Source organism: Oncorhynchus clarkii, chromosome 7, assembly GCF_045791955.1.
Source record: "Oncorhynchus clarkii lewisi isolate Uvic-CL-2024 chromosome 7, UVic_Ocla_1.0, whole genome shotgun sequence".
NCBI classification, from domain to species: Eukaryota; Metazoa; Chordata; class Actinopteri; order Salmoniformes; family Salmonidae; genus Oncorhynchus; species Oncorhynchus clarkii.
Genome location: NC_092153.1, coordinates 42,403,723 through 42,688,134, shown reverse-complemented (window position 1 = coordinate 42,688,134; position 284,412 = coordinate 42,403,723). Strand labels below are relative to the sequence as shown.

General features: G+C 40.8%; 1 protein-coding gene across 2 annotated transcripts; it reads left to right on the top strand.

The window, feature by feature from the left end:
* Positions 1-95,856: 95,856 nt before the first annotated feature.
* On the top strand, positions 95,857-260,092 carry LOC139413340 (contactin-4-like). Of its 2 annotated transcripts, none has more exons than XM_071160575.1 (23): positions 95,857-96,167; positions 121,017-121,157; positions 141,622-141,754; positions 145,625-145,800; positions 165,526-165,621; positions 185,264-185,467; positions 190,830-190,932; positions 191,268-191,452; positions 194,590-194,729; positions 206,837-206,966; positions 208,252-208,402; positions 229,441-229,568; positions 248,088-248,263; positions 249,631-249,748; positions 250,505-250,663; positions 251,336-251,485; positions 251,694-251,764; positions 255,558-255,792; positions 256,077-256,192; positions 257,123-257,309; positions 257,405-257,517; positions 257,616-257,784; positions 258,141-260,079. In XM_071160575.1, the coding sequence occupies exons 2-23, from the start codon at positions 121,103-121,105 to the stop codon at positions 258,230-258,232; spliced, it is 3,087 nt and encodes a 1,028-aa protein (XP_071016676.1). In that variant the 5' UTR covers positions 95,857-96,167; positions 121,017-121,102; the 3' UTR covers positions 258,233-260,079. The 2 variants fall into 2 exon arrangements, with proteins under 2 accessions (XP_071016676.1, XP_071016675.1); XM_071160574.1 differs by having other exon boundaries at positions 95,858-96,167; positions 249,628-249,748; positions 258,141-260,092.
* The last annotated feature ends 24,320 nt before the right edge of the window (positions 260,093-284,412 follow it).

Below are 284,412 nucleotides of genomic sequence, written 5' to 3'. Positions count from 1 at the left end.
AAACGTTGTCCAGTGCTTTCCAGAGTGCTTTTTTTTCCCAACACGTCATGATTACATAATGGTTTAGAGGACATTAGGGTTAACTGCTATGTCAATCGAGAATATCACTGAACCTTACTTGGGTTAGACCAGAACATATTGCTTACCTTCATGCTCTTGCTAATATTGCCCTATTATCAGATGCACTGATGTCAAAACATTGAGAAGTATCAAGAGGAAATAATGTCTCCCTTCATGCTAACCCAGGGTGGTATTTGTAAGCAGCTCAATACTGCTTGAACGTATGGGTATTGTGTGGATATACCTTCCCCACATGAAACAAATATCCTGCTTCCAATCTATATGGTTGCCTGGAGACAATCCATTCAAAGTCTTGTGCACAATGATGGTTAATTATCAATAACTCAAGGTTAACCTCTCATGAATACAGAAATGATTGATTATTTTTCAGATACAGGAAAATCAACCTTCAAAATGTTCCATGTTTTCAGAGGTCAGGTCCCCTGTATGAACTCTGTTGAACACTACCATATGATTGAAGGCTCTCGTAATTTTTTTCCAATTAGAACAACTTTCTCAGAAAACAAATTGACTTGCAACAAGCAATTAGAATGGTGAATTCAGAGGTAAACATTCAGTAATCGGAATAGCGGGGGACAAAGGAAATCCACGGGCCCGTTTTGAATCCAGTTAAATATGTGTCTAATTGTTGTTTCCTCCTGACAAACAATGTCATGTTGAATGCCTGATATTGGCATGCTGATATCTGATATTGTATTTATTTATTTAGGACATATTGCACGTCAACGTGACAAGAGACAAATTGATCGGCGCACACACAGGAATGTACTTCATGATGTGCCGGGGAACATTTTCAATATGATGTTTAGGACAGCAAACGATACATAAAGTTATGTGTACCACATGGCAGATGACATTTTCAAGACGAGGCATGACACAGGAAGACTACACCATGGTAGAGGAAGTGCATTCCAGCCAGCCACACATTGGAATAATCGTATCAGGTTGGCTGACAGGTAAGTGTCTGGATATGGACATTAATCTTCTGAGAACTGCTCTAACTCTGTGGAATACCCAGGGATTTCATAGCAGACGCTAGGCCGCCTGAAAATAGAAGCAGGTCTGGAATGAAAGTAGAAGTGTACTTAAAATGTCCTCTGTCACGTTATGTTGCACAAAGGTACAGTATGTCTTAAATAAAACAGAGAATTGATCTTGATCTCTTAACTAATTCTTTTTTCATCACTGTATAGCATCAGTATTGGATGTCGATCATGAACTGTGAATTAATAGTACCGATGTCTTATCGTGGTTATTGCTTATTCATATCCTGAGAGGGACATACAATACTATACCTTCAAAAAGGTTGTTGTCACAGTAACACTGTGAAGAGATATGATGCAGACCTCCAGTAGGGGTTATGTTCTTCACTGACAGAGTTTAGGTATACAGTATAAGTGTCATAGAGTGTAATACACAAGCCTTTTAACCAAGTTTATTTTTGTCTTATAGCCTGAATTTAAAAATGGATTACATTTTGATTTTGTGTCTCTGATCTACAGTACACACAATACCACATAATGTTAAAGTTGAAAACATTTTTAATTAATAAAAAATGAAAAGCTGAAATGTCTTGAGTCAATAAGTATTCAACTCCTTTTGTTATGGCAAGCCTAAATAAGTTCGGGAGTAAACATGTGCTTAACAAATCATATAACTTGCATGGACTCATTCTGTGTTCAATAACAGTAGTTAACCATGATTTTTTTAATGACTTCACCATCTCTGTACCCTGCACATAAAATTAAGGTCCCTCAATCGAGTGGTGAATTGCAAGCACAGATTCAACCACAAAGACCAGGGAGTTTAAATTCACCTTTCAGCAGGGCAATAACCTAAAACACAAGGCCAAATCAGTTCTATGTGAATGTTCCTGAGTGGCCGAGCTACAGTTTTGACTGAAATATTCTTGAAAATTGTTGTCAAATCAAATTGTATTAGTCACATGTGCCGGGGTAGACCTTACAGTGAAATGTTTACTTACGAGCCCCTAACCAACAATGCAGTACAAATAAGAATAAGAAATAAAAGTAAGAAGTAAATAAGGAACAGCAGTAAAATAACAATAGTGAGACTATACACAGGGGGCTACCAGTACAGTCAATGTGTGGGGGCATCGGTTAGTCAAGATAATTTAGATAATATGTACATGTAGGTAGAGTTATTAAAGTAACCATGCATAGACGATAACAACAGAGAGTATCAGCGGTGTAAAAGGGGCGGGGATATGCAAATAGTATTGGTAGCCATTTGATTATATGTTCAGGAGTCTTATGGCTTGGGGAAGCTGTTTAGAAGCCTCTTGGACCTAGAGTTGGCGCCCCGGCACCGCTTGCCGTGCGGTAGCAGAGAGAACAGTCTATGACTAGGGTGGCTATAGTCTTTGACGATTAGGGGTCGAAAGGGGGGTACAGCAATTATCAACAAACAATTTGACAGAGCTTGAAGAATGTTAAGAATAATAATTGGCAAATGTTGTACAATCCAGCTGTGCACGCTCTTAAGGACTTACCCAGAAAGACTCAAAGCAGTAATCACTACCAAAGGTGATTCTAACATGTATTGTCACACTCAGGGGTGTGAATATTGATGTACATTTGATATTTCTGTATTTCATTTTCAATAAATTTGCTAAACTTTCTAAAAACATGTTTTCACTTTGTCATTTTGGGGTATTGTGTGTACATGGGTGAGAAAAATATATTCAATACATTTGGAATTCAGCCTGTAACACAAGACGTTGAATAAGGGGTATGAATACTTTCTGAAGGCACTGTACAGTATATTAAGAATGGGACCATTGACCAGATTCCCAGATGCCACTATAAAAAATGATGATCTGTGACAATTACTGATTATTGCACCATTTATATTGGCCTTCACGACCCAGTCATGCTTTTCTTGGATTTCAATGGAGTTCCCCCACCACCACCATCCACTGTCAATCTTAAATCATATAGCAGTCTTATTCTTGACAATACTTAAATAGCTGTTAGATGGAGATCAGTTAATTCAAGTAGGGACAGATTAGACAGCCCCTCCTAAAGCCATGTAATGAATCTTATGCATTAAGAACCAGAGAACATTTGGCCCAGATTTCTCACAGATAACCACAGAAGTGGTGGAAGATCACTGCATATACACAAATGAGACTCAATGTTTCGAGGAAGTCCAGGCAAATGCAATATTGAATAATGTCGGTGATAAAGATTGTTTGTCGGAGTCAAATTCTGTTGTTGGTTGTTGAAAATAGTTTGGAATGGTTGAGATGATTGTGCTGAAATCGGTGATTGGTAAAACATTAAATCTCTTAGAATTATGGAAGTAACCAAGTCCTGATCTCATGTCCACACAAAACGTCAGCAAATATTTGTGATTTTTTTGTTTGTTTTTATATTCACGAGATCAAGTAGTGGATTTCAAAAGATGCAGGGTACAGCAGTTCTAAGACCCAGGTTAAAGCACTCATAATCTGCTAAATAGCACAAGCTACTTGGCCTGCAAATGCACATGAATAGTCAAGGTTCAGTACTGATAAAGCTGGTCTCAGGACTGGGAGCTATGACAGAGACATAATCTTTAAGGTAAACAGGATTAGAACTCAAAGGGAAAGCATTACCTTACCAACAGTGAGATCAAATTGAGTTTAAGTGTGTCAGACACTCTCAGTATGTGGTTGTCTCACCTAGCTATCTTAAGATGATTGCACTCACTGTAAGTCGCTCTGAATAACAGTGTCTGCTAAATGACAAAAAAATGTAATGTAAATGTTAGCATGTTCAGTTCAGGACAATGTATGTTGGATTGTATGGGTGTAAGTGTGTGCAATACCAAATCAACTGATGGTTATCTGTAAGGACTGATGCTGGAGACAAGAAGCAAGTACAGGGAGTGAACATTTAATGGAAAACAGACATCAAACAGAGGAAGGACAGTGTCTGGACCGGGGGAACAAAACAACATTACGACAATAATGTTGACACGGGGAACAAAACTGAGGAACAGACAGATATAGAGTGGGCAATCAAAAATGTGAAGGAGTCCAGGTGAGTACAATCAGCACAGATGCGCGTAATGATTGTGACAGGTGTGCGTAATGAAGGGCAGCCTGGCACCCTCGAACGCGCCAGAGAGGGGGAGCGGGAGCAGCCATGACACTACCTCCCAATCTAGGGGCACCACCCTGCGTCCCACCTGGGCGAGCCTGACGGGCCAGCCGAGGCATGGATGCTGGACAAGCCCACTGAGGTGTAGAAGCCGGACGAGACGGCTAAGGTGTGGGAGACGTACGAGCCGGCTGAGGCGTGGGAGCCTGATGAGCCTGCTGAGGCGTGGGAGTCTGATGGGCCAGCTGGGGCTTGGGAGCCCGACGAGCCGGCTGAGGCATGACATGGAATTGGAGCCTGCCGAGCCAACCGATGTAAGGAAACCTCTGAAGCCAGCTCAGGCGCGGAAGCCCGACAAGCCAGCTGAGGCACCCCCGGTTCCATCGGCGTCCGCACCCAGACCCGATGTCACCCCCAAAAACAAAAAACAAGAACTCCCTGATGCTTCAAATAGTGGAATCAGCATTCTGTAAAGACCGACGCTGGAGATGAGAAGCAAGTACAGGCAGTGAACATTTAATGGAAAACGGACATCAAACAAAACAAGAACAGCGTCTGGACGGGGGGAACAAAACAACATCCCGACAATAATGCTGATAAGGGGAACAAAGCTGAGGAACATACAGAAATAGAGGGGGCAGTCAACAATGTGAAGGAGTCCAGGTGAGTCCAATGAGCGCTGAGTAATGATGGTGACAGGTGTGCGTAATGAAGGGCAGCCTGGTGCCCTCGAGGGCCAGAGAGGGGGAGCATAAGCAGGCGTGACAGTTATCATAAATTGAGGAATTTGGAGCCATTGGTTGGCAGAATGGCACACTTGCAGAAAAGGAGTTCCATATAGAACCAAAAATGGTTATATTGATTGCTTCATATATGGAACTCTTTTGTATGGTTCTTCTTCACTGACCCAAATAAAACCCTACGGGTTCTTCTTCATTAAACCAAATGGTTTCATATAGAACCCTTTACGGTGCCATTTATGAATTATGGCTACTACTAATAGAATAGTAATAAGAAAAATCTATATTGAATAATAAAATAATGCACAAAAGAATACCAACATAGTTTTGATATGCTATTGTCATTATAGTCACACTCAAACAGCCAGTTTAGGGAATGCAAACATTGTTTGGAAATATGCACTGGTGGGCAGGGAGGCACTTTGTTTGAATGATGGCCCATGCCAATCTTGGTAACTCTGAATGCCTTCAGAGGGTTTATACATTCTTTGTGGACAGTACTGTATGGGTTATTTCCTGGCTGGTTCCTGAGAAGAAGAAAATAGCAGCATAAACATGAGTCAATCTTACACCTGCAAGAATGAAGGAAAAATGCTGTGCTGACATAATTATTATGATGCAGAAGACCAACTTACATGCATTTGCTGACATCAGTAGCAATGATATTTGGGTTCAGCGGCAACGTAGCTAGTCCCTTTTTATGAAAAGGGGTCTTCCATTTTAACCAAAGAACGAAAAGGTTCTATATAGGTGTGCATATTATCAAGTAAATCTGTAAGGTCAACTCTAAAAGGTTGATATATTGAGATTTTGATAGTATTTGACATTATGGTCATCAAAAAAATGCATTCAAAAATGTAAGTAAAAAAACATATAGTTGCAATAAACTGTCTAAACAATTCAAAATGTTATGTTGCCACCTTTGATTTAAAAAAACGGATACAATTGAACTCTTTAGAACCCATAGCAGCCGTCGACAGCCTTTTAAAACAATAATATCTGTCAATATGTCAATATGTCAAAATTTCCTCGCAAACAACCTGTTGTGGTATTTGCAGAGCTGTTGTTATCAACCAGAAACCGGAAACAGGGTATGCAGTCATTTTTTTTTTTTTTAAAGACTCGCTTCATGAAAAGGATGGCACCGAGGCGGACACGACTTTTCACTGTGAAAGAGGCTGTATCCAGTGATAGCTGAGGTTGACGCTTCGTGAGTGCATCCCACATTCCCGCTACACACATCTTTTCTTGGCTGACAGACTAACTAGCTAGCTAGCTATAGCAAGCAGCTTGGTCCGTTTCCACGTGAATTACATCGTTAGAAACAAGACAAAACAACCAACTAGTTAGCTAGCTGACTATATACAGCTAAAAACTGCAACTATTGCCATGAGACAGAGAGCAAACATTCAAACTCCACCACTGATGTGCCTGCCTGTACCAACCAAGTGATCATGACAGCATTTGCTAATCTGAGAGCTATTCCCCAAATTTCACAGCATCAATTATTGACAGCACCAAACATGTATCTGCCATTTTACTTATTTCACGCACCTCAACATCACCGCTTTTCAAGATGCAGGATGCACCTGAGCTTAATTTCGAGTCTCACAGCAAAGCGTCTGAGTACTTCTGTAAATAAGGTATTTCAGTTTTTTTAAATTTTTAACACATTTGCAAACATTTCTAAAAACGTTGTCATTATGGGTTATTGTGTGTAGATTGATGAGGAAAAGCATTTATTTAATCAATTTTAGAATAAGGCTGTAAAGTAACATCATGTGGAAAAAGGGAAGGGGTCTGAATACTTTCAGAATGCACTGCATAGGTATAATGGTTCCCAAATAGGCAAGAACATTATGTTTAGTCATTATTAGTTACTTCTGTCTTTAAATCAGTAATCCGATTCTGGAATTTCAATTGAAAAACACAATTTACTTGAATAATGATGATAACCAAGTGTCTCCCAATTACATTTTGAGTAATTTTATTATTATTAGATTTAAAAAAAGCAATTAGCTTAGTTGCGTATCATGATGTTACCTGCCTCAAGCTTCACAATGATTTAAACGTTTTGTTCAAGACACCTTTCTTTATGTTCATTTGGCGTCACCCTATTGGACATTATGTCACTATGATGAACAATAGAGGCAGTCAGATTTTTACACTTTCCAAAATAATCGAACCATTTGTATATGCAACTTCTAAACATCAATAATGGATCCTCATTCAATTATTTAAGGGTATTCATTCCAGTTACAGGGCCTTGAAAGAGCCCTGTATTATTATTTTTGGTCACTCCCCTCCCCGAGTCGGGGTGGGTAATTTACGTGCCTGGTGCCTTCCTTGGATGTGGTAGCCATTTCTTAGGCTTCCTCCCTGGAATCGAACCCTGATTCCCTGTTACCCATAGTCAACATGGTATGCCCAGAAAGTACCATTGAAAGTTGATAGGGCACATATTTGAATGAGACTTCAGCGCCGCTATTGGGGTCAACAAAACCATGATGCCAGAGACTACCCCGCATGGGTTTTGGGTAGGTCTGTTGCGGTGACCATATTACCGCCACACTGGAGGTCGCCACACTGGAGGTCACCAGTCATGAAGGCAGTTAAATTCCACGTGACTGTTTAGTCACGGTAATTAGGCTTCTCCAAGCTCTGATGCTGCTGATGGTCATTAGTATCCTACCAAACTTGCTAACTGCCTGGTACTCAAGCACTCTATTGTCCCTCTAATCACTCTGACATCGATGCAAATGTTTCGAAAATCAAATCAAACTCTTCATGAGAGCCCATGAGCTCCTGTTGTACAACATTTCTATAGGCTATGAAATTACACGAGAAAACAGTGATGGCCTCTATCAGCTTTTTTTGTTGTACAACTAAAGTTACATTAATAATGCTAAATTAAGCATATGGGAGTACCTATTTATTTGTTTAACAGTTCAATATAGAATAGCCGCATGTGTGCACTCCCTCAAATCGTTTGGAGAAAATATCCTTTCTAATTTAACCAGCTTTGTTCAATTGTATTCTTCATACTATAAAATAATCTAAAATAATGCCATGGAATTCTAAGCAAATCTTGTCTGCTAAATGAACTAGTGTAGCCCACAGCCAAATGGCATAGCCAGATCAGGACCTAACATAGGAACAACTCAGAGTACGCTATTCTGTTCTTCTGAAATAGACTGCATTTTCTTTATATCATGTTTGTTTAGACCTGTCTAACACAAAAAATGAATTTATTGTGAAGGTGTAGGATATATTACATGGATTTATTTTACTTTTTAAAATGTAGATGTTCCAAAGGTCTGCATCAGTGGCTTGTGTGAAAGCCAGGAGATGCTAAATGTGTTTATGTTAATGAACGGTAAATTACCGCGAGGCCGACAGTTATTTGCTTGACAATCACTGGCTGATGAAATGTTGTGAACGCCACAGCCCTAGTCTTGGGTCTGATAAATGCACACATCCCCGAAGGTCAGCGCTCATTGGCATGTATTAGCTCTAGAATTTCCTCAGTTATCCAAGTAACGTTGTTGCAATCAAAGGAACCATAACTGATTTAATGAGCCATTACCAGTTTCACTGTAACAACCGTGTGTACTAAGACTTGCATGGCTTCATCCTTGAGACAAGAATATGTTGCTGACAGGATCACTCAGGTAGACACCCACAACATTGAGGTGTACCTGGCCACAGTGTGAGGAGGAGCCAAGGAGCCGCTCAAGAGAGGTGTTCTGTTGGAGGATACCACACAATGGAGCCAATGACAGGGTTTGAGAAACACAACACCTAGGCAACGAAGCCATGGCACACCTAGACATCGTTGCCTAGGAGTGCCATGCCTCTTGCCAGAACACCAATCGGAGGACCACTGAGACAGACTGGTGGGACCGACAGAGCGGATGAATGATCTAATGCAGGGAGTGAGAACCAGGAATGGGAGCACCACAGACAGTCCCCAATATCTGCCTGCACCATCCCTACGGCCAGGTAAGAGAACCAGTTCCTTCCCAGGAGGCAGAGACAGAACCAGAGGTCAGTGGAAATCTCAGATTGTATGGTCTTTTTTTGGCCTTATTGTTAACAGTAAGTATACCATTTGATTTCACCACAGCATGTTGCTTTTTATACTTCAACTGTCAAAAAAATTAAACCAACCAATTTTCAATCAAACCAAAGGACTAAGAAAATTACCCCTGTTATGGCAATTGCAGAAAAGTGCAGTATTTATGATTAATATTTCTGACTAAGTTTACAATCTGTTCAGAGCATGAGCTTCAGCAATGTCTTCAGTACTTCCTCATTGCAAGAGAACCCTCCCCACACAATGGTGCCCAAATGCTGGCTCATTGTTTAATCACAGAATTGTGTCACACCAAGTGGACATTGCTTTTGGGGACAACATTTAATCAATCAAAACCATTTTTAAATATGATGAATGGACTTGGGGACTACTGTTTCTTGAAATACACATCTGTGTCATAAGTACCGTTGTTGTAGGTGAAGGGAATATTTTTTTCATCCATTAATTCACTTGGTTCAAAGTTCCGCAACCTTACCTGGGACAGTCACACCATTGGACAATTACCACGTCTGGTTCAAAATAGTAAGAAAGAAAATAATACATTGCATGAATACAGTCATGAGCCAAGTTAAAAATCAAAGCTTTTAGTAATATGTTTAAAATTTTAACAAGTTATATTTGTGAAAAAAGGGGGCATCGCGTCAACTATCCAGTTCCATGCCTGCATTCATCTGATACTGCTCTATCCGTGCGTGCGTTAGCAAATAAAAGTCTGCTATTAAGTATTATGTTAGTGACTTACTTTGTAAGGCTCAGAGAAAACCTTGCATCATAATAACATATAAAGTAACCCTATAAAAGCATAGTTGTTGAAACGGATATCTTTCCATTCTATTTTAAGATTGTGTTTAATCATCTTTGCATCCCTCACAGACACAAAAGATGAGGTCAGGTGTATTCATGCAACATGACTCCAAACAGCAGATGAGAACGTTACTCCACATTCTATCGCTGTGCTTTTCATATCAGTATAAGATGCCGTATAAAACAATACCATGTAATGAGCTTTGTATCAAGAGATGTTTTAGATACAGTAGAGAGTAGTCCATAGTACATTTGCATAGAGCTGCATGGATTTTTTTGGTTGTTATTGTTTTTGCAAGAACTGCATGGATTTATTTCTATTACTAATAGGCTGCATAACAGAGTAACGTGAGGGGGCTCTGAGTGGAGGTAATGTCAGTATTTTTGAACATGTAGTGTGTAGAAACATCAGTGTGTTATTATTACAAGCCTCAAAGAAGGTACACTGAATGTCACCAAATGTAAACCCAGTGGACATGTACGGTACAACACTATGGCGTTGATTTTAGCAAGAGATATTGCGTGACGGTTTACTTGGAATGCGTCCCTGGATGTAGCGTTTGTGTGCCGTATAAGATATGACCAGAAAGGAATTCCTTCTTTTTTATCCCTCTTCAGCAGTCCTTAAGCTTGTTTTTTTTCCTTTCTTCATCGTGGCTGCATAAGAAAATTAAAATATCTGGAAAATACTAGGATTTGGGTTTTGGAGTTTCCTATAGCAAACTAGGAAACTATAGCAAACTAGGAAACTGCAACTGTTATTGGTTTGACAACCAGAAAACTCTGTGTAAAAAAACAAGCTGAGCTAGAAATATATTTTCAACATTTAAAGGCTATTAGTTGTGTTCTGAAAGCATCACATTTGGAGTTGAGCCTGTTGGGATAAAATTACATTTTCAAGTAACTAAAATATGCTTGATAGGAGTGCAAATATCAGTCATGGTTCATTTTAAGCCACATTTTAACCCAAGGTGTATAGTCTACCTTTGTAATGTTTTGCTAATGTAGGTGCTCCACTGCAACTTAAAGGAAAAATACACCTAAAATTGATATTTTGGTATTTGTTTCATTAGTCCATTATTGACATAGTCCACAAACATTTTGCTAGTTAGCAATCAAGTTTTCAAGATGTGTCTTCCAAAATACAGAAATCATACATGTATGATGCAAAACACAGCATCAAAGGATGCACAATGCATCATAGGAGGAGACAGTGGTAAAATGGGGTTTTATACATTGTCATGCTTCACACCTATTTTACTGTGTTACACGAGGATGAGTAAATGTGTTTTGGAAACTAACATCACTCAAAGTCTACTTTTAACAGTCACTTCAATTTTCCAAAGCTTCAATCCCCTTTGAGTTTAAGCTGGCTGCTCTGTCAGAAGGAAACTCAGACTTAAATATGTAAAGCAATTGGTATAACCAGAGCTTGACTCATGGATTGTAACTAATCCCTTTTTCATGGACATTTCATAAGAACCTTACTCATAAAAAAATGCATTCTTTACCTCTAGGAGCTCATGGACTTAAATATTACCCAAAGTCAACCTTTACTGATTGTAGAAGCCATTTTGGTCGATGTAAATGGTTGGCGAGTTGTGTTGTCTACAGTTTGGCTGTATTTGTATATTCCACTTAATTTGTACCCTACAGTAGAGCAGACATTACCTCTCTAGGAGATTGGATTATTTCATAGACATTGGATGGAATCGTTTTCCTGGCTGCAACGGACTCGGCTGCCAAGGAATATTTACCGACGAATGGGAGGAAGGAAAACAAATCTCCTGTGCAAAATAGCATGATTGTCGGCGGGGTATCAAATGACAGTGTGTGCACTTCAGCAGAGGGCGTTGTAGGACATTCCATGTAAAAACAAAAGTAGGCTAACAGTTTGTGACAGGTTATCACTTTTATACATTTATAGTGATCTCCAAATAAAGATATGTTGTGATTACACTTAAAGACAGGTTAATAGTTACTTTGTTTAGTTCATTCACAAGCCAAATGTTTGGAGGATGATCAGTGCCACTTTAAAAACGAAATGCTTAAATGGTAAATAGGAACGTGAAAATGATAAATGAATTTATATATTTATATCAGTGTGCATGATTCATTCCACAATTCAATTGCAAAGTTAAAATGAAAATAGAAAATTGTTAATAAAAAAATTGGAAGTGGTAAACAGAAATTCGAAATGAACATGGTAAATGGAAAATACCATTGTAAATTGGAAATGCAATGTGCAAAGTGAAATTGCAAGTGTCTGTTTTCTTTTTCCAACAACCCAATTCAGCATTTTCTCTTTTCTATTTCCATGTTCATTTTCAAAGTGTATGCTAAATGTATTCTGAGGCATGAACCAGGACAGTCAGAAACGCCACACCCCCATGCATCCATGTACATCCTAGCCATGTTGGACCCTCTTTGAATTGATCGTAGACTAGTGTCGTGACGTTCTATTAGTTAATATGACGACTGTTGCTCATCAAAAGAGTAAAAGTTTCTAATTGCGTGATTAACTGAATCAAACAATTATTAACTCATTAACCTGGGGCACCATGGGAAAACTAGTTTTTATTGAGTTTCTATTTCCCAAATGAACTCAAAGAATATCAGAATATCTATTTTACAACAGCCGCTAATTAACCAGTTACCTCTACAATCTCGTTCTGAACGTTGTACAGTCCGTGAATCTGCACGGACCCGGGTCTCACCAATGAGTTTGTACCACACCAATCTTAATTGAGTATGTATTTACTAGAAAGCTAAAATTATGATAAAAGATACACATAGACAAAATACATTATAGGCTATTGATTAGAAGTTAGTATAACGGGCCAACACACTATGGCGCGTGTTACCCAAAATGGCAATTTCAAAGAGAGAGAGAAAAAAGAAAGTACACGAGAAATATACATTTGGGTGAATTTGTCAGCTATGCTATTCTAACCCTAGCCTTGCCCCAAACTGCCGCTCTTATGGGTCAGTTTATAATGATGTAATTACGTGGGGAAGATCTCAGAGGATTCAGAGGACCGTTCAGGCTGCTCGATGACTCACTTCTCTGACATTTTCCATACAACGTACAATGTATAAACATCAAACATATATTAGGTAAACTGTTAACGTTACAATGTTTTCGTAATAACGTCATCTATTAACCTTTAATAACAAAACAAAAATGACATACATTTTCATATTCCATCTATCGTCATGACCACCATTGTTGCTGACGGAAACCATTGTTCCAAAGTCCCTTTATTTAATGTTTAATGTTCTCAGGCTGGTTCTCCATAGTAACAGGACAAAGGAATTTGTCTGTGGCCTGAGATTTACCAGGGCGTGAGGGGTCATAAAACCCCCACATCTTCAGACCCCTAGACCTCCTCCTCTGTTTGGGTTGAGAGATAATCTGTAGGGTTGTGGTCTCCTGTAACCTGACCTGATCAGGACAGTTATGACACTAGTGTAACCAACAGGGTGTGACCCCAGGTCTCCTTGGCACCAGAAATGCCTGCTAAGCTGAAGCCTAGGCATTGACTCAGGGAGCAAATGCAACTTTGAAAGTCTCAGGCAAGGTTGGGACTACCCCGAGTGGGGTAACTTATCGTGGGAAGTTTGTGGAAGGCTACCTGAAACGTTTGACCCAAGTTAAACCATTTAAAGGCAATGCTACCAAATACTAATTGAGTGTATGTTAACTTCTGACCCACTGAGAATGTGAAGAAAGAAAGAAAAGCTGAAGTAAAGCATTCTCTACTATTATTCTGACATTTCACATTCTTAAAATAAATTGGTGATTCTACCTGATCTAAAACAGGGAATATTTACTAGGAATAAATGTCAGTAATTGTGAAAAACTGAGTTTAAATGTATTTGGCTAAGGTGGATGTAAACTTACGACTTCAACTGTAAATGTGTTTCCACCACCATTTCTCTCATAATTAATTTTACAGAAATAAAGAGATCCAACGTCGTCAAGCATATTTCTTTTGGCCAATATTTGGAAAGTTTGCCGAAAATGTTGTTCTTTCCATCAGGCTTGTCGTGACATTTTTTATCGAACATCAACAACTTATAGTGTACTGGATCACTCACAAACAGAGTAATATAAAAACAATTTAATGCTGCAACTTAAAAACAACTCCAAGTATATTTGAAATGAATATACTAAATTGCAATTAGGTGTGTTTAAGTGTAATGATAGCATACAGTATGTGTACTGTATACTATACTTAAGATATTCTAGAAAACTACATCTTGTAAATTTGTAGTAGTAGTAGTATATATTTAAGTATACTTCAGTATATTTGTAATATATTAAAATAATTGTTTTGCTTGGGCTGAACAACCTTAGTTACAGTTCACCATCCTTTGAACTCCTCCACCTCACAAAGACCCATCTGAGCAATGTCACAATTTATAACTGATGGGGTTCGAACAAGGGTTTTCTGCAGATCAGAAGAGAACATTATCCTGTTAAGCCAAAGCTTATAGCCAATTAAACTCTCCAGGTATCAGGCAAAGTTACACATCATGCAAACAACTAACTGGGAAGAAGTAATTATCTGAGGAGGCTGTGTATTGTGTTGTGATTGTTGTTCTTTCAAAGTATACATGCTGTGTGGTCAAGGAGCTAATAGTGTAACAGAGGTTGTTCAGTGACATATGATGAGTAATTTACCTAGTGTTTTGTAACCTGAGACCAGAAAAAGGCAAAAATTCAAATAGAAAAGATCAAATGGGAAATTGGGCATTTGGAAAATGAGAACAGCCACGCTCCATTTCACTTTGCACATTGCACATCTTTGTCACCAAAGCCCCATATATTACCCACCACTGCGACCTGTACGCTCTCGTTGGCTGGCCATCGCTTCATACTCGTCTCCAAACCCACTGGCTCCAGGTCATCTGCAAGTCTCTGCTAGGTAAATCCCTGCCTTATCTCAGCACACTGGTCACCATAGCAGCACCCACCCTTGGCACGCACTCCAGCAGTAATATCTCACTGGTCACCCCCAAAGCCAATTCCTCCTTTGGCCGCCTCTCCTGATATGAAAATGTAAATGCATTTAGCATTTTCACATTCCAATTTGAGCAGATATGATGCTATTTTACAGTAAACAGATTGACAACAGACTTTCAGCACGCTTATAGGGAAGGACATTCAACAAGCACAGCACTTACACAAATTACTGATGATTGGCTGAGAGAAATTAATGTTAAAAAGATTGTGTTGGCTGTTTTGTTATCAAAAAGTGTGGCTTTTGACGTTATCAATCATAGTCTGTTGCTGAAAAAAACGTATGTGTTATGGCTTTACAACCCCTGCTATATTGAGGATAAAGAGTTTAACTAAAGCCAGTCTGTTTATGTATGTGGATGACTTAACACTACACGTCAGCTACAAGAGTGACTGAAATGACTGCAACATTTAACAAAGAGCTGCAGTTCGTTTCAGAATGGGTGACAAGGAATAAGTTAGACCTAAATATTTCTAAAGCTAAAAGCATTGTATTTGGGTCAAATCATTCACTAAACCCGCAACCTCAACTAAATATTGTAATGAATAATGTGGATATTGAACAAGTTGAGACTAAACTGCTTGGACTAACCCCGGATGGTAAACTGTCATGGTCAAAACATATTGACACAACAGTAGCTACGATGGGGAGAAGTCTGTCCATAATAAAGCACTACTCTGCATTCTTAACAGCAATATCAACAAGGCAGGTCTTACAGGCCCTAGTTTTGTCTCACCTGGACTACTGTTCAATCATTTGGTCAGGTGCCACAAAGAGGGACTTGGGAAAATTGCAATTGGCTCAGAACAGGGCACCACGGCTGGCGCTTGGATGTACAAAGAGAGCTAACATTAATATCCATCCTGGCTCAAAGTGGAGGAGAGATTGACTTCATCACTTGTTGTATTTTTGAGAGGTATCGACATGTATAATTGTTTTAATTAACCTTTATTTAACTAGGCAAGTCAGTTAAGAACAAATTCTTATTTATAATGATGGCCTACCCCGGCCAAATCCTAACCCGGATGACGCTGGGCCAATTGTGCGCCGCCCTATGGGACTCCCAATCACGGTCAGTTGTGACACAGCCTGGAATTGAACCAGGGTCTGTAGTGATGCCTCTAGTACTGAGATGCAGTGCCTTAGACCGCTGCAACACTTGAGAGCCTCAAAATGCACGGAGCTTTCTGTTTGAACTACTGGAACACAGCCCGGACACCCATGCATACCCAACAAGACATTCCACCAGAGGTCTATTCACAGTCCCCAAGTCCAGAACAGACTATAGGAGGTGCACAGTACAACATAGAGCCATGACTACATGGAACTCTATTCCATATCAAGTAACTCATACAACCAGTAAAATTAGACTCAATAAACAGATAAAAATACACCTTATGGAACAGCAGGGACCGTGAACCAACACGAACATAGGCACAGCCACATGCATAAAAACACATGATAACATAAGCACTATACACACACGTACACATGGATCTTGTGTTGTAGATATGTGGTAGTAGAGTAGGGACCTTAAAATGTGAAATCTGTTGTCAATGTATTGTAATGTTTTTAAAAAAAATGTATAACTGCCTTAATTTTGCTGGACCCCAGGAAGAGTAAGCTAATTGGGATCCATAATTAACACAAATACAAATACAAAATGTAGCATTTAATTTTCTAAGTGGCACTGATTGTTCTCCGTACACATGTTAGTAATGCTTCATGATTAAGTTACCGTAAGTGTTAAGCAGAGTATGTATTTATGCTGCCTGAGGATCAAGTCTGGTGACCAATACAACTATTGACAAAGCTTATGGGTGGAATTTAAAAATGAAGATGAATAATGTAATATCTAGCCAGAGCAACAAAAAAAAATGTATACTATGGGATGATTTTCACTGGCTAACACATGTTTTATCTTGCCTGTACTTTACATTGCAAGTCCCATATTACAGTAATCTATTCTTGCCCATAACACCATAGGCAAGACTCAGAGGTTAAATATTCAACACAGTATACACTATGGGTGTTCCAGTTCAAAGAAAACATGCCAGGGAAATTATATCTGCTAACTATGCAACTGCTTCATGCTGCTGTTATACAGGTTCCTACTGAGGATCTACATCAATTACAGTCTCTCCAAAAGTCCCATTTCTAAAATAGAAAAACAAAAAACATGCCCGTCGTGGATTTGTGAGTTCCAAATCATGTGTTCCTGAAATAGAATTTCAGAATTCGACAAATGTCGAATTAGCCTGCTTCAGACCCTTTCACTTTTTCCACTTTTTCTTAGGTTACAGCCTTATTCTAAAATTTAAATCAATTTACACACAATACCCCATAATGACAAAGAAAAAATCTTAAAACTAAAAACGTAAATATAATGTTTACATACACTACGGTTCAAAAGCTTGGGGTCACATAGAAATGTCCTTGTTTTTTAAAGTAAAGCACATTTTTTTGTCCATTAAAACAACATCAAATTGATCAGAAATACAGTGTAGACATTGTTAATGTTGTAAATGACTATTGTAGCTGGAAATGGACGATTTCACAGAGGCCCATTATCAGGAACCATCACCCATGTGTTACAATGGCATGTTGTGTTAGCTAATCCAAGTTTATCATTTTAAAAGGGTAATTGATTATATGAAAACCATTTTGCAATTATGTTAGCACAGCTGAAAACTGTTGTGTTGATTAAAGAAGCAATAAAACTGACCTTCTTTAGACCAAATTGAGTATCTGGAGCATCAGCATTTGTGGGTTCGATTACAGGCTCAAAATGGCTAGAAACAAAGAACTTTCTTCTGAAACTCGTCAGTCTATTATTGTTCTGAGAAATGAAGGCTAATCCATGCGAGAAATTGCCAAGAAACTGAAGATCTCGTGCAACGCTGTGTTCTACTCCCTTCACAGAACAGCACAAACTGGCTCTAACCAGAATAGAAAGAGGAGTGGTAGGCCCCGGTGCACAACTGAGCAAGAGGACAAGCACGTTAGAGTGTCTAGTTTGAGAAACAGAAGCCTCACAAGTCCCCAACGGGCAGCTTCATAAAATAGTACCAGCAAAACACCAGTCTCAACGTCAACAGTGATGAACAGATCCACAGATGATGCAATTTCTATTGTACTCCACACTGCCTTTCCCCACCTGGACAAAAGGAACACCTACATGACAATGCTATTCATTGACTACAGCTCAGCGTTCAACATCATAGTACCCTCAAAACTCATCACTAAGCTAAGGAACCTGGGACTAAACACCTCCCTCTGCAACTTGATCCTGGACTTCCTGACGGGCCGCCCCCCAGGTGGTGAGGGTAGGTAGAAACACATCTGCCACACTGATCCTCAACACTGGAGCTCCCCAGGGGTGCGTGCTCAGTCCCCTCCTGTACTCCCTGTTCACCCACGACTGCATGGCCAGGCACGACTCCAACACCATCATTAAGTTTGCAGACAACACAACAGTGGTAGGCCTGATCACCGACAACGACGAGACAGCCTATAGGGAGGAGATCAGAGACCTGGCCGGATGGTGCCAGAATAACAACCTATCCCTCAACGTAACTGTTGTATAGCACACTGTATTACTTATAAGGACAGGACATGAGACGGGAGTTTCACAGGAAGAACATTCCAAGCATTTCAACGTAGGTAAGCAAGGGGGGTTACAGGTGCCCTAAAGGGACAAAACTAGAATATCAATACACAACATATTCCTCCCCCTTTGCCTTTGATGACTCATAAGGAAAAAGTAAATATTCACTGTTTTACCTATTGTTTTGTTTTTAATATAATTTCTCAATGTAAATAAATGAACTTTTCAGAATAACCTTTTCTAAACTAGGGATAGAGGGTAGACTGCCTCAGTCCCCAGACTTAACCCTGGGGTGTATTCTGCCCCGATGTCAGAGGTTAGTCTGAACTAAATAGTCAACCTGTCAGGGGGTTGTCTTTCTCTTGCAGGGTAATGACGACGTACTGGTGAGTCTACAGTCACATTATCTCTGAGTCTGAGTTGTGATGGTGTATGCCCAGACTGGCGTGCAACAGTACCCTGAGTAGGCACTCTGGCTGGTTCAGGTGAGTCTGGAGCACTTTCCACATTAGTAGGTTGCTGCAGTGGATGTTCAGGTGATTGCTCGTAGTCATGGTAGGTCTCCAGTAGCTGATCTTGGTTTGTCCCTTGACAGGAGTCATCTCTGAGGTTGGTTCCTGGCAAAAGTTGATCCACGTGTCCACGTGTCTCCTCCAGATGATGTTTTCCAGTGTGTGAACTGTGTAGGACATAGGCCCTGTTTGTGCAACCACTGTGGCTGGTATCCACTTTGGACCTTTGTAGTAGTTCCGAGCAAGAACTCTCTCTCCAGCTATGAAGCTTCTGTATTTTGCTTTGCTGGTCTCAGGAGGTCAAGTCGCGTGCGAAGCTGTCATTTCATCATGGCTGACTCGGGTGCCACACTGGTTGTGGGGAGTGTTTCTGTAGGTTAACAGGAAGGTGTTTAGACGCCTATTGAGGTAGCCGTTCCCTTGTGATGATTTTAATGCTTGCTTCATCGTTTTGACAAACCTTTCAGCGAGGCCGTTCGTTGCAGGGTGATACGGCGCTGACTTGATGTGCTGAATTCCATTTGCTTCCATGAATGACCGGAACTCTTCAGACACCAGTTGGGGGCCATTATCACTAATGAGTTGCGTTGGCAAGCTGAAGCGACTGAAGATTGACCGTAGCTCTTCGATGGTTCTCTCCGCTGAGGTGCTCTTCATCACTGTGACTTCAGGCCATTTCCTGTGTGCGTCAACTACAACTAAGAACATATGATCCTCCAGTGGGCCTGCATAGTCTATGTGGACTCGCTGCCAAGGCTCCTCTGGGAAGTCCCATGGGTGTAGTGGCGCTAGCTGAGGCATGTTCCTCATCTTTTGACATGCAGAACATGACTTGACCTTGTCTTCGATAGCTGCGTCCATTCCTGGCCACTAAAAGTAGCTGCGTGCAATCTCCTTCATTCGCATCATGCCACAGTGCCCTGATGGAGTTCTTCAAGCACCTGCCTTCTCAGTGAGCGGTGGTATGATGACTCGAAAACCCCATAGCAAGCATCCAAACGGAACTGTGAGCTCGTTTCTCCTCACTAGGTAAGGTTGTAAGCTGTCCCACATATCTCCTTCTTTTCCACGAGTGACAATGTCCATGACCTCAGACATCACTGGATCAGTGTGGGTGAACTTTTTCACTTGGACAGATGTAACTGGGGCGTTCGTCACTTCCTTGATGTAGAAGATTTCAGCCTGGGAGTGCTCAGTGTGTGCCGTCTGCATTGCAGTGCTGCTCAGACCTTCTGTACTTGATATCGTACTGGTGAGCAGATAACAATAACGCCCATCGCTGCATGCGGCTGGCTGCAAGCGACGGAATGCCTGTGTGGGGACCATAGATGGATGTGAGGGGTCTATGGTCCGCCAGCAGTGTGAATCGTCGGCCAAAAGAAACCGATGAAATTTGAAACTCCAAACACAATGGCGAGTGCTTCACGCTCTATTTGTGCATAATTGCTCTCGGCTTTACTTAATGTCCGTGATGCAAAAGCAATTGGCCTTTCTTCACCTGATGGCATGATGTGTGAGACAACCGCACCAACGCCATAAGGCGAAGCATCACATGCCAACTGTAATGGCAAGTTGGGGTTGAAGTGGGTTAGGGCCTCTGACTGAGCTAAGGCTGTTTTCACTTTCTTGAAGGCCTCCTCACATCTGTTTGTTCACTTCCACTGTTTGGTTTTGTTCAAAAGTTCATGCAGTGGCTTTAACATGTTAGCTAGGTTTGTACACAAACTTTGCGTAGTATGTCAGTAGTCCTAAGAATGATCTCAGCTGACTCACGTTCTGTGGGGATGGAGCTTCCGCAACGGCCTTCTCCTTCGATGGCGCCTTGTGGAGCCCCGAACTGTCGATGACGTGGCCCAGGTACCCAACAGAGGGCCAGAAAAACTTGCATTTGTCCTTCTGGACCCTCAGACCGTACTCCTCCAATCTCTGTAGTGTAGCATTCAGGTGTCTCAGGTGCTCCTGCTCGTCTTTGCCGGTGATGAGTAGATCATCGAGGTAAAATTGGACCCCAGTGAGCACGCTCAGTATCTGGTCCATAGCTCTCTGAAACAAAGCCAGAGCGGAGGTGATTCCAAAAGGAAGCCTCCGGTACCTGTACAGTTCTTTGTGAGTCACTATGGTCAACAGTTCTTGTGACTCTTGGTCCACATGCATCTGTAGATAGGCCTGACATAAGTCTATCTTACCGAATTGTTGTCCTCCAGCTAAACCAGAAAAGAGGTCGTCAATGAGGGGTAGTGGATATTTTTCAGCAGTCAAGACTGGGTTAATGGTGACTTTGAAATCACCACAGAGTCTTTTTTCATGACTGGAACAACGGGTGTAGCCCATTCACTAACATTCACTGGATCCAATACTCCACTCTCAACTAGTCTGTTAAGCTCCATTTCAAGTTTTGGTTTTATGGCGTATGGGACAGGTCTACCTTTGAAGCATTTTGGCTTGCTGTCTCGTTTCACGGTCAGTTTAACTGTTATGTCCTTCATACTGCCCAGTTCTCCTTTGAACACATCCGAGTGTTTCCTCAATATCCCTTGTAGGTTTGTGTCCTCTTTTGCAACCGTGAATTTCCTGCCAGTTTAGTTTGATCTTTTCCAGCCATGTGCGTCCTAGCAATGCTGGATGGTTGCCTTTTACAATGTAGAGTGATATCTTTACCTTCTGTTTGTTGAGCTCCACTGTAACAATCACGCTCCCTCTCACTGGAACAATCTCACCGGTGTATGTTTTCAGTGTCATCTTTGTGGGCTGTAGTGTGAGGGGATGTAGTTTCTCCTTGTATACAGCCTCAGACAGCAAAGATATGGCTGCTCTAGTGTCCACTTGCATCCGTACTGCGTTTCCATCCAGTAGTGGTGTCACCCAGTACCCGTATCCATTGTGTGAAATTGACATAACATGCAAAGATTCTTCCCTTTCAGACAGGGTATCACTTTGTTCATCCTCTGTGTGCTCCATTTTATGCACTTTCTTTTTGTACTTCCTGAAGTCGCTTTTCCTTTGTTCAGTACTTTTGTTTGATTGTGTCTTTTTTTTTTTACATGTACGTTCGATGTGACCCTTTTTTTCCACAACTTCTGCAGTCTAAGTCTTTGCACCAACACTCCTCTGCTTGGTGACCTGGTTTCCCACAGCGATAGCATGGCTTGCCACCCCCGCCTTTTTTTTAACCACATAGACACCTTATACACTTTGGTCGATGCACTTAGCTGTTGTGCGTCTTTATTTCCCATTTCCATTGACGTACTCACTTCTATTGCTCTCTGCAATGTTAAGTTACTCTCAGTCAAAAGGCGTTTCTGAATTGCCTCGCTGCGCATGCCACACACTAACCTATCATGTCTATACATGTCTATCATGTCACTCATTGATCGCCCAAATTGTTTCAATACAGCCACAAACTGTGAGATTGATTCCCCCTAACCTTGATTTCTCTTATGAAGCCGCAATCTATCTGTGATTATCAGTGGTTTGGGAGAATAATGTCCTTTTAAGGTAGCCACAATTTCATCATATGATTTATCACCAGGTTTTTCAGGCGTTACTAGGCTGCGCAGTCGATTGAATGTTTTTCCTCCCATAACAGTCAAAAATGTTGGCACAACGAATTCTGCTTTAATTCCATTTGCCAACACAAAGTACTCAAAACGTTCTGTGTAAGAACTCCATTGTTCCACAGATTCATCAAATGTTCCTATATTTCCAATCATTGCAGACATTTTTGGTTTATTTTCCTTTCTCACACTTTTCAAATGGTCCCTTACTCCCAGACCCTTTTTTTCTTTCTTTTAACTCACGCTGACTTCACTTTCTCCCACAGCGAAACTCTTCCTATCCCTCGAGGCACTCGTTGCCATAACATCAAAGGCTAGCTAGTACAACGCCGGCGCCGACAGAGATGGCCGCCTCGCTTCGCGTTCCTAGGAAACTATGCAGTTTTTTGTTTTTTTACGTGTTATTTCTTACATTAGTACCCCAGGTCATCTTAGGTTTCATTACATACAGTCGAGAAGAACTACTGAATATAAGATCAGCATCAACTCACCATCAGTACGACCAATAATATGTTTTTCGCGACGCGAATCCTGTGTTCTGCCTTACAAACAGGACAACGGAGTGGATTCCATGCAGCGACCCAAAAAAACAACTCAGAAAAAGAGGGAAACGAGGCGGTCTTCTGGTCAGACTCCGGAGACGGGCACACCGTGCACCACTCCCTAGCATTCTTCTTGCCAATGTCCAGTCTCTTGACAACAAGGTTGATGAAATCCGAGCAAGAGTAGCATTCCAGAGGGAAATCAGAGACTGTAACGTTCTTTGCTTCACGGAAACGTGGCTCACTGGAGAGACGCTATCCGAGGCGGTGCAGCCAACGGTTTTCTCCACGCATCGCACAGACAGAAACAAACATCTTTCTGGTAAGAAGAGGGGCGGGGGCGTATGCCTTATGACTAACGTGACATGGTGTGATGAAAGAAACATACAGGAACTCAAATCCTTCTGTTCACCTGATTTAGAATTCCTCACAATCAAATGTAGACCGCATTATCTACCAAGAGAATTCTCTTCGATTATAATCACAGCCGTATATATCCCCCCCAAGCAGACACATCGATGGCTCTGAATGAACTTTATTTGACTCTTTGCAAACTGGGAACCATTTATCCCGAGGCTGCATTCATTGTAGCTGGGGATTTTAACAAGGCTAATCTGAAAACAAGACTCCCTAAATTTTATCAGCATATCGATTGCGCAACCAGGGGTGGAAAGACCTTGGATCATTGTTACTCTAACTTCCGCGACGCATATAAGGCCCTGCCCCGCCCCCCTTTCGGAAAAGCTGACCACGACTCCATTTTGTTGATCCCTGCCTACAGACAGAAACTAAAACAAGAGGCTCCCACGCTGAGGTCCGTCCAACGCTGGTCCGACCAAGCTGAAGCCACACTCCAAGACTGCTTCCACCACGTGGACTGGGACATGTTTCGTATTGCGTCAGACAACAACATTGACGAATACGCTGATTCGGTGTGCGAGTTCATTAGAACGTGCGTTGAAGATGTCGTTCCCATAGCAACGATTACAACATTCCCTAACCAAAAACCGTGGATTGATGGCAGCATTCGCGTGAAACTGAAAGCGCGAATCACTGCTTTTAATCAGGGCAAGGTGTCTGGTAACATGACCGAATACAAACAGTGCAGCTATTCCCTCCGCAAGGCTATCAAACAAGCTAAGCGTCAGTACAGAGACAAAGTAGAATCTCAATTCAACGGCTCAGACACAAGAGGCATGTGGCAGGGTCTACAGTCAATCACGGACTACAGGAAGAAATCCAGCCCAGTCACGGACCAGGATGTCCTGCTCCCAGGCAGACTAAATAACTTTTTTGCCCGCTTTGAGGACAATACAGTGCCACTGACACGGCCTGCAACGAAAACATGCGGTCTCTCCTTCACTGCAGCCGAGGTGAGTAAGACATTTAAACGTGTTAACCCTCGCAAGGCTGCAGGCCCAGACGGCATCCCCAGCCGCGCCCTCAGAGCATGCGCAGACCAGCTGGCCGGTGTGTTTACGGACATATTCAATCAATCCCTATACCAGTCTGCTGTTCCCACATGCTTCAAGAGGGCCACCATTGTTCCTGTTCCCAAGAAAGCTAAGATAACTGAGCTAAACGACTACCGCCCCGTAGCACTCACTTCCGTCATCATGAAGTGCTTTGAGAGACTAGTCAAGGACCATATCACCTCCACCCTACCTGACACCCTAGACCCACACCAATTTGCTTACCGCCCAAATAGGCCCACAGACGATGCAATCTCAACCACACTGCACACCGCCCTAACCCATCTGGACAAGAGGAATACCTATGTGAGAATGCTGTTCATTGACTACAGCTCGGCATTCAACACCATAGTACCCTCCAAGCTCGTCATCAAGCTCGAGACCCTGGGTCTCGACCCCGCCCTGTGCAACTGGGTACTGGACTTCCTGACAGGCCGCCCCCAGGTGGTGAGGGTAGGCAACAACATCTCCTCCCCGCTGATCCTCAACACTGGGGCCCCACAAGGGTGCGTTCTGAGCCCTCTCCTGTACTCCCTGTTCACCCACGACTGCGTGGCCACGCACGCCTCCAACTCAATCATCAAGTTTGCGGACGACACAACAGTGGTAGGCTTGATTACCAACAACGACGAGACGGCCTACAGGGAGGAGGTGAGGGCCCTCGGAGTGTGGTGTCAGGAAAATAACCTCACACTCAACGTCAACAAAACTAAGGAGATGATTGTGGACTTCAGGAAACAGCAGAGGGAACACCCCCCTATCCACATCGATGGAACAGTAGTGGAGAGGGTAGCAAGTTTTAAGTTCCTATACACATCAGTTCCATACACATCACAGACAAACTGAATTGGTCCACTCACACAGACAGCATTGTGAAGAAGGCGCAGCAGCGCCTCTTCAACCTCAGGAGGCTGAAGAAATTTGGCTTGTCACCAAAAGCACTCACAAACTTCTACAGATGCACAATCGAGAGCATCCTGGCGGGCTGTATCACCGCCTGGTACGGCAACTGCTCCGCCCTCAACCGTAAGGCTCTCCAGAGGGTAGTGAGGTCTGCACAACGCATCACAGGGGGCAAACTACCTGCCCTCCAGGACACCTACACCACCCGATGTCACAGGAAGGCCATAAAGATCATCAAGGACATCAACCACCCGAGCCACTGCCTGTTCACCCCGCTATCATCCAGAAGGCGAGGTCAGTACAGGTGCATCAAAGCTGGGACCGAGAGACTGAAAAACAGCTTCTATCTCAAGGCCATCAGACTGTTAAACAGCCACCACTAACATTGAGTGGCTGCTGCCAACACACTGACACTGACTCAACTCCAGCCACTTTAATAATGGGAATTGATGGGAAATGATGTAAATATATCACTAGCCACTTTAAACAAACCTTATATAATGTTACTTACCCTACATTATTCATCTCATATGCATACGTATATACTGTACTCTATATCATCGACTGTATCCTTATGTAATACATGTATCACTAGCCACTTTAACTATGCCACTTTGTTTACATACTCATCTCATATGTATATACTGTACTCGATACCATCTACTGTATCTTGCCTATGCTGCTCTGTACCATCACTCATTCATATATCCTTATGTACATATTCTTTATCCCCTTACACTGTGTACAAGACAGTAGTTTTGGAATTGTTAGTTAGATTAATTGTTGGTTATTACTGCATTGTCGGAACTAGAAGCACAAGCATTTCGCTACACTCGCATTAACATCTGCTAACCATGTGTATGTGACAAATAAAATTTGATTTGATTTGATTTGATTTAGCTCCACATTTTGTTTGCGTCTTTCTACAGCGATTTTTTTTTTTTAACTCAGGCTTTCTGCCGAAGATGATGAGCACAAACGTGAGAACATTTCTTCCTCGTCGCCAGTTTTGTTGTCAAGACTAAGGAGATGATTGTTGACTACAGGAAAAGGAACACAAAGCACGCCCCCATTCTCATCGACGGGGCTGTAGTGGAGCAGGTTGAGAGCTTCAAGTTCCTTGGTGTCCACATCACCAACAAACTAGAATGGTCCAAACATACCAAGACAGTCGTGAAGAGGGCACGACAAAGCCTATTCCCCCTCAGGAAACTAAAAAGTTTTGGAATGGGTCCTGAGATCCTCAAAAGGTTCTACCGGTTGCATCACTGCCTGGTACAGCAATTGCTCGGCCTCCGACCGCAAGGCACTTCAGAGGGTAGTGCGTATGGCCCAGTACATCACTGGGGCAAAGCTGCCTGCCATCCAGGACCTCTACACCAGGCGGTGTCCGAGGAAGGCCCCAGCCACCCCAGTCATAGACTATTCTCTCTAATACCGCATGGCAAGTGGTACCGGAGTGCGAAGTCTAGGACAAAAAGGCTTCTCAACAGTTTTTACTCCCAAGCCATAAGACTCCTGAACAGGTAGCCAAATGGTTACCCGGACTATTTGCATTGTGTGCCCCTCTTTTATGCTGCTGCTACTCTCTGTTTATCTTATATGCATAGTCACTTCAACTATACATGTACATACTACCTCAATTGGCCCAACCAACCAGTGCTCCCGCACATTGGCTAACCGGGCTATCTGCATTGTGTCCCACCACCCGCCAACCCCTCTTTTTACTCTACTGCTTCTCTCTGTTCATCATATATGCATAGTCACTTTAAGGATACCTACATGTACATACTACCTCAATAAGCCTGACTAACAGGTGTCTGTATATTGCCTTGCTACTCTTATTTTCAAATGTCTTTTTACTGTTGTTTTATTTCTTTACTTACCTACACACACACACACACACATACCTTTTTTTGCACTATTGGTTAGAGTCTGTAAGTAAGCATTTCACTGTAAGGTCTAAACCTGCTGTATTCGGCGCACATGACAAATAAACGTTGATTTGATCGCGTAGAAGAACATTTGTGAGATGCAGAAAAAATGAAAAGATGATGGAGGAGGGCTTGACGCCATCTGTCAAGCATGGTGGATGGTCTGGGGTGCTTTGGTGGTGGTAAAGTGGGAGATTTGTACAGGGTAAAGGGGATCTTGAAGATTTTGCAACGCCCTGCCATACCCTGTGGACGGCGCTTAATTGGAGCCAATTTCCTCCTACAACAGGACAATGACCCAAAGCACAGCTCCAAACTATGCAATAACTATTTAGGGAAGAAGCAGTCAGCTGGTATTCTGTCTATAATGGAGTTGCCAGCACAGTCACTGGATCTCAACCCTATTGAGAAGTGCCCATCAACCCAATCCAACTTGTGGGAGGTGCTTCAGGAAGCATGGGGTGAAATCTCTTCAGATTAACTCAACAAATTGACAACTAGAATCACAAAGGTCTGCAAGGCTGTAATTGCTGCAAATGGAGGATTCTTTGACGAAAGCTAAGTTTGAAGGACACAATTATTATTTCAATTAAAAATCATTATTTATAACCTTGTCAACGTCTTGACTATATTTCCTATTCATTTTGCAACTAATTTTATGTATGTTTTCATGGAAAACAAGGACATTTCTAATTGACCCCAAACTTTTGAACGGTAGTGTAAGTATTCAGACCCTTTACTCAGTACTTTGTTGAAGATACTTTGCCAGCGATTACAGCCTTGAGTCTTGGGTATGATGCAACAAGCCTGACACACCTGTGTTTGGGGAGTTTCTCCCATTATTTTCTGCAGATCCTCTCAAAACTGTCAGGTTGGATGGTGTGTCACTGCACAGCTATTTTCATGCCTCTCCAGAGATGTTCGATCGGCTCTGGCTGGGTCACTCAAGGACATTCAGAGACTTGTCTTGAAGCCTCTCCTGTGTTGTCTTGCCTGTGTGCTTAGGGTCATTGTCCTGTTGGATGGTGAACCTTCGCATCCAGTCTGAGGTCCTGAGCGCTCTAGAACAGGTTTTCATCAAGAATCTCTCTGTACTTTGCTCCTTTCATCTTTCCCTCTATCCTAACTAGTCTCCCTGCTAATGAAAAACATCCCCACAGCATGATGCTGCCACCACCATGCTTCACCATAGGAATGGTATTGGCCAGGTGATGAGCGGTGCCTGGTTTCCTCCAGATGTGACGCTTGGCATTCAGGCCAAAGAGTTCAAACTAGGTTTCATCAGACCAGAGAATCTTGTTTCTCCTGTCTGAGAGTCCAACCGGGCTGTCATGTGCCTTTTACTGAGAAGTGGCTTCCATATGGTCACTCTACCATAAAGGCCTTTTTGGTGAAGTGCTGCAGATATGGTTGTGCTTCTGGAAGGTTCTCCCATCTAGGGCTGTGGCGGTCATGAAATTTAATCAGCGGGTGATTGTCAAGCAAATAACTGTCGGTCTCACGGTATTTGACCGTTAATTAAACCCATTTAGCATCTCCTGATTTCCACACAAGCCATTTAAAAAAAAATGGAATAAATCAATGTAAAATAGCCTACAAATTCACAATAAATCAATTATTTATTTTAGGCAGGTCTAAAAGAGCATGATATGAAAAAAATGACATCTATTTCAGAAGAACAGAATAGCATACTCTGATACGCTGAGTTGATCCTGATGTGGCTATGCCAAATGGCTGTGGGCTACGCTAGTTAATTAAGCAGAGATGATTTGCTTATAATTCTGTGGCATTATTTTATATTGTGAAGAATACAATTGAACAAAGCTAAATAAAATATAAATATTTTCATCAAACGATTTGAGGTAGTGCGCAGTTAACAAAGAAATAGGTAATCCTATATGCTTCATTTAGAGTTATTCATGTAACTTTAGTTGTTCTACAAAAGTTGGGCTATATGTTTTGATTTTTAATACATTGTAAAGCAGCATGATGACACTCTAATGATCATTTGAAAAAAGTTGCTTGAAAAAGGCATGTGCAGGCTGTACACACTCCAATAGTTTCTCATTCACAATTTGACAAGCACTTGATAATGCCTCAAATTTCATGGCGGCATCCCTTTTGTGACCTTAATGCACTCCAAAGTGTCTCTCACTCACTCTCCATGATTGGGTCTTTCTCACAGGCTACAAGTGAAGACAGACACATCAGGGACGCAACTGCGCGTGTCCTTATCCAATTCCAAGGTGCATATTGAAGATATTGGATGAACTGTCCACATTTACTTTTGTTATCAGCCAACAAGATGAGTAGGCCTAACGAACAGCAAAACCACTAGCCTATGTAAATCTACTACCCCCCATAGTACAAATGTTTACCTATTCTATGCATGAAATAAATATTCCAAACAGTCTGGGACAGTTGTGGGATGCGATAGATCCCAAATTAATACAACATTGTGGCTGATGCAACAGATCAGAACATTTAGCTTAAAATGTTGATAAACTATCAGGCTATTTCTTCACATTATAAGCGCAGCAATGTGCACATGGTAGTAGGCTATAAGCGTGAATGTTCCATTAGCGGAAAACACCATTTATTAAAAGTGACCGCAAATGCAATTATATATGTAATGTTTTTATTATAAAGGTGCACTTTTATGGTGAAAATTTTCTTCCCCAAACTTGAAACTCACTCGCTGCTTATGTATGACAGTTAGGCTATACACCACTTGTAAAGCGGATTAATCTGCTAGATTTTAAGAAGTTATTTGGCCACTTTTTAGTTGATACAAACCTTATTAAAACATATAGGCCTACGGACCAGGCTACATGAGGTGTGCGACTATGATTTGAACAAGATGCAAAAAAAAAGGCATTGTTTCTTACTATATATAATTCATAGGTGATAGGCTAATATTGTCACCCATCAGACCATTCTTGATTTAATATTGACTTTACATATACTAAATCTAATATGTGTGACATTTGTTTTGATTTTGAATGGATCATTATCATGCACCTGTATCAAAACAGGGGCAGTGGAAAAAAAATATGTCATCTATGCACTTAAAGAGCGAATGGAGGACGCTTTTCCACGTGGTTTATTTACATGCCAACCAAGTAGGCTATACTCGTGGTGTAAATGTAAGCAATGTGCTTAATATTAGGAAAGTTGAGAAATAAATATAGTAGGCCTAGCCTATAGAAAGCTGATGGGATCCTCCTATTTTTATTAGCAGCAATCACACTTCTCCTGCAATTGCATAGCCTATAGAAATGTTGGGCAACATTAGCTCATGGGCTCTCATGAAGTGTCTGATTAGATTTTCTAATAATTTTGCGTTGATGTCAGAGTGATTTGAGGGACAATAGAGTGCTGAGTACCAGGCAGTTAGCAAGTTTTGTAGGCTACAAATGACCAGCAGTAGCATCAGCAGTAGCATCAGCACTTGGAAAAGCCTAATTACTGTGACTAAACAGTCATGTGGAATTTGACTGCCTTCATGACTCATGACCGCCTGTGTGGCAGTAATACGGTCAACAGCCCTACTCCCACCTCCACAGAGAAACTCAGGAGCTCTGTTAGAGTGACCATTGGGTTCCCCTGATTGCTCAGTTTTGCCAGGCGGCCAGCTCTCGGCTGAGTCTTGGTGGTTCCGAACATTTTCCATCTAAGAATGATGGAGGCCACTGTGTTCTTGTGGATTCAATGCTGCAGACATGTTTTGGTACCCTTCCCCAGATCGGTGCCTTGACACAATCCTCTATGGACAAAATGTGGAAAAAGTGAAGTTGGCTGAATACTTTCTGAATGCACTATATGAGGTGGCCTAATTTTACATGAACTTTCACTTCAGAATTTTGTCCCATTATACAAGGAATCTGATTGTCTGAACACCCCTTTTTATTTGAGTAATGTTGCGCTGGCACCATATTTTATGTTATTGCCGAGGTGTAGGCTGTGAGATATGTCAGAAGGTGACATTGTGTGGACCTGAGCTGAGCTCTAAAGTAGGGATAAAGTGATGTGATGGACAGAAGATTGGCTGAGAATTAAAAAAGAAGATGAGCCCTCTCCGAGCACTATAGGACAGCTGACAGGCAGCCTGTAAAAGCTCTCTCCTCAGGTTCACATGGAGTGAGCCCTCTCTGGAAGGCCACAGGTGAGCTTGACTGATAACTATGGAGGTCATCCTTCCCATACTATGACTTGTGGGTGTGAGACCAAGCTAGCTAGAAAAATAGTTGTAAACCATTTCAATTGATGTGCTTTGGCAAATAGTTTCCCCTTATTCTATGGGTATAATTTAACTGTGCATATTTGCAGTAAATCTGAATATTGCTTAATTTAAAAGAGTTAACGCACAAGACTACCATCTGTAGGAACATCAAAGTCACCCATTAGAAATTAATAATATCAAGCAACGTGAGAAGATAGGAATATTAAAAGAATGTGCCTTACTGGCAAGTACATGTGCTCATTATTGCATATGAAAAGTTTGGAACGTGTTAAAGCTGCCTGTGAAGAAAATCTTTGATTGTGTGATGGAGAAAAATAATTGGGTAAAGGCTTTGGAAATCTCAGTCTGTAGAGAGACAGATATTTTGATTTCAGTTTCTAGTGGGACACATACGAAAGAGGTATGACATTTAAATAAACACACAGTATGTCATTCTATTTGGATCAAGATGTTTCAGACAGGAACATGATATGTCTATGATTTGTATTTCACATTTGTTTACAGTATACACATCATTTACTCTGAAGGTGCACTTCTCTCTCTCTCTCTCACACAAACACATCATTCAAATATCTATCCAAAGTCATTCAACTTGTGCAAAATCAACCTGTTTTGTGTTCTCCCAGGTGAATGAATTACAATAGAGATCTATTCCAGTGACAGTATTCTCTCACAAAACATGACATTCCACAGTCTCAGGGATTTTTTTTTTATTGGACAGAATCAAACAATGTCAATGTCTCTGATGAGATCAAAAGTAGAGCAGGGAGGGTATGAGCCAAGTGGATCATAGTGCCGTCCTATTTTATTGACTTATACCATGTTCTTTGTCACCCATCCTGTCAACCATCCTGCCAGAGCAGCAGCATAGCCATCTTCAGCTAATCAGCAAAAGTAGACAAAAGCCCAAATTGCAGCTAAATTTTGGTGCTATTTTACAACAACTCCTCGTGTTGTTTGGGTCAAGAATAAAAATGTTAAGGATTGCACACACATTGAAGAGGGATGATCCTGACTTTTGAGCTAATCAAACCTTTGTCGAATGTATTATTTTAAACTGGATGATTCGAGCCCTGAATGGTGATTGGCTGACAGCAATTGTATATCAGACCGTATACCACGGGTATGACAAACAATTTATTTTAACTGCTATAATTATGTTGGTAACCAGTTGATAATAGCAATAAGGCTACTCGGGGGTTTATGGTATACGGCCAATATATCACGGCTAAGGGCTGTATCCGGTATCCGGGCAGCCGAGTTGCGTCGTGCATAAGAACAGCCCTTAGCCATGGTATATTGGCCATATACCACACCCCCTCAGGCCTTATTGCTTAAAAATGTGTACAACACATTTAGGCACACTTTCCTGATATCGAGTTGCACCCCCTTTTGCCCTCAGAACAGAACTACAAGGTGTTGAAAGCATTCCACAGGGATGCTGGTCCATGTTGACTCCAAATCTTGTGTCAATTTGGCTGGATGTCCTTTGGGTGGTGGGCCATTCTTGACACATATGGGAAACAGTTGAGTGTAAAAAACTCAGCGGCATTGAGGTTCTTAACACACTCAAACTGGGTGTGCCTGGCACCTACTACCATACCCCGTTCAAAGGCACTTACATATTTAGTCTTGTCCATACATCATCTGAATGGCACACATACACAATCCATGTCTCAATTGTCTCAAGGCTTTAAAATCTTTCTTTAACCTGTCTCTTCCTCTCCATCTACATGATTAAAGTGGATTTAAAAAGTGACATCAATAAGGGATCATAGCTTTGATTCACCTGGTCAGTCTATGTGATGGAAAGAGCAGGTGTTCCTAATGTTTTGGCAGTTGGTGCAGCAGCTACACATACACTACTTGACCAAAATTATGTGGACACCTGCTCGTCGAACATCTCATTTCAAAATAATGGGCATTAAAATGGAGTTGGTCCCCCCTTTGCTGCTATAATAGCGTCCACTCTTCTGGGAAGGCTTTCCAGCAGATGTTGGAACATTGCTGCGGGGTCTTGCTTCCATTATGCCACAAGAGCGTTAGTGAGGTCGGCATTGGCGTTGGGCGATTAGGCCTGGCACGCAGTTGGCGTTCCAATTCATCCCAAATGTGTTCGATGAGGTTGAGATCAGGTCTCCGTGAAGGCCAATCAAGTTCTTCCACACCGATCTCAACAAGCCATTTCTGTATAGACCTCTTTGTGCATGGGGTCATTGTCATGCTGAAAAAGTAAAGGGCTTTCGCCAAGCTGTTGCCACAAAGTTGGAAGCACAGAATCGTCATTGTATGCTGTAGCATTAAGATTTCCCTTCACTGGAACTAAGGGGCCTAGCCCGAGCCATGAAAAACAGTCCCAGACCATTATTTTCCATCAATCTTTACAGTTGGCACTATGCATTCGGGCAGTTACCGTTCTCCTGGCAACTGCCAAACCCAGACTGATCCATCGGACTGCCATGGTGAACTGTGATTAATCACTCCAGAGAACGCGTTTCCACTGCTCCAGACTCCAATGGCGGCGAGCTTTACACCACTCCAGCTGACGCTTGGCATTGTGCATGGTGATCTTAGGCTTGTGTGGGGCTGCTCAGCCATGGAAATCCATTTCATGAAGCTCCCGACAAACAGTTCTTGTGCTGACATTGCTTCCTGGGGCAGTGTGGAACTCGGTAGTGAGTGTTGCAACACAGGACAGACGATTTTTACACCCTTTCAGCACTCTGTTGTCTCGTTCTGTGAGCTTGTGTGGCCTACCACTTCGCGGCTGAGCCGGTGTTGCTCCTTGAAGTTTTCACTTCACAATAACAGCACTTACAGTTGACTGGTGCAGCTCTAGCAGGGTAGAAATTTGACAAACGTACTTGTTGGAATGGTGGCATCCTATAACGGTGCCACGTTGAAAGGCACTGAGCTCTTCAGTAAGGCCTTTTCACTACCAATGTTTGTCTATGGAGATTACATGTCTGTGTGCTCGATTTTATAAACCTGTCAGCAACGGGTGTGGCTGAAATAGCCGAATCCACTAATTTGAAGGGGTGTCCACATTCTTTTGAATATATAGTGTAGCTCTCCACTTCTCTTTTGTCATTTAAAGGCAATTTTCTCTCCTTCAATTGAGCTTCAGTCCATCACCATTTGAGCAATCTGCAAGAACAATATAGTCTCCTTATCTGTTCTCCACTGTCAAACATCCTCTTGTATTTCAGTCCATTAAGGTATGTATGCCATTAACCCTGGGCGGTCTCCACACTGCCATGCCTATCAGGAGTATCCTCTCGTCTCTCCTATAAATTATTGATTAGGAACTGTGAGGCTATCATGTCCAGCCATTTGAAGTAACCCATTGTTTACCTTCCTTTTGTCTATGTTAATACCATTTAAAGTGCTAGTACCGTAGTGGAGCAGAAGAATCAATGTAACCAGTGTCAGTGCTCGAAAGAGGCCAATATTTGACAGGTGAAAATGAGAAAATGTTCATAAACAGAGAGTTGGAAAGTTCAGTACATGTGTTAGATTCCTTATTCAACCATTTCACTTTTCAATAAATGCGTTATTTGTCAAATATGTCGCGTTCTTTCTAAAGAGCCGCTATGTGTCTGTAGAATGGCCATACTGTATGTATCTGTAGGTGGGACAGTAATGTTTTGTTATGATAACCACATATCTGAGAGAACTTAATGTGGTAGCTGAAATCACTGCATTATATGTTATGACCCCTATGAGGTTATTTGGCCCAACAGGATTGAGGGTATGACATGTTTTCTGATTATCAGGGCTCCTGGGTGGTCTAAGGCACTGCATCTCACTGCAAGAGGCATCGCTACAGTCCTTGGTTCGATTCTAGGCTGCATCAAATCTGTCCGTGATGGGGAGTCCCATAGTGCGGCGCACAATTGGCCCAGCATCTAAGATAGTTGTTCTTAACTGACTTGCCTAATTAAATCAAGGAGCAATCTTCTGAAACTTTGGTAATGATATTTCTATGGGCCCACCTTAGGGGGTCAAAGGTCCTACATGTATGCATTTTGGGGTACATCGAGACAGAATGGACAGTATTGAGACGCACTCTATTATCACATGGTACCCTTGATCAGAGTTTCCCAAACTCGGTCCTGGAGGCTAGGGGAAAAAACAAAACGTTCACCAAGGGTGGCTGCGGGACCGAGTTTGGGAGATTCGGTTTTAGACTAGCCTCCTCTGTATTGTCAGCACTGGAAATATGGATTTAGTTTCATAACCAAGCAATGACAGCAAATACAGAATGGTTTAGGCTAATGATGTATTGCTTGATTTATTGTCATACAGTAGCTAAAATCTGTATGAATCTGTGTGCATATTGATATTGTTTATATTAACTACTTCACTTAACACTAAGTTCCCTGGAAGGCATGTGATTCTAAAGTAACCAGGCATTAAATAACTCCTGATCTGAGCCCACTTGCCTCACTCTTTTGAAGAGTAACCAGGTGCTCCCAGGAGATAATGTTTGACATCATCAAGGACTTAAAGACCTCTTATGCATTTTTGTGACAATGACATGGTTACTTTAATCAGCCTCGCATGATTTTGTCACAGCCACAGAATGATTTAGCTGACAGAGTTTGTCATTAAGGGCCTCAGCAGTTTTGCTTAGGTCTGAGGGAATGAGACTGTTTGGTTCATGATAGAGCATCTCTACTGTCCATGGCCCTCCTATAGATACACCGCTCTTCTAGTCCATGGGCCAGTGGAAGAAATGTGTCCACTTTTGGGGTGGCACAGGTTTGATGCTATTCATTTGTACACCACAAGCCCTGATCAAATTGATATATGATAACTTCTCCCAAAAAGTACCTTAATGCGTTTTTCACACCTACAGCATCTTGTTGTATTGGGAGTCTATGCAATAGAATGGGAGTCTATGCAAAGGAACGTTGAGACAAGTTGGAATGTTCACATGCTCATTGAAAATGATTATCGAAAATGATTGGAACATTTTTATCGAGTAGATCTCATCATAAAAACCATGGGATTTGGTACATGCCATCAGATCTAATGATTCAGACAGACTCATCATCAAAAATGTGGAATTAGCATGTGTTGTTTAATCCCCCCCAAAAACTATTATTGTGCTCATGCATATCAAAATAAGAAGGGTGATTAGTAAATATGAACATCAGCAGGGAGATTAGTATTCAGTGATACATTGCTCCTTTAATAAGATGGTTTGCTCTGTAAATTAGTGCTCGTAATTGCTGCCTAATTGGTTTGTTAAAATGAAAAATAGACACCAGTCTATCATTGGCGCTAGAGCATGAACTCCCTAGTACACAACTAACATTCATATCCCTAACGCATTCATTCATTCATATCCCTAATGGCAAACTTGAAAACATGCCAATCAGAGATGTACAGTATGATGTGATTTAACTATCCATTTTCCCGTTAGGTTTATTCCCCAGGGATTCATGTTCTACAACTCTACAACTTGTAATGTCAAGCTTTACAATTTGTAATGTGAATATATGTTGAATCTATTGTTGATGTAGCTAGCCTACTATGAAACGTAATGAAGCAGATACTTGTGAGGGGGATGTATCGATGTATCAATATCCAATCAAGGATGACTGTCATTACAGAAAATGTTCAATGTATCTTTCTCTGAGGTCCTACAGTATATTGAACAATATTAATACACCATAATACATCAGTTATATTTAATGTAATTGACTGCGTGCACGTCAGCCTCCATAGCTAAAGCATAGCTGAGATTGAGTCAAGAAACCTTGGCCCAAAAAATGACGATGAAAACAAAACCTCAATCAAGCTGTAGGGATTTTCTTTTTTTGTAACGTGAGGAAACTATTTCAAAATGTCGGAGAGGTCCTACAAATATAAATTGAGCTATTAAATGGAAAAAGAATGCAGGAAATGCTGACAATTGCCTAATACGTTTGTTGATGATAAAGCTTGTTTTATAAACTAGGTGGTTCGAGCCCTGAATGCTGATTGGCTGACAGTCGTATACCACGGGTATTTTTACTGCATTAATTACGTTGGTAACCAGTTTATAATAGCAATAAGGTACCTCAGGGGTTTGTGGTATATACCCAATATACCACGGCTAAGGGCTGTATCCATGCACTCCACGTTGTGCTTAAGAACAGACCTTAGCCGTAGTATGTTGGCCATGTACCACACCTCCTCAGGCCTTTATGCAAGGGTGGGTCTAATCCTGACATGGATGCTGATTGGCTAAAACCACATTCCAACCAGTGTCAATTCCATAAATTAATACCAGCTAAGGCTATGACGTTGAAATGTCTATAGTCACTGGGGGATCCACTGTCTCATTAGCCCAACCCAGCAATTTCTAAACGTAATCTACACTGTAAAAAAGCATCTACAGTAGACATTATCTTTCATTTCTACAACTCTACACTAGCATTTGCGCCACTAGCGTTTGGTTTACAAATCATGACTCAGAATTTTTATGGATATATACAAAAAAATGTCAAAAGAAAACCAAGTAAAATGAAATGAAATGTAGCTAGTTTGGTTTCTTTCCAGTTTCAGTTTGAAGTCATTTCTGTAGCTGTGTAGTTGGATATCTCCTTTGAACAGAACAGTGTCCTGATGAGACAGCACATTTTCTATGCCAGGCGGAATCGTGCATCAAATAAATATCACAAGAACACGGCTTAAACAAACATAAATACAGCTACAGTACTTTGCTTTTATTCTGGGTGCAGTGTTTGGCGTGACTGTGTTCACCGTAGCATGGCAATGGAACATTTAGAAGGTATAGAAAAAATACTTCATGACTGGGCTGCCTCTGGCAACCTAACCGATAGAATTAACGGCCAGCCTGCTTGGTAGCAAACCAAGATTTATGTTGGGACGATATCTTGTGAAAGGATCCCTTAACAAAAAAGACATGCTCTAAATCCTTCGTCCAAAATAACACTGTTTTTTTTACTACTGTAATTTTGCAGTGTAACTGCAGTAAACTGCAGTTCTTCTGCAATTGATGCATCCAAAATACCACAGTTGAGTTACTGCACTTTTACTGCTGTCACACCCTAATCTGTTTCACCTGTCTTGTGATTGTCTCCACCCCCTCCAGGTGTCGCTTATTATCCCCGGTGTATATATCCCTGTGTTTCCTGTCTCTCTGTGCCAGTTTGTCTTGTATGTTTTTCAAGTCAACCGCTGGTTTTCCCGTACTCCTGCTTCTATTCTCTTTTGCTAGTCCTTCCGGGTTTTTGACCCTTGCCTGTTTTCTGGACTCTGTACACGCCTGCCTGACCATTCTGCCTGCCCTGACCTCGAGCCTGCCTGCCACTCTGTACTTCCTGGACTCTGAACTGGTTTTGGCCTTTTGCCTGTCCACAACCATTCTCTTGCCGACCCCTTTTGGATTGTTTAATAAATATCAAGACTCAAACCATCTGACTTCCGTGTATGCATCTGGGTCTCGCCTTGTGCCCTTGTAACTGCAGTTACAAAACTGCAATCCTTTTTTCTAACGGATGAAATAGGAGGAATAAATGAATCAATATAATGTTTTAATTGAATATGTCAATCATTATTTCAATGTTTTGGTTACCTGTTGTATGAAAGTGCCGTCAAAGCCGGTGTTCGGATGATATATTGACTTCTGCCGCCCTAGGCGAGACCAAGGAATGCCTCGCCCTGTTAAACTAGAATAGTCCCAGTAAGCAAAATGTTAGGTTCAATTTAAGTTCTGAATGCGGTTGAAAATACGTATTTTTCGGACATTGAAATCAAGTACATTCTTGCTTCTGAATGAAAGTTGAAAGACGTAATATATAGATGTCTATGTTTGGGCCAACTCAAGCATGATCAAGACCAGATCAGATCTGAACCAAACATAGACGTCTATGATTAGTTCAGATTTGGTCCAGACCAAAAAAAGGCGTTAGCGTCAGTCGTGCATACTGAGGTATAGCCTATAGTGTCACTTGAAATATAATTTTAGGAATGCCCATCTACAGTTGAAGTCTGAAGTTTACATACAGTTACATTGGAGTCATTAAAACTCATTTTTCAAACACTCCACAAATGTCTTGTTAACAAACTATAGTTCTGGCAGGTCGGTTAGGACATCTACATCTAATTTGACCAACAATTGTTTACAGACAGATTATTTGACTTATAATTCACTGTATCACAATTCCAGTGGGTCAGAAGTTTACATACACTAGGTTAACTGTGCCTTTAAACAGCTTGGAAAATTCCAGGAAATTATGTCATGGCATTAGAAGCTTCTGATAGGCTAATAGGCATCATTTGAATAAATTGGAGGTGTACCTGTGGATGAATTTCAAAGTCTACCTTCAAACTCAGTGCCTCTTTGCTGACATCATGGTAAAATCATAGAAATCAGCCAAGACATCAGGAAAAAAATTGTAGACCTCCACAGGTCTGGTTCATCCTTGGGTGCAATTTCCAAACGCCTGAAGGTACCACGTCAATCTGTAGAAACAATAGTACGCAAGTAAAAAAAACCACAATGGGACCACACAGGCATCATACCGCTCAGGAAAGAGACGCGTTCAGTCTCCTAGAGATGAACATACTTTGATGCAAAAAGTGCAAATCAATCCCTGAACAACAGCAAAGGACCTTGTAAAGTTGCTGGAGGAAACGGGTACAAAAGTATCTATATCCACAGTAAAACGAGTCCGATATCAACATAACCTGAAAGGTGCCTCAGTGAGGAAGTGCCCCAAAACCGCCATAATAAAGCCAGACTATGGTTTAAATCTGCACATCTGCACATGGGGACAAATATCATACTTTTTGGAGAAATGTCCTATGGTCTGATGAAACAAAAATAGAACTGTTTGGCCATAATGACCATCGTTATGTTTGGAAGAAAAAGGGGGAGGCTTGCAAGCCGAAGAACACTATCTCAACCGTGAAGCACGGGGGTGGCAGCGTAATGTTGTGGGGTGCTATGCTGCAGGAGGGACTGGTGCACTTCACAAAATAGATGGCATCATGAGGTAGGAAAATGATGTGGATATATTGAAGCAACATCTCAAGATATCAGTCAGGAGGTTAAGCTTGGTCACAAATGGGTCTTCCAAATGAACATTGACCCCAAGCATACTTCCAAAGTTGTGGCCAAATGTTCTAAGGACAACAAAGTCAAGGTATTGGAGTGGCCATCACAAAGCCATGACCTCAATCCTATAGAAAATGTGTGGGCAGAACTGAAAAAGCATGTGCGAGCAAGGAGGCCTACAAACCACACTCAGCTCTGTCTGGAGGAATGGGCCAAAATTCACCCAACTTATTGTGCTATCTGAAACCTTTGACCCAAGTTAAACCATTTAAAGGCAATGCTACCAATACTAATTGAGTGTTCTGACCCACTGGGAATGTGATGAAAGAAATAAAAGCTGTAATAAATTATTCTTTCTACTATTATTCAGACATTTCACATTCTTTAAATAAAGTGGTGATTCTACCTGTCCTAAAACAGATAATTTTTTACTAGGAATGTATTTGGCTAAGGTGTATGTAAACTTCCGACTTCAACTGTATGTGGTAAGGCTACCGTTTGTAAAACACCAACAGAAGACAGCCGGTCCGGACAGGACTAAAATTCCAAAAGATGTCTGGGGTATAGCCTTTTTAAAACAGGCCATAGCATTGTCTGTATTAGTTCTCATTCCTGTGACTAATGAATTAGGCTTTTTAATTTCTGAATATCAGCTACCTGACTTTATCAGGAGGAGTTATCCCGAGCCTATTTGCAATGTGTTTACACAAAGGGAAATGCAGAAGTATTAAATTTTTTCGCTATAATCAGCTCAATAACAATTGATGAACACAAACATGAAACCATTGATCATGACAATTTTGCTCAAGGGATGAAACTCCTGGGCAGCAGTTGTGAGTAGCCTGATTCTCCATACCATAATGTCCATTTTATTTTGACCTGTCATGTTTTTAAGATATGTTGCTTGTTAACATGTCAGCACATTATTTGTTTAGGCGCCATTTACAGCGGCTTGTATTCATGGAGGCCAAGGGAAGTCATGCTTCCCACTAAATTGACCAATATATATATATATTTTAAATAAAACTTATTTAGTCTCTCTGTGTTTCATAAATGTCCTTCAATTCACAGGAGGCTGAATGTATCTTACACAACAAAGCATTAGAACGAATGAAACAGCGCCCCTCTTTCTCTCTATGTGTAGCCCATCTATTTGATGCTGTCTAGTCAAAAATAGTATGACAATGTCGTCGCCCATAGCATTGAATGCAAGGGACCAGCGAGCATTTGGCCTTCGTTGATAAAAAATATATAATAATAGCCAATCAGCATTGAACTAAACTGAGTGAGCTCAACTGTGAATGGTCCTGGTGCACATTTTTTTTTTTTATAGGGAAGCCAGTTTGGATTTGGCTTCACACCAATCACTTTTGAAGCTAAATGTCATTGACAGAAAAAAAAGTGTGGCATCTTGCTCTGTTGTTGTCCTCCAGTGGCTAGCTAGCTATACTGAACAAAAATATAAATGCAACATGCAACAATTTCAACGATTTTACTGAGATACAGTTCAAAGGACCAAGAGTGTGTGGACACCTGCTCGTTGAACATCTCATTCCAAAATCATGAGCATTAACAGTGGTGTAAAGTACTTAAGTAAAAATACTTTAAAGAACTACTTAAGTAATTTTGGGGGTATCTGTAATTTATTTATATATATATTTTTTAAAATATTTTTCACAACTTTTAATTTTTACTTCACTACATTCCTAAAGAAAAATATGTACTTTTTACTCCATAGATTTTCCCTGACACCCAAAAGTACTCCTGACATTTTGAATGCTTTTAGCAGGACAGGAAAATTGTCAAATTCACACACTAATCAAGAGCAATTGCATTTACTTTTGATACTTAAGCATATTTAAAACCAAATACTTTTAGACTTTTACTCAAGTAGTATTTTACTGGGTGACTTTCACTTTTACTTGAGTCATTTTCTGTGAAGGTATCTTTACTTTTAAGTATGACAGTTGGGTACTTTTTCCACCATTGAGCATTAATACAGAGTAGACTCCCCCCCCCCCCTTTGCTTCTATAACACCCTCCACCAGTCTGGGAAGGCTTTCCACTAGATGCTGGAACATTGCTGATTGCTGTGGGGACTTGCTTCCATTTAGCCACAAGAGCAGTAGTGAGGTCGGACACTGATGTTGGGCGATTACGCCTGGCTCGCAGTCGGCGTTCAAATTAATCCCAAAGGTGTTCGATGAGGTTGAGATCAGGGCTCTGTGTGGGCCAGTCATGTTCTTCCACAACAATCTCGACAAACCATTTCTGTATGGACCTCGCTTTGTGCGCGGATACCGTCATTGTCATCCTGAAACAGTAAAGGGCCTTCCACAAACTGTTGCCACAAAGTTGGAAGCACAAAATCGTCTAGAATGTCATTGTGTGCTGTAGCATTAGTATTTCCCTTCACTGGAACAAAGGGGCATAGCCCGAACCACGAAAAACAGCCCCAGACCATTATTGCTCCACCACCAAACTGTACAGTTTTCACTATGCATTGGGGCAGAGTGAGTCATCACTCCAGAGAACACGTTTCCACTGCTGCAGACTCCAATGGTGGCAAGCTTTACATCCCTCCAGCCGACGCTTGGCATTGCGCATGGTGATCTTAGGCTTGTGTGCGGCTGCTTGGCCAATGGAAACCCATTTCATGAAGCTCCCGACGAACAGTTCTTGTGCTGACATTGCTTCCAGGTGCAGTTTGGAACTCTGTAGTGAGCGTTGCAACCGAGGACAGATGATTTTTATGCACTACGCGCTTCAGCACTCGGAAGTCCCGTTCTGTGAGCTTGTGTGGCCTACCACTTCATGGCTGAGCCGTTGTTGCTCCTAGATGTTTCCACCTCACAGTAACAGTTGGCTAGGGCAGGTCTAGCAGGGCAGAAATTTGACCAACTTACTTATTGGAAAGGTGGCATCCTATGACGGTGACACGTTGAAAGTCACTGAGCTCTTCAGTAAGGTCATTCTACTGCCAATGTTTGTCTATGGAGATTGCATGGCTGTGTGCTCGATCTTATACACCTGTCAGCAACGAGTGTGGCTGAAATAGCTGAATCCACTAATTTGAAGGAGTGTCCACATACTTTTGTATATATAGTGTTCTTCCACGCACACACATACACACACACACACACATACACACACACACATTCACAGAAATCAGTAACATGGACAGCCACATCATAATTACGTTGATTGGACAAAATGGTTTTTGGTATCTTTTAGTTGTCACTGTATTAGACTAAGCATAGGTGATTAGATGATGTTGAAGTTGAAATGGTGCTGGAATAGTGGAGGCAGAGCCTGTTTTCTTTGCGACTTCCGGTAACTCTCCGTGGCTCTAAATCAATAGGCCTAGTTGTTAAGTAGTCGGAAAATGTCAGAAACATTAACTTGTTTGACAATGCTGTTGGTCATGTAGTTGTTTGTGACATGTGTTATATAAATATTCATACACATAGCTCATATAAACAAAGACATTCCGTCGTAAGAACACATACACCCAGCCATAAGACTGACCCCCTCTTCCTTATATAAACACACAGCTCATCTCCCTCTAACTGGCCGGTCCCAAGAGCAAAGAACTTTTGCTGTGCACCAATGGGGCCCGCTCTGGCTAGAGCAAGGCCCGCCTCCAACCCTCCGACCAGTCAAGAAGACCGAAACGACAAGACTCCACCTACTTTATTCTATGTATAAAAATGTATGTAACCATTGTATAGGCCTCTTTTTCACCTGGCTCCTTGCCGAGTTATGTGAACTAGGTCCGTGCACGTAAAACTGCGGGACAAGATATCTCTGACTCATTAAAACTGTCTTTTGTTACAACTGAAATCCACTCTGTCCAGCGTCCGTGATTTGGTCTCAACTCTCCAGTATTTGAACACTAACAAATGCAATATGTTTTGTGGACTTCGCTGGACAGATGTTGTTCTCTGGTTTTGCGCTGAAACAAAAGGTGTGGTTGAATTTATTCTGCCCACTGTGTGTTCTTAATGTCCCGGCCTTAGGTGTATATATGACATTGTCAAGGCACATGAACTAACAGGTTATAGAGCAAACAACGCAATTATCACAACACATGAGCCTATATGGCTTTTCTTTCCTGGCTTCCCCAGTGATTTTAATCACGCACCGCTACTGGCCATTTAGGTTAAGCTATTTGATCGGAGAAACCTGCATGATTTCAAAAGTTTCCGTCTCATTATGTTGTTATACATTTTATCTCCAGCCTGTAGGCTACAGAAAAGGCCACTTAGGCCTACTCTTTCTACCATAAGATTTATGTTATATTAATATTATTTTGACGGAACGTTGGTGGAGCGCCGCAGCGATGCGTCTCTCCAACAGCACCCTGGAGAGGCGCGCTGGGAATGGACAAGATAAATATTTTGCGGTCCTGCCTTTGACGAAGTGGGCACTTCTTTTCACAGGGCGGCATCAGTGCTCAGCTAAAAATACCATGTGACACCGGTTGAGAGAAACTGTCATTGTTTTGGGGCAGAATTATGTGAGGTTTTAAGTGTTTTTGGAAGTACGTATTGGTCAGTTTAGCTCAGAAAATACCGTACTCGTTAATCTGCCGCCATAGTCGGCTGCCTAATCCTCCCTAATGATCGGTCTGGCCCTGCAACACCCGTGCCAATTTAACCTCCAAACACTGGCTTCTCTGGCATTATCACTTAACTGACTACTTGAACGATAAGAGAATGATTGATCAGATGTTTGTTATTTCTATCCCAACCATAGAGACACGTAGCCCAACCTTCCACTGTCTGACTACAACAGGAAATGAGGGGTGTAAATACCGTTTATCCATTTTGCATTTCACCAATGAACATTTCATTATGCATTCACCAATTATCCTTCCCTAAATTACAGGTTGGCATGAAACGCACAACGCATCGCTCCTAAACACACCCCTGTTTGCCTGCCACAATCTCCAACCAGGGGTGTATTCATTACGCTGAGGTACATAAACCATTTACTCCAAATGGAAAATGTTTTGAAATGAAAACAAGAGTTTCTATTGGACAAATTCAAGTAGGTCCCTTCCTGTTTTTTTTCTCCGTTTGATCTGTTTGCTTGCGTTTGTTTCTTAAATGGTAAATGGTGTGTTTCTGTTGCAAGACGTAATGAATACACCCAGGACACATTAAGGACTCCTCAAAAAATATTTGGACAAAGAAGTAAGTGTTTACATTTCTTTAGCGTAACTTTAGCGTTCATTCTGAAAGAGGACCATTGGTACTGTAGTTTTCATTTTAATCAACAAATACATAAATGGACAACTTTGGTGCCTAAACAAAGTGCCTAAACTAGGTAAACTAAGTACATCAGCATCCATGACCACACATTACCATACATTTCATTTTTGTTTTCACCAGTGATCAACAATCAAACTAATTGAGAACATTTCTGCAATTACAAAACCTATATTTGATTAAATTGTTTTTGATAAATGACATCGGCAAGAGACTGGGGCTAAATCCCGGCATTTGTGCAGGGAGGGCTTTTGTGAAGGTAACTCTTTTTAGGTCCCAATTGAAACTGGTCTTCAGGGATGCAGCAACCAACCATATGGTGAAAATAAACAAGTGAGTTTCCCCATAAAAGTGAGGGAGGCATGGAGCTGTTATGAGCTGCTTCCATTAGCCCCAATAAACTCTGAAGGTGAGGCGGAACAGTGTGACAGAATCTAAACCGACAGCAGTTTGTTTTTGCAGTTTTAATTAAGGAAGGCAGGTGTGATAAGAATTGGTGTGTTATGCAGCATGTTAGTGATAATAACACAAATTAATGTTATTCTCTCACACTTTGTATTATTTAGTACTCAATCTCCATGTGCTCTACATAACGAGAGAGACACTAACAGGTTACAAGAGGCTAACAGGTTACAAGAGGCTAACAAGTACAAATAAGACTATTTTGCACAAGTGAACACTTGGATGAGCAATACATTTTCAGAAAGTAAACAATGACAAAGACTGAGATCATGGGCCCCAAATCCCTCATCAAGAAACTGGGTCAACTCAACATGACTATCGATGGCTGCACCATCCACTCCATCTCCACAGTCAGGAACTTTGGTGTCACATTTGAGCCCAGTCTGTCATTTAAACCCGCCATCATACAGAACATCACCAAGTCAGCTTTCTTCCACCTCCAAAACATCTCACGACTCCGACCCTCTCTGAAACCCTCACTCACGTCTTTATCATTCATGGACTACTGCAACACCATTCCCTACGGACTCCCCACCAAAACACTGGACAGACTTCTACACATAAAAAATTCAGCTGCACGAGTCCTCACACACACTAAACCTTGGGACCACATCACCCCCACCCTCATAAAACTCCACTGCCTCCCAGTTCAATACAGGATCACCTTCAACTGCTCCTGCTCACCTACAAAGCACTCAATGGACTGGCGCCCACATATTTTACTGATCCCCTACACTCTTAGAAAAAAGGTGCTATCTAGAACCTTAAAGGGTTCTTCGGCTGTCCATAGGAGAACCCTTTGAAGAGTTTTTATTGGTTGCAGGTAGAACCCTTTCGGGTTCCATAATGCCTTTCACCATTGAACACTTCATTATACATTATATGTTCATGAATTATCCTTCCCCAATTTACAGGTTGGCATGAACCGCACAACACATTGCTCCTAAACGCACCTCTGTTTGCCTGTTACAATGTCCAACCAGGGGTGTATTCATTCCGTTTGCTCTGTTTGCTTCTGTTTGGTTCTTAAACGGTAAACGGTTTCCGTTGAAAGACGTAATGAATACACCCCAGGAAGCATGAAGATTGAGAACCCTTTGAAGAACCCTTTTTGGTTGCATTTAGAACCCTTTTTGGTTCCAGGTAGAACCCTTTTGGTTCCAGGTAGAGGAGTGCACACTCACTGCGCTTTTCTAACACTGGCCTCTTCAACATCCCTCGCACCAGGCTCTGCTCCATGGGAGACCGGGCTTTTAGCAGTGCAGCTCCCCAACTCTGGATCTCCCTCCCTCTCCATGTCAGAACCTCACAATCCATACAGATATTCAAGTCCAAACTAAAGACACCTCTTCACATAGGCTTACCCGGATACTCTGTTTGTCTTAGCATTTATCCCTTGTCTCGTTCCTTCCCTGTTTAGTCTGTCATCATGATTAAATCGGGTAAGTCTGTCCTGGTAAGTCTGTCCTTATGTTAAGTCTACTTTTACATACTTATTTTAATGTGTGATTTTATAGCTTTTTATCCCACTGATTATCTTGTGTATGTAAAGTAACTTGAAAAGTACTTTAAATAAAATGCATTATTATTATCATTATTATTATTAGAATAATATTATATAATCAGTCAAAGTTAGTTTTGAGGCCTGTATAAAACTCCTGGTGAGAGAGAAATTGGCTTCAGTCAATGGTAATTAGGAAGAGCCCTGAGTGATACATTTAATTTTTAAGGCCTAACAAACACATTTGTCACAATCATTTGTAACCATTGTCACAATGTGGCATACCATTAAACATGTGATTATGTGTTAACAGGTGCTCACAAATGATAATAAAATTGGATGATTATGTTGTATCAATTGAAATGTAATTCTAAAATGAGAATGTTTCTAATTAAAGAACTAAAACCAATTTCTCATCACCAGTCTGTTTTCTACTCCTTTGAGAGATTTGAGTAATTGAGTGGAACCCACCAAGAGATTAATGACATGGTTTTTGCAACTTGGCAACTAGTCCTTTATTATGGCTGGCAAGAGGGAAATAGTACACAACAGTGTGTAAACACAGATCTGATTTGATGTAATGATCCCAGTTTTCCCAAATCCCAGTAAACTCTCTGAAGAAAAATAAGCTCATTTGTTCAAATTTTTCCCCATGCTCCTGCGGGCAAAGTCTGGTTCCAAGGAAAATTGGGTCTAATGGAGTGTGCGCCCTAGTGGTATGACCTCAATTAACGTTGCCATCCTCAATGTCTGTACAGTGTTCAACCCTCGGTGACCACATCAGAAAATCTGTTGCATGTCTTGTTCCCTCCTTATTTTTTCTCCATTTTATGAAAAGCACAGATGTTCTTTGCTGCTGTTTTCCATTGCTTCCTGAACTTCTGTCTTTCAATCAACTTTCTACAGACGAAGACACTCAAATCAGGTAGACAAACAGCCGTCCCATTTCAAAAACGTATTTGATACTTGCCCCTTCTGCACCACTGAGAAATGGTTACTGTTTTTTATTAAATAAGGGCCAGGGAGAATATTATAAACTGCATGAAGGGCAGTCGCATGACCCTATTGTACACTAAGAATGATCAGAATTCATGTTTGCAATGCTTGACAAGAACTTATCTCATCCAAGTGGCCCCATTTTCAGACTTGTCTCATGGCCATGGCTTTAAAAAATCTGGCACAGGGACTGGACTAAGGGGCGTAGCTGCCATGTGAAATCCTTCACATGCATAACTAGGCTGAAAAGGACAGATTCCTGAAATACCCCTTAAAAAGGGAGGCAGTTGCCAGCTCATAGCTGAGATAACTACACAGAGCCAGACTGCCTGAAGCCTCAATGCATCATTGGGCCATTAGTACAGACAGTGTTGTGTGTGTGTGTGTGTGTGTGTGTGTGTGTGTGTGTGTGTGTGTGTGTGTGTGTGTGTGTGTGTGTGTGTGTGTGTGTGTGTGTGTGTGTGTGTTTTTTTGATACTTTCCGTTTTTTGATTGACTCATGTTTCTTTGAGGCATCCGTCTCCTAAGAGTGACAGCCCAGTGGCCAGGAGAGCCAAGTTGCCAGACTTGATGATGATAGATGATGCCAATGGGACACGCTTACCGCATGGATCAAATATAAAGGAATGTGACACTGAAAAATGACTTGACCAAAAAGTATCATTTGATTGAATAGTTCTGGATTAGTCTCATCATCTCACACAGAAAACTGCATGACGGTTCTTACATCACTGCAATTCCTGCCTTCCATGGAAATAGGATAGAGCATGTAGCACTTAGATCCGAAATTCTGAAAATAGTCTTTCATGTCTCATTAACTTGCAAAGACATTGGGAGCTTAATAGACTATTATTATAGAGTGCTCTGAGTACATTCCTTTTTATTTTTCAGAACGTAGTTGCTGTGGGCTTTGATTTTTCCAGTCTTCCTTAACCCCCTAGTATTTGAATGCACCTGGCATCTTGAAATTAGAAAGTTGTTAGACACTTTTTGTCATATATTTATGACACCAGTGCAACAATCTTCAAACTTGTTGGGTTACAGTTAGAGGCAGTTGAGTTTGACAATCTTCCTCTGGGCTACAGGAGAGCAGTCGTCTGGGAAGCCAGTAAATGCTATTGAAGCATCGCTGAGCAAATATATCCAACCAAGTCACAGCTATTTTGTTCAAGGAAATACAATCTGTGGTCCACTGACAATTCAGAGAAAAGGGTTGGCTAAAATTGCATTTGTGATGCCAGTAATGTCTCACTGGAGAAACGGAGTCCAATTTCTTTTTGAAATAGTTTACAGTAGCGCTAGGCAGGCAGCACCCACAGTTGTCCTTCCTCAGTGTACTCCTACATGTGCATTTTTCCAGGTTTTAGTGGATCCTGTCAGCAGGCTGGAGTAATCCAAGCCTGGAACTCAATCATCATACACAGAGAGAGAGTCTTGTTACCGTACGTTTACCATGGACGCAAACTTGGCAACACCCCATGAAGATGAGATGTAGCAGACATGTATGTTTTGAGAATCTACACGGACAAAGTAATTACTGCAGTCGCCACGGTGATCATCCAGGGCAAGGAGTATGAATCGGCTGATGTAAAAAGGGCTTTGTAAATACATTTGATTGATTGGTTGAATGACAAATCGTTAGAAGGTACTTTCTAACTCCAGACAATATAGTGAAGGTAAGACCAGACATCCTTTAACAATGCCATTTAAATGTTGCCTGGCAAAGAACCCAAAGAGGGCCAGACTTGGAGTAATCCATGAATGGTTTGAAAAAGCCTGCCTGTTGAATAAACTTTTGTCTACAGCAAATACATCTATTACAGTGCACTTTTTAGATGAGGGCATTCCTACCACGGGAAGAGTGAAATAAATGTATTTCATTGAAAAGATCACCTACTAAAATCATGCTGCGAACAGAATGCACAGTATGTGAAAAAAATATTGGACCTTCTCCTTGTAAACAATATTGTGTAGTCTCATTAGTTTCAAAACAGCCAAACACATGATCGTTTAATGATTTTATTTTTGCATTTCTTTTTTTAACTTACTTTATTCTTTTAAACCAAGGGTCAACATTTGCACGCTTGCCTTTACCTTAGTCATCAATAGCCTGTTTCTCGCAAACCGAATGTGAAAGCTCATGATATCCGACAGATGTGTCGTGCAGAATGTATATGCTGGAAATGTTCCAATGAAACGTTTTGTTTTTTCTTACTGTCAGTGCATTTACAGTACCTGTGATACCATTCCAGAATGTCATACTTGTCTTGTATTTTTTATTTTGATTGAATACTGTATGTAGTACTTTGTTGTGTAGAAAGACAGCGGGACAGTGAGATTGTGGTGGGCCTACCCTATGTTATTGGAAACACGGCAGCAGGTTGCTAGTGGGTTTAGAAGCAGCTGTGTCAACTCCAGCACCCAGTCCCCTTTAAGCATCACAGCTCAATCCATCAATCCAGGAGACACATTTTCTACACCGATATACACACAGCATTGTATGTGCTGCAATGCCTCATGGACGTGGGACAGCTGTTTGGAACATCTAATAGATTCAACAATGGGAGATTTTGTGGAATAATTTGTAAAAAATACAACATTTAATGGTGAATGAATCATTCATTACATGAGTATTATACATGTGCATGTTACGTTTATGATTTTCCTTTTTCTTGCTGAAATGGGAGCTGTAAATGAATAGGCGATACATGCAATTGTCCTCATTATGTCACAGTGATAGAGTGTGTGAGTGCTCCTCTGGCATTCTTCAGGGCGGCTGTTTTATCAGGGCTTCTCTGCAGACAGCCCCATGGAGGGAACCAACATTTGGGCTTGTGACTATCAGAGCCTATTGTCAGAGAGCTCTGACTCGCACCCTGGGAGCCATCAAACCCTCACAGCCCGAGTGTCTGTTGCATGAGTGGCGAAGCAGGGGCCAAGAGAAACAGGAGGTAATATCTGGAGCGTGGCTCTCCGTAAAAAAAAAAGATTTCATGCAGTGTTCTGTTGGGATGTATTGTGGCATTTTTATACACCTAAACACTACAGGTTTTATTGTGCTGCTGTGTTAATGCTGAGGCTTGTGTTTCTTTGCCCAGTGATTGCGTTAAGTGCTGTTTTGAGTAATGTATGTCTACCTCTTACCTTGGAGGGTGTCTTGTGGGTGATGTCTGCTCCCCTCCATGTCTTTGTATGGGAGGTGAGTGGGAGGTGGGAGAGTGCCTGTCTGAATGAAAGACTAGGGCAGGGAGGTTTATAAATAAAATTGACAGCAGACACCTTGCTGAACCATGACTGGAATTTTTAAAGGGTGGCAGAGCTTTTGTGAGAGGCCAGGGAAATATCTAGCTCAAACGCCTTGCAGAGTACACTGCCGCACTGGGTATAAATATGGATAGGGTGGTCTCTTTAGAGGGCTGGTCTGTGGGTTCACGTGATCTGTGCAGTACATCTCAATGGTGGGGAAAGGGAAAGAAAGCTACATGTGGCGTAATTTGAGACAAGCTGGAAATCAGATCGTTGATTCCGAGCTGTTACCTGAAGCCAAAGGCCACCTGAAGCAGACATGTCCTGGCTGGACGGACAGCAATGTCACAGCTCTCAATTTGATCAAGATTAAAAAATGGACAAAAATATTGAAATAACAAAAATCTTTTGAAAGGTTCATCTTTTGCACTCCTTACAAAGAGAAGAATGAAAGAGAAGGGATTGAAGAAAGAGAGACAAAATGATCCAGGAAGAAAATGAAAATCATATATCTGAAAGGACAACCTGTTTTCAGTTTCCATTTTTTTTCATGACTGATAACCTTATCTCAAGCAAATAGCAGTTGTGTCAAAGAGTCTTGATGTATAGTAAGAGTGAACAAAATTACCTTGGGTCAATCGATACTCATCAAATTCTGTTATCACCTTGAGACCCCATGCGAAAGGTTTGTGTCTCTACTGGAGGTGCACATTTCACCTCTGCTCTGGCTTTAAGGAGCTGATATGGCTGCCTGCTGCAGATTCCCCTCTCCCTCACACACACAAACACCTATGTAGAAGTGACTCCAGGGAGATATACCCTTTATTTTGGCTGCGATAAATCTCAACACATTAGGAATTTAACCTTTTGTTTTGAACTTGAGCCTTGGCCTAGCTTTCCCTGTTGTGACATCTCTAGGGCAATGGAGATGAGCCATCCATCAGATATAAGCTTCACCTATATTAAAGATTACTTACACTCAGCTCTGCCCTTCTGCTCCGTGCACACACACATAACATGATTCTGTCATCGAAAGGGGAAGAACAACCTGGAGCACAACATCAAACAGAACTTCTTGCACCATCCATGAAAGAAGCATGACTTATCATCAGAGCATATGAAATGTTTATCCTTCACATTGACACATGTATTTTTTAAAAGTCATTTAGCATACGTTCTTATCCAGTTCAACTTAAAGTTGTGAGTTCATACATTTTCGTACTGGTTCATCGTGGGAATCAAACCTGGCGTTGCAAAGCACCATGCTCTACCAACTGAGCCAAATGTTTAAACGCACTAGCATTTTACTAGCATTTTTCTGAGAACACACAGCACCCTCTTAGCGTGCTTGCATCTTTTATCATCTAATTTAAAAGGTACAGCAAAAAAAGTTCTTACACTTGTTTGTACTAAAGCCTTGTACCATTTTCTATGCATGCACATTTCTATGCATGCACATTTCTATGGCGCCACATTTCTATGCATGCACATTTCTATGACGCCACTTTTCAATGCATGCGCATTTCTATGACACCACATTTCTATGACGCCACATTTATATGCATGCACATTTCTATGGTGCCACATTTCTATGGCGCCACATTTCTGTGACACCACATTTCTATGCATCCACATTTCTATGGCGCCACATTTCTATGCATGCGCATTTCTATGATGCCACATTTCTATGCATCCACATTTCTATAGTGCCACAATTCTACGAATATGCACATTTCTATGACGCCACATTTCTATGACGCCACATTTCTATGACGCCACATTTCTATGACGTCACATTTCTATTACGCCACATTTCTATGGCACCACATTTCTATGGCGCCACATTTCTATGACGTCACTTTTCTATTACACCACATTTCTATGGCACCACATTTCTATGACGCTACATTTCTATGGCGTCACATTTCTATGACGCCACATTTCTATGACGCCACATTTCTATGGCGCCATATTTCTATGGTGCCGCATTTCTATGGCGCCACATTTCTATGACGCCACATTTCTATGGCGCCACATTTCTATGCATTCATTGCTGTGTATCTCTTAATGGTCCTGCTTTACAAGAGATCCACGTTAAAATACGACACTTAAACCCATCTGTGTTTTACATAACTGCATCTAGAGATGTTATAGTAAGTCTGCCTTCGTGGAACACACATGCTTGTGACCGCATGGTCTTTTTGTTATCCACATCAGTGATCAAAGCGAAGGAGAACGTTTTCCAGGCCATCCCATCCCATGTTTTCAAAAGACCTCCCGTTTGTAAAGTAAAATAACCTATTCTGAGAAATAAACTAGTGTCTCAATTTCTCACACTGCGCGCCTCTCCTGCTTCCTCAGGGGACCCAGCGCCCCTGTCCCTGAGTCTCCAGAGGTTGACGTAGACCTGCTCATTGCACATTTTCTCTCCCCGTCTCAGCTTCTCCTGGCTCACTGTTAACTGATTAGTACACAGTGTCATAGCCTACTTATTATTAAATTCTGCCAGCCACAGGGACACGTTCCAATAAGTTCTCAGAAGGAAATGGGGGATTAGTTTGCATGTTTTTAAGATTGCTTTTGTGAGTGAAAAAGAAAATGCTATGAGCACTAGAAATGGAAAGGTAAGAAAATATGAGCTTTATGTATTTGCATCGTTTTTTGGCATAAAGGGCATTTAAAGGCTAAAAGTATTAATCCCAGAAATTGGGTAATTTATTTGATTGACATGACGCAGTACCATTAAAGGTATACCATTTCAATAAAAAGGTAACTTCATCCAGGATTCCTAGTTATAATAGATCTGGTAGTGACCCTGAAGCACTTTTGTTTAACACCAGTCATTCAATCAAATGTATTTATAAATCAGCAGTTGTCACAAAGTGCTTATGAAAAAAAATACATCCAAAAACCCAAAAGAGGAAGTAATACAGATGTAAAAGCACGAACGCTAGGAAAAACTCCCTCGAAAGGCAGGAACCTAGGAAGAAACCTAGAGCGGAACCAGGCTCTGACGAGTGGCCAGTCCTCTTCTGGCTGTGCCAGATGGAGATTATAAGAGTGCATGGGCATTAGGGCCAGGTCATTCTGGCCTTTAAACACGGTCAATAACTTAGACAACTGCTATGGTGCCTCAGGGCAATATCACACCACTTGGGAAGGTACAATTATTGACCAAAGTAAACAAAAATACAGGGAGGAACTGATCTGACCTGATTGAACAGGTGAATTAAAAAGCACACTGATATCTCTTGGTTGATTTTCCACCCACCCATTCCTGGGATATTGGAGTAAGGTGGGACTTGATTCTATAACATCAGTATAAATGTCAATGGAGAAGGACTCTAATGATGGCTACACAATAGCAGCTTTGCTCCAGGGACCTGATTAGGTTAGAGGAAAGAGAACTCACCAGGTGGGAGTCCATTGCACTGGCCATAATGAGTGGAAGCTACACAGGGTATTTGAATGTCAACTCTACCTCCCGAGAGCTGCTTTCTTACATTTTTTTGGGCATTCTAGAGTGAAACATCGGGGAAGATCCATGAGCTATAGGTGCCATTTTACAGGTAAGACATGAATATTCCTGTTGCATGTTCCTATGTCAAAAACTGATGAGCGAGGATGATATGTCACTTCCTCCTGCCAATTTGAACTGACATGTCTATAATGATATCCTAGTGTGCTTTATTTGTAAGGATGATGAGAACGTCAGATTTTGAGGGGAATGACATGTCAGACCAATATGGCAGGAAGGTATTCAACTCTATAAAACTGTATAATAGTCCATTTTCGCGTACTGTAAGCCGAATTTAGTATTTACATTTTACTTCAAAATATTCTGATGAGTACTGTTGGGGGAAGCAACTGCCCTAGTTTTGTTAAATGTGTTCTCGCCAATTACCTAGGAAACATCGACTACCTAAGGTTACCTATTTTTCATTGTCACCCTAATGTCTATCAATGCGCTTTCAACCGTTCAAGTTGAAGAAAAACATGCGGAATTGGTGCGTTCGGTTGCTCTTTAACTTTTATCTTTGGAAGAGTTGGAGACGTAATTCCAACATATCATTTCTTAACTTGTCGACAAGTTAATAGGTTATTTATTATATTTCAAAAGTGGTATTGAATTGTGTTTGGTTGTCAATGCAACCAAATAGTAACATTTGAATGAGATGTATCTTCTGCTTGGAAAGTTCCATCTGTGCCAATGACTTAGTCTGGCTTTAATTCCAGTTTGACGTGTTGGATTCACGAAAATAATCTAAATAATCTATAGAATAGTACTAAATCAAATAAACCTTTAAAAATATATATTTATTTATTTAGCTCAGCTCCTGTACAGTGGGCTTGGCAGCTTGCCTGCATTGCGTCTCTTCCGGTGGTGCTGCTGTGACAGGCTCTTGCTCATTGACTGTCAGACAGTCTATTTTCTGGAGAATCATCATGAATCGTCTCCCCGGCCCTGACTAGTCCTCCATCATGAGGCTTTAGCCCTGGTTCTCTGGCGGGGATGTGCCCCTGTCACCTCAGCCTAATCTCACAGGCAATCTACAGTTCAGCCAGCCTCATGTCACTGTGACATTGGCCTGTTATTAGCCTCACTACTCTTTTAGGGAGCATGCAAAGACACTTTTGGCAATCCGACAGCTCCGTGGCCTGAACTTCATTTTGGTGCAGGTAATACAGCTGCCAGCGGGACTGGATCCTGATGCTCAGACGAAGAGGAGAGAGTAAAGGTAGGCCCCCAATTGGGAATTCTACGAGCCAATCCCCTTCAAACTCCATTCTATGGTAGTATAGCCAGGCAATGTTGGAGTCTTCCTTGTCTCAGCCGTGCTTTGGATATCCCTGACATCACGTTTGACTGTGGATTGGATCTGCTGGGATATCCCACTTACCATGGCTAACCCCTGACAAACCTATCTAAAACGTTCATTATTACTACTGCAATGTAGGGAAAAGAGATACCTGGTCAGTTGCACAACTGAATCCCTCTGAATCAGAGCGGTGCGGGAGGCTGCCTTATAATCTATGTTATCGGCGCCCGGGGAGCAGTTGTTGTTGGGGGTTAGGGTGGCAGGTAGCCTGGAGGGTAGGAGCTTTAGACCAGTAACTGAAAGGTTGCTGGATCAAATCCCTGAGATGACAAGGTAAAAAATCTTCCGTTCTGCCCCTGAGCAAGGCACTGTTCTCCGGCTGCCGGTGGATGTCGATTAAGGCAGCCCCCCGCACCGCTCTGATTCTGATTCAAATGCAGAAGACACATTTCAGTTGAACGCATTCAGTCGTACAACTGACTAGGTATCTCCCCTTTAAACGGCCTTGCTCAAGTGCAGAACAGTAGATTTCACCACCTCAGAGATTCAAACCTCTAGGCTAACTGCTTCCCACACTGCTACTAGTCGCTTCAGGCTATGTGCTACTACTGTTACCTAGTCTCCCACTGAAGGCTAATATTTATAAAACAGTCACTCCTAGTGCACCAGCCTCAATTTTTTTGATACATTAACAAACATCTAAACTTCCCCCAGGAGATGCACCATCATATTTCTCTCCCTAAATAATAGCCTAAAACGTTTAGAATGTCTTATGAGTAAAAGTGTAGTAGCCTGAGTGTAGTTCTTTGTGATATGGGATCTAACCGCCCCACACTCCAAAAGTCATGATGTTGATATAGTAGTCTGTCAATGTACTCAGACCAGATATTTCAATATATTTACCTTTGACTATATTTCACTGCTTCACTTCAGTAAAAGGTTTTAAACCTCTTCAACAACCACTAAAAAATACTTTTATAGAGCTAAAGCAAGTCCCACAAGCAAGCCCTTTTGTCTTTTTTCCCCCCAGGGAGAATAATGTATTACACTTAATGAAACTAATTACACATTTACAAACAGGCCTAAGAAGAATATGTGACATTTTCTGTGTTGTTAATTCAAGCCACGTTCACCCTTAAATTACATCCCGATTGGCAAAAATGTCAGCACAATTGGTCCGTCAATCAAGAATAACTAAATAGCCCATTTACAGAATTTAGACACAGCACATATGTTAGGTTACCAGGAGTTAGTTGACTGGATGTGTAACATTTGTCCAAACAGTGTACAACTGCAAATGCACAGGGGGCCCCGGACTTCTGTCTCTTTACATTCTACTGAGAGGAAGCCAATCCGGATGTTGTTTTTTTTCTTTCTTTCCAACTATGCTTGTTACAAGTCGAAGAATGATGTATAACTGTCTTGACTAGGAAATCCCTAACAGGACCACAAGAGAGTTGTTTCAAGAGTACAAAGAAAAGCACATTTCTTATTTCATCGGCTGTATGCTATGTTCATCATCCTTCCTATTGGGCGTGCTCCATTGGCAAGTTATCCAGTTATGCTCTTATTTGAGATCTCTCCCAATCAGTTTCTCAGAAGTACAATACTAACGGCATCTCCATCAGGTATACAAGACAACAAAAACAAACAAGTTGATGTGTCAAATGGATAGTATTTCACTATCTTTTGAAGAAATGTGTTCAAGCTGTGTGTAAGGCAAGTGCAATTGTTGGTCTGATAAGAAGATGCTGGCTCTTAAGCAAGAAACACAGTGTAGGAAAACCCTAACCTTTAATGATAGGCAACATGGCCATGTTAACTTTGTTCTTCCATTAAGATTTCCATCAGTTATTTTGTTGTTGTTGATTCGGGACCATTTCTGTGTTTAGATGAACCTGACCTTCTTGATATAACAACATCTGCCAATGTGTCTTTGATGGGATCTGCAGAAACATAAGGAGATATTGAATTCATAAAGTGTTTATCCGAGTACTCAAAGTGCTTCACATTGACGGCAAGAAAACGGTGTAGTGGAATGTTTTAATTAGCGTCGAGCAGGGACATTCACAATTATTTTAACACTTGTGGTTATCATACCCTCTCATGTTATTAACAGCTGTTTACATACACTGAGTGTATAAAACATTAGGAACAAAATCCTAATATTGAGTTGCACCCCCTTTTGTCCTCAGAACAGCCTCAATTCGTCGGGGCATGGACTACAAGGTGTCGAAAACGTTCCACATGGATGTTGGCCCATGTTAACACCAATGCTTCCTACAGTTGTGTCAAGTTGGCTGGATGTCCTTTGGGTGGTGGACCATTCTTGATACACACGGGAAACTGTTGAGCGTGACAAACCCAGCAGCGTTACAGTTCTTGACACACTCAAACCAGTGCGCCTGGCAAATACTACCCCATTCAATGGCACTTAAATATTTTTGTCTTGCCCGTTCACTCTCTCAATGGCACACATACACAATCCATGTCTCAATTGTCTCAAGGCTTAAAGTCCTTCTTTACCCTGTCTCCTCCCCTTCACCTACACTGATTGAAGTGGATTTAACAGGTGACATCAATAAGGGATAATAGCTTTTACCTGGTTTCACCTAGTCTATTGTTGTAGTAGCTACTATCTTGTCTCATCGCTACAACTCCCGTACGGGCTCGGGAGAGACGATACACAACCCAACCAGCCGCACTGCTTCTTAACACAGCGCGCATCCAACCCAGAAGCCAGCCGCACCAATGTGTCTGAGGCTACACCGTGCACCTGGCAACCTTGGTTAGCGCGCACTGCGCCCGGCCCACCACAGGAGTCGCTGGTGCGCGATGAGACAAGGACATCCCCACCGACCAAGCCCTCCCTAACCTGGACGACGCTAGGCCAATTGTGCGTCGCCCCACGGACCTCCCGGTCGCGGCCGGTTACGACAGAGCCTGGGCGCGAATCCAGGGACTCTGATGGCACAGCTGGCGCTGCAGTACAGTGCCCTTAACCACTGTGCCACCCGGGAGGCCACTCAGTGTAATTCTCACTTATTCAAACACAGGGTTTTTAGAATTGCAATCCAGATGGCTTACTAAGGGCATGATGGTGTGTGAACCTTCTTAAAGGCATATATGAGTTGTGAGGCTAAAAAGCAACAGTTCTCTAAATAACACTTAGTAGTGCTGTTGTGTATATTTTACCATATGCTATGGTATTGAAATATAATGGAATTTCAAACATTCAGTTCAGGGGTATTTTAAAATGGACAGATGTTTAACTTTATGGGGCCATGCTTGCGAATATAAGCAACCATTTAAATTGAACAGTTTCGTATCAACATATCAGCCAATTCAAATTGCAGATTTACACGTGACAGAATGCTAAATTGTAGCTAGTCCAATCAGAGAACATGGCACACATTAGCCCTACAGTATGCTAAACTCGCCAAACAACGGCATTTCTGGCCACCAGAGGGATATTTTAAACTTACAAATTCAGGGTTTACTGTTGGTCTGTAACAAAATGTTGTGCACCAATGTTGTTAATTTATTTAAAAAATATATATATATTGATTGAATTTCAAAAACATACAATCTATCTGCTGGGTAGCCGCTCAACATCTACATTACATTCCAGTCACCTAGCAGACGCTCCCATCCTGAGCAACCCACAGGAGCAACCAGGGTCAAGCACCCCGACCAAGGGCACATTTACAGATCCCCAGCCCAGTCGACATTGGGACCCTAACCAGCGACCTCCCGGCCACCGGCCCCAACGCTCCCAACCGCCAGGCCACCCATCACCCCCAATCATCCAAGATCCCCCCACATTTCCCCCCCAAGGGCTGCCCCTCAACCATACAAGACCCTCCCACAGTCCCCCTCGAAAAACCTCTCCCTCCTTTCCCCAACCCCAATGACCCATCTCCACCCCCTCCAAGCCACCATCCCCGTCCAACCCAACCAAAACAGAGTTATCCAAAGTTGGCTAGCAAGCAAGCAAGGGATAAGAACGTTGCCAGGCATCATGGCAACGGAACATTTAGAACCAATGACTGGGTCGTGTACATAGATTTAGAACAAAAAAATGTATGACTGGGTCGCGTCTCAGGCAACCAAACCGGTAGAACAAACGACCTGCCAGCTTGGGTAGCAACCCTAGATTTGTGTCGGGACTATATCTCATGGAAGGATGAAATAGTATGATTAAATTCATCAAAATAATGTTTTTAATGAAAATATGTCAAGCCGTTGTATAAAAGTGATAATGTCCTCGAAGTGTTAAGGGGATATATTGTCAGGGTTTGCCGGCTCACAACTTCATCTCGTAACAACACCTGTGCCAATATATCCTACAAACACCGGCCTCAAGGGCAATATCACTTAAATGTAAGTGGGAAAAAGGTATGTCCAGCAGTAGTTACAGCACCTATAGAAAGTCACCCCTCCCATTGGATTTCTTCTCATTTTATTGTGTTACAAAGTGGGATTAATTGTCATACACAAAATACTCTGTAATATCTAAATGGAAGAAAATGTATGAATATACCTTGGTTGCATAAGTATTCACCAACCTCAGGTAATACATGTTAGAAACACCTTTAGCAGCAATTACATCTGTGAGTCTCTAAGAGCTTTGGAAACCTGGATTGTAAAAATATTTTCCTATAATCAGGAAAATATTATTCAAGTTATTTCAAGGCATTGAGGATCCATGGATAGAGAGCAATTTTCTAGTCTTGCCATAGATTTTCTAGCAAATTTACACTACCTTTCAAAAGTCCTTGTTTTCCATGAAAACATACATGAAATGAGTTGCAAAATTAATAGGAAATCTAGTGAAGACATTGACAATGTTATAAATAAGGATTTTTAATTGAAATAATAATTGTGTCCTTCAAACTTTGCTTTCATCAAAGAATCCTCCATTCACCCCATGCTTCCTGAAGTACTTCCCACAAGTTGGATTGGGTTGATGGGCACTTCTACGTACTATATGGTCAAGCTGCTCCCACAACAGCTCAATAGGGTTGAGATCTGGTGCCTGTGCTGGCAACTCCATTATAGACAGAATACCAGCTGACTGCTTCTTCCCTAAATAGTTATTGCATAGTTTGGAGCTGTGCTTTGGGTCATTGTCCTGTTGTAGGAGGAAATTGGCTCCAATTAAGCACCGTCCACAGGGTATGGCAGGGCATTGCAAGATGAAGTGATGGCCTTCCATCTTCAAGATCCCTTTTACACTGTACAAATCTCCCACTTTACCACCACCAAAGCACCCCAGACCATCACATTGCCTCCACCATGCTTGACAGATGGCGTCAAGCCCTCCTCCATTATCATTTCGCTTTTTCTGCATCTCACGAATGTTCTTCTTTGTGATCCGAACACCTCAAACTTAGATTCAACTGTACATAACACTTTTTTCCAATCTTCCTCTGTCCAGTTTCTGTGTTATTTTGCCCATCTTCATCTTTTAGTTTTATTGGCCAGTCTGAGATATGGCTTTTCTTTGCAACTCTGCCTAGAAGGCCAGCATCCCGGAATCGCCTCTTCACTGGTGACGTTGAGACTGGTGTTTTGCAGGTACTGTTCTGTGAAGGGAGTAGAACGAGATCTTCAGTTTCTTGGCAATTTCTCGCATGGAATAGGCTTCCTTTCTAAGAACAAGAATAGACTGACGTGTTTCAGAAGAAAGTTATTTGTTTCTAGCCATTTTGAGCCTGTAATCGAACACACAAATGCTGATGCTCCAGATACTCAACTGGTCTAAAGAAGGCCAGTTTTATTGCTTCTTTAATCAGCACAACAGTTTCCAGCTGTGCTAACATAATTTCAAAATGGTTTTCTAATGATTAATTACCCATTTGAACACAGGAGTGATGGTTTCTGATAATGGGCCTCTGTACGCCTATGTAGATATTCCATTTAAAAAATCAGCCGTTTCCAGCTACAATAGTCATTTATAACATTAACAATGTCTACACTGTATTTCTGATCAATTTAATTATTTTAATGGACAAAAATGTGCTTTTCTTTCAAAAATAACAACATTTGTAAGTGACCCCTTTTGAACGGTAGCGTATGTCTAAAATGTAACTTGGCCACTCAGGAACATTTACTTCTTGGTAAACCTTCTTTGGGATAGCCCCCTTTTTTCAATTTTTGCCTAAATGACATACCCAAATCTAACTGCCTGTAGCTCAGGCCCTGAAGCAAGGATATGCATATTCTTGTTACCATTTGAAAGGAAACACTTTGAAATTTGTGGAAATGTGAATTGAATGTAGGAGAATACAATACAATATATCTGGTAGAAGAAAATGCAAAGAAAAAAACAACCACCATCTTTGACTACCACCATCTTTGAAAGGCAAGAGAAAGGTCCCAGTTCTAGCCATCACTCTGGTTGTAATTCCGATAGTGTCCACAAGATGTGTACTGGTTTATTTTCCACCATAATTTGCAAATAATTCATAAAAAATACTATTTTTTTCTCATTTTGTCTGTCATAGTTCAAGTGTACCTATGATGAGAATTACAGGCCTCTCTCATCTTTTTAAGTGGGAGAACTTGCACAATTGGTGGCTGACTAAATACTTTTTTGCTCCACTGTATGTACTGACATTTGTTGCTTCTCTAAAATCTGCGATCTTGACATAAGGCGCTGCATGATTTATTTTAAGGTAACCAACTCCAGTGTAGATTTGGCTCTGTGTTGTAGGTCATTGTCCTGCTGAAAAGTGAATTTCTCTCCCAGTGTCTGGTATAAAGCAGACTGAAGCAGGTTTTCCTCTGAGATTTTGCCTGTGCTTAGCTCCATCCTGTGTATTTTCATCCTGAAATACTCCTCAGTCTTTTCCGATGTCAAGCACACCCATACCACCGCCATGCTTGAAAAGAAGGAGGCAGTTACTCAGTATTGTGTTGGATTTGCCCCAAACATAAGGCTTAGCATTTAGGCCAAAAAGTGTAGTCCTTTTTTTTGCAGTATTACTTTAGTGCCGTGTTGCATACTGTACATGAGCATGTTTTGGAATATTATTCACAATATTAGTCACTACAGTGTTGTTGAGATTTCTACACCACTGTGTCTGTGTGGATGGACCATTTTAGGTCCTCAGTGATGTGCACGCCAAGGAACTTGAAGCTTTTGACCCTCTCCACATCGGCCATGTCGATGTGGATGGGGGTGTGCTCTCTCTGCTGTCTCCTGTAGATCAGCTCCTTTGTTTTGTTGTTATTTTCCTGGCACCACTCCACCAGGGCTCTCACCTCCTCCCTGTAGGCTGTCTCGTCATTCTTTGTAATCAGGCCTACCACTGTTGTGCGTTAGCAAACTTGGTGATTGTGTTGGAGACATGCCTAGCCACGCACACATGGGTAAACAGGGAGTACAAGAGGGGGCTGAGCAGACACCACTGGCTGAGGTGTTGTTTCCTATCTTCACCACCTGGGTTTGGCTTATCAGGAAGTCTAGGACCTAGTTGCACAGGGAGGGGTTCAGACCCATGGTCATGAGGCTGAGCTTTAGTTGATGAACCGCATTCTCACATAGGTATTCCACTTCTCCATGTGGGATGGAGCAGTGTGCAGTGCAATGGCGATTGCATCGTCTGTGGATCTGTTAGGGCGGTATGCAAACTGTAGTGGGTTTAGGGTGTCAGGTAAGATGGAGGTGATATAATCCTTAAACTAGCCTTTCAAAGCACTTCATGATGACAGAAGTAAGTGTTACGGGGTGATAGTCAATTATTTCCGTTACCTTCGCTTTCTTGGGTACAGGAACAATGGTGGACATCTTGAAGCAAGTAGGGATGACAGACTGGAATAGGGCGAGAGTAAATACAGTGCCTTGCGAAAGTATTCGCCCCCCTTGAACTTTGCGACCTTTTGCCACATTTCAGGCTTCAAACATAAAGATATAAAACTGTATTTTTTTGTGAAGAATCAACAACAAGTGGGACACAATCATGAAGTGGAACGACATTTATTGGATATTTCAAACTTTTTTAGCAAATCAAAAACTGAAAAATTGGGCGTGCAAAATTATTCAGCCCCTTTACTTTCAGTGCAGCAAACTCTCTCCAGAAGTTCAGTGAGGATCTCTGAATGATCCAATGTTGACCTAAATGACTAATGATGATAAATACAATCCACCTGTGTGTAATCAAGTCTCCGTATAAATGCACCTGCACTGTGATAGTCTCAGAGGTCCGTTAAAAGCGCAGAGAGCATCATGAAGAACAAAGAACACACCAGGCAGGTCCGAGATACTGTTGTGAAGAAGTTTAAAGCCGGATTTGGATACAAAAAGATTTCCCAAGCTTTAAACATCCCAAGGAGCACTGTGCAAGCGATAATATTGAAATGGAAGGAGTATCAGACCACTGCAAATCTACCAAGACCTGGCCGTCCCTCTAAACTTTCAGCTCATACAAGGAGAAGACTGATCAGAGATGCAGCCAAGAGGCCCATGATCACTCTGGATGAACTGCAGAGATCTACAGCTGAGGTGGGAGACTCTGTCCATAGGACAACAAGTATATTGCACAAATCTGGCCTTTATGGAAGAGTGGCAAGAAAGCCATTTCTTAAAGATATCCATAAAAAGTGTTGTTTAAAGTTTGCCACAAGCCACCTGGGAGACACACCAAACATGTGGAAGAAGGTGCTCTGGTCAGATGAAACCAAAATTGAACTTGTTGGCAACAATGCAAAACGTTATGTTTGGCGTAAAAGCAACACAGCTGATCACACCATCCCCACTGTCAAACATGGTGGTGGCAGCATCATGGTTTGGGCCTGCTTTTCTTCAGCAGGGACAGGGAAGATGGTTAAAATTGATGGGAAGATGGATGGAGCCAAATACAGGACCATTCTGGAAGAAAACCTGATGGAGTCTGCAAAAGACCTGAGACTGGGACGGAGATTTGTCTTCCAACAAGACAATGATCCAAAACATAAAGCAAAATCTACAATGGAATGGTTCAAAAATAAACATATCCAGGTGTTAGAATGGCCAAGTCAAAGTCCAGACCTGAATCCAATCGAGAATCTGTGGAAAGAACTGAAAACTGCTGTTCACAAATGCTCTCCATCCAACCTCGAGCTGTTTTGCAAGGAGGAATGGGAAAAAATGTCAGTCTCTCGATGTGCAAAACTGATAGAGACATACCCCAAGCGACTTACAGCTGTAATCGCAGCAAAAGGTGGCGCTACAAAGTATTAACTTAAGGGGGCTGAATAATTTTGCACGCCCAATTTTTCAGTTTTTGATTTGTTAAAAAAGTTTGAAATATCCAATAAATGTCGTTCCACTTCATGATTGTGTCCCACTTGTTGTTGATTCTTCACAAAAAAATACAGTTTTATATCTTTATGTTTGAAGCCTGAAAAGTGGCAAAAGGTCGCAAAGTTCAAGGGGGCCGAATACTTTCGCAAGGCACTGTATGTCCGTTAACCCTTCAGCCAGCTGGTCTGCACAAGCTCTGAGGATGCGGTTTGGGATGCAGTCTGCGAGGGTTAACACGCTTGAATGTCTTACTCACATCTGCAACAGAGATCGGGAGCACACAGTGCCCACTTCGGTGGCTTGGTATTGTTTTCCTCTAAGCAGGTGAAGAAGGTGTTTGTCCCGGAGTGAGACGTCGGTGTCCGCGACGTGGCTTTCTTTCCCTTTATGATCCTGATTTTCTGGAATCCTTGCCACATTCGTCTCATGTCCAAGCTATTGAATTGCGATTCCACTTTGTTTCTGTACTGTCATTTTGGGTCTTTGATTGCCATAGCTGGTCTGTTTGTACACTTACATGTTCTCAGCCACCTTTCCAGTGTTTAAATGCAGTGGTTCGCGCTTTCAGTTTTGCACGAATGCTGACATCTATCAGCGGTTTTTGGTTTGGATACTTTTTTCTTTATATTCAGTGAATAGGGGCGAGATTTTATCGTTACCACAAAAATGTCAGCTTTGACTGCATTCACACTCTCCCCCGTAGCCCTTTCCTGCAGACAATTACCAAATTCGCACTCTTTGGCCTCATGGGTGGAATGTTAATAATATTTTTTATACTTAAGATTTTTTAACATTTAATTTAAGACGAAAATTAAATGTTTCTATGCCTAACAATTTTGTTATATTTCAGCCTTTTGTGATGTATATAAAGTGTTACATTGGGATGCAAACTCAACATGTAGGACATTTCAACTCTATATCTGACATGGTACAGGTGCCTTCTTTTTTTAAGCTCATAACCATGTGTGTGAGGTGTATACTTCTGTTTTAAGGTAGATTTGTTTAAGACTACCAATAATCACTCTGTGTGACCTTGATTTAGCCCACTGCAGTGAAAATGTAAGATGCGCTATGCAGAAATCACTCAAAAATTTGAATAGTTTGCCTAACTGCAGTTTAAGTGGCAAAACAAGCAAGTATACACTGAGTATACAAAACATGAATAACTCCTGCTCTTTCCATGACATAGACCAACTAGTGAATCCAGATGAAAGCTATGATCCTTTATTGATGTGACTTGTTAAATCCACTTCAATCAGTGTAGATGAAGGGGAGGAGACAGGTTAAAGGATTTTAAAGCCTTAAGACAATTGAGAAATGGATTGTGTGTGCGCCATTGAGAGAGTGAACGGGCAAGAAAAAATATTTAAATGCCTTTGAACGGGGTCTTGTAGTAGGTGCCAGGCGCACCGGTTTGTGTCAAGAACTGTAACACCGCTGGTATTTCACACCACCCAAAGGACATCTAGCCAACTTGACACAACTGTGGGACACATTGAAATCAACATCAGCCAGTATCCATGTGGAACACTTCGACACCTTGTAGAGTCCATACCCTGACAAATTGAGGCTGTTCTGAGGTTAAATGCGGGTGCAACTCAACGTGTTCTTAATGTTTGGTATATTCAGTGTAGTGTAGAGAATCATTGTACCATCTAAAATGTTGTGAAATATATTTTCCAAAACCCAAAATATTGTATTTTCAGCTTTTTGAAGCTGGTGTACGAAGTCGAAAGTAAAAGACGCAAAAACTAAACTTAAGAATGAGAAGCGTAGAAATAACGCACATAGAACAAATCTATCGCTTCTAAGACTTGCTTTCAATGACAATGGCAGATCTATAACTCACAATTATATTGCTGTATTTAGACTTGACAATTCATGCAGCTTTAGTATTCTGATCATAGAGTTCTGATCATGGAATTCCGAATGCGTTATGCATCTACAACTACATTTAAAGGTGTCCACCGTGTCCACAGTGTGTACAGATTATTTTCCCATGCTTCAAATGCCAGTAAGTATTCTAAAAATGGTGGAGCAGTTGCCATACCAGGCGGTGATGCAAACGGTCAGGATGCTCTCGATGGTGCATCTCTGCTACCGCACGGTAATTGGTAAAGGAGCATCAAATCATAGGACCAAAAGGCCCCTTAACAGCTTCTACCCCCAAGCCATAAGACTGCTGAACAATTAATAAAATGGCCACCCGGACTATTTACATTGACCCCCCCCCCTTGTTTTTACACTGCTGCTACTTGTTTATTATCTATACATAGTCACTTTACAAATTACCTCGACTATTCTGTACCCCCGCACATTAACTCGGTACCGGTACCCCTGTATTTAGCTTTGTTATTGTTATGTAATTGTCTTGTGCTACGTTTTAATTTTCTTACTTTAGTTTATTTAATAAATATTTTCTTAACTATTTATTGAACTGCATTGTTGGTTAAGGGCTTGTAGTAAGTAGGCATTTCACAGTAAATACAAATACCTGTTGTATTCGGCACATGTGACAAATACAATTTGATTTGATTTGAATATTCTTACACCAGCTAAACTCTCTAGCAAGTCAGCAAGCTAGCATGCAATGCTAAAGGGATTGCTAACGGGTTAGCATAGCTCTATCCAAACCAAAAATAGTTTCTAATTATTAGCTAACTGGCTAGCATTTATGAGTCCAGCCAACTTGTTCCTCACACGCTAGGAATGTATTTCCTCTAACGCTATGATGAAAGATGCCTCTGTCCCCAAAACACATTTTTTTTGGAGACTTCTGCTAGGAGTGCTGGTGATGCTGTGCACTGTATGCGCTTTCAGTTGCCTGATTGCATCTAGACTGAGGCGAAATCCACACAATGCATCCCTGACCACCTCCTGAAGTGGTCAGACAGATATGAACACAATCAGAACACAAAGCGACTATTGCGCGTCTAGACCCATCTTTGCAATGCGATCTTCATATTCTGATAATAGGAAGTTGCATGTAAGTGTCAAGTGTAGACACGACCTCTGAATTTGTTCGGGTTGCCCAAAAAGTTACATATTGCAGCTTTATGGCCCTTACAGACTGTACGAGTTTACGCCATCTTATGCCATCCCATGTTGTGGACAAATTCTTAGAACATAAAAGATTGTCAGACATCTTTATTCAGTGTGACAGAGTCTTGGTGTACCTTGCAGTCATAGGCTCTGACAAGGTTCTGGCAGTGTCCTAATCTTGAGCCTTTTTCGTGTAGTGTGTGGCTGGTGTTAAGAGCCGATCTCGGTGACTGACCAATAGGAACATTGCCGGGCAATGACACCATGCAGTTTTTTCTTTTAAAATAATCTGTAGAATTCACACATCGTATAATTAAAACTTGGTGCAAGTAATGGGTTGTGTCTAGTTACAAAAAACAAACACACCACAAATGTCAAAATCGCAACTCTTGTATTGAGTAACCACCGAACTGAAGCAAATCGTACAATCTGGCCTGGTTGATATAAAGATTTTAATTTTGGTCACATTGCACAGTGTGACGCCTGATAAGTGTAAAAGACCGAGTCCGACGTACAGTGTGGGAAGGCCTTTAGTTCCAATATCTCTGCCCCAGAATGTGCCTAATGCCCAAGTTTGACCAGCATGATGGAAAATGTGATTTTTCTGTGTACCCTATGTGCACGACTTACAGCATAATAATGATGACAAAAGTAACTATAAATATGGTTATTCCATACTCTAAGTATGTATGATTACATAGTCAGTTTATATTGATATGTTCAATACATTTGGTCAGAATGTGACTATCCTATTTAGCTGCATGTACTTTTTACCCATAAAAAAATGCATAACAGTTTCAATATCTCTGGCCCAGAAAGTCAGGTAAAATCTCCCACAGTTTTCTTAGAGGGTCTACATCATCTGAGAACGGCTCTTGGTGGTGCTGTTCTACTTGATAATGAATTGCACACACTTGGTGTCCCAGGTCAGTCCCTGATTAGAGGGCAACAATGAAAAAATGCAGTGGAACTAGCTTCGAGGTCCAGAGTTGAGTTTGAGGGGTCTAAGTGTTTATGTTTGATAATGCACTCAGTTTTTGTTGACAATTTCAGGATATTTGACCTAAACCTATTCCTTTTTCCATTATGCCCATTTTCACCAGATTTGACCTTTAACCCTTTGAAAATCTAAATTTAATTTGTTATCCAGCCTAACTTTTAACAACCTCTAAAAAGCAACGGTTAACTGAAGGTTAGTAGGTTAACTTAACTACTATTGTGGGTTTTTGGTTGCAAGCAAGTTTGTTTTAACCCGCAGGTGCATGTAATCACCTGTTTTAAGAAACCCAGTGCTAATGTTCAGCTATGTGATACAGTAAGTCCTGCCTTTTGGTTACAATTGAGCCTATGGTACTGACACACTGGCATTCCCATGGTAGGCTACTTGGAGCTGAAGAAATTGAAATATTGTCAGTGAGCTGTATGCTATGACAGTGTGAACGTTCTGAAGAGTGCTTAATATCAAGGGCAGAAATTGAGGATATTACAGTTCCTTTCATATCTCAACTGTTCTCTGACACAATCTAATCTCACAAGCTGCATCCTCTTTAATCAACAGGGTTTGGTTAAATAGCAAGTCATGAAGTCTGTCAAATAAATCTGGAACATCTTATTAATTAAGTTAGTGTTACATCTTCACCAGAGTAATTTTGATCAAGGACCAATTTCCCTCTAGATTGAATGCTCATCAATAAAGCTGTGGCTTGCTATTGGCCTCCCTAATGGTGTCAGTGGACGTTTTTTCCTTGAACAGAAACTTAGTCCCCAATTCAATCTAAAGTTCGTCTTGGAGATAGGAAATAATTTATCTGTGTAAATCTGGCTTTAACACCACACCACACCATTGGACACCAGACGCCAAGACCATGCTGCTGCTCCCTGCCAACATAGTCAACATAAGATAAGAGCCTATCTCCAAAGAGCAGGTACACAGGTAATTTAACCTACAAGGGAGGCAGGTAAAACGATTTCTTGTCTGCTGCAGTTCATTGAATATCAGTAAGAAGAGCAAAATGTAGATTATGCGTTGCTATACAAGTACTGCATTCTTAAAAATCTAGACCTCTTGCATTTCCTTTCTGAACCATTACAATGCATTAAAAAAAATCCATTAACGGGACAAATATGCCATATAGATAGCTAGCCCTTCCTGTTACAGTACATTAATGACCTTAAGATGCCCTTCCACTTACTACTGACCCATATATTTTAGCAGTGAAGCACAGTTATGCATTTAATAAACCTGAACACTTTAGTGAATTGGAAGCTGGACTCTTTTGTTCAAGTTCAATTCCCTCTTGGTTTGTGGAACAACAGAATCATTTCCTGAGCTGGCTGGTTATGTAATATAAACTTAAAGTAGCATTTATGTGAACCATTAAGGTTAGCCTCAATAGCCCAGAGGTATGCTTGAAGACAAAAGGCTCTAAGCAGCCACTCGTGGGTTGTACAAACAAGTCAATTGGATTAAGATCCATCTGTGATTTAAATAGGAACAACAACAAAAATAACATCAGTGACACGTTCAGCAATTAAAGTGCAGATGGTGGAATGAAGCAGTTGGTACCTGTACAGGGAGACGGGGCATGTTGCACAATGCATCTTTCAATTAAGTGTGCTTTAATGTTTGATTGTGACACTAAGCTCTGAAAGGTTGTACTTGCAGATCTCCTGCTAACCATTAATAACGCATTATATTTCATTTGGATGTTGTCTACTTGTTAATGAGTGCCTGTATCTGGTATAAAGGGTGTGTGTGTGTGTGTGTGTGTGTGTGTGTGTGTGTGTGTGTGATTATCAGTTACACATACGTGTCAGTACATACACACAATAAGTAGGTCACATGGGGGAGAGGCGTTGTGCCGTGAGGTGTTGCTTTATTTGTTTTTTGAAACCAGGGTTTGCTGTTCACTTGCGCTATATAATATCAAAGGGAGTTCTATGCACTGATGGGTCTGTATAATACTGTACGTTTCCTTGAATTTGTTCTGCACCCGGAGGATGTGAAAAGACCACTGGTGGCATGTCTGGTGGGGTAAGTGTGTGTGTCAGTGCTGTGTGTGTAAGTTGACTATGCTTGTTTGTAGGCTTATGTAGCTTAATTGTATCTATGATCGGACGCTATCCATTTATGTTTTTTTGTATGCTATTTTAATATATGAGAATTAACCAATGATATCAGGCCACATTGGGCCATGATTACAGACACCTGTGTGTGTCTAGTGACACTATATAAATGAGTCATCCCGCAGTGTTTGTCATTATACCCTGATGAAGACAGCTTGTCTGTCGAAACGTATATAAATACATATTTTTGCATCTGAGCTCCTAGAGTGTGTGGCTCTCCTTTATTTTTTAAGTGTTCTACTCTGCTAGCCAGCACCTCGCCTAAATAGGTGTGCATTTCTTTCGCCTCTAGATTAAGTTGACTATGCAGAATATTTGGGGAGGAATGCTTACTTTTGGAAAGATTTTGTCAGAGATCAAACTTTGCTAACTGTCATTATGATGAGGCCAGGAGGCACATGACAACACCCATGCCAATATATCCTCCAAACACTGGCTTCTCTGGCATTATCACTTACTGTAAGTAAATGGTGGAGTCACCTGAACTATGGTCTTAAATGTAAGCAGAGAACTTCATATTTCTTTTTAAATTTCAGCATTCTCCCTCGTAATGTTAGAAACAAATGCATGACTGGAAACAGACCACAAACTCTCATACTTTTTTATTTTCAGGTGATCAACAATCAAAATACTGGAGACCATAAGTGCAAGTGGGATAAAATAAACATACTATCCTGCCTCCTTACTGCACAACCTCCAAGACGGCCTACCACACAACAGTGTATGGTAAGTAGTGCATTGATTGTGCATACTATTCCTTCACAACCATTTGATTTTTTTAAAAATTAGTTGGCCAATTTGTATTACTTCTGTAGTCTGGCCCTTGCAGGTCAGTGTTTTCTGCACACACTGCAATAACAAATGTTACTAGAAATACATCATCTTTCCCAAGGGATTTTCAGGTCAAATATGACAAATGTCCATATCATATATTTTGGCTCATGCAGCCTTGTGGAGTCAGATCCAGATTGCATTAATATGACTGTGCTGTAGACAGATATATCCGACAGAAATTGACACCTACCCGAAAATGACGTCTGACACTGGAGAGAGGAAACTGGGTTGACAGCACCTGCTGCTGCAGCAATGAGGCGATAAGACGGGGGGGGGGGGGGGGACGACGAATGGGAATCTCATCAGATTAGTGGAGAGAGAGAACCTTCAGGTAGAACTGACATAGACGCCATTTAAATCTCAGCTGTCACTTCTCCCTCTGAGGGACACTGTGACGTTCAGGGAAGCCAGAACAGTGCAGGCTGCTCAAACAATACAGCTCAGCTCATAGGCCGTTAACGCTTTCTTCTCTTGTTTCCCATTTAGTTTGGATTTTGTATTATATCTGTGTCATATAACTGCTATCTCTGAAAATGCATTTATTGCATCGGAGTGTTTGCTGAACCCTTACGGAAAAAAACACATTATTTCACATGTGGAAAATCACATGATTTCGCATTTCGAAAATCAAATGTGTTTTTGGAACACTTCACGTGATGATATTTCACATGAAGTTTCACATTTGAAATGTCGTTTTTAATGTGAAACCATGTGTTTTTGGAACTCTCAACATGTGAGGATATTTTTTCAACTGTATTTTTCACATACATGATTACATTGTATATGTTTATTTATACATTATTCAACATGTCCTCACCTGGGATTTGAACTCAGAACATCTTGGTTCACAGCATTCTGATCTTCCTGCTATGACACCATATCTGTGTCAATGACTGATTTCCCATGTATTCATACACTTTGGACTTCAAAGTAAATCTCAGCTTTGTTAGAAATACACGAAAGAAACACGGTTATATTTATCATCGTGATTCAGGAGTAACATTAAACCAGAATAATTTATCCCACCAACATTATACAACTGTAATCGCATTGTCATTGATTAAAGGTTTTTATACTATTTTAGCTGAACAGCGTACCACTTACTTTAAAAACCCCATACCATTTCATTCCCATAGAAACAAACACATTTGAAATGGCATTTTCACATGTTATAACTGTTTTCACATGTTGATCTGAAATGTTCACATGTGAAAACAAAATAGACGATCAGTTGTTGTGAAACCATATGCTCACGTATTAAATTGAGTTCACGTTTACACATCATATTTTCACGTGAAGTTTAATTTGATCGCGTTTCTTTTACATCTTGTCACATGTGAACACATTCATTTGACAAAAGATCACGCGTGAAATTTATTTGGTTTTCTGCTTAGGGAATGGCCAATCAATATGCAAATTACACAATGCTAATTAGGTGACCACAGGGTCATACTTTTTACATTACATTAGACACATTAGAAATTTCAATTATACATGATTCCTCAGAACAAAATAGGTTGCATGGATACAGAACCGCTTGCATTTACTCAACAAATGAGTGAAAGGGCCAGTGTTATTGTCTATTAGGCTTTAGGCCTCAGCGTAGCATTTGGACATTAAATTGCCTCCATGGAGCAGCCCCTGGCAGCCCCATGTTTAATGGGCCGTGGTGACCACTTGTCATACTCAGCAGTCACATCTGATAAGTTTAGAATGGGGAGCCAGTCATAACACTTTGTGTCACATCTCCGTGTAAGCATTTTGAGGGGCTTTGAAAAACCCTGTGTTGCCACACAAAGGGGATAAGTGCTCGCTACACTATCCATCCTACCATTCATCTCAAAATGGTCCAATCTTACAAATTAAGCACAAAGGTAAAAAGGTCAATTAAGACAAGAGAAAAACACTCATCCTGGTTTACTACTGTATAATCAAATGTTGTTTACTTGAAGTTTGGAACACAGTACTGTTATATAGATTCCCGTAGCAATACTGTGACACTGACTGATTCAATCTGAAGTTTTTATGTCAAACCGAGAGATGTGCAAATGGTAAAACTGAAAGCATGAGAGGCGATACAGCTCCTAGGTGAAATTAGGTCCCATACCAGCAATGTCTGCCCTGCTTTCTCGCAGACTATGTTTGGCAGCGAGTGTACATTCTGTCGAGCTATCCACTGAGTGAGAGTGGTGACTGGTGTGCCAAATAATTCGTAAAAGGCCATTTTTCTCACCATGCTTGACAGGTAGGGAGAATGAAGGACTAGAATCTTTTTTTGTGGCGCCTGGCCTAACAGCAATGTGTGGACCATAGTGAACAGACCACTAAGCTTAGGGCCATAAAATGAAATGGTGTATAATTTTGTAGGGGAATCAATTGTGTAGTTTCCTGAGGTGAAATATAGTGTGCAGAATGTGCATTCTCAGTTAGCTATCACAAATCCCAGAATGTACTTTGAATTCCCTTACCCCTTTAAATACGTACTTATGACAACCCATCTTAAAGATGCACTATGCAGAAATCCTGGTTCCCCCCCAAAAATCCTGGTTGCCAAAATGAATAAGACAAAATTAAAACAAAATGAGTTTGTCTAAACAAGCAGTCATTGTGTAGCGAATCATTGTACCATCTAAACTGTTGTGAAACATATTTTCCATATCCCCAAATATTGCATATTTAGCTGTTTGAAGCTGGTGTAAAAAAAAACAAAAGTAGCACATAGAACATCTACCACTTCTTAGATTTGCTTTCAACAGGAATGAAATATCTATAACTCACATTTCTATGTGAATTTGGTCAGATTGCCCAAAAAGTTACACATTGTAGTTTTAAATCTTTTCTTACTCTACCTTTTTGGAAGAATTGTCATTCGAGATATGCCTTGGGCATTCTTGAGGACCTGTCAGATAAATTCTGGAAGTCGTAACACAACGGAAAGTAATCAAATGTATTTTAAATTTCTGGACTCTTTTATGACAGTGGCATTATTAACTACATATGGACTATCGAATAGATGTTTCATCTTTATCCACAAAGGCAGCAAAATAGTTATTCATATCATTTATCTTTCCTTTACTCTTCATCTCATAATTGCAATATCCTCCAGCTCTTTGTAAGGTTAAGTTCAGAGAAGCAGCCTCTTTTAAAATGAAAATCAGGTGGGAAATTCTGTTCCCATGACCAACAGTAGCATGATGTAGGGTTCACCCATGCATGTTGACTATCACACGGCCCTCTGTACCTGGGGCCTGATGATGCCATAAACCAATCATAACCAGTAATGACAATTTCTCAAGCTGCCAAGCTGATAAATGTACAGTATTCAAAAATTGTATATATACCTTTTTAGTGATTCAAACGCCAATGCATGTCTTCTATGATTACCAGTGGCGATTTTAGCATGTAAATCTTGGTGGGGCAAACTCCCCAGATTTTTTTTAGATGCATGCAAGCAAAGCCATTGCACAACTCAACACTAAACAATACATGAATTGCACTATAACAGTGACAAACGGTGGCCACAAACTGTTAGGGCCTACATAAAGCTGTCCCAAAAAAAAGCAGAGCTTTCTTTTCAGCCTCATGGAGTGAATCCTTACCACCGTTACACCTGACTATCAGTGGAGCCTTGTCTTGGCAGCAAAACAGTTAATTCAGCCTAATTTACTGCCTTTTATAAAACATAGCTGATATGGCTAACTGGCCACAAATGTGGTTTAAACTGACAATTAAGATGTACAAACTATGGCATAAGGGGACGACGAGCGGATAAGAGGCAATCTGTAATTTATATTAAGATTAATGAGCGAGTTAGGACAGACGTGGTCAATATAACTATTTGTTAAGCACTTTTAAAATGTACAGCAACAAAATTCAGAACATGGGCCATTCTTACAGTGTTCTCCCTGTAAGTCAGAACCGTAGTATCCTTTATTTATTTATTTCACCTTTATTTAACCAGGTAAGCTAGTTGAGAACAAGTTCTCATTTACAACTGCGACCTGGCCAAGATAAAGCATAGCAGTGTGAACAGACAACAACACAGAGTTACAGATGGAGTAAACAATAAACAAGTTAATAACACAGTAGAAAGAAAGGGAAAAAAGAGAGAAAAAAAGTCTATATACATTGTGTGCAAAAGGCATGAGGAGGTAGGCGAATAATTACAATTTTGCAGATGAACACTGGAGTGATAAATGATCAGATGGTCATGTGCAGGTAGATAAAGGGGCATATAAGCAGACAGTGAAAGCTCTTACAATTTTCCATGATGGCATTTCCCTAAAACAGGCTATAGGCTACCACCAACAGCTAACAGCACCTCCAACAGCTAACAGCTAACAGCTTACTACATAACATACACTTAGTATTACTTCCTTAGCTACGGTAGACATATCTCCCTGGCATATTACATAATTTATGCAGCAGCATTCAAGACATTATTGGACTCTCCTTGTTGTGCTGTGCTCACTTGAACAGGAAGGTGTTGGATTTATGGTGCTTTCAAGACAACTGGGAAATCTGGAAAAAAACAAGGTTGAATCATGACGTCAGTGATCTTCAGGTCAGAGCTCTAGAAAGAGGCCTGAGTTCCCGACTTCGAATTCCGAGTTGGATGGTCATTCAAATGTATTTTCCCAGTCGGAGCTCATTTTTTTCCTGAGTTCCCTAATGTCTTGAACTCACTGGAATCTGAGATTTCCTAGTTCCGAGTTTCCAATTGTTTTGAATGCGGCAGAAGTCATGCTGGATTGACAGCATGCCCAATGTAGAATGTTCATCCTTTTAAGCTTGGAAAAGAGACCCTTAACCACAGACTTGGACCACACGCCCACTCCACTGAATAGCAGGTTAGTGATTGCTTTAAAGCACTTGCAGTTAGTCACTGATTCCTTCGAAACCACTCATTGTTGAATTTGCAATTTCCAACTTGTTGTGAAATGTTTATGTCCAACGGCCGATGAGCACCGATACATTTAAAAAAATAATTTATCTTCATATGACAAGGATTAAAAGGATTTGCCAGTAGATGATGATGACTGCCAGCTAAGATTTTGAAAGTATAATGTTCACATGATCAGTCCAATCATTGCACATGATATTGTTTTTATGCAGATTTCAGAATATTCACATGAAAATCTGTCAACAAATGGATGGAAACCTAGCTAGTGAGAATGCATCAGAGACGGGAAGGTTCTCTTTGAGCTGGACTGCTGCTTATCTAACACACTAACAGCTCATTGTCAGAGGTCCTGTGCTCTGAGGCATCTGCATTGCCATTATACCTCCTCTGAGGGATTAGGAAAACACGTCCCATTAAAAAGATAATGACAGATTCATGCATTTTAATGACACCAGGGACAATATGTGCAGCGTTTCCTTAATATTCGTCAGTATCATTTCTCATTTCACTGTTCATCCATAATCATAGACATGTTCCTTTGAAAGCTGGTACATTATGTAATGACTGTGTAAACGGCCCGGGCTGTAAGAACCACGAGGAGGCCCAAGGAGATGTTAATTTCATGACTTATTAAACAGCACTAAATAGACATACTACACATCCTGTTTTCAGCTCATTTCACATACCTAGAGAAGCTCTACTCTAGCCCTAGAGGACTAACTACATATGAGGACACCGATATCCGGACCGCTGTCATTTCTTTCTAAATAAAAAAATGAAATAATAATACAAATATAGATTTTGTACACAAAGAGAATCAATTGCGGGTCAACATCTAAATATTGCTCCCAGCGTCGATCAAAGCTCAGAACGCGTATATTCTTGATATGACTAATCGCACCTGCATCTTTGCGAATGAGTGAAATCGTTAACAGTGGTTTGTTTGTTATGTTCGCCTTCGTCCCCCGGATTTTCCTCCCGTATTTGCATTTTAGCAGCACCTTCGCCACTCTTTCAAAAGGCTATAACTTCACCCTCTCGCGGCACAGGCTGAGGGCCTGAGAGGTGAAACGAACTACCCCAGCACGCAGTCGTAAGCAATAGAGACGCTTACGACTGCGAGCTGGGGTAGGGACAAAAGGCAATTTTAAAACTGTCCTATGACTCCTGCCGTGGCTACAGACATCCCCAAACAAACAACAAACTACTCTCAGAGAATGAGTGCACAACTGGTAAATAGTCGCTTATAGTTATGTCAGTTAGTCAGGCGGCTAGCTGCCGGCAGAGACTTCTATTGCAGTAACGTTAGCGTTGAAGGGCTCTGGCTAGCATTACTTAGCCAGCAAGAAGGGTGAAGTAAGAAGCTAACCTTAAACAGAGCCTACCTCAGCAGGTAAAAAAAAAAAAAAAAAAAGTTATCATAATAGCCTTGCTTTACAGAGAGAAGGCTACTAATAGGCTATGTGTGAATGAACCTACAGCAGCCAAGCTGGGGTCATTTTTGCTTGTTTTTGCTTTTCTCCAGGTTGGTAAATGGGGTAGTTATTGCCATAACTATCAGCCAAGCTAATTCAAGGTTGACTGTAGCAGATGTTCATGTTGGTGAAAGAGATTTAAGCTCTCCCAACTACCATCTGGGCCCTGCATAAGCGATGGTTGCTATGCCCGTCATTTCCTAGTTTTGCAAATCACTTGGCTAACTTAAAACTAAACATTTTCTCACTTAATTAAACTGTTCCTTTTCCCCCCTTTATTTGTGTCATCCATTTATTAGGAATCAAAACAATTAAAAACGTTTTTTTTATCAAACTTGCCTTTTAAGTATGTATGGTAAGTGATAGCCTTTATAACGATACTTTCATGACAATGCTGTAAATGAAAAGATGAATCTCTGATATGTTTTGATAGGAAAGCACTTGAAATGGTCCCTTGGGACTCCCATTTATTCTCAAAATAAATCCTAGCTAGAAACGTAGCGGCCAATCACACACTGACATCTCCATAACATTCATAGACTACTCACAGCAAGTGTTTTGGTAGCTTTTATGCAAATATATATTTGTCATTCAGTTCAGTTAAACACGCAGGGGTGGGTTAACTAAACTTTCCATTCTGTCACATTTCTGTCCTTGACACTTGGGGAAAGTGTTTGAGAAGTGTTTCTCAAATGTGTTTGTGACTCATTCCACAGTTTCAGTTTCCTTTGGCCATTGCATCGGGCGTGATTCAGTCCAACATAGTCCCTACGTAGTGTACAGAAATCGATACACTTGAGGAGTGGTTGGAGGGCCTTTATCTTTGGGGTCTGATGATTTTGCCCTATGAATAATTCACGGGTAAAAAGCCATGGCTAATGGTGAGCCGTGAAGATAGGAATAACAGCTTTACCTTATCACTCTTAATCTTAGAAGCTGCAGTAATACAATGCCTAAAATGTAGCACTTAATGGTGTGTCAGTGAGGAAACATGATCTAAGACCATTAGGAGCATTTTGTGCTGAGGCACAAAACAGGCATTTCCCCTCTTATCAGTCCCACTGAGCAGACTGGGAATGCAGAAAATCAGGGAAGGTGTTGGGACGGACTGAAGTTAGCATTTGGACAGGTAAACTGTCAGCCTCTTGGCTGAGTCCTGCAAAGTAATTTACTATTTTTTAGCAAGTAAATTATTCTAGCTTGTATCCCCACAAATATGCACAGTGTGATGCTGTGTGGTTAGCATGTTATGCAAACAAAGAGTTGAGTCTTTTCCCAGACATCCCAATGACACCAGATGAGGGTTAGAGGTTCATCAGATTCAACAGTCAATGAAACATTAGCATTGCTTATGACACTTGTTTGATTAATGAGTTTATTTTTGACATGGCCATGAAAAAAAATGACTTCACGCTTCTGCTAAAATTGATTGAAATTATGCGGAAACTGTCAATGAATTCATATTACCGTCTGTTGGTTTGATATTGACTGGTGGTCATTCCATGAATTAATGGCCCGATCCAGGGGTCCTGAGAATACTTAAACAAACACTTATGTAGATGCCAACTGACTTTCGCCAGTGGTTTTCCATTTAGAATCCAGCACTTCTCTAAAAACAGAAGAAGTCACTTTAAGGTTCTGAGCACAGCAATCACAAGCACTCTTTAATTATATTTCCCCATGGACAGACAAAGTATTGAGATGTGCAGGCCTACATATTTCAATATCTTTAAGTGCAGGGAACTCTAAAGAGAGATTGCATATCATGTACGTTAAAACTCATATCAATCAGACATGGCTGAAATGACTTCCTCGCATTGGATCTAAAATAAGAAATAGTTGTAGGTTTCATTATAAGAGCTGTAACTTCCAAAGGGACCTCCATATTTACGATTTAATTTACTTTTCAAATGAGTTTCTGTCCAAAGCTGCCTTTGTATAAACCTGCTGTAGATTACAGCAGAGGTACTAATTCACTTTCAAAGGTATGATCTCAAAAGGCACGAATCACAGGTATTGTAGTTGGTATTATATGACCAAATAAATAAACATTGAAATTATGTGACTAGGTGGAGAATGCTAGTTGTCATTTTTACTTTTATAACAGATTACATTTGTTACAAACAAGTTATACATACATTCTCAATGTTCATTCACATAATATGTAAGTCTACACTGACTATACAAAACATTAAGAACACCTGCTCTTTCCATGACATAGACCAACCAGGTGAATCCAGGTGAAAGCTATGATCCTTTATTGATGTGACTTGTTAAATACACTTCAATCAGTGTAGATGAAGGGGAGGAGACAGGTTAAATAATCATTTTTAAGCCTTGAGACAATTGAGACATGGAAGGGTGAATGGACAAGACAAAATTTGTAATTGCCTTTGAACGCGGTATGGTGGTACGTACCAGGCGCACTGATTTGAGTGTGTCAAGAATTGCACTGATGCTGGGTTTTTCACGCTCAACAGTTTAATATGTGTATCAAGAATGGTCCACCACCCAAAGAACATCCAGCCATCAGCAGGCCAGTGGTTGAAAAGGCGTCATTGATGAAAGAGGGCAAAGGAGGCGGACACAAATTGTGCAGAGCAACAGACGGGCTACAGTCAGTCAACTGACAGTCCAGTGCAACATCGATACCCAAAGACCCATAAAATAATGCACAACTCGTCGTACCTTGACACGAGTGGGGTATGGCAGCCGATGACCTTAGAGTTCCACTTCCTTCAGCAATGGGGGCTAAGGAATGAAAACTCTGGACACTGGAGAATTGGAAAAACATTGCATGGTCTAATGAATCCTGGTTCCTGTTGTTTCACGCTGATGGGAGGACTAGGGTATGGAGAAAACCACATGAGTACATGCATCCATCATGTCGCATGTCAACATTTCAGGCTAGTGGTGGTGGTGTGATGATGTAGGGGCTGTTTTCATGGCACACGTTGGGCCCCTTGATAAACGTAGAGCAACATTTGAATGCTACATATCTGAACATCATTGCCAATCAGCTGTATCCCTTCATGGCAGCAGCGTATCCATCTGCAATTTTTTTTCATCAGGATAATTGCCAGTGCCACAATGCTAGGTTTGTCCACGAATGGTTCCATGAACATGACAGTGAATTCAGGTTACTGCATTGGCCTACCCATCTTGTATAGCAGTGGATTGAGATTCCATGCCTGCTAATGACACGACCAAGGACTGAGTATGGTCCCGGACCCACCACGTCACAACAGTATCTGTTCTTGGACACATCCTCTTTGTACTGTACATGCTCCCACTCGGTCGTGTCATTATCCGGTGTGGAATCTCATTCCACTGAAATGCCGATGACACCCAGCTTTATGTAAAAACAGCCCCAAGTCCCTATGAAAAGCTATTTACAAATGTTCTACATTTTTATAATTGTATTATTATTATTACTATTATTATTATTTTCACCAGATGGTACATTAGTTAATAGACCAATAAGAAAGAGAGTTCCAAACCTCTCTGCCAATAACAGCTAGTTTTCAGTTTTCCCCTCCCCACTCAGTCAGTCCTAGAACAATTCTTGCTTGAAAAATGTCTCTTTCTAAGAAGCTTTTTTTGTTTCTTTTTGACCATTTCAATTACAAACAATCACAGTAAGGTACTTAATTGTTACCCAGAAATGATTTGATATGGAGATGAAAATGAAAATGGCTGCATTGGGCCTTTAACTTCTTCTTCCAGTGAGGGCTCGCTAGAGAGGGTACACTGCCTGCCCTCCAGGACATTTACAACACCCAGTGTCACGGGAAGGCCCAGAAGATCATCAAGGACCTTAGCCACACCCTGTACCTTAGAGACTGCTGCCCGATGTACATAGAGTCATTTAACACTGTTCAATTTAATAATGTTTTCATTGTTTTTATTGTTCTGAAATCGTTTCTATGGTTAGAAACAGATAACATTAGCATTCCTGCAACTTTATTTGGTTGAAATGTAACCTGATCTCTGAGAAATTAAGATAATTGTTTACTCACTTTATATGCAAATACAGTATTATCGACATAGCTCATCCATATACAGTAGTTACTGCTGTTTCTCCTACTTATATATTGTCCAAACTGTCTATATATGTATTTGCTGTGCCTTCAGAAACCATTCCCACCCCTTGACTTTTTCATAATTTTGTTGTGCTACGGCCTGAATTTATATTTGATTAAATGCAGAATTTTTTTTGTCACGCTTACATAAAAATAAACGTCCTCTCACTGTCAACTGTGTTCATTTTCAGCAAATTTAACATGTGTAAATATTTGTATGAACTTAACAAGATTCAACAACTGAGACATAAACTGAACAAGTTCCACAGACATGTGACTAACAGAAATTGAATAATGTGTCCCTGAGCAAAGGGGGGTCAAAATCAAATGTAACAGTCAGTGTCTGGAGTGGCCACCAGCTGCATTAAGTACTGCAGTGCATCTCCTCCTCATAGACTGCACCAGATTTGCCAGTTCTTGCTGTGAGATGTTACCCCACTCTTCCACCAAGGCACCTGCAAGTTCCCGGAAATTTCTGGGGGGAATGGCTCTAGCCCTCACCCTCATCCAACAGGTTCCAGACGTGCTCAATGGGATTGAGATCTGGGCTCTTCACTGGCCATGGCAGAACACTGACATTCCTGTCTTGTGGGAAATCACGCACAGAACGAGCAGTATGGCTGGTGGCATTGTCATGCTGGAGGATCATGTCAGGATAACCCTGCAGGAAAGGTATCACATGAGGGAGGAGGATCTCTTCCCTGTAACGCACAGCGTTGAGATTGCCTGCAATGACAACAAGCTCAGTCCGATGATGCTGTGACACACCGCCCCAGACCATGACGAACCCTCCACCTCCAAATCGATCCCGCTCCAGAGTACAGGCCCTGGTTTAACGCTCATTCCTTCGACGATAAATGCGAATCCGACCATCACCCCTGGTGAGACAAAACCGTGACTCGTCAGTGAAGAGCACTTTTTGCCAGTCCTGTCTGGTCCAGCGACGGTGGGTTTGTGCCCATAGGCGACGTTGTTGCCAGTGATGTCTGGTGAGGACCTGCCTTACAACAGGCCTACAAGCTCTCAGTCCAGCCTCTCTCCACCTATTGTGGACAGTCTGAGCACTGATGGAGGTATTGTGCGTTCCTGTTGTAACTCGGGCAGTTGTTGTTGCCATCCTGTACCTGTCCCACAGGTGTGATGTTTGGGTGTACAGATCCTGTGCACGTTTTGTTAGTCATGGTCTGCCACTGAGAGGATGGTCAGATGTCCGTCTTGTCTCCCTGTAGCGCTGTCTTAGGCGTCTCACAGTATGGCCACACCCTGGCCACACCCTGGCCACATCTGCGGTCCTCATGCCTCCTTGCAGCATGCCTAAGGCACGTTCACGCAGATGAGCAGGGACCCTGGGCATCTTCATTTTGGTGTTTTTCAGAGTCAGTAGAAAGGCCTCTTTAGTGTCCTAAGTTTTCATAATTGTGACCTTAATTGCATACACTCTATAAGCTGTTAGTGTCTTAACAACCGTTCCACATGTGCATGTTCATTAATTGTTTATGGTTCATTAAACAAGCATGGGAAACAGTGTTTAAACGCTTTACAATGAAGATCTGTGAAGTTATTTGGATTTTTATAAATTATCTTTGAAAGACAAGGTCAAAGTGGAATTACGTTTTTCAAAATGTTTACAAATTGTCAATAAGTATTCAACCCTTTTGCTATACCAAGCCTCAATAAGTTCAGGAGTAAACATTTGCTTAACAAGTCACATAAGTTGCATGGACGCACTCTGTGTGCAATAAAAGTGTTTAATATGAATTTTGAATGACTACGTCATCTCTGTACCCATAAAATTATCTTTAAGGTCCCTCAGTCGAGCACTGAATTTCAAACACAGATTCAACCATATAGGCCAGAGAGGCTTTCTAATACCTCGCAAAGAAGGGCACCTATTGGTAGTAAAATAAATAGCTATATCCCTTTGGGAAAGGTGAAGTTATTATTTAGACTTTTGATGGTGTATCAATACACCCAAGCTCTACAAAGAAACAGGTGTCCGTCCTAACTCAGTTGCCAGAGAGGAAGGAAACCGCTCAGGGATTTTACCATAAGGCCAATGGTGACTTTAAAACAGTTACAGAGTTTAATGGCTGTGATAGGAGAAGACTGAGGATGGATCAACAATATTTCAGTTACTCCACAATACTAACCTAGATGACAGAGTGAAAAGAAGAAAGCCTGTACAGAATAAAAATATTCCAAAACATGCATCCTGTTCACCACATGGCACTAAAGTAGTACTGCAAAAATGTGGCAAACCAATTAACTTTTTGTCCTGAATACAAAGTGTTATGTTTGTAGCAAATCCAATACAACACATCACTAAGTACCACCCTCCATATTTTCAAGCATAGTGGTGACTGCATCATGTTATGGGTATGCTTGTAATTGTTAAAGACTATGGAGTTTTTCAGGGTAAAAAGAAACGGAATGGAGCTAAGTACAGGCTTAATCCTAGAAGAAAACCTGTTTCAGTCTGCTTTCCACCAGACACTGGGAGATGAATTCACCTTTCAACAGGACAATAACCTTAAACACAAGGCCAAATCTACACTGGAGTTGTTAATCAAAAAGACAGTGAATGTTCCTGAGTGGTCGAGTTGCAATGTTGACTTAAATCTACTTAGAAATCTATGGCAAGACCTGAAAATAGTTGTCTTGCAATGATCAACAACCAATTTGACAGAGCTTGAAGAATTTTGAAAAGAATACTGGGCAAATGTTGCAAAATGCAGGTGTGGTAAGCTCTTAGATACTTACCCAGAAAGACTCAGAGCTGTAATCGCTACCAAAGGTTATTTTACAAAGTATTGACTCAGGGCTGTGAATACTTATGTAAATTAGATATTTCTGTATTTAATTTTCAATAAATATGCAAACAGTTAAAAAATCTTGTTTTCACTTTGTCATTGTCGGGTATTGTGTGTGGATGGGTGTGAGAAAAAAAATCCAATCAATTTTGAATTCAGGCTGTAACACAACAGCGTTTGGAATAAGTCAAGGGGTATAAAAACTATTAATGCTACTAAATATTATATTTTTCTTGAACTGCATTGTTGGGCTTGTAAGTAAGCATTTCACTGTAAGGTCCTGTTGCATTCGGTGCATGTGACAAATAACATTTGATTGGATACTTTCTGAAGCCACTGTACATTTATATTCAGGACTGGTGCTTCTGATATTTCTTAATTTCTTGTTTCTTCATCTTTTTTTCCCTTTTTTTTTGTGTACTTGTATTGTACTGCTAAGATACTTAATGCACTGCTAGAAACAATTATTTTCGCTACACCTGCTGTAACACCTGCCAATCTGTGTACACCAAAAAAAAAAAACTTTAATTTGAGAAGTAATTGGTAGCTCGGTAAACTACATGTTCAGAGTTGCTTCCCTAACAATGATGGTAGGGTATGTTTATGTCCATGGTAGTGGCAATCTAACTCTCGTGACCTCAATGAGGAATTTCCCAGAAGACCGATTACAAAGGTTCACAAAGTTGTTCCGCATATGCCCAATTACTTTTTAATGAAGCCTAGTGGTGCACAGCCAAATAACGCAGTCCTGTTTTGCTGCCGTCTGCCTGTTCAATGGTGTATGTATTGCTTGCTCATCAGGGGGTTGACTTACAAATGACTGTTTTTCAGCTGTCTTATGCATACTGTATCCAATTAATAGAGTTTTAATTAACATTACATCGAAATCTGACACTTTGCAATGGCTCTAGGGCAATTACAGGTACAGTGTAGATGTGTCCAAGCCAATACAGAGTATGTTTGAACAAAGACCAGTGTGATCCTATGTGCTTCAGTGGATACACTCCTGAGATTTAGCCAGGCCCCACATCACAGCATGTCCCCTGTGTACTTTGTGAGCGTTAGCACACATACCCTCCACATACCCTTGTTAGCGTGTCCTCAACCAGTCAGCTCCGGCAGGCGGCTCCCTGGGCCAGGCTGACGCCAAGGAGGGACTGCTCAAGAGGCTGCACCTGGAAAGGCCTGATGAGATGAGATGTGCTACAGTGAGCAGGGAAATGAACATCAGCGCGTCACTCGAGGGCGATGGGGTGGCACGCCTTAACACAGTACACTTTTTCCTACCACCTTCTTTCTGCCGCTGTTTATGATCTTTCCCCGATCTTGAAAAACCATCACTGTACTCAATGGAGCGACGGGTTTATCCAGTATATATCCTGCTGCATTTTCTCAAGCTCCACAGGTTAGAGACTTTCATCTTTTAAAAAAGCTTGGAGTGTTCCATGTTTTTTTTTTTACTCAAAAACATCCTTGAGGGAAAGACATAGCACAACTTGTACAATTCTAGTAATTAATTAACATTTTAATTTGCATGTACAGTACAGCATAAGGCACAGAGCTTTAATTGTGAGGTGCACTGTGACCTAAGCAGACTCCGCATGAGTTTCTCTAATTATTTGTCTAATATTTCAGCTCATCCTTGAGTTGTTCATTACGAGTTAATGAGAAATGATCGACGATAACAAAGAGCTTTACAGGCCGTTACATCCTTTTCAAATGAGTTTATTGGGGAAAGGAAGAGGAAATTATCATAGCATATCACAGATAACAAAGCTCTCATGGTGTTATTAGAGAGAACTCGGTTTATTGCATCTCTTAGAAACGATAGTGACGAGAGACAGGAAAACTAATTGTGGTCTCTCCCTTCTGCTAAGAGGCCTATAGAAATTCAACCCAACCTGTACACGGTTAGAAAAAAAGTTGCTGTCTAGAACGTCAAAGTGTTCTTCGGCTGTCCCCACTGGAGAATCCTTTGAAGAATCATTTTTGGTTTCAGGTAGAACTCTTTTGGGTTCCATGTAGAACTCTCTGTGGGGGTTCTACCTGGAACCAAAAGGGTTCGACCTGGAACCAAAAAGGGTACACCTATTGGGACAGCCGAATAACCCTTTTGGAACCCTTTTTTTCCTAAGAGTGTACAGTAGTGGCTCTGATATGTTCATTTCAAATGGTCCCTTCCAGCACTGTTCCAGCAACTTTAGTGGAGGCATAACCAGGCCAGTGCAGTACAGCTCTAACTGGGTCAGTTCGGCTCAGTAAGGTGAAAAGGGTATTCAATTATTGTTACCCATACTCTGTTGGGGATCAGTATACACCTTTGATTTTCCTTCACAGATCTATTAGGTTGTCAGTTCTCCTCTTTTCTCCCATTTATAAACATGACTTTAAAGATGGCAAGCACAAAGCATCATTTGAGGGCCATTATCCAGGGTAAGATCCCTATTCATTTGTAGTCAAATAAAATGAAATGTCATTTAATTGTCATTTTCCAAATTGTTCTACTATTTGAAAAATGTAGGTACTTTTGCATATTACAGTATGTCAGCAGTATCTCAAGAAGCTTGTATCAAGAGCTGATATACTTTCAACACCTCACAACCACTTTTCATTTCGACATCTAGCTCACCTCTTTTGTGTCTAAATTGATTGCAGAACTTTTTCACGTAATTGACTGACAAGTTCACTTAAGAAGAAAGTGTCATTACTGTATCTGCCTTGAAGATATTTTTCCTCATATATGGCTCTATCAACTCTATTGACTTTTTCCCTCTCTCAAGCCTGGCATTCAATGCGTCACATGGTGCAACCATGTGAGTAATGTTCCCCATTATCTCTAGGAGCGAAGTCTAGACGTATGAGACAGTGCCAGCTCCCATGCAATCAATGCCACAATTTCCAAATGCTGTCTGTTTGCTCAGCCCTCAGGTCAAAAGCCTCTTATTGTGTTCAAGGGCGAAAGCATGTAGTATAAAGCCTCTGGCATGACCCAAAGGGTTTTGTTCTGCCTTTTCAAGTGAGCTGTGGTTTAACAGATTAAAGCCTACAAGACCGGACTGAGGTCTACAGGCATGATTGATTGGCTCAGTAGTTAATAGTTTGTGTGCTTGAGCTTCTGTACAATACCCAGATTAAGAACATGGAACAGTAAAACAATTAAAACGCTCACTGAGTGAACACTGTGACTACAAGACAAGAACAAAGCATCAACTCAAACAGGCACACATGGAATTTTTGTATTTTTGTCTTTCCACCCTGACTTGTCCCAGCACGGGCGTATGCCAAGAAAAAGATTCTACAGAGTAAAGTGGGTAATATTGGGCACAAGGGGCCATGCCACCCTATAAAGGAAGCAAGTTGCTAATTACTTTTTCAGGAACTAATTTTCTGCATTGAGGCACAGCCCATAAAACAAGGTTATTTCTCGCATCCAGGGATAAATAGAGATTTAACTGTCTCTTCTGTTTATTGTCTTCAACAGCAGCATTTATGTGTTGGACACAGCACAGATTTAGGAGACAGTCTCTGTAGACTTATTTTGTCCGGTGACTTGCGGCCTAGAACTGTTTTGTTAATTATAGAGAGAGCGGGTAGGAATCCACTGAGGCATTCAGCATATATCCCATAACAAATGAAAGTAGTTGTACTAAAGATGTCAACATAAGGACCCTTAAAGTTGCCTGTGTCAAGATTTTCCTTCTTCACAGGAAAGCACACTGAGAGCATTTCTCGTTAAATCTACCGAGCAGCTTATGGTGGTCCAGCCTTTTAATGACTAAAACAAGGTGACAGCAATGCCAGGCAGACAACATTTGCTTAAACGCTGAGCTGCTTGTGACATAGTCCACCTTATTATACATGCACCCCCCCCATGCACCCTAATTCCCCCTCACCCCCATTTTTCCAAAGCCGCCACCACTCTCACCCAAACTTCAAGATGATTTTGTATCCTTAAAGCAATTCCCATGAATATATTCAGTAGGTGGAGGGTTTAGGGAGTCTATACACTAGGGCTGCAATACAAAATACCATACCATAGCAAACAGTGCAGTCTTATTTTAAAACAAGCATGCCATTTCACTGTATTTGGTGTATTATCAAAAGGAGAGAAAGGGATGTACCAATAGAGCCAAGCCCAACCCCACCCTGAGGCAGAGGACAGAGATTTTCAGAAGGCTTTTGCCAGTTGTGTCAGTCAAACTATAACCTTACTGATGAATTCATGCAGCACCATGACTTAATTATGACTGGACAGGAAATATTGTCCATTCCTAGTAATGACCCCATAATCCATTGATTAAAAAAAGCCTGATAAAATAACGTTGCAGTAGGACTTCCTGAGCATGGACGGATGAATGCAGCTTGACTAATGAGACCCTAGCTGCGGACGATGCTCAGAGACTGGAACGGGATGCTTTTATCCCTTCTTTGAAACCTCAGTGTGTGCTCACTTGTTCACAGTTCGGTTTCACACAACCCTGTGTGTGATCTTTCATAGGAAAAAAAAAGCTTGAGATATCAGAGCAGATTTCCATGTAACGCGAGATCCCGTTTTCAGAAGAGCTGCTTGTGTTTCGCTCGCACTGCTTTCATGGCTCCCAAAGTCTAACCTTCATAGGGAGAGTCATAAAAGAGACCTTAATATGCATAAATAAATCAAAGCTGTTGCACACCAGTAGTAGGCTATGTCACAGTATATCTAAAAAAATATATGTTTTAACAGTAGAGGCAGAGAGAGGCCTTACCCCAAATCAGCAATAGCTCAGCTTAAAGATATTATACAGTACTTTTGTATACTTTTGAACCAGTAATTCTGAAAGTAGCGCCCACGAGACAAAAGTGGTCCCCGGAAATTGCATGCTATGCAAAAATGTGCAGATATGTGCACCACATCATTGCTCTCTCTCTCTCTCTCTCTCTCTCTCTCTCTCTCTCTCTCTCTCTCTCTCTCTCTCTACTGTGTGTCTTGCCAGCTGTCACTCAAATGGTAAGGGACTGATGCTCATTGGTGAAACTCGATTGCTATCGGGCTGGCCCACATGGGGGTAAATGTAGGGGAAATGGTGTTGTTTTCTCTTTGAACAAAAACAAGGATTTACTGCCTTCATTTTTAATGCCTTTACTTTGCTGGGCCCCGGGAAAAGTAGCCTTGTCAGCATAATAAATACAATTACAAGGGGTCTGCGCCCTGAGCCGCCTTGGGCTGGCCTTCTGGGCTGCCTTGGGCTGGCCTTCTATGCAAGGTGTGTCTTTGGCTAAATCCCGCCTAACTGAATGACCCTGCTGCCATGGCCCCAGAGCTGGAGAGGAAGTGAAGTCACTTGCAAGCTTAACATTACAGCCACCAGAAACAAACACAGAGCAGACAAAGCCCTAACTGTTTGCAGATAAACTGGCGGGGTACCAGGTACAACAAAAAAAAGGAATTATTTGATATGCCATGTGACTCAATAAATATTTTGTAAGTAATCAACCAAAATAGTTGGCTACATGAGGCTCTGTTTGCCTGTTCAGCACATTGCCTCTATAGCATTGCATTGATTCCTGCTGTGAACTGCCCAACTTGAAGGACTGAATGGATATCCAACTTGGTCAGTCAAGTAAACACAACTAGCTCTCCCAGTCTCACGTCAGAATTAGACGTTCATCCATGTTTCTCAAACGTCAAATTTCAAAGGTTAGGCATTAACTCCAAATTGTTAAGGTTTGGGATAGGCTTAAACCAGAAATACCTTTATATCGCTTTTTACGCCCATCCACCATCCCATCCACAATGCCCTAGCAAAACCAAAACCTTCTTGAAGGTAACAGCACTCACTGTTGCCCCTAGCAGCCAGTTTCCACATCATCGGCAGACTTTTTTGGGTCACATTAGCATGACACGTTACAGCACAACACCACATCCTATGTATGCAAAGGACACTGTTGTGACGCTGACTTATTTGGTAGTAATTCCCCCCCCCCCCCCATTTAGCTGTAGTCAACAGATTGTGATTCTGTGTGACCTATAATGCACAGAATTGCTTGGACCTGCTGGGTGGAGGACACAAAATCAGTCATACTGTAGATGATAATGAACAACCCTTCATCAGCACTACATGTGTCGTCATCAGCATTGTGTCAACGTGACATTCTACCTGGTACACCAGAAACCAATCAAATCAACTTTATTTCTCATTATTTCAATTCACAAGGTAGAATGAACGCGCCATTGAGAATTGAACCTCTGTAGCTGGGCCGTAGGATACATTGATGTCATACAGGATCTGATGACCTCCTAGTAGGGGGTTAAAGGAGGGAACCAGGAGCAGCACATAACAATTTGTGGCCTGGAGGTGTGGGACCTGTCAACACGGTCGTCATTCCAAGATGCTGTGTCTGGCGAGCACTCGCCTCCTTCCGTGATTCTCTGCGGCACCATGTAGGCTTTTTTTCCCCCCTGGGAGCTGGTAACTAGCTTTATATGTCCTGCCTTGTACGTGTGATGTAAGTTCGACAAGTGTTCAGTTGACGATGTAATTGTTCCATTTTTTTTATTAAACAGTCACTTTTACCTTGTAAAGTTTTCAATTGTGAATTAAAATGAAAACGTGGATTTTTACATAACAGAGATTTGTGCGTTTAGTTTTTTAACATGCAGGAAGTAGGCCAAGTCATCCATGGCTCTGTTACTCTGGCAGTGTTGATGCTGATGGGAAAAAGAAAAAAAAATCATATCACTGAAATGCATTGAAATCACTTATTAGCGTAAGTTTCAATGGCCTTTCCAAACCAAGTTTTCATTGTATTGATTCTAACTAAATGTCATTGTATATTAATTTCTCAAGTTCCTTTAGGAAAAGGGAAAATACTTGGAATGAGAGTAATGTTTGCTATTCTTTTGAACAAAATGTTCCTGGAGAAACTCTTGGTTGGTTGGTAGTGGGACAGAAGGGATGAGTCAGAGTCTGTGGGGGTTGTTGGCATGGGAAAACATGAAACAAATTGTTACTTAAATAGTACACGGTACAACGTAATGTCATATTCATCTCAAACCAAACACACTGTCATGTCATCAAATCGCATCTCGAGCTTCAGTTAGCTAAAGTTAGGTAGTTGAAATAAAGAAATTGGGCATTTTGTGAGGTTTTATGTAGTGTAAGAGTCAGAATACAGATGACATTAGCTAACTAGCCTGAACATTAAACATACTGTAATGAAACAGCAGGGAGCAGGTTCCGAACCCTCGACCTTCGAGCCCGAGGTCCTGCGACTCACCGGACAAGCACACGCACTGTCGTGGATGCAAGGTCCGATCCCTTCTGACACCAATGTAATGAAACAGCAGGGAGCAGGTCTCGAACCCTCGACCTTCCAACCCGAGGTCCGGCGCGCTATCGACTGTCCCGCAAAAGCATGTTCGTGAGGCAGGGTCGATTTCCATGCTTATAAACCCTGGGTCGTTACAATATTAAGGTTAACTGCTACGGTAGCTAGCAGGCTAAACACGAAACCCAACACTTACCTACCAATCTATGAGAACCGTGGCCGTTTCAGCGTCACTCTTCCACCTTTCAAAATTAATTCCAGTGTTTCTGGATTGTTCCTTTTTTATTTTGGGGTCACCCACGACCTGCGGATTCCTACTTTAATAACCGAATCTAAAGTATTTATTCTGGCGCATGGTGAAAACGCTATAGCCATTGTGGAGTACAACTGGTTCTATTTCATGGTTCAGATACTTTTCTATCCTTAGCGAGAAGACAGATAGTCTGGGGTTAAATGTCTTGGCAAGGCAATCATTAGTCAAGCTCAGAGTGAAAGACCCCAAAGACGTTGCTTACAGCTCAATGAGGAAATACTGTTAAAACGTGATTTTCATTGCGGCAGGAGCATCATGGGAAATATCCAAAATCACCTGAACATTGTCAATTATATACTATTATAGTTAAATATATTTTACAATCAGATATAAGATCTACAGATGAACTATGTTGGTTATGGTCACAAGGTCCTCTGTACTGAAGCTCTTTTCCGTACCAGCTTCTTTGCAATGCCCACTGGGAATTTCATCTACTTGTACTTAATTATCACCTTTTTTTCATTGACTATTTTATAAAGAGTAGATTTTCTTAAATCCCACTTATTATACGGCTTCTATGAGGATAATGAAAAAAGAAGGGATCAAAGGTTGAATTAATTAGGTGAGGCATACTTATGTATTTCATTCAATTTATACATCTACGTTGAATAGGTATCAAGCTACTGCAGACAGACAGACAAAGACAATTTGTCAGTGTTTTAAGTACATTATTACTATGTATGAATGAACAAGTCAATGTTATTGCATGCATAGTCTAGATTTAAAAAAAATACATAAACAATAACTGAATTTAATTTTCCTTACGGTAGGCTACTAACAATTACCTCTGGCACAAAGGTCTTATCTTGACAACTCACTTGAAATCTTGTTGCCACCTAGTGGATGTTCGAGAGAGAGAGAGAGAGAGAAAGAGAGAGAGAGAGAGAGAGAGAGAGAGAGAGAGAGAGAGAGAGAATATAATATTATCAAACCACTGACTTCACACTCCTGGCAATACAGACTTGTGTCTATGGACTGGTAACTGGGAGTCACAGGTGTCGATAGAATCAGTTCATTGATTAAGATGCAGATTTAAAGGCTTAAAGTTCTTCAACTGACCTCATGGACCTCCTGCTCCCCGGGTACATCTCTGTATCCCATTTAAACCAGCTCATTGTTGTCAATGGTAAATCTCGATTCAATCCGCCAATTCTGCTTAATTGAGGGGGATTTCATGGTATTGAATGGAAAATGCAATGTCCGGATGGTGAGATGTGATCTCATTAAGAAGATATAAATATTTGATCAGCTAATGCATTCTGGGTGTAGCCTTTTCCAGGGTTATGGGCTGATACATTTAGCATGAGGACACTAAACCTTGATCTGGAAGGATAAACCTCAGGTTATTACCTGCCTGATTGCTGGTTTCAGACACTATTGAGGGAACAAAAACCCAAAAAACACTATTACTGAAACTATTGTATAGAAAATGTTTTAAAAAACCCACCCAAAAAGTTTTAAATTAACAATACTCATCATTTTGTTGGTAGTTTGGAAACAAGAATACCTTCATAACATTTGAATTGTTCTTTCTTTCATCTAATAGGGTAGCCTAATATCACAGTCTTGACAATATAGTTACACTACTGTAATAATAACTTCAGTGAACTTTAAATTTATTGTACCAGATTTCCTCAGACAAGTCCTAAGTATGTGGGAGGTGCCCCCAGCCCCTCTTGTGCCAGCTCACGCCACTGTAGGATAAGGTAGAATGATTTATGCGCTAATGGCATGGCACTGCTTTCCTAATCAATGGGAATCGTACTAGTTTACAATACTTTCCGCGTATTGCTGAATTGGAGTGTTTTACAGATCGCGTAGTTATTTTGTATTAGAGCCCAGCTGAAAGAATTGCTCTATTATATCTCGACCGCTTAGACTACCCAGAAGGGTCTGTTCCGCTTGGATGCTCGGTGCAGTGAGTGCCTCACCGAGGACAGCTCGTGTGCCTGCTCTGCTCGGGTTAGAGGAAGGAAAATGATGCATCACAGTAAGTATATTTAGATAATAGTCGCGGGGAGCTCCTGTTAAACTGTGCACTCTTTACCTACATTGCAAACAACGAAAGCGACATTCATAGAGTAGGCTACTATTTTAATGTATTCGGTCGGGGATAGCCTACAATGCCTTGCACTCTCGAGTGAGGGAGGAATATTCATAGTGCATACTCAGCCGCCGACAGCGTCGCCACGATTCAACAGTGAATGTATGTGTACAGAATTTTGTTAGGAGTATCGAAACACGGATTATTTAAATGAAATGCTAATTGCAGGGATAATTACGCATACGGTAAGAATTTTGTTATTATTATTATTAGGCTATTATTACTATTATCGTTATAATGCTAGACTATTATAGCTTGTTATCTGTGTCCCAATCGAATATACTCTTTATTGTCAAAATAGTTAATTTATTTGCTTTAGCCTTGTTTGTAATTGCATTTCATTCACATGGAATTGTTCAATCAGTGTTGGAAACTGTAGTAGCCCAAGCCCGTATAGGCACACTGCAGGTGAAAAGGCACCTCTGTAACTTTCCCGTGAAAACTCATAACCCATATCCTACTAGTGTTATCCTATATTTACATCAATAAACAGGGTCCCCCATTCATTTTGCGCGCGCGTAACCCACTTGGAGTTGTAATGATCTGGGGCCTCATTTATCAAAGGTGCGTGCGCACCAGTTTTCCCACAAAGGTTGGTATTTATCCATTTTGAACTTGACGGGAAAGTGTGCGTATGTCCACGCAAATCTCAGACCATGCTTACCACAACTTCTATTGGTTGAGCAACTGTATTGCAAGCAATATGTTGGGGAAAATGAAGGTGTTTGAGGCAAGGCAATTATAATAATGGTAGGCTAATAACATATTAAAACATAGGCAGAATGATAAAACAGATACATTTACATTTGCCATTGGTAAGGAGATCGCATAGCAGCATGACGCCTAATATATTTATTTTATTTTACTATATTGGCCTAAATCATAATCATATTGCAGGATATCTCTCCTTTTCTGTCATGACTGGGTTATTCCCGCTACACAACGAATATTAGGGTACCATTTATCCATCGCTCATTCAATAGCCCACCATGCTCGAAAGTAAATAGACCAGTAGCCTATTAAAAAATATTTTACAGTATGGGTAGGCTACAGTTTTGCTATGTGATAGGAGCACGTGATCACAGCCTATTTAATCTCAGAGCCTATCCCAAGGCAGGAAACATAATCATGTATTGATAAACAAAATGATTGAACAACAATTTGTCTTTTGCGTAAAAGCTTGGGCTGTAGACAGTATTTACTTTAAAATAGTTCAATAGACAATCAATCTTGCAGAATGCACCCCCAGTGTTTGGCACTGGCTATAGGCCACATGCATTTTTTGTTTAAAAATGTCACTGCAAAATATTAAAACATTCTGACCACACCTCTACAGAAACGTGATCAAATTTGCTGTTGCCCTTTCTTTTAGAAGCTGTCTTGATCCAGTTCCAACGTCTCCAAATCATACAGCAAATGAGGGTATTTTTGTTACCATTAAAGGTGAATGGTGAGCATTTTTGTTACCATTAAAGGTGAATGGAGGGCATTTACCAGGCAGTGTTGTAGCACTCGTTCACAAGCACAGAAATATAGTATGATATGTTGCATGTGACAGTTTGATAAATCATACTAATTTATTGCGCACGCAAATCCTAGAATCTCCAAGTACGCCAGGATTTAGTGAGACATTTATGCGTGTTTGATAAATGAGGCCACTGATTTGCCAGGAGTGTTGGATTTAGTTTGGGAGCTGTTATGCTGGAAGTATGTATTCTATGAGTCAGTAGCTGTGTGCCACCATGCCGATCAGTGTGTGCAGATGTTTGGTAGCCTAATCCCTTGCGCTGACTCCCTATCATAATCCCCCCTGGATTTGCTGATTATGTAGTTGACCAGCAATTGCGGTCATAGTATCCTATGTCTAGCCAACTAGATTAAGCAAACAGAAATATTCCACAATGGCTTCTCTTCTACATTATCTCAATTTTGTACAGGCTATACAAGTACACTTTTAGCAAATAGGCATAGGTTCAGTCAGGAAACTTCAAAACATATCAATAAAGTCAAGATCAATATCCTAAATTTACATCCTTCCTAAGTTTTCTTTGGCCACCATTGAAAAATAATTTCCTAGCGATCAACACAGGACTAATCCAAGCATCTGTCCATCAGCCTCATGGTACTCTGCTGCTGTTGCCCAGTGCCCTTATCTGATTTAAATGGGTGGCTAACAGATGTGTCCACTCACACTCGCTGTAGCCAGATGCACAACTAAACCTGCTCTTTTAATATGCATAATAGATATTTGAGCATCTGTCTGTTTTTTTAGTCCGCTCTTATATTAAATAATTACTGGTTGACCAAATGTGTTATTTACAGTGTATATTTGTATCTGCCTTCTCCACGGCTGCCTAGAGTCCTCTGTGAGTTCACTTGTGTTACTGGTTAGGTGTGCTCTGAATGTGGAATGTATGATAAGGTGTGATATCTGCTTTGCTGTGGGAGATGAAAAGCGTCCTTTAGATGAGTGATATAGATACGGCTGTGCTGTAAATTTGGTTTGTCTGGTAGCTATTAATGGATCCTCTGTCCCTTTGCACTTCACATGGACATTATCGAGAGCATTCCCACTGGGCACGGACTTAATTTCAGCGTCTCGTTTTGGTTGAGTCGACAACTAACCTAAATTCTACGTGAAATCAATAAAACATGTCACCATGTCATTGGATTTGGTTGAAAAGTTGGGTGAATAAAGTCAGAAATTCCCCGACATTGATGACTTGTTGCAAGTCCAATCAGTTTTCCATGTTGATTCAACATCATCGCATCAAATGTGTTTTTGTTGAAATGACATGGAAAGTACATTTCATCAAACCGTTAGTGGGTTTCCTCAAACATGAATTCCATGATAGCAAGAACAAATTGTCCAGGCAGTCCTGTGTTGGAAATCCTCACCACTTCCTTCCCCGCTCCTAGTTCCTGCGTTCTTGATGAAAGTAATCCCGAGGCTGACATGCACCGTGCAGCTCAATGGACACGGCAGGCACCCTGCAGAGACAAACCAAGTTTGGAATGACTTGGCTACCTGGCATAACTATATGGTCTGCCATGGACACATGGTTGGTTGGTTTAAACATTGCGTGTTAATTGTTGTAGTTTCTTGGTGGACTGGAGAGTGCCCTGGCAGATGCAGCTTTGCAGGAAGTAGAAAAACAGGCCTGTAATGGTTAGCGTGCAGCAGGCCAACAGCCTGTCAGAAGTGATGTAGTGCAGAAGTGACATTAAATAGATTATGGGATAGTAACATTTAGAGACATTTCATAAAAATTTCATTGGATGGTTCCTGCTGGTATTGAGAAAATGTGTCATAGGGGATATTTTTATTTAATGTATACAATTCTTCCCTCCCTCCAGGACAGGAAACACTTTTGAAAGAAAATGAAATCTTTGTTTTCCATAGTAACCTTTGGGAAACATGTACATTTTGCAATGCTTCTGGAAAAAATAAGTGTCCCCAGCAAGCGACTAAAGTGAGTGTCCATTAAGGTACTGTAACTTTATTTCAGCATTGGAGAGGAGTGCCTGTCAAACGCTCTCAGTTCAAAAGAGAGGCATTGTGCTTGTTTCACATGCAAGGAACACTTCAGCATTTTCTTCACATTTTCAACACATTTTTATCTCTTATTGGAGCAGTATTCAGTCGGGCAGCAGTGAAGTTCAGCCAAATATGTCTGTCCTTCTTAACCAGTAACCGTGCAGCCTTGTCAGAAATCTCCTCCCCACTCACTTAGCTGTATCAATACGGATGAGAGACACTGTATCAGTCAAAATGTTTAGATAAAATAGATCTTTTGACTTTTTTCCTAAATTCATGCTTGATAACATGCTGGAATTATAATCTGGTTCTTTATGGGCGTAATCATCACACCGTGAAAGAAACGTTTCTCAATTTCAAGTCCTTCCCCTATATTGCCCTTCCCAGTAGTGACAGGAAATGTTATCATTTTGCATACATTCAATTGCATAGATAGGCCTTTAGCGTCTATTAAAGTCCAAAACATGTACGCGGACGCACAGCAGTGTTCTAGAATGTTTGTCTCTCATACTTTTTTACTTTTGGAATTCTCCGCATTGGCTCAATCAATTTCCCCATGGACGGTGGTCTCAAAGCCTTGTAGCTATGTCAAAATGGGACCCTGGACTATCATGTCTCTGTGTCTGTGGACTCTGATTTACTCTTTAGCCAGTGCTTTGGGTTTTTGATCTATGGTTGCCTGTGTATACATTTTCTTGCTCTTATTTTTTACCCCTTAGGTACTACTTGTACACCGCTACTTTGATTATGATATTGACTGCATTTACAGAGCCAGAAATGCCTCCAGCACTTATTTTCATGAGTGCTCAGCCAATGCCATAGTCCAGAAAGCCACTCATCTCTGCACAGTCCCTACTGTGTGAGTACAATCTGAGTTGAAAAGCGCTGTGATTCCACGGGACTATTAGGCAGGCCCCTAGTTGTTGACTATGAAGTCTAAGTATTTTCTATGGAGCGTCATGACTGTGAGGGAATGACTTTTATGACAAATAACTGTGCAGTCCAAGGGTCTTGCCTCTGAGGTTGTTGCCACACTGGCGCTTTAAAGAACAACAGGGCAAAGAGCAGCAAATAAAGACAAATGCTCTGTGTCAGTTCTTTAGCCCCATTTTTCTGCTGCTCTCTGCTGGTTTTTTAAAAAGTAAACAGTGCTGTGTGATTCTTCATAACATCATTATGGATGAGAAGGAAGGCTGCAGGCCCCTGATACTACTTTGCCAGTGCACAGACAGCGGTTTACACACCTCCTGTGTCATATCTGGGTGTTCTCTAGTTCTCTGCCCGCCGAGGAGCCAAATTGTTTGTTCATTGGGATCATTGGGTGTAGTGTCAGTCATTGTTTTGAAGCAGGCATTGTTTTTGCCAAGCTGAGTTGTCAGTGGTGTAGGCAGCAATCTTGCCATATGTATGCAAATGGGAATAGCGGAGAGACATGTACCATATATGAATACTTTAGAACATTTCTACATTTGAATACCCATATCAATCACCCCGGCACAACAATATATACTCTATGTTTTGTTTGAGAAGGGTTTTAACTGAGGGAGACATTTGACACAGACAATAGCGCCAGGTCCAATGGTTAATTTATATTGTTTTTAGACCGAACTGTGTGGGACTGAGGGACCAAAGGGTTTCAACAGAGGGTTTCTTTTTCCAGAGAAAGAGGACTTCCCTGACTGTCCATCCCTGTCAGCTCTTACCCTTTGACCTTCTTCTACACAAATTGGTTGTTTGTACAGCATCATGTTTTATTCCATGTGTTCTAAAAAAAAACATGAACTAGCTGACAGCAGCACAAAACACAGCAGTGGTGTTTTTGTGGAGCAGCACTTTTATATGAAAGCATTTCGAAAGTCAAGTAACGTGGTGGTAAATCTATCAGAGTTGCGAAAAAAATACATTGAGCATTGAGCATCTTGTTCCAGCAGACAATTCAAGCAGACAGATAGCATGCATCTAAAACAAGTTATGAAGTAGACCTTTCCTGCAGTCAAATGACCTAGTGGCCTCATGGATGGAATGTTATTCATATTTTTATGTAATTACATAATTCATCAACATTTTTTTTTTTTTTTTAACTGCTGGAAATCCGGTGTTTCTATGTCAACGGTTTTGTTATATTTCAGTCTTCTGTGATGTACTGTATACAGTACAAGTCGGAAGTTTACATACATTTAGGTTGGAGTCCTTAAAACTCATTTTTCAACCACTCCACAAATGTCTTGTTATTTAACTATAGTTTTGGCAAGTCGGTTAGGACATCTACTTTGTGCATGACACAAGTAACATTTCCAACAATTGTTTACAGACATATTATTTCTATTATAACTCACTGTATCACAATTCCAGTGGGTTAGAAGTTTACATACACTAAGTTGACTGTGCCTTTAAACAGCTTGGAAAATTCCAGAAAATGATGTCATGGGTTTAGAAGCTTCTGATAGGCTAATTGACATAATTTGAGTCAATTGGAGATGTACCTGTGGATGTATTTCAAGGCTTACCTTCAAATTCAGTGCCTCTTTGCTTGACATCATGGGAAAATCAAATTAAATCAGCCAAGACCTCAGAAAAAAATCTCCACAAGTCTGGTTCATCCTTGGGAACAATTTCCAAATGTCTGAAGGCACCATATTCATCTGTACAAACAATAGTAGGCAAGTATAAACACCATTGGGACAATTTAGCCGTCATACCGCTCATGAAGGAGACGCTTTCTGTCTCCTAGAGATGAACGTACTTTGGTGCGAAAAGAGCAAATCAATTCCAGAACAACAGCAAAGGACCTTGTGAAGATGCTGGAAGATACAAAAGTATCTATATCCACAGTAAAACGAGTCCCATATCGACATAACCTAAAAGACCGCTCGGCAAGGAAGAAGCCACTGCTCCAAAACCGCCACAAAAAAAGCCAGACTACAGTTTGCAACTGCACATGAGGACAAAGATCGCACTTTTTGGAGAAATGTCCTCTGGTCTGATGAAACAAAAATAGAACTGTTTGGCCATAAGGACCATTGTTATGTTTGGAGGAAAATGTGGGAGGCTTGCAAGCCGAATAACACCATCCCAACCGTGAAGCACGAGGGTGCCAGCGTCATATTGTGGGGGTGCTTTGCTGCAGGAGGGACTGTTGCACTTCAGGGACTGTTGCACTTCACAAAATAAATGGCATCATGAGGCAGGACAATTATGTGGATATATTGAAGCAACATCTCAAGACATCAGTCAGGAAGTTCAAGCTTTGTCGCAAATGGGTCTTCCAAATGGACAATGACCCCAAGCATACTTCCAAAGTTGTGTCAAAATGGCTTAAGGACAACAAAGTCAAGGTACTGAAGTGGCCATCACAAAATCCTGACCTCAAGCCTATAGAACATTTGTGGGCAGAACTGAAAAAGCGTGTGCGAGCAAGGAGGCCTACAAACCTGACTCAGTTACACCAGCTCTGTCAGGAGGATTGGGCCAAAATTCATCATCGCAGTTCCATCGTAGGGTATACTTTTGTTTGAAAGTAGATTTGTATAAAACGTACCAGTAAACACTCTGTGTGACCCGGATTTAGCCCACTGCAGTAAAAGGTTAATCTGTTGAAAAGTTTAGACCAGGACAGGACTTGTACTTCAGCTCTAACATTGAACTATGTTGAACTGTCAGTATTCTTGAATACGTAAGAATAATAATAAATAAATACATATTTACCACAATGAACCAGTGGGGTAATATTTATCATATTTGTATTATATATACCTCACATACGACCCATTATAAGACTAAGCAATTAGCCCATGAAATGGTTTTCTGACTCCAGAAAAATGATTTAGAAATATGCAAGATACCATAGTTAAGTCACAGTAATAGAAAGGTCAAGAAAGGAATAAGAATTATCTATATCAAAAGCAAATATTTAATTGACATGGTAAAATGAATGATTCACACACAAGGCATCAGCTTATGTTACCAAGCATTAACAAGCATTTACAAGGCATTATTCTAGGCATGATCAGAGGGAGAGAGGGAGAGAAGTCATCGCCTGAAAGGGCATGGCCCCAAGAGTCCACGAGGAGGAGAGAGAGAGTGTAGGTATCTCACTAGCACAGGTCTCACCAGAAAGAGAAGCTAAGACCCTTTTATAACCATTTTTACCATGTTAGATTTGATATCTGAGTTGTTTTGCAGGTAGTATTACTGTAAAGTAATAACCTCCAATCAGATATCAGACCTACAGGATGTAAAGGAAACATAACCTCTGCTTCACGGAGGTGTGACAGAATGGGGGGGGGGATGGCCTGAGCAACACAGAGAAGGCTGAATTTCCGAGAAGGCAATAAAACCTTTTGCATACAGCTGATAACAGTCACTTCGGGGGCTGGCCCGCCCTACAATAGCTCATCGTTTTACTCAAGTACTATATTCCAGCTAGCAACACTTCAATGGCCCAATGACCCAACAATTAAAATCAGCCTACCTCCTAATGCATCTGCCTGCACTGTCCTGTTTTTTTTCTTCATAAAAGGTGAAAAAGCCAAAAACGGCAATTTGTGTTAAAAGGCTTTTTATTTGCTGAGAGGCATTTGGTCAGCTCTAAGAGATCAGTCTACAGCTAGAGGTGTTGTGGTCTCACAGACCGTAGATTGGATTTCAATACAACAAATCTCCTATTCTTACAGGATGGTAAATCATGTCTGCCACCTTTTACCTCTTGCCTTTAGGGGATGGAAAAAGGAGAATTCTGTCCAGACCTTTCCATAAAAGTATTGTGTAAATTTAGGTATTAGCAGACTTTGAAGTTGGAAATACAGTGAGTATGTAATGTAATGACATAGTTATTAAGGTTAGTTAAACATCCAATATGTGTACATTTGTAAGGAGATAAAGTGAGATAGTGAATTGGTTTTGCTCTTGTACAGTCGGTACATTATAACATCTTCTACATCCAGGCAGCTCCATCTCCTGCAGTATTTCTTGCTTGGTCATTCAGTTACCACCCTAGCTGTATTCCACTCATATTGCCTCAATCCTGTGCTTTAGCTACGGTATGTTGAAAAAATATGTTAGAGCTAGATGTGGGCTTTTGGCTTAGAGGCACAACAATCCTTGGGGTATGATACAAACTGTGTTGTTCCTGCATCACTTCCTTACTCAAACATGATGTGATACGGTCCCTCCTTGGGAACAGATTCGATTGAAGGCCTAATAAGAGTAACACCAGCTTGTGTAAATATCTGAGCATTGGAACTATTGAATTATTAACTATTCTTTCTGTGGGGGCTTCTAACAACTAATTTCCAAGCTATCACAGCAAGGGGGCAGGTTTGTGTTTTTTCTTCAGAATACACTTAAATTGAAAATGAGGGAATTATTTTGATCTTTTAACACTTTGTTATTGTTGTACCACTGGGGAAAATTCTCTGATTTTGCAATTATTTTTGAGAGGAAAATGGTACCCCCCCCCCTCCCCCATAGGGTGGGCCTGTGATTTGTGAGCCTTCTTTCCCCCACCATTTATTGGAATACTAATATGCTTAATAAAAACAACATGCCCCAGAAGGCATTGTTATTTTCTTTTCACATAGTTGAGATGAAAGAAATGTTGGATGAATTGGGATCACTAGATGACTCAACAGAATGTCACAATGTTCTGGCACCGTTTTATGGTTTCTGGTGGATTGAATTTGTTTTGATAGAATACAATCTTATAGAACAAGTTCGACCAGAAACAAATACAAGGCCATTTGAATATCCTGATTCACAACAGTCGGCATTCTGTAGACTTTAGACAATTCATTATGAAGAAAGCAACGGTATTAATTCATATGAATATGAATACTGCTAGTATTCATCCTATGAATAGTATGTTGTATCCAAAGCCTGTGTTATTTATGTAGCAATTGTGAAGCATACAGTCTGCTGATGGCTGTCTTTGTTTTATTTATGAATATTCAGAACAATACATTACATACATTTCTTGGAAGGTTTGACACTGCACAGCACAAGCACTCTTCGTGTACTGCTCTCATTGATACAGATAGTAAAATGTCCCCTGTTGTTCTTATAAGTGTAAATGTTTTTGCTAATGTTTTCAAGGGATTGTTAAAGCTTATGAAAGCTACATGCAAATATCAAAATAATGACCTCTAAGCAATAAGGGAGTCCTTCCTCTTTCTGGTGCATTTTAAACATGGGGACTTACCTGTGTGACGGACAGAACATCAGCTGAAAGGGCAGAACAGGCTAAGAATTATATGAAAATGTTTATTCAGTGTTAAAATGCTATCCAGGAGCACACTGGTGGACACACTATCCATGCTAGAAAAGCAGGAAAATTTGACAGCTATATTCAAGGGAAGTAGGCCACCAGAATGGCTTAGTTCATGTGTATATAATCCACTATAGAGTACTGTGTATGCAGCGAGCAGAGTTATCTAGTCTGCCTTACAAGTGTACAAAGCAGCACGCCATGAAGTATCTGCTGTCAAATACACATCAATCACAGCAGATTATGAAAAGTCTCTTCTCTGCTTGACATGTTAAAAAGGTCAGCAATTTAAAGGGATAGTTAGAGATATTGGCAATGAAGCCAGAGTCATGTGAACTTGTGGATACCATTTTAAGCTAGTTAGCATTTGGCCTGTGAAACTACCTCTAACTTCCTTCATACTGGACACGGATACATAAAAATGGTATCCACAGGTTCATCTGACTCTGGGGAAGTAGATTCAAATAGCCAAAATCCCTAACGATCGCTTTAAACCATCTTGAAGAATCCAAATAGTCTGTTTCATACAGTCATTTTATCAATGGAAATGTCCATATACTGTCCTGTATGGCAGGCGAGCTATGATGTACTGTACCAGTGAGCCTTGGATGTGATTACATTTCCTCTGAATGCAACTATTCTTTTTCCTTATATTCGTTATTTATCCATGTGAATCATGTTGAGATGAATATCTATTTTATAAGGGAGCGCTGGCACAATTGTCATTGTGTGAAATACTCTTTCTTTTCGTGTGTATTTCCTACAAGGAAATTCAAGCATCCATGTCAAGTATGGTTTGGGGTGATGATGTTGATGCTGTATTCTCGACTTCACAGAAAGGGTAATGCTGCCTTCTTTGACCCCATTATATGGAGTTGAATTACTGCGCACGACTCCAGTTGTTCAGCCTTTATTGGGTTTTATAATGAGGAAACACATTCTATTGTAATCCAGCTGGTGCGCGACACCACCGTGAGTAGGGGATTGAGAGACATGATGATGTAAGTAATGAAGCCTGTAATATCACCCTGGATGGTCTACGAGCCTTAACTGTCCACTGCCAACATCTAGTCACCACCCACTGTGTTTCAGCTGGTCCTTTTTATCAGGGAACAGATGATGATGGTACCATTCTGTTAGTGATATGAGGCACTGATGTTGTAGCCTAGTTTCAGAGATGTTAGTGCTTGAGCCAATCTCTCGGACTATGGCTGCCATGCCATATGTCTGGCATAGCATGGCGATAGTTCAGGGGAGTTGGCTACTAAATTACATGCATACGAATGGGAATTGGTTTGGTTGATTTGAGAAGTGATTAATACAGGCTTCTTGAATCATGTCTTATCTCTTTAAACAGTACAGCAATTGTATCATCAACAGCACTCTTGGACATCTTGATAGTTGAGCAGTTTTACCGTAGTGTCTCTGTTTATTGTGCTCCGAGCTGGCAGAGGCTGAACCGCTTTAGGATTATTCTATTTGACACTCATGAAACGCTTGCTGCATGAAACACTAGCTTATAAGGCGAAGAATGGGATTTGTGTGCTGTGTTTTAGCTCTAAACTGTCTGCTCCTTTGTTCTGATGTTCATTATGGTGGTTATACAACAAGTCAAAACCAAGGCGACACACTGGTTCCAGACAGAGTATTATGAGATTCTCACAGACATGAAGTGTTTCACCGTCGTCATAGCTTACCTTAGCTTGATTACATCCCAATACAAATAACCATGAGAAGGAGAATGTAGGTATATGTATTTTCGGAGGTTGATAGCCATACATTGTGAGCCATGTAGTAGTTTCTTTACATTTTTACAAGTAGGCCTGGAATAACTATAACTATGGGCTTAGCTATAGTTTTAACTATGCTTTGTGGAAAAAAAGAAGAAGAAAGTGACTACTTTGAGGCCTCCCGAGGGGTGCAGCAGTCTAAGGCACTGCATCACAGTAGTAGAGGCATCACTACAGACTACAGTTCGATCCCAGGGTCAAATACGCAGTGCACAATTGTCTGGGTTAGGAGAGGGTTTGTCCCATCGTGTTCTAGCGACTACTTGTGGTGGGCCCGAGCGCATGCACGCTGACTCGTGACGCCAGTTGCACAGCGTTTCCTCCAACGCATTGGTTCGGCTGGCTTCCGGGTTCAGCGAGCAGTGTGGCTTGGCAGGGTCGTGTTTCAGAGGACGAATGGCTCTCTCCCGAGTCCGTATGGGAGTTGCAGCGATGGGACAAGCCTCGTAACGACCAATTTGATATTACGAAAAAGGGGTAAAAAAAAACAAAGGGACAACTTTTCAAAACTATTTGAATACAGATCTCAGAAGTAACTACTTTGTTAACTATTTGAATACAGATCTCAGAAGTAACTACTTTGTTAACTATTTGAATACAGATCTGAGAAAGCAACTGCTTTTTACAAATATTGTAATATTTGAAACACAATCATTATTTTTTTACATTTCAGTTCCACTGTTTCGACCAGCAAAATAAAGTTCCGAACTGCTACGAATCTCCCAATAAGTAATGGTTTATATTGTTCCTTTCTGTTCCTTTTTAAACCTCTGAAAACGACGTGTTTTTACATTGAGCTCGACAATAAATTACTTCACCAATCACTGCAGACAGAGCAGCTCGCTATGAACTTGTCTGTCCAATGTAATGGAGTGTGTAGGGCGCAAGACAGAACTGGAATTTTAAGGGTGGAGAGAGAACAAGAGAGGGTGAAGGAGGAGCCTTTTTTTATTTTACCTTTATTTAACTTGGGGATTTGATCCAGCAACCTTTTGGTTACTGGCCTAAAACTCTAACCACTAAGCTACCTACCGCTTGTAGTGCTGGGAATCTTGTGATGATATGCATTATCTGAATTAAGCCCACAGAATTATACCTAAAGAGGAGCGGCTTCTATCTGTACTTATTTTTTTTTATTTAACCCTTATTTTACCAGGTAACTTGACTGAGAACACATTCTCATTTACAGCAACGACCTGGGGAAAAGTTACAGGGGAGAGGAGGGGGGATGAATGAGCTAATTGGAATTCTATCAAGGAACTTTGAATGTCTTTGAACTTCCGAGAGTTGGCTTAACGTTGGACCAGAGCTAGCTAGCTAGCAAGCTAACAAGCTTGTGTGTGCAGAGCGGCACAATAATTTAAATAAAAACACGTTTTACCTTTTTTTTGTTAACTCAATGTGAAACGTGATAACTATTGTATCCTTAACTTGCAGTCAAAAAAAGGTAATCCATAGTCTTCTCAAATAAAAGATCTCTCTTCCTAATTTCTGAATCACGCTTGTAACGTCAGTAGGCTCCAGTAGCTTCGGAGGGGGAGGGGCAGATAGCCTACATGCACACACACGGGCAAAGATTTTCAGTTGTCAGGCAGACACTGGAAAATGTTTTTTAGACAGAGTGAGTGCTTTTTATAGGAGCTTTGTTGCATTGTTTTGTGGGTCAGAAATGCTCGGAATGGAAAATAACGTTATTAACCGGTTCCCATGCTTTTAAAATCACGTTTATGTCCCTGAACCGTATAGATCACTTTCATAATTTCACTTTGATATTATGGGGTATTGTGTGTAGGCCAAATGCAGGATAAAAATACAACAAAATGCGGATAAAGTCAAGAGGTGGGAATACTTTCAGCACATAACATATAAAGAGAGAAAATAAATTCCTATTGGGTGTGACAACTGGTCGTGTGTACTATTCAGGCTATAATTATGCAATCCTGTGGTACTATACCTTCTGCAGACATTTTTAAAACATTCCAATTGACAACAAATGTGTTACGATAGATTTTGGTCCAAGGCATCTTTAAGATTAGAATGTCTATTTCAGACTCTGTAACATCCATAACGGAGGGTGTATCATCCATAGCGGTCATTTTTCGCTGTCTAAAGTAAGAATTGAAATGACTTTTTCATATTGTTATCGTTGTTGTGTTCAGCCAAGTCTTTTCTTCAAAATGGCTATCCATGGTAACTCACAGACATTCTCCCCAAAAAGCTTGTCCATTTCATGTAACATCCATTATTAGCTTGGTTTCTCCATCATGCCAATATTTAGTCAGCTTTTTTGTGTATACATAAGGTCGCAAAGTGAGGGTATATTACTGAAAACATTCTAAGTTTAACAGTAAACTACCAGAAGTTTGGTAACTTTAAAGGATTTTATGTAATTTGTCACGATGTCTAGTGGCGCTTTTGGCTACTCAGATTATCACAGGTGTCTGTAATTATCTCGGGCCCTCTGTGTGGCCTTATCACATGATAAACATATCAAAACTAAAATACATTGATTTTAAAATAACAACATATATGACAAAGCTGAAAAACATTATCCTAAATATAAACCACCAACCATCTGTGTGAGGGTTTCAGCATGAAATATTCTTTATATATTTTTTTCCAGACTTTTATTTATTTTATGCCAATGTCTTTGTTGTTGTTTTGGCACCAAACTGGTGGCAATCGTGAAAAAAGTCAATAGTTGGAAGAGTTGCAGAGAGTTTTTTTCATGAATTATGTTATTTTCTCTTGAACCATATGGTCTATCCACTAGAAACGCATGGACAATATGGACACATATATAAAAAATAAATACTATATATGAATACATTTTTAAAAAAGTTATTCAAGTATAAGTTACTACATTTATCGCCATTGATTACCTGTTAATTACCAAAATGACTAAAGATTCTGGTAACTTTCGTAAATTACCTGTACACTCCCCCCAAGCGGTACTATAGACACACACATCAAAAGCGTCATTTCTATTTTGTTTGTCCATTCTGTGAGACATTAAAAAGTTGTGATTTTGCGTGCCATTACGCTGGAATCACCCTCCTTTCTTATATTGTATTTACTTCCTTACAACAGTTTTTACAACTTTTCTGTTCCCATTCATGGATGTGCTTTACCCTGGAAGTGACTGTTGTAATACTGTCATGGAGTGAACTGGCTGTGGGTGCTCCTTGGACCTTTCTATTACACCAATAGTCTCTGTGGCAGGACGATGAGAGAGAGACATTTCAAAGTAAATAAATGTCCGGTAGACCATGTCTGTCAAAACCTTTATCACAGTTGAAGTTCACATGGTTTCTGATTCATTAGGACACCTGTAGTCATTACTGAAGCATTACGAATGCTCCGTAAAATACAATATCTGATAATTATACCATAGCTTAGGTAATAACTCATTCTGTCATTCTCTTAACTCTATTGAGGCATAGTGTATTGTAAATGTGTAAATGTTGAGCCTACCTTTGTCTCATAAGTATGTGTTATTACAGGCATATGCTATGATGTATGTATCCTGGTAAGTATACTGTAGGTATACATCATTCAGGAAAGCTAATCAATGGTTAGTAATCTGACCTCCATTGCTCACCACGCACGATTTGGTACAATATCATGACATGTCTCCATTTTACCAAGTCACACTAAAAATGAAAGACATTGGACATCGCAAAGCTTCTCACAGAACAGCCTTCAGGCTACAAAGCTATACTGAAGAAAAATATCAATGCAACATGCAACAATTTCAAAGATTTTACTGAGTTACAGTTCACATGAGGAAATCAGTCAATTGAAATAAATAAATTAGGCCCTAATCTATGGATTTCACATGCCTGGGAATACATACGTATCAGGCATCTGTTGGTCACAGATACCTATAAAAAGGTAGGGGCGTGGATCAGAAAACCAGTCAGTATCTGGTGTGACCACCATTTGCCTCATGCAGCGCGACACATCTCCTTTTCGTAGAGTTCATCAGGCTGTTGATTGTGGCATCTGGAATCTTGTTCCACTCCTCTTCAATGGCTGTGCGAAATTGCTGGATATTGGCGGAAACAGGAACACTGTCGTACACGTCAATTCAGAGCATCCCAAACATGCTCAATGGGTGACATGTCTGGTGAGTATGCAGGCCATGGAAGAACTGGGACATTTTCAGCTTTCAGGAACTGTGTACAGATTTTTGCGACATGGGGCTGTGTATTATCGTGCTGGAAAAATGAAGTGATGGTGTAGGATGAATGGCACGACAATGGGACTCAGGCTCGCCCCACGGTATATCTGTGTATTCCAATTGCCATCAATAAAATGCAATTGTCCGTAGTTTTTGCCTGCCCATACCATAACCCCACCGCCACCATGGGGCACTTTGTTCACAACGTTGACATCAGCAAACCGCTCGCCCACACAACGCCATACACGTGGTATGCGGTTGTGAGGCCAGTTTGAAGTACTGCCAAATTCTCTAAAATGACGTTGGAGGCATGCCAACTGCACGCACCCTCAAAACTTGAGACATCTGTGGCATTGTGTTGTGTGACAACTGCACATTTTAGAGTGGTCTTTTGTTGTGCCCAGCACAGGGTGCACCTGTGTAATGAACATGCTGTTTAATCAGCTTCTTGATATGCCACAGCTGTCAGGTGGATGGATTCTTGGGAAAGGAGAAATGCTCAGTAACAGGGGTGTAAACACATTTCTAGGATCTTTCAGGGACCAACATTTTACCTGTTGCTTTAATATCGTTTTTTTTCAGCATATTTAAATGTTGCCATTATCTTTTGATCCTTTTTGCGTAAATTAAACACTTCTGCCATAATGCCGAAAATGTAAGTACTTTGAAACATGCTTTGTGTGTCATTCCTTTGTAATTTACGGTGGTACAACATACAGTCAGTCTTCAGTACATTTTAATGAGGACGAATGGAAACCGAAACTGTCTTGCATGAACCGAGCAAATGCAATTATAGCAATTCATTTTTTAATATATTTTTTTTTACAGATGTGTTATTATGTAAACAAATGATATTTACAGAAATATCTATACATAGACAAGGCATACAAGGTTATGCATGTCATTGAGGTGGTCCAGATGAATCGTTGATCTTGCAGCTCTTCCAGCTAAAGGAAATGCATCTTGTCAAGGAAGCAGGAAACACAGCTTCCATCTCGAAGGAGAGGGATTCATTAGAAGACACTGATTGAAATAAATGAAGATAAGATATTAAATGTGACCCACTCAGACAAATCCAGGCTTCATTCTCAGTCCTTATTTTTCAGAAAGTGAAGAAAATACAATATTCTGGTCCCATATTGATTTCCTGCCCCTCGTGTTTTGAAACATATGATTATTGCATTACTCAAGCATGTCTTTGAAATGTAGTGTTACAGTTCAGTGAGCAAGAGCTGAAGGAGACTTTCAGTGCTGCTTCTGCCACTGTTTCGATGGTGGAATGCTAACAAGAGCCTGGTTGTGCCATAATGGGATGGTGTGGGTTATTATATACTTCTACTCTATGAATAAACATGTATTTACCCGAGGGACATATGGTTATTGCAGCTTGTTTTTTATGGAAGCTTTGCAAATGGTACATTGCAAATTACTTAACTTGTCACATTGCTGTAATACCTTTCTATCCAGTGTACACAGTGTTTCCAGAGGCAGCTTCTGACATTTGCCTCAGACTTATTCTGTATTCTTCTCTCAGACTCTATGACAAGCTGCGTAAATCTTACTGCCTACCCCCACTGTGTTTCATTTACATATTTACTTCCTCTCCCTGCTACTCAAAACCAAATACCTCTCCCATTTGGCACTTTTGAATGTGTTTGTCAAAACAGTAAATTAAACAAATTCCCCCAATTTAATCAATTCAAGGAAAACCGCAATGCGGGTTCATTCAGATTGTTTGTGTTGTATTTCAAGGAAAGGTATGGTTTTGTGTAAATATGCATTGACAAGGTCCGTAAGAGGAACCGCTCCAGTAAAGTGTAAATATTCTAAGATAACCCTCAGAGGAATTAACAAAACCTCAAACATCAGCACATAAAGCAGTTAGTTAGCTGTTATTCCTTACAAGTCTGTGCAAACATTTTAGACCCCTGTTTTAAGCTCGTTGTTTTCATATTTACTTTGAATAATCACTAGTTTCGAGATGCATACAGAATATATACAGTATATATACAGTGCCAGTCGAAAGTTTGGACTAGTGGTGGAAAAAGTACCCAATTGTCATACTTGAGTAAAAGTAAAGATACTTTAATAGAAAATGACTCAAGTAAAAGTGAAAGTCACCCTGTAATTTCCTACTTGAGAAGTATTTGGTTTTAAATACACTTAAGTATCAAAAGGAAATGTAATTGCTAAAATATACTTAATTATCAAAAGTAAAAGTATGAATCATTTCAAATTCCTTATATTAAGCAAACCAAACGGCACCATTTTCTTATTATTTTAAGTTATGGATAGCCCGGGGCAGGCACCAACATTCAGACATCATCTACAAACGAGGTATGTGTTTAGTGAGTCCGCCAGATCAGAGGCAGTAGGGATGGCCAGGAATGTTCTCTTGATAAGTGTGTGAATTAGACACTTTTCCTGTCCTGCTAAGCATTCAAAATGGGTGTCAGGGAAAATGTATGCAGTAGAAAGTACATAATTTTATTTTGGAATGTAGTGAAGTAAAAGTAAAAAATGTCAAAAATATAAACAGTAAAGTAAAGTACAGATGCCCAAATAAACGACTTAAGTTGTACTTTCAAGTATTTTTACTTAAGTACTTTACACCACTGGTTTGGACATAGCTACTCTATCACGTATATTCCCTCTCCGGCCTCTAGGTCATCCGGCTGCTGATTATTCCGCACACCTGTCACCATCGTATCGCACACCAGCGCCTCATGACACTCACCTGGACTCCATCACCTCCTTGATTATCTTCCCTAAATCTGTCACTTCCCTTTGTTATTTCCTCAGGTGTTATTGACTCTGTTTTCATGACAGTGCATTGTTTGTTTATTTATTAAAACTCTCTCTCCCTGAACTTGCTTCCCGACTCTCAGCGCACTTGTTACAGAATAACACCTCACCTAAGGGAAGCATCAGGGAGTGTTTTTTACATTTTTTGTGTCAGAGTAAATGACTTTGGGTCCGGGAACCGCTACAGGCTCTCATGCCTCAACCAGATCGCCAGGCTTCCCTGCCTTAGCTGGCTTGTCGGGCTCTCATGTCTCAGCCGGATCGCCAGGCTCCCCTGCCTCAGTCGGCTCGTCGGGCTTTCATGCCTCCGCTGGATCGCCAGGCTCCCCTGCCTCAGCCGGCTTGTCGAGCTTTCATGCCTCCACCGGCTCGTCAGGTTCTCATGCCTCAGCTGGATCGCAAGACTCCCCTGCCTCAGCCAGTCTGTCAAGTTCCCGCGCCCCAGCTGACTCGACAGGTTCCCGTGCCTCAGCTAGCGTAACAGGTTCCCGCGCATCAGCAGGGGTGACCGGTCTGCTCCTGATCCCCGAGTTCGTCCCCTTTGACAGCGTCCTGCGGCTGGAGCCGCATGTCGGGGAGGGGGTACTGTCACGTATACTCCCTCTCCGGCCTCTAGGTCATCAGGCTGCTGATTATCCTGCACACCTGTCATCATCGTCTCGCGCCTCATTACACTCACCTGGACTCCATCACCTCCTTGATTATCTTCCCTATATCTGTCACTCCCCTTGGTTCTTTTCTCAGGTGTTATTGACTCTGTTTCCATGTCGGTGCGTTATTTGTGTTTCGTTTATTTATTAAAACACTCACTCCCTAAACTTGCTTCCCGACTCTCAGCGCACTCGTTACATACTCATTCAAGGGTTTTTCAAAACTATGAAATACACATATGGAATCATGTACTAACCAAAGTGTGATGTGTTAAATGAATCAAAATATATTTTATATTTGAGATTCTTCAAAGTAGCCACCCTTTGCCTTGATGACAGCTTTGCACACTATTGGCATAATCTCAACAGCTTCCCACATATGCTGAGCACTTGATAGCCCTTGTCATTGTCCTGTTGTTTAGGTGTGCCTTGAATTCTAAACAAATCACTGACAGTGTCACCAGCAAAGCACCCCCACACCATCACAACTCCTCCTTCATGCTTCATGTTGAGAACTACACATGCAGAGATAATCTGTTCACCTACTCCGCATATCACAAAGACATGGCGGTTGGAACCAATAATCGCACATTTGGACTCATCAGTCCAAAGTACAGATTTCCACCGGTCTAATGTCCATCGTTCATGTTTCCAGGCCCAAGCAAGTCTCTTCTTATTATTGGTGTCCTTTAGTAGTGGTTTCTTTGCAGCAATTTGACCATGAAGGCCTGATTCACGGAGTCTCCTCTGAACAGTTGATGATGAGATGTGTCTGTTACTTGAACTGTGAAGCATTTATTTGGGCTGCAATTTCTGAGGCTGGTAACTCTAATGAACTTATTCTCTGCAGCAGAGTTAACTCTGGGGCTTCCTTTCATGTGGCGGTCCTCATGAGAGCCAGTTTCATCATAGCGCTTGATGGTTTTTGCGACTGCACTTGAAGAAACTTTCAAAGTTCTTGACATTTTCTGAATGGCTTAAAGTAATGATGGATTGTTGTTTCTCTTTGCTTTTTTGAGATGTTCTTGACATAATATGGACTTGGTTACTACATGATTTCATATGTGTTATTTCATAGTTTTGATGTCTTCACTATTATTCTACAATGTAGAAAGTAATACAAATAAAGAAAAACCCTTGAATGAGTAGGTGTGTCCGAACTTTTCACTGGTACAGTACTGTGTGTACAAAACATTATGAACACCTGCTCTTTCCATGACATAGACGGAGCAGGTGAATCCAGGTGAATGATCCCTTACTGTTGTCAATTGTTAAATCCACTTCTATCAGTGTAGATAAACGGGAGGAGACAGATTAAAGAAGGGTTTTTAAGCCTTGAGACAATTGAGACATGGATTGTGTATGTGTGCCATTCAGAAGGTTAATGGGTAAGACAAAATATTTAAGTGCCTTTGAACAGGGTAGGTGCTAGGCGCACCGGTTTGTGTCAAGATCTGTAAAGGTGCTGAGGTTTTCACGCTCAACAGTTTCTCGTGCGTATCAAGAATGGTCCACCACCCAAAGGTCATCCAGGCAACTTGACACAACTGTGGGAAGCATTGGAGTCAACATGGGCCAGCATCCCCGTGGAACGCTTTCGACACCTTGTAGAGTCCATGCCCCGGTGAATTGAGGCTGTTCTGAGGGCAAAACGGGGTGGGGGGGTGGGGGGGGGGTACAACTCAAAACTCAATATTAGGAAGGGGAATTTGATGTTTAGTATACTCTGTGTATATCGCCAGAGGATACTGAGGGGAGAACGGCTCATAATAATGTCCGTAATGGAGCAGATGGAATGGCATGGAAACCATGTGTTTGATGTATTTGTTATCATTCCATTCCAGTCATTAGAATGAGCCCTTTCTCCCGAATTAATGTGCAACCAACCTCCTGTCGTGTATATATATTATTTAGTCCTCTCAAAAAATGTGTTGTTTTTGGGGGTTGGTGTTGAGCAGGCGAGATGAAAGGGAAATTTGTAATTCAAATTTCAACAATGCAGCAATTGATTGTGTCAGCCACTGAATAAATCAGTAATTGGATCATATTTGTCTTTCAACAGCAGAAGAATGACTATATGTAATACATATTCAAAGACTGACTATAACAAAAGCCCTGCATCAACATTACCGTGTAATGTCTAAAAGTTCACCATTAACTACTTTTCTACCAAAATAGAGAGCATTACTGTATATTGTCTATAGGGCAACAGGGTACATTAAGCTAATGTTTTAAAAGTACTGCCATGGGACACTGCGTCTCTGGATGGCATTGATTTTATTTGTCTCCCCCTGCAGATCCCTCCCCCCATCTTCCCTTCTGCTCTCTACATCGAAGGCCTACTGGAGCACACAGAGAATTTACTATCCCACTGACACAATGCAGGCTTTTGAGGTTTGGGTACTGATTTCATGCCGATACCCCTGGTATTTCTGCTGGGTAATAAAACACATCTGACGTTGACACTGTAGTGGGATCGCTGGAGTTTTTCACACCCTATCTCTTGCTATGGCTTACAACATTTATGAACATAACAGTGAATGGGTATTATTCTGTCTAGGTACGCCACTGTATGTTTAAGAGGGAGCTTCTAAAATAGGCTTAAAAACAGGATTCTCTGGAGCCGTATTTGTCGCGGATATGGAAAGGCATGTAATAGTCGCTGTGCCAAAAATGAAAATCAGTGCTATTTTTTTTTTTCCCTCTCTAACTTTTTAGTTAATAGATTAGGCTCCAGCTTGAATTTGGTAGGCAGAAAAAGGGAGTAATGTATGTTTTTTTATTTTTTATTATAGTACTTCTGAACCAGCCCATCAGCAACTCTCTATAAAACCAAAGCTGTGCATTCAGAGTTACATGTTATAGGGATTTGGTGAAAGAGAATATTGAGTCATTTGTATAACTAATTTATTTCATTAATTCATTGATGTATACTTTAAGGCAATCTCTTTGCACATTTCTCTTTCAAGGCTTAATTTCTTATACATCCATCATTTACTAGATCTAAATATACAGTGCCTTCAGAAAGTATTCATACCCCTTAACTTTTTTCATATTGTGTTGTGTTACAGACTTAAATTGAGATTTTGTTGTCACTGGCCTTCACACAATACCCCATAATATAAAAGTGGAAATATGTTAATTTTTTATATATATATATTTTTTACAATTAATAAAAAACAAAAAGCAAAAATATCTAGAGTCAATATGTATTCAACCCCTTTGTTATGGCAAGCCTAAATAAGTTCAGGAGTAACAATTTAGTTAACAAGTCACATAAGAAGTTGCATGGACTCACTGTGTGCAATAATAGTGTTTAGCACAAGGTCCCTCAGTCGAGCACTGAATTTCAAACACAGATTCAACCACAAAGAACAAAGAGGTTTTCCAATGACTCGCAATGAAGGGCACCTATTTGTACAGTAGAAAAAAGCAGACGTTGAATATCCCCTTTTTTTTATTTTGTATTATTATAATTTTTTAACCTTTATTTAACTAGGCAAGTCAGTTAAGAACAAATTCTTATTTACAATGACAGCCTAGGAACAGTGGGTTAACTGCCTTGTTCAGGGGCAGGACAACGGATTTGTACCTTGTCAGCTCGGGGGTTTGAACTTGCAACCTTCCGGTTACTAGTCCAACGCTCTAACCACTAGGCTACCCTACCCTTGAGCGTGGTGAAGTTATTAATTACACTTTGGATGGTGTAACGATACACCCTGTCGCTACAAATATACAGACATCCTTCCTAACTCAAATCAAACTTAATTTGCCACATGCTCCGAATACAACAAGTGTAGACTTTACCGTGAAATGTTTACTTACAAGCCCTTAACCAACAGTGCAGTTCAAGAAGAGAAAATATTTACCAAGTAGGCTAAAATAAAAAGTAATAATAAAAGTAACACAATAAGAATAACGAGGCTATATACAGGGGGCACCGGTACCGAGATAGTGTGCAGGGGTACAGGCTAGTTGAGGTAATCTGTACATGTAGGTGTGGGTGAATATGTGAATATGCATAGGTAACAAACAAACAGCGAGTAGCAGCAGTGTAAAGGGGGGGGGGGTCAATGTAAATTGTCCAGTGGCGATTTTTATTAATTATTCAGCAGTCTAATGGCTTGGGGGTAGAAGCTGTTGAGTTGTCATAGGGCTGGATGAGTTACAGTTTTGACTTAAAGCTGCTCAGTTGTCGGAGAGGAAGGAAACCGGTCAGGGATTTCACAATGAGATCAATGGTGATTTTTAAACAGTTACAGAGTTTAATGGCTGTGATAGGAGAAAACTGAAGATGGACCAACAACATCATAGTTACTCCACCATACTAACCTAATTGACAGATTGAAAGAAGGAAGGCTGTACATAATTAACATATTCTAAAACATGCATCCCGTTTGCAACAAGCCACTAAAGTAATACTGCAGAAAATGTGACCATGCAATTAACTTTTTGTCCCAAAGTGTTATGTTTGGGGCAAATCCAATACAACACATTATGTATTTTCAAGCATAGTGGTGGCAGCATCATGTTATGGGTATGCTTGTAATGGTTATTAAGGACTGGGGAGTTTTTAAGGATAAAAAAGAAAGGGAATGGAGCTAGGCACAGGCAAAATCTGGAAAACCTGGTTCAATCTGCTTTCCACCAGACACTAGGAGATTAATACAGCAGGACAATAACCGAAAACAAAAGGCCAAATCTAGTACATTGGAGTAGCTTACCAAGAAGACAGTGAATGTTCCTCGAGTGAACAAGTTACAGTTTTGACTTAAATCTACTTGAACATCTATGTCAATACTTGAAAATGGTTGTCTAGCAATGATCAAAAACCAATTTGACAGAGCTTGAAGAATTTTGAAAAGAATAATGAGTAAATGTTGCACAATCCAGGTGTGGAAAGCTCTTAGACTTACCCAGAATGACTGACAGCTGTAATCGCTGCCAAAGGTGCTTCTACAAAGTATTGACTCAGGGGTGTCAATACTTATGTAAATGAGATATTTCTGTAGTTCATTATCAATGAATTTGCAAACATTACTGAAAGCACGTTTTCACTTTGTCATTATTATGTTGTTTTGTGTGTAGATGGGTGAGAAAAACATATGTTTAATCCATTTTGAATTCAGGCTGTAACCCCCGAAAATGTGGAGTAGGTCAAGGGGTATGAAAGCGCTGCACATGACTGAATGTGTACAGTAGGCTACATGCTGCTGTAAAGGGCAACATTTTGAAAAGCATTTCCCTAGTCGTTGACATGTTATCAGAAGTGAGAAAAGCCGTCATATTCCTTCAATTCTCTTAATGTTCAATTCATGCCCCTGAACGAGGCAGTTAACCCACTGTTCCTAGGCCGTCATTGAAAATAATAATTTTAAATGATTTATATATTTTTTTAAATGTTAGAGTTCTTTACAGTCCTTTATCAGCACTTTTCTCAAGTGCTGATAAAAGATTGTCTTTCTGTCTTATCATGGTATTCATTACGTCGGTTTCTTTTTCTACAGAGTGAAGACCCAGAAAGGTACCGAAAGGATTCCTCCGTACATTTGTGATTGGATGTGAGTCTACTTTTGACCCCACAAAACTGAAGATGACGTTGCTATGGAAACTGCTGTTGCTGCAGTCACTCATGGGGTGCCTAGCAGGTAAATAACTTTTGATGCAAGCAAGAGCTCTCTTTGTGAAGTTTTGTGTCTCATTCATATGTTTTTGGGGGCAGGTTGCAGTGTGAAAGCCATAGTTTAGAATGAAGCTAGCTCAAGTAAACACAGGACACAGGGAAACATTAAGATACAAATAATGAGGTTGTAAAATGTATTTGTTAAAGGAAATAATTGTAATTGTATGGTCGGCAGTCAGTAAAGGTTGACTGCTGTTAGCGTAATCGTTATGAATATAAACAAGGAGATTGGGTTGCGGATATGAAATTAAAGACAGGAATATTAAATGTAACGCATTGATCGCAAAAGAGTGTGAGATTTAATCAGCAGAGGAACAAAATGGCAATGACCTTTGTTCTGGGGTAAACTAAGACTGCATCATGTTCATACAGTAGAATGTACTGCAGAGTCAAGGCCAAAAATGTGAAATATTAGACAATGACAGGTGAAAAATAGAAGCTTTGGACTTCTACTGTCACAATCGAATGGTTGCCGCTTGCGGTAACTCGATTTGGCGTCATTTGGTTTGGTGAACAGAGAAGCTCTCCTCTAATTTTCGTAAAATATACATAATTAGGTTAAATACATATAAAGGATCATTGATAACATTAACATTGATATCAAAGCGTCATTGTTTCATATAATACCTGTCACTATCTGTTTGGATGTCAGATGATAGTTCTTTAGGTTACAGAAACATTTGGGGGCTAAGGGGGATGGGAAAGGAACGAAGGTCAAAGGTTGCTGAAGACATCTGCGTTGTGGATGGTGGATGACGGATGGCATCTTTCCCTTCAAGATGTGTCGATACGTGTCTAGATTCATGGCCGATACGATACAGGAACGGTACGTTTTAGTTTGAAACGATTCAGTGTGATTCACTGTGATTAGAGAAAGAATCGATGCGATTTCTTCCTCTGTGATACGATTCGATGCACTAACATGTTGCATAAACACATGAATTTATCATTCTAAATCATAATCTGCTGCTGATGGAGAGCTCATGAGCTGGATTAGTCTGACCTGACTTCTGTGTGTGTGTGTGTGTGTGTGTGTGTGTGTGTGTGTGTGTGTGTGTGTGTGTGTGTGTGTGTGTGTGTGTGTGTGTGTGTGTGTGTGTGTGTGTGTGTGTACAGTGGGGTCTAAAATTATTAACACTCTTCATGAAGATGAGCAATAATGACTATCTAAAATACATCATTCAAATACTGAGCTAAGTTGTATGCTTAAAAAAAGACATAATCTTCTACATTGTAGAATAATAGTGATGACATCAAAACTTTTATATAACACATATTGAATAATGTAGTAACCAAATAAGTGTATTATATATTAGAGATTCTTCAAAGTAGCCAACATTCCCCCTTGATGACAGCTTTGCACAATCTTGGCATTCTCTCAACCAGCTTCACCTGGAATGCTTTTCCAAAAGTCTTGAAGGAGTTCCCACATATACTGAGCGCTTGTTGGCTGCTTTTCCTTCACTCTGCGGTCCAACTCATCCCAAACCATCTCAATTGGGTTGAGGTCGAGTGGTTGTGGAGGCCAGGTCATCTGATGCAGCACTCCATCACTCTCCTTCTTCTCAAATAGCCCTTACACAGCCTGGAGGTTTGTTGGGTCAATGTTCTGTTGAAAAACAAATGATAATCCCACTAAGCGCAAACCAGACGGGATGGCATATCGCTGCAGATTGCTGTGGTAGGCATGCTGGTTAAATGTGCCTTGAATTCTAAATAAATCACAGACAGTGTCACCAGCAAAGTACCCCCACACCATCACACCTCAATGTTTCACGGTGGGAACCACACATGCAGAGATCATCCGTTCACCTACCCTGCGTCTCATAAAGACACGGCAGTTGGAACCAAAAATCTCAAATGTTGACTCATCAGACCAAAGGACAGATTTCCACCGCTCTAATGTCCATTGCTCCATTGCTTGGGCCAAGTCTCAAGAAGAGACTAGGCCCAAGCAAGTCTCTTCTTATTATTTGTGTCCTTTACTAGTGGTTTCTTTGCAGCAATTAGACCATGAAGGCCTGATTCACGTAGTCTCCTCTGAACAGTTGATGTTGAGATGTGTCTGTTACTTGAACTCTGTGAAGCATTTATTTGGGCTGCAATTTCTGAGGCTTATAACTCTAATAAACGTATCCTCTGCAGCAGAGGTAAGTCTGGGTCTTCCTTTCCTGTGACGGTCCTCATGAGAACCAGTTACATCGTAGCGCTTGATGGTTTTTGCAACTGCACAAAGTTCTTGAAATGTTCATGTTTTAAAGTAATGGTGAACTGTCGTTTCTCTTTGTTTATTTGAGCTGTTCTTGCAATAATTCTTGTATTTGACCAAATAGGGCTGTCTTCTGTATACAGTGGCTTGCGAAAGTATTCACCCCCCTTGGCATTTTTTCAATGTTTTTGCCTTATACCCTGGACTTTTTGGGGGGTTTGTATCATTTGATTTTCACAATATGCGTACCACTTTGAAGATGCAAAATATTTTTTATTGTGAAACAAACAAGAAATAAGATAAAGAAACAGACAACTTGAGCGTGCATAACTATTCACCCCCCCAAAATGAATACTTTGTAGAGCCACCTTTTGCAGCAATTGCAGCTGCAAGTCTCTTGGGGTATGTCTCTATAAGCTTGGCACATCTAGCCACTGGGATTTTTGCCCATTATTTAAGGCAAAACTGCTCTAGCTCCTTCAAGTTGGATGGGTTCCGCTGGTGCACAGCAATCTTTAAGTCATACCACAGATTCTCAATTGGATTGAGGTCTGGGCTTTGACAAGGCCATACCAAGACATTTAAATGTTTCCCCTTAAACCACTAAAGTGTTGGTTTAGCAGTTTGCTTAGGGTCATTGTCCTGCTGTTTGGTTATCCTCCATCTCAGTCTCAAATCTCTGGAAGACTGAAACAGGTTTCCCTCAAGAATTTCCCTCTATTTAGCATCATCCCTCATTCCTTCAATTCTGACCAGTTTCCCAGTTTCCCAAAACATCCCCACAGCATGATGCTGCCACCACCTTGCTTCACTGTGGATGATATGTTATTCTCGGGGTGATGAGAGGTCCATCAAGGAAAACTCCAGACAGAGTTTTCCTTGATAGACAAAAACATAAATTTTAGTCTCATCTGACCAGAGTATCTTCTTCCATATGTTTGGAGAGTCTCCCACATGCCTTTTGCCGAACACCAAATGTGTTTGCTCATTTTTTTTCTTCTTTAAGAAATTGCTTTTTTCTAGCCACTCTTCCGTAAAGCCCAGCTCTGTGGAGTGTACGATTTAAAGTGGTCCTATGGACAGATATTTCAATCTCCGCTGTGGAGCTTTGCAGCTCCTTCAGGGTTACCTTTGGTCTCTTTGTTGACTCTCTGATTAATGCCCTCCTTGCCTGGTCCATGATTTTTGGTGGGTGGCCCTCTCTTGGCAGGTTTGTTGTGGTGCCATATTCTTTCCATGTTTAATAATGGTTTTAATGGTGCTGTGTGGGATGTTCAAAGTATTTTTTTAAACCAAAACCCTGATCTGTACTTCTCCACAACTTTGTCACTGACCTGTTTGGAGAGCTCCTTGGTCTGCATGATGTTGCTTGCTTGGTGGTGCCCCTTGCTTAGTGTTGTTGCAGACTTGGGGGCTTTTCAGAACAGGTGTATATATACTGAGATTGTTAGATCATGTGACACACAGGTGGACTTTATTTAACTAATTATGTGACTTCTGAATTTAATTGCGGTTGCACCAGATCTTATTTAGAGGCTTCATAGCAAACGGGGTGAATACATATGCACGCACCACTTTTCCGTAAATTTTTTTAATTAAATTTAAACAAGTTATTTTTTTCATTTCAGTTCACCAAGTGTGACTATTTTGTGTATGTCCATTACATGAAATCCAAATAAAAATACATTTAAATTACAGGTTGTAATGCAACAAAATAGGAAAAACGCCAAGGGGGATGAATACTTTTGCAAGGCACTGTACCAACACAACTGAGTGGCTCAAATGCATTAAGAAGGAAAGAAATTCCACAAATTAAGTTTTAACAAAGACACACATGTTAATTGAAATGCATTCCAGGTGATTATCTCATATCTCATTAAGCTGGTTGAGAGAATTCCAAGAGTGTGCAAAGCTGTCATCAAGGCAATGGGTGGCTATTTGAAGAATCTCAAATATAAAACATATTTGGATTTGTTTAACACTTTTTTGGTTACTACACGATTCCATATACTGTATTTCCTAATGCTGATGCCTTCACTATTATTCTTCAATGTAGGAAATAGTAAAAAAGAAAAAAGAAATTGAATGAGTAGGTGTGTCCACACTTTTGACTGATACTGTACATATTACCTCAATTACCTCGATTATCCTTGACCCCCGCAAATTGACTCGGCATCGGTACTCCCTGTATATAGCCTCGTTATTGTTATTTTATTGCTGCTCTTATAATTTTAGCACACAAAACATTTTAGCATTTAAATGCTGAAGGTGCTGCACAGATGTGCAAGATCAGGAACAGGCCACTTACCTCGCGTTGATCAGTGCATGAAGCTGGGCACAGTGCGCGGTTTGACCAGGCTTCTGATATTGCCTGGGGTTGTTCTGCATGCAAAATGACTTGTAGGTCAATGACTATCAACACAGTTACATGCAGTTCAATGCTGAAGGAGTGGACACATCAGTTGTGAGAGCTATTTCATATTTCTGTAAAGTCAAAAGAATTTAATATGAGCATTTGGATCAGTTTGCGGTCCACGGACCTTATGCACTTGTATCTTAAACATTTGAATCGGGACCCGAGGTGAATCTACATCTCTACTACTGACCTAAGTGAAGTAGTGTGTAGAATATGCCCTTGCGGTTATAGCACACTCTGTGTGAAATACATTGGTTAGTAAATGTTTGTTCTTGTGAAGATTACAGATACGATGAACATGAAAGAACCCCTGCTTTCATCCATGCTGATCCATAATGGAAGTGTGTTTTTGCTAATTTAGTTCATCCCTACATCAAACCTAATACAGTAATCAGAAGAGGTATTATAATATCCCCCTTGAACCGTCATCAATGTCCACAGTGCCATTGAAAATCTTTCAGGGGGAAATAGAGACTCATGGAGAGTGCTCCTGTTCTCCCTATCTGCCTTTAGTGCCGCCGTGAAAGAAACATTAAGGCATACACTCTTATTTCTATACAGTATAGCAGGGGAACAGGGGGATATGAATCACACAGAAATCCTTATTGTGCGTTTCGGAGTATCCGTCATTCATGTACAGTAAAGCTGAATTATAGCTTCATTATACAATGGGTGTCAGTTGTTCCCCACAGGGCTCTCCTGCATTGATCACATTTTGATGGAGGATTTTAATTTCTCTTGCTTACTAATTGGTGGGGGTCAACGGAGAACATCAGTTGGATTTCTCAGTCTTTAATCAAGAGGCATTATCCTAGTCAAGATTTTAAAAAGGCTCTACTGATGAAGCACTAGACTCTGGCACTAGTTCACCCTCCCAATCCAACACAAGACAGTTTTGAGACTGCAAGCCTTTCTTATTCTCATGATTGGGAGTTTGAATTTGATTGTAAAGGAGTCTGTAGACTTCATACTTGTCTTTTGTTCTTATGTGTCATTCAAATCAGACTTTGGCATTCACTCAGCATGCAGTTGGCACTGGCTGATTGACCAGCATCTGATAAACACAGTTTGTTGCCACAGTACTCATATAGTAAAGCTAGAAGAGCCGCTACCTCTATGGCCAGAAATGATTTTGCACTCGATCTGTTTCTCTTTAAGGACCAATACATAAACTATCCTAAGTATGCCACCAAAAAGAGTCCTTTACCTGCTGTTGAAAATTACAAGACAGATGTGGGCAAATAATAAAAATGTAGGCTAATAAGTATCATTATGTCTTCAGTGATACACACAACCTTTTATCCATGTTACATCTGGGAGCAGGTTCTAGTCATTTATTATCTTTGAAAGGTGTGATCCCAGTTTGCCATGTACTGTAAGACACTCGTCTTTCATGACGTGCACTAGCTGTCTGAATGCAGCTTTGTGAAACTGACCGAAAAGGTCAAGCAACCTGGCGAACGCCAGTGAAAGGGAAGGTTACCCCTGAAAAGGCAAGGATTCACAGTCAGACTGTACCGAATGTGTTGAGGGGGCCGTAATGATCTCTGTCCCCTGCTAGGCGTGTTCCTTTGTTCTGCTAGTGTGCCTCAACAGGGCTGCCTCCTGTTTCCCCTGCCTGCACTGTGCTGCCTTGCGCGTCACTCTCACCCTCACTGTTAGCATCTGATTACCCCAGCGCAGCGCCACACTCTTCCCCAGGACACGCTCAGAATCCTGATACCCTGCCTTTTATTCCTGCTTACTCCACCATGATGACGGCCCATGCCTTTACTTAATTTAGCCTTTACTTAAGCTACATGCATTTGTATTATATAAAACATTATTAGCATATTAGCACAGTTACGCTAAGCAGCACTGATGGTACTTACAGAATGAACTCGGCCCTGATGGCTTAACGTTTTGCCGCCTGTCCCAGAACCATTTGATTTCCACGCCTAAGCTGCTTGCTGTGCTCGTGGAGAATAAAAGTGTCTTACTCCATGTGGGCTCAAATGTCTTTAAAGGCCACATTGCTGTGTAAGTGAAAAAGGACATGAAAGAGACATTGTGCGCACAAAGGAGTTCTCGATGGCTAAACGGTGAATCGTTTCGCATCGTTTTCTTAGCGAGATGACCTTCACAGCTCCAGAGACATTACTGTAGTTGTTCTGTCTCTGTGAAAGTCCACCTGTTGTTGTTAGAACCCGGAAAAGAACATTGAACAAAACGGTGAATGTACTTTCAGGATGCCTTTATGTTCCAGAGCACTTCTCCGAATGAGGATGTCGCATCAGCTTTGCTTTCTCTCTTATGCTTTCTGAGCTGTGCCTATAGGTATAGAGTCTGTCTAAAGAAGCCACTAAAATACATGTGCGCATCCTAAAAGGCATGTTACTGAATCAAGGTTGTACGACATCCTTTCATGGATTCCTCCTCAGTTCACCTTTTCTCTGGGATTTCAATAGGGGCTGAGTTATTTTCAAGATCTTGAAGGACAGAACACGAGAGATCCATAGACATGAAACAGAAGGACAAAGAGGAAAGTCCGTTTTCACACCAGCTGCTCTGGACATCCTGGTGTTTACTGTATTGTACTGTACAGCAGCGTAGGACAAACGTGTTTCAGGAGAGGCCATGCAGAGTACAACATGTGTTATATCTAAACCTCCACAGGAAATGTCCAATACGAGCCATAGCATACTGCAAACACATGAATATGATTTTTGCAAAGTCACTTTACAATGCAGGTTTTGTATCATCTTGTCGTATTGATCAATTTCAACACATTTTTCTTTCATGGGTAATACTCAATGTTTTCAGGCGAAAAATGAAACAGCAGGATTCCACAGCAGTCAGTTGATGGCCAAGTTATTCAAGGCCTGTAAAGCAAACCCAGTAGGTGGCATGTAGACAAAGCCAATTTTCATGAAACAATTTTTGTCCTCTGTTTCATTTCATGTTCATGTAAGAGTGCTGTGTCACCGACCTACTGCTGCTGTTGTGAATAAGTATGCTAATATAGTAAATAGCTTGCTCAGTTTGCTCTCCTTATCCAACGCTGTACACTTTTATGAATACACACGATTTCTTGGGGTGGGCATAATGGTGTCATGTTACGGCCTTTATCTTCCCCTTGCATTAAGGTCCACACAGCAGGCACTTCATAGCCCATTGGACGAAATTGTTCTCAATATATATCGCTAATAGAAATCTTAATTTGATTATACAGTACCGGTCAATAGTTTGGGCACACCTACTCATTCAAGGGTTTTTCTGTATTTTTTACTATTGTATACATTGTAGAGTAATAGTGAAGACATAAGAACTATGAAATAACACATATGGAATCATGTAGTTAGCAAAAAAGTGTTAAACAAATCAAAATATATTTTATATTATTCAAAGTAACCACCCTTTGCCTTGATGACAGCTTTGCACACTCTTGGCATTCTCTCAACCAGCTTCACCTGGAATGCTGAGCACTTGTTGGCTGCTTTTCCTTCACACTGCGGTCTAACTCATCCCAAACCATCTAAATTGGTTTGAGGTCAGGTGATTGTGGAGACTGTCATCTGATGCAGCACTCCATCACTCTCCTTCTTGGTCAAATAACCCTTGCACAGCTTGGAGGTTTTATTTTACCTTTATTTAACTAGGCAAGTCAGTTAAGAACAAATTCTTATTTTTAATGACGGCCTAGGAACAGTGGGTTAACTGCCTGTTCAGGGGCAGAACGACATATTTGTTCCTTGTCAGCTTGGGGATATGAACTTGCAACCTTTTGGTTACTAGTCCAACGCTCTAACCACTATTCTACCCTGCCGCCCCCAGGTGTGTTGGGTCATTATCCTGTTGAAAAGCAGATGATAGTCCCACTAAGCGCAAACCAAATGGGATGGCGTATCGCTACAGAATGCTGTAGTAGCCATGCTGCTTAAGTGTGCCTTGAAATCTAAATAAATCAATGACAGTGTCACCAGCAAAGCACCATCACACCTCCTCCTCCATGCTTCACGGTGGGAACCACACATGTGGAGATCATCCGTTCACCTACTTTGTTTCTCACAAAGACAGCGGTTAGAACCAAAAATCTCAAATTTGACTCATCAGACCAAAGGACAGATTTCCACCGGTCTAATGTCCATTGCTCATGTTTCTTGGCCCGAGCAAGTCTCTTCTTCTCCTTGGTGTCCTTTAGTAGTGGTTTATTTGCAGCAAGGCCTGATTCACACAGTTTCCTCTGAACAGTTGATGTTGAGATGTGTCTGTTACTTGAACTCTGTGAAGCATTTATTTGGGCTGCAATCTAAGGTGCAGTTAACTCTAATGAACTGATCCTCTGCAGCAGAGGTAACTCTGGGTCTTCCTTTCATGTGGCGGTCCTCATGAGTGCAAGTTTCATCATAGTGCTTGAGGGTTTTTGCGACTGCACTTGAAGAAACTTTCATAGTTCTTGAAATTTTCTGCATTGACTGACCAACATATCTTAAAGTAATGATGGACTTTCGTTTCTCGTTGCTTATTTGAGCTGTTCTTGCCATAATATGGACTTGGTCTTTTACCAAATAAGGCTATCTTCTGTATACCACCTCTACCTTGTCACAACACAACTGATTGGCTCAAATGCATTATTAACTTTTAACAAGGCACAACTGTAAACTGAAGTGCATTCAAGGTGACTACCTCATGAAGCTGGTTGAGAGAATGCCAAGGGTGTGCAAAGCTGTCATCAATGCAAAGGGTGGCTACTTTGAAGAATCTCATATGAAATATTTTTTGATTTGTTTGAACACTTTTTTGGTTACTACATGACTCCATATGTGTTATTTCATAGCTTTGATGTCTTCACTATTATTGTACAATGTAAAAAATAGTACAAATAAAGTAAGGGCGTGTCCAAACTGTTGACTGATACTGTATGTCACCTATATTTCAAAAGCAATTCACATTTATTTAAGGATTCATTGAATTGCTCTTGACTCCAGCAAAATATGGTTTCAGTTTGGAAAAGTATAAATCAGTTCCAAAATGTTTACAGAATGACTTTATATTGAGTGATATTAGTGCCAACAGAACTATCACAGATCAGTCTATTTTATCAAAATTGCATTGTCTGCAATGTGTCTACAGACAACTTGAACACCTAGTTAAAGTAATTAACACTTAGCATCTCGCATATTAGTCAGAATCTCATGAAACGAATTATACTTTTTTCCCCCTAGCAGCTAAAAGCTATCGTATAATCTCAAAGGAAAAAGCATTGCGCTTCATAATGATTGACTAGTTAAAAGCGTGTTGCAACATTATTGTTCTATTAATCCTATTGATCTAAAGACAGAGGACGAGAAAACAATCCTCGTGTCTATTAAGACCTGAAAGGAGTTTGAGGTGGGATGCCGTTCTCAACTGGCCCTGAAATTGGCCTTCGGTGTGGTGTGGTGATCGGCAGTGCTCCGTCCTCTCACACTGGGAGGGATTGGTTGAGTTCTTAAAGGGACAGTGCTGTAAGGTGTGGTTTGTAGTTACACCACGAGCAGGCGAGAAGGGCTATGCTCGAGATGGAAGGACCACTGGATGGATCAAAGTAGGCAAATATGAATATCCATGGACCATGCAAAATACATCACATTGGTAACATGGAAATCGCTGTCACTCATGGAAAACACATGGAAATATATTGCCACCTCAGCATTATGATGAGTGATAGCTTGGCTGTTTTACTGTTTTTGCACCAACATCTCTGGCTGTTGATCGTCAGAGTGTGACAATGGCTTGGCTCCTGACATTTTTTGATGTAGTTTGTGGCAGTGCTCCCCTAAATACTTATTCTATTCATCTCCAACTAGGCATTGTGGTAGCTACGTTCAATACAGGGCTGCTGCCTGCCAATACCAGGTATCCAATTTGATCCATATCCTATTCATGTCTTCTCAAGTCAATTACAATTACGTAAATTACATCAAACATATTAACTGGAGCATTTTTCTTCATTCCATTGATAATGGTGATTAACTGATTTCAGAATAATAAGACATTGTCTTCTGAGAGGCTCTAATTATGGGATACTTGTTTTCAAATGCAATTACTTTCAAATGTGTTCACTTTTTTGTCTGAAAGGGATTCTGTCTGTAAATGCATGTCATATCTGTGCCCTATCTACGGGAGATGAATACTCCCCTGTCCCACTGAACTACTCCAGCGCAGGAGAGAACCATTCTTTCTAATAGCTCAGCTGAAGCATGAAAGATATGGGCAGATTTTCTCAATTCCTTGACCTTGAACCCATTTATGAAGTCTTTTTACATGGCCTTTCTACGAAGAGGCTCGCCTAGACATCCACTCTGGCTCCCAGAGCATGGAGAAATGCATTACGTCTGAAGTTTTTTGTATAGCTTGTGTATCTGCTCCAATTGTTCCACCAGTGTATCTGGACCACGTGTCTTGCGTTGTCTCCACAGAGGAGAAACGAGGAGGAGGAGGAGGAAGAGAGGACAGGATATCTAAACAAACACCTATGCAGTAGCCCAAGAGTCCAGCAGCTGCTAGAAGACACTTGATTCAACTGGCCTGGAGTAATGATGGGGGAAAAAATTATACTGTTACATATCAGGATATTATTTTTGACAACATATACAGTTGAAGTCGGAAGTTTACATACACTTAGGTTGAAGTCATTAAAACTAGTTTTTCAACCCCTCCAAAAATGTATTGTTAACAAACTTTGTGCATGACACAAGAAATATCACAATTCTGGTGGGTCAGAAGTGCACATACACTAAGTTGACTGTGCCTTTAAACAGCTTGGAAAATTCCAGAAAATGATGTCATTTAGAAGCTTCTGATAGGCTAATTGACATCATTTGAGTAAATTGGAGGTGTACCTGTGGATGTATTTCTAGGCCTTCCTTCAAACTCAGTGCCTCTTTACTTGACATCATAGGAAAATCAATAGAAATCAGCTCAATTTTTTTTTTGTGGACCTCCACAAGTCTGGTTCATCCTTGGGAGCAATTTCCAAACGCCTGAAGGTACTACGTTCATCTGTACATACAATAGTACGCAAGTATAAACACCACGGGACCACTCAGCCGTCATACCGCTCAGGAAGGGGACGCGTTCTGTCTCTTAGAGATGAACGTACTTTGGTACGAAAAGTGCCAATCAATCCCAGAACAACAGCAAAGGACCTTGTGAAGATGCTGGAGGAAACAGGTACAAAAGTATCTAAATCCACAGTAAAACGAGTCCTATATCAGCATAGGAAGAAGCCACTGCTCCAAAACCGCCATAAGAAAGCCAGACTACAGTTTGCAACCACACACATGGAGAAGTGTCCTCTGGTCTGATGAAACAAAAATAGAACTGTTTGGCCATAACGACCATCGTTATACTGTATTTGGAGGCAAATGTGGGAGGCTTCAAGCCTAAGAACACCATCCCAACCATGAAACATGGGGGTGGCAGCATCATGTTTTGGGGGTGCTTTGCTGCAGGAGGGACTGGTGCACTACACAAAATAGATGGCATCATGAGGCAGGACAATTATATGGATATATTGAAGCAACATCTCAAGACATCAGTTAAAGCTTGATCGCAAATGGGTCTTCCAAATGGACAATGACCCCAAGCATACTTCCAAAGTTGTGGCCAAATGGCTTAAGGACAACAAAGTCAAGGTATTGGAGTGGCCATCACAAAGGCCTGACCTCAATCCCGTAGAAAATGTGTGTGCAGAACTGAAAAAGCGTGTGCGAGCAAGGAGGCCTACAAAAATGATTCAGTTACACCAGCTCTGTCAGGAGGATTAGGCCAAAATTCACCCAACTTATTGTGGGAAGCTTGTGGAAGGCTTATCCAAAACGTTTGACCCAAGTTTAACAATTTAAAGGCTATTTGCTACCAAATACTAATTGAGTGTATGTAAACTTCTGACCCATTGGGAATGTGATGAAAGAAATAAAAGCTGAAATAAATCATTCTCTCTACTATTATTCTGACATTTCACATTCTTAAAATAAAATGGTGATCCTAACTGACCTAAGACAGGGAATATAGTAAAATAAAATTGGGAGAGTATCGGAATATGTTTTGCACTAGTCGGCTGTACCTGCACCAAAACTCCAGTATTTGTCCTTCATAGCTTGTTCTCCACCTTCTATTTAAACAGGGAGCCAATTTGTTTTCAGCACTTTTGTTTACATGACTGATGAAAACATGTTTTCTCATGGTTCTTTCTGGTCCCTCTGCAGCAGATATATGGTGAGCAATATGTTTGAAACATCGAATCGCAACACATAGAATCGTGAGAATCGCTATTCATATCAGATCGTGTTGTTTTAATATCGGATGGTGAAGTCCCAGGTAATTGCCAGCCCTAGTTTGGAGGAGTGTCATCTGAGTGATAGGCTGGGAGTGGCTGTAATATGTGAGGCTTGGAATATGAATCTGTGTTGAATGGATACTGGAAGAATTCACAAAGTAGATTCTCCTCTATGCTGGACTCCTTCTGGGCCTTTTTTGTATTCATGCTGAGGAAAGCTCTGCAAATTCATTTTCTGTCACCTGCTATTGGGCATCAGATTAGTTTGGGGAGGAGGCGGGGTTCAAACAGCTATTGCTTTTCAGCATTGCCACCAGACGGTCTTGGGCGGTCAAAGGCAGCCCTGAATATTGTATGGCAGGTGGGACATGGTGGGATAGGGAGGTTTCTGAAATGTCGTACCTCAGTCCGCCTTGGAACATGTAAAGATTTCTCTCCCAACTAAAAAAAAACAAAACAGAAGTTATTTTGAATGAATGTCTTGACTCCCATTGTCAAAAAAAAAGATGTACTTACCTCCAGCTGTGCAGATATTCCAGAAACACCTGGGACTAAGTGCCTATGGGTGCATGTTAAACAAAGTTCTGGAGGTAGTTGTAGCTCTACAGGCACAGTGGAATTGGGAAGTTCCATGTTGGAGAAGTGGAAAACACTTTAATGAACAGCAATCATTAAAGAAAGAGGATTGCAGTTTACAGCTTAATCCACATAAATTTGGGGACCATTGTGGTAGCAATTATAGGCATAATATACTTTTTATGCAATATTATGCAATTATTTTACACTATCATCACAATTATTATGTTGTTATTCCTGTGTTATGGCATTACTAGGGTTGCAAAGGGAGGGTATGTTACTGGAAACGTTCCAGTAATCTACCAGAAGTTTGGTAACTTTCAAGGATTATATGTAATTTATCACAAAACATCTAGTGGCCCTTTTGGGTACTTCAGATTATCACAGGTGTCTGTAATTATCTCGGGCCCTCTGTGTGGCCTTATCACATGTAAAATGTATGAAATAATTCAACAAGATGATTTTAAAAAGTACATTTGAATGACAAAGCTGTAAAACATTCTCCTAAATATAAACCATCAACTTAGTGAATACGGTCGCTGTTTCATATGAGGGTTTCAGCATTAACTATCCTTTATCATTTTTTTTTGACACCGTTTTATTTATTTGACTATGTCAATACATCTTTGTCATAAATGTTTTGGCACCAAACTGGTGGCAGTTATGAAAAAAAGTAAATCGTTTGAAGAGTTGCAGAGATAATTGAAAATGTGCCATTGTTGATCAGGTGCTTTTTTCATTAATTAGTGTATTTTCTCTTGAACCATATGGTTTATCCACTGTGGACAATATGGACACACACATAAAATATATGCTATATATGAATACATTAAAAAAAAAAATTTTTTAAGTATAAATAGCCAAAGTTACCATAGAAGATTCCGGTAACTGAAATAAATTACAGGTGGCTTTGCAACCCTAGATATTACACCCTTGAAGTATGTAGACTACAAAGCCTGAAACTATGCTCAACTTTCCATTTCTGTATAAACCTCGGTGTCATAAACTCTGAGAAGGCAATCAGTGGATGTCATTTGCATTGGATTAGACTGACCCCAAGGCACAGCAATGAGGACACAATCTGCACTAAATATACAGCTCTTTGGGCCAAGGTTTTCTAGATCAGGAAAAGCACATCTAGGGGAAACTGAGTTTTCAAAAACAAACGGGAGTAATTTAGTCCTGTGGAATAATATCTGTTGTTGTTGGTTATTGTAGGGTTGGTCTTTCTGTTTAGCATATAGAGTTTGATAAGGTGTGTGGTCCTGGGATTTACCATTTTCAGGAGCATCTCTGATTGATTAAATGTTAGTCAGACATGTAGGATAAGTCAAAGCCATCACCTGGGCTCAGTGAGTTTGCATAAATATGCATGATGCCATCTGCAGCTCAATAAAAACATTCACTGGGTTGCTAATGCTATTTGCACATGACATGCATTATGTTTTCAATTGTCTACTACTGTCTCGTCCTTGTTCATTTTAAATCTGCGATGGAAGCATCTGTGACGGCTCAGACTGATGTGTATAGCAAGGCTAATATACAGATATATATGCTGTTCAATTAAACGGTGGACTTGGTACTGTCATTTTGTTTTAGCCAGGGTGATATTCATACAGTGCCTCTCTCTGCTCTTATCCACTGGCCGTGAAGGATGTAGCTAGTTGTGCTTGTGCCTGGACTGCCATGCATGTCAGATGGTCTGGTTGGATGTTAAAGTTCCAGTGGAAAGGCGTTCTCTCCAGGCAGTTTGACAACGGAAGGCTTAACATCGACCTCTGTCATTCCACTGGGTGGAGTGTCCTACCCCCCTCTGTAGCAACCTACCCCCTGGTGTCAGGCCAGGCCAGCTGAGAGGTACTGCTGCTGGGTAGACTTTGTGGCCAATGGCCCCTGGATCTCAGTCCGGATGGACCTCCTAACCAGCACAGCTGTCCCTGCTGTGCCTGCTTCAATTACAATGTGTTTATTAGGATTAAATTAGCATGTGAGATGGACTAGAGTCAACCCCTGACCAGTAATGTTATATATACTATATCAGGGGGAATATAGGCAGCTCTCTTTTTTGATGAAATATAGCCAACTCTCCTTTCATATTGTAAAAGATATATACTGAACCATTCAACAAAAACACATTAGCTTATTTTTCTGTTTTCTAGACTTCCTCCTCCTTACAGAGGGAAAGGTAATATGCCCTTCCACGCTGACTGACTCGTCAATGTTCCTCCTCAAACATGACTACGGTTCTACTCCATTAAAGGATTCATTAGCCAGGGTATCTCGTTGATGACAGTATTAGTGAGAGCTCAACTCCTGTCGATGAAATCTAACACGGTGTCTTAGTAACGGGGAGCGTGCCCGCCTGCCTGCCTCTCCAGGTGCACTCACCTGCTCCTCCTCTGGAGAAGCAATTATTCTTTGTGTGGTAGGATGAAGGAGGAGGCGCTCCCCAGACGGTCACACAGCCAAGCCCCTGCTAATTGGTGATGTTAGGGATTCAGACCAGATGCCAGGAGCTCCTCGCTCTCCTTCTCCTCCTTTTTGCTTTGCTTCCTTCTTTCTCCACTTTGGTTTTGTTTTGTCAACACTTGCTTTTGATATGTATATCAATAAATGTTTTATTCATGCAATCTAGGAAATCAGTCGGGTTAGCCCCGTGCCCCTCTTTATTTCCTCCCCACAATGATTCACCACATGTGTGTGGGTTCACAGTTTCAAAGGTGCTTTTCTGAAAGGCTGGTACAATTAAACAACCCGGGCGAAAATGAATGATTAATGCAATTGTCAATCTCACACCCGGAGAAAACAGCGCAGGTGAAACTGCAGATCCATGGTATTTTTTCTTCTGTTTTTCTGACAGGCTCCAGTATTTTTAATGAGTCTGTGATGCTAATTGAGTGGCTGGGAGGGAGGATTGATCAGTGCTGCTCCCGGCAGAACAGCTCAGAGGCAGGGGCAGAGGCAGGGGCACTGGCAGGATGTGCTGTATGGCGTAGGTTTACAGTTCCTGTCTCCCAAAGGGCGTGTGCACCTGTTCCAGAATAACGGCTCTGGCTCTCCCTGTTAATCATCACTTTAAAGATGTGACGTTTAATTTAAACTGCACTCTACTAAGATCATGTCAACGTTTATTAAGTCTCATAATGACTGTGACAGCAGAGGCCATCTTTGTGAAGAGCAAGTCACCATGACTCATGGATGGTAGTCCCCCCCCCCCCCCTGCCTGACTGCCTATCAGTTGTCATGGAACTTTGACTGATGCAAGCCAATTCAAAGTGGTGATGTAGTAACTATGCAGTACTACCACACACTGATACTTTACATAATACAGTTGGTGTCTTGGTAAAAAAAAATTGAATTAAATTGTTTTTATCCACTGTTACAGTAACTCCACCACCGCGTCTATGTGCTTTCCTCATCAATATGTCCTATAGCCATGTAGAGTACCACTGCAAAATATTCACTGTTGAGAACAGAAATGCTATGCACATAGTCAATACCTGCTTGAAACTTTAGTCAATTGCCTGTTTGGTTGAACATTCTGTTCTGTTTTTACCCCCCCCCCACCCTGTACAGTAGCTTTATGGTTTAATATATATATTCTCCAGTCTCCGCTGTTGTTGCATCATCCATCCAGGGAAGGTAGCATTGTGGACCCGAGATAAACACACAAGTCTGTCACATCACTTGGGACTTCAGTCTAACCAGTAAGGACTCTGATGAGGCTGTCTGTCTGAGTGGAAACAAAACAAGTCCAATTATACCAGCTCAAGTGCAATGCAGTGGAGGCAGGCAAACAATATTGTTTTTTCTGTATTCTCTATCACAGACACCCTTTACTGGAATTATATTCTTTGTATAATGGAAAATAAGAATTCTGGTGCACACACACAAACATACACGCATCAACTAGATATATGAACCCATTCACTTTTAAATAAATACCAGATAGGCCTACGCACTTGTGAATAAAATCAGCCAGTCTTCACATACCTGTTGAAGGGTTGTGAAATTAGTCATGAATTTATTTGCACCCTGCTTCGCACAAATACAATAGTTTACCACTCAACGATATGCAATATCCATCAGTTTATGCGACTATAAATTGAAATAGCTGAGTGCTGTTCTCTTGACGTGCTAGTCACACACGTACACATGTACACACACACACACACGCGCGCGCACACACGCACAATCACACACACAGTGTGAACACATCATTTTCATACTTTATTTACAGTGAGAATAGACAGCAGTCTGGAAGCAGCCAAGCCCTTCACAAAGCATTTTCAGTCCACTAAACAGCTCTCACTGGGTGCAAAAATGTAAAGATCTTACCAAAAATGTATCATTTCAAGTGGTCAGTCATAAATAATCTTTGTCCAGTTTCTCTTGTCATTGTGGCTACAGTAATTCAAAGGGAATCTCATGTGAGACACTAGATATCAATTACATATCTTTCTTAGAATAATTCAATAATTTCTTTATTTTTTTTTCATTCATTCATTTTCAGTCGTATTATTCATTGAATCTGGAACAAATTAGTGTGATCATTTTCTCTTCAAGATGAAAAAAAAAGACATTCTGAGAATAAAATCTGGCTTCCATGACAAGTTCATAAAGGTCATCCCACAATCATTGGGTGAATACAATTGGCCTGGTCTTATTACAGATGGCAACAATAATGACACAAACATGTAAATCTGTTTACTTCAACGTTTTGGAATAGGGTTTATGGCCTCTGTCTCTGTATCGTACACTTTCCAACGTATTCTCCATTAAACAATCATCTATTCCATGTGTCATCTCTGTGTTAAATCTAGCAAGGATGTGGGCATTACTTCAGTCCTAACTCTCTCAGTGCATTGAGGAACCTGATTATGACCCCGTGAAAATTTGATGGAAAAGTATGAAAACACCACCTCAGCCTCATAGCCTGAATTTTGCATGAGAAATGGGGGAAGTGTGTGTGAATGTCACAATTATGAATGCAAGCCACCAATTTGAGCCATGCTGGAAATTCAGAGCGCTGGGGCTCCTTCTCAGCAGAAGTATACCCTGGTGCTTTCACCTGACAAGTTTCTTCTGCCAAAATATCATGCTCATGAATCGTGCTATAAAGCTATAATCTTTCTTATTTTTTTTGGTCTGGGGTACGGTATTTGAGGCCAGTAGGGAGTACAGTAAAGATAGCTGCATGTGTTCCATGAGGCTTTAATGGTGACCTACTTTCACTGTAGAATAAGATGTACAGTACACTATTATTATGTCTGCCCAGAACGAGAGCGAAGAGGGTGTGCTGCTTTCTTTAACTGTATCACGTACTGGCAATACAATATCCCAAACTGGGAATGGGAACGTGTCACAATCAGTGGAGACTGTCGCATCTGTTGCAGAAGTGATATGAGTTTAGACTTGCGGCAATACACTGTAACTTGTCTTCACTCATTACGTTCACACATGCGTTCTTTTGCTAAAGCATGTTATTAGAGCCACTCCCGAATTGTTTTTCCGACGGGCCTAGTTTGAAAACGGGAAGAAAAGATTTTAGGTCTGCAGGGAGTACTGTATCGTAGTTAGGGTTTTTGTTTTGAAACACATTTTGTCACATTAGCTTATCAGTCACGTGACGTCTCCAGCATGTTTTTCTGTTGTTTTTCATTTTACCTCAGGGGAGGTACCTTAGAGAAGATCCCAGACAGAAACAGCAGATGTGTTCATTTTCATTGCAAAGTTCTGGGAAAAACAGAGCTTATCTTTCCCCAAATTAGCATGAAGTCTCAATGACTGCTCACAGGGCATCAAAGGCATGTAATTATAGAAATTGTGCAATTTGTGAGGGTAGGACAAAAGCTACGGTCACAAACACAGGAAATCATTCCCCAGTAAGGTATTTTCGCTGTTATTGTTTATTTAAACATGGCATTGAATAAGGCAAATTGTCATGTTTTGAGTGGCTTTGTTATTTACTGCACAATGTAGCATTGATACATCCTGCTGCTAAAAAGCTTTTCTATTCCGGAGACAAAATAAGTGGCCTGGATCGCCATTGTGGAGGCAATATGTACCACCGCTGCAAGCCAATAAGAACACTGACCTTTGATGTTATACACATTTCAGGAACCAGTCATGAATATCTTTTAGCCAGGCTAGCCACAGGCAGGTGTTAAATACACTCTTTGGTTGTGTTGTTTTTTTGTGTTGTTTTAAAAAAAATAAATGACTCGACAGACAGTCCATAGTCATGTCTTGATGGATCTGGCCCGAGCATGAGTCTACTACTGCAGCGCAGAATGGAAATGGCTGAAGATTGGCTAGGTAATGTACTGTATAACCCTTGAATCACATCTAATCACATTCTAGGCCAAAGGTAAGGTGGTTGCAAAGGCTGTCACTTGTCCTTTCTCCCATGGCTTACTGACACTAAAGACTTTTGTTAAGTCATGCACACATAGCCCATTGGATTCCCAGCTGCCCATGGAGTAATGGAGACTTCCGTTCGGTGTGTGTCATTTCGCTGAGAGAATACAAAACCACAGCCGAGGAACGCTAACCGCACAACTAATTGCTTAAACGTCTGCAGAGACACAACTACTCCAATAGCACTTTGTGAAAAAAGGATGCAAGTTAAAACGTGTCCCGACTGGTATACATTTGGAGATCTCCTATTACCGCCTAAATGGCTTTTGAAGACACGTCTCATTCCGATAATTCTTGTCTGTGCGACGGTGCTGTGACAGACGGAATTAATTGATATGTTTTGTCTGCTTGTGGTTCGCCCCCCCCCCCCCCCCCCCCCCACCTTATGGTTTTACCAGGTCTGGCCTGTTTGCTGCCTCGGACTAATTGCCTGTTTTGCAAGCAGGTTTGTTTTCTGAGCCTGAGTGTAAGCTGAGTGTTATCCCCTGTCCGTGTGCCCCCTATAGAGAGCAGTGTCCTGCAGAGCCCAGTATTCACCAAGCAGCCTGGCAGCATTGTGTTCCCTGTGGACTCCCAGGAGAAGAACAGAGAGGTGGTGTTCAGCTGTGAGGCCCAGGGAAGCCCATCTCCACTTTATCGGTGAGTATGTATTACACAGTGCACATCTCCCACCACAATCATTTCCCTCTGTTTTGTTCTTGTTGATCGATCATTTTGTGAATTTTATTTCATTCCGATGTAGCACCCTGACTGCTGGACACAAAATCGTTTAAAAAAATTAATAAATACAGTACGAGTCAAAAGTTTGGACACACCTACTCATTCCAGGGTTTTTCTTTATTTTTACTATTATACTACAATGTGGAAAATAGTACAAATTAAGAAAAACCCTTGAATGAGTAGGTGTTCTAAACCTTTTGTCTGGTACTGTATATATATTTTTTAGCTCATTGAGATCACACACATGAACGGTAAAAGCATTCATCCCACTTAAGAAATAGTATGGAACATTATCGTTCCTATTTTGGGAAAAGCAGTGTGGCTCTGGTTGTGAACATTATCTGGTTCAAACGAATTGAGGCAGAGGCTCAAAGAGACTGTCCCTTTCGCTCTCTCTTCTTCTTTTCCTGGACGGTTCGTTAGTCTATCGAAAGGTTAGTAAAGTTGTATCGCTGGCAACTGCAAGGTTCAAATCAATCATGTTTGCACGCTGAAATTCCTGGGTTGAGATTTAGAAGGATTGGTACGTTTAATACTTGGGATTGAGCCAGTTTAAAGGATGACCTAATCAGCTGTTTCCTGTCAAGGTCGCTGTACAGTCCTGTCAGAGAGAAGCACAGAGCCTTGGGGTGGGATGGCCTGCCTGCCTGCCTTCTAAGACTGTATTCCTTTACACAGCTGTAGACTAAATCATCTTCAAAGTTCATTAACTGCACATCACAGAATCGTTTGCTGTGACTGGCTGATGTAAGAGAGGCTGGGCATTACATTTGGCTCATCCTCTGATATGCTTTAAAACGGTCTGTCCCTACAAACATAAAGCTTCTAAGAGAATATTAACTCTGGAAAGAAGAAGCATTGTTCCCTGGTTCTGGGTCTATTTAGTTTCCCCAAAAAAGAAAAGTACAATGCAGAAGGCTAAAGGAAAGATGTGACATTCTACAAACTGGTAAGCCACGTGGCATTGTATCATGCCACTGTATGGACATCCTGTTGAAAACATGATTGCATGAATTATGTGCTTAACAAACGGAGCTGCTGTACCAGTGTCCCCCTCTAGAATGATTGATAGCCAATGAGATTATTCGATTGTCTGCAGCATGTCCATGTACTTGATTAGATGTGCTGCTCGATGTATCATAGCTGTGATGTTAAATTCTGTTCAAGAGTCAGGGTCTGGACAACATCTAGTGACAAGACCATAGATTTCATGTTAGTGTGTTAACCTAACTCCCTTACTTATTCCTTTGTGCAGAACATACCTTGTAGAGCGTAATGCTCCGATGTTGACCTAAAGACAAGTGGAGTTATGTGTTTTCTCATGATTACCGTATCAGTCAAAGCTATGGCAGTTAACATTTGTACATTTTTTATTTAACCTTTATTTAACTAGACAAGTCATTTAAGAACAACTTCTTATTTACAATGACGGCCTACCCCAGCCAAACCCTCCCCTAACCCGGACGACACTGGGACAATTGTGCACCGCCCTATGGGACTCCTGATCACAGCCGGTTGTGATACAGCCCGGGATCAAACCAGGGTCCTTAGTGACGCCTCTAGCACTGAGATGCAGTGCGTTATGCCACTGCGCCACTCGGAAGCCGTCTTAGCTCTCATCCAATACACCCTATTTGCTACAAAAAAAGACCTTGACAATCCTAAGCTAGCACATTTTTTCCTGTCAACCGGGCCTTTTTGAGAGACACATTTAACGCTACGTAATAAGACTTCTCCCTGCCAACGCGTGTGAAAATGAGACGGTGTAGCACATTGATAGATAGACAGTGATCTTCTTCTGCAGGGTCGTACACTCTGCAGTCTTTGTGATTTGTAACAAGATACTTATACATAACTCATCAAATATCTTTCTCTCTCCCTAAATTTGCTCTCTTTTAATGTCTTAGAAAGTCACGGATAAAGCATTAAATGAATAACCGTCAGTAAAATAATTAGCGGGCACGCGTAATTAAAATTGTTGGCTCTATTAAGTGCTTTCCTTGTGGATTTGTTGCTCACTCTCTCTGTTGAAGAATGATAGAAGGCTGTTGAATAGGGTGCTTTCATTTTTAATGGAATACAATTTTCTTCTCTGAAACAGAAATAGCACTTAGTAACAACACATAACAGCCTGCTATGAGAGCTGATGACGACTTCCTCCCTTGGAGATCTAGGATCATGTTAGATCCTCTTCTCTTCCTGTTGCAGGTTCTCTCTCTGGAAGTCTGAGTAGTTAGAGTAGACTCACTACCGGGAAGTAAAATATTAATGTTGGTACTTGTTTTTCTTGCATTGGAAGTAAGCGAATGGCTGGAGTTGCCTTGTGAGACGGTCGGGGAGGACCTTTGCCATAGTGTGTGTAAAGTAATGAGGCTCTGGAGACCAGGGGACTTGTGTGTGTACTGTAAGGCTAGTGTGGAGTAGGCATGGTAATGAATTCGGGAATCATTATATATGTTGCTTGTACAAGCAGTGCAACTCCAATAAGCACTATGTATTTAATGGCATGGCCATATTGTATTCAGAACATAAGAAGAAAGCCACAGGGAATGTTTATAATCAGATATTTTTAGGTGAACTACATGTTCCCTTTTCCTCAAGCGTTGATACAGAACATGTTCAGGTGCTTATTATCTTGAGTGTGCCTCAGTCATAATTGGCGTAGCAAGACCTGAGTTCTCCCCTCTCTATAGCGAAGCCCTGGCAGAGAACTCTCAGTCCCAGTCTGTATATAAATGCTTGATATGGTCGGTAGTTGTCTAAATGCTGGATGAAAGAGAACAAAGACGTTGACGTCAAATGTTATGCTTTTAACCTGGCATTAACCTTTTACAGTGGACTCTTTATTAGTAGTGCCTTTTCTCGGCTAAATCATACAATAAAATAGCTTTTATCTATTCAAGCAGAGCTGCAACAACCTAATGCAGATATTTCTATGAACGCTTTGACAAATTCACCCTATTTGTTGAGCTGTTTAGAATCCATAAAGACAATCAATTATTCTCCTCACTCCAAAGACATAATCAGCAACTAATCGCCCTGGACGCTAATCATGATTTGCGTCGGCCATTTCCCAATAAAGTGATTAAGAATACCTATCATGCTCACTCATATGTGAAATGCCATTTTTGACTTTTTTTTGTTGTAATAGAACTGGACGTTGTTGAAAATACCTACATGTATCAAAGCGTTTTCCTGTCAAGACGCTGTGATGTGTAAATGACGGGTTCACACCTCCGTAGAGGGGATTTAGCTGGTATCGATCCCTTTGCCCCCCCATGTTGTTTGGCATTGTAACGGCCATTGTGCTCTATGTGGAGGGATGGAGGAATCTGCTGCCTTCATAAGTGAATTATATCCTTCACTGATCACCTCTAACACCAATGATAATCTTGTAGCCTGGTGTAGAATGCAAAAGTGCAGAATGCAGGGCGCTAGTCATTAATTTTAATTGCTGCATCGTAATGATTAAGCTGCATTTTTATGCTGTTTGACCGGGTGTCTAGCAAGATGGATGGCGATGGAGGCTGTGTATTCTTGTTGAGTGGGTTCTTTTCTGCTCCGTGGTGTGCCGGCCGTCAGTGTGGTTCACTACTTAGATTAACGCTAAGCCCTTTCTTCGCTTATTGAAAAGGAATTAATCAAATGAAGGTAAAATCATCATTTTCTTTGTCAGAATCTCATCTTGTCCTAAAGGTGAATGATCTACATTAGAATGGAGTTAATGGTGGGATTCTAAGATTGTCTATCAATTGTTCTGGATCTGACTGCTTTTCATTCTGTTTTTAGGTGGAAACTGAATGGCACCGCAATCACTCCAAAATCAGTCTCACACTACAGCCTGTCTGGAGGCAACCTCCGAATCAGCCATTTGGACAAAGACCAGGATGCTGGAACATATCAGTGCCTCGCCTTCAACTCTTTTGGGACCATCGTGAGCCGAGAGGCCAGTCTAACCTTTGCATGTAAGTCACTAACTATCTTTAGTTCCCTTTCTGATCAAACTGTACTAGCCAGCAGTGTGAAAGCATGTGACATAAAAGATATGTCATTGGGACTTGTGATAGTGTCTCGTGTCCCGCCTGATAAAGCGATCAACATGAAAATGTCTCCTTGGGGAGCAGCAGTTCCCAGTGCTGTGATTCCACACTCCCCTTTCTGTCAGGGTGCATCCTAATCCTGATAGAGCTTAAACATGAATCTACACAACTCCAACGCACAAAACTAACTCTCCATCACTTTCCCCAGGCTTGGCTGTTACTCAAAATAAGTAGCAATAAATGCCTACACTACCACATACTGTTCTTATAACACATGACAGACTCTCCAAGATGTTCAGTTAAAGCATATTGAGCAAAAGTAATGTCACCGTAAGTATAAAACCGAATAGAAATCATCTTGTCTCAGCATGTGAAAATAATCGTTATTGTAGAATAAGATTTTTTTTTTTTAAATTGTGGAAACTTTAGACATTATAACTGAGACGTGAGTAGAATAAGATCAAGATTGTGAATAAGATGAAGAGCCTGTGGTTTCCATTTAGCCCTTTCCCTATAAACTACGAACTCAATACTCCCTGCTGCTCCTCCAGTTATTGGACATCCTTAAATGACGACATTGGCAGTGAAGTGAGTGATGGCTTCTTCAGATTGAATTTTGATGCCCCACGTTGGGAACAAGGCCGCTCCATCCCTCACACGCTATTTGTTTTGTCCCTTGGTTGAGCCCAGTCTAACCCCTGAGCAGGAACAATTCGATTTCGTAAGGGAACTCCACTGTCACTATAGGGCAATACAGTGACAGTTCCATCAATTGCCAGGGCCTGACCTTACCAGTCTTGGGTTGTTGTCACATATTAAAGCATGCATCTTCTTTATTACTCTTGGTAAAGATTCATTTACTCCACATGATGACTGAATGGTGGGGGTGGAAGAGAATCATTTTAAGGGCAGCTGATATTATTAGAGTGTATCCTACAATTTGTTAGAGTAGAGATGAGAGATAACGTCTATATGGCTCTCAGCTTCATGTCAACATTGTGACGACAGTACCCGATGTCTATAGCCACATGTTGTCATCCCCAATGATCAGCAATGTTTTAGAGAAGATTCTACTGTAAAATCAGTTAAGGTTTTCTTCTTCCGCTTCCTCAGAAGAGGAGGTGTAGCAGGGATCGGACCAAAATGCAGCGTGGTTATTTCGATACATCTTTAATAAAAGATAAACACGAACAATACAAAACCGTGAAAACCTAACCAGCCTTATCTGGTGCAAACAAACACTGAGACAGGAACAATCACCCACAAAACACTCAAAGAATATGGCTGCCTAAATATGGTTCCCAATCAGAGACAACGATAAACACCTGCCTCTGATTGAGAACCACTCCAGGCAGCCATAGACTATTCTAGACAACCCCACTAACCACAATCCTAATACCTACAAAAACCCCAAGACAAAACACACCACATAAATAACCCATGTCACACCCTGGCCTGACCAAAATAATAAAGAAAACACAAAATACTAAGACCAGGGCGTGACATCAGTGAAGAAAGTACTGAAACATGAAGTAACTGTCCAGTGTTTCCCAATTACTATGGAATTTGACCTATTATTAATTACAGTAAGCATGTTCCAACCATAGTTTTTATGCTCGTAAAAGTCATACCGTATAAACAAATAAATAAACGACAGCTGTGATGGAAACAGGACGTTTCGGTACAATTTTATGAACGCCGACATGGTGGGATCTTTTTGTGTCGGTACAATTAATTATGCGAGAAATGGCGGTGGAACAGCCTTGATGCGCAAATATCGATCTAGTAACCATAAAATCAAAGTAAACTTGGAGTTGCGATGATATAGAGTGTGGTCCTCTCACTATGACTCAGAAACCATGCAGTTTATTAGGCTACAGATGAAATAGGGGTGGTGAATTTCACAGGGTGGTGAAAGTGCAAGGTGATGAGCTTGATGCTCCTTTCCAATAAATATTGAGGGTCTTATTCTGGTGATATGATAATCGATGCTTGACTACTGTTTGACAAATACAACTATTCTCGCTCTTTTCCCTAATAATCTCATTTTGTAGACTAGCCTATCCATACAGCCTACCTTCACTGTATCTGAGAGCTGCTGTTGGCTAGAGCACACCTGCCAAGACCAGAATAGGCACGTTTGCTACTTAACTCAACAGCTTTTGTGACAAACTTATGGGTAGAGTTGAAAATGCGATGGAACATGAAAACTTAAGCAAAAATGTACATTTTGTGTGGACTATGTCATCACACGCTGATTTTTATCCACATTAATTCAGTTTAGTGAAACACACTGCTGTTGGGAAAATGTGCCTATTTTCTTTATGCATATTTTTGAATATGCGCATGAAAATCTGTTGCCAATTGGATGGAAACCTGCTAATATGAGTGAAATGCATTTTTCTGTATTGAAATGGTGTGGGCGTACCCCAACAACAGAATGGTGTGGGCGGATAGAGGTCATTACAAATATTCATGTGAGTAGACCACTGATTGGCCAGCTCATTTTCCTCAGTGGATGGCATCATGTTATGTGAGGAAATTGGTGGATTTGACACTGTTATACCTTTGGGCACAATATACTCTACATCTTATTCATCTTGTGTCGATCATTTTCCATGTGTTCAATTCTTACCTGTTTGTATGTTAACTGTATTGTGTTCTTGAACTTGAAAATGGTTTTCTGTTGATTCACATGTAAAAATGAATGTCCTTTTATACTGTAACTTGCGTACCACTTAATTGGTGCAGTACAGTCAGCGGCGTAGCGCAGTTTCGCGGAGCCCCCCGCAAGGTTCGAGGAAGGACCTTTATTGTCCAACAAGTGTTTAAAGGCCATGATTGTTTAATTCTAAATATTCGAAAAATGATTATATGTAATACACATCTCCAAACTTCTCTTTGTTTTCTTTTATAGTACTGTTAAATTCTCCAGGGCTAATTTTGTTAGCATTTTGGCATGTTTTTCTAGATTTAGAACATAAAATAACATTTATAAAGCAAACATTATCCCTTAGGTCTAGCATAGCAAATACTTCAATGTTGCAGAACGGTGATTACAATATTTTGTCAGAAAATGGACTAAAACAAATATCTTAAGAGGGTTAGTCATCACGGAGCCAGTGACAGAGTTGACAACAGATACTCAAAACAGACATATTTTTTCCTCATAAAATAAAGTTCAGTACCAACATTTGTAAAATATGGAAAATGATTCAATTGAAAATCCCCTACAAAAACATAACCATTCTGTCTGATCTTTCAGGACTCAGACAGAGTTGACGTTAGAGAAAAATCTGACAGAGTTTATGTTTTACGGAGTTGACAAAAATTGTATACCACTTTACTCAAGTGGTGTACACAGTAGCAATTTTGTTTTTCCTCAGTTGCTTCATAACTCTAAAACCTAATTAAATGTGACATATTTGGACCAGAATTCATACCATAGTCTATCTTAATCTATCAGGCAGATGGAGTTGACAGACTATGGTTGTCACCATGGTGATTTCAATATTGTTTGTTTTAATCTATCAAAAGTAGAGAACTTTACAGACCATGAATGGTTTTGTTGCAGAACATGTAATGAGGACATGAATAAGGGGTCCTTGTGGTATAGCTGACCCTGCCCATTCCTGATTAAGTCAACCAAATCTCTGGACACATATTTTAGGAATCAACGTTTTGAGAGAAATATTCTTTCAAGTCACAGAGGGCTAATTCCAAGAAATGACATCCTATAATTTTTCAGTTAATATACATTTTTTGCCCGTTATTACATTTTAAACCGTTTTTTTGGAGAGTTTGAAATCGGGACCCTTTGCTCCGGACAAGGGCGTTTCCAGGCAAAGAGCCGACATGGAAATGAGTAAAAACAAATCTTTTCCCTTATGAAGTAATACAACAAAATCCACAGCTCGTTCCACCCCGTGTGGGGGCTGCGGTGGCGTGTGCTACGTCAGTGAACCCGCTTCAGCTCAATCAAAAATACATTCTGTCCATGTGCAGATTAAATGAATGGAATATGTTATTGCTCTTAAAATGAATTCTATGGAAAAATGGCCTCAATCAATACCATCTTCTACCAGAGAAGCGTAATGAAAGTTGGCTATTTAGTGTTTTAAAATATGCTCTGTGATTATTCCACTGGAGCTTGACCTTGCAAAGTTGAGATAATAAAAAAGAGACCAAGAACAATGAACATCAAAATACTTCAAGGAGATATGTGTTTCTCTGCCTTTCCTCCTGAATTGGATTGCTTTAATTGCACAGATATTGAAAGCCTTGTCAGTAAGATCCATAGGAAATGGATCATTGTCATTACGGACGCACTGATGTTGTCTGAAGGACAAGCTCTGCTTCCTAATTCAGTAATTGAGTTCTGGGTAAAGAAAGTTAAAAAATAATTTCAAATCAACATTGAACGTGAACCTCATGCATAGTGTTTTAATCATGTTTCTTGTGTACTGTAATATTTTTTTAAATACATAATTGTTGCAATGTATTTCCTTAGGTTTATCAAGGAATGACTGGCTGAACATAAGAATTGTTTAAGAATGCAAAGGATGATTAAATAAGAAGATTTATTTTCTTAGGTTTTTGACAATCTTTCAACCACTGTAACTCATCTTTATCTCATCCAGCCCCTTTCAACACTGTATCAATCCTTTTCCATTTTGTACAACAACTGTCATGTTTATCTCATCCAGCCCCTTTCAACACTGTATCAATCCTTTTCCATTTTGTACAACAACTGTCATGTTTATCTCATCCAGCCCCTTTCAACACTGTATCAATCCTTTTCCATTTTGTACAACAACTGTCATGTTTATCTCATCCAGCCCCTTTCAACACTGTATCAATCCTTTTCCATTTTGTACAACAACTGTCATGTTTATCTCATCCAGCCCCTTTCAACACTGTATCAATCCTTTCCCATTTTGTTCAACAACTGTCATGTTTATCGCATCCAGCCCCTTTCAACACTGTATCAATCCTTTTCCATTTTGTACAACAACTATCATGTTTATCTCATCCAGTCCCTTTCAACACTGTATCAATCCTTTTCCATTTTGCACAACAACTATCATGTTTATTTCATTCTGGTGTTAATATTCAGAATTCATCTTATCTCTTAATATTCATGGGATGTATCATTTATTCCTCACAACTTCTTCACACCCTTAGGATATACTCACCCTGATTGATGTAATGTTCAATTTGTTTGCTCTGTGAATGCAAATCCTCTGATGTTGGAACTGTTGCTTCCTGCCTCGCTCACTTTAAACCAATGGCTAGTTTTCCATCTGCTCATTTCCATGTCTATGAACTTGAAGTGACATTGAGCACAGGGGAAGAGCTGTCTAAAATGAAAGATAATAATTCATAATAGTTTATTACATTTGTAAAGTGCTTTTCATTATACAAGAATAATCTCAAAGTGCATAATAATGGCACTTTGTTGGACTTTCTTATCAGAAATATCTAGGAATATCTTAAACCAACTGCATCTGATTACTTGTCAGTGATTTGTCAGTCATGTTTGGATATATTTTTTGGTCTACTAGTAATACTCGATGGTATGGTCTGAATTTCAGTATGGACAACAATCAGCACTCTGCTTCCTACACTCTTAGAGAAAAAGGTGCTATCTAGAACCTGAAATGGTTCTTTGGCTGTCCCCATAGGAAAATCTTTTGAAGAACCCTTTTTGGTTCCAGGTAGAACCCATTTGGGTTCCATGTAGAACCCTTTCTACCGAGGGTTCTACATGAAACCCAAAAATGTTCTACATAGAACCAAAAAGGGTTCTGCCTGGAACCAAAACAGGTTATCCTATGGGGACAGCCGAAGTCCCTTTTGGAACCATTTTTTCTAAGAGTGCAAAGTGTAAAGTTTCAATAGGTACATATTCTTCAGTTGGAAAAAGTTATGTTCCTCTAGATATTCTACTGGACCGTCAAGGTTACCCCCATGAGAGTGGCAGTGCTCCAAATAATTTGGCGTTACCCTTCCCTCTCGGAACTTTTGATGGATGATGGTGCTGCCGGTGAGGAGTAGGTCCTGTCTGCTGGCTGAGGCATGGCTAACTGATGAATAGAGGGCCAGTCTCTCACTCAATACCGTCTGGCCTTGATAAGTATTTCTATTGATTCATTATCAGTGATTATGTAAAAGATGTACACCATAATTCATACTGATGAATAGCTTGTATATCCAATGTGTCTGAGTCACAGAGTTCAGTTGTTACGTGGAAACAATTTCAAAGGCCATGCTTTGAATGTGATACATTGTGAAACAGTGTATTCAATTTTGACTATAGTGTTAGACTGAAAACTGACCAATAATTTGTTGTAGAAAAGGTATTTGTTGGCAATGGAAATGGAAATGTGGGTCCGGATTAAAAGTATGTTTAGTACAGACACTTTTATATACACTACCGGTAAAAAGTTTTAAAACACCTACACATTCAAGGGTTTTTATTTTTACTATTTTCTACATTGTAGAATAATGGTGAAGACATCAAAACTATAAATAACACATATGGAATCATGTAGTAATCAAAAAAGTGTTAAATAACTCAAAAGAGTTAAAATTCTATTCTTGAAATAGCCACCCTTTGCCTTGATGACAGCTTTGCACACTATTGGCATTCTCTCAACCAGCTTTGTGAGGTAGTCAAATGGAATGCATTTCAAGTAGCAGATGTGCCTTCTTAAAAGTTAATTTCCTCCTTAATGCGTTTCAGCCAATCAGTTGTGTTGTGACAAGGTAGGGGGGGTATACAGAAGATAGCCCTATTTGGTAAAATACCAAGCCCATATTATGACAAGAACAGCTCAAATAAGCAAAGAGAAACAACAGTCCATCATTACTTTAAGACATGAAGGTCAGTCAATATGGGACATTTCAAGAACTTTGAACGTTTCTTCAAGTGCAGTAACAAAAACCATCAAGTGCTATGATGAAACTGGCTCTCATGAGGACCGCCACAGGAATGGAAGACCCTGAGTTACCTCTGCTGCAGAGGATTAGTTCATTAGAGTTACCAGCCTCAGAAATTGCAGCCCAAATAAATGCTTCACAGAGTTCAAGTAACAGACACATCTCAACATCAACTGTTCAGAGGAGACTGTGTGAATCAAGCTTTCATGGTTGAATTTCTGCAAAGAAACCACTACTAAAGGACACCAATAATAAGAAGAGACTTGCTTCGGCCAAGAAACACGAGCAATGGACATTAGACCTGTGAAAATCTGTCCTTAAGTCTGGAGTCCAAATTGTAGATTTTTGGTTCCAACCGCCATGTCTTTGTGAGATGTGGTGTGGGTGAATGGATTATCTCTGCATGTGTATTTCCTACCGTGAATCATGGAGGAGGATGTGCTATGGTGTGGGGGTGCTTTACTGGTGACACTTAAAAAAAAATTCAAGGCACACTTAACCAGCATGGCTACCACTTCATTCTGCAGCGATACGCCATCCCATCTGGTTTGAGCTTAGTGGGACTATCATTTGTTTTCAACAGGACAATGACGCAAAACACACCCCGAGGCTGTGCAAGGGCTATTTCACCAAGAATGATGGATTGAGTGATGGATTGCTGCATATGATGACCTTGCCTCCACAATCCCCCGACCTCAACCAAATTGAGATGGTTTGGGATGAGTCGGGCCACAGAGTAAAGGAAAAGCAGCCAACAAGTGCTCAGCATAATATGTGGGAACTCCTTCAAGACTGTTGGAAAAGCATTCCAGGTGAAGCTGGTTGAGAGAATGCCAAGAGTGTGCAAAGCTGTCATCAAGGCAAAGGGTGGCTATTTGAAGAATCTCAAATACAAAATATATTTTGATTTGTTTAACACTTTTTTGGTTACTAAATGATTCCGTATGTGTTATTTCATAGTTCGATGTCTTCACTATTATTCTACAATGTAGAAAAAAGTCAAATAAAGAAAAACCTTGAATGAGTTGGTGTTCTAAAACTTTTGACCGGTAGTGTATATTTTGCCAGAAAACGATCCTTAGTTGTTTTTAGTCTACATTCATAGAGCGTGTATGTATTTCTCTCACAGAACATGTGCAATTGCAGATTTGCTGTTTTTATTTCCCTTTTTTTCCTCTGGGCTCTAGATTTTTACGAACCCTGTTCATCCAGAGATTTGAGAATCCTAGATTTACTGAACATGGTGTGAAAATCCCAGTAAGTCACAAGAGCAGACCACAAGCCCCGGAGGATATACAGTACATGAATCCCTCATTTAAGCGTGAATAATTCCTAAACATTACTCTCCAGCTGTTGTGATAATGTGTATAGAGAGAGCACAGTAAGCTGAGTTAATGAAGGGTAAATATCTACCAGCTATTTCAACTTTTTCCTTAATAGAATGCAGGTACTGTATCTGTACAGTACTGTATGCAGTTGCATCAGATATCATGTCCATTTCTCCACCTCGTGGCTTTGAATGCTTCTTCTTTGATAAGAACAAAATGAAAAGATACATCAGTCATTACTGCACATTTGAACCTACTCTATGATGCAATGTCAAATCCAGTTAACCCAGGTGCAGTAAGTTAAGCGTGCAAAGATGAGTCTAACTTTCAATCCCCTGCAAATCCTCCGGGGTCGGTTTCTGAGTTCAGCGGAAAGGGAAGGATGCGGAAACCATCAAAAGCCTCCCCAGGATCTCAACCATCAAGGAGACCCAGCTATAGCCCCTACACAGCCTGCTGTGAGGAGAAAGAATACCTCACTCTATACCTCAAATAGAGATACTGTGGCCAACGTGCCTTAAAAGATCAAAATTGCTTTCCTGAACTGAAGGGGTAGAGAAGACTAGCAACAACAGATATAGTACTATGGTCCATGTCAAACATAAACAGATCATCATCAGCACAATGTCATATCTGATAGCAACACATCCAAAGATCAAGTCATGATGACAAACATATTTAAATATGTGGTTTATGGTGTGCGATAGGTACTAGAGTAGAACATCATTGAAATCGACCCTCAGTCCCTTTAGTTCTGCCCCCATCACGGTAGTAAATCGTACCTCCAGGAGTTGGTTGCGTAATGAATCCCATTGTTCCGCTTGGACAGCCTTGTTGAAGTATGATAAGTCGTCCTGGCATTTAGAATGCTCATATAGCTGGGATGTGATCATCAGGTTCATCTGGATCATTGTATGTAATGTCATCCCACCCTTAAAATAATGGATGCTAATTGGATAAGGAGTCACATTCAAACTGTGATTTATTGTAGTTAGCTCGTTCCATTATGGACATAGACCTACGTTATTGTATTGCTAGTGTCTTCTGTTTTTTCCACTCTCGTGTGTATGTTTAGATCGAACCGAAAGACAACTAGTCTTGATACTACAAAGCCATTTGTTTCTCACTTGATTTTGTATTTATTTATATATTTCCTTTAGTATTTCTCAAAAGAAATCATGGCGAAGAGTAGTTCAATGCCAACATATACAATTTTTTGTTGCGACTGATGTGAATTATTTGAAATGTCCCTTGAAGGCTGACGGCATGCTTTCTTTTGAACAAAAAGAGCACGAGCACAGCTGTGTGCCTAGAGGAGCATGCATTTGGTCAAGTCCCTCCCCAGCACTGGCCGCTCCGACTCTGCAGAGGCTCCTCTTAAGACATGGCCTGTATCATACTGTATTAAGGATTTCTGCTTGTCTCTTCAGGCCCTTTTTGCAACAACGGTTTGTTTGCTCTGTTTTGGCTTTCAGGACAGGAGGGGGCACAGTGTGTGAGTGTGTGTGTGTGTGTGTGTGTGTGTGTGTGTGTGTGTGTGTGTGTGTGTGTGTGTGTGTGTGTGTGTGTGTGTGTGTGTGTGTGTGTGTGTGTGTGTGTGTGTGTGTTTTATCAGGATGATCAAAAAATGGCCTCCTGCACTTGCAGTGAAGTGGTCCCAGTACTGCTTCTTTTTACTGCGATGGCTTTTATCTCGATCCCAAATAATGCCCAAAAAGATACTTTGTTAAATTAATTCAGCACCTTAGATGTCCAATGCTTTTGTCCACTTTGTTCCCTTAGACTCTCTATTTCCTAGGCTCTCTGTGGCTTTTATCTAGCACCCCATCCTGTGTTGAGATGAAAGAGGGCGGCAGTGCCACTCCAAACCTTTTGTTACCAATCCCCCGGTAGCAAGATTGGACCAATATAGACACAAAATTACCTCCATGGGCCCACATGCACGGGACATCGGCAAGTCATTCATTAAATTTGTGTTTTGATAGAGAAAAGTCAAGCAGTCTAGACTTCCCAAATGGAGAGTTCACTTGCAGACAATTAAGCCCAGTCAGTCCAGAGATCACATTCTCTTTTACCAGTAATACTGTCTATAGTTGAAATGTAGAAACACTTTAAACTGCCATAGCATATGAAACCGTTTTGGAGGTTGTAGAATGTGTTCAGAAATGAATGTATTCAACCGAAATGATTCCAAAATGGGATAAACGTTGTACTGATTTTCTACCAGTGTGCAGTTTAATGGTCTACCATTTTAATGGTATGGTATCAACAAAATGCATTTATCTTTTTGCATTGAGAAAGAAAATATGAGATTCATTCATTCCTTTTTTTTTCATCAGTTCAATTGCGGAGGTAGATGCATATAATTGACTCCAAATTGCCAAATCTCATATTAATCTGTGAAAAGTTGCAAGGAATATATTTTCTTAATAGAGCTTAAGAGTCTCAAATAGCTATTAGCAAAAGTGTGTTCTTGTATGGGTTCAGAGGAGATTTATGTTTTAAGAAATAATTACAGCCTGCCTCCTAATAGACTTGTCCCATAGTCAGTATGACATATATTAGCTGACCTTATAGTCCTCTTCATAAATCAGTGAGCCCAGTAATTTTACATTTAAATCTGCTCCTGGAGCAGAACTAATCAGCAATATAGTTTCAAAGCAGGTTGGGTTGGTTGCAGAGAGAGACGCTCAAGACTTTTCCATTGAGTCGCCCTGGAAAGAGAGCTTTCATTCCTGCATCGCTGCTCGAGGTCACATGACAATATGGAGCATATTACAGAGCAAGGTTAATTAAGGTTAATTCATCCAATTTGAACAATAGGTGCTCTTAAATCTGCGATATCACCCGTTATCAAATAAATGTCTCGTCGTTCCCTGTGGTAGAAAGATACAGTATGAATGTCCTTCTTATCGCTGTCTGTGTCCCCAACGGTCAAATTCTTTCTAACTTGGCCCATTTGTGTGGAGACAGGTTTCACTTGTAGTAAATTGCCACTGGTTAAATTCATACTGTCCCCACTTTAAACAGTGTCAATACAAATAAACAAAATGGAACATTCAGTAGTGTTCGGGAAATATCACAGGGAGAAGAGAAAAATCAGGGTAATTTGTCCACAAACTCGACTGCTGCTGTTTTGTCTTTGTGCGATATCTACAGCATCAGTCTGTGCAGCTTTTTTTCCCTCCCAAACACAGTTTTGCGTAACTGCCCCTTTCATGTCTGTGGTAGGTATGGCATTATTCCAAATCGAATCACTGCTCACAGCCTCTTGAAAGGAATTGAGAAGTTCCCGATTGCAGTTCCCATATTTATCCAGGTCCCACCCGAGACCCTCTGCACACTCATCCATGAAGACTGCTCTTTGCTTTCCGAATTACCTTTACCCAGATCCGCGGGGCAACAATGGTCGAGGGAAATTGCAGGAGTCTGTTGCGACCTGCTATTGTTTTCCATCAATTGTCAAACATAAATTAGTTTCAATAAAAAGGTAATTTTAGTTTCTAAGCCATTTTTGAATTGCTTTGTAATGTTTGCGGTAGTGAGAGTGATGAATAAAACACAATCGAAACCTGATAACCACTGGAGCCATTAAAATCCTTCATGTGTGACTTAGGCTAAGCAAAATACCTTCTGCATACTGGAGTCCTCCTTTGTTTTTGGAGGCCCTATTTATTTGGGCCTTGTTGATTTCATCCTTAACATTTTGGGTCTAATATCGCCTTCTTGATGTTCCCGAGACTACGACTTCATAATTTCAGGAGTGAAATTACATGATGAAAGTTATTTTTCCGTCTGCCTCAGCTGTGATATTTCTTTCTCGGCAGGCTGAGCCGTGCAACAATGATTGTAATCTAGTGTGGATAACTGTAATAATCTTGTGGTAGTGATTCTTGTATGGTTGCACCGTGTTGTATATGCTGTTTGATACCCTATTAAATATCCAAGACGTAATAGGAGGAGTGCTAATCAAATGGTTGTTTGTGTAGAGTGTTCAATTGATTGAACAATGTTTACTGCAGGGTTCCCCAACTGGTGGTCCGCAAGAAATTGACTGCAAGAAGCCCAAACAGATATAATATTTGACTATGTAACATAATAATTTCAAACCTGGCGTACATTTGTATAGGATCACGTGTCTCTCTTCCAAGACACCGTCGTAGCTTTGTGTCACGTTCGGACCTTAGTTCCTTTGTTATGTCTTTGTTTTAGTATGGTCAGGGCATGAGTTGGGTGGGTTGTCTATGTTCCGTTTTCTATGTTGTGTTTTTGCGTTTGGCCTGGTATGGTTCTCAATCAGAGGCAGGTGTCGTTAGTTGTCTCTGATTGAGAATCATACTTAGGTAGCCCTTTCCCACTTGTGTTTCGTGGGTGTTTATTTTCTGTCTAGTGTGTTTCGTGGGTGGTTATTTTCTAGTGTGTTTTCTAGTGTGTTTTGCACCTTACAGAACTGTTTCACTTTCGTTTCTTTCTCTTTTGTTTAGTGTTCTGAGTTTAAATAAATATCATCATGAACACATACCACGGCTGAGCTTTGGTCCTCACCTTATTCCAACGACGATCGTTACACTTTGTGTATAGCGGTTTTCTCATGCTCATGGAATGACCCGCTTCCCTTCTAAGTTCAAGTCCAAGTTAGTTTATTTGTCATATACACATGATCTAAAAAGAGTACACAGTGCAATGAAATGATAATTTGCAGGTTCGCCTCTCGACAACGCAACAACAATAAAAAGTGTGTAGTTAAGTGATTAAAAAGAGTAAAACAAATAAAAGCACAATGAAGTAGATCCTGTCGATCACTTCATTACTCCCATCTTGTTGACAAAGCTCTGCTCCACAAGTGTCCAATATACCTCACTTCCCTGTTGAAATATACATATATGAGAAACCAAACCTGTTTGCAGGGTTAGGTAACTCTCGAGGTCCCGCTTGTCTCCACAACATTTGGTAAATCCGCTTTCAGTCTTAACGCACCACAGTTATGGAATGCCTTACAAAACAAATTACACCTGGATTTCCTGGTGTCAATAGGGCAGTTTAAAACTCTGTTGTTAAATTAGTTCACTGAAGTGTCCAATTGTTTCAATTCATTGTTATAACTTGTTGTAATAACCTGAAGTTATATATTTATAGCTGTCTTGTAGTTTTTATCTTTTTGTTGTTGTGTTGATGGAATTTTTGTCATCAGGGCACCATTGCAAATGAGATGTGGTCTCAATTGGGCTACCCTGAATAAAGAAAATAATTGGCAGTTTTTTACAAATAGTTGCTTAGACTACTGTATATGGAAATAACAGACATGAGACAAGCATGTTTACCTGTAGAATGGAATAAGACCTCTATGATTAATTTCATTTTTTCAATTCTACCACCTCAACATTGTTCATTTTAAACAGGGTTAAATATCTAGTTGTAGTAAAGTTCAGCTTCCGTCCACAGGGGGGCTCTACTTCAGTCAGAAAAGTGTTCTCTCATCTCTTCAGTCTCAGAACAAGCATTTCGCTAACTCTGTCTGACACCCAATAACTAAAGGAGGCTGAGCGCTAACACTAGGTTATTAGCATTAGCTACCACCTTCCCTGCACAAACCTGTGGCTAAACCTGCTGCTGCTGTGATTGCACTTTGACTTTATGGCAGTTCTGCACTCTCAATCACTGCTGCCTGCTCATGCTCAACCTGCTCGCTTTTTCTGCCTCTCTTTTGGAAGAAGTTCAGAGTATCCATATTTGCTCTGCAGACTCTGACTGAGTGACAGGCGTTTTGCTGAGTGATGGCATTGACATCTAAACGGTGCTGTAGGTCTGGGGGAGAGGTCAAGGGACGTGAGCGGTCCACTGCGTTGTGAAATCTTGACCAAATACAATATATATATATATAATCAAAAAAGTGTTAAACAAATCAAAATATATTTGAGAGTTTAGACACTTCAAAGTAGCCACCCTTTGCCTTGATGACAGCTTTGCACACTCCTGGCATTCTCTCAAACAGCTTCACCTAGAATGCTTTTCCAACAGTCTTGAAGGAGTTCCCACATATGCTGAGCACTTGTTGTCTGCTTTTCCTTACCTCTGAGGTCCAACTCATCCCAAACCATCTCAATTAGGTTGAGGTCGGGTGATTGTGGAGGGCAGGTCATCTCAAGCAGCACTCCATCACTCTCCTTCTTGGTTAAATAGTTCTTACACAACCTGGAAGTATGTCCTGTTAAAAAACAAATTATACTAGTGCAAACCAGATGGCATGGCGTATCTCTGCAGAATGCTGTGGTAGCCATGCTGGTTAAGTGTGCCTTGAATTCTAAATTAGTCACAGACAGTGTCACCAGCAAAGCACCACCACACCATCACACCTACTCCTCCATGCTTCACGGTGGGAACCACACATGTGGAGATCATCCGTTCACCTACTTTGTGTCTCACAAAGACCAAAGTACAGATTTCCACCGGTCTAATGTCCATTGCTCATTTTCTTGGTCCAAGCAAGTCTCTACTTATTGTGGTCCTTGCCGCAATTCGACCATTAAGGCTTGATTCACACAGTCTCCTTGTTAATGTTGATATTTGTCAGTCATAACTCTGTGAAGGATTTATTTGGGCTGCAATTTCTGAGGCTGGTAACTGTAATGAACTTATCCTCTGCAGCAGAGATAACTCTGGGTCTTCCTTTCCTGTGGCGGTACTCAACATAGCGCATTATGGCAACTGCACTTGAAGAAAGTTTCAAAGTTCTTGGAATGTTCCATATTGACTGACCTTCATGTCTTAAAGTAATGATGGACTGTTGTTTCTCATTGCTTATTTTAGCTGTTCTTGCCATAATATGGACTTGGTCTTTTACCAAATAGAGCTATCTTCTGTGTGAAACCCCTACCATGTCACAGCACAACTGATTGGCTCAAACGCATTAAGAAATAAATCATTTCCGTAAATTAGCTTCCAGCTTCCACCTAATGAACCTAGTTGAGAGAATGCCAAGAGTGTGCAAAGCTGTCATCAAGGCTAAGGGTGGCTACTTTGAAGTGTCTCAAATATAAAATATATTTTGATTTGTTTAACACTTTTTTGGTTGCTACATGATTCCATATGTGTTATTTTATCGTTCTGATGTCATCACTATTATTCTACAATGTAGAAAATAGTAAAATAAAGAAAAACTCTGGAATGAGTAGATGTGTCCAAACTTTTGACTGGTACTGTATATACAGTGCCTTCGGAAAGTATTCAGACCCCTTGACTTTTTTCACACTTTGTTACTTTACGGCCGTATTCTAAAATCGATTAAATAAAATAAATTATTCGGCAATGTACACACAATACACCATAATGACAAAGCAAAAACTGTTTTTATATATTTTTTGCTAATGTATATAAAAATTCAGACCCTTTGCTATTTGACTAGAATTTCAGCTCATGTGCGTCCTGTTTCTATTGATCATCCTTGAGATGTTTCTACAACTTGAATGGAGTCCATCTGTTGTAAATTCAATTGATTGGACATGATTTGGAATGGCATACACCTGTCTATATAAGGTCCCACAGATGACAGTGCATGTCAGAGCAAAAACCAAGCCATGAGACCGAAGGAATTGTCCGTTGAGCTCCAAAACAGGATTGTGTCGAGGCACAGATCTGGGGAAGGTTACCAAAACATTTCTGTAGCATTGAAGGTTTCCAAGAACACAGTGGCCTCCATCATTATTAATTGAAAGAAGTTTGGAATCACCAAGACTCTTCCTAGAGCTGGCCGTCCGGTCAAATTGTGCAATCGGGGGAGAAGGATCTTGGTCAGGGGGGTGACCAAGAACCCAATGGTCACTCTGACAGACCTCTAGAATTCCTCTGTGGAGATGGGAGAACCTTCCAGAAGGACAACCATCTCTGCAACACTCCACCAATGACGCCTTCATGGTAGAGTTGCCAGATGGAAGCCATTCCTGAGTAAAAAGGCACATGACAGCCCGCTTGGAGTTTGCCAAAAAACAAGATTATCTGGCCTGATGAAACTAAGATTGAACTCTTTGGCCTGAATGCCAAGCATCACATCTGAAGGAAACCTGGTACCATCCCTACGGTGAAGCATGTTGGTGGCAGCATAATGCTGTGGAGATGTTTTTCAGCATCAGGGGCTGGGAGACTAGTCAGGATCGAGGGAAAGATGAACAGAGCAAAGTACAGAGAGATCCTTGACGAGAACCTGCTCCAGAGCACTCAGGACCTCAGACTGGAGCGAATGTTCACCTTCCAACAGGACAATGACACTAAGCACACAGGCAAGACAATGCAGGAGTGGCTTCGGGAAAAGTCTCTGAAAGACCTTGAGTGGTCCAGCCATAGCCCGGACTTGAACCCGATCAAACATTTCTGAGAGACCTGAAAATAGCTGTGAAGTGACGATTGAGGGCATCTGCAGAGAAGAATGGGAAAAACTCCCCAAAGAAAAGTGCTCCAAGCGTGTAGTGTCATACCTAAGTAGACTCGATGCTGTAATCACTGCCAAAGGTGCTTCAACAAATTACTGAGTAAAGCTTCTGAATACTTACAGTTAAAGTCGGAAGTTTACATACACTTAGGTTGGAGTCATTAAAACTCGTTTTTCAACCACTGTTAACAAACTATAGTTTTGACAAGTCGGTTAGGACATCTACTTTGTGCAGGACACAAGTAATTGTGTAATTTCAACAATTATTTACAGACAGATTATTTCACTTATAATTCACAGAATCACAATTCCAGTGGGTCAGAAGTGTACATACACTAAGTTGACTGTGCCTTTAAACAGCTGGAAAATTCCAGAAAATGATGTCATGGCTTTAAAAGCTTCTGATAGGCTAATTGACATCATTTGAGTCAATTGGAGGTGTAGCTGTGGATGTATTTCAAGGCTTACCTTCAAACTCTATGCCTCTTTGCTTGACATCATGGTAAAATATAAATAAATAAGCCAAGACCTCAGAAAAAATCTCCACAAGTCTGGTTCATCCTTAGGAGCAATTTCCAAACGCCTAACGTTCATCTGCACAAAAAATAGTACGCAAGTATAAACACCATGGGACTACGCAGCCGTTATACCGCTCAGGAAGGAGACGCTTTCTGTCTCCTAGATATGATCGTACTTTGGTGTGAAAAGTGCAAATCAATCCCAGAACAACAGCAAAAGACCTTGTGAAGATGTTGTAATCCACAGTAAAATGAGTCCTATATTGACATAATCTGAAAGGCCGCTCAGCAAGGAAGAAGCCACTGCTCCAAAACCGCCATAAAAAAGCCAGACTACGGTTTGCAACTGCACATGTGGACAAAGATTGTACTTTTTGGAGAAATGCCCTCTGGTCTGATGAAACAAAAATAGAACTGTTTGGCCATAATGACCATCATTATGTTTGGAGGAAAAAGGGGGATGCTTGCAAGCCGAAGAACACCATCCCAACCGTGAAGCACAGGGGATGGCAGCATCATGCTGTGGGGGTTCTTTGCTGCAGGAGGGACTGGTGCGCTTCACAAAATAGATGGCATCATGAGGAGGAAACTTATGTGGACATCAGTCAGGAAGTTAAAGCTTGGTCGCAAAAGGGTCTTCCAAATGAGCAATGACCCCAAGCATACTTCCAAAGTTGTGGCAAAATGGCTTAAGGACAACAATGTCAAGGTATTGGAGTGGCCATCACAAAGCCCTGACCTCAATCCTATAGAAAATTAGTGGGCAGAACTGAAAAAGCGTGTACGAGCAAGGAGGCCTACAAACCTGACTCAGTTACACCAGCTCTGTCAGGAGGATTGGGCCAAAATTCACCCAACCTATTGTGTGAAGCTTGTGGAAGGCTACCTGAAACGTTTGACCCAAGTTAAACAATTTAAAGGCAATGAATAATTATCTTTACTATTATTCTGACATTTCACATTCTTAAAATAAAGTGGTGATCCTAACTGACCTAAGACAGGGAATTTTTTCTTGAATTAGATGTCAGGAATTGTGAAAAATTGAGTTTAAATGTATTTGGCGAAGGTGTATGTAATCTTCCGAAATCAACTGTATGTAAATGTGACATTTCAGTGTTTTATCTTAAAAAAAAAAAATGTATTCTGTGTTTGCTTTGCAATGATGGGGTATTGTGTGTAGATTGCTGAAGAAAAAATAGCTATTTTATCAAATTTAGAATAAGACTGTTAAGTAACAAAATGTGGAAAGCAGGCAGTGTAAGTTGCATGGACTCACTCTGTGTGCGATAATGGTGTTTAACATGATTTTTGAATTTTTTAACTATTTTTATTAGTATTATTTTTATTGGACCATCAAAACATCCGGGCTGAAGCTAATGATGCAACTGTGTGTGACATTTTTCTCATATTGAGGCTTGGGATCCCTCAGTAAACACTCAGTCACAGGGGGATTTAGCCTGAGGCAGAGCTTAAGGCTGTTTACCACCCCCAAATGTGTATACGTACAGCACACGGCAAGGCTCACAGGGATTTCCATCATGACTATTCATCTCCAGCTAAATATACACTACATTACCAAAAGTTTGTGGACACCCCTTCAAATGAGTGGATTCAGATATTTCAGCCACAACTGTTGCTAATGGGTGTATGAAATCGAGCACACAGCCATGCAATCTCAATAGACAAACTTTGTCAGTAGAATGGCCTATACTGAAGAGCTCAATGACTTTCAACATGACACAGTCATAGGATGCCACCTTTCCAACAAGTCAGTTCGTCAAATTTTTCTCCTGTTAGAGCTGAACGGTCAACTGTAAGTTCTGTTATTGTGAAGTGGAAACGTCTAGGAGCAGCAACTGCCCAGCCACGAAGTGGTAGGCCACACAAACTCACAGAATGGGACCGCTGAAGCTCGTAGTGCGTAAAAATCATCTGTCCTCGGTTACAACACTCACTGCCTCTAGCAGCAATGTCAGCACAATAACTGTTCATTGGGAGCTTCATGAAACACATTGGGTTTGGCGGATTCCAGGAGAACGCTACCTGCCCCAATACATAGTGCTAACTGTAAAGTTTGATGGAGGAAGAATAATAGTCTGAGGCCTAGCCCGAACCATGAAAAACAGCCCCAGCCCATTGTTCCTCCTCCACCAAATGAGATGTCCGACGAGCAGGTGTACTTCTCACTACTTTCCTTTCTGACCAATGTTTACTTTTTTGAGTTAGATGTTAGATGTGCAGCACAGTTGCAGCACACCTGAGATTGTTCAATTTGACCCAAAGTTATTCTCTCTTTTCTTTTGATTTCTCAAATGTGTGTGTTCTGTTTTCTTGCTCTGCACAAACATGTTGTTTTTGTTTGTTTTGTCTTGCACACTATCAAAGATTTGTCGGGCCACAATCCAGCAGGGAGTATTACATAATGCCTATTATTTTTCAGACATGGAAAACTTCAAGACCCACAGAAGAAGCTCGGTGTCAGTTCGCGAGGGACAGGGGGTGGTGCTGCTGTGTGGTCCCCCATCTCACTCTGGAGGTAAGAAACCAACCACAGACTCTTTATAGTGATAACTGAGCCATACATTGTCACCTGCTTGTCAGGCTATAACACGTCTCTCTCTCTCCTGAACACATTGAAACTTTTCTAACAGCTTAAGATATGTCCAAGGCTGAGGCATCAGAAATGGAGAGTGGAGTTTCCAGACAGACATCTCCTCTCTGCTGCTTTCAGCTCCTGGAGCTGCTTATCTTCCTCTTGCTCATGTTTCCTAAGACCGTCAGCAAGTGTTAGCTTGCCAAATTGCCCTCGGGAGACAAAGGTGTTTGTGTGCCACTAGCCTATAGCTGACCAACACCCTCTTTACCGGCATCTGTGGGGAGCCAAGGCCAAGTGATCTCCAACGGATCGTTCCCGGTATCCAATAGATTGCGCAAACATTATCATCCTCTGCTAACCATGGGGTGTTAAGCCATTCTCTCTGTCGAGAGTTTAGCTTCCTCTCCCTACCAGCCTTGGAGTCCTACCTCTCTTTCATAGGAGGGACTTTGTGTTGAGATTCATTCATATAACCACCTGTCAAGCCTCCTCACGCTTTCTGTACCTTCCATCGTCCTCTGTAGCTCAGTTGGTAGAGTATGGCCCTTCCAAATGTCAGGATAGTGGGTTTGATTCCTGGGAACATCCCTACATAAAATGTATGCATGCATATAAGTCACTTTGGATTAAAGCGACTGCTAAATGGCATATAATATATTATTTTCCCATATCAGTTTGATTACTTTTATTCATTAAAAGAACAGCATGTGTTTTAACATCTTATTAATTGTGTTGACAGTGTTGCTCAATTAAAGCTAGAATCTGCAGTTGAAACAATAACAAAGCCCATCCCTGTCTCTGTTTTAGTAAAAAACTGAAGGATGGACATAGAGAAATGTAATCACTTTCAAAATCATAGACTGAGCTGATGAAAGGACTGGCCATCCATTATATCAAAATTATAGTTTTAACCATGTTTTTTGGCTATACAGTGTTTGTTTACATTTACGTTGTTTACAATCATTGGAGTAAAACAAGCTTATACAATATTTTGGGTTCTGATGGGTTATGACAGTTAAACTAAGCTCACGAGGCATTTGTAAGTTATACAGTATTCCTCAAGAATCAATAGGTATGTCATTCATTTATATCATTCATTTATAAGTCCAAAAATAGATTTTGCAACTGCAGATTCTAGCTTTAAAAGTGCTTCATATCCACAGAATGTTCAAATTACTACGGGTTGGTCTTAACCCATCAGAACTGAGAACTATCATCATGATGAAATATAATCATGAATTACTTTTCAAAAGCAAGTTGAATTTCTGTATATTTTTCATTGTGAAACATACTTGCTTATATTGTATTTTCTATTTTAGCTCACTCTTCTGTTCATAAATTCTTAACAAGTTAAAAGAGCAAAATGAATTGCTTTGGTTATCACCACTTCTTAGAAACCGAAAACTTCTCAGAAGTGAAGAGGATAAGCTTGTATTCCCTATACTTGAAAAGGGTGTCTGGTGTCTGCATGTTCCTTATTCAGAAGATCTCTGCATGAGAGATGAATGGTGAAGGCTGAACTTTATACACAGTTTCAACCCACAGTAATATGCTGCGGCTGATGAAGAATGATCATTGTATTGCTATTGAATATAATTATTGAATATATACTGTATGTATATATATATATATATATATATATATATATATATATATATATATATATATATATACCCTACCGGTCAAAAGTTTTAGAACACCTACTCCTTCAAGGGTTTTTCTTTATTCTTACTATTTTCTACATTGTAGAATAATAGTGAACACATCAAAAATGTGAAATAACACATATGGTAACCAAAATCATGTAATAACCAAAAAATGTATTTTATATTTGAGATTCTGCAAATAGCCACCCTTTGCCTTGATGACACCGCTGCACACTCTTGGCATTCTCTCAACCAGCTTAACCTGGAATGCTTTTCCAACAGTCTTGAAGGAGTTCTCACATATGCTGAGCACTTGTTGGCTGCTTTTCCTTCACTCTGTGGTCCGACTCATCCCAAGCCATCTCAATTTGGTTGAGGTCTAGGGATTGTGGAGGCAAGGTTATCATATGCAGCAATCCATCACTCAATCCATCCTTCTTGGTGAAATAGCCTACAGCCTGTAGGTGTGTTGGATCATTGTCCTGTTGAAAAACAATGATAGTTCCTATATGCCCAAACCAGAGGGATGGCGTATCGCTGCAGAATGCTGTGGTAGCCATGCTGGTTAAGTGTGCCTTGAATTCTATATAAATCAAATACAGTGTAACCAGCAAAGCACCCCCACAACACAACACCTCCTTCTCCATGCGTTATGGTGAGAAATACACATGCGGAGATCATCCGTTCACCCACACAAGGCGGTAGGAACCAAAAATCTCACATTTTTCAAACCAAAAAGGACAAATTTCCACCAGTCTAATGTCCATTGCAATTCGACCATGAAGGCCTGATTCACACAGTCTCCTCTTAGCAGTTGATATTGAGATGTGTCTGTTACTTGAACTCTATGAAATATTTATTTGGGCTGCAATTTCTGAGGCTGGTAACTCTAATGAACTTATCCTCTGCAGCAGAAGTAACTCTGGGTCTTCCTTTCCTGTGACGGTCCTCATGAGAGCCAGTTTCATCATACTGCTTGATGGTTTTTGCAACTGCACTTGAAGAAACATTCAAAGTTCTTGACTTTTTCCACATTGACTGACCAACATGTCTTAAAGTAATGATGGACTGTTGTTTCTCTTTGCTTATTTGAGCTGTTCTTGCCATAATATGGACTTGGTCTTTGACCAAATAGGGCTATCTTCTACCCCCCTACAACTGATTGACTCAAACGCATTAAGAAAGAAATTCCACAAATTCACGTTTAACAAGGTACACCTGTTAATTGACTTCCTCATGACGCTTGTTGAGAGAATGCCAAGAGTGTGCAAAGCTGTCAAGGCAAAGAGTGGCTACTTTGAAGAACCTCAATTATAAAATATATTTTCATTTGTTTAACAGTTTTTTGGTTACTACATGATTCCATAAGTGTTATTTTATAGTTTTGATGTCTTCACTATTATTCTACAAAGTAGAAAATAGCCCAAATAAAGAAAAACCCTTGAATGAGTAGGTGTGTCCAAACTTTTGACTGGTATTTTATATATATTGCATGAGGACATTTTGTACACGTTCAATATTTCTGAAATATCTGAACTGAATGTGCAGCCAAGATGGCAAAGCTTGAGTACCAAATGTTTTCTTGTTATTTGTGTATTTGAATATTTCTGAGAGAGAAACTGGTAGAAATCTAAACAATTCCCTTTCAGCCAGGAAAAATGTTTTTCAGTTCTGAGTTATGTCACTTTAGCATACGGGCGGCAGCTTTGTGTGAGGAAGAGCTTATCTCCTATAGCAAACAGTTTCCTCAAAGTCTCTAAGTCTCTTCGTCCTACAGCTCTTCTAGCTTCAGTAGGAGGCTGTTGCAGCAACGAGTTACGATAACACATTCGAATGACGGTGCTTTTTCTCATGCTATGGTTATACGCATTAACTGTTACTTTAGGCACACATCTGGAAAAATAGGGTATCCACGTATTTCTAATCATATTTGTGCTATCATTTAGGCTGTCACCTCCTTTGCCTGTTGGCACATTCTGTCTTGTTTTGGCAGATGGATCAGATGGGATCGATCCCATCTCTTTCAGGAGTGATTAAATGCAACACCTGCTTTGCCTCGCTCACTCAAACCTCTCTCACAGATGTCATAAATTCACCTACTACCCCTGCAGGGTAGTACAGTAAGTGGAGGGATCGGTGATAAACAAGGGCTGTAGCAATTTGTAGTTTGTAGCCTGTTGGGATTGTTCCTAACAAAAGCTTGGCAGGCGCCATGGCCAATTACAATTTCAGATGTGCATATTTCATAGTTTGGTGCCAGTGCCTAAGCTAAATCAAAGGTGCAGAAAACTGCCTGGAAAAAAGTTAGTATTCAACCCTTTCCACTTACCTTCATCATAGTCCTCCATCTAGAAATAAAGGCATTTTGTCACGCCTGCTCCCGCTCTTCCTCCCTCTGGTGCTCGAGGGCTCCAGGATCCCCAGCATTACGCACTCAAGCCACCATCAGTACGCACACCTGCCTTCCCCCTGTCACGCGCATCAGCAATCATTAGACTCATGTGGAATCAATTACTTGTGTCATTACCTTCCCTATACCTGTCTGTTCCCAAGCTCTGTTCCCTGCTTCGGGATTAATTGTCTCATGTCCGTGTTACCCGGGTTCCGACGCTGTTCCTGTCTTGTTTCCTTGTCTGTTCCCGAATAAATGTCCGTACCTGCTTCTCCTGTCCGGCGTCGGCCCTTACACATTGTTAATAGTCTCCTGATCTACCCTCATATTTTCATTGTTGATTTGATTTCATATCTAATGTATTTAGCGGAGGGCTGGTCGCTGGCTCGAAGGCCCTGTTTGGGGATGACATCTCCACTTTAGTTTGTATTTTAATAAACCCATTACTTATTGTGTAAGAAAGGAGAGAACATTTCAATCACATCAGACATGTTAATACATATGACAAAAGCCACCTTGAGGCTGGTGACTCACTTCCGATGCATGGTACCGTGTCAGCCTGTCAATTAAGTGTTTCTCCTTGAGTTACATGTCTTCTTAGTAATGAGAAGTGGAACATCATTTTAATTCTCACAATGTTGTTTCAGAAAGAATGAAGAAAGGAGATATTTCCTCTCAAAGACCAAGGTTAATTTGAAATATTTTCCTATAGAATGTTACTCTACTTCCTGTTGGAGGAATTCTATTGATGGAATGTTTCTTCTTAGAAAGTAGGTTTCCATTTTTTGTTCCTACACGGTTTTCCACAGAAGTCCTTGAAGAGCAGATGAAATTCATTTCAAAGCTAGAGTCTGATAAGTCAAATGCTAAGAACAAAACAAAAGAGTATACCTCAGAGTGTATATCCCTGTACTGGCGCAATCGGTCATTGTGAGTATCTTCGTGGAGTCCTTCCCACTCAGCTGATGCGTTGTGTTTGAACAGAAGGAATACTTTGACCTGAGAAGTTGCGTTATGTTGCTGTCTTTCTAGTGTAATAATAATAGGACCAATGGTCCTTACAGTATATTTAACAGCTGACTACATGAATGTACATCAGAGTGAATGTAGTAGCTCAGGAATCAAACGAAATGGAGATTGTGGAAGGCCTCCATAGTATACAGTCAGGTCCAAAATGATTGGCACCCTTGATAAAGATAAGCCAAAAATATTGTAGCAAATAAATATTACAAATACTGAGCTATAATTCTATACCAAAAATGTTTTTTAATTATATTATTTCTATCGCCGCAAATGTGCATGGCCAAAGAGCTCTATTTTCATGGCCTTCAACAAATCTAAGAACGAAAGAAAGATGCATATGCAGAAAGTAATCTCATACCTAATGTAAAATATGATGGAGGCAGGGTAGCCTAGTGGTTACAGTGTTGGACTAGGAACCAGGAGGTTGCAAGTTCAAACCCCTGAGCTGACAAGTTACAAATCTGTCGTTCTGCCCCTGAACAGGCAGTTCCTGTTCCTAGGCCTTAATTGAAAATAAGAATTTGTTCTTAACTGACTTGCCTAGTCAAATGTGGTGCTATTTTGCTTTCACTGGTCTTGGGGCCCTTGCTAAGGGCGACGGCATCATGAACTTTACCCAGTACCAGGATGTTTGCCTCTGGCAAGAGGCTGAAACTTGGCCACAAATGGCTCTTCCAGAAAAACAATAACCCCAAGCACACATCAAATTCAGCAAATAAATTGTTAATTGAACCCAAAATCTACATTTTAGTTTCCAGACTTGAACCCCATTAAAAAAACCTGTGCTTTGAATTGAAGAGAGCAGTCCATAAGCACAGATGATGGAGATTAAGGATCTGGAAGGATTCTGTATGGAGGAATGGTCTAAGAACACATAAAACCTTTTAGAAAACGGCTCAGTGACATTGTCCTCACAAGATGAGGTATTGAAAGGTATTGGAAAAAAAAGATGACTTGTTAAATAAAATCTCTTTCACTGAGCAATTGTATTAGTATAAAATAATATCATGTTCCCATTCATTTGAGCATGCAATAGAGTTCAGTATTTGTATTATGTATTTTATAGTATTTTTTGCTCATCTTTGTCAAGGGTGCCAATAATTCTGGACCTGACTGCATACAGTATTCACCCAAGCCATGAGTGCATACTGTAGTGACGCCTCACAAGTGTGATGTGATGGGTCGGGGAAGCATTTACATCGTAAGTCACTCGTTTGACACGATGAGGGGTGTCTCTCTTAGCATGTCTTCAAGATGGTGACAGCCTGTGACAAGCGATGCTAACAATCTGCCATATTGCCACACTACATCTCATGAAGCCAGTAGCTCAATCAAATCCTGCATGTGGGTGGTGCAGTATTCATATTCATTACCCTATGTAGGTGGGCAAGGCCATGGGTTCCAGCCTTGAGTACCAGTGTATCCCCAGGGCTCCACTGGGCCTCTGCCTGAGTGGCTGTCAGGGGGCCCACAATGTATAACAGACAGCTGTCTACAAGCTCCCTGTGCAGCAGAGTGCATGCATAGTGAGCTCAAATATGCAGATTGAGCTGTATGATCTACTGGCAAGGGAGCGTGTGTGTGTGCGTGCCTGTGCGTGTGCGACTGAGTTAGAGAGAGCGAGAGAAAGAAAGAAAGAGACAGAGAGATTTCCTTCTATTCTATTCCTTGCTAGGGACACAGGGGTGTGAGTTCACATTGCCTTACACCCGATGGGTTAGCAGCAAATATCAGCAGAATGTTTACTAAAAGGCATTTACAGGTCATCTGTGACTCCGTATTTCAGAAGGGGTATGCTGTCAGGGTTTATGTATAATCTGATTAGTGGATGACACATTTTATAATCTCCATAAATAAACTCCTGAGTTGATAACTCCAAAATACTGTATTGAGAGACATTTTTACACTCTGGCTACTGCCAGAGGAAGCATCCACACAGAATGTAATTTGCCGAACCCATTTGCAACAGCACGCATGGCACATCTTCCTACCATATTAAAGACACACACACACAAGTGAGATGCATGTGTTTCCTAAGGGGATGTACTGTGATAGTGTTATTGACCCGTTTCCCATATTAGTATCAAGTACAAGGTAGAGGCTTTTATACAGACACTAGTAGACATGTTAAAATAATTATACTCCATTACGGTACAGAGACAGTGTTCACTCTCTTGATAAAAACAACTTTGCAGGTAACTGAGTAATATTCTTGGAAAAATCATACTCAAACCCTGTGATTTATTTGAATGGTTATTAGTCATATAGAGAGCTAACAATTCATGGAAATGGGGGATTTAAAGTGTATTGAAAGTAGGTGCTTCCACACCGGTGTTGTTCCGGAGTTATTTAAGCAATTAACATCCCATCATGTTTAGGATTATGTATAAATATGCTGGGAAGGCCATTATTTTGACCATTGTTTTGGCTCCAAGGGGCCACTGAATGGTTTGATAAGCATGAAAACGATGTAAACCATATGCCACGGCCGTCTCAGTCACCACATCTGAATACTTTGGGAGATTCTGGAGCGAGACATGAGCCAGCGTTTTCCACCACCATCAAAAGAACACCAAATTATGGAAATTCTCATGGAAGAATGGCGTTCACATTCTTCCAATAGTGTTCCAGACACCTGTAGAATCTATGTCCCAACACCCTATTAAGACACTTTATGTCGTTGTTCCATTTATTTGGGGCATGTACCCATAGCAGGATCAGTGTACATACAGTAGGCAACTGTAGGAACACAAACATACAATCTCGAGGGAAACTTGAATGACGTTTAAGCTTCTCAGAGTATGGCGTAAATAACATTGAGTTGTTGTTGTTGTCGTTATATTTAATGTGTGTGTGTGGTGTGAGGGGAGTGTAATTGCAGGTGCCTTTCCTGCTATGCTATCTAGTTGGCTGTGTGTAAGTACTTCGTTCCTTTCTGCTGGACACCAGCCACACGTCCTCTCCCCAGGCTCCCGTGCCCCAGTACATAAACACAAATCCTTCAATGCCAGTGGGAATTTCATTCCTCGAGGAATACACTGCATGTCAGCTGCTCTGCAAGGAGAAAATAACAATCCTGGAAAACAACACTCCTGTTCTGTGCTCAACAGCAAGCTTGGGTAGCAGAGCACCATCTTGGACTGGAATACAGTGTTGTTGCTAACCATTACGATGACAACACTCCAGCTTTCAGTGTTGCAAGGAATTAAAGCTGCAATATGTAAATTTTTGGGCGAGCTGACCAAATTAACATAGAAATGCGAGTTATAGATATGTCATTCCTATTAAAAGCAAGTTTAAGAAGCGGTATATCTGTTCTATGTGTGTCATTTCTATGCTTCCCATTATTACGTTTTGCTTTATGTTTTACTTTCAGTTTTGTACACCAGCTTCAAACAGCTGAAAATACAATATTTTTGCTTATGAAAAATATATTTCACATCGTTCAAAAACTGAAATTAGGCAAACTATTAGAATTTGAGCAACCAGGAAATGGCGGAGCGATTTCTGCAAATTGCACCTTTAAACTCAACTGCATTGTGTTGTGTTCCTTCTCATATTCAATACTTTTGGCTTTTGTATGTTAAATTCTCAACATCTTTATTCAAACGTATAGCAATATTGCCTAAGTGAAATTGCAGCTGCGTGTTTGCTTTTAATATTGCTTGCTGTAATGGTCACACTCTTTGATAAGCTAAGAGATTGATGTAGAGTTGGCTGTCTGGCTGTGTGGTTATGGTACAATTCAATCAATAGATGGATGTTTCCTTTACTCCCAGGAAAGATTGCATTGATATACTGTCTTCTTTCTCAAATGTGCTTTGAACACAAATCCCTTTCATTTACAGTATATTGATTAACCTCAGGTGTATATGATAAAAGGATATGGTGCCGCCATTAAAAATGTTTTTTTCTGTCGTGCCTTGACCTGCAGTAATATCGGTCTGTCATGGCATATAAACCATTGTGGAGGCACCATCTGAATTCAGGTTGACGTTTATTGTCATGAATCTTGCTCTGGAGGCCAACACACTATCACAGCTTATTGTGAAATAGACACCAATTACTTATTTGAAATTCATGACAGGCATACAAAATAGTGCAACATTACACGATTTTCATCACAACACATTCTGCGTGTCTTACACAATCTTCTTCCCTAAATACGTATTTGTGTACGTTACACAAATTCCAATTTGTTTGGGTTGCTAGACGTTCACGTTATATGCCCACCCATCCATCCTCCCCAACCAACATCCCTCCTATCGTTTCTGCCTTTTTGGGATAGGGGGCAGCATTTTCACTTTTGGATGAATAGCATGCCCAGAGTGAACTGCCTCCTACTCTGTCCCAGATGCTAATATATGCATTTTAGTATTAGTATTGGATAGAAAACACTCTGAAGTTTCTAAAACTGTTTGAATGATGTCTGTGAGTATAACAGAACTCATATGGCAGGCGAAAACCTGAGGAAAATCCAACCAAGCTGTGGGACATCAGAGGTTTGTAGTTTTCAAAGCTTGGCCTACCGAGTACACATTGAGATATGGATGAGGTTGCACTTCCTAGAGCTTCCACTATATGTCAACTGTCTTTTGAAACTTGAATGAGGATTCTACTATAAAGGAGGGGCTCATGAGACCTCTTTGAGTCAGTGGTCTGGCAGAGAGCCTTGGTCTCATTGATGCGCGCTCCCGACAGAGTTACCTCGCGTTAAATGATAAATGATGGAACTTTATGGAACAAATCAGTCATTTATTGTCGAACTGGGATTCCTGGGAGTGCCTTCTGATGAAGATCATCAAAGGTAAGGGAATATTTATGGTGCTGTTTCTAACTTTGTTGATTCCAAAATGGCGGATATTCCTCTGGCTGTTTTGGGTTCTGAGCGCAGTTCTCAGATTATGTTTTTTAAATCTGACACATTAAGGAGAAGTCTGTATTTTATTCTGTGAATAACACTAGTATCTTTTATCAATGTTTATTATTAGTATATCTTTGGCTGGAAAAATGGATGTGTTTTTTCGACTTGGCGGTGACCTAACATAAGTTGTGCTTCAGCTGTAAAGCATTTTTGAAATCGGACATGATGGGTAGATTAACCAGATGTTTATCTTTCATTTGCTGTGTTGGACTTGTTAATGTGTGAAAGTTACATATTTCTAAAAAATATTGTTGAATTTCAGGCGCTGCCTTTCAGCGAAATGTTGTCGAGGTGTTCCGCTAGCGGAACCCCTGCGCTAGAAAGGTTAACCTGTTTGAGCACACTGATTCAGATGGTAAGTCGGCATTTATTGTCAGGAATCTTGCCCTGGAGGAAGCTATGCAGAGTGGTCACTTGCTGCCATAGCCACAAAGTCATACAAACCTAACCCTAACCTTAATAACCACATAACTAACCCTAATGCCTAACCTTAACCTTAAATTACGACCAAAAGCAAATGCTTGTTTTCATACATTTTTATGATATAGCCATTTTTGACTTCACAGCTGGCTCATCTAGCAGTCAGTTCTGCCTCCACAAACCAGTATCACAGATTAGTTTGAAATAGAAACAAATTGCTTATTGGAAATTCGAGACAGTCACACGAATAAGTTAATATTTTTGTGTGCAGTACACAATTTTGTATTGTTAGGCTCTTATTTTTCAGAGTAAATAATTCACGGACACTAGAGAAGCTTAGCCAAGTTTAATTCTTCCCAAAGGGTCGACACAGCGGTACTCAGATAAAAAAAATCTTTCTCACCATCACAAGTATATATACCCCACTTTAGACACTCCTCCTTCTCTCCAATCCTTACATATTATGGTTCCACAGGAAGAGGGTAATAGGGTAATAAACCCTTATTGCTCCCTTCAGGGGATCTGACCTGACCTTCTGACCTCAACCCCTCCTTCGCCTAATCCACATATGTCCATCCGCTCCCCTATAGCAATCCTCCCATCCACCCAACACATTTCAAAGCCATCTGTCTTTCTACAGAAAATCATTAACTTCCAACATAAAACCCAGTCTCTTTCACTCCTCATATTCTATGCTTCTGATCTATCATTTATCTAATATCGCAATGTTCAGAGTTTATCCCGAATCCAACAATTTCCAGTGAATTTCAATCACAGATAAAGACAGTACGTTACTTAAGTGAGACACAATATTAATCATGTGTTCTGTAACTCAACGTCTTAAAGGGCTCTTCGCAATTCTTGTGCTGTTTATGTTATTGGAGTGCAATTGCTTTCACTTATTGCTTTTCAGTGTGGCCCGTAAAGTGTTCCATTCAATTTGGTGGTGTACAGTAGCAACCTAGAAGTGGGTGAGACAGGAACAAATTGGACTCCCTATGTCTCCAATCTACCTATTGAACATTAATACACGTGCCCTCTGATTTGGCGGGTTTATTTGCAGTTGAGTATTTGGAAAAGCTTTGATTAATTGTAAGCCCTCTATGTGATTAATAACTACATTCAAATTAATCACAGGGTTTGTGTATGATTTTGCAAGAATATTAGTCAGATCTAAATCTGTCTCCGCTAATGCTCCTTATCTACTGTTGTCACCATGTCTAGATCTACATGAACTTTGCCCGTACACTCAGGCCCGTCTAGTCCAGGACATGACGAGATGGGCAGCCAATGACCAGACTGATCTTATCCACCCACACCTTCCGATTACTAACGTATTAGCTAATCGGCGATCCTATCATTTCAAATATATATGTGATATTTTGCATTATTGGTATGCTTTTATGTCAAATACTTTCTTAAAAAGTGATTTTTACCTCAGAAGCATTGTTAGGCATGTCACATGTCATTTTTTGATCATGTGGTATGGATTAAAGAGGTCATTCAAATGAACATGATTATTGCCCGTTTTGTGAAGTTATGGCATGACAGTGATATTTTGACATAGGCTGTTCTTTTTTTCCGAAGGCCAATGTCCGCATGCAGAGCCTACCTGCTCCTCCTAGTCAGCAGAAGAGAGACAGGCAGGGAGATGGGGCTGGGTGCAGATCAGGGATGACACAGACTGCCAGGCCAGATACAAGCGCAGACAGAGCAAGGAGCTGCCTCCCCTCCGCTGATGCACTTCCTATTTTGACAGGCCAATGTTCTAACATTGGGAACGTGCTGGGAATGTGTGGTCATTATAACAGAATACACCCAGATTTGAAGTAGACACAGTCGTGTGCACATGCTATTATTAACATGGTCGAAATCGTCTTCTAATGATGAGGTAATAATACTCTCTGTTTTCTGAATGTGTCGCTAGCGTTTCCAGAAATCTACAGTGGAGAGTCAAATATCTATCTTGGGCTCCTGATATTCACCTCGGATCAGAGAAGCTAGAGAGGCTAAAAGGCTGTCACTTACGCACTCTCAAAGCACACTACATTAGTGTGCTGCCTGTGTGACGTAGCCTTGGTCTTTGTATTACTCAATTACTTTTTTTAGTCCTGGACCTAATGCGCCTGACCTCCATTTTATAATGGAGAGAGAACTTTTAGGGGCACTCCAGACTGAAATCACTTGTGCACATCCACTTAGAAGAGGGTTGCTTTTATTGTGTATCCTCTGTTCTTTTTTGCCCCAAGACCCCAGGATTTGAGAACATGGAGCATGTGCACTCTGTCAAGTCATGTAAAGGAGCAGAATGTGGGGAGGAAGAGGATTCTCGGAGCCTGGAGCAAACTTGGGAGCACTGCACTTTGAAACAGAATTGGAATGGCATTACTTTCAGTGGGTGTTTTTCACAGAGGCTGTGGGATGGAATTCTATGTTTTCAGCAGAGAGGAGAGGCAGTATTTTGGAGGAGGCCCTAGTTACAGTGCCTTGCGAAAGTATTCGGCCCCCTTGAACTTTGCGACCTTTTGCCACATTTCAGGCTTCAAACATAAAGATATAAAACTGTATTTTTTTGTGAAGAATCAACAACAAGTGGGACACAATCATGAAGTGGAACGACATTTATTGGATATTTCAAACTTTTTTAACAAATCAAAAACTGAAAAATTGGGCGTGCAAAATTATTCAGCCCCCTTAAGTTAATACTTTGTAGCGCCACCTTTTGCTGCGATTACAGCTGTAAGTCGCTTGGGGTATGTCTCTATCAGTTTTGCACATCGAGAGACTGAATTTTTTTCCCATTCCTCCTTGCAAAACAGCTCGAGCTCAGTGAGTTTGGATGGAGAGCATTTGTGAACAGCAGTATTCAGTTCTTTCCACAGATTCTCGATTGGATTCAGGTCTGGACTTTGACTTGGCCATTCTAACACCTGGATATGTTTATTTTTGAACCATTCCATTGTAGATTTTGCTTTATGTTTTGGATCATTGTCTTGTTGGAAGACAAATCTCCGTCCCAGTCTCAGGTCTTTTGCAGATTCCATCAGGTTTTCTTCCAGAATGGTCCTGTATTTGGCTCCATCCATCTTCCCATTAATTTTAACCATCTTCCCTGTCCCTGCTGAAGAAAAGCAGGCCCAAACCGTGATGCTGCCACCACCATGTTTGACAGTGGGGGTGGTGTGTTCAGCTGTGTTGCTTTTACGCCAAACATAACGTTTTGCATTGTTGCCAAAAAGTTCAATTTTGGTTTCATCTGACCAGAGCACCTTCTTCCACATGTTTGGTGTGTCTCCCAGGTGGCTTGTGGCAAACTTTAAACAACACTTTTTATGGATATCTTTAAGAAATGGCTTTCTTCTTGCCACTCTTCCATAAAGGCCAGATTTGTGCAATATACGACTGATTGTTGTCCTATGGACAGAGTCTCCCACCTCAGCTGTAGATCTCTGCAGTTCATCCAGAGTGATCATGGGCCTCTTGGCTGCATCTCTGATCAGTCTTCTCCTTGTATGAGCTGAAAGTTTAGAGGGACGGCCAGGTCTTGGTAGATTTGCAGTGGTCTGATACTCCTTCCATTTCAATATTATCGCTTGCACAGTGCTCCTTGGGATGTTTAAAGCTTGGGAAATCTTTTTGTATCCAAATCCGGCTTTAAACTTCTTCACAACAGTATCTCGGACCTGCCTGGTGTGTTCCTTGTTCTTCATGATGCTCTCTGCGCTTTTAACGGACCTCTGAGACTATCACAGTGCAGGTGCATTTATACGGAGACTTGATTACACACAAGTGGATTGTATTTATCATCATTAGTCATTTAGGTCAACATTGGATCATTCAGAGATCCTCACTGAACTTCTGGAGAGAGTTTGCTGCACTGAAAGTAAAGGGGCTGAATAATTTTGCACGCCCAATTTTTCCGTTTTTGATTTGTTAAAAAAGTTTGAAATATCCAATAAATGTCGTTCCACTTCATGATTGTGTCCCACTTGTTGTTGATTCTTCACAAACAAATACAGTTTTATATCTTTATGTTTGAAGCCTGAAATGTGGCAAAAGGTCGCAAAGTTCAAGGGGGCTGAATACTTTCGCAAGGCACTGTATATTAACAGTGTGCACTGATTGTACCAAATGTAGGGTGAAGCGGTTATTTTGTGTAATTTTATTTTGTGTGCAATTTCGCCTTATTTTGATGCTCACCAGACTATTGAACCTGCTAGGACCTCGTCTCAGTGAAACTAAAGTAAAATATCAGAGAAACTAAGAAATTGGTTTTGTGACCCTTCTATGGGTTTGTCCAACAGCTCCACACATGTCACGGTACATTACTTCTTCCTTACGGACTATATTAAACTTTGAACACAACTATTAGATACCTTTTGTTTTAAGTTTGTTAATCGCCAGGATGCTGCTGCCTGTGTTTGTAGCACGGCAATAATAAATGCATAGTGTTGTCTGAATAAACTTTACATGTATATTAATAGCAGACAATCAGACATCTGTGTCATTATTAATATTCATTGAAAGCATGCCACTGATAATGCATGATGAAGATACAAATACAACCCCCCCCCCACACACTCAGAATCAACACGCCAATATCAACACTGATGCAACTCAGAAGGATCTAACCAACTGATATGATATGCCCTTGTTATAAACCTTAACAACCACATTGTATTGATATATGGGTTGTTTTGTCTGTTGATGCAGGCCTATGCTGCACATGTTGTATTGATATATGGGTTGTTTTGTCTGTTGATGCAGGCCTATGCTGCACATGTGGTATTGATAGATGGGTTGTTTTGTCTGTTGATGCAGGCCTATGCTGCACATGTTGTATTGATAGATGGGTTGTTTTGTCTGTTGATGCAGGCCTATGCTGCACATGTTGTATTGATATATGGGTTGTTTTGTCTGTTGATGCAGGCCTATGCTGCACATGTTGTATTGATATATGGGTTGTTTTGTCTGTTGATGCAGGCCTATGCTGCACATGTTGTATTGATAGATGGGTTGTTTTGTCTGTTGATGCAGGCCTATGCTGCACATGTTGTATTGATATATGGGTTGTTTTGTCTGTTGATGCAGGCCTATGCTGCACATGTTGTATTGATATATGGGTTGTTTTGTCTGTTGATGCAGGCCTATGCTGCACATGTTGTATTGATAGATGGGTTGTTTTGTCTGTTGATGCAGGCCTATGCTGCACATGTTGTATTGATAGATGGGTTGTTTTGTCTGTTGATGCAGGCCTATGCTGCACATGTTGTTCCCCCTTGTCATAATTATTCCCCATGTTCAGATGAATATTTATTGTTTTTATAGCAAGCTGACTCGGCAGGGGGATCCCAGGGGGCTCTGCCACTGGGTTAAGTGTAGGAGGAACTGAGTCTTGGAGCCTGCTGTCCTGCAGCATGTAGATATGAATCACGTTGGTTACTTTGAAGAAAGCCAAGAGGCTGGTAGGGCTTTAATTGTTGTCTCAGAACACTGACACTATTAGACACATAAAGGAATGCTTGTGTAAGCATTTCCAATAATTTGTCATTAAAGTCTATTTATATTCTGTCATGCCCACTGAAGGGAATAATTACACTGTTGGACTAGTGCTTTGATGATAAATAAACAATATTATTTGTATTTCTGTCATGGGGATTTTTTTGTGTTTTGGGGGAAAATGTAGAGATGCACAATTATGTCATACAAGATTTTCCATGGTGATTGGATGTGCTATTGTGTTTGGTCAAGTTTGCTTGGGCTAATAGAGTGAGTCTATACATTGACTAACTCATTTGACCCAATATGTTATAAAATATGCAAGACAAACCCTTTAAATCTTACTTTCAGTCATACAGTATGGTATTTTCTCTGAGTGTGACAGAAACACAGTGTATGCTGAATCTGTAGTGGAAACCTAGGAGACAGCGGTGTCGTCTTAAATTATGGCAGATTTACCATTGGATAATGTCTCAGTTTCTCCGTCTTCCTACATCATTTAAACATTTTCACAAATCATTTACGATATACTTGCTGGTTTCTCTGTTTTTGTGGATCTCCTTATTTCATGGTGACTTCTCCGAAGCATTGTGCCACCCTAGCAATCTAGACACACACCGCACTATATTCTGTCAGCATCTGACAAGCCTCTTGGGGGGACTTCTCAAAGTGGGAACTCCTCTCTACTCAAATGTAGCATCTTTTCGCAACAGCATCAAGGAATTTGCCCACACTTTACAGATTGCCTTATCTATCTAGCATTCATAATCTCATCACATGGCCAAAATCAGCAGAAATGGTTAACTGTATAAAAGGAATTTTCTACAATGCTTGGAGTTTATTATTAGTCTTTTCACTTTCTGTTGGTTAAAAACACCTTTGGCGTCTGTGTTTGTCGTTTTGTTTGTGTTGACAGTGCTGAATAGAAACAGTGTTGACAGTGATGAATAGAAACAGTGTTGACAGTGCTGAATAGAAACAGTGTTGACAGTGATGAATAAAAAAAGTGTTGACAGTGCTGAATAGAAAGTGTTGACAGTGCTGAATAGAAATAGTGTTGACAGTGATGAATAAAAACAGTGTTGACAGTGATGAATAGAAACAGTGTTGACAGTGCTGAATAAAAACAGTGTTGACAGTGATGAATAGAAACAGTGTTGACAGTGATGAATAGAAACAGTGTTGACAGTGCTGAGTAGATACAGTGTTGACAGTGCTGAATAGAAACAGTGTTGACAGTGCTGAATAAAAACAGCGTCGACAGTGCTGAATAAAAACAGCGTTGACAGGGCTGAATAAAAACACGAACTCACTCCTAAAAACAGCAGCTCTTTTCTGTCTATTCTTGGAACCCCCGTAAGCACGGTGATTTGAGCTATCCAATTGGCCTGCGCAGTAGGGGCCCTCGATTTAGCCATGGATCTCCCAGTCTCTTCAGACAAATGAAATGGTTCAAAATGGGAGCACTTTGTTTACCCGTTGCGCAGGGCTTCTGAATCGAGTGCACCTATGACTAACAGCGCAACACGAATAAAAAACTAAAAGGAGCGCAGGCTTTTATCGTTGGCTTTTCTACAGGAATGTTGGACCAACGTTAGACCACTTGTCTATACACTCAGGACTCTGCCAAAACACACTTTTGAAGAGGCTGATTGGCCTGCTCTGATTCATGCTGTAGCCTACACCTGCTCCTAACTGTGAGGGAGCTGCATCATGGATCGAATCCTGCTTTGATAAATGACCAGATAGTTAGAAAGGGTAAGGGAGGGATCCTCCAAGACTGTTTTGTTTAATTACCAGCCAGCTAACAAGTGAATGGGTTTGATTTGGCTCAGCAGGGAAAAGGTACACGCGTGCCTGTCAATTAGAAGGCCTGGAAAACTCATTGATGAGAATGTCAGAACATTCAGAAATAATAATTTCTTCAAAGGAGAACTCAGCAACAGAAAACTAGCATTGAGAGCAGTGCATTGATAAGCACACCAGCTGAGATCAAACTGTTACAAATCATGATGTCTTACACTGGCTCTGGTTCTCAATGTTCCTTGCAGTAGGTTGAAACCTAGAAGTGTGGTTTCGCTGTAGGGTACTGCAGCTAATTTGACATACCTTTTAAATCACATGATGATGATGATGATGATGATGATTAAACAACATTCAAAATCCTGCTGGGAACAGTGAGCTTGGATTGTGAGCAGTGAGCTTGGATTGTGAGCAGTGAGCTTGGATTAACACAAAGCAGTGAGCATGGATTAACACAAGGCAGTGAGCTTGGATTAACACAAAGCAGTGAGCTTGGATTAACACAAAGTAGTGAGCATGGATTAACACAAGGCAGTGAGCTTGGATTAACACAAAGCAGTGAGCTTGGATTAACACAAAGCAGTGAGCTTGGATTAACACAAAGCAGTGAGCTTGGATTAACACAAAGCAGTGAGCTTGGATTAACACAAAGCAGTGAGCTTGGATTAACACAAGGCAGTGAGCTTGGATTAACACAAAGCAGTGAGCTTGGATTAACACAAAGTAGTGAGCATGGATTAACACAAGGCAGTGAGCTTGGATTAACACAAAGCAGTGAGCTTGGATTAACACAAAGCAGTGAGCTTGGATTAACACAAAGCAGTGAGCTTGGATTAACACAAAGCAGTGAGCTTGGATTAACACAAAGCAGTGAGCTTGGATTAACACAAAGCATTACAAATATACAGAACTAAGAATGTGGAGTATTTCAGTTGTCTCAGTCACGTACAAATATTTTTTCTCTTTTTTAAAAGTGTTTTACTCCTCTGTGAATCCTTTTGGCCTGAGGGGCCCAAGTCTCTGAGCACAGAAAGTAATTGACTCTGCAGACAAATAGCAAAATAAAATGTCTTTCTCAAAGGTCAGTCTTCAGAACGTGTGTTTTGTTCTTTTTGAAAGAAGCATGCCACAAAGACGACTAGAGAGATTACCCGTTTGACAGTTACCAGCCAACAGGACACTCGTTATCATGAGAATCATAGAAGATCTGAGATCCTGGCTTGCTCTGTGATCCTACAAATGTCCTGTATACTGTATGTTGTACTGTTATTTTTACCACTGTGGTAATTAGTTATTTTAAAGCTTACTTAACGTAAAATGTACCTAGTATTTTTGGTCACGTTACTGTCCAACTGTGTGCTATAAAAACAAAACCCAACTAACTGGGCTGTCAGGTCAGTCATTCTTAATATAGTTATTTACAAATTGCATGGTGACTGCTAGAGTTGGTTTTCTCTGTGAAATGAAACATTCTCAGCTCATCTTGAAGCCTTGTATTAACTACAAAGTGTCCACCGATATTTGTCCCAATGAAACATTTGTTTACAGAAGAAACCTTGCCACACAAAATACATTCATGTTGAAGTGTGTCCAGATAATTACAGCATATGGTAACTCCTCACACTTGGAACATCATTCATTTTCACCCTAGTGTGTAGCTCTCTGGTGATTGAACCACAACACCACCCACCCGCTACACCATCAAATCAACTCCAGTCTGACAAACCATGGACAAATCTGGTATTTTCTGTATTTTCACGTGATATTATTTTAATAAGAAGGAGAGTCAGCTTGACCCTCTAACCCCTGTGTAGTTTTAGATTTAATTTGATCTCACATGTTTCAAAAAAATATTTTTTTATCCTTTTTCCACAGATCTGACGTTCTCCTGGATTTTTAATGAGTACCCCTCATTTGTGAAGCAGGACACGCGTCGCTTTATCTCCCAGGAGACTGGAAATCTATACATCGCTAAAGTGGAGCCTTCTGATGTGGGCAACTACACCTGTGTGGTGACCAACACTGTCACCAAGACCAGGGTCCAAGGCCCGCCGACTCCTCTGGTGCTGCGCAGTGATGGTGAGATCCAGTTCTACAGCAACTCTACTACAACCCATATCAAACAGTATATTTCTAGTTCACGTGTTCCTTTTCTGGCCCTTGTGCGATTTAATGTGATCAAATATCATCACATTTGAATATCAATTCAATTCAAATGTTGTTTGTCACATGCGCCGAATACAACAGGTAGACCTTACCTTGAAATTCTTACTCACAAGCCCTTGACCAACAATGCAGTTCAATAAACAAGAGTTAAGAAAATATTGACTAAATAAACTAAAGTAAAAAATTAACTAAAAAGTAACACAATAAAATGACAATACCGGGGCTATATACAGGGGGTACCGGTAGCGAGAAAATGTGCAGGGCTACAGTTTAGTGGAGGTAATTTGTACATGTAGCTAGGGGTAAAGTGACTATGCATAGATAATAAACAGAGAGTAGCAGCAGTGTAAAAACAAAGGGGGGGGTGTCAATGTAATAGTCCGGGTGGCCATTTTATTAATTGATCAGAAGTCTTATGGCTTGGGGTTAGAAGCTGTTAAGGAGCCTTTTGAACCTAGACTTAGTGCTCCTGTACTGCTTGCCATGCGGTAGTAGAGAAAATAGTCTATGACTTGGGTACTGAAGTCTTTGACAATTTTTGGGGACTTCTGACACCGTCTAGTATATAAGTCCTAGATGGCAGGAAGCTTGGCCCCAGTGATATACTGGGCCGTACGCACTACCCTCTGTAGCGCCTTAAGTTCGGATGCTGAGCAGTTGCCATACCAGCTGTATAACTTTTTGAGTATCTGGGGATCCATGCAAAATCTTTTCAGTCTTCTGAGGGGGAAAAGGTGTTGTCGTGCCCTCTTCACTAGTGTCTTGGTGTGTTTGGACCATTCTAGTTTGTTGGTGATGTGGACACCAAGGAACTTGAAACTCTCGATCTGCTCCACTACAGCCCCGTCGATGTTAATGGGGGCATGTTCGGCCCTCCTTTTCCTGTAGTTCACGACCATCAAATCAAATCAAATGTATTTATATAGCAGAAACCCAATCTAAAACCCCAAAACCCCAAACAGCAAGCAATGCAGGTGTAGAAGCACGGTGGCTAGGAAAAACTCCCTAGAAAGGCCAAAACCTAGGAAGAAACCTAGAGAGGAACCAGGCTATGTGGGGTGGCCAGTCCTCTTCTGGCTGTGCCGGGTGGAGATTATAACAGAACATGGCCAAGATGTTCAAATGTTCATAAATGACCAGCATGGTCAAATAATAATAATCACAGGCATAACAGTTGAAACTGGAGCAGCAGCACGGCCAGGTGGACAGGGGACAGCAAGGAGTCATCATGTCAGGTAGTCCTGAGGCATGGTCCTAGGGCTCAGGTCCTCCGAGAGAGAGAAAGAGAGAATTAGAGAGAGCATACTTAAATTCACACAGGACACCGGATAGGACAGGAGAAGTACTCCAGATATAACAAACTGACCCTAGTCCCCCGACACATAAACTACTGCAGCATAAATACTGGAGGCTGAGATCATCTCCTTGTCTTGCTCACATTGAGCGAGAGGTTGTTGTCCTGGCACCACACTGCCAGATCACTGACCTCATCCCTATAAGCTGTCTCATCGTTGTAGGTGATCAGTCCTACCACTGTTGTGTCGTTAGCAAACTTAAGGATAGTGTTGGAGTCGCCTTGGCCACTCAATCGTGTGTGAACAGGGAGTACAGGAGGGGACTAAACACATACCCCTGAGGGGCCCCCGTTTTGAGTATCAGCGTGGCAGATGTGTTGTTGTCTCCCCTTACCACGTGAGGACGGCCCATCGGGAAGTCCATGATCCAGTTGCAGAGGGAGGTATTTAGTCCCAGGGTCCTTAGCTTAGTGATGAGCTTTCTGGGCACTATGGTGTTGAATTCTGAGCTGAGACAAACAAATTGTAATTGAATTGATTAACTGGTATTTCTTCATAGGTTTCTAACTGAGGCCTAAACAGTTGGAGTGAAAGATCTGCTCAAAGCCATTCAAGAAGAAGAAAAAAACGAAAAAACTAAAAGTAGGACAGTGATTTTAAAGGTCCAATGCAGTCATTTTATCTCAATATCAAATTATTTCTGAATAATTAAGTACATTTTCTGTGATTGTTTTCAATTAAATTGGTAAAAGGAAAGTAGCAGAGAAAAATTCCTCAAGATAAAATTTTGCTAGGTCTGTCTAGGAGTGGTCTAAGTGGGGAGAGGAAAACTGTCAATGAGCTGTTATTGGCAGAGTTTGAGACTCCCTTTCTTATTAGTCTATTAACTAATTTACCACATTGTGATGTCACCATGGAAGCCCAAAACTCCATCCCACCAAAACAAGCTGAAACTTCAGGTGCTCTTTTCAAACAGCTCTTACACTAAAAAGGCATTGACATAATTTTCACAATTTCACAGTATTATTCCAATGTCATAGTGTGGAAATATAGACACCCAGAGGTCAGTTTATTAGGTACACCCATCAAGTACCGAGTCAGATCTCACTTTACCTCCAGAACAGCCTGAATTCTTTGGAGATTGGAAACGTTGCTCAATTAATATCAGGAGACTTAACGTGTGCCAGAAAAACATTCCCCACAACATTACACCACCACCACCAGCCTGTACTATTGACACCAGGCAGGATGGGGCCATGGACTCATGCTGCTTACGCCAAATCCTGATTCTGCCGCCAAATCCCGATTCTGCCGCCAAATCCCGATTCTGCCGCCAAATCCTGATTCTGCCGCAGCATGATGCAACAGGAACTGGGATTCGTCGGAACAGGCTATGTTTTTCCACTCCTTTGTCCAGTGTTGGTGATGGCGTGCCCACTGGAACCGCTTCTTACTGTTTTTAGCTGATAGGAGTGGAACCCGGTGTGGTCTTCTGCTGCAATAACCCATCCAGGACAAGGACCGATGAGATGCCGTTCTGCAAACCACTGTTGTTTCTGCCTCGTTATTTGCCTGTTTGTGGCCCGCCTGTTAGCTTGCACGGTTCCAGACATTCTCCTTCGACCCCATCAATGAGCTGTTTTCGCTCAAAGGACTGCTGCTGACTGGATGTTATTCGCACCATTCTCTGTAAACCCTAAACACTGTTGTGCGTGAAAAGCCCAGGAAGCCGGCCATTTCTGAGAAACTGGAACCGCCACTCCTGGCACTGACTATCATACCACGGCAAAAGTCGCTTCGGTCACTCGTTTTGCCTGTTCTAACCTTTAATTTAACAGTAACTGAATGCCTGAATACCGGTCCGCCTGCTTTATATAGCAAGCCATGGCCACATGACTCACTGTCTGTATGAGCTAACCATTTTTGTGAACGGGGTGGTGTACCGAATAAACTGTCCACTGAGTGTATACAACACAGGTAAATCATGTTTTTTTTAACTGCACTGTGCCTTTAAGGAATACAAATTAATTCCAAAGGTTAATTAGCTGTTTCTTTGCAATTTTAAGATAACCCACTCGCCAATGGTTTTGGTGCTTCAGGCTGGCCTTATCAAAGGCTCTCCAATGGAAAGGTCATTTGTCTGAGAGTGATCTAATTGTTGGCTTTCTTGTCCCAGGAATAATTATCTCTCTAACTAATGTTTAACACCATGCAGGGATACAATTCTGTTATGTATGATATTTTCATGGTAGAGTATTGTAGTTTTTAATACTCCTGACATTTCATCTATTGATTGTGAACCATATCTAGCAAATATGTCAGGCGCAAGTACAGCAAACTATAGTACCTTATGCTAGCATGAAAACCACTACTAACTACTATTTCATCCCTCTTAGATATGAACATGAGTAAATGAAGCCTCCCTGTTGAATATGGTCTTTAAGACAACTACAATTGGTTGAATCAAGGGAAACATTTACTGTATGTGTAGTCAGTCTACGTATCATTAAATATTGCCACGGGTAGTATCGCAGAATTACAGTACATTACACTGAATGTATCTAAGCAGTCAGGCGGGAATTGTTTAGATACAACACTCTGCAGAAGCAGCAGCAGCAGCATTTGACGGTTAGGTTTCCACGACAGTGGATCTCCAATCGTCTGGAATCACTACTTCTAGTGCATGCTATTTTGTAGGATGCCGCATGAGAAGGCATCATTGTTTTTATTTCATTTCTAACTTGTTGTTTTTTTTATCAACGCACCAGACCTGCTGAGATGCCAATAATGAACCCTCCAGAGTCACACAGGTCACATTAGCCTGTGTCCCCTCCCTAAAGGTCATGGTATGAGAACTGGTTAAACACGATGGTGTTCTCAGTTTGTCTCTATGAGACATGCTTCCTTTTGATGTGTTTTTTGGACTCTCTGTTTTCCCATGCATTTCTATGGGCTAATAGCAGGAGGGCTAAATTCAATGTTTCAGATAAAATTATGATAAAATGATGATGCTCATAGGCACCCGAGTGATGGAGCAAATGGAGCAGCTGCGTCCCCACCTTCAAAATAGGTTGCAATTTTCAATGATTATCAATGTTTGAGCTAGACTGTATTAAAATAGACATGTCACGTTTCTATATTTTACTTGGCAAGTCAGTTAAGAAGAAATTCTTATTTACAATGACGGCCTACCCCTAACCACAGTGGGCCAATTCTGGGATCAGAATTGGTTGTGATAAAGCCTGGAATTGAACCAGGGTCTGCAGTGATGCTCCTACCACTGAGATACAGTGCCTTAGACCACTGCGCCACTCAGGAGCCCAGGAATGGAAGGAATATCATTTTCTTGAATAGAAAGCGACAGGCTGAACAATTGAATAGGTAAACTATTCTACAATGGGGTTGTCCGATTCTGCTGTTGCTTACTTGTGTTGTTGTCTGTGGAAAATTAAATATGGACAACACATGTTTCATTATAGAATGAAACATTAGCATAACCAAAGGTACCAGGTCTCAGCTCCGCCTGGCTCTCCTTTGGATCATAGGTGGCGGGTCTCGGACCCAGCAGGACCCAGCCCAGCTGAATCCCTGGGTATGAGACCATTAGAGCCTCGTCCAGCGGTCTCATTTACCATGGCTGATAGGCCCTTGGATACCTGGCAGTATTATAAAATGGAGATACGGATGAGAATGAGCTTTCACGGTCAGTCAGGGAACCTTCCAGATAACACTTGCCTCGCAATATCAAGAGCTCATTTGGGCTGAGAAACCTTTGGAAATGTGATAAAGGATTGCAGATAAAGAATAGCAGCAGCAATGAGAAAACCTGTTAGTGGCTTTCCACAATAACCACTTCTCAGATGTATGATGGTAATCGCTTTTAGGACATATGTAGGAAACGACATATCAGCAGTTTCCATGTTGTTGTTTTTTTTTTTTTTTTTGCCTTCTTGTAATTGGTTGTGAATTTCTCTCCTCAGGTATAATGGGTGAATACGAGCCAAAGATCGAAGTTCAGTTTCCAGAGATTGTCCATGTAGCCAAAGGATCAACAGTGAAAGTGGAGTGTTTTGCATTAGGAAAGTAAGTATGCTTTGGGCTTGATGAAACAGGCACACAAATACATGAAAAGCAGAAGGTTATTAACAAACAGCATGATAGTATTCATGTTTCACTGCATGCCTCCAACCCTGCCCTGATTGAGGCCGGGCTGCAAATCGGAGAATTCTGGTACAGTTGGGGCCGTGTGAGACTCCTCCTGGTTCACTAGCTGAGTGATGTATGCCCTACTTGACTTTTTTCTGTCAAATCCACTGAATCCATATAGGTTAAGTACAGTGGCGATGTTACAATGATTTGTGTTTGTATGAACATGCTACAAGGTTTCTCTACCTCTCTGCATTTACTCTTCCCTCCAGCCCTGTCCCCTCCATAAACTGGAGGAGAATGGACGGAATCCCCTTTTCTAGGAAGGTGGACGTGAGGAAAGCCAGTGGCGTCCTGGAAATCCCCTATTTCCAGCAGGAAGACGCAGGCACATACGAGTGTGTGGCAGAGAACTCCAGGGGGAGGAACACTGTAAAAGGAAAACTCTCTTTCTACGGTAGGTGATCCTGAACCACATGAATATTTGAACCAGGGATGGCTTCATGTGTCAGTTTCGCTTAGACTGAGAGGCATCAAACGGAGACCTTACTGGGTTTAAAACAGCGATTGGTAATCAACTGCGGCGCCGCCACTTTGCATGGGGGAGCATCGTTTTAACAGCGCATCCCAAATGATTAAAGCCTCGGTGGCCAATATGCCTTTAATATTTTGATCCAGATTAAAGCAGCGATGATGTGAATGAGGAGACCTTGGATGTGACCTTGTATTGGGCTCCAACAGATGGCATCATGATTGACATCCAACTTAACTGGAGATCAAAGCTCTTATACTGCATACTTAGACCAGGGCCACATATACCCCATGAATTATCTGCAGTGCAGCATCTGGATGAAGTGGATGGGGAGTGGTGGCAGGTCGTCTAGCGGTTAGAGCGTTGTATCAGTGACTGAAAGGTTGCTGGTTTGAATCCCCGAGTTGACAAGGTGAAAATTACTTTTTGCTAAATGGCAAATATACTGTAGTAGTTTGCTGAATATGTCTGTATTATTTGTGGCTAGCCGTACCACTGACATTGATCTCTCCCTTCTGGACTCTTTCTATGCTGCATGCCTAAGGACCCATTTACAAGAATAGCTCATCGGGCTCCATGAATGTTTTCTTACACTTGTTGTTTAATTGCTTATATTCCACACCATGTGAATCTCTCACAGATGCTGGAAAAGACTAAAAACTAACATGGCTGGCTGGACTAATGATATGAAAGTATGTTCGCTATGGTAGCGGCAATGAGATACAGCACAGCTGTATGCATTATAAAATGAGGTAATAACAAAACCAGCACAGCAGATGATAACAGTCGTACGTCCATACAGATCATCTATTTTAGTATGGGTAAATATTTATGATATATTTTACAAATTACTCATTGTCTGCGCTAAACAGTTTGCCATTATTTACAAGGTGTCTCGCTAAAAGCTCCCTGCACCTCTCTGTAATGGAACCCAGCAGCAGCGTCGCTCTGGCTGTGAGCTATGGGGGATGGTTTGTCCGAATTAGCAGCAGGTCTGCCCTCTTTTGATTCTCTCTCTCTCTCTCGCTCTCTCTCTCTCTCTCTCTCTCTCTCTCTCTCTCTCTCTCTCTCTCTCTCTCTCTCTCTCTCTCTCTCTCTCTCTCTCTCTCTCTCTCTCTCTCTCTCTCTCTCTCTCCCTCTCTCTCTCTCTCTCTCTCTCTCTTTCTCTGTGATAAAATATATCTGTATTCTTATTTTGAAGTCCCTTGGAATTAAGCCTTTGAGACATTTGTCAGCAGTGTGTGAGAATCAGGGAATCGATAAGTGTATCTCGTGTACATCGCTACAACCTGCAGTCACAAAGCTGCGAAAGCCTCAGCTTTCTGCCAAGGAAAGAGCTGAAGGCATTATTTAACTCTGAGAGTCTGCTGATCACTGTGTCCTTAGTAGTTAGATGTTAGTGCTTTAATAGGGTTCTGCACGTCTTGTGTTTTAACAAGGTGAATGGTAATTATCCTTTCATGTCAGTCGAAGCTACGTTCAAATGTCTGTTGTTTTGCTCTTGATTGGAGAGAGCATTTTGGGATGACATTCCATCTGAATGTCATCTAAAAAGTAGCCTAATACAACTAATTAAATACAACTAACTATGCATATAGACTTCCATTGGTTTCTCTATTTTAATCAACAATTTGCCTCTGCAGTGTATTTAATACTTTCCTACAGTAAGTAGTATCCCAAGATAATGCCATGAAGATAATGCCATGAATATAATGCCATGAATATAATGCCATGAATATAATGCCATGAATATAAAAACCCTGTGTCAGTTTCACTCTGATTCCCCTATCGCCTATCTCCAATCTCCCTCTTTGCTTTAGCTGGTTGATTTGAAATGTTTGGGCTGATTGTGTGAACACTGGGCCTGATGCAGCCGAGGATGGGCTGCCCGCTTTCATTTGGTGGTCTGTGACTGAGAGTCGATACGTTCACAGTGGCTGAAGGATGGAGTGACAGAGGGCTAAAAACAACAACAACAAAGGGGTCCTGAGAGGTGGAGAGGGTGGAGCATGACCACTAGGCTTCTCTCTAAGATTGCGCTGGCATGGATGTGATGCTAAATGACTGGTGATAATGGAGTCTCAGAGTACCTCTCTCTGCTATCTCGTCTAGGGGCACTTCTGTCCAAAACACACACTGGCTAACCTCTTAATACCCAGACGCACACACAGACCCACAGACCACACAAACACACCCGCTCTCTCTTTTTCATTTGTTTCCTATGTCTCTCTCTCTCTCTCTCTCGCTCTCTTTCTCTCTCTCTCTCTCCTCTCACACACACATGCGCCACATCGAATACACACAGGAGGTATGGGGATACATTTGCAATTGCTACTGCATTTCTAACTGTTTCATCTCAAATTTCTTGGAAGCAAGCTGAGCTGAAGCAGGAACCCAATTAGAGTTGGATTTGTATGTACCATTACAGAGAAGTCACCTCAAAGGTCAGTCGGGGAGTATGGCATTAGTCAGATGCTGCGTAATGGAAATGTATAGTGTGCCATTACTCTTGTCGTGACAATGACCTGGTGTGATAGAGGATGATGGCGGATTGACCTACACATCATCCACAACACGGAGAGTTACGAGGACAGTAAATCTGAGGGTTTATGTTCCTTATTTCCCCCCTTGCTAATTTGTTAACCAGTCATGAGTTACTTGGAAGCTACTGTAGGAATCAATAAAGCTCCTGTATAATTCCATCATCATTTACTTGAATGGTTTTTGGTAGAGGTATTTTATGGCAATGTGCTACCCACCCATGTATACACTAATACATCTGGATTGTTTTGTTCACTGTCTCAGCAGCACACACAACCTAAAACTAGGATAGTCATATACCATTTATGCCATTTACTGTATTTTTGGGTTCTGTATTTTTGGGTTCTAAGTCAATTTGCAACGATACATAACTCATTATAATTTCAGCGCAGGATCAACTGTCTGGGATTTCAAAATACTCCACATTGTTCTTGAAGTTAGAGGAGTACAGGCTTACCTGCGAGAAATGGGATCTGTATGAGAATGTTCTAATTCACAGCCATGTTGTTTTGACCATGCAGCCCCTCCACATCTGATAGAGAAACCCCAGGATGTGCAGAAGCCCATTGACGACTCTCTGGTGTGGGAATGCAAGGCCACTGGAAAGCCCAAGCCCTCCTATAGGTGGATGAAGAATGGAGAGAACCTGGAGTCACTGGAGGTTAGATCTACATAGGGTTGCAAAGCTACTGGTCATTTACCAAAGTTACTGTAATCTTTGGTAACTTTGGTCATTAAAATGCATGGCAATTTATGGTAACTTATACATGAATGCTTTTTTAATTTATATAGTATAGCATTTGTTATATCTGTGTCCATATTGTCCATGCGTTTCTACTAGGTAGACCATATGGTTCAAGAGAAAATAGCCTAATTAAAAAAGCATCCAATCGAATTACTTTCAAATAAATCTGCAGCTCGTACAACTATTGTATTACTTCACAACTGCCTCCAGTTCGGCGCCAAAACATTTACAACAAAGACATATTGACAAAGTAAAAAGAAGTGTGTAAAAAAATATAAAGGTTATTTCCTTGGTTGAAACCCTCGTATTAAACAGCGATAGTATTCACTAAGTTGACGGTTTATATTTAGGAGAATGTTTTACAGCTTCTGTCATTCAAATGTTTATTTTAAAATGATCTTATTAGATTTAGTTCTATTTTGCATGTGATAAGGCCACACAGACAGCCAGAAATAGGAACTGACACCTGTAATAATCTGAAGCACCCAAAAATACCACTAGATGTCATCTGATAAAATGCCATATATTCCTTGAAAGTTACCAAAATCCTGGTAGTTTACTGGTAAACTTTGAAAGTTTCCAGTGCCCTACTGTAGTTCTGCGTTTAGCTCACAGTGGAGTGAATTGGAGCTGATTCAGGATGATACAACACATAAATGCATTGTGCCTAACAGACATGATTCTCATTTCACTGGCATACCCAATGCGGATAGTTTTATGAACTTCAATTACTGTAATAAACATTGTACTGACAAAGCAGTGTATTTCCTGCTTGGCTTGTTCAGCCTCTCTTTCCCAGTATATGAGTCCCTGGTGCACTTGGTAGTAAAAACAATGAAATCTAAACACAATTTGGCTAGATATCACCTTTATTCCCCAGAGCATGGCTTTAAACTGTTCAGTTCCCCAGAACACCACTTACCTTACAGGATTTACAATATCCTGAAAGTGTCTACTAAGCTGGTTTGTTAAAGGTAGATGCAGTGAAATGACGTTGCCACGAGCAGCGCCGGAGATATTGAGATGAGCGAGATGCAACACGCAACACTTCGCTCTCACAAAGTCACACACGGTATCTGCGCATGTGCACGGGTTCGCTTCACGCTGTTACATCGTGGTAGCCAGGACACCAAAACAGCAGAGAGGTTGAGCCTCGCGCTTCAACGCTCTTAGTTGTTGCGGAAGTTGACCCACTATGCTGTTTACCTTCTGCATCTACGTCACATCCCTGAGTCCACCTTTAAGAGACCAAACTCCAAATAAGCAAACAATTGTATGCTTGTCTGAGCGCCATAATATAAGACCCACCGTAATCTTCTGGTAAATCTCTCTTCCCAGAGTACAGTCATTAATCCTGTACCACCAATGGATAAAAAGGAGGTTAGCCCTTTACAACCTCACTGACATCATCTGAAACACATCCTAGATTTGTTTTACCCAGCCCCTTATAAACACACTGACCACAATGCATCCTGGGACCTCCTGTACCATGTCCCCGTGCCTCCCTCAAATGACCCATCACGAGCACAGTAATGAGAGCTGAACACTACCTAGACACTGTACAGTGTAGACCGCAAATGCAAAGTTATTCGTTCGGCTCATATTTTTGAAAATAAAGGTATGGCTTTGTGGAAATATTATTCAGTACCCCCTGAATGGGAGTGTGCCATGTCCCCTGTGCTACAGTATGTGGCCAGGTTATTTTCTGGAGATTGATGGTGGGCACTCAGGCACAGCTTGGACGTAATAAATAAGCAGACTTGATGTTAATTTTCTTAATTACACAAAATGTTCACAAACAAAACAGACGGTATTGATCAATCCTTCAATGTTATATATGTAGTAGAAATGAGAGGTCCAGGCTCATTTTATTGTTACCAGAGGCAGTGCTCCAAACAGCAGCAGCAGGCTCTCTCTCTTTCCTTCCCCCATAAAGGCAGATTAGGGTTGCCTTCAGCTGTGCATAATTAACAATCTGTCTAGTCATTGCATCACATTTGATTAAAAACCTTTGCAAGGTCTGCTGGAATGGTATTATTTGTTCTCTCAGGTGGTTAAGGAAAGAACTAGAGTAGGTAAGAGTTCCCCCCCCCCCATCTGTTTGTCTCTATGAAAGAGGGATACGTTTCCTTAGTTGTTTTTATCACTTTTTGCAAGCAGTATTTTCATACCATCCCACTCGGCACAGATGTCAGTTCAACGTCGATTCCTCGTTTGTTCAACGTTGTTTCTTTGAAATGACTTGGGAAGAACGTTGATTCAGCCGGTTCGTTTTACACGGATAGTTTGACTGCACAGATTTGGGGAACAATGTGTATCTGATGCCTCTGAGTGTACAATATCTGTGGTAAAAGGTTAGACACACTGACGGTGTTAATTCCCATGGAGTAGGATTTCCTTAATATGGACATAATAAATGGGTGGATTAGCAATACACTTCGATAAATAGATGACTCAAGCAGAGGTATTCCATTGTTTGAAATTTCACCATCAAATAGTGCAGCTTCATCAATCTAATAACTAAAGGTCACTGATGGAAGGAGAGCAGGAACGGGGAAGATGCACCATTTGTAGTGATTCATTACAGTAAATCAATGGGGACCTTTTCTGATTCTCCTGCTCATTTGGACATTTGAGCTGACTGCGATGGCGTATGGCTTAATTTGTAAAAAAAAAAAAACTTCCGGTAACACTTTCTTTGGATAATCCCAAATAGATCGTTTGTAGATGTTCAGTAGATGTTTTATAAGTGTCAACAACATTCCAACTAACTACAGTATCTACTAACCCTTGACCTAGACCTAACCCTAACCTGAAGCCTTATCCTAACCCTTAACTTTACCCTAACCCTTGCCCTAACCTTAACTATTGCCCTTATTCTAAATCTAAACCTAAACTTAACCTTAACCTTTACCTTAGCAAGCAGTTGCTTATCAGCAGATCATTTGCTGATAGTATGACCATCTGTAGATCATCTATATGGGACTATTAAAAAAAAGTGTAACTTAACTTCCCAAGTTTGGTCAGTAGTTAAAGTGCATGGGCACACAGTAGGGTATGAATAGTTCTGATACTGTCAGTAATGTAAATGTATTTCTCATACCAGCCGAAACGGACAACAATTAAACACCAAATTCAATGCATCTCAAAAACCGCCATGACAGACGTTTGTTTGTGACATCAATCACGTCATCCATAGGGCTGTTACCGCCACACCGGCAGCCATGAGTCATGACCGCAGTCAAATTCAACTTGACCGTTTGGTCACTGTAATTTCCTCTTATGCATGCATTAGTAGTACCCAACTTGCTAACGACCATCAGGTCCTAATGGTCTGGATCTTACCACTCTATTGTCCCTCTCACCACTCGGATGTCAATGCAAATACAATAGAATATCACATCAAAACTGATCATCAAAACAGTATCATCCTTTTAAAACTCACCTCACACATTCACTACAGTTATTTTGAATTTGTATTTGATTTTGAATAGCCTAGTAATAATTAATTGGCTGACACATTACCTTTAGCAACAGAATATTTCACCACTGTGCGTTTCCATCTCCTCCCCTCTCTCCTTCATTCAATTCTCGAGCGAACAGAAAGAGTGGCTGTCAACAGTTTAATGAAATGTTTCGTTTTGAAAACATGGTACTACCGATGTTCCCAAACAGATTTCACTTGGTTTGGCTGCAGGAACAGGGTTGGATAACCCCATGGCATACAGAGTTTGGGTGGAATATCACCTGTTGCACAGAGAGAGGCTGCATGCTCCTCAAACAGTGGTTGATGCGTGGAGTAGCATGGAGTCGCATAGAGTAGCATGGAGTAGCATGGAGTAGCATGGAGTAGCCTGCCCGGCATGATAAAAAACAAACAGGCGGTAAAGCGGTCCCCATTCGCTATTCGAGTCCATACAGATGACTTGTATTTCCCCCTGCCCCTGTTCCTGCCCATTTGACAATGGGCCATTGTAAATCAAAACTGATTTGACATATTGGTAAAGACGAGATTCAATTGAGAATAGTCTGATGGGTGAACATATACAGTAAAAATGATCACTTGATGAGAGAACAGCTTGTGCAGCCTGAGGCAAGGAACAGAGCGCAAGTTTTTTTGTGTGACTTTCTCAAATTATCAATAGTCGTATCACGCAGCACACGTTTTGATTTCTAAGACATTCTAAGGTTTGTGTCATTCACAACTAAAGTTGCCAAATAACTCTAAAACTAGCATATAGGGCCTGTTTCAAATGATCACTTTTACTCTCAACATCAAATGAGCACTAGCTCAGGAATAGTAAAAATATCCTTTCTATTTTATTCAGATAAGTTCAATTACAGTGCCTTCAGAAAATATTTGCGCTGCTTGACTTATTCCACATTTGTTGTTACAGCCTGAATTCAAAATTCATTCAATTGTTGTTGTTTTTCTCATCCATCTACACACAATACCCCATAATGACAAAGTGAAAACATTTATTGAAAATGAAATACAGGAATATCTCTCATTTACATAAGTATTCACACCCCTGAGTCAATACTTTGTAGAAGCTCCTTTGGCAGCGATTACAGTGGTGAGTCTTTCTCAGTAAGTCTCTAAGAGGTTTCCACACTTATATTGTGCAACATTTGCCCATTATTCCTTTCAGAATTCTTCAAGCTCTGTCAAATTGATTGTTGATCATTGCTAGAAGCCATTTTTCAGGTCTTGCCATAGATTTTCAAGCAGATTGAAGTCAAAACTGTAACTCGGCCACTCAGCAACATTCACTGTCATCTTTGTAACTGATTCGAATCCAAGATGGCGTAGCAGTCAGACTGTTGTCTTGTCCCGTCCCATGTATACATATTTTTTCTTCGTATATTTTTTGTATAAATTTTTTTATTATTTTTTAATCTCAATTCCCATCTCAATTCCCATCTACGGACCGAACATACTCTCACCCAATGTGGTATTTTTACACTTAGATCCGGAACCCACATCAGAAGCTAGCCAGCTAACTAGCTACTAGCTAGTAGTCAGCTATCCACTGCTTGTGGTCATCACCGTTAACTCGGACATCAGCCAGCCTCAGCCCGGTCAATTCCTGCCAGTTTGCACAGCGCGATATCAACCCAGAGCATATCGGACTGCTTTTTCTCTACCACATCTCCACATCTCCGGATTCATACTGCAAGCTCTGAACCTTTACACCGGATCTTCGCAGCTAGCTAGCTGCTATCCGTGTGGCTACTCCTGGCTAACGTCTCTGTCCTGAAGCAAGCACCAGTTAGCCTGGAGCTAGCCTCGAGCTAGGCCATCTCCCGGCTAGCTGAAGAGGTCTATCAGCCAATTTCTAATGCTATACCAATTTTGCCAATTGCCTTGGACCCTTTTACTGCCGAAATGGAGCCCCACCGATCCATCACGACTGGTCTGCCGACGTAATGCGATGTCCCCCAAAGGCCCTTCTGCTAGCCCGCTAGCTGTATGAATCGCCGTGTCTCCACGTCGCCTAGCTACTCACTGGACCCTATGATCACTCGGCTACGCATGCCTCACCCTAATGTCAATAAGCCTTGTCCATTGCTGTTTTGGTTAGTGATTATTATCTTATTTCACTGTAGCGCCTCTAACCCTGCTCAATATGCCTCAGCTAGCCCTTTTGTTCCACCCCCCAGACATCCAGTGACCTCACCTGGCTTAAATTGCCCCTCTAGAGACAAAACCTCTCTCATCATCACTCAATGCCTCAATACCTCCACTGTATTCCCATCCCCAACCATCCCCTTGTCTGTAAATTATGCTTAGGGACTTGTTAAGCACACTCCTGAACAGTTTGAATCATAGCCACGGGATGTACAGTGGCTTGCGAAAGTATTCACCCCCCGTCGTATTTTTCCTATTTTGTTGCCTTACAAGCTGGAATTAAAATTGATTTTTTGGGGGGGATTTGTATCATTTGATTTACACAACATGCCTACCTCTTTGAAGATGCAAAATATTTTTTATTGTGAAACAAATAACAAATACAACAAAAAACTGAAACCTTGAGCGTGCATAACTATTCACCCCCCCCCCCCCCCCCACAAAAAAAAACAATATTTTGTAGAGCCACCTTTTGCTGCAATTACAAATGCAAGTCTCTTGGGGTATGTCTCTATAAGCTTGGCACATCTAGCCACCGGGATTTTTGCCCATTCTTCAAGGCAAAACTGCTCCAGCTCCTTCAAGTTGGATGGGTTCCACTGGTGTACAGCAATCTTTAAGTCATACCACAGATTCTCAATTGGAATGAGGTCTGGGCTTTGACTAGGCCATTCCAAGACATTTAAATGTTTCCCCTTAAAACACTTGAGTGTTGCTTTAGCAGTATGCTTAGGGTCATTTGGAAAATGAACCTCCGTCTCAGTCTCAAATCTCTGGAAGACTGAAAAAGGTTTCCCTCAAGAATTTCACTGTTAGCGTCATCCATCATTCCTTCAATTCTGCCCAAGTGTCCCAGTCCCTGCCAATGAAAAACATCCCCACAGCATGATGCTGCCACCACCTTGCTTCAATGTGATGGTGTTCCCAGGGTGATGAGAGGTGTTGGGTATGCGCCAGACATACTGTCGGAAGTTTACATACACTTAGGTTGGAGTCATTAAAACTTGTTTTTCAACCACTCAACAAATTTCTTGTTAAATCAAATCAAATGTATTTATATGGCCTTCTTACATCAGCTGTTAACAAACTTTAGTTTTGGCAAGTCGGTTAGGACATCTACTTTGTGCATGACATAAGTAATTTTTCCAACAGTTGTTTACAGATGGATTATTTCACTTATAATTCACTGTATCACAATTCCGGGGGGTCAGAAGTTTACATACACTAAGTTGACTGTGCCTTTAAACAGCTTGGAAAATTCCAGAAAATGATGTCATGGCTTTAAAAGCTTCTGTTAGGGTAACTTACATAATTTGTGTCAATTGGAGGTGTACCTGTGGATGTATTTCAAGGTCTACCTTCAAACTCAGTGCCTCTTTTCTTGACATCATGGGAAAATCAAAAGAAATCAGCCAAGACCTCAGAAAAAATGTTGTAGACCTCCACAAGTCTGGTTCATCATTGGGAGCAATTTCCAAATGCCTGAAAGTACCAAGTTCATTTGTACAAACAATAGAACGCAAGTATAAAAACTATGGGACCGCGCAGCCATCATACCGCTCAGGAAGGAGATGCGTTCTGTCTCCTAGAAAATAATGTACGTTTGTGCGAAAAGTGCAAATCAATCCCAGAACTACAGCAAAGGACCCTGTGAAGATGCTGGAGGAAACCGATACAAAAGTATCGATATCCACAGTAAAACGAGTCCTATATTGACATAACCTGAAAGCCCGCTCAGCAAGGAAGAAGCCACTGCTCCAAAACCGCCATTAAAAAAAACAGACTACGGTTTGCAACTGCAGATGGGGACAAAGATTGTACTTTTTGGAGAAATGTCCTCTGGTTTGATGAAACAAAAATAGAACTGTTTGGCAATATTGACCATTGTTATGTTTGGAGGAAAAAGGGGTATGCTTGCAAACCGAAGAATACCATCCGAAACGTGAAGCACGGGGGTGGAGGCATCATGTTATGGGGGTGCTTTGCTGCAAGAGGGACTGGTGCACTTCACAAAATAGATTATGTAGATATTTTGAAGTAACATCTCAAGACATCCGTTTGGAAGTTAAAGCTTGGTCGCAAATGGGTCTTCCAAATGGACAATGTCCTCAAGCACACTTACAAAGTTGTGGCAAAATGGCTTAAGGACAACAAACTTTTTTTTTTCTTTAAGCAATGTTTTTTATTCTTGACACTCTTCCGTAAAGCCCAGCTCTGGAGTGTATGGCTAAAAGTGGTCCTAAGGACAGATACAGGTTTCTCTTTGGTCTCTTTGTTGCCTCCCTGATTAATGCGCTCCTTGCCTGGTCTGTGGTGGGCGGCCCTCTCTTGGCAGGTTTGTTGTGGTGCCATGTTCTTTCATTTTTTAAATAATGGATTTAATGGTGCTCCGTGGGATGTTCAAAGTTTGGGATATTTTTTTTATAACCCAACCCTGATCTGTACTTCTCCACAACTTTTTCCCTGACCTGTTTGGAGAGCTCCTTGGTCTTCATGGTGTCGCCTGCTTGGTGGTGCCCCTTGCTTAGTGGTGTTGCAGACTCTGGCGCCTTTCAGAACAGGTGTATATATACTGAGATCATGTGACACTTAGAATGCACACAGGTGGACTTTATTTCACTAATTATGTGACTTCTGAAGGTAATTGGTTGCACCAGATCTTATTTAGGGGCTTCATAGCAAAGAGGGTGAATACATATGCACGCACCAATTTTATGTTTTTTACGTTTTAGAATTTTTTGAAACAAGTTATTTTTTACATTTCACTTCACCAATTTGGACTATTTTGTGTATGTCCATTACATGAAATCCATATAGAATATTCATTTAAATTACAGGTTGTAATGCAACAAAATAGGAAAATTGCCAAGGGGGATGAATACTTTTGCAAGACACTGTAGGGGTGCTGAGGGTTCTGCAGAATATCCCCTCCCCCCAAAAAATCTCACGTTAATCCATTACACAACAAAATGAGGAAAAAGTCAAGGGGTATGAATACATTCTGTAGGCACGGTATATTCTTCTTACTATAAAATCATATAATACAAAAAAAAATGACACAGGACTTATAAGCATATCTTGCCAGATAACATACAGTAGGCCAACTTATATTTTGTTCTTCTGAATGACATTTTCTTCATACAGTATCATATTTCTTTAGTCCTGCCTAAAATAAATAATGCATTTATTTTGATGGTGCATTACATTGATTTATTTTACTTTTTTAAAATGTAGATGTTCCAAAGGCATCAGAGACCTGTATGCGGATTGCATGCATGGAGGCCTGGAGACGCTAAATGTGTTTATGTTAATTAATTGTCAATTACTGTGAGACTGGCCTCCTTTTGCATGACAATAACCCGTTGACAAAATGTCATGTCCGCCACAGCCCTACAGTATCTGTGATAAGAGGTGACAGTGTTCATTTTGGAGTTGGATTTCCTTAATATGGACATAATAAATGGGAGGATTAGTAATGCACTTCAATTAATAGATGAATCACGCAGAGTTGGTCCATTGTTTGAAATGTCCCCATCAAATGGTGCAGCCTCATCAATCTAATAACTAATGGAGGGAGAGCAGGAACGGGGAACCATGCGCAGTGATTCATTACAGTAAATCAATGGGGACCTTTTCTGCTTCTCCTGCTCGTTTGGACATTTGAGCTGACTGCAAGGGCTTATGATATTACCTTCATTTTTCAAATAACTTCCGGTGACACTTTATTTGGCTAATCCCAAGTGGATGGCTTGTAGATGTTCATTAGAATACCTTTCAACAACATTCCAACTAACTACAGTATCTACTAACCGTAACCCTTACCCTAACCCTTATTCTAAACCTAAACCTAACCTTAACCTTTACCTTAGCAAGCAGTTGCTTATCGGCAAATCATTTGCTGATAGTATGACCATCTGTAGATCATCTATATGGGACTATTAAAAAAAAGTGTAACTTAACTTCCCAAGTTTGGTCAGTAGTTAAAGTGCATGGGCACACAGTAGGGTATTTATAATTCTGATACTGTCAGTAATGCAAATGCATTTCTCATACCAGCCGAAACGGACAACAATTAAACACCAAATTCAATGCATCTCAAAAACCGCCATGACAGACGTTTGTTTGTGACATCAATCGAGTCATACGGCTTGTTGTTTATACTCTCCTATATCAAATGAAGTGACCCGGTAGTGTTGGCAATGACATTGCCAATCATTTTCCATTCAGCAGAAGTTGTGCAGATGGTCCCCCCAGGTCCCCAAATGAAAAACTGCTGATTTAAGAGGAATGTCATGCTTAATTAATAGCAGCCCGTAAATGGAGTGCGTTCCACACAAAGACCGATATAAGCCACCACCGTTCTGCCGCTCTCGCCAGCAGGCACATTCGCCTCTGTGCATCCAGCTAGCAGCAAGTCACTGAGCATCATCAAAATTCACAACGCGACCTGCTCAAACACGGGCTTAGCTACTGATGTTTCAATGAGGACAGCTCCTCTTTTCATGTGACAGTACCTTAATCCCGTCAGACTGGAGCCACACCAAGCTGACACCCCTATGGAAATGTGCTTTAATGACATTAATGGTAGGCCTTTTGAAAACAGAGGAGATGAAGGGAAGCGGGGAGCATGTAGCACCAAGTGCACTGACAAAAAGCCCTACCCTTAAAAACTGGTGTCGGTTTTAATGCCGTTCTGGGAATAGACACTCCGTGGCCAAAAGTATGTGGACACCTCCTTGTCGAACATCTCATTCCAAAATCGTGGGCATTAACATGGAGTTGGTCACCCCCTTTGCTGCTATAACAGCCTCCACTCGTCTGGGAAGGCTTTCCACTAGATGTTGGAACATTGCTGCTGGAATTTGCTTCCATTCTGTCACAAGAGCATTAGTGAGGTCGGGCACTGAAGTGGGCACTTAGGCGATAAGGATTGGCTCGCAGTCGGCGTTCCAATTCATCCCATAGGTGTTCGATGGGGTTGAGGTCAGGGCTCTGTGCAGGCCAGTCAAGTTCTTCCACACCGATCTCGTTAAACCATTTCTGTATGGACCTCGCTTTGTGCACGAGGCCATTGTCATGCTGAAACAGGAAAGGGTCTTCCCAAACTGTTGCCACAAAGTTGGAAGCAGAGAATTGTCTAGAATGTTATTGTATGCTGTAGCATGAAGATTTCCCTTCACTGGAACTAAGGGGCCTAGCCCGAACCATGCAAAACAGCCACAGACCATTATTCCTCCTACACCAAACTTTACAGTTGGGGCAGGTAGCGTTCTCCTGGCATCCGAAACACCCAGATTTGGTCATCGGACTGCCAGATGGTGAAGCATAATTAATCACTTCAAAGAACGCGTTTCCACTGCTCTAGATTCCAATGACGGCGAGCTTTACACCATTATTTTGATCTTAGGCTTGTCGGCTATGGAAACTCATTTCATGAAACTCCTGACAAACAGTTATTGTGCTGACATTGCTTCCAGAGGCAGCTTGGAACTCGGTAGTAAGTGTTGCAACCGAGGACAAATGATTTTTACGTACTACGCACTTGGCAGTCCCGTTCTTGTGCGGTCTACCACTTCACGGCTGAGCCGTTGTTGCTCCTAGACATTTCCACTTCACAATAACAGCACTTACAGTTGACCAGGGCAGCCCTAGCAGGGCAGAAATTTGATCAACTGACTTGTTGGAAAGGTGGCATGGTAACATGTTGAAAGTCTCTGAGCTCTTCAGTAAGGCCATTCTATTGCCAGTGTTTGTCTATGGAGATTGCATGGGTGTGTGGTTGATTTTATATATGGCGTGGCTGAAGTTCAAATATGTAAACATACCTTGACGATAAAGATGCTAAGTGTCTGGGTTTTAGTGCATTAAACCCACTTAGGCTAATACGCCTGTTTATTTTGATGGGCCAGTCACAAGAGCTGTATCTCCTTCACTAAGATGGCAGGAATCTGCTATTCACAGTGGCTCAGTGCAGTGTGGGATCTGCGGTGTACATAACAGCATACATACAGTACTTAGTATGTATAGGGCACACTGTACCTATCAGGAAACCAATTTTCACATGCAGCATAGCTCTGATAAGATATTCCTAATCCTCACATCCAGTCCTCATGCTGAAGGGGAAACAGGTCCATTGGTGCAGCCAGAGATATAAATAGGGCATGGTTTTATTCCACTCTCATAAACATGCAGATTGATTAGGGTCATTTTCTGCTAGCCTGCCTCCCTCCACCCAACCCCCTCCCTCCATTAGTGATGAAAACCTAGATTTATTGCCACGTCCGTCACTGCCACACTATAATTCACTGGCACATTGGCTGCATGCTTTTATGTAAATGAGCAATCGCAATAAGGCATATCAAAAAGCATGTCTCTGTCTCTCTGTTCATAGGAGCGCATACAGGTTGCCAATGGGCTGTTGTCAATCAGCCGACTGACGCTGTCCGATATTGGAATGTATCAATGTGTGGCTGGAAACAAGCATGGGGAGGTCTACTCCAATGCAGAGCTCAAAGTCATAGGTAAGGCAATGCAAGGTGTGTGGGTGTACGTGCCTGACAGCGTACACGCCGGTGCATGTATTGTATGTTGTACAGTATGCACATTTGTTGTGTGCATGTTTTAGTGTCATAGGTAGTTTGTTTTTCCGCTCTCTACCATCGCAGTGTGACCTCTAGCTTCTCTGTGATTGCCTCCTAATTAAAAGGCATTCATTAAAAGATGAATGCACTGGGGTGCTGTTGATGTATGGCCATGCCACTGTGCTCCCAAGTCCCACCCATCTGCCCTGTCAGTCCTGTTCCTCTGGACCCTGTTCCCTGGCACAGGGCTGGCCTTCAGCTCTCCCTCTCGAAGCCCATCTCCCACCACTCTTCATCATTGTTTTGCCATTGATTGGAATTAGATCCAACACAGCCAAAGTTCCCAGGTTGAATTCAACGTGGAGGAGGTAAAAACGTCATTGACAGCCCCTGGCACTAATTGAAGTGCTTTATAAAAGCAAAGGAAGGGAGGATCCTGGAGAGAAAAGGAGATGATCATCATAGAACTCATTTGAGCTGCAAAACAGACATGACATTTTCCCTTTGTTTTTCTTAGCCGAGAAAATGATTCCCTGTTTTTTAAGGAGTGCAGTGTGTTGCACTCTCCTTCCTTCCCTGCCATTTCTACTCAACACATTACACGCCTCACTTTGAAGTAGACAGCAGCCATGCAAGGGTGTATTAAAACCTTTAGGGGTTATACAGATAACGTACCATTGCATAATTATTTGTTTGTTTTGTGCTTTTTTTCAACATGTCTGCCTTTGACTCACTCTCTGTCTAGTCCATACAAGCTGAGTGTGGAGTTTAGTAATCTCCTTGAGCCTTGTTTACACTGGCTAAGACCTGCTCTATCTCTGGCCAATGACAATTACTATTTCTAGCTCTGGCCAATGACAATGACTATCTCTAGGTCTGGCCAATGACAATGACTATCTCTAGGTCTGGCCAATGACAATGCCTATCTCTAGGTCTGGCCAATGACAATGACTATCTCTAGGTCTGACTATCTCTAGGTCTGGCCAATGACAATGACTATCTCTAGGTCTGGCCAATGACAATGACTATTCCCTTGATGTATATGTTGTTATTTACTGTGACACCACCAGGTAAAGACTCTGGACCCAGTATACTAAGGCCCTGAGGTTCTCCTAGTTCGGGTCATGTGTTCAGGATAAACTCATGTCATACATGTTGAAAGTTAAACATTAAGAGTAAAGGGAAAGGGAAGTGTTGAGTTTTTAACATGCATGTGTTGTCTTAGCTGTTGCCCCAGACTTCTCCCAGAGCCAGCTGAGGAGCCACACAATGGTGAAGGAGGGAGGAGATGTGCTGATGGAGTGCAGGCCCAAAATGTCCCCCTGGGGTGGGATCTCCTGGAGGAAGGGCAGTGAGACTCTACAAGAGAGCAACAGGTAAGCGAACAATCTCTCTCTCTCTCTCGTTATTAGGTAATCCCTCTCTCATAATGGGGTTGATTTCCTAAACACTGGGGTTACTGTGGGATTTGTTCTGGTATGGTACCCCAGAGGCTATGTTTACTGTATGGTTACCTTTCCCGGCTCTGTAGCTTGATATTATATATCTGGTCATATTAGTGATTGTATTCCTCAATGTTACAGAGTCCCTCCTTGACTGTAAGCATTTTATATTCAGCTTTGGGTTAAAATAAATATTGGAAGTAACGTCTCTGTCTTCAGACGTAGACTCCCGTAGGCCAGTGTTAATTTTGCCAACAATAACTAAGACGAAAAATATTAGTCAATGACCTATATTTCCTGACGAAAACGAATGACGATAATGAGACAAGATGCCATGGGGAAAAAAGACAACTATTCTAAGTGACTTTTCATTTGAGATGACACAAGGAGAATTCCATGCGAGACTAATGGACAGGAATTTGACAGGAAGCTCCTTTTCATCTGTTTTGTCCAATCATAAGCAAGCATACCTTTGCAGAATATAATGCAAACCTCTCGTCGGTCTTTTAGTTAAAAAGGCTGATTGAGCTGATATACAGTATCCACAGACATTTCAATCGTAACAGTAATGTTTACTGTTTCTTACTTTCGTATTGCCTGTTTTAGCTTTTTTTCCAATTAGCTTTTTCCTGTGTGGAAATACTAAATCTATTTGCTGAATATTAGCTAATATACAGTAATAACTCAAACATAGTTGGAAATGCTCAGATTCTCCCCTTTTAAGGGAATCACTGTCATTTACCTCATCACAAGGTGGAGAAAAACTGTAGGCCTAAATGGTTAAACCTGTAGCCAATAGCAAGGGAAAGGGGAATACCTAGTCAGTTGTACAACTGAAATGTGTCATCTGTATTTAAACCAACCCCTCTGAATCAGAGAGGTGCAGGGGGCTGCCTTAATCAACATCCATGGCTCCTGGGGAACAGTGGGTTAACTGTCTAGCTCAGGGGCAGAACAACAGATTTTTACCTTGTTAGCTCTGTGATTCGAGACAGAAACCTTTCAGTTACTGACCCAACTCTCTAACCACTAGGCTACCTGCCACCACTGGATAGAAGGCCTAGTTGGTCAAGGCTATCTTAATGTGCACATAGAAGTTGGAGGTAAAAAAAATGCACAGAGGAAAATGTGACTAACAGTGACTAAAACAAGACTAAAATTGTCCAGAGTTTTAGTTGGCTGATAATAACTAAAACTATGAAGGCTGAAATGACTAAAATGAAATCTAAAATATCTGACACAATTCAACACTGCCGTAGACCTACATTCAGTAAGGTTTTCAAGTCACTTAGTGTACAAAACATTAGGAACACCTTCCTAATTGCACCCGCTTTTGTCCTCAGAACAGCCTCAATTCGTCAGAGCATCGAAAACGTGCCACAGGGATGCTGGCCCATGTTTACTCCAATGCTTCCCACAGTTGTGTCAAGTTGGCTGAATGTCCTTTGGGGGGTGTGGACCATTCTTGATATACACAGGAAATTGTTGCGCGTTAAAAACTCAGCAGCGTCGTAGTTCTTGACACAAACCGGTGTGCCTGGCACCTACTACCATATCCCGTTCAAAGGCACTTAAATATTTTGTTTTGCCCATTCACCCTCTGAATGGCACACATCACAATCCATGTCTCAGTTGTCTCAAGGCTTAAAAATCCTTCTATAACCTGCCTCCTCCCCTTCATCTACACTGATTTAAGTGAATATAACAAGTGACATCAATAATGGATATGTTTGGAATGGAGAGTATTGTTGATTGATTTGGGGTTTTGCACTGCTGTGACATTGTTATATGTTCCAATGGGATGATTAATTCAACAGCAGTGGCTATATTACGGTTGAATGGATGGATGTTTCCTTGTAACCCTGTTGAGATAGTGTATATGTTTCCTAACATCAATAAGGGATCATATCTTTTACCTGGATTCACCTGGTCAGTCTTTATCGTGGAAAGAGCAGGTGCTCCTAATGTTTTGTACACTCAGTATATAATGCCTGGTGTAATTCACAGTGTAGATGTACACCACAAACAAACCAGTGTCAGTACTGAAGGTATAATTGGTTTGGCCAGTACTTATGGGTGTCCCGATATGCCCCTCGCTGTGCAGAGTCCGGGTGCTAATCAAGCACTTTTCGCCCTCTGTGGGGGTGTGTGGGTGACTATACCAGTCACTGTCTGCTGACAGGACGTGCTTTTCTGGGCTAAAGTGTTAACTGCTAACAGTGACAGGAGAGTAGGGTGTGTGTGTGTGTGTGTGTGTGTGTGTGTGTGTGTGTGTGTGTGTGTGTGTGTGCGTGTGTGTGTGTGTCGCATCAGGGGTCTGGTCAGTCAGGCTGTCCTGATCCAGACAGCAGCTGCACCCCTTTTTGTGGCACAACTCTGACAGCAGGACTGTGTGCACAGTGTCTGGCACGTCTTGTCAGAGTTTACATATACACAAAGAAGTGTTGTCGCTAAACAAAGTGGCCCTGCATTTGCATAGTGGTTGCGCTGCTTGTGCCCTTCAGTTGCCCTGTATACTTATGTATGTGATGCTGTCTCCCTAGCAGACTGATCAAGGCTGGAATTCTGAAGCACATCAGGTTTTATTAATAAAATATGTATTTTTCTCTTTCGTCATCCCTCTTGAACTGACAGCTAGAATCTTGGTTGAACTGTGAGGTAGCAACGGATTACACACACAAAAGAAAACGAGGGTTCCTCAAAGTTTCTTTGGGAAGAGTGATGGTTCTACTGACTAAAAAGAACTGATCCAAAGAACCATTTGAGCCATTCAATGTCTCTTTGCAGTTCAAGAAAGGGTTCTTTCCTCTTTTAGTGATAATTCAAATGTGGGGGTGGCGGTTTATTCGAATATTTTTAAGGCGCTGATTTGCTCACAGCTCTTTTTTGTGCAACCGTGAGTGAGAGTGTCATTTCAACATCTAATCTGTTGTGTTATGCCAGTACATGTTATGTATGGCAATTCCAGTGTAGGTGTCTTGTGAAAGACTTACCTATAGCCTTGTGTCAAGTGAGAATGAGTGACTAAGTCAGTAGTTCTCAATTCTCTCCCAGCTGTTCCAGAGCTAGCACCCCAGATTCATCCTACGGTATGGCATTTTAACAGTACACTATCAAGCCAGAATAAATAAATACAAAGAAACTTTGATGATTGAGAAAGGTTCTATAGAGAACCATAAAAAGGAGTTCTATATAGCCCCAAGAAGCATTGTAACCATTGTAACCATAGAGGAACCCTTTTTTTGTGCTAAATAAATATAAACCTTTTTAATGGTTCTTCATAGCACTGTAGATGTTCCTTTTAGAACCTTATGAACACGGTTCTCTATAGAACCTTCAAAAAAATATATAGCATATAGCACCAAAAAAGGGTTCCGCGATGGTTACAAGCCAATAGAATCATTTGTTTTTAGTGTGTATGCTTTTCCCTTTCCATGGTTTCCAACACAGATATCCACTGAGCTACAGTAACTGATCATTTTGATTTAACATCCTGCTCGTAGCCTATGGATATGTTTGGAATGGAGAGTTTTGTTGATTGATTTGGTGTTTTGCACTGATGTGACACTGTTATATGTTCCAATGGGATGATTCATTCAACAGTAGTGGCTATATTACGGTTGAATGGATGGATGTTTCCTTGTAACCCTGTTCTTCCCTGCTGTTTTGTGGTTCCTTGTTGTTTCACTATGAGCTTGTTAGAAGTAGATAGATAGTTGAGATATACTGTATATGTTTGCTGTAGCGGAGAGGCCTACCAGAACTCATATACTGTATGGTATTTTAATGTTCTGATCGGGACTTGTTGGTAGCAAAGGTAAAAGTGGATTATTACATCTGGACAAGTGCCCCATAAACACAATCTATCATAATAATATGCTATTCACAAAGGGAATTATATTACAATACCTCTAGGTCTGTGTTCTTGTGGAGTCCTGAATTGAACTTGAAAAGTAAATTGTCATGCTTTTTACTTTGTAAATGCTATTCAGCGCAGACCACCTCTTTGACACAGAGGTAATTAAAAAGAAAAATGTGCAGATAACACGTTTGCTCGCATCTGTCCCAGGTTGTATTGTGCTGGATGAAATCTTGTCAGGATGCTGGATTGCATTGTCAATAGGTGGAACCCTGCCAAATTACTTTTTTGCAGAACTGAAAAAATGTGTGAGGCATTGAATGTGTTGTCTCTACTCTTTCTTTCTTTCTTTCTTTCTTTCTTTCTTTCTTTCTTTCTTTCTTTCTTTCTCCTTCGCCCTATATCACTCTCTCTCTCTCTCTCTCTTTTTCTTTCTCTCTCTCTCTCTCTCTCTCTCTCTCTCTCTCTCTCTCTATCAGTTTCTCTCTCTCGCTATCTCTTCCTCTCTCACCCCAGTCTCATTCTCTCTCTCACACACACACACACACGGACACGCATTGCTCAGACATACAAACCTACTTTGAGCCCAAGTTGTCCTGCCCTTTCTGGACCGCCTACATCTCATGCTATGGAAGTAATCATCACCTGTTCTCGTCGTCATTTAACATATTGTCTCACTTCGAAAGGACTGTGTTACTGGAGGATGAATGCTTGGATAACCATTGTGATTTAGCGGTAGTTAAAAAACCTTAACATCATGTAAAGTGAAACTAGTTCACCATGCAAATGAGAGGACCACCACTGCTTTGCTTTGTCCATCCCAGATCGATTAAACCAGTAACACAATTACTGCACTTGAGAGTAATCAATAAATCACATTTATTGTTTTGAAAATAAGGTGTGAGCAGGATGTGGCGGTACACCTGCTCAGGAGCGTGCATAATCAAAGGCGGGAGGGGGGTGTGTGTTGTGAACCCCTTTTGCTCAAGATTAATTGGCCTAATTGCGTTAGCGCTCCACTGTGGCTTTAGAGGGAGGGGAGCCAGTGTCACCAGCTGGGTAATCCATCTTCATAGCAGCAGCTCTTTTTTTCTGCAAGAGACCAGCAGAGAGTGGGGTGAGGGGGGGGGGGGGTTGTCTTATCTCTCCCAGACAACCCTGCAGGGACCCGGTTTAGATGACATCAGCTGGAACAAAGCAGCTGAGAACGCAGAGCAGGGTCTTGCTGATGAGTGTATAAGTGGGCCGTGTCAGGCAATGGACCGTTGCCTAAAAACATGCCATTTCAATATGTCACCACTGAATTGGAAGAGAGAGAGAAAAAAAAAATGTGTTGGCCCCACACACCAGACCCACACACCAGACCCACACACTCAACTGTCTCTGTATGAGTGGCCACCGCCCGCCCGCCGGACGTGCCGACATTCTGTTTTCCCCTCATCTCTTCTCCCTAAATTAAAGGCAGTCTTTCAAAGGGCTGTGTAGAGTTATCTTACACCACAGCAGCACTCGTAGGGGAGAGCCATTTTTTTCATTCAGCATAACTATGTCAAGGGAAATATAGATACGTCAAGGGAAATATAGATATCGTTCTATCAAAGATATCTACATGTATTTTGAAACATTGTATATCCCTGGAAATAACCAGAGGTATGTAAACATAACAGTTTTGAAAACATTTAACATAGACTTAAGCCCTGGTGTAACCTCTTATCCCAGCGACAATGCCTGGGAAGAAAACACTTCAACTGTGGCCTAGAGGGGGAGCGAACCCCACTGAGGAATGCATTTTTCATCATTTGAATCACACAAAATGCGAGGAGGTGTCTTCAAAATACTATGCATATTATGCATAAAATGGACAAATCTAATCATTATTTGTATGGGGTATATTGATTATCTATTGACTCAACTTGCCCCTTGCTAAGTGGCACAATTTACCCCAAAGCAACCATTTTGACTATATTATCTACAAGGATGCACTTTCATGCTAGGTTTAGGACCTCGTATTGTAGCTTATAGAGACCCCAAAGTATGCATAAAACAGTCTTTAATCAGTCTACTTTGGTGTAGACAGAAGCATCATGAAACCTATAACACAATAAATCAATGTTATTTTGTAAAATTCTTCTTCTTTTTTTTTTTTACCTAGCTTGCTTATCACTTTTCCCATGTGGTTTCTTCCTTCACGGACTCCATGAAATGATGACCTCTTCCTAAATATTACCTCATCCTGACCTACAAATATTTCAAAATATTTGTTGGTCCTTTGATATAGTTGCTTGGCTTCGGATGGAAGTCTTAAACTGATGTGCAAGTGGTACAGATCAACTGCAGTGTGTTTCGGTGTGCTGTGATGCTGTATCCCATTGTCTGTGAAGCACAGGGGTTTTATTGCCTTGGTGAGATCTGTTTAGTGGCTCTATATTCGTTTTGCTGTAGTATATGGAAGGAGGAAAGAAAAGTAGATTGGTTAGTGTCAGTTAAGAATTACATATGGCAAGTTTATTCAGTCAAAGCCATGGTATGTTCTCATTAAGGCTCAACGTAATGTAGCGCTAACCTTTATCTAATTGCTGTGTAGAATTGTTACTGAAGTTGTACAAATGAAGTATTACATACTACAAGAAGTCCCAGTCAGTGGTGATTGTATTGTATTGTAACGCGTAGGCTTCTGCAAAAATGGCTGTATCATGAGCGATACAGTAGATTAAGTTAACTTCCAGAAGATGTCATGCAGAGACCATCTTCTTTTAAACATTAACCTCACTTTAAATCTATTCTTGTAACTTTCACCTTTATTATATGTGGCCAGATGGAATTATTCTACCTTCTTACTGCATAGAATAAGTTACCTTGATTGCTTTGTGCACTTTAAAGAAGTGCACTGTGTTTTGACTTTACAGCTGTTTCTACCACTCTCTCTTGAACTCATAATTGGTGGCTTGTCAGGCCTTGATGCCTGGCCGGGGGTGTTTAACATACAACGCTTGTAGAATATTCTCCCTACATCCCTGTAGAGTGGATAATGGATTGAGTGGTGGAAATGAGGCATAGCAGGGGTTTCTGCGTCAGGGTGTTGACTGTTGACTGCTCCACCATATTGAGGGTGACAGGGACGGGAGTGAGATTGCTCCAGATCTAGCCATGCTTTTGGCCCATCTCTAACCCTTCCTGCAAAGCAAGAGGAAAAGAGATGGCTCTCACATAAATGAAGTGATCTCTGCCAGAGTGAACTCCATTTACAGACCCCATCTGCTATGCCAGACACACTCCAGAATGAATCAATGTCAGGAAGGAAACCAAATGTGGAATGAGTATCAGCACATTTTTATAAGTGTCCACAGAGGAAGCTTGTGATGCATTTACTTACATTGACTTAGTATAAACGATTTTGCACTCAGTCATTACTCAGACATGATTAAGTGTCACACTTGCACTTTTTAAAATGTAATAATGTGATTTTCATCAAACGTTGCTCAAAGTTACATTATGAAATCTTAACATGAAACAGATGCGTTGTTATTAAAGAGAGGGATTAGCCCAGAGCACTGTTTTAGTTTTCATTCATTTCAGTGGTGCCATGCTGTTGTGCTTATTAAAAAACATTGGTTATCATGTTTGAATGTCACTTCGCATTTTTTCTCATCACGTCTCTAATTTCCTCATTTGATTCTAATTGAACATCTGCTTGGAAAAGTGGAGATCTGGATCTCTGCGGAGGTGCTTGTGACAACGTCGCGTTCCGAGTGGAATATTGAGAGGTTCTGCAGCCTAATAAACGTATCTCATTTCCTCACCTTGAAGGGAGGCACACCACCTGATAAGTTGTTTGTGCAGCTTATGGTGCTCATGGTCATTTAGCAATAGACTCTGTCTTCAGAGTCTGGTGTTGGCTGGGCCGGGAATGTCACATGAAGGGGAATGGCCCTCCCACCTGAGGACGAGAGCAGGCTGGAGCTCTGCTGGGGTACACTGACAGCCCCACACAAACACACACACATGTGCACACACACATATGTGTACAGTACATACACACACACACACACACACACACACACACACACACACACACACACACACACACACACACACACACACACACACACTCCTCCGTGCAGTCTTGATTTCAGCTAAAGTATGTTGTGGCTTTTATCACTTACATAGTTTTAATAGCTGACCTTAACTTGATCTATCAAGATGTGCAGTGCTAGTGCATAGAGGATTCATGTTTATTGAATATTTCCCTCTCCAAAAAAAAGTCAATTAATAAGAAACACATCACATATTTTTTTTTTTTAACCTTTATTTTACTAGGCAAGTCAGTTAAGAACAAATTCTTATTTACAATGACGGCCTACCAAAAGGCAAAAGGGCTCGGGGACAGGGCCTTGGATTAAAAAGAAAACCATAGGACAAAACTGTTGATGTTATATTTCATACAGTATATATTTTATATTTTGACAGATATTTTATAAAGTATTTTTAGACACGTAAATCATGTATTGAGACCAGTGGTAGATTTATCGCTAACACTTTATGTGGATGGTCCATCTGTAGATGCTCTACAGACTATCAGTAACATTTCAACTAACTATCTACTAACCTTAGCCCTAACACTTATCGTAACCCTAAACGTAACCCTTCCCCTAACCCTTATTCTAAACATAAGCAGTTACTTATCAACAGATAGTTTGAGATAGGTGTAACCGATTAACGCAAAAAACAACATGCCCCTTAATGATCAAGCTTTTTCTGGTCATATCAAGTCAGCTGAACCCTTGTTCCCTATCTTGTAAAGGTTGTAAAACAAGCTCAAGGAAGTTAAGTTGATCGACTTAACCCAAATAAATCTAAACCTGGAGATTTTTGCTGAGATTAGGTCAGAACCCTTTGCTGAGATTAGGTCAGAACCATCTTTACCTGTCCACGTGCCATGTTCTTCTCAACGGGATTATTCTTTATCTGGGAGAGACTGCTGCTGATATCGTTTTTCAAAGGGAGAATGTGCCAGCACAGCACAAGTAATCCATCTTGGTTCCCGACAATTTCTTTGGAACCGGTGTGTGTGTGTGTGTGTGCTCCTTATTCCTGAAGGATACCTCAGCCAGCGCATGAGGAGGAGATTAATATCAGTGGAAGGGAATATATTTTGAGAGCAATTTGTGATTAGAGGAAGGATCCTGTAGCAGTACATCCACACAGCCCTCTGTGGACCAGGCAGATAAACACTCCACTCCTTCCAATGCAATTACCAACACAATCCCATCCTGTTCTCCTGTTTCACAGTCGGAAATGAAGACAATGTAAATCGGGAGCTTTGATTAAGACAGCTACCTGTAATAAGTAGTAGCTCTGCACAGCGTTTAATTCATACACATACGCTGAGTGTACAAAACATTAGGAACACCTTCCTAATATTGAGTTACACCCCCTTTTGCCCTCAGAACAGCCTCAATTGGCCAGAGCATGCACTCTACAAGGTGTCGAAAGCATTCTACATGATTATGCTGGCCCATGCTGACTCCAATGCTTCCCACGGTTGTGTCAAGTTGGCTGGATACATACAGGAAAGATACATAAAGGAAACTTTTGATTGTGAAAAACCCAGCAGCAATGCAGTTCTTGACACACCCAAACCGATGCACCTGGCGCCTACTACCATACTCCATTCAAAGACACTTAAATATTTTGTCTTGTCCATTCACACTCTGAATGGCACACATGCACAATCCATGTCTCAATTGTCTCAAGGCATGAAAATCATTCTTTAACCTGTCTCCTCCCCTTAATCTACTACACCAGGGATGAACAATTTTTGTAGGCCCGCGGTCCAATTTTTTAAATACATTTTAAAAACAATTTTTCATTGTTGTCTGTGTGTTTTTTGGGGGAAGTCAGTCAGGGTCACAAGTTACTGTTGAGATTTATAATAATAGAATACACAAGGTGCAATTTATAAATTTAGTTGTGCATCAGCAGCCACTCAATTAGCCAATGTCAGCTACATTTTTTTTCATTGGTAAATTAGTCTAGCGGCCAGCTACCTAAACTTGTAGTAAGCATGATCGAATTACTATTTACTATAGAATTGTATAACTGAGTGAAATGAGTTATATTATTGCCAAATCTCCTCTCCGCCCCATGGGAAAATGTGAAGAATTCAGGAAATTAACTTTAAAACAAAAAATGTTGTTCTTCACTGTCACGGGTGGCCACTAAAATGTTTTGCTTACAAGGGTGTGGATATGCGGCCCTTCATGATGAGTTTTTTTCGGAGCCTCCACCTACATCAAAGCTGCCCATCCCTGATCTACATTGATTGAAGTGGATTTATTAACAACTGACATCAATAAGGGATCACAGCTTTCACCTGGATGCCATGGAAAGCGCATGTTTTGTACACTCAGTGTATAAAAGCATAATTCAGTTAGAAAAGCTTATGTATTATGGAATGTTATTGTAGCCGGCCTAGGTTGCATTAGCCACGAAAAATGTGTCTGTTAGATCCATGGGGAATCACTTGTCATTTCTCTCTTTATGTGAAGGTGGTGTAAGAGGGAATGTTTGGCACCTCTGTGTATTTGTTTCACAAAGTAGAGATTAATACTTCCTTTGCAGGCTAACACCCCTGTCCCCTGGCTGTGTTTTGATTAAGCTGCATATTGCCATGGAAACCATATTAATGCTACAGAGTGCCCTGGAGACAACGGTCAACCGAGACAGAACTGAAAGGAAATGTCATTTCACGTATAGCCTGCAATTCAGTCTTTTTTCTTCCTCCATCTTAATGTAACTGAAAAAAGAAAAAGAACCCACTCAGTGCATTCTGCTAGTTGCAGGGTAGAGCAGGGTAAATCATATGTACTGTGACAAGGGGAATGAGTCCTTACTTACTGTCAATCATTCTTCTTCTTTCTGTCAGACATGTACACTCAACTAGAGCTCTGTGCAACACTGGCTCCAGATGCACTCCTCATACTCCTGTTGTGCTTTGATTGACGCATGCAAATTATCTCTATAGGGTAGGCCTTCTAACAGTAGCTTGAGGAACTTCCAAGCATTGTGTTGTGTTCATTGCTGTTATTCTCAGCATTACTCTCCATGATGTACTGTTCTGTTCATCACATCATTGTTGTTGATAATTAGTGCATTCAGTGGTCGACAGTTCCAACTTTCTGCTATTTAAGCAATGTGTGAGCTTTGTGTTATTAAGTACATTTAGTCATCAGGGCTTCCAACTTTTGAAGATAGCTTGGCGTGAGATCTCCTATCGTGAATGAGCTCCTATCAGCTACAGCCCTAGCTGGAGGGGTATGGGGATCCCCTCCCCAGGAAATAAAAAGCTAATAAAAAGCTAATTTCCTGCTATTATACATGTTTTCACGTGGCTTAGTCCCATGACCATAAAAACCATAGGTCAGGTGTATTCGGGATCATTTTAAAATTGAATAAACACTGAAAACTCAACAACTTGGTTTGAAGTTTATTTGAGATTATTTGGAGATGGAATTTAGAGTATGCTAGCTGGGGAAACATTGATGTTGGGTTCTGAAATGCTAATATTAATGGTTGGTGGCAGTAGCCAGCCATAGGATGGATTGCAGCCTCTCGTTGTCCATAACAAACAAACATGTTAATATGTAATTCATTTGGGTGAACTCTCTGTTTAAAATAAGACCGTAGAAAATCTTGCCTAGAGGTAGCTCTCCAAAGGGGGTTGGCCACCCCTGATCTATGTTTCCCTAATACTGGGGGTTTGAATATGGTCATGTGACATTTGATTTCTACACATTACCTTGCATTCAAGAAAAATCAAGTGAATAATGACAAGTTGGCGTATCAGATTTCAAATAGCCTAAATTGGTAAGAAGTGAAATAATAAAAGTATTTGTTCTGAGTGTTTGTTCTGAGATAAGCACACTAATTAGTATATATTTTAGCCCTTTGTAGGGTATGGGAATTGTTCTAATGTCTTGTGAAAGACCTAAATCTAACCCTACACCCAACCCAAATGATCTTTCAATGTATTGTTGTCCCCCCACTAGAATCAGATTCATTCGGTTCACAATTTGTTTGGGCAAATAATGTTAATAATACAGATAGAAATTCAGGCTAAATTCCCTCTGAATGTCGCCTTTTTGTTGTTACAGCCGAATGAACGTAAGTGCTAAATTGCCAATGACCAAACAAGGTGAATAATGTAGGCTATGGATCTGGGCTCATGCAAGTGGTGGATTATCAAGTTAGTAGGCTAGGTTATATTATCACATGCTGTCAAAAAGAAGCATTCTGTTGACAAGTTGCACTGCTGCTCTTTTGACAATTTAGCTCACAAACTTTGATCAGATGAGAACAAACCTGCCTGTCCAGTCTGCCGTGGCTGCTCCACTCTAATCGTGAGGGCCATTTCTTTACAAACACACATCCAATCGCCTTGGTACTAACCCAATCACAAGCTTCAATCTGCCGTGGTTCACAGAGCGGTGGTAGGAAAATGATGGATCTCCCGGGTGAAGCTGCCACAGTCACAATGCTCGTGATGTAGAATTGCAGGGTATATGCTCCCGATTTGAAAATGATTTGGAGGCACAGTTGAAAAGTTCAAGCGCTGTGTTAATCAGGAAATAAAACCAGCACTTTCTTCCATGCGTGAGAAATAAGAGACGTGGCGTGTGAGTGTGTGAAGAGGGTCAAATGTGTGTCTCTCGCCCAATGCGTAAATTGGCAGCACTGAGTCATACAACACTTACTGTACCTGTATCCATCCACCTTTAGTGTCACGTTCTGACCTTAGCTCTTTTATTATGTCTTTGTTTTAGTATGGTCAGGGTGTGAGTTGGGTGGGTTGTCTATGTTCCTTTTTCTATGTTTTGGGATTTCTGTGTTTGGCCTGGTATGGTTCTCAATCAGAGGCAGGTGTTTATCGTTGTCCCTGATTGAGAACCATATTTACGTAGCCTGGTTTCACTTTTGAGTTGTGGGTGATTATTTTCCGTGTTAGTGTTTGTTACCACACGGGACCGTTTCGTTTGTTTCACTTTTTTATTTTTTATTTGTGTAGTGTTCAGTTTGTCTTATTAAAATGGACACTTACCACGCTGCAGATTGGTCCGACCTCTCTTACTCCTCATCAGAGGAAGACGACGAACGTTACATTTAGGTAGATTTGTCACACACTACAGTCTAGACACGCTAGTCACACTAAACTCTGATATATTCAATGCTTATGGCAGTGTCATCATAAATATGCAGTTTGAGTGACATTTGAGTTCTCTCCTGTTGTGGGGGTGTCAGCCCGACCGTTAGATGAGGTGCCATTTGTATGTTGTTGCACCTCATTTTACAGCCGATAACTGTAAATCATTTTCTATCATAACGACATCAATTCCTGAATAATTTGGTAGAACTAACAGTGCATGTGACAAGCTAAGAGGTATTGGCACAAGCCTACGTAGGGCAAAAATCAATATCAATTACAGTGCTATTGGAGAATTGTCAGAGGTAAATGCTCAGGTGTCCCTATTTTACCAATGTCAGGCAATCGGTTTGTTGTCTAAGTGAAAAAAAACCACCTCATTGCCACACATATTATCGTAGACTGTAATTGCCTGTTAACCTTGGGGCTGACAACTTTAAAAACAGTGGTATGCACTCTGGATTTATCTCGATGGTACTGTGAAAATAGACTTCTCTGTACTTTTCCCATTGAGTTGAACCACACACTGCATTCTGCGTCATATACTCCGACTTTGGTTTTGCTGGGTCAAATCTGTGCAGTTTGACTTGATTTACGTGTCTGACAAGGCCGTTCCTCTCAAACACGGAGCTCTGTGGGGAATCTGGGGAGAGACAGACTTTCCGTTTATCTTGTGATGTCAGAATTTCACACCCTACACTTCAGGACTTTAAAGCAGTCAGGAGTGTAGATCAAAAGTTGGGTCCAACCTCTTGCACTGTTCAGAGGATAGGGTGACCTAGCCTTTCCCCTGTAGACACCTGATCTGAGCTTTTCCTATTCAACCCTGGAGCAGTGTTACTACCACCGCCGATTTGATACAATCATGATTACAAACACCACCTGCAGGTAGGTCAGTGTCGACCAGGACAAGCAACATACTTTAATGCATACCTATCCTTATGTGTAAAGTTAATACAAAAGGGCACACACAGCTACAGTACAGTAGCACACAGAGTGAAACCCTGAAATACTTGTTCATGTGCTGGATGAATGCTGCATGCATTTGGAGATTGCATGGCTCCAGTGGTGTTTGGACCAGATGGGGCGAAATGAGTGTTCCTGTAACGCACCTTAGCCAAGGTTAATTATTTTGTAAAAAAATAAAACTTACGAAAGCGTAAGATGGCCTTTTTTCACACGGCCTCGTGGCTGAGTAATTCTACTGATAGAATCTTAACCCCTATTTTCACAGTCCTGTTTTATTTACCGGGCTAATGAAGAGCACACAAAGACCCTGCATTCACCCGTCCAACCGGGCTCTGAGATGAGAGGGTTTATTTGTGTATGGTGGTGTCTACCAATGCTACCTTCACATATGCACGTACTAGGATATTGGTGTAAATAGTTTGATTTATGTTATGCCAATATACACTGAACAGTCAGTATCTGGTGTGACCACCATTTGCGTCATGCAGCGCGACACATCTCCTTTGCATAGAGTTGATCAGGCCATTGAGTGTGGCCTGTGGTATGTTGTCCCGCTCCTCTTCAATGGCTGTGCGAAGTTGATAGATATTGGCGGGAACTGGAACACGCTGTCGTACAAGTCGATCCAGAGCATCCCAAACATGCTCAATGGGTGACATGTCTGGTGAGTATGCAGGCCATGGAAGAACTGGGATATTTTCAGATTCCAGGAATTGTGTACAGATTCTTGCGACAGATCCTTGCGTGCATTATCATGCTGAAACATGAGGTGATGGTGGCGGATGAATGGCACAACAATGGGCATCAGGATCTCGTCACGGTATCCCTGTTAATTTAAATTGCCATAGATAAATTGCAATTGTTTTCATTGTCCGTAGCTTCTGCCAGACCATACCATAACCCCACCGCAACCATGGAGCACTCTGTTCAGAACATCAGCAAACCGCTTGCCCATATGACGCCATCTGCCCGGTACAGTTGAAACCGGGATTCATCCGTGAAGAGCAAACTTCTCCAGCGTACCAGTGGCCGTCGAAAGTGAGCATTTGCCCAGTGAAGTAAGTTATGACGCCAAACTGCAGTCAGGTCAAGACCCTGGTGAGGATGACGAGCACGCAGATTAACTTCCCTGAGACGGTTTCTGACAGTTTGTGCAGAAATTATTAGGTTTTGCAAGCCCACAGTTTGATCAGCTGTCCGGGTGGCTGGCCTCAGATGATCCCGCAGGTGCAGAAGCCGGATGTGGAGTTCCTGGGCTGGCGTGGTTACACGTGGACTGCGATTGTGAGGCCGGTTGGACCTACTGCCAAATTTTCTAAAACAACATTGGAGGCAGTTAATGGTAGAGAAATGAACACCACATCTCTGGTGAACATGCTTGCAGTCAGCATATGAATTGCACGCTCCTTCAAAGATTGAGAACTCTGTGGCAAAACTACACATTTTAGAGTGGCCTTTTATTGTCCACAGCACAAGATGCACTTGTGTAATGATCATGCTGTTTAATCAGTTTCTTGATATACTGCCCCTGTCAGTTGAGAAATGCTCACTAACCGGGACAAATTTGTGCACAACATTTGATAGAAATATGCTTTTTGTGTGAATGGAACATTTCTGGGATCTTTTATTTCAGTTCATGAAACATGGGACCAACACTTTACATGTTACGTATATATTTCTGTTCAGTATAGATAGCATCAGCAATTATAGCTGTTTGCATGCATCAAATCCAACATGAAATGCAGTACTCTCGACATTTCAGTGTAGTGCTGCCACTATCATTTCAAATCATTTCTGGTCCCTGGTTTTGTCATGAACTCATCCAACACACTCTCACATTCTAGCACTTCCTTTCACAATACATCTGTGCCATTTAATTAACTCTACATACAATACAATTGTCCACATCACTGTGTTGTTTGTGTAAATCAAAGGCCAATGTAGTGTCCTTCAATTATGAGGTAGTAAAGACAACCAAAACTGACAGCTTGTTTTGCATGTACTGTAAACTGAATGCTTGGGTCTCATGTACCGTAATATGGTCTTATATATAGTGGTGATGTCTCAAAAATAATGTCAGAAAATATATTGAGAGGAAAGGTTTTTACTTTGGACCATAATTACAGTTTCCAATTTGCACTTCACAGTACGAGCAATGGATTCTCTGAGACTAATGTTATTTTTTAATCCCTTTCATCTTGGAGGGCATAAAAGATTAACACTGTCCAGTCTCTTTGCCTGTTACTTGATCTTCTCCAATACGTTTTTTTTGTTTGTATTTTTTATGATTACATGAGTAGTGTGTTTGGGCTTTTCGCCTCTTGTTAGAAATAAACGTATCCTCTTCGGAGGGGTTTACAGCGGCAGCCGTTAACTTTGTGTGAGGCTGAGATGAAAAGAGTGGCACTTGTGTTCATCTCACCTGTGAATTATTGATACGTCCTCCACAGCAGCAGGAAAGGAAGCTCTCCTGAGACAGTGGGAAGATCAGACAGACATGTTGTCCAAAGGTTTCTTAAGTAGGGAGAGGAGGAGTAGAACTGGAAGACATTTACTTCACTTAGTTGACTTGTAGTTTACCTCAGCTCCTCTAACACCAGATTCAAAGCTAACGTCTAAGTCTACTAATAAAGCCTTTCCCAGTTCTGTAATTACAGCAAGAAAGGCATAGTAGGATGCATTATGTTTGTTCACTCTCCCCATTTGTATTCTTTCTGTGGAGCTTTTCTCAGAGGATGCACCAGTCACATGATTGTCCTTTTGTCCCAGGGTATAAGGGAATTGTGGAAATATACAGAGTCAAGCACACACATGCAGGTATTGAGTTATATGAGGCATGTGCTCGGAGAGGTAGTCTTAAATCAGGTCAGTGCTTGATCTAGTTAAAACAATGTGTTGTTGCCCTATTTGTTCACAGTCTGGGGGTTATACTTTAACAAACCTAACGCAATGGTAAATCTTAGCGATAGCGTTATAGTTTCAGGGGTGTGTCAGAAATATTTGAGCTATTTTCACAACCGGAATTAAGGGCTTAGTAGCTGGCGGTGGCATGAAAGGGCTGGGTTTTGATGAATAAACAAGTTGTGGGTGTGTCAAGGCTTGGCTCCTCACTGGCCAATCAGATTGTGCTCCATGGCTAAATATGTGGTTACTTCAAGTTGTGTATTTATGGTCTTTTATGTGTTGCATTGTCATCAACTCCAATTTGAATGTTAGTCCATTATAGCCTATTTCGTTAGATAGCCTGCCCCATATTTGCTAAATGAACATGTTTGCAATCCACATTGTTCTAATTGCATTGCTTCAATATGGAAATAAGCTGTTAAACGTAAGCTACAGCTTTCACACTGATATAGGGGCTAGACATACTGTAAATTGCAGTCTGGACATAGACATGTCAAACGTAGTCAATAAGCAAGATTAAATTCACTAGGCTATTGATAAGGCCTAAAAAGACAGTGTATAATTCGAATCAAATTGTAATAAAAACGAAACAACAACTTGCTTTAAATAGGCTATGGCGAAATACAGTTACAGGCACAATAATTGCTCCTCGTGGACATATAATACAGACTAGGCCATTTAGACTATGGAGAGTTTTACGCACATGCAAACCTTTCACAGGAGCTGGAAAAATGTATTTTATTTATCCGTTATTTTACCAGGTAAGTTGACTGAGAACCTGTTCTCATTTGCAGCAACGACCTGGGGAATAGTTACAGGGGAGAGGATGGGGGATGAATGAGCCAATTGTAAACTGGGGATTATTAGGTGACCGTGATGGTTTGTGGGCCAGATTGGGAATTTAGCCAGGACACCAGGGTTAACACCCCTACTCTTACGATAAGTGCCATGGGATCTTTAATGACCTCAGAAAGTCAAAGATCCAATATAAAGACAAAGGGGGAATATCCACTCACCGTTATACTGCTCGCAAATGTAATGTTTTATAAACATAATGGAAACATCTTACAGATCATATTCGGACTTCTCCAGAACGATCAGACGAAATTGAATTGCATTCGAGCCATGTACATTCTCACCATTAACCCATGGACGGTGAATCTTCCTTATAAGTTTATTTTTAAATCAAATTAAACGGAAAACAATTAAACGGTTTTTTAAACCAACAACACTATTTCTAAATACAGTCAGAAGCATGACATCATAAATCGCATCTCTCATTCCATGAGCATAATGCAAAGTGCATTATGCATACATTATGCAAAGTGCATACAACCGCTGAATTGCATAGCGCCAAATTCAAATAATATTACTCAAAATATTTATAATCATGAAATCACAAGTGCAATATTGCAAAACACAGCTTAGCCTTTTGTTAATCCACCTATCGTCTTAGATTTTGAAAATGTGCTTTTACAGCCAAAGCCATCCAAGCGTTTGTGTAAGTTTATCGATCACTCAACAAAACATTATGTACACTTAGCATCAAGTAGCTTGGTCAGGAAAATCAGAAAATCAATGAAATGAATCGTTTACCTTTGATAATCTTCGGATGTTTTCACTCACGAGACTCCCAGTTACACAATAAATGTTCCTTTTGTTCCATAAAGACTATTTTTATATCCAAAATACCTCTGTTTGTTTGGCGCGTTATGTTCAGAAATGCACAGGAAAGAGCGGTCACGACAACGCAGACAAATTCCAAATAATATCCATAATGTCCACAGAAACATGTCAAACGTTTTTTATAATCAATCCTCAGGTTGTTTTTAAAATATATAATCGATAATATATCAACCGCAACTGTCTTCATCAGTAGGAGAGGGAGAGGCAATGGCTGCCCAAACTCTGTTGCGCAAGCAAAACTCATGCGAACACCTGACGCGATGTTATCTTTCTCGCTCATTTTCCAAAGTAAAAGCCTGAAACTATGTCTAAAAACTGTTGACACCTTGAGGAAGCGATAGGAAAAGGAATCTGGTTGATATCCCATTAAATGGAGCGAAGGCAGGCTATGGAAAATGGAGCTTTCAAAATAGAAGCCACTTCCTGGTTTGATTTTCCTCAGGTTTTGCCTGCAATATCAGTTCTGTTATACTCACAGACAATATTTTGACAGTTTTGGAAACTTTAGAGTGTTTTCTATCCTAATCTGTCAATTATATGCATATTCTAGCATCTGGTCCTGAGAAATAGGCCGTTTACTTTGGGAACGTAATTTTTCCAAACATAAAAATAGTGCCCCCTAGCTTCAAGAGGTTAAGAACTAATTATTATTTACAATGACAGCCTAGGAACAGTGGGTTAACTGCCTTGTTCGAGGGAAGAACAACAGATTTTTACCTTGTCAGCTCAGAGATTCGATCCACCAACTTTTCGGATACTGCCTCAACGCTCTAACCACTATGCTACCTGCCGCCTCATTCAATGGGCATCGCACATAGGCCTAATGAGTCCTAACTTTTCACAGAAGCTGCATGGACAAATATAATGTTTAAAAAACAGGAATGTCTGGGCACCACCTTAACACCAGCTGAAAATAGAGCCCTGGCTGGATTTACAAAACTGCTCCTTGTTTCCCAGAACTATACCAATGTCAATGTGCATTTCTATAATATGTATTTTTCTTGACACAACTATCCAAAGATCAGGGCATCTCCCAACACCAGCAAATAAGTTTGCATCTAATACCATGTGCAGTATGGTAGTTCTGTGACCGCTGCAGTACTTGTTTAGCTCTCGTCTGTTTCTTTCTCCTCCTATCCAATAGTCCGATAAAGACCAGGTAGTGATTCTCTCGCTTGATTGTAGTAAATTGACAGGAAATTGGTCATTTCAAGTGTTTTGTCAGGTAAGGTCGCCAGAGTACATCACAAACACATTCAGTCATTAAGATAAGTATATGTAATTTCAAAACAGGGTTTTTTCATGTTTCTTGCCCTAATCTTTTTACGTTCAACTGGTGCAACCTTCATTTGAGTGTAGTGTTTACCATCTCTGTTTTTATCAACACAAATTAAAAGCATATTTCACCTCATCCAATCAGAACATCTTAGATAAGTGGCTTCACTAACCGAGAAATTTCCAGAGTTGCAATAAACGCCCTGCTAACACACAGAGCTGTAGATTACAGTTTTCTTTACACTGTCCCTTACATTACACAGCAGATCACTGGGGAAAGTGCAGTGCTAAGACAGAGCTCTATTTTTCTTGTCTGCTTTACAATAGGGCCGGGGGCTTTTTTTTCTTCATATTTACAGTTTGCACGGAGTTTCAGATAATTAGAATCCACCACGGTTTAATGAATTGGCCTCCCCATTTTCCCACACTGCCCTGCTTTTAAGGTCAACTATTTCAATTTGTTGCTTGTTATTTAGGAACATGTCGAGTTTGGTTAAGGATCATTGACCTTTTGTAGTACCAGTGGCCATTGTGTAAAGGCCATGCAGAGATGAAGTGACTGTTGTCTTGGTCCCGGATTTCTTGTGGTCATATGAAGTCATGAATTAGCCATTTGACCACTTTGTCACATTTTATCACATATAAAAGAACACAGCACTATTAGAAATGTTTCTAAACATTCCCAGTCACAATAGTTACATTTTAAGTGTCATATTCAATTTCTTTGAGTGGCACGTATACATACAAGGACAAAAGTAGAGAGGAAGTTTATATGATCAAATACAGTATGTAATCAAATATTACATTTAATCTCAATTAAATTATGTAATTAAATTATGTTAATTCCAATCAATGCATGATATAGACATTTATGTTTTCCATTTTCTGAAGACATTGCAACTGCTAGACTGATTGCCTTTCTCTCTGGGGAACGCCCATGCTTAATGATGATGAACATTGCAAAAAGTTAACCTTTAAATTGACAATTGAAATTCACCGACTGGAATAAAAGTGGGAAAGTAATGTGGTCATGCAATGTTAGTGTCTGTAACACAATCTTTCTACTTTTTCTGCCTGCAGAGTTTCCATTCTGGACAACGGAAACCTCCGGATACAGAATGCAACCAAACCAGACGCAGGTCTTTACACATGTGTGGCACGAAACCAGTTTGGAGTGGCAAGCAGCTCCGGTACTCTCATGGTCAAAGGTAAGCCTATTTGTCATTGTCTTATACTGTATGGGATTATTAAGTCTTTAAATTGGGTTGTGATTTCTCATAGGATACAACTAGTGCATTTATCTTGTGACAGACTGTTCACAGGAGATTTGGTTCTGGGTTTTGAGATTACTACAGTCCCTAAGCCTTTCTCCTCTACACATAAGTGACGGTATCAATGGGTTCTTGCACTTAGCGCTCATTAAGAAACAGAGTTGGAGGTTGCACTGTTGCCCTCACTGCACTGTTGCCCTCACTGCACTGTTGCCCTCACTATGTGCTGTAGTGAATGTTCAGCACTGTCTCTAGACCTCCAGATCAACCCGATTATTGGCACAGTATAAGCGTAGAAGAGATGAGAAGGGGAGTAGTGTTTGTTAGATAATCTGGAGGAGTCAACCCGTGGGACTGAGGGTCGTGTTTCTGCTCTGTTGCTGTGACTTATTATACTTCATTAAATATGAATGGGAGGCGGGTGTAAGGTGCGGTGTATTGGGTGGCTTTGTTTTGTGCATGCTGCTGTTTTTTCTGTCCTGCTTCTGTGAGGCGGGGTGATATTCTCACCAGGTTTTTCATCGCTTGGAGTGTTGGTGACCCCCCCCCCCTTTTTTGCATGAACTTTAACCCTAACATGACCTCTGTTTTCAGAGGTCAGGTCTGGTCCAGTTGTGTTGTGATATGATTTTTTTCCCCTATAATTACTTTCTTTGTAGGTGGTGTGTTTTGCCTGTCTACAATTTAAGAGCTATTGATCCCTCATCCCATATGTCTGTCCCCAGGGATAAAAAGTTGTCAGTTAGGTCTTTGATTCACATTCCAAAGTGTCTGATATTGATCTTATTGTACATGAATATTACAATTGATTATTGGAATGAGATGAGTGTTAATGATTGTCTCATTATTATACTGTAGATCAGTTTTTCTGTGTCATTGTATTTATTAGGGGTTCAAGCAGCGAAGCTGGGTGAAACCCTTTTGTATTTGTTGGTGTTCTTATTATTATTCCAAAAGGGAATCTTCACATGCAAATTCCTGTGAAATTATAAAACTTACAAGGTTGAGACTTAAACAAAAAAGATAAAGGGCCAAGGGCCACAGCCTCTCAAGTAATGACATGTCAATTGGCCACATGGGGACACTATAACAAGCAATTGAAGATGAAAACTTAAAAAGATGAAAAGTCATGCCCCTCACCCCTTCAGACCTAGAATCCTGAAATTTGGTACAGAGGTCAATCTCCTTTCAAGGAAAACATTTGCCAGGAGGACCCATAAGGTCTACCATGATGGATATTCCGCCATTTAGAATTGTTCTAAAAATACTTAAAACGCTACTCCTCTGGCACCGAATGACCAGTCCACACAAAACGGTATATGTGGCATCTATGGACCAAAGTCTCGCAACTCATTATTTTCCAGGCTAGTAGCTCAAACAACATGCCCAATACTGACCAATAAACTCTCACATGGGTGTGGTCTGGCACATAAATACAGAAATATCTGGCATGGATATTAGTATTGTAACACACTTGATACACATGTTCAAAACACTGTCAAGACTCAACAAATGCAACCACAAAATGGGCACATATTTATATCTCTTGATCTGTTTGAGTCAGAGTGATGAAATGTGGCCCACATGCCCAGGGATGTGAGTCTAGCTAACCTGTAGGGTATGGTTCTGTTTGGCCACATGGTGGCGCTGTTGGATGGCTGCTTGCGGCTATATTTTAAGTTGGAATTGGAAAGTAGAGTTGGCACCATTTAAACTGGCAAAAACTGGACAATTTGCCAGCACCCCTTCTCTTTTCAAATGCATAATGTTTCTTCTTTTAGCGAGATTGAACATTGGGTGTTATTTAAACATTTGACCGTGACGCAATGGCAGAAATCAGACGGTCTGAGTGAAAATCGAATGTGACAACCCTTGAGTCAGTATTCAGTGAAAACTAACCTTATAACACTTTCCCACCCCTTGACCTCAGCCCGGTATATTTCTGATGGTGAATTGCACTATTGAAGACACTAAGGGATGCGATTTGATCATGTCTCAATTGATAAAGCAATACAGAGAAGCAGTGCGATGAGAAATGCTATATGTTTTTTCTCCCTTTAAAGTTTAATGCTGGGTTTCACAGAGCATTGAAGACAAAGCCGCTGCTGTGGAGTACTCTGTCATGTTTGTTCAAGGGTTCAATCCATTTAATTTTCTTCCCTCTACAACTTAGAGATCTCCAAAGCCCTTTGAAATGCAGAGTAAACAGTAAGGTCCTCTGTTGAAATACCTTTTGGAATTCCCTTGCGTTTTAGCGTTGCAAAGCGGTTGCCATAGAAACACTGGTGGATAGCTTATTGTGGCCCCTAACGAATCTCAAATCTGCAATTATTTAATGATTGATTGTAACTGCATGAGGTGTCCTGATAGTACCTGCAGATTATGCATGTTACAGCCTGTTCACTAACATCGGGGTACATAAGGTAATGAATGCTCAGATCCAGCCTAAAGTCATTTCTTCCACACCAGCTGTGTCTTCTGTAAATCACTGTCAGGCCATGTTTCCTTATCCCGATTAATAATAAAACATACATTTCATATATTATAAATGCTAGAAAGTCAGCAGTCAAGGATGTGGAGCGAGAGCTTAGAGTGCACCTTGCCACAGACAGCTTTCTGCTGATGCCTTACAACAAACCCTCATCCACTGCCTGCCCCTCTCATTTTATCTCCAGAGTCATCTGCTACCACAGAAAACTGCAATGACCCCGCTATAATTGAGTGAAGAAATTGAAACATGTATCAGTATTGTCACCTAGATATATGGCTATGTACAGTAAATTGCTGTTAAATTTACAGCATTACACTATTTGACATAATGAATTGAATGTTATTTTTTACACAAAATATAGCCATTTTAATCCCCCCCCCCCCACCCCCCCCCACCCCCACCAACAGCTCACTGTTCTGAAAGCTTGTAAACGTCACTCTGGGTTCAGGTTGATGGCCCATCTATGATTTCCCAATCTGGCTCTAAAGAAATATGCTTGTGTGTCTATATACTGTGTAAATATGCCCGGCTGTTATTCTCTCATTATTCACGTGAAAGGCAATATATGAGCTTTATTTGACATTCTCCCTTAACGGTTTACTTTCCATCATTATGTGATGGCTGCATTCTTGGGCTGATGTACAAATGTTCTCATATATGATCTTGTGCCTCTCTGTCACAATCAATACTGTAGGGAAAATGGGACAGGGAAATTTACATGCACTATTTCTTTGAGAATTGGAAACCTGTTTAGTTGGAGGATATTTCCGCAATGAGAGCAGCCCTTATGGAAGATGACAGCAGTTTATTCAAATTGACTGTGGCTATATGAATACTGAAAAATACCTGTCACAATGCATTTATTTACTGTGGATGTGAATAAACCACCTAGACAACAGCAGAGGAGCAGTCACAACAGATGAACCCTGTTAATGTCCCCATTAGTTCAACACTGAGGGGATATTAACTAGTGTAATCAGTCTTGATTAGGAAATGGACTCTCGGAATGTTGATTGCGGTGGAAACTGAATATTGCAATTAGTAATTACAGCTGGTCAATGGCCTCAAAACTCTTTAACTCAATGTTGAGTTCACTCCTTTGTTGATGTCTGAGATGGCAATTCATTTTCTTTTTCAATAATGTGATTTTCTATTGCGAGTTGTCATCGTGTCACCTTTCCAATTACATTTGAGGGTCCTTGGTTTTGACATACATGCTTTAAAAAGGATTCCTTGGATCAGCAGGTTATCACAAAAGTGTCAAACTAAATTCAGAGAGGTGGCAGTGGCCATTGCCTTTGTCACTACCAGTGGTGTGATTTTTCATAGGTGCAGGACGAAAGATACATTGTCTGAACAATTTATTCTGTGCTCTTTCAGGCAGATGCGAATTACAGGGCGGCCAGCGGGGGGCTACACCCCCCTGAATGAAAGATGAGCCCCACTAAATGCAACAAAAGTCAATCTTTGGGGGGTTTCTAAATAATGCTAATTTAACCATTCTCCTATTTGTTTAAAATGCAATTGTGTACTGCTACTATACAGTTGTAAATATGAAAAGAAAAGCTTATTCCAAATTAAACGAACACCACTTCTAACATGTTTTTTAATTTTTTTATGTTATCCCATGTCATTAGTTACCATAGCCACAAAGACAAAGTCATTGGCTATATCATAAAAATGTATGAAAACAAAAATGTGCTTTTTTATTCTTAATTTAAGGTTAGGCATAAGGTTAGCAGTGTGGTTAATGTTAGGGTTAAGGTGTAGGTATAAAATCTGATTTTAAGAAGATACATTGTAGATACTGCCTGGTTTTAGCCTGCTGAGGCGGCAGGGTAGCCTAGTGGCTAGAGTGTTGGACTAGTAACCGAAAGGTTGCAAGTTCAAATCCCAGAGCTGTCGTTCTGCCCCTGAACAGGAAGTTAAACCCACTGTTCCTAGGCTGTCATTGAAAATAAGAATTTGTTTTTAACTGAAAAAATAAAATAATTATGATTAATAATTGTGGCTGTGGTAACTGGTGATGACCTCCCGGGACACTCAAATAATTCAGGCTACAAGAGTGCAGGCCTAAGGACAATCGCCAAACATGACTTTCTGGTGTTTTGTAACAGATGTCTCTTTCCATTCATCAAATGGCGTGTGCACAGTTCATTGTTTGGATGCTGGAATTATTTTGCAGTGGACAAATATACACATCCTTTTTTTAAGTGATTTGTTTGACAATCAGATGAAAACATCATGACTGGTTTTGTTCACGCCACATTAAAAGTGTACACATTTTTACCGTTAAATTGCACTGTTACACATAAACAAAATATAGAACCCCACGAATGTCACGGTATAATTCACACTCTGCTTTCAGGAGTTGTGAGCAGAGTTGTTTCTAATGCACAATCTGCAATGAGTCAGTAGACTCATACAGAGATGATTGCTGATTTATTGAAGCCAAAGGAAAATGAATGGCAAATGTTACAAAAAGCTTACAGTGCCTTCAGAAAGTATTCCTTGACTTATTCCACATTTTGTTGCAGCCTGAATTCATCCAGAATTCATCCAGAATTCAGCCTGAATTCAAAATGGATTAAATATTTTTTTTTTCTCACCCATCGACACACAATATCCCATAATGACAAAGTGAAAAAATGTTTTTAGAAATGTTTGCTAATATATTGAAAATGAAATACAGAAATATCTCATTTATATAAGTATTCACACCCCTGAGTCAATACTTTGTATAAACCTTTGGCAGCGATTACAGCTGTGAGTCTTTCTGGGTAAGTGCCTAAAAGCTTTCCACACCTGGATTGTGCAACATTTCCCCATTATTCTTTTCAAAATTCTTCAAGCTCTGTCAAATTGGTTATTGATCATTGCTAGACAACCATTTTCAGGTCTTGCCATAGATTTTCTAGTAGATTTAAGTCAAAACTGTAACTCGGCCACTCAGGAATATTCACTGTCTTCTTGGTAAACAACTCCAGTGCATATTTGGCTTTGTGTTTTATGTTATTGTCCAGCTGAAAGGTGAATTAATCTCCCATTGTCTGGTGGAAAGCAGACTGAACCAGGTTTTTCTCTGAGATTTTGCATGTGCTTAGTTCCATTCTATTTGTTTTTTTTTATCCTGAAATACTCCCCAGTTCTTAACGATTAAAAGCATACCCATAAAATGATGCAGCCACCACTATGCTTGAAAATATGGTGGTACTCAGTAATGTGTTTAAATTGGATTTGCGCTTTGTATTCAGGACAAAAACTTTTTGCAGTATTACTATAGTGCCTTGTTGCAAACAGGATGCATGTTTTGGAATATTTTTGTTCTGTACTGTCAATTGGGTTGTTTTTGGTCCATCCTCAGTTTCTCCTTTCACAGTCATTATCTAACTGTTTTGAAGTCACCATTGGCCTCGCGGTGAAATCCCTGAGCGGTTTCCTTTCTCTCCGGCAACTGAGTTAGGAAGGACGCCTGTATCTTTGTAGTGACTGGGTGTATTGATACATCATCCAAAGTGTAATTAATAACTTCACCATGCTCAAAGGGATATTCTATATATTTGTTTTGCCATCTACCAACAGGTGCCCTTCTTTGCGAGGCATTGGAAAACCTCCCTGGTCTTTGTGGTTGAATCTGTGTTTGAAATGCACTGCTCAACTGAGGGACCTTACAGATAATTTTATGTGTGGGCTACAGAGATGAGGTAGTCATTCAAAAATCATGTTAAACACTATTATTGCACATGGAGTGAGTCCATGCAACCTATTATGTGACTTCTTAAGCACATTTTTACTCCTGAACAGGTTGAATCATAGCCATGGGAATTAGGGATGCTGAGGGTGCTGCAGAATATCCCTTCCGCCAAAAAATTTACATTATTTTTTCACAGAAATAGTGCACTGGGCTTTTCTAGTCCTGTATTAGCAGAATGATATAGCCGTCTGTGGCGGGGCCAGCTACCTGTATGTTAAATTATCGCCCAGTTTAGCCAAAAAGAAAGCACTGAGCCATTATAGGTAGAAGACTGGGCCCATCCTAGTTAGTCATGACTGGCATAGATAATAGAGTGGTTGGACATGTCAAATGATGAGTCCTGATTGGTCTGTCATGTCACAGGCTTCTGTCTATAGAGAGAATCTTTGCTACTGCCAATTTCTGGAAAGATACAGTGCCTTCGAAAAGTATTCAGACCCTTGGCTTTTTCCACATTTTGTTAGGTTTCAGCCTTATTCTATATATTTTTTTAAATCTACACATCAATCTACACATAATGACAAAGCAAAAACAGGTTTTTAGAAATTGTGCACCTTTTTTAAACCCTGAAATATTACATTTACATAAGTATTTAGACCCTTTACTCAGTACTTTGTTGAAGTACCTTTGGCAGCGATTACAGCCTCGAGTCGTCTTGGGTATGACGCTACAAGCCTGGCATACCTGTATTTGGGGAGTTTCTCCCATTCTTCTCTGCAGATCCTCTCAAGCCATGTCAGGTTGGATGGGGTGAGCTATTTTCAGGTCTCCCCAGAGATGTTCGATCAGGTTAAATTCTGGGCTCTGGCTGGGCAACTCAAGGACATTCAAAGACTTGTCCCGAAGCCACTCCTGCGTTGTCTTGGCTGTGTGCTTAGGGTTGTTGCCCTGTTGGAAGGTGAACTTTTGCCCCAGTCTGAGGTCCGGAGTGCTTTGGAGCAGGTTTTCATCAAGTATCTCTCCATTCATCTTTGCCTCAATCCTGACTAGTCTCCCTGTCCCTGCCTCTAAAAAACATCCCCACAGCATGATGCTGCTTCCACCATGCATCACCGTAGGAATGGTGTCAGGTTTCCTCCAGATGTGACGCTTGGCATTCAGGCCAAAGAGTTCAATCTTGATTTTATCAGAGCAGAGAATCTTGTTTCTCAGGATCTGAGAGTCTTTTGGTGTCTTTTGGCAAACTCCAAGCGGGCTGTCATTTACCTTTTACTGAGAAGTTGCTTCCGTCTGCCACCCTACCATAAAGGCCTGATTGGTGGAGTGCTGCAGAGATGGTTGTCCTTCTGGAAGGTTATCCCATCTCCACAGAGAAATTCTAGAGCTCTGTCAGAGTGACCATCGAGTTCTTGGTCAAGGCTGACCAAGGCCTTTCTCCCCCGATTGCTCAGTTTGGCCGGGCGGCCAGCTCTAGGAAGAGTCTTGGTGGTGCCAAACTTCTTCCATTTAAGAATGATGGAGGCCACTGTGTTCTTGGGGACCTTCTGCGGACAATTCCTTCGACCTCATGGTTTGGTTTTTGCTCTGACATGCACTGTCAACTGTGGGACCTAATATAGACTGGTGTGTGACTCTCCAAATCATGTCCAATCAATTGAATTTACCACAGCTCCAATCAAGTTGTAGAAACATCATAAGGATGATCAATGGAAACAGGATGCACCTGAGCTCAAGTTCAAGTCATATAGCCAAGGGTCTGAAGGTATCTGTTTTTTATTTTTAATACATTTGCAAAAATTTCATAAAAACGGTTTTTGCTTGTTCATTATTGGTTTTTGTGTGTAGATTGATGAGGATTTTTATTTTATTTAATCCATTTTATAATAAGGCTGTAACGTAATAGAATGTGGAAAAAGTCAAGGGGTCTGAATACTTTCCGATGGCACTGTATAGCTATAGACAACTGCAAAAGCGTTTCTAGAGCTCTCAGAAACATTGCTGCCCTGAATTTAGCTGGCGCTACTGACAGAGCTCGCTCGGAAAAAGTTTAAGTAGACAGACTAAATTCTGGAGTACAATGCCATGTCGACTCACATGCATTTATATGTTTGGGTGGGGTGAGGATAAGGCTTAAGAGGGTGTGAACAATGTTGAATAGGCGTAAAGAAAGAATAGTTCTCAATATTCCACTTTATTTGGAACGGCAGCCAGACAAAATTAAACGGGCCTATTTATATAATGAATATGAATTCTCGGGGCAGAAATGATAAAATATTAAAGCATTGGACCTCTCACTAAAGGATTCAGTTAAATACGAACTGGTTCTCTAGCAGATAAGTAAGAATGGCTCACCCCGTGTTCAAGAATGGCCTTTTTCCCTTCATTCAGAATACAACCTCTCATTTTCGGGTTATTTGAAAAGGAAATAATCTCCAAAATATCACCATTTTTAAAACAAGCAATAGAAAGCTGATTGCAATTATAGTTTAATCCAACAGAAAAGACTGAACAAATATTAGAAAAAAATATTGTTTAAACTCAAATATACTAATTGATAAAATACCAATATTTTCATTTTTTATAAAACAGTATAATCTTTTAAAATTATATAATAAATAGCTCTAGTGGAGTTGTCACACATCTAGTTAACAAAAATATATTGAAATGTCTGCTCTATGCAAAATTACAACCAACTGATTGCAGCATTAATGCAAAAATGGAGGAGGCAAAAGTGGAAAGGGGAGAATGTAAGGAACTTGTCTGTCGGTCCTGAATTAAAGATCAAAATTGTCTGAAGATAATTGTGATAAATAAAAAAGTATACCAGTTTAATTTAAGGATAAAAAATTGACAGCTGCACCATACAGGTTGCAAAATAGTTGGGAGATTTTCAACGGCACATGGTTTATGAACTGATACACAAATCGTTGTTTTTCAATTTAAATTATATACAAAATTCTTGCAATAAATAGAATGTTATATGTATGGGAGATACAACCATCCCAGCTCTGCAGATTTTGCTACAAAGTTACAGAATCATTAGATCACTTGCTTCGGTACTGCCCATATGCAGGGTTGGGTAGGTTACTTTATAAATGTAATCTGTTACAGTTACTTTGTAACCAAAATTGTAATCAGTAATGTAACTTTTGGATTATCCAAACTCAGTAATGTAATCTGATTAGATTTCGTTACTTTTAAATTACTTTCCCCTTAAGGCATTAGAAGAAGACAAAAATATATGTTACCAATTGAACGACACCTATTGCAGGATAAATCAATGTTAAAGTTTACATAGCTGGCCATGTATGGATGTTACATTTTACTTTATGGGTTAGTTATGTAGGCTTCTTCTAACCCATCGCTTTCTACTACATATAATAATATGATTTAATTATATCTTTACATTAAAAACCAAAGTCTATCAGAATTCCAGTTATTGCAATAAATGTTATACCTCTTGATCTTTAAGAATAAGACTTGGAAATATGGAAGTATACTGTAGATTAGCCTAATTGTTTTACCTGAGCATAACCCCAAAACTAAGGACTTTTTAGCTGTTTAGGATTTTGTTTTTTGGAGGACTGATTGGGCTCATTGATTTGAAAAATAAATGCTGGCTCATGGAATGACATGCTTTGAGCACTTTTGAAAAGTGCTATTTACACGTGAAAAATGAATGCCATGTGCTGCATTATAATGTCCATTGCTCGTGTTTCTTGGCCCAAGCAAGTCTCTTCTTATTATTGGTGTCCTTTAGTAGAGGTTTCTTTGCAGAAATTTGACCATGAAGGCCTGATTCACGCAGTCGCCTCTGAACAGTTGATGTTGAGATGTGTCTGTTACTTGAACTCTGTGAAGCATTTATTTGGTTGGAGGCTGGTAACTCTACTGAACTTATCTTCTGCAGAAGTAACTCTGGGTCTTCCTTTCCTGTGGCGGTCCTCATGAGAGCCTGTTTCATTATAGCGCTTGATGGTTTTTGCAACTGTACTTGAAGAAACTTTAAAAGTACTTGACATTTTCTGTATTGACTGACCTTCATGTCTTAAAGTAATAATGGACTGCCGTTTCTCTTTGCTTATTTGAGCTGTTCCTGCCATAATATGGGCGGTCTTTTACCAAATAGGGCTATCTTCTGTATACCACCCCTACTGTACCTTGTCACAACACAACTGATTGGCTCAAACACATTAAGAAGGAAATAAATTCCACAAATGTGACCCACCACCTGGATTCGATCTTATGCCGCAAAAATGTTAATGGTGTTTTTTACATTGGATAAAAGTAGAGGCTCAGAGCTACAAAATGGTATATCATACGCTGCATTTTTGAGGAACAATGGGAAAGTAATTCTGCTTTGAAAGTTGACACATTTGTAAACTCACTTTTGAGAAAATGTCCTTTCAATGTTTTGGTATCTAGTGAAGAGCTCTTCTTTGTCTACACCCATTCAGCATTCAGAGTTCACAGCGCACACCTGATGTTCTGGCCAATGATTTGTTTACCTCTGAATATCAGGAAAACTGCCTAACCACCTCTGCTGGCAACAATTTCATTACGCTTTTTTTGCTGATGTTTACTGACACTGACCATATTCAACGGGTGTTGCACACTTTTGCTAAGACATGTAACTAGCTAGGTGAACAAGGAACCAACTAGATAAACAACGTGTAAGATCACACACGTCACATAACGTTAGCAAGCGATCCAGCCAGCTAACGTTAGCTAGTTAAACAACAATGAACGTAGTGCCAAATCATGTTGTTACTGCCCTGCATGAATCTGCTGGGAGCTAACCAACCATATACAATGTTAGCTAGCTAACATTAGGCTCTAACTAGCAAAGCAAATTGCTCTGGGATACGAATAATAACATCACCTAGGGAGCCAACCAGCTAACTTTAGCCAGCTAACAGTACACTTTAGCTTAAGACATGTAGCTAGCTAGGTAAAGATCACACACGTCACGTAACATTAGCTAACGAGTCCGCCAGCTAATGTTAGCTAGTTGAACATCAATGAACATAGTGCCAAATCATGTCATTACTACCATGCATGAATCTTCTGGGAGCAAACCAACCAGGTTCAATGTTAGCTAGCTAACATTAGGCTCTAACTAGTAAGGTAAACGGTTCTGGATATGAATAATAATGTCATACATGTAACATTTTTTTTTATATATGGTGGATTGGAAATGATGCAGACAATTACGTTGATAGAAGTCACAATCTATCTGCAGTATTAAAGCTGATCTACCCCCCAAAAAGCGAGTGTGAATCTCAGCAAAATCGTTCAAGAGCATTTTTCTCATACAGTACTTGTCTCCAAGCTGTCTACATGCTTCACATGTTTAGATCTACTCACACCCACGTGCACTTGGGTGGAGTTGGATTTTTGGAGCAACGCACACCTTTTGGCTGATCCAGACTCACAAATAACATTCCCAAGGGGGCGACAGAGGTTTTCTTGTTGTCTTCTAATTTGTGTTGAAAGCAAAAGAAGAGTAAAGTTCTCTTGTTGTCTTCAAGAGTTATCCCCTTGCTAGCTATAGTAAACTCACGTAAACTCGTACGTCGCCTTGGTCCGTACAATTGCCCGTACTTTAGCGCCCCAAAAACGTAATACTTCCAGATCAACTGTAATGTCAATACCATTGTAAAGCACAATTTCTCCCCTTTCCAACAAAATAAATGGCATGACCTAAACGCTGCCCGTTTCAGCATGATTCAAGCAGGCAATGAGCCCCGTCGGATGTTTTAAAAAATGGCGGGTGGGGAAGCGAAACTAATGTGTGATAGTGAGAAGGAGAGATGGCGTGTGGGAAATTTGCTTTTTTTCACGCGATCTGTCCAACTTATCACCTTATTGCCTCTAAAATGTAAATAAAACACTATAAAGAGTTTATATAATGTGTCATTACATACTTATTTGAAGGTTTGTGTCGAATTTGAATTGGGTTTTAAGGGCGGTGAATGATGATCGCATGCAATGATGCCGCAAAAAAATGAATAGGTATCCCCCCTTACTCCGTCACTGTCCATTTCTTGTTTCTAAAGGATGAAATAAGTGCTACACCTGGTGGAGAGAGACTGTAAGACAGAAATGGTTGCTTTATGCGTGCTGTACGTTACGACATGACACGTCTAGATGTAACGGAGGGTCCGTTTTTTCAACTTTCCTCCAATACTATAGAGCTATTACCATGTCGATCAACGCTTGAATAGAAACCTAGTTCACACCCCCGATTTTGAAGTCAGCACAGTCGCTACAGTCCCATTAGTTTTCTTTGTATCCTCGTTTGAATGTTGCGGTTGAGCACATTTGTACAGAATGGGGTGAGTTTACGTTAGTTGGCTAAGCATAGCCTGCAAGCTAGCTATCCTTTTAGCTTTGCACATTTCATTGTGAAATAATCGGGTTGATAATAAAAAAAATATGCCCTGGCAAATATTCTTATACTTGCCATTTTAATCTACAATATTATCCCAGTTTGATATGCTGCTTGAATGTATTCTCCCAGCTAGCAACTGTTTTTACAATTTCAAAATAGCCTAGAATCACGTTATTATCACTACTTTATTTTGGGGGGATTCTAATAAGGATACAATGTTGTTTGGTTTACTGTGTGAACAGTTACTGACATTACATTTGGTTATCAATGCAAAATAGGCTACCTGATTCATGGCCTATACAGTATATATAGATCAGAACAAGGAACCGAGCGAGTTGGTGGTAAAATACAGCTTCATAGCCTACATAACACTGCCCCATGGCTACGCAATGAATTATATTTTGCGTTCAAAATGTCATGGGGTGCAGGAATGGGGCGCCAGGCGGCCAATCAATACGCACACCTGTCACCATCGTTACACGCACCAGCGCTTCTTTGGACTCACCTGGACTCCATTACTTTGTTGATTGCCTGTCCTATATCTGTCTGTTCCTCGGTTTGATCCCCGTGTCAGCATTATTGTCGTTATGTTTCCCCTGTTCAGACGCTGTTCTTGTTTGTTTCATGCCGGTTATTTATTAAATGTTCACTCCCTGTACTTGCTTCTCGTCTTCCGGCGTCTGTCCTCACACGTTGCTATACTGCGCTACGCTCCGAATTTTCCATCTCCGTAGGGTGTGAATTGGCCTTTAGTGGCATAACATGTATATTAACTTTCAAAGCAGCATAACTTTCCCGTGTTTCCTCCGGCTACAGTGTATGATATACCATTTTGATGCTCTGAGACTACTTTTTAAAAGTGTGAAAAAAGAGAGGAGAGAAATACAGCCGCATAACTTATCCGCAGATACAGTAGCTACTGATGTACTGTTATAGACAGGATGAATAGAGTGTTGAGAGCAGCTCACTAGGATATGTCTCTTTATTTGCACAACGTTTTCTCACCAACCACCAATGCTCCATTGAGGTTTGTCCTTGAGAGAATCCTTTTTGTCTCTTGAGGAAAACGTTAAGTATTCATGTTGAATGGCTATAGAATCATTTGTTTGCTCTGCATTGGTAAAGGGCTTTCTTGGTGTTTCCTTGATCTAAAAGGCTGGGAAATTAAGATTGGGTTTGAACTATTTATTTCTCGCAGATACCCTATAAGAAGTTAGTTACAGGGTGCATTGCTATTAGCGTTAGCGCAATGAAATGCTAGCTGTTCCCATAGACTTCCAGTCATTGAGTCAACGGTTATTAATTTAAAAACGCATCTGGGCAAAAATATATAATTTTAAAAAGAGCAGCTTTTTTGCAGCAGTGGCAACAATCTGTGAAAACTCTGTCAAAACCATGTGACTCTGGAATACACCTAATACATTAGTCAACTGCACATAGCCACCCTTGAGTAGAGGGCCTTAAGAATATGTACACCAGAGAGGAGTACACATTTACACCCCCACCTTCCCCCTCCCAAGGCCAATAAACTTGGAGGGAAGTCTCCACAGTGGTCGATGGGGCATCTCTGCCTCAGTAGCACTAGCTACATAGCCTGTGAGAGCATTATTCACGTATGACCGGCTGTTTGTGGGATGAGCAGAGGCTGAGCAGAGGCTGTGGCTGAGTGAGGAGTGTCAGCCGTGAGACACAGGGACGGGAGAGGATGGAGCTCACATTAATTCACACCTTAAACAGTCAGCCCAGCCCAGCTCCTTCTATCTCTCTCTCTTTCCCGTCGTTGACTTCCCACTTTAATGATATTACTATGCAATTTCATGTCTCTCCAGTTTTTCTGCTGTTCACCCTCCCAGCAGTCCCTGGAGTGTAGTTGGATCTACCTGTCGGGGTGGTTGCAAGCTTTACCATCTTGTCTCTGATTGACTTTGCTTAGTGAGAGGGGTGCGCTCCTCGCTCTTATAGCGACAGTAGGTAACAAGGCATTATACAAGATAGATATCAATCAAATGACGCTGGAGAGCTCTGCTGAGGTTGTGTAACCAAGCAGGGTTATCCATACAATCTGTCGCAAATGATGATGGAGTGGAGTAATAAGAGACATTTTCCCAGTATCGTCTTTACAGTGAATGATTGGCTCGGGTCAGCCTCAGAGCTTAGAGCTGACTATGCATGGCCATATATCTGGCCACCAGGTTTTTTAAATGACTGTCACATTAGCATTTAGTTTGCCATGTCAGTTAGCATTGGATATTTCACCTGAATTTTGTCAGCACTCTGTCTTGACATTCACATGTCATTAGGTGTGTAAATGTGTGACAATTATGTTATAAAATATACCACATTGAGAGGAGTAAAACAAAAAAAATCTGATCAGCAAACTGTTACAATTGGCATTTTGTCAAGAATTAGGCAGTCAAACCCAAAGCTCCTATGGCTATGTTCTCACAAGCGATCTGTCAGGGGAAAGAGGAGGTGTAGCTTTTTCTCCCTTTCAACCCTATTGGCATTGATGGACATTTAATAAACGTGTTCTCTCTGCAAATAGAAACCCAGACCCAGACACTTGAATAGTTGCGCTCATGTGACCCATTGTGTCTGACTGTGTCACTATATAGCTCCCCATTTTATCTTCCCTGGAATAGGGCTGAGCCTATATGACACCCTCTCATTGTATGTTTAACAAAATCAGTGTCGTGTTTTCATGGATGCCAAGGGAAGCCAGGCTTCCCCCCAAAAAATTTACCAAGTAAAAAACATAAAATAATGTATCTTTCGTCTCTCTGTTTCATAATTTCCATTCAATTTGCAAGAGGCTGACTGTATCTCACTGGTGAAAGCGTCCGAGCGAGTGAAACATTGCCCCTCTGTCTCTGTATGTGTAGCCCATCTATCTGACGCTGTCTGGTCGACAAGAGTGTTGCTGCACATATCATTGAATACAATGGAAGCCAGTGAGCATTCTCCCTTGATAAAAATATCATAGAACAATAAGCAATGAGTTTGGATTTGGCTTCACACCAATCATATCAAAAGCCAAACGTCATTGACAGAAAAAAACTTGAATTGTTGCATCTCAATGTGTTGTTGTCTTCCGTTGTCTAAATTAGCCATGGATGGAAATAGAGATTTGGAATTGTGGTTTTACTTAATTCTCCGTACTGGCCAATGATTATAATGGCGACCTGATCCAACCCTAAGTTCATACATTGGGCCTCTGGCCTGAGAGGATGGAAGTTCAATATGTAGCTAGATGTTGTAGGCTAATGTTAGCTGGCTAATAGTTGCCCATGAAAAAACGTTAGGCTAGCGAGCATGCATTTTAGCCAGGTAGCTAGCCTAGGACAACAAAAACTAAAAGTGTGTATAGTATGACAGAGTCATAGGTTATTTAGGCAACATGAAAGAGAAGAGGATGGCATTGGCATTTCTCTACTTTTTCTACTTATGCACACACACACGTTTGTTTTACTATCCTTGTGGGGACCAAACAATTCATTCCCATTCAAAATCCTATTTTCCCAAACCGTTAACCTAACCCTAACCTTAACCCCAAACCCTAACTCCTAACCCTAATCCTAACCCCTAAGCTTAAAATAGACGTTTTCCTTGTGGGGACCTGCAAAATGTCTGCTCTTCTCTTAATTTTCCTCTTTTTACTATCCTTGTGAGGACATCTGGCCCCCACAAGGATAGTAAAACCAAAACACACACAGACATCAGTATCATGGACAGCCACATGATATTTAGCTTACCTTGATTGGACTGAATCATTTTTAGAATATTGGAGTTGTCACTTTATTAGACTAAGCAGAGGTGATTAGATAATGTTGAAATATTGAAGCTGAAATGTTGCTGGAATAGTGGAGGCAGCTCCTGTTTTCTTTGCGACTTGCGGTAACTCTTTGGTGTTCTAAATCAATAGTTGTTTAGTAGTCCAAAAATGTCAGAAACCTTAACTTGATTGACCATGCTGTAGGTCATGTGACTTATTGTTACATGCAATATGCTTTGTGGACTCCACCAGACAGATGTTGCTCTCCGGTATTGTGATGAAACACAAAGGTGTGGATGGATTTATTCGGCCACTGTGTCTTCTTATTGTCTCAGTCATGGACCTATATATATAACGGTGGCAAGGCATATGAACCAAAGGGTTATAAAGCAAACAACGCAATTATCACAACACATAGGTTGTAATATGGCTTTTTTTCCTGGCTTGGCTTCCCTAGTGATTTTATCGCTACTGAACAAAACCCATCAGCTGATTGCGGTCTACTCTAAAATCAAAAAGAGACAAGATAAATTACATTCTGAGTAGGGGGCATAACATGTAGTAAGGTTGGGGTAAATTCGGAATTCCTGAATTTAATTCAACTCAACCTATTAATTGAAATTGTAATTTTATTTGGCCTCAAGAACAGAATGCAGAAATTGAATTGAATTTGAATTAAAGGAAGTAGAATTCAATTCAAACCAATTTAAATCAATTCCACTGAGACATGAAAGATACAGTATGTATCACATTCCTGTGAAAATTATTTAGCCAAAAGCATATGCCACCTCTTACTGAATACAGATTCCATTTTAAATATCAGTTTGATTATAACTCGAAGATGTCAAACATTATTTTGTTTGTATTTTTGTCATGAGATGTTAGGTTTTTCCATTCTGCTTCATCCTTCCATTCTGGAGTGTTTGATCTAATGCATTCTGGGAAATGTATTTTTTATGTTTAATGACATATAAGTGAATTATGAGTTATTAACATACAAAATAATCTTATAATCTTATAATCTTAAAACTATATTGAATAAACATTCATAGTGATGTGCAGTACCAGTCAAAAGTTTGGATTTTTCTTTATTTTTAATATTTTCTACATTGTAGAATAATAGTGAAGACATCAACACATATGGAATCATTTAGTAACCAAAAAAGTGTTAAACCAATCTAAATGTATTTTATATTTGACGTTCTTCAAGTAGCCACCCTTTGCATTGATGACAGCTTTGGAATGAATTGGAATTAACTAATTGGAATTAAAGACCAAGTCGCAACTCAATTCAGAATTGACCCCAACACTGCAATGCAGGTATCGAATTCGCTCTGGATGAAGACTGCACTGCCGGCACTTTTTACAGGAATCTATGGCTGCCTGTCCAGGGATCATTTGCCATGGTTAATTTAGTTGGCGCTCAGAGTGGATATTTCAACCGAGTACTCACAGCACCCCCAAGAGGGAGACAAGCACCGTACAGCATCAGAACAAAGGGGCTCCTTATTCCTCTCATCATTCCGCTCTCGTGCTCCTGTAGCTATCTTTCTTGTCTCTGCTCACACTCACACTGGAGACAAGGAACACTGTCTGTCTAATTCCTCAGTGAAACAACAGCAACACACCACATACATGCAGAGACTTGAATAGCGAATGTGTAGTGAGGGGAGCCCTGCACGTGTTTATTTTCTTTGAGTGGCTGCAGAAGTCAGGGGGTCTGCAGACTGCAGATGTGGGAATTACAGTACCTACCGACTGAAGGCTGAGCTGACAGTGACAGTTGGAGCACATTCTCTAGGTACAGGTAGACAAGCCTTCGCAGTTCCCACACTGTACCCTCTGGCTGGCTGAATCTCATTAATTCTGGTAATCACACTAGTTTTTGTTCTGGGTTCGTGTGTTTTTACTTCCACGTGTCCATTTATTCGTTGAATTCTGCATTTGAAAAGCATGGAAGATATTAGAATTTTGCACAACAATTGGAATAACCTTTTACAGTATTTCAAGCTTGGGATCACTGCATAACATAATGGTTGCTTTTAGTATGCGTTTTGTAGCGACTTCCTTCACACTAACAGTAGTGCATGTGTGCTGTTTTCCAGAGCCGACCATTATAACCACGCCACCGTCCACCCTGGACGTGACTGTAGGAGAGAGCATCGTGCTGCCGTGTCAGGTGACTCATGACCCGTCTCTAGAGCTCAAGTTCACCTGGTTCTTCAACGAGCAGCTGATCCACTTTGGCAACCACGGCGGATACTTTGAAAAAGTGGGAGGTGTAAGTGCATAAGCCTCCAAATATTCCCTCCCGATTCCCTCCCGGGGCCATCAAGCCTCCCATTTATAATCAAAGTGTCATGTCTGAGAAATGGTGCCGTATTACCACGCTTTTACACCATGCTTGTCAGGGGCACTGCAATGCATAATGAATAGGAAGAAACACACGTCTTTACTACGCCGTGTTGCAGATTGCTTATATTTTATTTATGCCACTGCTCTCTCACGAAGATATGTCATTAAAGAGACATTGATTTTTCAACCCCTTCAGAAATTACATTGAGAGAGGTCAAGGGGTGGAGCTGGTGATACATTGCAACATCGACACCGTGGTTCCCTTCCTTTAATATAAGTGAGGTCATATTAAGTAGGGTATCCGCAGTGCAGAGAATGTTTGGAGCATGTGTATTTATGTGTGGTGAAAATGTGCTGCACATAGTTTATTTAAAAAATCACATTTACATATTCCCCATCCTTCCTTAAAACCTACCAAGCTCAAAGCTCAGATCATATGCCCTGTTTTGCATCGGTTTCCTCTTTCATTTACACTTTATGTTAACTACAAAACACTTAAAAGCTACTTTTTCATCTCCCCTGTCTGAAGCAAGAGTGATGATAATCAATTGTTCCAGAAGTGATGAGTAGGGGCATGTACATTACACTCTCTGGTCAGGTTGTCATGTTTTTCATTATTTGAATCGTAATAGTTTTCCTTTTACATGATAAATGACACCACCTGGAGTTACATATGCTGTTTTTGCCACATTCAATTGAGCTTTTGCCACATCCAATTTATGACTGGTCCTGATTCCACTCAGTACTGGGCTGATTAAATGATGGCGTGAAAGTGGGAACTGCAATTGGAAATGGAATGGAAAGAACTGGAGAACTTTACCTTTAAGCTTTGCTTGATCATTGAAATAATGAGGCCACTCTTCCACAGCTAAAATCAGCATGTGTATGAATACATTTGTGTAATAATTATAATTAAACGTAAGTGCTCTGCCCGTCTCATATGTACAGGTATGCCGATGACCCTTTTAAAACATGGAAACAGATCACAGTTAAAATCCTAGAATTATAATACAATAATAGGCATACAAAGACCCTGAATAGTTTTTTTTTTAAATATACCATTTCTGCTCACATATTATTATTTCTGCTCAAATCATCATATTTAATTTATTTTAATTACATGTTGGTAAAATGTTACTACAGTATATTAATCGTTGTGCTTGTGTATGTGTGTGTGTGTGCGTGCGCGTGTGTGTGTGTGTCTGCGCGTGTCCATCCGTCCGTGTGTGTGTGTGTGTGTGTGTGTGTGTGTGTGTGTGTGCATGTTCATGTGTGTGTGTTGCATGTTAGCAGCATTCCGCTGGGGACATCATGATTCGGAACATCCAGCTGAGACACGCAGGGAAGTACACCTGTGCAGTGCAGACCAAGGTGGACAGCATCTCCATCGCAGCAGACCTGGTGGTCAGAGGTAGTTCTCTCTGTCTACAAGCAATATTTCATGAAAGATACCTTGATTTTGACTACCATTTGTTGTTATTTAATAATAATGTAATACATGCTCATTTAGCATGATAAAGTATCATGCGATGTTAACACTTTCACAAATTCAACATGGGTTACCTTTGTAGTAGGCATTTGTCGATCTTGAAAACCTTGTACACCCCACAGAACTGATCCTATGTTGGAAAGTCATTCTCATGTCCTTGAAAGGTCATTGAAAAATAATGGTAATAGAACATGTTATTTGATAGGGAACAATCCCACCCACTCACTTGATTGGGTCAGTTATCCATGGCAACAACAAAGCATTATTTAAGTTAGCTGTGCAGATTTGAAGGGGTCCCATCTGTGTCTTTAAGACTGAATGAGATGAATGCTAGTTAGTTGTCTGTGTTTATTCTCCATCATCCTGGACATGCCTCTAATTAAGATGTGAAGGCATTGTACTCTGTGAGATCAGTTGAAAAGATGGTCAGATAGAGACGTATCTCTCTCTCTTTTAATCTAATTAGACAGAAAAGCTCCCTGAGGTTTCACACCAAACTGATTTCACCAGCTGTACTCCTAGTGCTGAAGGCAGATAGTGATAAGGACACCACTGCTCTGCTCTGCCTTTTTTATACTTCTTTCTCTCTCTCTTTCTCTCTCTCTCTCACTGTCTCTTCCTCTCTCTGTCTCCCTCCCTCTATCTCCCTTCCTGCCTGGCTGTGCATCGTATCTGCAGGTCCCCCAGGCCCGCCCACCAGCATCCATGTAGAAGAAATCAGTGACACCACAGCCTCTCTCTCCTGGAGGCCCGGGCCTGATAATCACAGTCCAGTTACAACATACACCATCCAGGCCAGGACACCATTCTCCCTGGGCTGGCAGGCTGTCACCACAGGTAGGCTCTTCAACCAGCTATTGCCTCATCAAAGCGTTATATAGGGGTCTGATCTCCATTTTCTATTTTCCGTGTAAGAGTATGGGCCTATGAGTGATTTTACTTCAATTCCAAATGGCACTCGATTGTTCAGTGACAGGGTTCACTGCAGATTTACTTGACAGCAGGTGTTGTTGAAATGTAGATCAATTTCCAGAGGTCTGACTTACAGTGAATGGTGCTGTTTGATAGCATAGAAATGAGCCCCATACGGAAGTTTGGATGGCGGTTCTAGAGCAGGCTGTAGTTCTGCATGTTTGGTGCTGTTCCAATTATTTTGGGGAGGAGCCTGTTAGTTTGGGGAAAAAATACATATTTAATATATATATTGATACTGCATCTTTAAGTGTGTGTCACTGTACAAGGCAACATCACTAGTGCCCAGAGTTTTTCCTGGCCATTCCTTTTTACGGCCAGGAAAAACCTGACCAAACAGGGACACTGAGTGAGGTCCACCCTTAAGGTGTGTGTTTTGTCTTGTGCGTGTGTGTGTGAGTGAGTACACCATGTGTCCTTCTGTGTAATTAGCCCCCTGCACCTGTGGAGTGTGCTCAGTGGGCCTGTCAGCCTAGAGGACACTCTCCTGCTACCTGCTTCATTCTGAGGGGAGGGGGCTGTTTTGTTTTGTGCCAGTTCCTGAGATGGTGGGGGGCCGCCGCCTGACAGCTACAGTAATAGACCTGAGCCCCTGGGTGGAATATGAGTTCAGAGTCCTGGCAAGCAATGCCATTGGGACCGGGGAGCCCAGCAAACCATCCAAACAAGCAAGGACTAAGGAAACATGTATGTACGGTATTCATTGAATCCCTTCAATTCTGCATGTTTTCAGTTTTTCTTATGTGCATCTTCTTGCCATTAGTTTGTCTGGTATGGTGGGAAAAAGCTATTTCAATGTCAAAGAATCTAATCCGAATGTGTTGTTATCGTGTTATCTTTGATGGCTGGGGTCGACTGAGTTGAGCAGGATTACGATTACCCTCTGTTCCCCCAGCTCCGAAGGTCACACCAGCTAATGTAAGCGGAGGTGGAGGCAGTCGCTCAGAATTAGTGATCACTTGGGAGGTAAGCAAGCCGCTCACTCCAATACTCCCTCACCCATGGAGGGAAAGCCAGAAGTCATTATTCTCTAAGGAGTCGGGCCGTTGTTTCATTAATAACAGCAGCCAGGCTTATTGTATGGCATTTCATTTTTAAGAACAGAGAGGCAATAACTGCTGCTGTCTCCCCGGGGTAGAGAAAAATGCCTTTGAGGTTTTAATAAGCTAATTAAACCGAATGATTCTTCACACAGTCACAAGCAACTTTTTCAAAGATTGTGCTTCCCTATCTTTTTCAGTCTTACAGTTCTTCTCAATCCCGTACAAGCTTTTTTTTTTTTTCTTTTTAAACAATGTTGCCGATTTTCAAAACAAAGTTCAAAAGCCACAGAACTCTGTGGCCTTTTGCAAAACAGTAAATGCTTTTTCACTAATGTGAATGCCTTCTCAAAATATAAATACATTCATCACAACTAAATGATACGGTCAAAATTGTAAATACGTTCATCAAAAGGACATGAATGCCTGCAAAAGGATTGATGTCGCCTTACTTATGTCTTGAAGTCAAGCAGACAAAACAGAAAGTTAGTTGGTCTTTTAAAAACCCCAGGAGATCAATACATTTTCTTTGCAGTCACTAGATAATGATGATCAAAATTGGAAGTACAACTATCCAAAAGTGTAGAATTATGGGCAATTACTCTCCATGTATGCATATTTCATCAAACAATTTCATAGACATCAAATCAAATGTTATTCCTGGTAAAAAATAAAAAAAATTTAAAAGTACATTGAGTGCCGGTTGCGTTCATCGGAATCAACACAATACAATTCCATGTATTCAATACATAGACTGGTTTGTTCATAGTTTTGTAAACTTTCCATCGGTGCACAGAAACACAATCCACAATAGAAACACGTAAAGGGGAATACAATGGAATACAATGGTGGAGATGACTTAAGAGGAACCCGAAGTTACTTAGAAGTAACACAACTTCATTCTCTGGATCTCTGCATGTCCGCAATATTGTAAAAAATATAAGATCTCAGTCAGGGACTCAACTTATTGTTGAGAGTTAGAATAATAGAATACTACACAAGGTGCAATGAAAACATTTGGTGTGCATCAACAGTCAACAAACTAGCCCGTGTTAGATTGGTAGATTAGTCTAGCGGCCAGCTATCTAAACTTGTAGTAAGCATGTTCGAATTACCGACCAGGGTGGGGCCCATTGATCATCAGTCATCATATTAAAAACTGCAAACATTTGTCTCCACCCTATGGCAAAATGTTTAGAATTGCAGTAAATTAGCTGTAAAACTGCACATTTTTCTCTGTACCCCATGGCAAACTGTGCAGAATTGCACAAAATTAGTTCTAAAATGGCTAAATCTTCTCTCCACCCCATGGCAAACCGTATAGAATTGCAGCGAACTTGCTTTAAAACTGCAACATTTTCTCTACTCTCCATGGCCAAATGTGCAGAATTACAGGTGATTGTAACTTTTAAATAAAAAACAATTTCTCAGATGTAACGAGGGAGGCAGACCCATGTGCCACTGTGGCCCATCATGACGAGTTCCATTTTCTGGTGGCCCCCACCCCCATCAAAATTGCCTTCCCTGGCCTAGATCTTACTCTATATTGTAATGTACATGGTATGACACTGATGGGGTGATTTAGAATGTTGTGCAGAAGTATTTACTGATTGTGTATTCACTGATTACAATTATGTTTAATGTTTTACAAAAGGTGGGCTAAGACATGCAAGTCAGGTACTAAGGCAAGAAAATGATCGGAAATTCTGTAAATGTATTTGAGCATTTGGTCATTGCGGTTCTGCTATAGATACGTTTCAACACAGATTCAAAAATGTATTGTACGCGATTGAGAAAACATGTGATTAGCCCTGCTTGAAAATCATCCACTGCTGTGAAAGTTTTGCTGATTGACTATTGAATGTTAATGAGTTCAATTACAGTCTAACTTTGCCTTAACAAAGTTTCAAGACAGCCTTGATTGAAGTTACTTCAGACGAGAAGTACAATGGACTAAATTATTTCAATGTGTAGCTAGCTACACAATGATGTGAAAATGTAAGCTACAGTATCTGACTACATACTACTTTTCCAAAGCAGTGGCGGTCGGTGCCATTGAAGATGAGGGAGGACGATTCATTTTCTTATTTCTATTACAGCATATTGGATGACTGTCATTCATATTCCATTCACCCAACTCAATATAACATCGATAGGTTTAGGCTACTACATGATACCAACACTTTCCCTATACCCCATCATGAGGTTACTAGCTACAACCTAGCCTATGAATTAAAGTCTGCAATGTAGGTCAAGAGAAACTTTGAGCAATCAAATCTATTGCCTGCATCTATCTGATATAGGGTTTAATTATTAGTCCAACAGTTCCAAACGAGAGTTTCATGTGAACAAATTCAGGTCTGTTTATCACTGATTCATTCCAATTGCTTCTGTTTAAGAAATGGTTTTCAACAAAATCGGTGGAATGAATACACCCCTAATCACACTCAAACACAGTTCACTTTCATAGCAGCCACATACAAACAGCATGAATGATCCCTTTGATCATAGTATTCCTTCTCGTATCTACGCACTCTCCTCTCCTCCTCTCCTTTTCCCTTCGCTTGTGGACTTCAGTGTACAACACATCAGCATTCTGTGACCAGGCGAAAAATAGCTAATTGCTATACATGCCTACATCATTGTCACCATATAAACATCATAGTCAGCATAGCTACTAGAACTAACTAGAACATGCAGTACAGTGTACAGTCAGCAGCAAGAAGTTTAGCAGTTACACCGGTGGGCCCCAGTGGCAATAAATTAATACAACCAAAAGCTTACCTTGACTTGGAAGAGTTTCAGCTAACACAGCATCCCTCTCTGTTTAAGCCGGGTGTTTGAGTAGGCTAAACTAGCTAGCTGCATTCTCTAGCTAAGTAAGTGAAAGTGAAAAAAGAATACAACAAAATATATCTCTCTCTCTTGCTTGCTTCTCCTTTATTTTTGAAGAAATTAATTTGTTCAAAACTGTTCAATTACTGTCTTTCCCTCTCTTTGAGTCAACTACTCACCGCATTTTATGCAGTGCTAGCTAGCTGTAGCTTTCAGTACTAGATTCATTACTCTGATCCTTTGATTGGGTGGACAGCATGTCAGTTCATGCTGAAAGAGCTCTGATAGGTTGGTGGATGTCGTCTGGAAGTTGTCATAATTACTGTGTAAGTCTATGGAAGGGGGTGAGAACCACAAGCCTCTTAGGTATTGTATTGAAGTCAATGTACCCAGAGGAGGACGGAAACGAGCTGTTCTCCGGAAACACCATGGTGCTAACCTACAGAGTGCTGCTGAGGGTACTGTAGACCTTCATTGCCAAACAGTGTGTATTAATCATTTATTTGGTGACATGAATATATTTAGTATAGTTTTATTTAAAGAGGTTAACTTTTTTAATGTTTCACTATTTACATTTTTATGAAATTCACTGAGGAGGATGGTCCTCCCCTTCCTCCTCTGAGGAGCCTCCACTGTTCCCAACTATTATAAAATAGAATGCCCTTTATATAACCATGCATCTTTGGGGAGTGTTGACTTAAAACAATAAAAGTCAGTCCCCATAAATATATGAAATATGATGTGCTTTCAGTCTTAACAATAGCTAGGTGGTGGTATCATGCTGAGGGCGCTTTATTATTGATGGACGTGGGTATTCACTACTTGTGCACCAGTTTCAATGTGTGTGTGTATGTGTGTGCGTGTATGTGTATGTTTTCTTCTAGCCTGTTCCCGAGGAGCTGCAGAACGGGGGAGGGTTTGGCTATGTGGTAGCCTTCAGACCGTACGGCGCCACAGGCTGGATGCAGGCCGCAGTGCCCTCATCGGAAGCCTCCAAATATGTCTTCAAGAACGATAGCATCCAACCCTTCTCCCCCTTCCAAGTGAAGGTTGGAGTGTACAACAACGAGGGGGAAGGCCCTTTCGGACCCGTCATCACCATCTACTCTGCAGAGGAAGGTTGGTAAAGAATTAAGTCATACCAGAGGAGCGGCAGTGCTTCCCGGGCCTCAGTTCACACATAGCGTTTAAAAGCCAATGGAGAGGCGTCTCTGGATAGTTTATTCCCGGTCAATACAGTGATCTTGTTGCCCATGCTCTCCTATCTGCAGATGGTTGCTTCCCACAGCTGCTGGTTTTGGTTCTCTCTGTACTTCTGATGAAAGAGATGGACCCACTTTAAGAGTCATCAAAGCCTGCCACTACTTTTAAACTCATTCAAATTATTTTTACATTTCACCCAGAGCCTGGCAGAGCGCCCACCAGGATCCGAGCCAAGAGTCTGTCTGCGTCTGAGATTGAGGTTTCATGGAAAGCCCTGCCTTGGAACACCAGCAAGAGAAGAGTCCTAGGCTATGAGGTTAGTCAAGTTTTTTTCCAGTTTCCCTCTACCTATTTGTCAAAGTGTTCTTGCATGAGTAAAGGCATGCGTGTGTCTGTGTGTGTAGTTGTGAGCATGTGCATGTGTGTGTGCATGTGTGTAGCAACTAATGCTGTACGATCTTGTTCCGTTCTATTATTGATGAGTGTTTCTAGCTCATGCACATTGGGCATCTCAGATGTAATAGGTTGTTATGTGTAATGGTCCAGCCAGGTCCCCTGTCTGTTGAGTTGTGTTTCTCTTGTTGCTGTGCTAAGTGCTGTTACTAACTACACTGATTAGTCTAACAGTCTAGTAATGCAATGTACCAGGGGACAGAATGTTTAGCCTATAATCCACACTGTACTGTAGGCTAAAAGACTGTGGCTTTGAGCTCAGTTAGTTGATTCCAATCCTTAGTCAGCTCACTATTGACATTCAATATTGGAAAAAAATTATATTTTCATCCATGGGATCCATAAAGTACTGGAATTATGAATTGTTGACCATTTAAAGTAAACAGGGAAGTGGGGCCTGAGCAAACGGTTCCTGTGAGGGAAGACAAATTATATTTGTGCTGTCAACCGTGCCAGCTATTTCAGCCTAGACACTCAGGCGACAAAGAAAATCTGTTATCATTCAACTTGACAGCTGGGACATTTTACACATTGTGATTTCTCTTTGACCACGCCATTTAAACACTCCCTCACTTCAAGAGCTAAGTAACCAGAACCAAGGCACCTTACCCATGGAAAGACGAGAATATATGAGGTGACACCATACAATGAAATGCTGTTTTTATACCAATTCACTGCAGTTCTAGTTTACAGTTCGTGGACAGTGTCTACCAAAAAACAGTTTTTTACAATGTTCTCACAAATTAGTGTCTGCATTAATGTCCCTGGTTATCCTCTTTCTATCTGGTCTCAGTTGAGGTACTGGGAGAAGAGAGAGAAGGAGGAGGCAGCCAGTGTGCAGAGAACGGTAGGCAACCAGACATCAGCCATTATCCGAGGGGTGAGAGGAAGCAACACGTACTACGTCACAGTGAGAGCATACAACACGGCCGGGGCAGGGCTTCCTAGTGTTACTGTCAATGTCACCACCAAGAAACCACGTAAGCGTCTACCCCTGCTTTTGGTTCAAGCGGTTGTTTCCATTGACTTATTGGAGATCATGTGATCCTCATCCTCACGTATTTGTGTCCCTCAGCGCCCAGCCAGCCGCCGGCGAAGGTCATGTGGAACACATTGAATTCCAAGATAATCCTGAACTGGGAGCAGGTCAAAGCCCTGGAGAACGAGTCAGAGGTCACAGGCTACAAAGTAAGGAAGCACTGACTGCATGGATTTAGTTAGAAATAGTGGCCATTGTCGTCATGGTTTCTCCCGGGTGACCTTCTAACTGTGTGGTCCATCCCTAGGTGCTCTACAAGCGTAACCGACATAGCCGTCCGAGTGTCATGGAAACCAACACAACGTCGGTGGAGCTTTCCCTGCCTATGGATGAGGAGTACTTCATCCAGATCAAACCATTTGGGGAGGGAGGAGAGGGGAGCAGTAGCAGACAGATCACAATCCCCAGAATACCAGGTCAGTCTCTAGTGGACTGCTTCCTCATACTTCATTGATCTCAATGGCGTTGCTATAGCTATTGCCAGTACTGCTTTATTGTCTTGACTACAGACTGGAGCTTTTCTTGCCCTAGTTATGTCTTCAAAAGGAACAGATAGAGTAAGGATTATCTATAAAAATGAATAGTGCCAGGATTTAATCCCGGACTAAATTACTTTATGTATTCAGAATTGCGTGTAAATATGCCCAAGGTTTGATCATCAAAGCATTTAATAGCACAAAAGCCTTCAACAATGAATTGCCAACCAGGCTGCTTGTCATTTTCCGTATAAACAGACAGACTATCAAAGCCCATTCCTTTTCATGTTTTTCAGGTCCCAATGCAATTGGCTCGGCGACCAAGGTCTCTACTTTATCAGCCCTCAGTACAATAGCACTGTCTTTCACAGCGCGGACATCGTTATGACAAACCGCTATCAGCGAACATCTGATGTGGAGGCAACTTGACAACGGAACAGGAACACCAACCACCCAGTCTGGTGTAACTAGATCCGTTCATTTAGATTTTAGAGGCAGGAGGATGAGCAACGTTGGAAAACAAAGTCACTGAGATGAGTGGGAGAGAAAGGGCCTCGCTTCAGCACCCCGTCCACCGGCGAGAACAGGAAATCGACCGATGTCTTGACTCTGTTGTTACCAAAGCAGCTTTCATTAAAAAAAAGAAAAATGTCTTATATGCATCTTTTGTATGACATGTCTAGCTTTTATAGATTTCTTTTGAAACCAATTCATAATTGGTCTGGGCTTTTTATAAAAGGCAAGGTTGAGGTGAGTTCAGTGCATGGTGCGTACCTACATACAGATCTGACAGTTTTAGAATTTGATAAGTTTTCAGTTTGTTGGAAAGAGCGCTTTTGTCGTCTGAGGTGAATTGCATTTTTTGGTCAAAGAAAACTACCTGCTACTGTGGTTTCATGTCAACAAAAACCATAGTTGAGTCTTCTTAGAAATGTATGCATTTTTACCACCATCTAGACTGATATGTTGAGTATATTGCTTTAAAACTATTTTTTTATTACTCCATAAAACATTGCACTGACGCCTGATGAAAAATGAGACTTGATAGAAATGTGACAAACTATGTTAAAGGATGAGAGGGACTTTATTGTCCCTTGCTGGTTTGGAGTCCCATCTTCCATAGGTTGCTCTGGCCTTGGCCATTTAATTGCGCTGGCTGTCTGTCTCATCCGCTCATCATCCTCTCAGTTACATTAGCCGTGTGTCAACTCTAAAGCTATTCTATTCTTTGCCTTGTGTGTGCCTCATCATATCTTCGAAATCCTCAGGTCCTTAAAGAGCCTTAACTTATCTATCAACAACTATTATAAACATAGATGTATGTTGTTATGCAGCTGCTGTATGATGTGTAGCTACACTCTGCATTAATAGACAGGTTATTACCATCCCGTGTATAATCCTACAGTCATTCTTAGGGCCAGGAGTTTTTTTCCTGGTCAGGTTATGTGGTCGGGAAAATGTCCTTGTCGTATATTATAGTTAGGGCCAGGGGGTTTTCTGACCATGTGACCTGACCTGGAAAAGCTCTTTATGAAGGAGAAGTGTGTTTCAACAGTGTCGTGCTGTTCAGCATGGCTTAAAGGTAAGGTGGAAAGCCTGGGACATTTTAGTAGGTCCACTGACTGCTCCCCTACTAAAAGATAAATGCTGCTGACAAGTTTTCCTTTCCCATAGTCTTCTGATGCCATGTGATACTGGTACAGTACAGTACAATACAGTCCCATACATATGTAGCTTGTAATCCAGTGAAAAAGTAAAAAGTGCAGGTAGTTTGTAGTACTTTCGAGGGGAAGTTTAGGCAGACTAATGGGTCTGACTCAGAATCATGCATCGAGAAATGTCTAATATACTTTTTTGTACACTTCAGATCATTTATATCAAATAAAAACCTTTCTAAAGAGCTGATTAACCTGGTTTTTATGTAATAACACAAATGTTTCATACAGTAGCTAAATGTCGTTCAGCATGACTGTATTTGCCCTTCTTTTCTGTCCATTTGCTAACTGACTGAATGGCTTGAGACCATACAAAGAGATAGCAGGTTTGTGTATCTGTAGCCATACAAGTCAAACCACTTTTATGTCTGTGCTTCTGTCTCAAACAGGTGTTCTCCTGTAGGCCTACACACTTTGGGATTTACCGGTACTACCATCCATTTACTCCATGTGAAGTTCTGTTTTTTGCTGTTGTTGGTTGTTTATACTGTGTTAATGAATAAAGTTGATTGATTTATATTAAGTGAGTGAAATTCAATGGACTTATTTCTTAATGCTTATTACTTGTGATCAGAATTAATTATCTTGAAATTCATATTACATCCAGTGGGCGGTGCTGCAAGTTAAAATTCATGTTCAGGGAGCAAGTGTGTATCGGACCCAATTCAGACTTAAGAAATGTATGCCTTTCCTACACACACCTTTCCTTCTCAGTAGTTGGATTCAGGCTTACCTTATGCAGGGGCATAACAGGCTTTACAGGCATGGTTCCCTTGCTCACGCTGAATAAATATAATTCAACCACTGAAAACCCTCCCACTTGCTGGCCAACAGATTTTCGTGTGGAGTTTTCACTCAATACAATTTTCAGTACATTTTTCTAAAGCAATCCCTTTAAATTTACCATGTGATACTGGTACAGTACGGTACAATAATTATACTTTTCTTGACAAACTCACTAGAATATATGGACGGAACAGTTCAGAATATTTGGGATCAATGAAAGAAAGCCATGTAAATATGAAATGAAAGAAAGCTATGCATATTTGTCTCCTTTTTAGTACCAATTAGTATATTTTAAAATACTCTGATCTTGTGTATTATTTAGAGTTTATGAATAATAATTACAAACAAAATGGTTTAGAGAGCCTTTATGGTGAATCAAAAATACAATGGTTTGATACATCCTTAAAAAGTTGTAATATTCAATTCCACGTGACCATTTAGTCATGGTAACTACGCTTCTCCAAGCTCTGATATTACTGATGGTCATTAGTATCCTACCAAACTTGTTAACTGCCTGGTACTCAGCACTCTATTGTCCCTCTAATCACTCTGACATAAATGCAAATGTAATCAAAAATCTAATCAAACACATCATGAGAGCCCATGAGCTCATGTTGCACAACATTTCTATAGGCTAGGCAACTGCATGAGAAAACAGAGTTTTGATGGCCTCTATTAAAAAGAGGAGGATCCCATCAGCTTTCTATAGGCTAGGCCTACTATATTTATTTCTCAACTTTCCTAATATTAGGCACATTGCTTCTCTTTACAACAGGAGTATAGCCTACCTGGCTGACATAAAAAATGAACCGCGGGAAAAGCATAAATGACATGTCTTTTTTCCCCTGTCCTGTTTCGAGACAGGTGCATGATAATGGTCCATTCTAAATCAAAACGAATTTTACCCATATTGTTTAGTATATGTAAAGACAAGATTAAATCAAGAATAGTCTGATGGGTGACAATGTTAGCCTATCACTTGTGAATTATATATTATCACTTGTGAATTATGCCCAGCTTGTGTGGAGTAAGGCAAGAAACAGCGCCTGCCTTTTTAAAAACACTTTTTCAAATCATAGTCCCACAACTCATGTAGCCTAGCCCACAGGCTTATATGTTTTTATAAGGTTTGTATAACAACTAAAGTGTCAAAATAACTGAAAATTAAGCACATTAATCCGCATTACAACTGGGGTAGAGCCTAACTGGCATACATAGGTGGCGCGTGAGTTTCATGTTTGGGGAGGTTAATGTTCACCATAAAAATGCACCTTTATAATAAAGCATCACATGCATAATCGCATTTGCAGTCACTTTTGAGAATGGCGTTTTCCTTTAATTTATTGCATTTTGGAACGTTCGCCCTTATAGCCTACTGCCATGTGCGCTTATAATGTGAAGAAATAGCTATTTTTATTTATTTTTTATTTTTCTTGTCTTCATGTTTCTTCATGTTGGTGCTACTGTCTCTTATGACCAAAAAGAGCTTCTGGACATCAGAACAGCGATGACTTACCTCGCCGACGAGTAGGTAAACCACCATTACAATCCATATTATTGGCCAACAAGCAATCTTTCGAAAACAACTGGACGATCTACGATTAAGTCTATCCTACCAACAGGACATTAAACTGTAATATCTTATGTTTCACCAAGACGTGGCTAAACTACGACACGGAAAATATAGAGTTGGCTGGAATCTATGTCTGGGAAGACGAGGGGCGGGGGGGTTGTCTATTTGTCAATAACTGCTGGTGTGCGATGTCTGATATTAAAGAATTCTTGAGGTATTCTTACCTGAGGTAGAATACCGCATGATAAGCTATAGACCACACCAGGAGAGTTCTCATCTATATTTTTCGTAGCCGTCTATTTACCACCACAAACCGATGCTGGCACTAAGACTGCACTCAACAAGCAAACAAGAAAAGACTCATCAAGAAGTGGCGCTCCTAGTGGCCGGGGACTTTAATGCTGGCAAATTTAAATCCATTTTACCTCATTTCTAGCAGCAAGTCGCATGTGCAATCAGAGGAAAAAAACACTCTAGACCACCTTTACTCCACACAAACAGACGTATACAAAGCTCTCCCTCGCCCACCATTTGGCAAATCTGACCATAATTCTATTCTCCTGATTCCTGCTTATGAGCAAAAACTAAAGCAGGAAGTACCAGTGATTCGCTCAATTCAGAAGTGGTCAGATGACGCGGATGCTATGCTAAAGGACTGTTTTGCTAACACAGACTGGAATATGTGCCGGGATTCATCCAATGGCATTGAGGAGCATACCACCTCAGTCACCTGCTTCATCAATAAGTCACCGTCTTCATCAAACAGTGACTGTACATACGTATCACAACCAGAAGCCATGGATTACAGGCAACATCCGCACCGAGCTAAAGGCTATAGCTTCTGCTTTCAAGGAGCGGGACACTAATCCGGACGCTAATAAGAAATCCCGCTTTGCCCTCAGACGAACCATCAAACAGCCAAAGCGTCAATACAGTACAAAGGTTGAATCCTACCACACAGGCTCTGATGCTCAATGGATATGGCAGGGCTTGGAAACTATTACGGACTACAAAGGGAAACTCAGCCATGAGCTGCCCGTGACGCGAGCCTACCAGACAAGCTAAATGCCTTCTATTCTCGCTTCGAGAGAAGCAACACTGAAGCATGCATGAGAGCACCAGCTGTTCCGGATGACTGTGTGATCACGCTCTCCATAGCCAATGTGAGCAAGACCTTTAAACAGGTCAACATTCACAAACCCGCGGGGCCTGATGGATTAGCAGGACGTGTCCTCAAAGCATGTGTGGACTAACTGGCAAGTGTGTGCAAACCTGGTCAAGAACTACAGGAAACATATGATCTCTGTAATTGCAAACAAAGTTTTCTGTACCAAATATTAAGTTCTGCTTTTCTGATGTATCAAATACTTATGTCATGCAATAAAATGCAAATTAATTACTTAAAAATCATACAATGTGATTTTCTGGATTTTTGTTTTAGATTCCGTCTCTCACAGTTGAAGTGTACGTATGATAAAAATTACAGACCTCTACATGCTTGTAAGTAGGAAAACCTGCAAAATCGTCAGTGTATCAAATACAGTGCCTTGCGAAAGTATTCGGCCCCCTTGAACTTTGCGACCTTTTGCCACATTTCAGGCTTCCAACATAAAGATATAAAACTGTATTTTTTTGTGAAGAATCAACAACAAGTGGGACACAATCATGAAGTGAAACGACATTTATTGGATATTTCAAACTTCTTTAACAAATCAAAAACTGAAAAATTGGGCGTGCAAAATTATTCAGCCCCTTTACTTTCAGTGCAGCAAACTCTCTCCAGAAGTTCAGTGAGGATCTCTGAATGATCCAATGTTGACCTAAATGACTAATGATGATAAATACAATCCACCTGTGTGTAATCAAGTCTCCGTATAAATGCACCTGCACTGTGATAGTCTCAGAGGTCCGTTAAAAGCGCAGAGAGAATCATGAAGAACAAGGAACACACCAGGCAGGTCCGAGATACTGTTGTGAAGAAGTTTAAAGCCGGATTTGGATACAAAAATATTTCCCAAGCTTTAAACATCCCAAGGAGCATTGTGCAAGCGATAATATTGAAATGGAAGGAGTATCAGACCACTGCAAATCTACCAAGACCTGGCCGTCCCTCTAAACTTTCAGCTCATACAAGGATAAGACTGATCAGAGATGCAGCCAAGAGGCCCATGATCACTCTGGATGAACTGCAGAGATCTACAGCTGAGGTGGGAGACTCTGTCCATAGGACAACAATCAGTCGTATATTGCACAAATCTGGCCTTTATGGAAGAGTGGCAAGAAGAAAGCCATTTCTTAAAGATATCCATAAAAAGTGTCGTTTAAAGTTTGCCACAAGCCACCTGGGAGACACACCAAACATGTGGAAGAAGGTGCTCTGGTCAGATGAAACCAAAATTGAACTTTTTGGCAACAATGGAAGACGTTATGTTTGGCGTAAAAGCAACACAGCTCATCACCCTGAACACACCACCCCCACTGTCAAACATGGTGGTGGCAGCATCATGGTTTGGGCCTGCTTTTCTTCAGCAGGGACAGGGAAGATGGTTAAAATTGATGGGAAGATGGATGGAGCCAAATACAGGACCATTCTGGAAGAAAACCTGATGGAGTCTGCAAAAGACCTGAGACTGGGATGGAGATTTGTCTTCCAACAAGACAATGATCCAAAACATAAAGCAAAATCTACAATGGAATGGTTCAAAAATAAACATATCCAGGTGTTAGAATGGCCAAGTCAAAGTCCAGACCTGAATCCAATCGAGAATCTGTGGAAAGAACTGAAAACTGCTATTCACAAATGCTCTCCATCCAACCTCACTGAGCTCGAGCTGTTTTGCAAGGAGGAATGGGAAAAAATTTCAGTCTCTCGATGTGCAAAACTGATAGAGACATACCCCAAGCGACTTACAGCTGTAATCGCAGCAAAAGGTGGCGCTACAAAGTATTAACTTAAGGGGGCTGAATAATTTTGCACGTCCAATTTTTCAGTTTTTGATTTGTTAAAAAAGTTTGAAATATCCAATAAATGTCCTTCCACTTCATGATTGTGTCCCACTTGTTGTTGATTCTTCACAAAAAAATACAGTTTTATATCTTTATGTTTGAAGCCTGAAATGTGGCAAAAGGTCGCAAAGTTCAAGGGGGCCGAATACTTTCGCAAGGCACTGTACTTGTTCTCCCCACTGTATGTGTTAACTGTCTACAGCTCAGCTTTCGACACCATAGTACCCACCAAGCTCATTTCTAGGCTAGGGACCCTGGGACTAAACACTTCCCTCTGCAACTGGATCCTGGACTTCCTGACGGGCCGCCACCAGGTTGTAAGAGTAGGCAACAACACATCTGTCAAGCTGATCCTCAACACACCAAGACAGTTGTAAAGAGGACATGACAACACCTTTTCCCCCTCAGGAGACTGAAAAGATTGTGCATGGATCACCAGATCCTCAAAAAGTAATGCAGCTGCACGATCGAGAGCATCCTGACCGGTTGCATCATCGCCTGGTATGGCAACTGCTCGGCATCTGACCGTAAGGCGCTACAGAGGGTAGTGCGTACGGCCCAGTACATCCCTGGGGTCGAGCTTCCTGCCATCCAGAACCTACAGTATATTATCAAGGCACAAGGCAGACCCAGAAGCAGACACAGGAGGCAGATGGTTGGAGTCGTACAATGTTTAATTATCCAAATGGGTAGGCGAGAGAATGGTCGTGGACAGGCAAAAAGGTCAAAACCAGATCAGAGTCCAGGAGGCACAGAGTGGCAGACAGGCTCGTGGTCAAGGAAGGCAGAATGGTCAGGCAGGCGGGTACAGAGTCCAGAAACAGGCAAGGGTCAAAAGGACTAGGAAAAAGGAGAATAGCAAAAAGGAGTACGGGAAAAACACGCTGGTTGACTTGACTAAACATACAAGTCGAACTAGCACAGAGAGACAGGAAACACAGGGATAAATACACTGGAGAAAATAAGCGACACCTGGAGGGGGTGGAGACACTCACAGGAACAGGTGAAACAGATCAGGACGTGACAGTATATACTCGGCGGTGTCAGAGGAAGGCCCAAAAAATTGTCAAAGACTCCAATCACCCAAGTCATAGACTGTTCTCTCTGCTACCGCACGGCAAGCGGTACCGGATCACCAGGTCTAGGACAAAAAGGCTCTTTAACAGCTTCTACCCCAAGCCATAAGACTACTGAACAATTAATCAAATGGCCACCTGGACTATTTGACCCCCTATGTTTTTACACTGATGCTACTTGCTGTTTATTATTTATGCACAGTCACTTTGCAAATTACCTCAATGTAGCCTCATTATTGTTATGCCATTTTCTTCTGTTACTTTTTAATTTGATTAAATTTTTTAAAACTTTAGTTTACTTAAGAAAATATTTACTAACTATATTTCTTGAACTGCATTGTTGGTTAAAAACTTCTTAGTGATCCCTTCCCGCTCGAATCCCGGTAACAGGTTTGATTTGACAACATCCAGTGAAATTGCAGCGTGCCAAATTCAAAAACAGAAAAATAAAAATTCACAAAACATACATGTGTAATTCATCAAAATAAAGCTTAACTTCTTGTTAACTTCTTTAAACCTGTCTAAAATAAATCATGGATTATTGTGATGGTGTAGCCTTAATTAAATGGATTTGTTAGACTTTTTTAAATGTAGATGTTCCAGAGGTCTGCATCAGTGGCTTGTAGGCTATGCGTGTTAGCCAGGAAATGCTACATGTGTTTATGTTAATTAACAGTCACTTACAGTGAGACTGGCAGTTGTTTGCTTGACAATCACCGGCTGACAAAAATGTCATGACAGCCCTACTTGGATGTCAAGATGGCAGCAGGCAGGACAGCTGTGCTAGGCTTTTTCAATGGTAACAACTTTGTTTCAATCATCAATGATTATTTCTACACGACAGTTTAAAGTAGAGGGTAATGAAGAAAATGTGCCTTGTTTTTCGACTTGACCATATAAGTTACAAACATTTTGGCTATGGATGTCAAGTTGTTTATAACATTCTTATCATAGCTATCTGCCTATTACTGTCATGATATACACTCAATGACCAAAAGTATATGGACAGTATATGCCCAAATCATGGGCATTAATATGGAGTTGGTCCCCCGCTTTGCTGCTATAACAGCCTCCAACTCTTCTGGGATGGCTTTCCACTAGATGATGGAACATTGCTGCGGGAATTTGCGTCCATTCAGCCACAATACCATTAGTGAGGACGGGCACTGATGTTGGGTGATTAGGCCTGGCTTACATTTGGCGTTACAATTCATCCCAAAGGTGTTCAACAGGGTTGAGGTCAGGGCTCTGTGCAGGCCAGTCAAGTTCTGCCCCAACGATCTCAACAAACCATTTCTGTATGGACCTCGCTTTGTGCACAGGGACAATGTCACACTGAAACAGGAAAGGGTCTTCCCCAAACTGTTGCCACAAAGTTGGAAGCACAGAATCGTCAAGAATGTCATTGTATGCCGTAGCGTTATGATTTCCCGAACCATGAAAACAGACCATTTTTCCTCTCCCACCAGACTTTACACTTGGCATTAGGCATTGGGGCAGGTGGTGTTCTCCTGGCATCCGCCAAACCCAGATTATTTCATCAGACTGCCAGATGGTGAAGAGTGATTCATCACTCCAGAGCATGCGTTTCCACTGCTCCAGAGTCCAACGGCTGAAAGTTTTACACCACTCCAGCCAATGCTTGGCATTGCACATGGTGATCTTAAGCTTGTGTGCGGCTGCTCGGTCAAGGAAACCCATTTCTTGAAGCTCCCGATGAACAGTTATTGTGCTGACGTTGCTTCCAGAGGCAGTTTGGATCTAGATAGTGAATGTTGCAACCAAGGGCAGATGATTTCATGCGATACATGTTTCAGTACTCAGCGGTCCCATTCTTTGAGCTTATGTGGCCTACCACTTCGCAGTTGATCCATTGTTGCTCCTAGACATTTCCACTTCATACTTTTGTATCTACACTACCGTTCAAAAGTTTGGGGTCACTTAGTCCTTGTTTTTGAAAGAAAGTAAACAATTTTGTCCATTAAAATAACATCAAATTGATCAGAAATAATGTGCAGACATTGTTAATGTTGTAAATTACTATTGTAACTGGAAATGACAGATTGTTAATGGAATATCTACATAGGCATGAGGAGGGCCATTATCAGCAAACATCACTCCTGTATTCCAATGGCACGTTGTGTTAGCTTATCAAAGTTTATCATTTTAAAAGGCTAATTGCTCATTAGAAAACCCTTTTGCAATTATGTTAGCACAGCTTAACACTGTTCTGATGATTAAAGAAGCAATAAAACTGGCCTTCTTTAGGCTAGTTGAGTATCTGGAGCACCACCATTTGTGGGTTCGATTACAGGATTAAAATGGCCAGAAAAAAAGGTATTTCTTCTGAAACTTGTCAGTCTATTCTTGTTCTGAGAAATTATGGCTATTCCATGCGAGAAATTGCCAAGAAACTGAAGATCTCGTACAACTCTGTGTACTACTCCCTTCACAGAACAGCGCAAACTGGCTCTTACCAGAATAGAAAGAGGAGTGGGAGGCCCCGGTGCACAACTAAGCAAGAGGACAAGTACATTAGAGTGTCTAGTTTGAGAAACAGACGCCTCACAAGTCCTCAACTGGCAGCTTCATTAAAAAGTACCCGCAAAACACCAGTCTCAAGGTCAACAGTGAAGAGGCGACTCCCGGGATGCTGGCCTTCTAGGCAGAGTTCCTCTGTCCAGCGTCTGTGTTCTTTTGCCCATTTTAATCTTTTATTTTTATTGGCCAGTCTGAGATATGGCTTTTTCTTTGCAACTTAAGCTAACGATAACTTTTTACTTGAAATGCTTCTCATACATTTTAAGGACACATCGATCTGTCTGAATGTATCCCACACCAAGAAGAACTGTGATGGTAACATGTCTTCGGACATGGTGAAGGAGGGAGACACGGACATCCAGGACCTGTTGGAAGGAAACGCTGCCCTCCTGGAGCACGGGGCTGACGACAGCGCTCAGGTCAAAGGAGGCCACATCCCCCTGCACAATGCAGCCTCAAACAGAGTGAGTCACTACATAGATTAAATCAGGCCTTTGAAGATGCTTTAACTGCTGTACGGCTTGCCGTAAGGGTTTTACATAGACATGGGCAATGCACACAAACACATGCGCTGTGACATACGTCACATAAAATAACATTTTAACACCCACACTGTGATGAAAGAGACTTAGTGGAATGTCTTCATGCATGTATTGGAGTGGACGTCCTCTGTCTCACTCCTCTCCATCACTCCTCTCTTCTCTCTTCAACCTGGTCTCATCATTTTGTATTATTCTGTATGTAAATACAAGATTAGGGCTGTTGCAGTGACACTATTACCACCACAATGGCAGTCATGAGTCATGACCCAGTAAAATTCCATGTGACCGTTGAGTCATGGTAATCTCCTTTTATGCACTCTGGACATGCTTTGGTAGTACCCAACTTGCTAATAACCATTGGGTTGCTAATACCCTGGTACTCATTACTCTATTGTCCCTCTAACCACTCTGACATCAATGCAAATTATGAAATCACATCGTGGCGATTTTAGCATGTAAATCTTGGTGGGGCAAACTCCCCCAAAAAAGTTTTAGATGCATGCCATAGACTAACATTGGCAGCAGAATGGCTTTACTGAGACATGACACTGTCATAGGATGCCAGCTTTCCAACAAGTCAGTTTGACAGACTGTGCCCACAAACTGTTAGGACCTACATAAAGCTGTCCCAACAACAGAGCTTTCTTTTCAGCACCATGGAGTGAATCCTTACCACCAATACACCTGGCTATCAGCGGAGCCTTGTCTGGCAGCAAAACAGTTCATTCAGCCTCATTTACTGCCTTTTTAAAAACATAGCTGATAAGCCTGACTTGCTTAAACAAATGTGGTCTCTACTGACAATTTAGATCTACAAACTATCCAGAAGGCAAGGTCAGTACAGGTGCATCAAAGCTGGGACCGAGAGACTGAAAAACAGCTTCTATCTCAAGGCCATCAGACTGTTAAACAGCCATCACCAACACAGAGAGGCTGCTGCCTACATACAGACTTGAAATCATTGGTCACTTTAATAAATGCATCACTAGTCACTTTAATAATGCCACTTTAACAATGTTTACATATCTTGCATTACTCATCTCATATACTCATATACTGTATTTTATACCATCTATTGCCTCTTGCCTATGCCACTCTGTCATTGCTCATCCATGTATTTATATTTATATATTCGTATTCCATTCCTTTACTTAGATTTGTGTGTATTAGGTAGTTGTTGTGGAATTGTTAGATTACTTGTTAGATATTGCAGCACTGTCGGAACTAGAAGCACAAGCATTTCGCTACACTCGCAATAACATCTGCTAAACATGTGTATGTTACCAATACAATTAGATTTGATTTGATTTGTAAGGGGACGACAAGCGGATAAGAGGCAATCCGTAATTTTGATTAAGACATTAATGAGCAAGCTAGGATTGACGTTACAGCTTTATTTTAAAATGGATTTAAAAAATCCTCAATGTACAAACAGTACCCCATAAAGACAAAACGAAAACAGGTCAAAATGTTGTTAAAAATTAAAGCAGAAATACCCTTTGCTATGAGACTCAAAATTGAGCTCAGGTGCAACCCTGTTTCCATTTATCATCCTTGAGATGTTTCTACAACTCGATTGGAGCCCACCTGTGGTAAATTCAATTGATTGGACATGATTTGGAAAGGCACACACATGTCTATATAAGGTCTGACAGTTGACAGTGCATGTCAAAAAAAAACTGGGGAAGGGAACCAAAATATTTCTGCAGCATTGAAGGTCCCTAAGAACACAGTGGCCTCCATCCTTCTTAAATGGAAAAAGTTTGGAAGCCTCTTCCAAAAGCAGGCCACCCGGCCAAACTGAGCAATCGAGGGTCACTCTGACAGAGCTCCAGTGTTCCTCTGTGGAGATGGAAGAAACTTCCAGGTGGACAACCATCTCTGCAGCACTCCACCAAATCAGGCCTTTGTGGTAGAGTAGCCAGACGGAAGCCACTCCTCAAAAAATGCACATGACAGCCCGCTTGGAGTTTGCCAAAAGGCACGTAAAGACTCTCAGACCATGAGAAACAAGATTCTCTGGTCTGATGAAACCAAGATTGAACTCTTTGGCCTGAATGCTGTGGGGATGTTTTTCAGCGGTAGGGACTGGGAGTCTAGTCAGGATCGAGGTAAAGATGAACGGAGCAAAGTACAGCGAGATCCTTGATGAAAACCTGCTCCAGAGCACTCAGGACCTCAGACTGGGGCGAAAGGTTCACCTTCCAACAGGACAAAGACCCAAAGTAAACAGCCAAGACAATGCAGGAGTGGCTTCGGGACAAGTCTCTGAGTGGACCAGCCAGAGCCCGGGCTTGACACCGATCGAACATCTGTGTGCTTGATATATACACCTGTCAGCAACAGGTCTGTCTTCTATAGAGTACCAGTCAAAAGTTTGGACACACCTACTCATTCAAGGCTTTTTCTTTATTTATTTACTATTTTCTACATTGTAGAATATTAGTGAAGACCTCAAAACAATTAAATAACACATATGTAAAAAAGTGATTATTCAAAGAACCCTTTGCCTTGATAGTTTTGCACACTCTTGGCATTCTCTCAACCTGTAATGCATGTACCTTGTTAAAAGTCCATTTGTAGAATTTATTCCCTTGACAAGGTAGAGGTGGTATACAGAACATAGCCCTATTTGGTAAAAGACCAAGTCCATATTATTGCAAGAACAGCTCAAATAAGCAAAGAGAAACGACAGTCCATCATGACTTTAAGACATGAAGGTCGGTCAATCCAGAAAATTTTGAGAACTTTGAAAGTTTCTTCAAGTGCAGTCGCAAAAAACTAGCGCTGTGATGAAACTAGCTCTCATGAGGACCGCCACAGGAAAGGAAGACCCAGAGTTACCTCTGCTGCACAGGATAAGTTCATTAGAGTTACCAGCCTCAGAAATGGGCAATTAACTGCACCTCAGATTGCAGCCCAAATAAATCCTTCACAGAGTTCAAGTAACAGACACATCTCAACATCAACTGTTCAGAGGAGACTGTGTAAATCAGGCCTTCATGGTTGAATTTCTGCAAAGAAACCATTACTAAAGGACACCAATAAGAAGTGACTTGCTTGGGCCAAGAAACATGTGACATTAGACTAGTGGAAATCTGTCCTTTGGTCTGATGGTGTCCACATTTGGACAATTTGATAAATTATATAATAGGGCAGTAACATAACAAAATGTGGAAAACGTCAAGGTGTCTGAATACATTCTGAAGGCACTGTACAGTGTAATTTCTCATCTTTTGGTTGCTAGATTAGGTTTTAGCTTTTATTTATTTTCACCAAAGAAAATAACTGAAATACAAAACAGTAGAGATAAAAACAAACTAGCAAGAATGGTGTACATGTGAGGTTGGAAGCCCAAATGTGCTTATATGAATACCACACCACAAATATAAGTACAAAAAAGAAGTTACATCCAAAAAGATGCCAAGGGCATATTCATTGTTGTTTCGGGCTGTAAAGACAAGTGTAAAAACACTTGCAAAAGTGCCATATCTGTGGAGTAGTTTTTATGAAAAACATATTTGTGCTCATATAGAATAGAGTTGATTTAAATGTTTCGACATTAAATGTTTGGACAAATCATTTGTAAAATATCTTGGATCTCCAGTTTTATAGAATGGGATATCTTTGGCAATTTTCAAATCTTTAGGAACAACATTTGGTAAATATATTATCAGGGATCAAGGTAAGACCCAGGTGCAGACTGTCGAAGTAGCAATGTTTATTGTAGCACCAGGGGCAGGCAAAGACAGGTCAAGGCAGGCAGGGGTCAGAAATGCAGGGTAAGGCAAAGGTACAGGACGGCAGGCGGACTCAGGGCCCGGCAGAGAGGTCAGGCGGGCAGGTACAGTTTCAGGACAGGCAAAGGTCAAAAACCAGGAGGACGAGGAAACAGAGGCTGGGAAACAAAAGGAGCTGACAGAAAAAATGCTGGTAAGCTCGAACGAACAAGACAAACGGGCAACAAACAGACAGAGAACACAGGGCGTGACAAATATACGTTAGTGGCTCAGTAAGCGAGGAAGACACTGATTTCACCAAGGAGACACCAATCTCATCATGACCTGCTGCTGAGATCTTTACATTACCAATTACCTCCACCCCTAAGGACACATCAGGAGGAAGTAGGGAAAAGGAATTGTCAGTTAATGTAATCCTAGGGATTTCCATCAGTTTTCAAAATGTTCTTTGACAGAGAGGAACCCACATTCACAAAAAAGTTATTAACTTCACATGAAATAACATCAGGATCACTGTCGTTCTTATTTCCAACAATACATTGAGATGAAATAGTTGTAGATGCCTTTTTCTTATTCAACAGTTGATTGATGATTTTCCAAGTTGACTTCATATTATTTAAGGATTCTTGGAATTTGTTAGTCAAATTTATTTTTGGGGATATGCAAAGTAGGTGAGTAAATTTGTTCATATACTTTTTGTAATTTGCAGAATTCAGGGGAGAGATCTGTGAAAAACTTTTTATACAACTTCCAACATCCTTCTGCTGCTCTCTTACGTTGTTTAACTAAGGGAAAGCAGTGATGAAATAAAGAATGAAAAGATGTGAGAAAAGTCTGATAAGCAGACTCCACATCGGCCTGATTACAAACATTTCCCCATAAAATACCATCAATTGACATCTTAAAGCACTCACAATTCCTTTTGTTAAATATTCTAAAATGAACGCGACTAATCATTCCCATCTGTTCATTTCCAGCTGCCAAAGAGAAGTGGAATATTGGAAAGCGGTTAGAAATGTCAGTATAAAGTAAGTATTAGCCACATTATTCAAAGAATTTGTTAAAATAAGATCAATAAGGGTGGCAGATGAAATGGTCTCTCTTGTGGGCTTATAGATGATGGGATACAGATTGCTGGAATATGAATCATTTAAAAAAAAATCTGATGTCAGTGAGTGGTTCTATAAATATATGTTGTAATCACCCAGTAGAAAACACATGTTATCTTCATTAATAATCAAATCCAAGGTTGGTGCAAGGATATCAATTAAACTAACAATGTCAGAATCGGGTGGCTGATAGATGCATCCAATTACCCCTTTTTTACCAGCAGAAAATGAACAGGAGGGAATATCTAATGAAAAGAGATTCAACATCAATGTTATCAGATGTGAGTGTGAGGTCCTCTCTTACAAAGAATTGAAAACGTTTATGAACAAAAACGGACACTCCTCCTCCCACTCACAAAGTCCTACAGTGGTGAACAGCGTGATAAGGGGACATGTCATAGAGCGAGGTTGTCTCTTCAGTCAACCATGTTTCTGAACGGGCAACAATGGGAAATTCACGACTGAGAGAAGACAGACAATGAACAAGGTGGTCATGATTTTTAGGAAGACTGAACATTCAATCGAAAGGCAGAAAATAAGCGTGTCTTGGAATTAGATCAACTGCTTTACAGGTTGCTAAATTGCATAACATTATGGTAATCACAAGTTGTAGACTAATTTCTGGTACATTTCAGGAAATTTCAATCTGGATCAACACAATCATTATATTTATCATGCCGTTTATTAATATCTATTGGGTTAAAGACCATGTAATCAGGGTTGATATCCTGCCCAACTAAGAGAGATACACAGTTGAAATCATCCAGAGAGTGGAACAGAAACATAGAAGTGCATGCCTCACATGTCCAATACAACCATACATTTGTGTTAGTTTTATCAATAGGGGTGCACATTGAGACAGTGCACATAACGCCACTGAAGACTTCAGAGGGTTATGACATTTAGAGCAATGCGTGTTTTTTGGTCATGAGGTTAGGGGAAACACATGAACAAAGTAGAGCAAACATATATGTGTATGTGTGTGTGTGTGTGTGTGTGCGTGTGTTAAATTAGTGGACTAGACCTACGAGGAGAAGGGGGGGTGAAAGACCAGCTGATCATACTTTAGGTATACAATGTTGCCTTTTTTAAATTATTCAATTAGTCATGAAAGTAGCTCCTTTCTTTAGAGGCGTACCTTTTCTGAGAAGTCTTCATTGAGGAAGATTTTGGTTCCTAGTCTTTGAACCTGAGCAGTTTCGCCACTATAATGTAGATCTGGGCTGTCCATCAGGGAAGAAAGTGCCATTCCTACACACCCTCTCCACCTCAATGTGTTTAGGGTCCAGTTTGTGATGATCTGCCAGGAGTTTCTTGGCCTTGATTTCTGTCATGCCAAGTTTCAGTCTTTACGTCCTCAATTCCATCGATTAAAATGTTATTGCACCTCCATTGGTTTTCGAGGTAGTCTACTTTGGAAGAGTGCTTGTCAAGTGTTGTTTAGAAATTTGCAAAACTCTCACAGAATACCACCCTGCATCCCACTGCTGGCTTGCTTCTGAAGCTAAGCCAGGTTGCTCCTGGTTGGTCCCTGGATGGGACACCACATGCTGCGGAAGTGGTGTTGGAGGGCCAGTAGGAGGCCGGTCTAAAAAAATCCCAATTCCCCAGGGCAGTGATTGGGGACATTGCCCTGTGTAGGGTTCTGTCTTTCGGATGGGATGTTAGACGGGTGTCCTGACTCTCTGTGGTTGCTAAAGATCCCATGGCACTTACTGTAAGAGTAGGGGTGTTAACCCTGGTGTCCTGGCTAAATTCTCAATCTCACCATCATGCTGCTCTCTTTGCTGAAAACCTGCTCCAGAGTGTTCAGGACCTCAGACTGGAGCGAAGGTTCACATTCCAACAACACAACGACCCTAAGGACACAGCCAAGACAATGCAGGAGTGGCTTCAGGACAAGTCCCTGAATGTTCTTGAGTGGCCCAGCCAGAGCCCAGGCTTGAACCCGTTTGAACATCTCTGCAGAGACCTGAAAATAGCTTTACAGCGACGCTCCCCATCCAACCTGACAGAGCTCGAAAGGATCTGCAGAGGAGAATGGGAGAAACTCCCCAAATACAGGTGTGCCAAGCTTGCAGCGTCATACCCAAGAAGACTTGAGACCTTAATCTCTGCCAAAGGTGCCTCAACAAAGTACTGAGAATCCAATCCTCTCATTTGGAAGCTAAAATTACATTTAATCTTTTCACAAATAGTTTCATATTTAAACATTTAAATTGCACAACAATTCCATGTGAATCTGATAACTATAATGTGTACACTTTCCAAGATACAGTTTATGTCATCCTATCATTAATAAGAATGTCTCAGATGACAACCGAGCTGACATCATATTCATTGAGTACCAAAGCATATTTTCAACTGGTTGGATTACCGAAATATGGTTCCTTTCCCCCCACCTTTTGATGTTCCCAGACTCTCTATGTTTAACAAAGGTTCTTCAAGAGTCCTTCTGTAGAGTCAGGAGAGAGAGGGAAGGGAGAAAGGTATTTATGGGGGGCGGTCATAAACCTACCCCCAGAACAACGTCATGACAGTAGATTGATGAGGGAAGAAAATAATTTAATACATTTTAGAATAAGGGTGTAGCTTAAAACTAGTTAGGGATAGGCGGGATGCAAATGTCTCAACTGGCCAATTGCCAGGGAAAATGCAGAGCGCCAGATTCATATAAAATACTATAAAATTCAAACTTTTATTAAATCACACATGTAAGATACTCAATTAAAGCTACACTCATTGTGAATCCAGCCAACATGTCAGATTTTTGGCGAAAGCATAAGAAGCTATTATCTGATAGCCTGCACCATCTGCACCAGCAGTAAACAAAGGAGTTAGCATATCTCAACCTTGCAGGCGCTACACAAAACGCTGAAATAAAATATAAAACATGCATTACCTTTGACGAGCTTCTTTTGTTGGCACTCCAATATGTCCCATAAACATCACAATTGGTCCCTTTGTTCAATTAATTCCATCCATATATATCCAAAATGTCCATTTATAAAGCGCGTTTGATCCAGAAAAAAACAGCTTACAAAAAACGCAACGTCACTACAAAATATTTCAAATATTTCATAAACTTTGCCAAAATATTTCAAACTACTTTTGTAATACAACTTTAGGTATTTTTAAACGTTAATAATCGATCAAATTGTAGACGGGGCCATCTGTGTTCAATACAGGAAAGAAAACAAACCAGCGCCACTTTTCACGTCAGCGCAACTCACAAAAGTGTACCCAGTTCCGAGTTGGCCTACTTCTTCATTGCACAAAGGAATAACCTCAACCAAATTCCAAAGACTGGTGACATCCAGTGAAAGCGTTAGGAACTGAAAACAGGTCCCTAAGAAATATCCCTTGGCAATAACAGGTCAGGGAACAGAGAGAGGCAAAAAATAATAATCTGAACAGTTAGTCCTCTGGGTTTTGCCTGCTACATAAGTTCTGTTATGCTCACAGACATGATTCAAACAGTTTTAGAAACTTCAGATCGTTTTCTATCCAAATATATGAATAATATGCATATCTTATATTCTCGGGTATGATATTTATCCAAAAGTGAAAATTCTGCCCCCTAGCCCCAAGAAGTTAACAAAATGTGGAAAAAGTCAAGGGGTCTGAATACTTTCCGAAAGCACTGTACATATCCAATAATGTGCTGATGTATAATTTGCAGTCCGGTTTTAGAAAGTCACATTCAGCTGATTCATGTTGCCTGTATTTAACCGACCGCATTAGGAAAGATATTGATGATGTAACATTTTCTGGGATGGTGTTACTGGACCATCAGAAAGGCTTTGATATAGTAGAGCAACAGATATTACTCTACAAGCCAAGGGCCCTAGATTTTATCAGCATAGCAGTAGAGTGGTTCAAGTCGTAACTGTCAGGAAGGTATTAGATGTCAATGGCACCTCATCAGGTGCAAGGTTAATCAGCTGTGGAGTGCCACAAGAAAGTGTTTTAGGGCCACTACTTTTCATGTTATATGTCAATGATATCAAATCAGCTTGTTCCTGTCAGCTGTTTTCATATGCAGATATTTTAGCACTTTTGGTCTCTCATGAAGAAAAGAGTATGGTTGACAGCCAACTTAGTGCAGAACTGATGAGTATCAATAACTGGCTGTCAGAAAACAAGCTGTCTCTTCATTTGGGAAAAATAGACAGTGATATTTGGCTCTAGGCTAGTTAGATCACCAGGCTTTAGAGTCACAGTTGGTGACACAGCGGTTACTGCCAAGAACTGTGTTAAATACTTAGGCTGTGAACTAGACAGGTTCCTGACAGGGGAGTGCACGGGGCATAATGTCATTGTCAAGGTTTACCAGAAAGTGACATCTCTGGCCAGAAAAGCCACATTTCTAGATGAAGAACCTTGAAAAACACTTGCAGCAGCTTTAGTGCAGCCTCACTTTGACTATGTGTGCACTACCTGGCTCAGTAGCTGCCCTAAGTTCCATCAAGAACAAGCTACAGACAGGGTCATTCTGAATCTTAGCCCTTGGACTCGTGTTGGTCCTTCTCAGCTCAGTGAGCTACAGTGGCAATTTGTTAGAGCTGTATATTACCTTTTTTGGTAACACTTTACTGCACACCAAGCGTCATAACACGTTAGGACACGGTCATAACCATGTCAGAATATGTAATAACAGCTGACATAACTTGTCATAACCTGCTGTAATATGGTCATAACACTGTCATGAACCATATATTTAGCCCTGTTGTGACATATTGCGTTATTTTATGTCTGGTTATTAAGTTATTTAAAATATGATGAAACAAATATGACTGAACCTCTTACTTCTACCCCCACCTTTTTTGAAAATTCTGTTAAAAATCGCGCAACTTTTCAGCGTCCTGCTACTCATGCCAGGAATATAGTATATGCATATGATTAGTATGTGTGGATAGAAAACACTCTGAAGTTTATAAAACTGGTTAAATCACGGCTGTGACTATAACAGATCGTGTGTTTCATTGAAAAACGCAAGAAAAACTGCTCTCTGAAAGCAAAAAATAATTTCCATAAGTCACTTCCACCAGTTGTTAAAAGAGAACAGAATTTAATGGGAATCTGCCTGCACCTCATACAAATTCCGCACGATGGCGCCATTGTACTAATTTTCAATTGAATTAATTGTTGGAAAATACATCTGTCTGACCTCCAGTTTCCCAGTCTTCACCCGGATGCAGTTTAAGGAGAGATCAGATGGCATTGTTTTTGAAGTGAGGACCTATTGAAGAGACATCGCCCTGTAATCATTTTGATAGATTATAAACGTTTACTAATACCTAAAGTTGGATTACAAAAGGATTTCGAAGTGTTTTGTGAAAGTTTATCGTCGACTTTTTTAATTTTAAAAAATTACGCAGCGTTTAAAAACGATGATTTTTTCTGAATGACACAACCTCCATACAAAGCTATTTTGGGTATATATGGACCGATTTAAACGAAAAAAGACCCAATAGTGATGTTTATGGGGCATATAGGAGTGCCAAGAAGGTAAGGTAAGGTCTAAGGTAATGAATGTTTTATATTTTATTTCTGCGTTTTGGGTAGCGCCGGCTATCGCAAAATCTGTTGTTTACGTGTCGAGCTGGCATTTTGGGGGGTGCATGCTATCAGATAATAGCTTCTGATGCTTTCGCCGAAAAGCATTTTAAAAATCTGACTTGCTGGCTAGGTTCACAACGAGTGTAGCTTTAATTCAATACCCTGCTTGTGAATTTTGATCAAAGATTGAGTTGTAACGAGTACATTTAGCATTTAGCGTAGCGCATTTGCATTTCCAGGGGCATACTTGGGACGTCTGCGTGTCAAGTATTCTCAAGAAGTTAAGAATGAATTACAAGCAAAAAACACATTTGAATAAATGCGGGGTTTGACAATCTTATGTAGGTGTCATAACCAGACATAAAATAACGCAACATACAGTACCAGTCAAAGATTGGACACACCTACTCATTCAAGGGTTTTTCTTCATTTTTACTATTTTCTACATTGTAGAATAATAGTGAAGACATCAAAACTATGAAATAACACATATGGAATCATGTAGGAATCCAAAAAGTGTTAAACAAATCAAAATATATTTTATACTTGAGATTCTTCAAAGTAGCCACCTTTTGTCTTGACAGTTTTGCACACTTTTGGCATTCTCTCAACCCGCTTCACCTGGAATGCTTTTCCAACAGTCTTGAAGGAGAACTCACATATGCTGAAAACTTGTTGGCTGCTTTTTCGACACTCTGCGGTCCAACTCATCCCAAACCATGTCAATTGGGTTGAGGTCGGGTGATTGTGGAGGCTAGGTCATCTGATACAGCACTCCATCACTCTCCTTGGTCAATTAGCCCTTACACAGCCTCGAGGTGTGTTTTGGGTCATTGTCCTGTTGAAAAACAAACGATAGTCCCACTAAGCTCAAACCAGATGGGATGGCGTATTGCTGCAGAATTTTGTGGTAGACATGCTGGTTAATGTGCCTTGAATTCTAAATAAATCGCTGACAGTTTCACCAGCAAAGCACCCCCACACCATCACACCTCATCCTCCATGCTTCACGGTGGGAACCACACATGCGAGATCTTCCATTCACCTACTCTGTGTCTACTCTGTGTCAAAAATCTCAAATTTCACCGGTCTAATGTCCATTGCTCCTGTTAACTTTGCCCAAGCAAGTCTCTTCTTATTATTGGTGTCCTTAAGTAGTGGTTTCTACCACTTGTAAAAGGGGGAGATCCAACTCATTTAAATAATTATAGGCCAATATCAAAGCTGTCACCCTTGGCGAAAATACTTGAAATCCTTGTTAGTGAACAGCTAACTGACTGCCTCTCTTTTAAATTGCATTTTCAACAACTTACAAAAACATGGAAGCTTAAATTGGGATTTTATTTTAGGAATAAGGCCTGTTTTTATTTTGAAGCCAGAAGGAGGCTAGTATCAGCTACATTTATGCCTATACTAGACTATGGGAATATTTTATATATGAATGCTTCTGCTCAGTGTTTGAGATCAATTGACACCATTTACCATGGAGCATTGAGATGTATTTTAAACTGCAATATCCTTACGCACCACTGCACTAATATAGCAGGGTTGACTGGCCTTCTCTAGTCAACCGTAGGCTCCGTCACTGGTATGGTTTTGTTTACAAAGCCATTTTGGATTTACTACCCTTTTATTTGGGCATTTTTATTGTTCAAAAATGTGTTTGGTACTGTCTTCATTCACAGGACTTTATCCTGCTAATGGTTCCAAGTGTCCAAACGAAATTTGGAAAAAGGGCTTTTATGTACTGTACTCCGCACCATCGGCTCGGAACACCTTACAAAATACTTTTAAACTGGAAGAACTTGTCCCGATTGGTGTTTTTAAATCATTGATGAAGGATTTTGAGGCTGATTCCCTGACCTGTCAATGTTTTTAATTTGCTGTTTTATGATTTTGTTATACTCTTGTGAATTCTATGTTTTTTTACTAGATTACCTGTAGTTTTTCATGCTGTCTGTCTGTAATTGTGTATTCTGTAATTATCAATGAGCCCTTCCTGGTTAAATAAAGGTTAAATAAATATTCGACCATGAAGGCCTGATTCACATAGTCTCCTCTGAACAGTTGATGTTGAGATGTGTCTGTTACTTGAACTCCGTGAAGCATTTATTTGGGCTGCAATATCTGAGGCTGGTAACTCTAATGAACTTATCCTCTGCAGCAGAGGTAACTCTGGGTCTTCCTTTCCTATGGCGGTCTTCATGAGAGCAGGTTTCATCATAGCGCTTGATGGTTTTTGCGACTGCACCTGAAGAAACTTTAAAAGTTCTTGAAATTCTCTGTATTGACTGACCTTCATGTCTTAAAGAAATGATGGACTGTTGTTTCTCTTTGCTTATTTTAGCTGTTCTTGCCATTATATGGACTTGTTTTTTTACCGAATAAGGCGATCTTCTGTGTACCACACTTACCTTGTCACAAGACAACTAATTGGCTCAAATGCATTAAGAAGGTAAGAAATTGCACAAATGTACTTTTAACAAGGCACACCTGCATTCCAGGTGACTACGTCATGAAGCTGGTTGAGAGAATGCCAAAAGTGTGCAAAGCTGTCATCAAGGCAAAGGGTGGCTACTTAGAAGAATCTCAAATATCAAATATGTTTAGATTTGTTTAACACCTTTTTGGTTACTACATGATTCCATATGTGTTATTTCGTAGTTTTCATGTCTTCACTATTACTTTACAATGTAGAAAATATTTTTTTTTTTAAACCTTGGATGAGTTCGTGTGTCCAAACTTTTGACTGGTACTGTATATATTAAAAAATATATATATTTATATGGGGGATTGTAAATGATGCAGACAATTACATTGATGGAAGCCACTATCTATCTGCAATATTAAAGCAAATTTACCCCCCTCAACAACAAAAAATAATGAATAAATACAAAATCAACCACCAATTTGACAGAGCTTGATGAAGGTTTAAAAGAATGATGGGCAAATATTGTACAATCCTGGTGTGCAGAGCTCTTAAAGACTTATCCAGAAAGACTCACAGCTGTCACTTCTGCCAATGTTGATTCTAACATCTATTCATTCAGGGGTGTAAATACTCATGTAAATAAGACATTTCTGTATTCTATTTTCAATAAATTTGCTAACATTTCTAAAAACATATTTTCACTTTGCCATTATGTGTGTGTGTGTGTGTGTAGATGAGTGAGATCAAAATGTGTTTTAAGCCATTATGAATTCAGACTGTAACACAACAACATGTGGAATAAGGCAAGGGGTATGAATACATTCTGAAGACACTTCACATATGTTCTGCATTCCATAATGATTCAAATAGACTAATAGGCTAATTATTGTCATATTTTAGCCTGATTTCATCCACTCAGGAACAACCAAACCAACGTGACCGAGGAAAGAAATGTAAACTAATGATGGAATGGAATGAGGCAAAAGGTAGGGAAACCAACACTAAAGTGACAGTTATAAATGTATGTGGGTATAAGAGACAGTAGCTACTGATAGTGGCTAATATTCAACATGACACAGTGAAAAGTCCAGGCAGAAAATCAGAAATCAACTCGGTAGGTTTTGTCGCTATACTATCATGGCTACAGAAGTACAGTATATAGCTCGGGTCTCCAAATTTCATCCCTGCAAGGTATAAGGCCAGCATTTTATAAACTTCACTGTGGGAAAGGTGATATGTTGATATGCATCAGTTTGCTGCCATATGATTGGTTTCACCTTTGACTCCAGCGATCATCAGATCAAATAGATCTAAAACAATTGTCACTGCAGAGGTCACTAGTGGATCTTAAGTTAAATGCAAACAAAACACATGTTTTTTTTATAGGTCCCATGACCCAGATTTAAATGAATTTGTAAGGAATAGTTCCTTCCTACAAATATCTTGGTATCTGGCTTGATGACAAACTGTCATTTAACAAAAACATTTCACTGAGCTGGTGAAGAAGATGAAGTTCAAGGTTCGGTTTATTTTACAGAAACAAAGCATGTTTGACTTTTGGTAATAGGAAGGAAATTGTCCAGGCCACTTTTATGTCAATCAATCAATCAAATGTATTTATAAAGCCATTTTTACATCAGCAGATGTCACAAAGTGCTTATACAGAAACCCAGCCTAAAACCACAAACAGCAAGCAATGCATGTCTATCTTAGATTATGGGGATATTATCTATATGAAGCAGCATCTACACTTCAACCACTAGATGCTGTTTTCCATTGTGCCCTTAGGTTTATTACTGGTGATGGTTATAGAACTCACCATTGTGTTTTGTATTTTAAAAAAAAAGAGGTTGGGCCTCTTTGTATGTATAGAGAGAGCAACATTTTCTTGTGTATCTCCAAAGCACTCAGGCAGAAACATACGATTTACCTATCATTAATTCAATTTAGACTGACAAATTAACAATCCCGGACTCAGAATTGGAAAACACTAGAGGCCCCTTCGGTCTCCACAGAGTTGGGTAAAGCTGATTTTAGTTTTTGTTGCGCTCTTTGTGTGGAACAACTTACAGAGCTCTCTGAAATGAGATGTTCTGGTCCCCCTTTGTCAGTTCAGAGTAGTGATCGGAGACCTCTGTGTTGATAAATGTGTCTGTCAAGATCAGAATCTGTAGACACACCTCTGCCACACCTTCATTTCGTTGATCTCCACCTCAAACGAATAGCGGGCAAATAGCATGCTCTCCTCAAGCTTAAGTTCAAGGTCAGAATACTCTTCGATAGAAAAGTGTAAAGAAAGGGAAAAGTCCATATAAAGGGAATTACGTAACATTTATGAAGGGCTTAATTAACTCGGTTCAGAATTCCCCCCTTAGAGCCTAGATTGTATATATAAAGAGTTAGAGATGTCCAATGACAGTCAAAATGTTCAAAATACGAAGCAACAATAGAACAACTGGCACTTGGCAGTAATAGTAGAACTATAAC

Excerpts from the sequence above, each read along its gene's own strand:
- LOC139413340 (XM_071160574.1), top strand. The coding sequence starts at position 121,103 with ATGACGTTGCTATGGAAACTGCTGTTGCTGCAGTCACTCATGGGGTGC. Across the intron at positions 185,468-190,829 it reads TCTGGTGCTGCGCAGTGATG|GTATAATGGGTGAATACGAG; the intron begins GTGAGATCCAGT and ends TTCTCTCCTCAG. Across the intron at positions 191,453-194,589 it reads AGGAAAACTCTCTTTCTACG|CCCCTCCACATCTGATAGAG; the intron begins GTAGGTGATCCT and ends TTGACCATGCAG.